The 288,107-nt window shown below is 38.0% G+C and overlaps 1 protein-coding gene across 1 annotated transcript; it reads left to right on the top strand.

The window, feature by feature from the left end:
* The first annotated feature begins 49,394 nt into the window (after positions 1-49,394).
* Positions 49,395-268,654, top strand: LOC128638159 (B-cell receptor CD22). Its single transcript, XM_053690022.1, has 14 exons — positions 49,395-49,478; positions 121,193-121,257; positions 126,468-126,839; positions 180,940-181,245; positions 196,960-197,211; positions 198,452-198,712; positions 206,613-206,876; positions 235,308-235,568; positions 249,042-249,302; positions 250,409-250,502; positions 253,011-253,071; positions 257,304-257,413; positions 259,989-260,058; positions 268,290-268,654. Exons 2-14 carry the CDS (start codon positions 121,197-121,199, stop codon positions 268,443-268,445), a joined length of 2,529 nt encoding a protein of 842 aa, XP_053545997.1. The 5' UTR covers positions 49,395-49,478; positions 121,193-121,196; the 3' UTR covers positions 268,446-268,654.
* The last annotated feature ends 19,453 nt before the right edge of the window (positions 268,655-288,107 follow it).

Here is a 288,107-nt window from a genome sequence, read left to right as displayed (position 1 = left end):
ATTTTGATTAAATGTTTTAATTAATTTTGTACAATACAATGAATACATTGAATACAATGTACTGCACACCCACACATATAATATAGTTATCCAAACAGGCTGTCAAAAAACTTTCTACAGGGACAGAGCCATGGTCATTGAATAAATGGAATAAAATGTACAGCACCCCCACACACATAATGGTGTGATCCAGACAGTCTCTAAAAAAACTCTCTACCGGGGCAAAGCCATGGTATATATTGGGAAACAAGTAAAAGTGGAGGTGTTAGAAAGAGAGACAAAACTATTTATATTCACTTTCAGCAGCACCTGACTGTATGGTAAGCAGCAGAAATGTATGTGTTAATTGTTTGTGATCTGAGGTGAAAATGTGTATCAAACTAAAAACACTGCTGGCTTACTGGCTTCAGGTGTTGGGACTTTATAAATTTAGCATAAAATGCTAAAATGATAGCTGTTATAGTATCAGACAGTGCTGCTTGAGGGGGTAGCAATTATTACTGACTGCTAAACTTGAATTTAATAGAAGACCACAAGAATACAAAAAAACCCACTCTGGGCCATGTTACAAGTGGACATTATTTAATGCTTCTGCTCAAGCGTTAACTGCGCTAGATGTAAGGTTTTTGCGTACGCCAGGTAGTGCTTGTATTACAAAATGAAAGTAAACTGTTTTCACTCACGCTAACCTAATGAGTGTAAAAAGCTGAACTTAGAACATCAAGCAAGATAACTATTTCTCCATTGAAGGCAATTGAGCAAAAAAAGTGGGGGAAAAAACTAACAGCCTACTTGTGCACAAACACAATCGCATATTCTCAAGTGCGCTAACCCGACATGAAAATATGAATATTTCACATTCCAGTATTCTGTTTATTCATAAATACATATTTCTAGATATATCTGATGGTATTTTGGTAAAATATATATCTATACCTATATATATATATATATATATATATATATATATATATATATATATATATATATATATATATATATTCAGATATTAAGCACTCACTGGTCTTCAGCCGTCTGTGTTTAAATATTTATTTGTGTGACGTTTCCGGACAAAAAAAAACCAGTCCCTTCCTCTGACAAACAACTGTGAAAAATGACAAACATTTAAAGGCAAGTGAAAACCTTCCCCTTCATCTCAGCCAATCCTGGCTGTCCGTGTGCAGAGACAGAAAAAACAATGGTTCTGATAGGCTAACAATGTGTTCATGCATCTAAAACAATGATATATAATAGTGTACCTAATTTAAAGGATTAACTAGTGTAAATGTGTATATCAATATCTCTAGGCCTGCAGGGTATCCTAATCTCATAAAACCTAATATAAAAAACACCTTTATTCTTACAAACTAAAATTTTGTGACTAAGGACCAATCACAATTGAGAGGGGTACCAGTATTACACCAGTATTAGCCAATCATCAGAGGTTCATCCTAAGCCTCCACTTCCTGGAAGCCTCCCCCATGTATTATTGGTGGAGCAAGAAGACACCTATATCTAAAGTACTGACAACACTCCCAATCGTTCCGTTGTCATCCAAGCATGTCTATATCTTATGGTCAAGGAATACAAAAATCAAACCTTTATCGCCACAATCTCTTCATATCAGTACCATCTGACTGCAGGGTGTAAAAGTAGATGAATATACGTCCCTATACAGCACAAAATACAAACATGTATCTCCACAAACATCACACCTCATATAACCCATTATTCTACCCTGCCGTTATCATAGAATACCAATAAACTGTCACAAAAAATATTAACCTTTACAACATTATTCGCATTATATATGTTTTGCGATGTGAATCAAAGGAAGCGTCAAAATTCTCCTATGCATCAATCTAAAGTAGGCGTGAAATCCTGCCCAATCGCATTGTTGAGAATATTCAGTAACCCTCCCAAGTGGGCGTAAATTTAGAAATAAAAAAAATCTAAGTAATACAGCGTGCTCATGTATAACAAGACTGTGCTGTTATCCACATATATTGTATAAGTATTCACGTGATGTAAACCAGGCAAACTTCAATATTACCTACCCAAGCCTTTTTACTATCATTATGAAAAAACATCATCACCATAAAGGAAATGTCCAGTTTGTTTAAAAATTAATCATAACATTGATGGGCGCGAATGCAACACAATACCCACCAATCACTGTGTTTATTTCACTAAGCTGTCAACCCAAGTGGGCGTGTCAAATATTATAACAACAATATAGCGTGCTCACATAAATTTAAAATACACAAGGTAACAAAGTGACATACTCACATGCCAACAAGCATTGGAAACGAAATTCAAAGATAGGCCCTTAGAGTTATTCACTTAAGGGTACATAAGCCCATTCACTTTAAATACTTGGAGAGATACATTCTACCATCAAGAACATATTCCTGAATTATATGCTATTCCGGATCAACAAGTGTATCCTATATCAATATCAGTCAAATTTAATGAGAATCGCTGATCCACCGCAGGCCCGCAGGCATCTCCATACAGGCAGCCCCGGATGTAAGGAATTGGAAGGAGGGGCTTTTGACCCAATGGCAGGCCAGAAGCAGGGATAGGTAGTTGTAGTTTGGGGGTGGAGCCTTGGCAGGGTAAGCTTTGTGAGGCAGGAAGTCAGGTTCATCTTACTTCCGGACCTGTTAGGAGCAGGAGCAGCTAGCACGGTACCGGTATGGAGAACCTGACGGAGCTTTTGGCGGCGGCGGCGGCTCTTTCAAAAGAGCGTGGTCCGGGTTGGTTGCTGGACCAACTTAAAGAGGCCGGTGCCCTTCCAAGGCAGAAGGAGAGGCTGGTGAGGAGATCCAAGGCCCCGGTTCGGCTGAGCCCTGAGGTAACAGCTCGGAGGTCACGTGGGGCCCAGGGTGGGGGCCCTCGAAGGGCAGCTGGCCGGCCAAGGAAGGCACTATCAAAGTCGGGTGTGGATCCAGGACGTGTGGTTGGTGGTGAGTTGGTGGAGAAAGTCGGTGCGGCAAGGACAGGACCTGTGACGTCATCGCTTATGGCGGATGGCGGACAGGCGAAAGCTGTGCAGCCAGGAGGGTCTGGCGCTCATACTTTGGCGGCATCGGCCGTTCAGGGTCAGGGTAAGGCTCCTTGTTAGCAGGGATAGTCCTCATGAAGGGTAATTAGTTTGGCCCTGGGACAGGAGTGTGGCGGTAGCCATTTTGTTGAGGGGAGGCCTGTGGCGTTTGCGCGCGCTTTTCTTGAGGTGGGGGGGGTTTAGCTTTTATGTGAGGTTGGATGGGGGTGTATTTTATATGTTTCTTGGTGTATTGGTCTCTTATTTTAAATATGTTTAGTGTATTTTTGGTTTCGTTTTAGGGCTATATTTATTTGTCATGAGCCTTTTCTTTATTTCATTAATCTCTCTCCTTAATGTTCAATTCTTCCTTTGTTCTATTGCCTTTTTCCTGTTTGTGTCGCTTCATTTTATTATTTATTAATAAAAAAAAGAAAGGGTTATGCATTTTATTTTGTTTTGTGTTTGCTGTAATTTTTTTTTTCTTTGTCCAGCAGGTGTCGCTCCTGTATTAGGAATGCTTGTTTTTATTCATTTGTGTAACTTTTCTTTCCTTGTCTTTTTAGGTTGCTGTTTTTTCCCTTGGTTTGTTTTCACTTCTTTTAAAAATTTTATGGGGGTTCTATGGTTTGTCTTTGTTTCATGTTGTTTTATAGGTTTATTTATATTTGCCCTCCCCCCCCTTCTTTCCTCTTTAGGCTCAGTTTTATCTTATATGTCTATTTCATATCATTTAGGTTTCCTTTTCAGACTGTTTGTAGTGTCTTATGTATATTCCCTGACCTTCTCATTTCACTTGACCTAAGTCATTTAAAAAAAATAAAATAAAAATAATCATTTTATTGTGTTTTCTCCCCCCCCTTGCCCCCTTTCTCTCCCCCCCCCCTCTCCTTCTCCCTTTTCTCTCCCCCCCCCCTGTTGTCGTGGGTGGGGGGGGGTTGTTTGTTGTGTTTTTTGTGCTAATAATTTCTTTTCTTAGTAGTGGAGCCTGTGATTGCTAATAGTGGTCCGTTGGTGGCTGAAGATGGGCTGACCCGTCGCGGCAGTGTCAGGGAGCACGACGGCGACTCCATCAACTTGGAGGACGTTTTAAGCGACTTTGAAGAGGAGGATCCGGGTGAGGGCCCATCATCTGGAGTTACGGCAGCTGGCCAGGTAGGAGAGTTGGATACTTTGGCGCAGCTTTTACGTTGTTTATCACCGCATTTGACCAGGCATGGGGGGCAGCTGGGTGTTTCGGCCGCTACTGGCCGGGAGACGCCGGCAGGTGGGCTAGGCTGCATAAGGCAGGTGGTGCTAGCATCTAATCTGTCGTTTCAGGAGGATGGGATCAGCCGGGCAGCGGCTCCATCACGGGATGCTGGTTACAGGCGGGGTAGGTCTCGTTCGCCGCTGCCTAGAAGAAGAAAGGACGCAGAGGCACGTTCATTGCCTACATGGGCTGGCTTGGACAGATCACCTCGAGGCAGGAGCAGAGAACGGAGGCGGCGTGCCGATACCAAGAGGAGGTCGTTTTCAAGAAGGAGGCGTTCGGTTGGCAGAGACGATCGCCGTCGTACGGCCAGGCCTAGGGGGTCGACTCCAATGGTATCTACGGCTGCTGCTTCAGGACCTGTGACAGTGCCTTGCGAAGCAGGTGAGGTGCAGGGTGTGGGGACGCCCATTGGGCCGGGCGGGGGTATGGATAAACAGCAAACTTTATTGCAAGGTTTGAAAGACTTGATTGCGAGTGTGGAGAAGAGTGATTTTCGTTTGGGTGGTCAAGGAGACGGGGGAGCTTGGGCCTCTCCGGCCTTGGGTGAGGTAGAGTCGCAGCAAGAGTTTTGTTGACGGCGGGCTCATCGGGTGGTACTCCTGCCGTTGGGTTGGTTAGTGTAGTGGGTGGACTCAAGGTCTCTGAGGAGGCTTTTCAGCGTCCTTGCCTTTGTTCTATTGGCCCTTTGGGGTTACACTTGCAATCGGAAGTTAAGGAAAAGATCTGGAAACGGGAGTTCTTGGAAATCTTTTCCCTGCTCCCGGTCGATCAGTTTGTAGACTTTAAGGATGACCCAAAAGGGGATTTGGGTAAAAAAGAGGAGGATGAGAGAAAAAAGAGATATCGGAGGTTGCCAAAAACATTGAGTAATTGGTCCAGGTCGTTTTGTATTTTGGCCAGTGTCACTACGGAGAGGTTCCCGGAGCAGGGTTCGGCTCTCTTTTGTTATCACGATGAGATTTCCTCTGCATACCGTATGTATGGCGGGTTAGCATGGTGGCGATATGACGAACAGTTTAGTCAGCGGCTTGCCGTGCGGCCCGCCATGCGTTGGGATGATAGAGATATGGGTATCTGGCTTGAAATCATGACCCCCTTACGGTCGGGGCAGTCCTTTCAAGTTGGTGGGGCCGCCATTGCCGGCGGCGCTGGTGCCAATACCGCTGTCTCCGGTAGGAAGGGATTGTGCTTCCAATACAACGAGAGTCAATGCCGATTTGGTCTCTCATGTAAATACAAACATGAGTGTTCAGGGTGTGGTGGAGTGCACTCCTACACCAAATGTTTTAAGAGAGGGCGGGAGGGCGCACGCCCAGGTGAAATGGCTATACAGAGCCAAGACACCAGTGAACATAGAAAAGATGGTGCCTTGGCTAAGGCAATACGCTAAGGTTCGGGGTAAGGCAGGTGCGGCCGAGCTGTTGCTTACTGGTTTTAGCTCAGGTTTTTGGATACCTTTTTTGCCGGGGGAGGGCCAACGTTTCCTGGGTAACTTGAAATCAGCCAGGGCTCACCCTGAAATTATTCATGATAAATTGGCTAAGGAGGTGGCTTTGGGCCGCATGGCGGGTCCTTTTACTGATTTGCCCATGCCTGATTTGCGGATTTCTCCTTTAGGAGTTGTGCCCAAAAAAGGTCAGGGCCAGTTCCGGATGATTCACCACTTGTCCTACCCGAAGGGATCATCTGTGAATGATGGCATTGGCCCTGAATTGTCGGCAGTCTCCTATGCTTCTTTTGACTCAGCGGTTTGTTTGGTCCGGAATGCCGGCAAGGGGGCGCGTTTAGTAAAGGTGGACGTAGAGTCAGCTTTCCGTTTGTTACCTGTCCACCCTAAGTGTCATCACTTGTTGGGTTGCACCTTTGATGATGCCTTTTTTCTTGACCTTTGCTTACCAATGGGATGCTCTATTTCCTGCTCCTATTTTGAATCCTTTAGTCGCTTTATTGAATGGGTGGTTAAGCGTTTATCAGGCTTAAAATCGATCGTTCATTACTTGGACGATTTTCTATTCGTTGGCCCTCCTCAGTCTGAGATATGCGGTCGGTTGTTGTCAACCTTTATGCATGTTGCGAGGGATTTTGGTATCCCTATAGCTTCCGAGAAGTCAGAAGGCCCGACGTCGGTCCTGTGCTTCTTAGGGATCCAGATTGATTCGGATTCAATGGAGTTTAGCCTACCTAGGGATAAAGTAGTTGATTTAGTCCAAGTCTTACAGATGGCTGTTGGTCGTAATAAACTGACGTTGCGTGAGATGCAGTCCATTGTAGGTAAACTGAATTTTGCGTGCAGAATTATCCCTGTCGGTCGGGTTTTTTGCAGGCGGTTGTCTCTGGCGACTGCTGGGGGGACAGAGCCTTACCATCACATTCGAGTGACCAGTTTGATCAGGGAAGACCTGAAGGTGTGGCTCATTTTTCTGCAGGAGTACAATGGCAAGTCTATCATTCAGAAGGTAGTGTCGGGATCTGAGTTGAACCTTTTCACTGACGCTTCCGGCTCATATGGTTTTGGAGCCTATTTGGGTGGTAGATGGTGTGCTGATGTGTGGCCCGAGGCGTGGATCAAGGCTGGTCTAAATAAAAATTTGGTTTTCTTGGAATTGTTCCCTTTGTTAGTGTCATTAAAATTATGGGCACCAGTGTTGAGAGACAAGAAGGTGATCTTCCATTCGGATAATATGGTGGCAGTTATGTCCGTTAACAATTTGTCAGCCTCCTCCCCTCCTGTGGTTTCTTTATTACGCCTGTTTGTTTTGGAGTGTCTGAGGCTGAACGTGTGTTTTAGGGCTGTACATGTCCCTGGTGCATCTAATGACATTGCTGATGCTCTCTCACGTTTACAGTGGGACCGTTTCCGGGCTCTGGCTCCAGAAGCTGCTGTGGAAGGGGATCGCTGTCCGGCGGGTTTGTGGAAGGCGGTATTCCCAGGCTGATGAGTTTGGTGAGGTCGGCTTTAGCCAAGAGTACTTGGAGGGCATATGGACAGGTATGGGGTGAGTGGCAATTCTTCTTGGAAGCAGGTGGGTATTCCTTTTCGGAAGTTGAGTGGTCCCGGGCCCTGGTTGAGTGGATGGGGGGTTGGAGCGAGTCCCGGTTTTCAAAAGCAGTCGTTCTGAGGCGTTTAGCGGCTTTGGCTTTTCTGTGTCAGTTATTGGGCTTCCAGGATATCACAAAATTGTTTGTGGTTAGGATGGTTGGACGTGGTTTGTGTAGGGGCCCTTCGGTTGTGGACAGTAGGCGACCAGTAATTTTTTCTGTCTTACAAAAGGTAGTAGGGGTTCTACCCTTGGTCTGCGCGGATTCGTTCGAAGTGGCTTTGTTCCGTGCGGCTTTTGTGTTAGCCTTTTTTGCAGCCTTTCGGGTCTCTGAAGTCGTTGCTCCTAATAGATTGGACAGGGGTGGGATCCAAGTGGGTGATGTGGTTACCGACGGCCGGCAAATTGTCATCTGGCTCAGGCGGTCAAAGACAGATCAGATGGGAAGAGGCCGTTTAATATGGCTGCAGTTTATTGGGGGCCTTTGCTGCCCAGTCGGGGCTGTGGGGGAATTTTTGCAGATTAGACCAGCTGGTGATGGTCCGTTATTGATTCATGCTGGGGGTTTGTCATTATCGAAATTCCAGTTTGTGGCGGTGTTCCGAAAGGCTTTGACATTAGTGGGTTTCCCTGCCGGAGAATTTAGTTCCCATTCATTTCGTATTGGTGCTGCTACTGAGGCGAGAATGTTAGGAATGAGTGATGAAAGGATACAAGGAATTGGGAGGTGGTCATCAGGAAGGTTTAAGTCTTATGTGCGCCAGTACTTAGCTCTATAAGTTGTGTTTTGTTTTAGGTCCAGTTGAGTGTTGGTTTATCGGCCACTCTTACATCTACTGGGCACGACGGGCCGCTGCAGCGAAGAACGATGGTTGCCAGCTGGGTTTGCCTGCGGAGGAGGTGGTGTTGAGGTGGTTTGGGGTTAGGGGTTTGAAGTGGGACCAGGTATTGTTGCAAGTAGTCGATTATTCCAGGTTGTTTCATCCTCCAGGTATTCTGGTAATCCATGCTGGAGGTAACGATTTAGGTTACACGGCACAGAGAGACCTGGTGTCAAAGATGAAAAGGGATTTGTTGCGTTTGTGGGAATTATTTCCTCAGATGTTGGTTGTTTGGTCAGAACTGGAGCCTAGGGTGGTGTGGAAGGCAGCTTGGGATAGTAAGCGGTTGGATACATCTAGGAGGAAGATTAACAGGGTGTTGAGTAGTTTTGTTAGGCAAAGGGGGGGAGTGTCTATACGGCACGTCGAGTTCGAGGGTGAAGCGGGTAGATGTTTTTTCTTGGGTGATGGGGTTCACCTTAATGATATAGGTATGCAGCTTTTCAATTTTAATTTGAAAGAAGGGGTTGAAAAGGCCTTGAGTTTTTGGCGGGGCTCGGACAGTGTCCGTGCCAGTGGCGGTGTTTTTTGATGTTTAGAACTTTAAGATTTAATATGGGTACCTCCTGTGGTTTCAGGAGAGGTTAGCAATATGTTGACTTGATAAAGTTTACAAGAGTTATTGAGCCCCTACGGGGCAAGCACTAATGTTTGTTACTTGGTAACCAATACGGTTTCAAGTGTTTAATTGTTATTTATCTATTACATGTTTATAATAAATTGGCTGCGGCCTTTTCAACCCCAAGTGATTGTGTTAGTCTTTTATTTAAAAGGGGGGTTTTTGGTTTAAGGGTTAAGAGTGCCTAATTATGGGGTCAAGGCAGCCCCGGATGTAAGGAATTGGAAGGAGGGGCTTTTGACCCCATGGCAGGCCAGAAGCAGGGATAGGTAGTTGTAGTTTGGGGGTGGAGCCTTGGCATGGTAAGCTTTGTGAGGCAGGAAGTCAGGTTCATCTTACTTCCGGACCTGTTAGGAGCAGGAGCAGCTCCCGCCCTCCCTTCCCTGTTTTGTTTACGGCAGGGGAGTTCTTTTGGCTGTGTTTTTTGATGTTTAGAACTTTAAGATTTAATATGGGTACCTCCTGTGGTTTCAGGAGAGGTTAGCAATATGTTGACTTGATAAAGTTTACAAGAGTTATTGAGCCCCTACGGGGCAAGCACTAATGTTTGTTACTTGGTAACCAATACGGTTTCAAGTGTTTAATTGTTATTTATCTATTACATGTTTATAATAAATTGGCTGCGGCCTTTTCAACCCCAAGTGATTGTGTTAGTCTTTTATTTAACAGGGGGGTTTTTGGTTTAAGGGTTAAGAGTGCCTAATTATGGGGTCATGAGTGTAATGCTGTGTGAATTCAGCCACCCAAAGATTAAAAACATATTAAAAACAATGTACACACAACTCCTGACACAGTCCATAGAGAACCCACATTGACTAGTGGCCCTAAATGTAGTATCAAGGGATTTGAATCAGAGAGCATTATTAGAATATATATAAAAACCATATGTCTGCGTATAAACATGATCATTTCATAACTGTATATATCTGTCAAAATCCTAAACTCTCATTAAATCATAAGAAACCACAGGAGCGTACAGAACAAATGGTCAATATAAATGTGTTTTTTTTAAACTTCCAGTACTGGATAACTGGCATTGGTAAAGAGTATTTTATTTAATTTATAATTAAGTGGTGCAGACCCTATGGGAATTAATATATACACACAAAACTATAAGAAAGAGTTTGGAACATATAAATTAATGTACCATATAATAGATAGGGAATCAAGCACTCTTCTGGTAATAAAACAACATATTAGTTCATAAAAGTGTAGGAAAACAATCTCTGACCCAAATAATCTTTTGAAAAAATCAACAGAATTTATTATACCAAATATGGAAAATCAAAATGTAGATGAATTGACTTATTACCTACAAGTGTATATATTACCACAAACACATGTGATACATAAACATGTGACAATAGATTACCCTAAAGATGTGCACACCTTATACCAATAATAGCATATACATTATTCTATGGTGCCTAACACATGCTACACACAAACTGTTCTCGGTACCCAAATGTATATAAGGGATAATTACCGGACAGTATAGTAACTGGGATCTAAGAATTGAAAGGCACCAAGAATAAGCAGATTCAATTATATGCGCATATCTATAAATTCAAGCAGCCACAGAATACATCATTCAAAAGCCAAAGGAATCATGTTAGTATTCAACAGGAGAGCAGATAACAAAAATGCTAGATATAGTATAGTGCAAACAGAGTAATTCCAGGTTGACCCTCCACATAGAGCGGTATTGCCATAAGTAGCATAAGTGTATGATATGCAGAAGCAAGCAGATGTGATGAATGAGAGCGACAGAGCAAGCAGTTCTCAGAGCAGAAAAGTAAATGGGCAAACAAAGTCAGACCACGCTGACCCTCCACATGATGCGGTATAGCAAAGACAAAAGTTCAGTCACTTTCCAAATGCACTTATCTGAATTAAGAAGTAGCATTCACTGTGATCCTCTAGTATCTGCTGAAAAGGTGCTTGACTGCTCACGTATAAAGAAGCTTTCCATTGGTTCCTTTCTGGAGGTTGCTACACTTGACAACGCTGTACACGCCGAAAAAGCATGGCGTGTATCTGCTGCGTTTTTCTTCCGGGTATGTCACATGCATCAATGATCCAATGCCTACGATATTGATTGTTTCACCCACAATGCCGTGTAATAGACGGGGCTTCCTCAGGGCAGATCATTAAATCATGCTCATAATCGTCAAAAGACCTAATATATTACAGCCTGCAATAATAAATCATAATGGGCTTGTGTCCTCTCATTACGACAGACTTCATAGAGGTGGATGTTTCATTGGAACAAATCTATTTGAACATGACTGAAAAATAATGCCATAATCGAGTTGTGTATCCTATAGACATTTATAGCTATTCAAATCATGTTTAATTATATTAGCCACATTGTACATGATCACATAATAACTTTCACTACTATACAACTTTCACTATTAAAGGTAGCCTTTGCCACCCGATATGAACTCGTGTACTCTCCTTGAAACAGACATCCTAGAAATACATTTCACAGTTGGAGCAGATATGTTTGAGCATGACTGGAGTATAATACCATGATCCAGTGATATATCAAGGATAGCCAATTCTTATCGCTATTCCCATCCTGCTCAAACACATTAGCCACAGTGTGCATGATATCATCTTTTATTCTTTATCAAGGATTATGAACTCTCATAATAATTTTCACTACTAGAGGTAGCATTGCCACCCTGTGTGTACATTCAGTTCCCTTGGATTCAGGGTTCCAAGTTCATAGATCCATCTAGCCTCCTTTTGTAAGAGGATCTTCGCCCTGTTGCCAGCTCTTTTGAGTTTGGGGACATGGTCAATAATCTGAAATCTTAAGTCCTTCACAGCATGTCCTGCCTCCATAAAGTGGTGAGCCACAGGTTGATCAGATTTCCCTTTATTGATGGCTGTCCTGATGCTCGGTCGATGGTTGGCCATCCTGGTTCTCGCGTCATCAACAGTTTTCCCTGTATAATACTTCCCACAGGGACAGTTAAGTAGATAAATAATGTACTGTGTAGTACAAGTTAGGAAGAACTTGATTTCGTACCGCTTTCTTCATTCAGGATGTTGGAAATGTGTACCTGTAATCATACTGTTGCACTTAATGCAACTTATACACCTATAACACAATTTCTTCTTATTTAGCCATGTTTCAGTGGATCAGTGATTCTCATTAAGTTTGACTGATATTGATATAGGATCCACTTGATGATCCTGAATAGCATATGATACAGCAATATTTTCTTGATGGTAGAATGCATCTCTCCAAGTATTTAAAGTGAATGGGTTGATGTACCCTTAGGTGAATAACTCTAAGGACCTATCTTTGAATTTAATTTCCAATGCTTGTTGGCATATCAGTATGTCACATAGTTACCTTGTGTATTTTTAATTTATGTGAGCATGCTAAATTGTTGTTATAATATTTGACACGCCCACTTGGGTTGACAACTTAGTGAAATAATCACAGTGATTGGTGGGTATTGTGTTGCGTTCACGCCCATCGATGCTAGGATTAATTTTTAAACAAACTGGACATTCCCTTTATGGTGAGGACGTTTTTTCATAATGATAGTAAAAAGGCTTGGGTAGGTAATATTGAAGTTTGCCTGGTTTACACCACGTGAATACTTATACAATATATGTGGATAACAGCACAGTCTTGTTATACATGTGCACGCTGTATAACTTTCTAAATTTACGCCCACTTGGGAGAGTTACTGAATATTCTCAACAATGCGATTGGGGAGGATTTCACGCCTACTTTAGATTGATGCATAGGAGAATTTTGACGCTTCCTTTGATTCACATCGCAAAACATATATAATGCGAATAATATTGTAAAGGTTAATATTATTTGTGACAGTTTATTGGTATGCTATGATAACGGTAGGGTAGAATAGTGGGTTATATGAGGTGTGATGTTTGTGGAGATACATGTTTGTATTTTGTGCTGTATAGGGACGTATATTCATCTACTTTTACACCCTGCAGTCAGATGGTACTGATATGAAGAGATCGTGGCAATATAGGTTTAATGTTTGTATTCGTTGACCATAAGATATAGACATGCTTGGATGACAATGGAACGATTGGGAGTGTTGTCAGTACTTCCGATATATGATTGTGATCATGCAGTAAACAATAGGTTTCTTCTTGCTTCACCAATAATACATGGGGGAGGCTTCCAGGAAATGGAGGCTTAGGATAAACCTCTGATGATTGGCTAATATTGGGGGTGTGAGGTCCCCCTCTCGATTGTGATTGGTCCTTAGTCACAATATTGGAGTTTGTAAGAATAAAGGTGTTTGCTATATTTGGTTTTATGAGATTAGGATTCCCTGGAGGCCTAGCGATATTGATATACACATTTACACTAGTTAATCCTTTAAATTGGGTGCACTATTATATATTATTGTTTTAGATTCATGAACACATTGTTAGCCTATCAGAACCATTGTTTTTTCTGTCTCTGCACACGGACAGCCAGGATTGGCTGAGATGAAGGGGAGGGTTTTCACTTGCCTTTAAATGTTTGCCATTTTTCACAATTGTTTGTCAGAGGAAGGGACTGTTTTTTTGTCTCGAAACGTCACACAAATAAATATTTAAACACAGACGGCTTAAGACCAGTGAGTTCTTAATATCTGAATCTATTGAAACTTTCTATAGCACCCTGGCTGCTATTGTGTGATGGTGAGAGTGCATACACCTACCAACTATTATATATATATATATATATATAATATAGAAATGTGTAAGTAGAATGTACCCCCTCAGAGAGTCTGAGTGGAAACAAGCGTTACTCCTAAGGATGCGCCAGTCTAATATATGAGGACAATGTAAGACAGCTATTATGGACAAATATTTAACTATAGACAAAGTCTAAGTTAACTATAAGAGAATATGGTACAGAGGGTTAACAGCGCTTACAATTCCTCTTAGATATATAGATACATATGAGTCTCTGGTGAGAAAAAAGTATATATAGAGTCCTTAATTACAATATGAAGGTGTATATCCAAGTGTAATAGAGGTAAATTAAATACCCTTACCAAAAATTACCCCAATCATATGAGGTAAGTTTGCCGCATTGGAGGGTATATCGGATGATGGGTAGATCCTGGTTGGTGTATTCTTAGTTTTCGTCTGCCTCTTGGAGTAGAAGGAAGTGTAGAACATTCTATGCTGATCTCCTCCAGAAACTTCCTATGTAGATATGCTTGTTGCCTCTTGGAGCTGTTGTCTCGGTATGAACTTCCTTGTCTGTATGTGTACCCAGAAAGACAGAGAAGCAAAGATAGTGTAATACCGTTTTTATTAGAATAAAACTTTAAAATAGATATATATTGCACTCACATTTTCTGACCTCAGATATAATGAGGTATTTTCACAGCACAAAGGGTTAAAGGTGATCTCTTAGTAGATTCACTAGATGTTATGTCCCAGGCCAGTCAGAAATATATAGTGAGTCAATGTCCAGTTAGATTTAGTAGGCCAGCAAGTCAAGCAGTTTAAGCAGTATGGTTAGATATGAGCAAAAAACAGTTTCTCCAGTATGTTATGCTTAAAGCAGTAGGATAGTCCTGACGCGTTTCAAAGGTAACTGTTATCCTTCTGAAGACTATCTGTTATCCTTCAGGACTATCCTACTGCTTTAAGCATAACATACTGGAGAAACATTTTTTTGCTCATATCTAACCATACTGCTTAAACTGCTTGACCAGTCTGGCCTGTGCATTGCACTGGCCTGTGCAATGCTATAACAACATATGTTCACATTTTTAAAGTGAACATTTTATAAGTGAGGCACTAGCAATAGAATTATATAAGAACTGCACTCACTACTCAGCACAGTGCTGCTTATTAAGACAACATGCTGCCTATTGACATCTGCTGAAGAACTGCACACTGCATCAAGCTAACCCTATTCTACCTGAATAGAAACTGAATAGAAACCCTGTCAATCTGCAACTATTCACTGCACTCTGGTGTTTTTTACTCTCCTGTAACTCTCTTCTGGTATGTGAATAGAGACCCTGTCAATCTGCAACTATTCACTGCACTCTGGTGTTTTTTACTCTCCTGAAACTCTCTTCTGGTACGTGAATAGAGACCCTGTCAATCTGCAACTATTCACTGCACTCTGGTGTTTTTTACTCTCCTGTAACTCTCTTCTGGTACATGAATATTTACATAGAGGAAATGATTTTAGTTTGTTAATTTAGTCCTACATCTGTTGTACTGTTATCCAATGTGTTATTTCTAATGTTCATTTAATTGCCATGTGATGTTCAATCCTTATCAATACTTGCTATTATTCTAAAATGTATAGCTGTCTTATTCCATAGTCTTAACCTCCCCCAAATGTTATTGTCTGTTTACTTAACATCTCACCCTGACCAGACCAGAATCTAACTTTCCAATTGGCCTTCCAATTGTCTTTGATTAGCAATCAACTAAATTTAGTGGACTCAGCTGACTGCCCTCCCTGCATATATTTCACACCAGTCTGGCCTGTGCATTGCTATAACAACATTGTTCACATTTTCAAAGTGAACATTTTATAAGTGAGGCACTAGCAATAGAATTATACAAGAATGAAGTGAACATTTTCTAAGTGAGGCACTAGCAGTAGAATTATTCAAGAATGAAGTGAACATTTTATAAGTGAGGCACTAGCAATGGAATTATACAAGAATTGAACAAGGATTGGGCAAGGGGCAAGAAAAAGGCAGGTACTTTTGTAATATTATGTTTGATTTACCTTACTGTTTTCTTATGTAATTGCTACTGTAATACTGTGCCTTATGTGTTTAACTGGTTCCCTCTTTTGTAAAAATGCCTAATATCTTCTTATTCTTTTTTGCTGCCTTCTGTCTCTATAACAAACTACATTATTCAATTACTCCTTCTCCCTCTCCACCTGCACTGTTCATTAGCCCATCTCTCTTAAACTCACCTTACTTTTGTACTCATGAACTTTAACTATTCCTAAACACTCTCTCTCCCCCTGCACCTTGTCTCAAAAGCAGTCTCACTACTGCAAATCTGCATCTCATCTCAAGTCACTCTCCCTCTTGCTTTTACTAACTGCTGGTGACATCTCCCCTAATCCTGGTCCCCAACAACTGCCTACCCGTGCACATCCATGTATTCCGTCCCACAGACTCAAAAAACAAAACTCTGACAACCTTACTCACATTCCTCTTGCATCAAACGCCACTTCCCCTTTCACTTGTGCACTTTGGAACTCTCGCTCTGTTTGCAACAAACTTACTTATATACATGACCTCTTTATCTCCCACTCCCTCAACTTTCTGGCCCTAACAGAAACCTGGCTCTCTCCCCTTGACACAGCATCCACTGCTGCTCTGTCACATGGGGGTCTCCACTTCAGCCACACTCCTAGGTCTGGTAATAGACAAGGAGGTGGTGTAGGTATTTTACTTTCCTCTTGTTGCACCTTTCAACAAATACATCCCATCTCTTCCCTCACATTTTCCTCATTCGAAACCCACATGATTCGCTTATTCTCTCCTCTTTCTATACGTGTTGCAGTCATATACCGTCCTCCTGGCTCCTCAACTTAATTTCTAGATCACTTGGCTGCCTAGCTACCTTATTTCCTTTCCTCAGACACCCCTTTCCTTATTCTTGGTGACTTCAAAATCCCTCTTGACAATCCCACTGCCTCCTCTGCAAAACAACTTCTGCAACTCACTTCCTCTTTCGGTTTGTCACTAGGGACTGATTCTACCACTCACAAAGATGGTCACTCCCTTGACCTGATATTTATCTATCGATGAACCCTCTCAAACTTCACAAACTCCCCCTTTCCTCTTTCTGACCACCATCTCCTTACTTGCAACATATCATCCCTCCCTACAACTCTCCCTCCTTCTGCTGCTCACACCAAACTTCACAGAAGCATTATGTCATTAGATCAACAACAGCTTTCTAATTCCCTCAAACCTCTCCTCTCATCCTTCTCCTCCTTTTCATGCCCTGACCAATCTATCTGCCACTATAATTCCACTCTTACATCTGTCCTTGACAATCTCGCCCCTCTTACCATAGCTCGGAAATCAAACACTCATCCTCAGCCTTGGCATACTCCTCTGACACAATACCTATGCAGATGTTCCCGTACTGCTGAGCGGCACTGGAGAAAATCTAGGAGTTCAGCTGATTTTCAACATTACAAATTTATCTTGAACTCCTACTACTCTGCCCTTAATTTCCACAAGCAACACTATTTCTCTACTCTTATCTCTAATCTTTCTTCAAACCCAAAACGTTTGTTCTCCACTTTCAATACCCTTCTCCGCCCTCCCCCACCTCCTAATACAACTTCTCTGTCAGCTCAAGACTTTGCCAACCACTTCAATAACAAAAACGACTCCATCAGAAGTGAAATCAGCTCTCAACATAATTCCATTCTCTCACCCCCTCAAATGCTCTCAATCAACCACAACCCACATAACCTTAAACTTAGCTCATTCTCCCCTGTTACCGAGGAAGACGTTTTAGCACTTATACTGCGCTCTAACCTCACTACCTGTCCCCTTGACCCTATCCCCTCACAGCTACTCCCCTCCCTTTCTGCCACCCTTACCCCTATACTCACACACACTTTCAACCTCTCCCTCAGCACCGGTATATTTCCCTCATCACTGCACTGGTCACACCTATCCTCAAAAAACCTTCCCTTGATCCTACCTCCTCATCCAACTACCGCCCTATTTCCCTCCTCCCTCTTGCATCAAAGCTTCTCGAAAAACTAGCTTATGCACGCCTATCCCATTTTCTTACAATAAACTCCCTCCTTGACCCATTGCAATTTGGATTTCGTCCCCATCACTCCACAGAGACAGCAATTGTTAAGGTTACCAACGACCTACTTACAGCAAAATCAAAAGGCCACTTCTCTCTTTTTATCCTCCTTGATCTGTCTGCAGCCTTTGACACTGTTGACCACCCTCTCTTGCTCCAAACCCTTCAATCCTTCGGCATATGTGACATAGCCCTCTCGTGGCTCTCTTCCTACCTGTCAAACCGTACCTTTAGTGTAGCCTTCTCTGGGGCCTCCTCTGCCCCATCACCACTTTCTGTTGGAGTACCCGCAAAGCTCTGTCCTTGGTCCCCTTCTCTTCTCAATCTACACGTCATCACTAGGTTCCCTAATAAAGTCCCACGGTTTACAATATTATTTGTATGCCAATGACACCCAAATCTACTTCTCTGCACCAGACCTTTCTCCTTCCTTGCTAACCCGTGTCACTAACTGTCTTTCTCACATCTCCAACTTGATGTCCTCTCACTACCTCAAGCTAAATCTCTCCAAAACTGAGCTCCTTATTTTCCCCCCTTCTACTAAACTCTCCACCCCCAATCTCTCTATAACTGTCGACAACTCCATCATTACCCCTACCCCGCATGCCCGATGTCTTGGGGTCACATTTGACTCAGATCTTTCTTTCACTCCTCACATTCAGCCATTGGCTAAAGCCTGCCACTTCCACATTAAAAACATCTCTAAAATTAGACACTTCCTTACACAAGACACAACTAAGATTTTAATCCACTCTCTCATTCTCACCCGCCTCGATTACTGCAACTCTGTCCTCTCTGGTCTCCCCACCTACCGCCTAGCTCCTTTAAATCCATAATGAATGCCTCTGCCAGACTCATCTTCCTTACACGTCACTCTTCATCTGCTGCACCTCTCTGCCAATCTCTTCACTGGCATCCTGGCATCCTCTTGCCTCTAGGATCAAACACAAAATTCTCATTCTGACATACAAAGCCCTCAACTGCACTGCTCCCCCCTATATCTCAGACCTTGTCTCCAGATACTCTCCCTCCCATCCCCTTCGCTCTGCTCACGACCTCCTACTCTCCTCCTCTTGTCGCCTCATCACACTCCCGTTTACAGGACTTCTCCAGACTGGCTCCCATCTTGTGGAACTCTCTGCCTCGCTCCACAAGACTCTCTTCTAGTTTTAAAAGCTTCAAGTGCTCCCTAAAGACTCTACTGTTCAGAGATGCATACAACCTACGCAAACCTTTCTTTATACAAGTTCCTCTCCTCCATTGCTATCCCCTGAACCCCCTTAGCATATAAGCCTAAGAGTCCAGCTGTTTGTTGATCACCTTCTCAAGAGCTGACTACAACAGTGCAACTCTTGGCAGAGCCCTCTACCCATTTGATCCCTATAATTGTTTTGTTGTACTCCGCCTTTGTTAATAGCGCTGCAGAATCTGTTGGCGCTCTACAAATAACTGATAATAATAATAATAATAATAAAGGCAGACCAATAGTATATAGCCGGTATTGATAATCACCTAGACATCTATCTCAACCACACCTCTCAGAGGCAAAATATTACAATGCTGCCTATAAAAAGGCTTTCCTCTCAATATTTCATTTCATTACATTAATAAATGTTACACTTGTACCTGACCTAGGTCCGTTGCTTTTAACATTTCAAGGTTTTAGGAAAATTGCCTGGTATTTTGAGACTGGTCTGATCTTACTAGGTGGGATCAGACTGATATACTGTCATGGCACGGCTGGACACTTACCCGCTCCTGGCTTCCGGTGGTATCATAGAGGTGGCGCTGTAACGGTCTCTCCATCCCGGGAATCTTATCGCTGACCTGCGACTGTCTTCCCCTCTCCTTCTCGCCGCCAAGTTTTGCAGCAAACATACCGTCACAGTAGAATGACGACCACCACATGGACTCTGCATTTGAGCATAGGAAGGGAGGAGGGGTCTGGGTCTGATGGAGGAGAAAAACCAAGATAATGCTGAGTCCCTGACCTCCTCTTATTGACCCTGATTGCTCAACCTACTGGGGGCAGGTGACCGGTCACATGACTTAGTTTCTCTATATATTCTCAGCACAATCCCCAGTTAGTGCTTGGTTATTTTCCTTGATTCCTGGTTCTGGGGTTCTTACCTTTTATTTTGTCTGTGTTATCTCTGATTCCGTTATACATATTTCCTGGTGCCTGGCTTCAGGTTGTCCTTTTTCTTCGCTTGCCTGCTGCCTGCCCTGACCAGATTGTTTTGACTTTGTCTCTGTCTTTGCCCTTTCATTCAAATTAAAGGCCTCCATGCAACCACTGACCTTTCAGAATCCTTTATCCACTCCCAGGGTTTCCTGAAGCTTGTGATTGTAAGGAGGTGCTGTTCTGCTGCAACTGGGTTCCAATACAACACAAAAATCCTAGGTGGGTTGTTACATATACCTCTGGAAAGCACTATTAGTCTAAAAGAGGCTGTGCCTAGGTGGAAACTCACCATAGAACGAGCTACTGAGCTGTTGTTTGTACCTAGTAGAGTGCTTCTCTTTCTGTACATATTCTGATCGTAGTTGGATTTTTCAGTATACTTGCATAAATTTCATTAATGGATCGATTTGTAACCTATGAATTATATTTATGTCAATGTCAATAATGTTAAATAGTATTCTTTGATTATATTTTAAACAATTTAAATTACAAGTGGCACGCTATTTTTTTTTCATTCAACCTCTAATTGTGCACAAAGTAAAAAAATAGCAAGGCCAGATTAGCGTGTGTATTAAAAGTTGAAAGTTAGCAGAAAGTTAGCAAGCGAGCGAAAAACCCAGACAAGATATTGCAACTGCACTAACTCATTCTACCCTTCTATGGCTCAAACTATAAAAAAAATCTAATAGTGATTAATTGCGTGTTAACCCGACACTGTGTTAGATTAACTGCTCTAAAGGAACAGTTTACATTTCTATGTTCTTCATATAGAGGAAATGTTCTTTTCATTTCCAAACAGATATATATGTATATATATATATATATATATATATATATATATATATACAGTATATATATATATATATATATATATATATATATATATATATATATATATATATATATATACTGTGTGTATATATATATATATATATATATATATTCATATTTCATTTCCAAACAGATATATATATATATATATATATATATATGTATGTATGTATACACAGAAATAATGAGATGTATTAAATATATAGCAATAAATATTTAAATATTTAAATTTAAACAGAAAATTATTTTTCTAAGTGAAGAACATAGGAATTCCAAGTATTTCTATTTAAAACAAATTAAAACATAATAAAATTGAATTGAAAATAATATTGCCTGTTTGATTTTTTTTTATCTTTTTTTAAGCTTATAATAACAAATATTACAAACAAAAATTATCTAAAATTTCTTTTGTTTAAAACACCTTATGTAAAGGAAAATAATGAGGAATTGTGGTCACTCGGATGGAATCCCCTTTCATGTAAAGATAGATCTATCAAATAATCTAATTTTCAAATGATACACTGGGTTTATTGGTGTCTATGGGAATTCTTCTAAGGGAAAAAAAAAATCTCTAACAAGGGGCATTAAAGGGGCATTAAACACTGTGAGATGGTAATATGATAAATTATATATATATATATATATATATATATATATATATATATATATATATATATATATATATATATATATATACATACAGGGAGTGCAGAATTATTAGGCAAATGAGTATTTTGACCACATCATCCTCTTTATGCATTTTGTCTTACTCCAAGCTGTATAGGCTCGAAAGCCTACTACCAATTAAGCATATTAGGTGATGTGCATCTCTGTAATGAGAAGGGGTGTGGTCTAATGACATCAACACCCTATATCAGGTGTGCATAATTATTAGGCAACTTCCTTTCCTTTGGAAAAATGGGTCAAAAGAAGGACTTGACAGGCTCAGAAAAGTAAAAAATAGTGAGATATCTTGCAGAGGGATGGAGCACTTTTAAAATTGCAAAGCTTCTGAAGCGTGATCATCGAACAATCAAGCGTTTCATTCAAAATAGTCAACAGGGTCGCAAGAAGCGTGTGGAAAAACCAAGGCGCAAAATAACTGCCCATGAACTGAGAAAAGTCAAGCGTGCAGCTGCCAAGATGCCACTTGCCACCAGTTAGGCCATATTTCAGAGCTGCAACATCACTGGAGTGCCCAAAAGCACAAGGTGTGCAATACTCAGAGACATGGCCAAGGTAATAAAGGCTGAAAGACGACCACCACTGAACAAGACACACAAGCTGAAACATCAAGACTGGGCCAAGAAATATCTCAAGACTGATTTTTCTAAGGTTTTATGGACTGATGAAATGAGAGTGAGTCTTGATGGGCCAGATGGATGGGCCCGTGGCTGGATTGGTAAAGGGCAGAGAGCTCCAGTCCAACTCAGACGCCAGCAAGGTGGAGGTGGAGTACTGGTTTGGGCTGGTATCATCAAAGATGAGCTTGTGGGGCCTTTTCGGGTTGAGGATGGAGTCAAGCTCAACTCCCAGTCCTACTGCCAGTTTCTGGAAGACACCTTCTTCAAGCAGTGGTACAGGAAGAAGTCTGCATCCTTCAAGAAAAACATGATTTTCATGCAGGACAATGCTCCATCACACGCGTCCAAGTACTCCACAGCGTGGCTGGCAAGAAAGGGTATAAAAGAAGAAAATCTAATGACATGGCCTCCTTGTTCACCTGATCTGAACCCCATTGAGAATCTGTAGTCCATCATCAAATGTGAGATTTACAAGGAGGGAAAACAGTACACCTCTCTGAACAGTGTCTGGGAGGCTGTGGTTGCTGCTGAACGCAATGTTGATGGCGAACAGATCAAAACACTGACAGAATCCATGGATGGCAGGCTTTTGAGTGTCCTTGCAAAGAAAGGTTGTTATAGTGGTCACTGGTTTGTTTTTGTTTTGTTTTTGAATGTCAGAAATGTATATTTGTGAATGTTGAGATGTTATATTGGTTTCACTGGTAAAAAGAAATAATTGAAATGGGTATATATTTGTTTTTGTTAAGTTGCCTAATAATTATGCACAGTAATAGTCACCTGCACACACAGATATCCCCCTAAAATAGCTATAACTAAAAACAAACTAAAAACTACTTCCAAAACTATTCAGCTTTGATATTAATGAGTTTTTTGGGTTCATTGAGAACATGGTTGTTGTTCAATAATAAAATTAATCCTCAAAAATACAACTTGCCTAATAATTCTGCACTCCCTGTATATACAAAAAAGGAGATGTGGTCATCAGCCCTCAATACTTCCAATAATGGGGGTTAGTATCAGTGGTCTGTTATTTAATTACTCACAGACCAATGGTGCAGGAGGAAAATATACTGTTAAAATTTAACTAGAAGAAGAAATACAAGCAGTTCCTGTCCAGCACTATTAACTATTTAAATATACGGAATGATTGCCTAGGTTAAAAATACCTCAACATACCAAAACTTTTAATATGTATCCAATTTTGAAAAGATTACAAATAACTCAGGGGGAGCGTATATGCAGCATTTATTAGGGCTAATACACGGCAAAATAATTTCTAGGATACTGAAATAATACTCATAGTGCACTATGAATGCCCTTAAAGATTACACACTTAAATAAAGAAAGAAAAATGACCAGTCAGCATAAAAATTAAATGCGGGGACGTGCGATCGGCCAAATCGCATGTCCCCGCATTTAATTTTTATGCTGACTGGTATTTTTAAATAGGTAATAGTTAGTGCTGGACAGGAACTGCTTGCATTTCTTCTTCTAGTTAAATATATATATATATATATATATATATATATATATATATATATATATATATATATAAAATCTACAATATCATTTTATTATTTATTTTGTCCCCTTTTCCTACAATTCCATTCTGAAATTGTGATTTTTTTCAGTTCCTGTTAGAAATGGAAGTGCAGAACTATGTGATATTTCACAAAGCCATTGGCAGCACACTATAGTGACATTTTTATAACTGTCCCTAATTGGCCACAGCAGAGAAGGTAACCTAAGTTATCACATGGCATCTCCTGTTATTTTGTTGACACTATAACTTTACACTTATTTTGTAAAAATATAAACAGCTTATGAAACTTTAAAATTAGTATGAGTAAGTTCTTGTTTTTACAACTTAAATCTAATAAAAAACAAAAAACAAACAACAAACAGCAACATAGTTTGGAAATGGCTAGGTGTCAAATTACTCAGCTGGCGCATTTTGGCGGTAGCCATAGTCTTAGCTGTGAGATGTTGGACAGCTGTCGCCCATTTAAATTTAAAACTCTCATCCTATTGGTTAAGAACAAACATTTTCTTATCAGTAATATTTACCCTTATCAATCCAACCTACATAAGGTGGTATGAATACTTTTAAGGTGGCTTAAAGTAATGATATTAGTAAATGTAATCAAATGGTATTATCCTTTTAGATTATATTTCTATACATGTTTTCTTGCTTGCATTTAGTCAATTATTAAATTTAAAGCCATATACTATTGACAATATGAAAAATATAGATTCATATTTCATCATTTCTAATACTTATACCCCAGTATTCATTTAAGCTCTTGACATAATGTTAATGTTCATGGAAACAATAACTTTAAAATAATATCCTTTACAATAATAATATCTTAAGAGGTTTTTAAGCCTAACTACTGTCAGGGGATCACCACTCAGGCTGTACCATAGAGATTGCCAATAAGGTTATCAATATTTCATAGCTATCTATGGTAAAAGGACCATTTCAAGTGACCATATACACTATTGCTAAAAATGTATAACTTCATATTCCAAATTCAAGCCATTGGGTACTCTGGTTTGTAATTAATGTATCCAGAATATCTCCCTTTTGGCAAGTAGAGCATCTCTATTTTCTCCTTTATATCAAGTTTTTTTATAAGTTCTATAATATTCCATCTTAAAGTGTGTGCCTCCTTTTAATGTGTTAATTTAAAGTGTTGGGTCAATGGGGTAGATAGAGTACCATTATTGATGCTACTCAAATGTTCACGTATTGGTGTATGTACTTCCCTCATAGTGAGCCCTACATACTGTACTCCTTGACCACAGAAATGAAGCACCATCACAGTTATGCGGTTTAAAAAAAGCTTGCCTTTATTTCTTGAACAGCAGTTAAGATGTTTACATATTCAGCTTGAGATGGAAAGTATTGGGACATTCCCAGTGACCCACTGACGCGTTTCGGCTCGCTGGCCGCAATCGTAGTGTAGTTTGATAGCCTCTTTCGGCTCTTTTTAAATCTATAGGACCTTGCCTATTGGTTAAAACCAAAAACTGGGAATTAACCCATTGCTTCCCAAAATACTTATGCAGAAATACTATCCTACTCATGTTTTCTATAGACAGATAATTCGTTTATATCTAACAATTATCTCTATAGCATAATTTCCTAATTGAACAAAAATAGTAACAATAAAGGTTACATTATGTGACTTATATAATTTAATATGGATAATTATCAATTCCTTCCTCATCACCTGTATTATTTATATTAGCCTTACCATATGACCTATACATATATATATTCACAGTGACAATGAAAAATGACCCCTTATTCGCTTCCATTATTTATACTTTTCTTCCTCCATCCAATTGTACTAAACTAGCTATTGGAATGTTGCTATAAATCAAAGATCTATATTCATACTAATTGTGTCACAATTTTATTGACATTAGACAATCAATATCATGTTAATTTATTCTTTGATACACAGACTATTGCCAGAAATTTATCAGATCATATTCTGAATTTAATCCTTGTGGCAATCTGGCCCTTAGTCTGTGTATCCAGAATATTTCTCTCTTAGCTAAAATTGACTCCCTATCCCCTCCTCTAGAGCCCATTTGTACATTGTCTTGTTGTGATGGTTATTAAAACGGAGCACCAGTGGTGTAGTTAGTTTACCTAATTTTACGTTAGACAGATGTTCTCTAATCCTGTATCTTACTTCTCTTGTAGTGAGTCCAGTGTATTGTACCTCACATTCTATACAGGTTAAGAGATAAATAGAATATGTATCTCTACAATTAGTACATCCTTTAAATTCAAAGGTCTCTCCTGTTACACAGCTATTGAACTCTTGTCTGGGATCTAATTTCTCACAGGCCTTGCAATGTAAATTGCTACACCTAAATACTCCTCTATGCTCTAACCATGAGCTCCTTCTCGGAGTCTCAGGTTTCAATTGTGTAGGAGCAATCCTGTTTCCAATAGACAATCCCCTTTTAAATGCAAATCTGCACATTCTTGGATTTATTTCTTCTAACCCATCATCAGCTTTCAACATAGATAGATTATTTTTAATAATTTGACAAATTTCCTCATATTGATTACTATACTGGGTGACACAATTAGTATGAATATAGATCTTTGATTTATAGCAACATTCCAATAGCTAGTTTAGTACAATTGGATTGAGGAAGAAAAGTGTAAATAATGGAAGCGAATAAGGGGTCATTTTTCATTGTCACTGTGAATATATATATGTAAAGGTCATATGGTAAGGCTAATATAAATAATACAGGTGATGAGGAAGGAATTGATAATTATCCATATTAAATTATATAAGTCACATAATGTAACCTTTATTGTTACTATTTTTGTTCAATTAGGAAATTATGCTATAGAGATATTTGTTAGATATAAACAAATTATCTGTCTATAGAAAACATGAGTAGGATAGTATTTCTGCATAAGTATTTTGGGAAGCAATGGGTTAATTCCCAGTTTTTGGTTTTAACCAATAGGCAAGGTCCTATAGATTTAAAAAGAGCTGAAAGAGGCTATCAGACCGCACTACGATTACGGCCAGCGAGCCGAAACGCGTCAGTGGGTCACTGGGAATGTCCCAATACTTTTCATCTCAAGCAGAATATGTAAACATCTTAACTGCTGTTTAAGAAATAAAGGCAAGCTTTTTTTAAACCGCATAACTGTGATGGTGCTTCATTTCTGTGGTCAAGGAGTATCTGTGTAATCATTGGTGAGCACACACAGCATAGCGGTTTCCACCACGCCCCACTGCAAATACTGTGACGGAGGAACGCCTGGTACGCCAAAGCGTACACACACGGGAAGGCAATAGAGACGCACAGGACGCTGAGAAAGGAACAGCCGGATTTTCCGCGATAGTGGAGTCTCCAGAACACAGGTGAACACTGCTTTTGTTTGCATTCAGTTTGCTTTTGATTACATGTATATTGGAGATGAATTCCGGCCAATAGGCGAATGTGATTGGTATCTCAACAAGTTTGGCCAGTGTTGTGTGTGTACTGAATAACGGCAAAGGGCATGAATTACGGTGTCAATTAGCAGTGGGGTTTATGAATGGACTTTGACATAAATGGATACGTGACAGGTGCTGAGCAAAGGTGTGAACCCTACATTCTGTACCTCACATTCTATGCAAGTTAATAGGTAAATGGCATAAGTCAACCTGAATTTAACACAGATTGTATGTTTAAACGTTTCACCTGTGACACTGCCTGAAATGTTATCCCCTTTGATCAAATATTCACATGCCTCACAATGAAGGCTGCTACATTTGTAGTTTCCTTTAAACTGCCCCTTTACTTATGTTCTTTTGACAGGCTTGCATTTTAGCCAATCAATGCTGACTCATAAATAACTCCACAGGAGAGAGCACAAAGTTATCTATATGGCACAAATGAACTAGCACTGTCAAGCTGTGAAAAAAATGTCAAAATGCACTTAGATAAGAGGCATCCTTCATGGGCTTTAGATATTAGCATAAACATTACAGGAAAAGTGGACAAAATAAATATAAAAGTTTTATTTTAACTACAGATAATTAAAGGGACAGTCTACTCCAAAAATGTTATTATTTAAAAGATAGATAATCCCTTTATTTCCCATTCCCCAGTTTTTCATAAACAATACGGTTATATTAATATACTTTTTACTTCCGTGATTACCTTGTAACTAGGCCTCTGCAGACTGCCCCTTTAGTTGAGTTCTTTTGACAGACTTGCATTTTAGCCAATCAGTGCTGACTCATATGTAACATCCTCTTGAGGGTACACAATGTTATCTATATGGCACACATGAACTGTGAAAAACTGTCAAAATGCACTGAGGTAAGAGGCAGCCTTCAAGGTCTTAGAAATTAGCATATGAACCTACCTAGGTTTTGCTTTCAACTAAGAATACCAAAAGAACAAAGCAAATGTAATGATAAAAGTAAGTTGGAAAGTTGTTTTAAATTGCATGACCTATCTGAATCGTGAAAGTTTAACTTTGGCTAGACTGTCCCTTTAAACATTTAGTTTTTACTTTCATTCTATGTAATGCATGTTATCTGACATTTACCTGGTTTGTATGTAAAACATGTAGATGACCAGGGCCGGATTGGGCAGCCGGGATATCGGGAAAAATCCCGGTGGGCCACCGGCCAACAGCTCAGCTGGTCTGGCTGCTGCTGTGTATAAATATTTTTGCAATCTAGAGAATGTAGCCCAACACCTGCTTTTGCAAAAATGCTCCAAGTAAAAACACTATGAATAAATATATCTCCACCATAAATAATGAATATATGTAATATACATGAAGTGTAGTGTACATGCCATGCTATATAAAACAGTCTGCCATATTTTCTTTTCTTAATTTGTGTCATAACAGCTTCTCAATAATGTACTCCTCAGACCAGGGGCCTGCATGCTATTATGAAACTGAAGGTTTCTTAGCATAGCTTGCTTGAGACTGGAGCACTGCAGCATTATTTCTGAGTGGCAAGTTTCAGAATTTGTATCTGCTGGTTTGGAGGGGGCGTGGCTGGGTTGGAGGGGGCATGGCTGGGTTGGATGGGGCGTGACTGGGTTGGAGGGGGTGTGGCTGGGCTGGTCTATACAAATTTCCAGGGCCGGTCTGATTTCCCAGTCCGGCCCTGTAGATGACCAGAAAATACTGTGTACATAACTTGGGTGAGTTTTTCCATTTGAATTGGTTGTTATACAGATTAATAGAGTGGTGGGAAAGACGAATCTAAAAATCCTCTGAGTATACATACAACATTTTAATAGTATATGCCTATTGTGATTGAATGGAAATAGGTTTACAATGTTTGTATGTTGAAATGGCAGTTCACAACTATACACTATAATGACATTTTCTAAAAAAAAAAATTGAAGAGAATTATATTAAAGAATGTTATAATCAGAACAGAGATTACAGTTCATTTAACAATGTTGCATTAGGCATAGTTGGGTAATTAATATTAATTGCAACTTTTTTTACTTCCTCTTTAGCAAAATTCTACAAAATAAATGCATTTACCTAATACACAAATGGTATATTCAGCCTGGAGCTTAATGCTATTTCTTCAATTTATGAAAAAAGGATATAGACTTGTTTGTACTGATGAATTTCACTGCCTACAGAAAGCTTATGTTATTGCTGAATTTAATCAATTGACTTTGTTTTTTTTAAATAAATGCTTACATTGTGTTTATAAATACTTCAATTTGAAAGCCACCTCCATTTACTTAAAAAAATGAGGAAACAGAATTTGAGGAAGAATAGTAAATAAGAGAACATTTTTAAACAATATAAAAACTGAGAAATTAAAAGTACTCTGGAAAAGATTAATAAAGCTTAAAATAATTTTTATTTATGTACAAAGAATGACGAGAAGAACACAGCGCATCCGCGAATCACAGCAGCGTTTATTATTCAGATAGGTAACATATAAAAATTGCACACTTACAAGATAACAGAAGTATATGAGCGATTAAGCCCTCTGGCTTGTTAGACTCGGCCTGTAGCAGATCACCTCGGACGCCGACCAGCAGCACCTGGAGACTCACTTCCTATCACGTCAGGCAGTCCTTTTGCTTTTAGGTAGGTACTTGTCACCCTACACGTTTCCTCTGCTCACAGGCAGACTTCTTCAGGGGGTATATTGACGTGATAGGAAGTGAGTCTCCAGGTGCTGCTGGTCGGCGTCCGAGGTGATCTCGCTAAGATCTGCTACAGGCCGAGTCTAACAAGCCAGAGGGCTTAATCGCTCATATACTTCTGTTATCTTGTAAGTGTGCAATTTTTATATGTTACCTATCTGAATAATAAACTCTGCTGTGATTCACAGATGTGCTGTGTTCTTCTCGTCATTCTTTGTACAGCTTACCGCAACGGGATATTCACAGCTGGACTCCCGTATAATCAGCGGCTCCGGAAAGGATCCTTCAGCGTTTGTTTGACCACATCGATCAGACATTGAAGCCGGCATTGGACCCTCCGGGTGTGCATAGCCACTGACAAGACTTTGCCTCCATCTGGTTAAGCGAAGTGCATATAGAATATTGTATTATAAGACTGCTTTCTTATGCACCCTTCCCACAAGTCCGGGACATTTTAAGTCACCTGTTGATGGTGAGAGACTATATATGTATGTGGGTTGGTTTCACTGATCAACGATTTCACATGGTGATATCAATTTTACACATTTTATTTATTGTACTAATATAGTGTTTTTTTTATTGCTGATAATTACATTTCACTAGAAGAATATTCGCTTATATACAGTTATAATATAACTTGTATCACAAGGGGTATTTCAGCGGGTGTCCACTTGACTAAGTGTAGCGCTGTAAATTCTTGTTTCCTATTTTTTATTTATGTCTTAAAATATTTGTAGGTAAAAATTAATACTTTGATAAAAGGAATGTTAGGCGGAAGTAGGTAGCTGACATTTTACTTAAAATACCAGATAGCATTTATAATAAACTAAAATAGAAAAGTTGGATTGCTAAAATATATGCTTATTAATTTTATATCAATGAAAAGCTGCTGATCCAGAATTTGTATTGTTTATGCTTAGACTTTAAAGGAAATTTAGTAGACATGTGCATTTCGTTTTGTTCCGAATCGAAATTTGGCCGCATTCGGCAGAATTCAGAGATTCGGATTGATTCGAATTTCCGAATTACCTTAGCAACAAAACTAAACTAATCCGAATGCATTTGTACCTAATAAATTCAAATTAGTTCGGATTTATTCGTTACATTTGAAATGTAATATTCAAATTTGAATGTCACATTCAAATTTGAAATAGTATTTCTAGTCTACAACTGTGTTTTTATTTCATAGAATACACCATACACTTTTTTCCACTATTTTATCACTCATCAAGTTTACTATACATTGTCATAGATAACAATTAGACAAAACAGTTTAAAGTTATCACTTCTTTCTATCACGGATAGACTACTTCCAATATTTTATCACGGGTTGCATCAGACCACAATATCAAATTAACTTAACGTCCACTTAACATCTATTTACACCTCAGCTTTTGCACATTATATATTTTAACAGTACACTGATTAATCAGACACCAATAAGAATAAGCACCTATTCACCAGTATTAGAGATTTTGTTGTCACAAGCACCTCTATATATATTTATATTTTTTACACAACCTCTTGTCAATAACAAACACCTACCTACCTACAGTAGAGATCTCCCAGTTTATTCACGTTACAAGCACTTATCTCACACACACAAATTCCTTCTTTTCTTTCTTCTATCACAGAAACATACATTATTCACCCTGATACTAGCTTTTTAATATGCAATCTAAAGAAGAAAGGAGCTCCAAACGTTTGGGGTTTAACCTTTCAAAAGACATTTCAGTTGCAGAAGTAATATCCGAAACACATGACATCGAACCCATGAGAGATCTCTTCTACTTGTTAGAAGAAGAGATCAACAAAGAACACAGACATTGGTGGGATTTAACCACTTTAGAAAAATATTTAGAAATCAAATATATACCCAGGGGTCTAAGATTGCTAAAACATTGTTCATTCAAGGATGACCCTGAAATTTTGAAAATATGGTATGAAGCCTTGAATGAATGTTCTACCAATCTTATCAAAATTCTAATAGACCATAGGAGAAAACTATATAGCCAGAGCAGCAATAATATAGAGAAAATCCAAACTGACCTCAAGGTATATCAACAGAATCCAGATTATATCAAAATTAACAAAGACATTAATGAAAGAACAGATAGATATCAAGAGAACATAGTCAATATTAAGAACAAAAAATTACAGAGAGACCCAGTGACGTGCAGTAATAGGAGGCAGGGAAGGCAGAGCCTCCCCTGTCCAATCAGGGAAAAAAATATTTAAATAAAAAAAAAAAGATTTTAAATAAAATGTATTAAAAATAAAAATAAAGTATTTTTTTTTCTTCCTATTTTTTGGGGTTGCGCCCACCTCCGCACCAAGGGTACCACCCATGGCGATTTTTACCCACACATCATTACTTTATTTTACCGCGCTTGCGCAGCAGCCAAATTAATCTTAGCAAGTTACTAGCATCCATGGTTGCGCAATTAGGAGGCAGTGAGCCGGTCCGCTGCCCTCCAATAATTGCGCAACATGGATCTAAAATAACAGAGCTCTCCTTACTTACAGCTGCGCCACCCACTGGTGACTCGCCGGGCCCTCATAGTAGCTCTAATGGAGGCGGTTCTCAAAACCGCCTCCATGATGAGCTACATCACTCAGCCAATCAGCATTCAGCACTGCAGGGAGGCGTGCCTGCTGATTGACAGAGTGACGTCGCGGTCGCGCTGGGCTAGTTGTTCAGGCGGGAAGAGATTGGGAGCTGCGGCTGCAAATGCATGCCACTGCCTGCCCAATTCAAAGTGCTCACTGTGTGCTCAGTGAGTGAGTCAGTAGATGCGGTTGCTTGAGGATGTGGATTGTGGAGGGAGGAGGTCCTGGGCTGGAGGAGGACTGTTTGTGGTGTCTGGCCGCTGGCATGGAGAAGACTCAGGAGGAGCCGAGGAGTGGAGGAGCAGACACGGAGCCACATGGGTAGACCCGGTGATGGAGTGTGACAGAGTCTCTCTATCAGTCTTCGTGACTACCGGTTGTCATTACCTTAGCTCAGGTAAGGAGTCACAAGGACTTGCACCCCACACATGAATACATTTGACAGTAAGTCAGCCTTTATTTTATCTTATCTTCACCTATAGACTAGTCAAACTGAGGCTCAAAAATCAGCAAATTAACTCTTTGTTATGGCTCTGAGCCACTGCCACCACCTCCATAAATGTGATCAGTTACAGTGAGTGATTAGCATGGCTCTCCTCCAGTCCTCAGGGCTCAGACATGACCTCACCTCATGGCCAACTAGTCTGTCATGTTGGAGAGCCTTTGCTAATCATCCTGATCACATCTATGGTGAAGTGGTGGCTGCTGTATGCAATAGGCAAGGAAGGCTTATACCGGATAAGTTATGTTATGGGGACTGTGTCTGGAATCTGGATCATAAATATATAACATCATTCTTTGCTCCCATATGTGCATAGTAATTTCTTTATTAATGGCAAACCAGGCACTGGAAAATTCTTACTTATTCAGAGTTTGTGTTCCCTGTGTCTGTGTGCACTGCAGCACCATTTTCAATTAGGCTGTCTACTTTTATCCACACACAGTGCAAACTTATGTTTCTTCTTGTCATAGTACTTTTGTGTTTTAACAAGTTTATAGCATTTATCTCCTAATTTATTATTATTTTAAACATTGAATATTAACAGCAGATTAGAGTGTGTCAGTCCAAAAAAAGGATAAACTACACTGCTACACTCTATTATTTTGCAGTTGTGTATGCTCTGTGCTAAGAACTGTGGATATGGTTTATACATGTTGGAGTAAGTCAGGTTTGATTATGTGTTTAACTTCTCTGCAGGGTTTAATAGAAAATATTGCCATTTTATGTGATTGTGTTCATGTAGTCAGCCAGCAAGACTGTGAAATGCTTGGTATATTATTATCAAGTATTTCATGGTCTTGCTGGCTGACTACATGAACACAATCACATAAAATAGCAAGATTTTATATTAAACCCTGCAGAGAAGTTAAACACATAATCAAATTGGTATTAAAACTCATTAGGGAATTTGTCATTCTTCCCATTCTTCTTACTGTCCACAAAACAAATAAAATATTTAAAAATATTTGTACCACTACCTCCTCAAGTAAACAACAACATCATCTGCAAATTCTACTTCTAAGTCCAATGCTCACAAAATGGCAGCAAGATAAAAGAAAAAAAAATTGTACACAGGAGTTATATAAAAAATAATAATAATCAGGGTGGGTGACTGTAGTGTCCAATTGTCAGATTCATCCTTCTATTAAACCCTGCAGAGAAGTTAAACACATAATCAAATCTTTACTAAGGCCTGACCAGGGATTGAGGTATTTGTGTCTCATGCTCATCTAGAGTGGTTTAGGAGTACTGGATTGATTATGTGTTTAACCTCTCTGCAGGGTTTAATAGAAAATGTTCTATTAAACCCTGCAGAGAGGTTAAACGCATAATCAAATCTTTACTAAGGACTGGCCAGGGATTGAGGTATTTGTGTTTCATGCTCATCTGGAGTGGTTTAGGAGTACCGTTTTGATTATGTGTTTAACCTCTCTGCCTCACCAGCCTCTGACCTCACTGCACGTCACTGGAGAGACCATGAAGACTATGTAAACAACTGTGTCTATTCGTTCAACCGTCAGAATGATACACTAGCTAACACAAATAACCATAATAACACTCAAGGTGAATGGAAAGTGGTCCAATATGGAAGAAGTAAAAAACAAAAGGTTCCATATAACCTTAGGAACACCAACACTAACAATTACTACACAAATCAAAATAATCTAGATAATAGAAACCAATGGAACAACAATGGAACATCATATAATACCTCCAACAATAGGAACCACTGGACAAACAACAGAGCACCATATAATACCTCAGGCAACTCATATTCACATACACAACATGACCGTCAACATGCCCCCCAATACAATCAATCACGTCCCAATACATATCCCAATAGACAATATCATTCACAAACACGATTCCATCCCTCATATCAATCTTATCAAAAACAACAACATCAACACAACAGACCAGAACCACATCACACACAACCAGCAGGAAGAATATATGCATATTATGGGAATTATCCATCTGAAGCCATAAACAATTCGGCCGATCGTTATCAACAACTAGATCAGAATTCACCTAGTCTCAATTCTTTTAAATCACAACATAAGGGACCAAGAACTAATAGTCCCACTGCCCAACATACTACTACATACCATAAAACCCATCAGGAACACTATGAACATCCAAATAGATTTAATGTTTTATCCCCAGATTTCAGAAGCCCAGTTTCAGACTCAGAACAGCCTAGCACCAGTAGTCATAATCCTTCCCATTTTTTAGGACTGGGTTCTCACATGAGAAACGAGAGCCCATTAATAAGAGCAGGAAAAAGAACCCATACCATAGAAAGTGAGGCTCCAGAGGTAGAGCCCTTGCCGCCAAGGAAAATGAATTATCCAGATTAGATCAAGAAATTTTCAATTTATCAACATATAAACTGTCCATTCCAGAAAAAAGAGTACTGAAACAGGGGTTATCCTATTGTCCAAAGAACACACCGAAAATGTTCGATGTCTTTGTGGACCTCAATAACTTCACACGAAAATTAACGCTACAGAAATATTTTGCTCACAAAAAACTGAAACTGAACAAAATAGATCATTCCCAAACACAATTAATATTAACAGATTCTATGCCAACAAACAAAAATCTAACATGCATATACACAGAAACAGAGGATCTCACTACCCATCTATTTGATGGGTATATTCATACTGATGTAAAAAATAAATCAAATTTCAATCCCACTAATGTGGGAAAGGTATATATTGAATTATATCAAAACATGGTATTAGAAGACTTCGACAAAATTTTACATTCCAAAAAACAAAAGAAAAATTACTCCCTTATCAGTCATCAGAAAGCCATCTCTAGTCTACAAAACAACCCCAATATTATAATCCACGATGCCGATAAAGGCGGCGGAATTATTATTCAAGATTTTGAGGATTATATTAAAGAGGCCAATAGGATCTTAGGGGACAAAAATTATTACCAAATCCTGCGTAGGAATCCAACAGATATCTATTTACGTTTGTACACTGAACTTATAGATAAAGGCTATGCTCTTAAGATTTTGAACAAAAATGAAAAAGAATTTCTTAGAATACAAAATCCAATCGCTTACTACTATCATTTACCTAAAATTCACAAAAATAAAATAAACCCACAAGGACGTCCGATTATTGCTGGAATAGGCAATCTTACATACAATCTTTCATATTATGTAGACCAATTTCTTCACAAATACGTAATTACATTGCCTTCATACATAAAAGATAGTACACATCTGTTACAACTATTGAATAATATCAATATAAAAGAAAAAAATCTTCTTTGGATCACATGTGACGTCAGTTCGCTATATTCCAACATTTCACACAACCTAGGCCTACAAGCTATTTCACATTTTCTCAGGAAAGACATATATCTACCCAATTTACAATGTGATTATATTTTAGAAAGCATCTCCTTTATACTACATCATAACTATTTTTTATATCAAGACAATTTCTATCTACAGATAAAGGGTACGGCCATGGGGACCAGGTTTGCCCCAAGTTTTGCTAACCTATTCATGGGTCGATTTGAAGAAAGATATATCCACTCAGCTGACTTTGGGGCAAGCCTGGTCTTCTATGGCCGTTACATAGATGACCTTATTTTTCTCTGGGATGGTGACAAAACCACGGCAGCCAATTTCATTGACCATTTAAATGACAATGATATGGGTATTGACTTCACAGCCAATATCCAAATGCAGAATATTGAATATTTGGATCTCACATTGAATCTTGATAATAACCAGATCACCTCCAAAATATATTTCAAAGATGTAGACAGTAATAGCTTTCTCAATTATAACAGCAATCATCACAGAAATTGGATACATAATATTCCATACAGCCAATTTCGAAGAATCAGATGCAATTGCACCAATCATAACACCTTTCTAGAACAGAGCAAAATTTTATACGATAGATTCCTGGAAAAAGATTATCCCCTTCACCTTTTGGACAAGTCACTAGAGAGAGCATCCAATTTAAATAGAGATGACATCTTAATTAATAAAAAAGACAACAGTCAACTATGTGATCTGGGGGCCAAGGACACTCTATTCGTAACCCCATATAACTCTGATTTTCATAAAATACAATATATATTATACAAACATTGGCATATAATTCAAAGAGACCCCATTTTAAGACATCTAGTTAAAGACAGACCAAAGATTGTCTATAGGAGAGCTCCGACACTAAGGAGTAAGTTAGCTCCGAGCAAAAAAGTTAAACATGTACAAAGCAAGATATCAAATCAGATACAAACAAGGGACTATTTGGTCTATGTGGGTTATACAAGTGTGGAAAATCAGGGTGTGGAACGTGTAAAATTATTAAATCTGGCACAAAAAAAAATTAAATCTACAGTAACAGGAGAAAATTTCCAGGTTCCTATTTTTTTCAACTGTGAATCCTCATACACAGTTTACCTCATGGAGTGCATATGTAGCCTCCAGTATGTAGGACGCACATCTAGAAAATTGCGGACTAGATGGGGTGAGCACCATCGCAACTGTAAAAATTCCAAAAAAAAAGAATATCAAACATAGTATACCTAACCATTGTTTGACCAAACACAATGGAAACCCGTATATTTTCAAATATATTGCAATTGATTTTGTTCCCAAAAATACTGATTATAACAGGTTAACCAGACTCAGACAACGTGAGACATATTGGATCTATTGGTTGAAGACACTACATCCACTTGGGCTAAATGCCAATTTGGATCTGGCAGCCTTCAACCAATAGATCACAGGTGATTTAAACACAGTATTTTTTTCCATTCTCTTCACTTATTAAACCTCCAATCTCTCTCATTGTCACTACCACATCTATCACATGACCCTCACATGACCCTCTATTGGTGATTATATATTTCTTTTTTAGATTCATATTGTGACAATTTATATTATATATATAGTGTGATTGCACATCATACACACATACACACATATCAACACACCAATTGAGTCATAACATCCAACAACCGACACATTTACATACACATACACATCACCATAGGTGATAATGATCCATCAGAATATAAATAATATAATTCATTTCTATGACTAAGATCCACCAGATACTTTTATCATTTTTAATATAAAAGGAACATTTATTTGGATACATCCAATATAAAACGCATATATATCATTTCTATATATAGTATTATGACTTCCCCCCATTGATATTGATACACTAGGCACATCATTAGGGCCTAAATGGATTTTATCTTCTTAAAAATATATACATCTTATTTGCCAATATTCAAGATACACAGAGAATTATACATCTAAGATTCACAGAAAAATGGTCAATTCACTACATTCAAAAATATGTACATATACTAACATACTAAAATAATACAACATCGCAATAACAAATATAAAAAAAAATCTTAGTACTGTATGTATTAATAATTACTCGATTTCACTAATTACTATTAATAGTTCGAAATGAGCATATACAGGTAGGACACTTCAATCTGTCTAAAAAAGTTTTTTCCTACAAATATATATTCCTTCTGGCCAAAAAATTCATTGAAAACATTGATGTTCCTTCTTATCAGATTCTTTACATATTTTCCTTTATATATATTTTTTCATATATTTTATACATTTTCTTATTTTTACATTCAATTTTATGTATATACATACTATAATTACTCTATAGAATTGGCAAACACAGGTTGACTCCCTCAACAAATGCCATTACATATTATTTTGTACTTCAATTCGGAGCCATAAAATCAGGTCAAAATAGTTTAGACATTATCTATCTTCTTGATATAATATATATAAGTCCAATTGCATTGAAATTTTATAAACTATTGGTTGATCATGTACATTTTTAATGTATGCACTTTCTTTATGTAACAGCGGTGAACCTGGATTAGCTTGCGTGCTGATGTGTACCAATGTATCTATTATGCAGTGTGATTTTTCAGGTTAAACAAATGTTATTTTAATGTGTCTGTTATGAAGTGTGATTTTTTAGTACAAAGATGTTATTTTATTATGTATTATTTGCAATGATTTGAATGGGGTTAAATAGCTCAGATGGTGCCGATTTTTGAGGAGTAATGTGTTAAAGTTGTATTATGTGAACAAGTTGACTGTTTGTGCACAAACTTTCATGTATGCTTTGTAACGGCGGTGAATCTGTGTTGGCTCGCACGCTGATTGATACAGCTGTATATTACGAAACCTGATTTCCTATTATCCTTGGATAACACTGACTAAGATATGTTCTTAATTTGAACAGCTGTGAGTCCATGTCGGCCTCTAAGTTGAATACTGTGATTTGTTTTTATTGGATGAAAACTCTTTGTGACAACTTCCGTTTTTAATTTACAATTGTGTATATATTGTTACCACTTGTAACCTTTTTTATTCGCTTTGATATCTGATGAAACGACCCTTGGAGGTCGAGAAACGCGTCATAATAAAGCCTTCATTCTTTTATCTTGGAAGTTGTCCACTTTCTTTTATCCTGTGTTACCAAACAAGACCTCAAGCTTTCAATTACACCACCTCCCACGGTCAAGCGGAAGGTATTCTTTCGAGCCGACATCCAAGAGGGGAGATACTAGGAGTTACCGTCTGACAGTGTACTAGCCACTGATTAAGTGCTAGCAGGCAAGATTGTACTGGTCATAGAACAGTACCACAGCTTCTGGTAAGCACATTATTCATCCACGCTTGTGCTATTATATCCAAACGTTATCACCCTGTGTTTAATAGATGTAATATTCAAATTTGAATGCTACATTCCAATTTGAATGTAACATTCAAATTTGAAATAGTATTTCTAGTCTACACCTGTGTTTAATAAATGTAATATTTGAATTTGAATGCTACATTCGAATTTGAATGTCACATTTAAATTCAAAATAGTATTTCTAGTCTAATACTGTGTTTTATAAATATAATATTCAAATTCGAATGTGACATTTGAACTTCATTGTGACATTCAAATTTGAAATAGTATTTCTAGTCTAAAACTGTGTTTTCTAAATGTAATATTCGAATGTGACATTCAAATGTGACATACGAATTTGAAATAGTATTTACCTTCCGAATTTACTAATCGAATCCAAAACGAATACATCTGAATAAATCCAAATTGATTAGAATACGAAAGAATATGAAACAAATGCATTCAAATGTATCCGAATTCTAATCGATCCAAATCCGAAAAAATCAGAATCGATCCGAAACGAACCAAAAGGATTTCTTTTGCTGCGCACAAGTCTTAAATTTAGGCAGACTTGTTAGGGCGGTGGTTCTTATCTGCCATCAAAATCTATGTTTATAATACAAATAAATACTTTTTCTAAGCTTATACTGCTGACGCAGAAATATATTTCTTACTTACTGAATATGTATGTTTTTTACATGTTTTAATGTTTTTCACAATTTGTAATGCTTGTCAAAAATAGCAAGAGGAATGATCCGTAAAGGAATGGTGGTAACAAAGGTGGTAAAAAAGTTGAAAGACATAGTTAAAAATCCAATGTCCACACAACGGCCTCTAAAAGAATCCTGAATAAAAAGCCGTTCAGTTGCAATCTCCCTTACGCGTTTCAAAGGTACTGACCCACTGGTCCCTTCTTCATCAGACATTGTTTTTTTTAACTTGGGCTCTGGCATTACCTCATATGTGATTGAGGTTGGTTCTTGTAAGCAATATTTTGTACGAGTGTTTCACTTTTTTACCCAGAGAATAAAGTTACGGTGTTGCACTATGTATCTTTTCTGCTTTTATTTCATGTAATACGAAATACGTGATTTGAAGATTAATCTACCCACTCCAGGAAGTAGAGAAATACAGATTCCAAAGGACCGACGCAGGCTCTCCTCTTGACTGTGCGGCACTTACCTCATAAGATTGGGGTAAAAGATAGTAAGTAGGAACCCTGAGGGGCACTTTCTGATTTTTTTTCACGTATTTAAAGGATATTTTCTAAGGACATTTTTATTTTTATAAGAACTAATGGATCAACACACTGGAATTTTAATATGAACTTTTTTCTTATTCTGTTGGTTTATTTGTCATTAAATCTTCAGGGTGTTTAACTACTGTTGATCAGACATCAGATATAGGGTAATCTGACAACGGTTGTACTTTATTGTATGAATATATGCTACTGTAGTAATATTCTGTTTCCTACAAACTATTTTACTGTGATAATTCCCCATTGCAGAGTTCACCAATATTGACATTCCAAGGGCTCTCCACACTCTTTGTTTCAGTTTTACTTTAGTATCAAGCATATTGTTGAGCGACAATAATCTCCATACTCTTCAGGCAGTGGCTGCTGATGGCAATACTGAGTGAACTTGTTTTTTTTTATTATTCTTGTATTACTGTAATCTTCTCCATCCAGCACTTTTTTCAACTTCTCTCTCTCTCTGTATGTGTGTATATATATATATATATATATATATATATATATATATATATCCAATCTGAAATACAAGCGCACAAAGAAGCTTCTCATAGCATAGTCTGTCTATTAAAACAACATATAAAAAACACTTCCAAAAAAAACCTCCCTGAAGGTGGGTACTCACACAGAAGACCTCAATCAATATGAGGTAAGTGATAAGTGTATCCACCCTATGGGTGTAGTGATCCACAGCAAACAAGGGAGTATTTTGATCAACTGTGTGGTAGCTGGTAGGTATGTATGTTCGTTTGTAACAGTCACTTTCCTCATCAAGTTCACTCTGAAGTCGTCAAGTCACGACAGTGTTGCAAAAGGATAAAAGGTCAGTACATACACCGGATAGTTGAACCTCTACAAACTTGTAACAAAGTAGAGAGTATAACAAACTGCGCTGCACGTGTGTAGCAAACAGCGTCCTGCACTGCGGCGTAAGGTGGGCATGGCCTAACGTGTTTCACAGAATAGTTCTGCTTCATCAGAGGCTTTGTGAATGCCCACCATGCCTGCTGTTCTATTTGAAAGAAAAAAGCAGGGTAAGATCACGCCTCCACCTTCGTCACAGGCTATGAACCCAGCAAGCTGTTTGACAGTTTTTAAAATGCCGATTTAAGAATACTGATTCATTTCATACCAAATTCATGAAGACACTTTCTAAGTTCATAATAATATAAATAAACATAAATATAAACATTTAAAAGCTATTTTAACCTAAATAATAATCATTTGATAACAGTGTATTCACATGTATCTATTACGTAAGTTAAATTCATCCTTGAATTTAATTACAGAACACTTATTAAAATGTCTTATTTAAAGGGATAAAATTCTTATTCTAAAAAATGTGTTTCTTATAAAACAGAAACTATCTTATAATCTCTTTATTGCGCTACATAGATTAGGATTTCTTAAAATAATAATATATGATAACCTCTTCTCAAATTGAATGTTCCTTAATTGATGATAAATATACAGGAGAATATATAATTACTAGGATAAAGAGGTAATATTTAAGACCTAAATTTCAAGGAAAGATATCTAACCCCATTATTTTCTATTAAAACCCATATAAATATTATATGCTCTATAATCAGTATGTTGTCAGATCTATATATTTGTTTGTATAACGTTAAATTTCTAATGTTCTCATTTATATGCATAGACTGGAGAGTTTTCTTGAGATGCTATGGATAGTTACACTATAAAGACCTGGATGTCTACTTCTCTATTCATTCCTAAGGGCTCTAATGTTTGTGGTGTATGTATCCAGTATGTCTAGCGTTGTCTTAATTTAAGCAGTCTGTTTCCTCTTCTTTCATCTAAAAACACCTGCTTTATGCCCTTAAATCTAAGGCATGAAGGATCATTTTTTATGTACTTTTCTGAAATGATCAGTGACTCCATGAGATATATCCCCCTTTTCAATGTTTTTTATCTGTTCCAATATTCTCCTCTTAATGGTTCTTTTTGTTCTCCCTATATATTGCATTTTGCATGAACACTCTAAAAGATAGACAACTTATTTAGATTGGCAATTCATGTGGTTATTAATTGATTTCTTTAAATCATTAATACTAGAGGTGATATTCTTGTTATCCAGATCGTATGATGGCCACTAGAAGCATGTAAATAGTTATTGAAATTGGTATCTTTCCGATATAAGGAAGTCATTATATGCTCATTTTTATGTGATTCTAAAATATCCAAAATTCTATTTCTAACTTGTCTGTTTTTTTAGTAAACTTCAAATTATGATCATTGGTATTCATGTATTTGAAAAACTGTTCTATAGAGCCCTCATTCCCCTTCCAGATAATTATAATGTTGTTTCCATAAGATGACATTATCCTTAAATGGGTTGTTGTTCCAAATATATAGGTCTTCCCATGAACCCATATATAAATTTGCATAGTTAGGGGCAAAGCGTGTGCCCATCGCCGTGCCCCCAACCTGCAAATAATATTCTTTTTGAAATAAGAAATCTTTTTTTTTTTAAGTTGAAGCCTATGTAGTCTAACAAGAATTTCTTGTGTATAAGAGATAAATGATCATGATTCAAAGACATGTTTTACACTCTCTATCCCTTTGTCATGGGGAATACATGTATAAAGAGAGGCCACGTCTAAGGTGATCCATCTATAATCCTCTTTCCATGGAATATTTTCCATAATTGTGAGGATGTGTGGAGTATCTCTAACATAAGATTTTTGAACCAACACTAGCGATTAAGAAATGAGTCTACATATTGGGACAAGTTACAAGTCAGGGAATCAATGCCCGCTATAATTGGGCGACCTGGGGGTCTTTTTTGATCCTTATGGATCTTTGGCAAGTGATAAAATGTTACCACTTTGCACTTATCCAAAAAAAGAAAATCATATTCCTTTTTTAAAAAAATTCCCATACTTAAAGCTTGAGTCAGAAGATCTTTTAACTCTCTTATAAAAATATTTGTAGGGTCATTTTTTAGTTTAATGTATGTATTTGTATCATTTAAGATTGTTCTTGCCTCAAGGGTATAATCTTCCCGGTCTTGCACTATAATCCCTCCACTCTTATCAGCTTCCCTAATGATTATAGTTTGATCACCAATGAGTCTTATAAGAGCTTGTTTTTCAAAGGAATTTAGATTTGACTTTATCCTTTTTTCTTCCTTAAATATTTTACAGATATTGATTAATTCTTTCTCCACCAGTTGATAAAATACTGGTATAATTACCCTGTTATTGCACAGGGTAAAAAATGGACTTAGGTTTAAATCTACTATAGTTAACACCCCTTCTGTTCTCCTCTTCTAAATTTTGGAGAAGGTCAAGCGTGCATTTATCTAGACCATATCTACAAAATTTTTCACCCAAAAATTCAGTTTCAAGAAATATTAAATTATTTAAACTTTCAATATCATTTTCATTGAGATTTGTAGCATTTATTTTCTTATTTTTCCTCAAAGTGTCTAGTTAATGTTAACTTACGGATAAATCTATTAAGATCTATAAAAAGATCAAATTCATTTGGGCCTGTAATAGGGGCAAAGCTCAGTCCTTTTCTTAATAAACTTATTTCTGCTGCTGTTAAGTCCCTTTTTGATAAATTAAATATCTTACGGCTAGATTTAGAGTTCTGCGGCCAAAGGGGTGCGTTAGCTACGCGTGCTTTTTTTCCCTTGCACCTTTTAACTACCACTGGTATTTAGAGTTCACAGAATGACTGCGTTTTCAGTGTGTTAGGCTCCAAAAAGGGAGCGTAGAGCATAATTTAACGCCACTCCAACTCTAAATTCCAGCGGTGCTTATGGACGTGGCCAGCTTCAAAAACGTGCTCGTGCACGATTCCCCCATAGAAAACAATGGGGCCATTTGAACTGAAAAAAAACCTAACACCTGCAAAAAAGCAGCGTTCAGCTCCTAACGCAGCCCCATTGTTTTCTATGGGGAAACACTTCCTACTTCTGTACCTAACACCCTAACATGTACCCGAGTCTAAACACCCCTAACCTTACACTTATTAACCCCTATTCTGTCGCCCCCGCTATCGCTGACACCTGCATATTTTTTTTAACCCCTAATCTGCCGCTCCGTAAACCGCCGCTACCTACATTATCCCTATGTACCCCTAATCTGCTGCCTCTAACACCGCCGACCCCTATATTATATTTATTAACCCCTAATCTGCCCCCCACAACGTCGCCTCCACCTACCTACAATAATTAACTCCTAATTAACCCCTAACACCGCTATTCTAATAAATTTTTTAACCCCTAAAGCTAAGTCTAACCCTAACCCTAACACCCCCCTAAGTTAAATATAATTCAAATCTAACAAAATAAATTAACTATTATTAAATAACTTATTCCTATTTAAAGCTAAATACTTACCTGTAAAATAAACCCTAATATAGCTACAATATAAATTATAATTATATTGTAGCTATTTTAGGATTTATATTTATTTTACAGGCAACTTTGTAATTATATTAACCAGGTACAATAGCTATTAAATAGTTAATAACTATTTAATAGTTACCTAGTTAAAATAATTACAAAATTACCTGTAAAATAAATCCTAGCCTAAGTTACAATTAAACCTAACACTACACTATCAATAAATTAATTAAATAAAATACCTACAATTATCTACAATTAAACCTAACACTACACTATCAATAAATTAATTGAATACAATACCTACAAATAACTACAATTAAATAAACTAACTAAAGTACAAAAATAAAAAAGAAATAAGTTACAAAAAATAAAAAAATATTTACAAACATTAGAAAAATATTACAACAATTTTAAACTAATTACACCTACTCTAAGCCCCCTAATAAAATAACAAAGACCCCCCAAATAAAAAAATGCCCTACCCTATTCTAAATTAAAAAAGTTCAAAGCTCTTTTACCTTACCAGCCCTTAAAAGGACCTTTTGTGGGGCATGCCTCAAATAATTCAGCTCTTTTGCCTGTAAAAAAAAACATACAATACCCTCCCCAACATTACAACCCACCACCCACATACCCCTAATCTAACCCAAACCCCCCTTAAATAAACCTAACACTAAGCCCCTGAAGATCTCCCTACCTTGTCTTCACCTCACCGGGTTCAGCGATCGGTCCAGAAGAGGGTCCGAAGTCCCGCATCTTCAATCTTCTTTCTTCCGGAGCGAAGCCGTCTTCTTCCCAGCCGACGCGGATCCAACCTCTTCAAGCGACGCCTACTCGCCGAATGACGGTTCCTTTAAATGACATCATCCAAGATGGCGTCCCTCGAATTCCGATTGGCTGATAGGATTCTATCAGCCAATCGGAATTAAGGTAGGAATATTCTGATTGGCTGATCCAATCAGCCAATCAGATTGAGCTCGCATTCTATTGGCTGATCGGAACAGCCAATAGAATGCGAGCTCAATCTGATTGGCTGATTGGAATCCTATCACCCAATCGGAATTCGAGGGACGCCATCTTGGATGTCGTCATTTAAAGGAACCGTCATTCAGCGAGTAGGCATCGCTTGAAGAGGTTGGATCCACGTCGGCTGGGAAGAAGATGGCTCCACTCCGGAAGAAAGAAGATTGAAGATGCGGCTTGATAGAAGACTTCATCCCGATGATGGACTTCCGACTTCAGCCTGATGATGGAGTTCTTCAGCCGCCGCTTGGATCAAGACTTCGGACCCTCTTCTGGACCGATCGCTGAACCCGGTGAGGTGAAGACAAGGTAGGGAGATCTTCAGGGGCTTAGTGTTGGGTTTATTTAAGGGGGGTTTGGGTTAGATTAGGGGTATGTGGGTGGTGGGTTGTAATGTTGGGGGGGTATTGTATGTTTTTTTTTTACAGGCAAAAGAGCTGAATTCTTTGGGGCATGGCCCGCAAAGGGCCCTTTTCAGGGCTGGTAAGGTAAAAGAGCTTTGAACTTTTTTAATTTAGAATAGGGTAGGGCATTTTTTTATTTTGGGGGGCTTTGTTATTTTATTAGGGGGCTTAGAGTAGAAATTGTTGTAATATTTTTCTAATGTTTGTAAATATTTTTTTATTTTTTGTAACTTAGTTCTTTTTTATTTTTTGTACTTTAGTTAGTTTATTGAATTGTATTTATTTGTAGGTATTGTATTTAATTAATTTATTGATAGTGTAGTGTTAGGTTTAATTATAGATAATTGTAGGTATTTTATTTAATTAATTTATTGATAGTGTAGTGTTAGGTTTAATTGTAGATAATTGTAGGTAGTTTATTTAATTTATTTATTGATAGTGTAGTGTTAGGTTTAATTGTAACTTAATTTATTTTACAGGTAATTTTGTAATTATTTTAACTAGGTAACTATTAAATAGTTCTTAACTATTTAATAGCTATTGTACCTGGTTAAAATAAGTACAAAGTTGCCTGTAAAATAAATATTAATCCTAAAATAGCTACAATATAATTATAATTTATATTGTAGCTGTATTAGGGTTTATTTTACAGGTAAGTATTTAGTTTTAAATAGGATTAATTTATTTAATAATAGTTAATTTATTTTGTTAGATAAAAATTATATTTAACTTAGGGGGGTGTTAGTGTTAGGGTTAGACTTAGCTTTAGGGGTTAAAAAATATATTAGAATAGCGGTGAGCTCCGGTCGGCAGATTAGGGGTTAATGTTTGAAGTTAGGTGTCGGCGATGTTAGGGAGGGCAGATTAGGGGTTAATACTATTTATTATAGGGTTATTGAGGCGGGAGTGAGGCGGATTAGGGGTTAATACATTTATTATAGTAGCGGTGCGGTTCGCGATTAGGGGTTAATGAGTGTAGGAAGGTAGCGGCAACGTTGGGGGGGGGCAGATTAGGGGTTAATAAATATTATGTAAGTGTCAGCGATGTTAGGGGCAGCAGATTAGGGGTACATAGGGATAATGTAGCTGCCGGCGGTGTACGGAGTGGCAGATTAGGGGTTAAAAAAAATTAATAGAGTGGCGGCGATGTGGGGCGCCTCGGTTTAGGGGTACATAGGTAGTTTATGGGTGTTAGTGTACTTTAGAGCACAGTAGTTAAGAGCTTTATAAACCGGCGTTAGCCCAGAAAGCTCTTAACTACTGACTTTTTTCTGCGGCTGGAGTTTTGTCGTTCGATTTCTAACGCTCACTTCAGCCACGACTCTAAATACCGGCGTTAGAAAGATCCCATTGAAAGATAGGATACGCAACTGACGTAAGAGGATCTGCGGTATGGAAAAGTTGCGGCTGTAAAGTGAGCGTTAGACCCTTTCTTGACTGACTCCAATACCAGAGGGCGGTAAAAACCAGCGTTAGGAGCTGGTTTTGACGGCTACCGCCCAACTCTAAATCTAGCCGTTAGTGTTTTCTTGACTATACTCTATTTTCTTCTTTTGATTTTAAACAATTCTTCTTCCTCGCTGTCCTCTTCCTCTATAGGTCTTTTTTGTCTTCTTGTTTTTGTCATATAGTGTGTTATTGGAGGAGTGTCCCAAGACCCTGCTATTGGTGGTTTGGTTGATCTTTCGGATAAACAAAAATCTGTGTCCAGATCTAAATATATATAGATATTTATTGTACAAAAAAACATAATATTTATATAGAAATATGTATTTATGAATAAATAGAACATATTCTGCTATGTGAAGAACATTGGAATGTGAAATATTCATATTTTCATGTCAGATTAGTGTACATGAGAATATGTGATCAGGTTTGTGCTAGAGTGGGGTTTTTTTACCCTTTTTTCTCTCCATTGACTTCTATGGGTATATATGTGAATGTGCACATGATAGTCTATCTTTGGCTTTTGTGTTTGTCGAGTTACCGCGTGAATGAAAACATTTTACTTTCAAATCATAATATGAGTGCAACCCAACTAGGGCAAAACGCTTACTTCTAGCACAATTAACGCTTCAACTGTAATCTGGCCCTAAGGTTTAGAATCAGTTTTAACAATATTCAATAGATATAAAAATCTTAATTTTCCTTGTTGCATCTTAAAGAGGGTCTTCTTAAACCTACTATATTTCTTAATGCATGTCCCTGTTCTAAAAAATAATGTTTTATTTGTGTGGGATGTGTCACTGTTTATCCACAAAGCTGTGGGGTTGTTCGTAATGAACCAATGAGCTTCCTACCCACTGACATGCACACAGACATTCTGTTTCTAATAGTTAAAAAAACTAATTGCTTTAACATAACCTTTCTAAGCTAAAACATTTTTTTTAAAAAATAAACAAATATTGACAGGCTTCTTTCATATGCATGCGCTGTGAAATGTATATTATATTTCTATAAATTAAAGTACCAAAGTTATACATGGGCTGTTTGTTTGTTTTCTATGATTTACAATACATTTGTCAAATGTTCTCTTCTTTCTCTACCCCAGTTTTATATTTATTAATACTTTATATCAGTGACCATAATACTTGTACAGTGTTATGATTTCCTTTTTTCTCTGTGTGCAATTTTCAGATACTGTTTTTGTTTTAAACACTCAGGAAGTAATAATTTGATGATTGCTGGAAATATTTTTTGTCAGATATCGCAAGTCCCATGAGAACACAAATCAAGAAGTGACTCCCCACATGCAAACCATTCTACGCAAGTGCAGTGTACCATAGATTTATAGTCTCTGGCATTATTTTTAAAACATTTAGCCCAAACAGACTTTAAATTTAGTGCAATGCTGGATTGTTACTGGAACGCAATGGTTTAGTATGTCAACCAACAGTGAAGGACTTTCACAAGTAACACCAGGTAAAATTATAAAACAGAGTACAAGAGTATAGACAGTTTCATGTTTTATAATACTCTTGATTGACTGTAAATGTTTTTTTTTTTCTTTTAGAAATGTGTGTAGAAGACTCAATCCATATTTCCTAAAAAAAAAAATATTTTCTCGATTAATTAACAATTAAAGTTGTTAATATTTCATTGTTATTTAAAATTGAGTGTATGTTGTAATTGTTCTTTAATGGGAAATTACATTTTGAGAGGCATAAAGTCACTTATCAATGAGGGAACTAATCTGTTCACCATACATTCATGTGCATTTACCTAAAGCTTGTACAGTTTAAATCTCTAGAAGCTTTTCTACTCTTTGTTATGGTCATGTTTTGTTGCATATTTTCCTTAAATCTAATCAGAGATTTATTAATCATAACATTATTGAATTATACACATATTTAACTCTTTGCTACAGAAGTTGGTTTGGGGAGAGAGCATATGTTTTTTTTTAGCTATCAAAGCCCTCTTTGGCAAGATAGTTGATTATATAAGAGGCATGGTTTGCATTTGGGTTTTAAAGGGACAGAATTTGAAGACTTTATTACTGCCGATTTAAACTCGAGAAGGAGGCAATGTTATTATACTCACTTGTACCCCAGAGCATGCTCACAGTTTAGTAAACAAATTACTTCAACTTACTACAATAATGATTAAGGATAAGTTAGATTTAGTAGAATCGTCACAATGATATTCATGATTGGGACATAGTCATACCTGATTCATTTTTGTTTAATAAGAATAGTCTAGGAGAGAGATATTCTGATGAGGAAAGAAAGTGACTTCTTTCTAAATGAAAAAGCTAAAATACAGGATATTAGAACAAGAGCTTTCTTCTAGAATCATGGAGGGAAGGAAGGGAAATATTTGCTAACTTGACTTAGATGTAAAAAAAAAAAAACAACTAATATAAGTTGTTAATATAGCAGGATCTAAGTATCATGGCATCCAAGATACAAAAACTGATTATTTCCAACAGGTTTTCTCTACTACCCCAATTGATTTTAAAATTAAGCAATAATTCTGGGACAAGATTAAAATTCCACAAATCTCCTCTGAAAACTTGGATAAAAATAATACACCTATTACAATAAATGAAATTAAAAAAGCTATTATAGGTGCATCAATTAATAAAGCCCTGGATCCTGATCAAATTCCAGTAGAGATGTATGAGGTGTAGGTTGATGATATTAGTCCAAGAACTTTGGAATAAAATTAAGTTTTGGTTCAATAAAGTGAGTAAAATGTCATTTAGGCTCACAGATCATATTTTTCTGCTATTAGATTACTCAAATAAAAAGATTAATAATAATTTTCTAACGGCTAGATTTAGAGTTTTGTCGGTAACGACCCGCGTAGCTAACGCTGTTTTTTTTTTCCCTGCACCTTTTAAATACCGCTGGTATTTAGAGTTCACAGAAGGGCTGCGTTAGGCTCCAAAAAGGGAGCGTATAGCATAATTTACCGCCACTGCAACTCTAAATACCAGCAGTGCTTACGGACGCGGCCAGCTTCAAAATCGTGCTCGTGCACGATTCCCCCATAGGAAACAATGGGGCCGTTTGAGCTGAAAAAAAAACTAACACCTGCAAAAAAACAGCAGCCCCATTGTTTCCTATGTCTGCACCTAACACCCTAACATGTACCCCGAGTCTAAACACCCCTAACCTTACACTTATTAACCCCTAATCTGCCGCCCCCGCTATCGCTGACCCCTGCATATTATTTTTAACCCCTAATCTGCGGCTCCGTACACCGCCGCAACCTACGTTATCCATATGTACCCCTAATCTGCTGCCCCTAACACCGCCGACCCCTATATTATATTTATTAACCCCTAATCTGCCCCCCCAATGTCGCTGCTACCTACCTACACTTATTAAACCCTAATCTGCTGACCGGACCTCACCGCTACTAAAATAAAGTTATCAACCCCTAAAGCTAAGTCTAACCCTAACCCTAACACCCCCCTAAGTTAAATATAATTTTTATCTAACGAAATAAATTATTTCTTATTAAATAAATTATTCCTATTTAAAGCTAAATACTTACCTGTAAAATAAACCCTAATATAGCTACAATATAAATAATAATTATATTGTAGCTATTTTAGGATTAATATTTATTTTACAGGCAACTTTGTATTTATTTTAACCAGGTACAATAGCTATTAAATAGTTAATAACTATTTAATAGCTACCTAGTTAAAATAATTACCAAATTACCTGTAAAATAAATCCTAACCTAAGTTACAATTAAACCTAACACTACACTATCAATAAATTAATTAAATAAATTACCTACAATTATCTACAATTAAACCTAACACTACACTATCATTAAATTAATTAAATAAATTACCTACAAATACCTACAAATAAATACAATTAAATAAACTAACTAAAGTACAAAAAATAAAAAAGCTAAGTTACAAAAAATAAAAAAATAATTTACAAACATAATAAAAATATTACAACAATTTTAAACTAATTACACCTACTCTAAGCCCCCTAATAAAATAACAAAGCCCCCCAAAATAAAAAAATGCCCTACCCTATTCTTAAATTAAAATTGAAAAGCTCTTTTACCTTACCAGCCCTTAAAAGGGCCTTTTGCGGGGCATGCCCCAAAGAAATCAGCTCTTTTGCCTGTAAAAAAAACCACAATACCACCCCCAACATTACAACCCACCATTTTTTGGGGTGGTGGGTTGTAATGTTGGGGGGTGGTATTGTGTTTTTTTTTTACAGGCAAAAGAGCTGATTTCTTTGGGGCATGCCCCGCAAAAGGCCCTTTTAAGGGCTGGTAAGGTAAAAGAGCTTTTCAATTTTAATTTTAGAATAGGGTAGGGTATTTTTTTATTTTGGGGGGCTTTGTTATTTTATTAGGGGGCTTAGAGTAGGTGTAATTAGTTTACAATTGTTGTAATATTTTTATTATGTTTGTAAATTATTTTTTTATTTTTTGTAACTTAGCTTTTTTATTTTTTGTACTTTAGTTAGTTTATTTAATTGTATTTATTTGTAGGTATTTGTAGGTAATTTATTTAATTAATTTAATGATAGTGTAGTGTTAGGTTTAATTGTAACTTAGGTTAGGATTTATTTTACAGGTAATTTGGTAATTATTTTAACTAGGTAGCTATTAAATAGTTATTAACTATTTAATAGCTATTGTACCTGGTTAAAATAAATACAAAGTTGCCTGTAAAATAAATATAAATCCTAAAATAGCTACAATATAATTATAATTTATATTGTAGCTATATTAGGGTTTATTTTACAGGTAAGTATTTAGCTTTAAATAGAATTAATTTATTTAAAAAGATTTATTTTATTTTGTTAGATTAAAATTATATTTAACTTAGGGGGTGTTAGGGTTAGGGTTAGACTTAGCTTTAGGGGTTAATACATTTATTAGAGTAGCGGCGAGGTCCGGTTGGCAGATTAGGGGTTAATACTTGAAGTTAGGTGTCGGTGATGTTAGGGAGGGCAGATTAGGGGTTAATACTATTTATTATAGGGTTATTGAGGCGGGAGTGAGGCGGATTAGGGGTTAATAACTTTATTATAGTAGCGGTGAGGTCCGGTCGGCAGATTAGGGGTTAATAATTTAGGTAGGTGGCGGCGACGTTGGGGGGGGCAGATTAGGGGGTAATAAATATAATATAGGGGTCAGCGGTGTAAGGGGAAGCAGATTAGGGGTACATAGGGATAATGTAGGTTGCGGCGGTGTGTGGTCGGCAGATTAGGGGTTAAAAATTTGTAATAGAGTGGCGGAGATGTGGGGGGCCTCGGTTTAGGGGTACATAGGTAGTTTATGGGTGTTAGTGTACTTTAGAGCACAGTAGTTAAGAGCTTTATGAACTGGCGTTAGCCCAGAAAGCTCTTAACTCCTGGCTTTTTGCTGCGGCTGGAGTCTTGTCGCTAGATTTCTAATGCTCACTTCAGCCAAGACTCTAAATACCAGCGTTAGAAAGATCCCATTGAAAAGATAGGATACGCAAATGGCGTAGGGGGATCTGCGGTATGGAAAAGTCGCGATTGGAAAGTGAGCGTTAGACCCTTTCCTGACTGACTCTAAATACCAGCGGTAGCCCAAAACCAGCGTTAGGAGCCCCTAACGCTGGTTTTGACGGCTAACGCCAAACTTTAAATCTAGCCGTAAATATTGTAATTCTACCAGCAGGAATATGATTTTGAAGTATTGGAAATCTAAGACATTTCTTCAACTTTCTGAATTTAAGCAACTCATATGTAACCAAATGGTAATTGAGCAATATGATACAGCTATTGACTCGGAAAATAAATAAAAAAATCTTATTAAATAGAAACATTTAATTATTTCTCATTCTAAGGATTTTCATGCCCAAATTATGTATCCTTTCAGGGGCTCTGCTTATTTACAGAAGGCCACAGAAAAAGGAGAGTATCCTAGGATACTAGACTAGGATTAGAGATGCCTGGAGAGGGGAGCTGTGTTTTTATTTTTTATTTAACTGTTAAAAAAGGTGTACTCAGGGAACATTTTACTATGTTACTAATATAGTAAAACAGAATTTGAAGATTGTTCCTCTTTGTTATAGGCATCTTTGTAAGTAATCCACGGAATGGGGTCATTCATATGTTATTTAGAATTGTATTAATTTTGTTTCGATTAGAACTTAGATATGTAATATCAGATGGATATATGTTTATGTGGAGACTCTATAATGGAAAGGGATAACTATAGATTCAATAGTATTATGTTTGTTTGTTTTGCAACAACTTTTGTTGCATTTATCGATGCCTATACTGTTATATTTGTTTATTCTAATAAAAAGAAAGAAAAAAAAATAGAGTAGGAAAAAAAAAGGGGGGGGGGGGCTCTGTATGTAAAAGAAAATATTAAGTAACTGCTGAAAATGTAGAAACTAATAATTTTGAAAGTGTTTGGGCAACTGTAAAAACTTAATGGAAACAAGTGTTTAGAAAAGGAATGGTATCTAGGATTATTCACTCATGACATTGTCAAAATTAAAATGAAGGACAAGGATATTGTAGTGTGGGACTATTATATTATATACTATAAACATGTTTGATGATGATGACATTCTATTTATGCAGGAAGGTAGCAAAGAGAACTTAGAAATTTTCCTCAAAAATCTGAACGAGAACAACTTAAATATCAAATTGACCTATTCAATGAGTCAATCGAAAATTAATTTCCTGGATCTGACCATATTTAAAGATCAGAAGGGAAAAATTCAAACAAACCTCTATAGGAAAGAGACAGCTACCAATAGTCTACTACATAAAAACAGTGCACATGCTCCAGGGACCACTAAATCATTACCAGTGGGGGAATTCCTGTGGATAAAGAGAAACTGTAGTGACAATCAGCTATTTAACCAACAAGCCAAAAAACTGGAAAGGAGACTGCAGGACAGAGGTTACAGCAGGAGAAGTATTTTTAAGAAGGCCAAAACAAGAGCAATACATACAGACCGTACAGAGTTACTATGGAAGAAAACCAAGAAAAAGGATTGATTTTAACATACAATCCTCATATTTATGCTGTAAATGAAATCCTGAACAAACACTGGCATATCTTAACATTAGACCATGACCTCAAATTAATCGTAGGAGATGGAGTTCAAATTGGATACAGGAGAACCTTAAATATTAAGACCATGGTCTCCAGTAGTCACTACCAGGTGGTTAAAACAAGAACGGCAGTGGCCCCAGGTTCTTTTCCTTGTGGTACGTGCTCTTCCTGCAAGTATATAAGAAAAACGGATATGATTCAAGACTTGTTTGGATACACACACAAGATAAAGAATTATATCAGCTGTTCAACTGAAAGTGTAATATACGTATTATACTGCAGTTGTTCTAAAATATATGTAGGCATGACCAGTAGAAAACTTTGTACCAGACTGCAAGAACATGTTAGAAACATCAAAAATGCCACCAAAGATCTGGAAGATGGCAAAAAGATGTCCTCAGTAGCAGCGCATTTTCTTTCATATCATCATTCCAATCCAAGAGATCTGAAATGTCAGGGAATTGAAAAAATTTCTCTGGGAATCGGGGGGGGGGCAAATTGGAACAAGCTCTTTTGAGAGTGGAATGTAGATGGATATATCTACTCAATTGTGTTCACCCAAAAGGACTTAACAAACAGAATAACTATTACTGTTTTCTATAAATCATTTTTTCCAAACAAGTTTCTAATACTGCTTTATAATAGGCCAAGGGCTATATGTGCATGTAGACACTCTATAATGGAAAGGGATAACTACAGATTCAATAGTATTATGTTTGTTTGTTTTGCAACAACTTTCATTGCATTTGTCGATGCCTATAATGTGATATTTGTTTATTCTAATAAAAAGAAAGAAAAAAAAATAGAGTAGGAAAAAAGGGGGGAGACTCTGTATATAAAAGAAAATATTAAAGTAACTGAAAATGTAGAAACTAATAATTTTGAAAGTGTTTGGGCAACTGTAAAAACTTAATGGAAACAGGTTTTCAGAAAAGGAATGGTATCTAGGATTATTCACTCATGATATTGTCAAAATTAAAATGAAGGGCGAGGATATTGTAGTGTGGGACTATTATATTATATACTATAAATGTGTTTGTAACACATCCATCGCTGTCGTCAGTTGCGCACACAGTGGGGGCATGACTGGGCAGAAGTAGGCGTGACATGGCGTGGCAGGGCCGTGACGTGGGCATGGTTGGGTGTGATGGGACGTGGCTGGGCTGGAGCACGGGCAGTGTGTGTGCAGCATTGGGGGCTTGACGAGGCCATGGACAGGGGGTGGCCGGGGCGGGAGCTCGGGTAGGACTGCTGCAATAAAGAAAACAGCCCGTGTACACAGGCTTCACCACTAGTATAATATAATTTAATATAACTGTGCAGCCATACTAAAACAGAAGTTTTAGATTTTAGAAAGGCTGATATTTCTTACATTAGGAAATACTAAATGATTCTCTAAAAGAGGCGGCACAAATTACGGGGGTGCAAGAATAGTGAGAATATTTTTAAGAACACTATTTTAGATGTAACTATACAATACAGGGAGTGCAGAATTATTAGGCAAATGAGTATTTTGACCACATCATCCTCTTTATGCATATTGTCTTACTCCAAGCTGTATAGGCTCGAAAGCCTACTACCAATTAAGCATATTAGGTGATGTGCATCTCTGTAATGAGAAGGGGTGTGGTCTAATGACATCAACACCCTATATCAGGTGTGCATAATTATTAGGCAACTTCCTTTCCTTTAGCAAAATGGGTCAAAAGAAGGACTTGACAGGCTCAGAAAAGTCAAAAATAGTGAGATATCTTGCAGAGGGATGCAGCACTCTTAAAATTGCAAAGCTTCTGAAGCGTGATCATCGAACAATCAAGCGTTTCATTCAAAATAGTCAACAGGGTCGCAAGAAGCGTGTAAAAAAACCAAGGCGCAAAATAACTGCCCATGAACTGAGAAAAGTCAAGCGTGCAGCTGCCAAGATGCCACTTGCCACCATTTTTGCCATATTTCAGAGCTGCAACATCACTGGAGTGCCCAAAAGCACAAGGTGTGCAATACTCAGAGACATGGCCAAGGTAAGAAAGGCTGAAAGACAACCACCACTGAACAAGACACACAAGCTGAAACGTCAAGACTGGGCCAAGAAATATCTCAAGACTGATTTTTCTAAGGTTTTATGGACTGATGAAATGAGAGTGAGTCTTGATGGGCCAGATGGATGGGCCCGTGGCTGGATTGGTAAAGGGGAGAGAGCTCCAGTCTGACTCAGACGCCAGCAAGGTGGAGGTGGAGTACTGGTTTGGGCTGGTATCATCAAAGATGAGCTTGTGGGGCCTTTTCGGGTTGAGGATGGATGGAGTCAAGCTCAACTCCCAGTCCTACTGCCAGTTTCTGGAAGACACCTTCTTCAAGCAGTGGTACAGGAAGAAGTCTGCATCCTTCAAGAAAAACATGATTTTCATGCAGGACAATGCTCCATCACACACGTCCAAGTACTCCACAGCGTGGCTGGCAAGAAAGGGTATAAAAGAAGAAAATCTAATGACATGGCCTCCTTGTTCCCCTGATCTGAACCCCATTGAGAACCTGTGGTCCATCATCAAATGTGAGATTTACAAGGAGGGAAAACAGTACACCTCTCTGAACAGTGTCTGTGAGGCTGTGGTTGCTGCTGCACGCAATGTTGATGGTGAACAGATCAAAACACTGACAGAATCCATGGATGGCAGGCTTTTGAGTGTCCTTGCAAAGAAAGGTGGCTATATTGGTCACTGATTTGTTTTTGTTTTGTTTTTGAATGTCAGAAATGTATATTTGTGAATGTTGAGATGTTATATTGGTTTCACTGGTAAAAATAAATAATTGAAATGGGTATATATTTGTTTTTTGTTAAGTTGCCTAATAATTATGCACAGTAATAGTCACCTGCACACACAGATATCCCCCTAAAATAGCTATAACTAAAAACAAACTAAAAACTACTTCCAAAACTATTCAGCTTTGATATTAATGAGTGTTTTGGGTTCATTGAGAACATGGTTGTTGTTCAATAATAAAATTAATCCTCAAAAATACAACTTGCCTAATAATTCTGCACTCCCTGTATATTAGGCTTGTTTGGAAAAGCAGAAAAAAAAGAAAACCAATATGGTTTCAAGAAAAGTAGCACATGCAGTAAAGACAAAAAAAGACAGTTTATACAAAAAAAAAAAAAACATACTGGCTCAGAAGAGGATATGGGAAAATGGAGAACCCCAAAAAATGATAAAGCAGGTAATCAGAAAGGCTAAATCTTGTGCATAAGAAAAATGAGCACAGTCAGTATAAATGATGACAAAACTATCTTTAGATATATCGGTGGAAAGAGAAAAACTAAGGGAGGGATAGTTATTCTGAAAACAATTAGCGAATTACTAGAAGGAGACAAATAGCAAGCTATCTAAATGATTAAATTTTAAAAGTAAAATTTTATCAAGGAATGTTACATTAAATAATAATGGGCCAGATTACAAGTGACCCACTAATTAACGCTCCTGCTTAAGTGTTAATTATGATAGAAATAATTTTTTTGCACTCGTTGGGTGGCGTTAATATTAAAAGTTGCAAATAAACTTTTTTTGCTTGTGCTCTAACCTGATGAGTGCAAAAAGCCTCAGTTAGAATACCGCATACATGTTCACGTATTCCCCCATAGAAGTCAATAGAAGAATATGTTCTATTTAGTCATAAATACACATTTCTAAATATATGTGATGGTATTTTAGTACAATATATATATATATATATATATATATATATATTGTATATGTATATATATATGTATATATATATATATATATATATATATATATATATATATATATATATCCTATAATATAAAAGGCCAAGTGTGTTTGTCCGAAGCTGTCATGTGCAGTAGAGACTGCACGAGGACAAACACATATGGCCTTCAACAAACTGACCTGGGCTGGCTGCTGGCACCTAATCCATGAAGGGGCGGAGCCTACCATCTGTTAAGGGGCAGAGCTTCATCGTGAAGGGGTGGAGTCTAAGTGTGACTGGGGCAGTGCCGGGCAGGAGCTGCTGTGACTGTCTGAGTGTCTGCACAAGAGGGGAGATATATAGCAAAAGAGGGAAAGAGAGAGAGCAAAAGAGAGGGGTGAGAGAGATTAAAAGAGAAGGGTGAGCTAGAGCAAAAGAGAGGGGTGAGAGAGCAAAAGAGAGGGGTGAGAGAGAGCAAAAGAGAGGGGTGAGAGGGAGTAAAAGAGAAGGGTGAGAGAGAGTAAAATACAGGGGAGGGAGAAAGCAAAAGAGAGGGGGAGAGAGCAAGCAAAAGAGGGGGAGAGAGAGTGTAAAAGAGGGGGAAAGAGAGAGCAAAAGAGGGGGAGACAGAGAGAGCAAAAGAGAGGGGGAGACAGAAAGAGAGAGCAAAAGAGAGGGGAGAGAGAGCAAAAGAGAAGGGGTGAGAGATCAAAAGAGGGGAGGAGAGAGATCAAAAGAGGGGGGAGAGAGATCAAAAGAGAGGGGGTAGAGAGAAAGAGCAAAAAAGAGGGGAGAGAGAGAGCAAAAGAGAGAGGGACAGAGCAAAAGATAGGGGGAGAGAGAGCAAAAGAGATGTGGAGAGAGAGCGAAAAAGACAGGGGGAGAGAGAACAAAAGAGGGGAGAGAGTGTAAAAGAGAGGGGGAGAGAAAGAGAGCAAAGAGGGGGGAGAGAGAGAGCAAAAGAGTGGGAGGAAAGAGCAAGCAAAAGGGAGGGTGAGAGAGAGAGCGGGCAAAAGAGAAGGTGAGAGAGAGAGAGTGCAGAGAGGGGGGAGAAAGAGAGAGAGCAAAAGAGAGGAGAGAGAGAGCAAAAGATAGGGGGAGAAATAGCAAAAAGAGAGGGTGGAGAGAGAGCAAAAAGAGAGGGTGGAGAGAGAAAAAAAATGGGGGAGAAAGTGCAAAAGAGAGGGGGGAGAGCGCAAAATAGAAGGGGGAGAGAGAGATAGAGAGAGAGGGAGAGAGAGAGAGAGAGAGAGAGAGAGAGAGAGAGCAAGAGAGGGGGAAAGAGAGAGAGCAAAAGAGAGGGGAAAGAGAGAGCAAAAGAGAGAGGGACAGAGCAAAAGATAGGGGGGAGAGAGAGAGATCAAAAGAGAGGGGGGGAGAGAGAGCAAAAGAGAGGGGGGGAGAGAGAGCAAAAGAGAGGGGGGAGAGAGAGAGAGCAAAAGAGGGGGGAGAGAGCGAGCAAAAGAGAGGGGGGGGAGAGAGTGAGCAAAATATATATATATATATATATATATATATATATATATATGCCTATATATGTGTACATATGTATTTATGTGTTTATATGTGCATATATGTCTGTGAATGCATATAATCATATTTAATCATTCTAGCATAGCTTGCAATTGCGCTCAAGCCATCAAGTTTACGTTCAACTCGTAATACGAGTAATAAGCCTGATGAGCGCAAACACCCATGATAAACCCTTTATTATTCACGCAAAAACATTTGCGTTCCACTCATAATCTGGCCCAATGTGGGTAGTAATTATTTTTTTTACAGAAGACTTTTTAATGACTTGATCAAAAATAAATGTTATCTATGATAGCTAAACCATTAGCCGAGTCACTTTGCTAGTGTAGTCCCTCTTCATAAAAAGGGTAGTAGGGAAGACTCTGGTAACTATGGGCTGGTCAGTTTAACCTCAATGTCAGGGAAATCAATGGAAACTCTCTTCAGATGTGTTTTTTACCTTCAGATAAACAAATTGGTTTTACTGCTGGAAGATCATATCAGTCTAATCTAATTGATTTTTTTGTTTGACCATGTAACTAAATTAATGGGCCAGGAAACAGTCATAGATATAACATATCTATACCTTAGCAAAGCAATTAACATTGTCCCACACAACAAAATATTCACAAAATGTATCGCCTTGAAGTAGATCCTAAGATCATTAAGTGGGTACAATGCTGGCTTAAAGGGGCAGTATACACCAATTTTCAATTAACTGCATGTAATAGACACTACTATAAAGAATAATATGCACAGATACTGATATAAAACCTTTTAAAAACTTACTTAGAAGCTCCCAATCTAACACTGTTAATAAGATAAGATAAGACTGGGACACCCACTGAAAAGGGGCTAATAGCAGAACCTTCCGCCTCCCCTGCATATGAAAAGACCCATTATACAAACAGAAGCAGTCTGAAGTCTGTATACATCAGTATGCATCTAAAACTTTGGGGCTTGTTTAGGAGCCTGAAAATCAGCACCATGTTATTTAAAAATAAGCAAAACTATACATTTTTACAAAAACACACCCAGATGGGCTATATAAATGGATCATCTACAAAACATTTATGCAGATAAACATCTAGTGTATAATGGATTCAGTCCTTGTGTCTGTTTTGTTTGTCAATTATACAAATTTTTTTTAAATAAATGGTAATTATACCACTTTACAGATCATTAGTTAGGCCTCATCTTGAATTTTGTGTACAGCCCTGGAGATGATATCGCTAGAGGAATAAAAAATAACTAGGAACTATTCAAAGGAGGGCTACTAAAATGATACAAGGTCTAAAATATAATAGTACAAAGAAAGACTCTAAGGGGTAGATTTATCAAACCCCGGGTGGACTTGATTCGCTATAGAGACTCTCATGTCTGTCATGCATTGCTAAATGCAGCATACGCTGTCGGCATTTAACATTGCACAAGCATTTAACAAGAAATCGGCCGCTAGCAGAGGGTCTTCATCGGGTCGGATCATGATGATTGCAGTCCACCACCTAAAAGGTGGCAGACAAGTTAAGGCACTGCTTCTTAACTCCTGTTTCCGGCAAATATCCATTTAGGTACATTTTAAATAGCATTCACATAAAGCATTACATAAGTAGTAAAATAATTCTAGGGAGAACAAATGTGTCATAATGGCTCAATTTTAGTGACTGCAAACACTCTGAGGAAACACCTTATTTTCAGTGGATGTGTTAGGATGAAAATGTTTATTGTTTAAAAGATAGATAATCCCTTTATTACCCATTCCCCAGTTCTGCATAACCAACACTGTTATATTATTATACTTTTTACCTCTATGATTACTTTGTATCTAAGCCTCTGCAGACTGCTACTTACTTCAGTACTATTTACAACATTGCATTTTAGCCAATTAGCACTGTCTAGCTGTGAAAAGATACTAAAATGCACTGAGATAAGAGCCGGCCTGCAGAGGCTTAGAAACAGTCAGAAATTTATATGTGTAAAGGTTTGAAAAACACATACATACACATACAATATCTATCTATCTATCTATCTATCTATCTATCTATCCATATATATATATATATATATATATATATATATACTGTATATACAAACACATACATACACAGCCCTTCCCAGTCAAACACCTTGACTTACAACATATCCTTTTTAAACACTTTTTAAACATTTATTTCAATAATAAACATACATTTTACCTAACACTTTACTTTAGTCCTCAAGTCACACTATTTTATATTATATTATATCACTATCAATAGTGCTCCAATTGTAATATGAGCCTATGGGCTGTTTCTGTGTGAGCCTTCAGGATGCCACCTCTGAGGCGGCGGACAGCAATCCGCCCGATCTAATACAATCGGGTAGATTGATACCTCCTGCTAGCCGCTGATTGGCTGTGAATCAGCAGGGGGCAGCATTGCACAAGCATTTCACCAGAACTGCTTGTGCACTGATAAATTGGGTTTTGCCATGTCTCTTGTTCAGAGAGGGATTGCCTGGTATTTCAGGGATGGACTGTACTGTTTAGCAGGATCATACTGATATACTACAGGAAAATTGTTCTCTGTGAAAGGCACATGCTGGACAAAAGAGGCTGCTTCTTGGGATGAAACTAGCCATAGAACAAGTTATTATGCTATTGTGCGTTTGCTATTTATGTGTGTGTTGGAGTAGATTGTTGTAGCCATATTAGTCCAGTAGTTAAATTTAAAATAACAAGAGTAATTCAGAATGCAGTAATACTTTTTTATTGGACTAACATTACATAGTCAAAAACAAGCTTTCAAGAGCATCCTCTCTTCCTTCAGGTCACTTCAGACTTGAGGAAGAGAAGAAGCTTTTGAAAGTTTTTATAGAGAGATAGATAGATAGATTATAGATAGAAAGTTAATGAGAGAAAGAGATAGCAGGGACATAGTACAGGGTATTGGAGGTCTTAATTGAGACTGGGCCCACACATCTAAGGGGCCCATCTGGCCCAATTAGAAAAAATGGTCCTAAAAAAGGCAGATAGTTTTTTTTTTCTCTTCTTTTGGATGACCAGTGTTTTCCCTATCAATGTGCAGCTGTCTATTTTAAAGTGACTGAAGAAACATTAATTTTTAATGTGATATTTGTTCCTTGTGCTTTACGGCATTTTATTTTTGTACCTATCTATTATAGGTTATTTTGTATGTCCATCTGTATCATGTGTGGCAATAAAAGCAATACACCGGCACACAGTTATGCCCGAAAGACCATTAAGAGATGATAGTGCAACAACAACAGCAATGGCACTGATGCAATGAACATTTAATTAAATGTTTGTCAATCTTGTACAAAATGATGCAATAGTCTCTATATGGCTCTAACACACTGCGCTTACCCCAAAGTCTGTGACTCATCCGCTCCTAGGGTGTTGATTCTCCAGTCGCACTTTTTCACACGGCTGCTGCTTAGCGGGCGCTCACCAACTAAAAGTCCTTTTTGCAAACCAGCACCCTTGTCAGATGTCACAGTGTGTGTAGCCTCCTCCTATTCCATTAGTCCAGCGACAGATCTGTGAGGGCGGACTGCAAGGGCTTAGGGAAAAGACAGGGATATAACCAAAACAGCCGTGCTTCACGCCAGGTAGGTCAGTCAAGGCAATGTAACAATAAAGGAGAGTGGAGCACTGGCTTCAATAAAATCTTGAATGCTTTATTCCATCGTAATTAATTAAAAGCATAGAAACACACAGTGGATGAAAAACAAAGGATTCAGCAAACCCAGCTGACGCGTTTTGGCTATACGCCATTGTCAAAAGCTGATAGTGCACAGGAGAATAATCCCACCTTTTAAAAGTAACAAATTGACACCTATTGGTTAATACTAATTAGTTCATTTTAACTCTTTCATTGCTCTTATTGGTATTGAATAACAAGTGAAGACCTTTACAATACAAACTTCTTCACACATATATATATATTAACAGAAATGCTGGTGAGGTAATATAATATAATATCTCATAGGAAGGATTACCAAAAATGCAGATATGCAATAATAAAAACATTGTTACACATGTATTTTGATGTTGATTAAGTGAAACACACTTGATTTACAGATAAAGACCATAAAAGAACATTATTCAAAATTATATATAGATGTATTTTATTCCAATATGAGTAAGTTGCTATTATTAATATTATTAACAGGAATATCTTCCTTATTAGTTACTCATTGCATGAATTCTGTACATGACAAAGAATTGCTAAATCATGGCATACTTTCATAACGCCATATCGTAAGCTGTCAGGCAGGATTCAGAAAAAGGCTATATGAATATATCAGGCACAGATTTTCATGTGTATTACCTCTAGTAGGTATGGAACTGTTCAATGGTATTATAACCTGATATCTAAATCCTCAAAAATGCTAATGGGCAAGTAATATACATGATCATTTTATACTAAATCATGTCATACATTTTTAGCCCCAAATCAAAGGTAATATCATTCAGGTCCCTCAATTCAGAAAAGAAGCTTTTATTTAAGCCTTCAGAAAAAAGAGGGGATATACCAATAACTAATGGGACTCTACTGTTTTTAGTTAAGGTCTCTTGGACTGGGAGACACTACTGCCAAAAGTTAATTAAATCATAATCTGAATTTAACCCTTGTGGGTATCTGGTTTTTAGTGTAAATATCCAGAAGAACTCTTGTTTTGCCAGGAGTCTCTCCCTGTCTCCCCCCTCCTCAGGCAGGGGTCGAACCCCCTCTATGCATTCCCATTTAAAGTTGTCAGCACTTTTGTTGTGTGAATGGACAAAATGCTGTACCAATGGAGTGCTAGCTTGTCCAATCCTAATGCTAGAGAGGTGCTCCCTGATCCTGGGTCTGACCTCACGGTAGTGACTCCATTGTATTGTCTATCACAATCAACGCAAGTGATAAGTGATATGCTTGCTAATTCCCTCAAACGTCTCCTCTCATCCTTCTTCTCCTTTTCCTGCCCTGAACAATCTATCTGCCACTACAATTCCACCCTTATATCAATCCTTGACAATCTCGCCCCTCTTACCATAGCTTGGAAATCACACACTCATCCTCAGCCCTGGCATATTCCTCTGACACGGTAGCTATGCAGATGTTCCCTTACTGCTGAGTGGCACTGGAGAAAATCTCGGAGTTCAGCTGATTTTCTTCATTACAAATTCATATTGAACTCCTACTATTCTGCCCTTAATCTCCATAAGCAACACTACTTCTCTACTCTTATCTCTAATCTTTCTTCAAACCCAAAATGTCTGTTCTCAACTTTCAATACTCTCCTCCGCCTTCCCCCACCTCCTAATACAACTTCTCTGTCAGCTGAAGACTGTGCCAGCCACTTCAATAACAAAATCAACTCCATCAGAAATGAAATCCACTCTCAACTTAATTCCATTCTCTCCCCCCCTCAAATGCTCTCACTCAACCACAACCCACATACCCATAAACTTAGCTCATTGTCCCCTGTTACTGAGGAAGAAGTTTTGGCACTTATATTGCGCTCTCACCTCACTACCTGTCCCCTTGACCCTATCCCCTCACAGCTACTCCCCTCCCTCTCTGCTACCCTTACCTCTATACTAACACACATTTTCAACCTCTCCCTCAGCACCGGTATATTTCCCTCATCGCTGAAACATGCACTGGTCACACCTATCCTCAAAAAACCTTCCCTTGATCCTACCCCCCATCCAACTACCACCCTATTTCCCTCCTCCCTCTTGCCTCAAAGCTTCTCAAAAAACTAGTATATGCACGCCTATCCCATTTCCTTACTTTAAACTCCCATCTTGACCCACTGCAATCTGGATTTTGTCCCCATCACTCCACAGAGACAGCTATTGTTAAGGTTACCAACAACCTACTTACAGCAAAATCAAAAGGCCACTTCTCTCTGTTTATCCTCCTTGTTCTGTCCGCAGCCTTTGACACTGTTGACGACCCTCTTTTTCTCGAAACCCTCCAATCCTTCAGCATCTCTGACAAAGCCCTTTCGTGGCTCTCTTCCTACCTGTCAAACCGTACCTTTAGTGTAGCCTTCTCTGGGGCCTCTTCTGCCCGGTCACCACTTTCTATCAGAGTACCGCAAGACTCTGTCCTTGGTCCCCTTCTCTTCTCAATCTACACATCATCACTAGGTTCCTTAATAAAGTCCCACAGTTTCCAATTTAATTTGTATGCTGACGACACCCAAATCTACTTCTCTGCACCATACCTATCTCCTTCCTTGCTAACCCGTGTCACTAACTGTCTTCCTCACATCTCTTCTTGGATGTCCTCTCACTACCTCAAGCTAAATCTCTCCAAAACTGAGCTCCTCATTTTCCCCCTTCTTCCAAAATCTCCACCCCAATCTCTCTATAACTGTCGACAACTCCATCATTACCCCTACCCTGCATTCCCAATGTCTCGGGGTCACATTTGACTCAGATCTCTCTTTCACTCCTCACATTCAGTCCTTGGCTAAAGCCTGCCGCTTCCACCTTAAAAACATCTCTAAAATTAGACACTTCCTTACACAAGACACAACTAAGATTTCAATCCATTCTCTCATTCTTTACCGCCTCGATTACTGCAACTCTGTCCTCTCTGGTCTCCCCACCTGCCACCTAGCTCCTTTACAATCCATAATGAATGCCTCTGCCAGACTCATCTTCCTTACACGTCACTCTTCATCTGCTGCACCTCTCTGCCAATCCCTTCACTGGCTTCCTCTTGCCTCTAGGATCAAACACAAAATTCTCACTCTGACATACAAAGCCCTCAACTGCACTGCTCTCCACTATATCTCAGACCTTGTCTCCAGATACTCTCCCTCCCATCCCCTTCACTCTGATCATGACCTCCTACTCTCTTCCTCTCTGGTTACCTTATCGTACTCCCGTTTACAGGACTTCTCCAGACTGGCTCCCATCTTATGGAACTCTCTGCCTCACTCCACAAGACTCTCCCCTAGTTTTGTAAGCTTCAAGCACTCCCTAAAGATCCTAATGTTCAGGGATGCATACAACCTATGCTAACCTTACTTTATACCAGTTCCATTCCTCCATTGCTATCCTCTAGCATAACCGATGATAATAATAATAATAATAATAATAATAATAAGATAGATCACGAAGGTCAATCTACAATTAAGACACATATTCCTTTTGTAGGTTTGTCCTGGAACTGTATCACTAAAAGATTCACCTATTTCCACCTTTTCACATGCCACACAATCATTTGGCAGGAGGGTTCTTTTGGTTTGGTAGATGGTAGCCTGGTGGGAGCAATTATGTTCCCCATTTTTCTATTCCATCTATACGCAAATTTGCCAACCCATCTTCTGCCTTAAGTATAGGGAGGTGCTTCCTTACAATGCTATAAATTACTCCGTAATGAAGAGCAAGTTTTCATTTTTGTTATTTTTGTTGGATTAATGATAAGATTGAATCTTAGGACATATTAGGTCCTGACGGTCCATGCCCGCAACTTTCTCTGCAACATTATTTATGGAACTCTTTTTGTACCCTCTGGAAACTAATCTATCAGCCAAATTGCGTTGTTTAATTTCAAATTGGTCATTGTCATAGCAGTTTCTTCTCATGCCCCTAGCCCTGAGAACACACAGAATCAAGCTAATTTTGAGCTTTAAACTAACGTAGGTCTAGAAACACTATATTACCAAGACCTGTGTGGCCTTTCAGTGCTATAATCATTGAACTGTAAGCAGGAGGATAACTCTTTTCTGGGCCCCAACCACACACCTAGGTTGAAGTGTCCATCAAATGTTTATCCCATTCAGGGTAGGGGCCCTATAATTGAGAAATTCCAGAAAAGAATAGAAAACAATTTGACAAAACTATTCTATCAAGAAAAAAAGATCAAGAATAATCTGACCAAAAGGGAAAGGGATGCTTTGAAAGCTTTAAATTTGAATCCCTTCTTGGTGATCTGTGTCGCTGACAAAGGGGGGTCTGTGGTGGTGATCGACAAAAGTAGCTTTGTCAATGAGGCCTTTAGACAGCTCAATAATACTCATGACTACAGAGTATTGTGCTCTGATCCTACAAGAATTTTCAGTAGGAAATTAAAAGATTTAATCGATGATGGTATGGAATAGGGCTACATTGACAAAGAAACAGGTGATTATTTGCTTGTCCCACACCCCATAGTCCCAGTATTCAACCACCTCCCAAAGGTACATAAATCCTTGGATAGTGTGGTGGGGAGGCCTATTGTGAGTGGCATAAGATCACTATTGGAACATGTGTCAGAATGGCTTGACTTGATTCAGTAACCCATGGTAATGGAGCTTTGGAGTTACGTAAGGGATACGACACATATCCTTAATCTAGTGGCGAATATAGAATGGAACCTAGAATACAAATGGTTGATGGTAGACATTAAAGCCCTGTATTCGTCTATTCCCCATGAAAAGGGTCTTTTTGCCCTAGCCTATTCTATAAAATAATACCATGGAAATGACCCAGAGTAATGTAAATTTGTGATCAGGGTGGCAGAATTCTTTCTTAAGCACAACTACTTCGAGTTTTTTTTTTTTTTTTTAAACCTCCAGATCTGTGGGACTGCTATGGGGGCAAAATTTGCCCCCTCCTACGCTAACCTCTTTATGGGGTGTTGGGAGCAGTGCCACATTTTTGGAGGTGAGAACCCCTTCAACTTGGAGATAGTTGTGTACAGGAAGTTCATTGATGATCTGCTGTTCATTTGGAAGGGTGAACAGAAAGATTTATTCTCTTTTGTACAATACCTAAACATCAATGATTTGAGTATTAGTTTTACGTCAGAATGGAGTTCTAACAGTATCAATTACTTGGATGTAACTCTTTCTGGCAGATGTGGTGAAAATAATCTCCACGACTGTGTATAGAAAACCCATCTCTGGGAACACCCTCCTCCATGCATTGAGTTGCCACCCAAGGAGTGTGTTCAAAGGAATAGTCAAGGGGCAGTTTATCCCCTTGAGAAGAAACTGCTCAGACAATGACTAATTTGAAATTGAACAACGCAATTTGGCTAATAAATTAGTATCCAGAGGGTACAAAAAGAGTACCATAAATTATGTTGCAGAGACAGCTGCGGGCATGGACCGCCATGACCTAATGCGTCCTAAGATTTAATCTTATCATTCCTCCAACAAAAATAAAAAAATTAAAACTTGCTCTTCATTACAGAGTACTCAGAGCAATATAACCAAATTTGTAGCATTGTAAGGAAGCACCTCCCTATACTTAAGGCAGATGATGGGTTGGCTGACCTATTAGTAGGGTTGTGCAAATTTGCATATAGATGGAATAGAACCATAGGGAACCTAGTTGCTACCCCCAGGCTACCATCTACAAAACCAAAAGAATCCTCCTGGTTGTCATCCAGAGGTATGTTCAAATGCCATAACAGGGATTGTGTGGCATGTAAAAAGGAAGAAATAGGTGAATCTTTTAGATCTACAGTTACAGGACAAACCTACAAAAAGAATATGTGTCTTAATTGTAGATCGACCTTTGTGATCTATCTTATCAATTGTGTTGATTTTGATAGACAATGCATTGGACTCACTACCCGTGAGGTCAGATCCAGGATCAGGGAACACCTCTCTAGCATTAGGATTGGACAAGCTAACACTCCATTGGTACAGCATTTTGTACATTCACACAACAAAAGTGCTGACACCTTTAAATGGAAAAAGCATAGAGAGGGTTCTACCCATGCCTGGGAGGGGGGGAGAGACAGGGAGAGACTGCTGGCAAAAAAAGAGGTCTACTGGAAATTTAAACTAAAGACCAGATACCCACAAGAGTTAAATTCAGATTACAATTGAATTAACTTTTGGCAGTAGTGTCTCCCAGTACAGCAGACCTTAACTAAAAACAGACAGTAGAGACCCATTAGGTATTTGTATAGCCCCTCTTTTTTCTGAAGCCTTAAATAAAAGCTTCTTTTAATGTGAATTGAGGGACCTGAATGATGTCGCCTTCGATTTGGGGCTAAAAAGGTATGACATGATTTAGTATAATGTATATTAATGTATATTACTCGGCCATTAGCATTTTTGAGGATTTAGATATCAGGTTATAATACCATTGAACAGTTCCCTACCCACTAGAGGTAATACTAGAGGTAATACACATAAAAATATGTGCCTGATATATTAATATATCCTTTTTCTGAATCCTGCCTAACAGCTTACGATATGGCGTTATGAAAGTATGCCATGATTTAGCAATTATTTGTCATGTACAGTATTCCTGTATGAGTAACTAATAAGGAAGATATTCCTGTTTATAATATTAATAATAGCAACTTACTCATATTGGAATAAAATATATCTGTACATAATTTTGAATAATGTTCTTTTATAGTCTTTTTCTGTAAATCAAGAGTGTGTTTCACTTAATTAACATCCAATTACATGTGTAACAATGTTTTTATTATTTGCATATCTGCATTTTGCCTACTCTGGTAATCCTTCTTATGAGATATTATATTATATTACCTCACCAGCATTTCTGTTAATATATATATAGATGTAAAGAAGTTTGTAAAGGTCTTCACTTGAACTAATTAGTATTAACCAATAGGTGTCGATTTGTTATTTTTAAAAGATGGGGTTATTTTCCTGTGTCCTATTAGCTTTTGACAATGGCGTATAGCCGAAACGCGTCAGTTGGGTTTGCTGACTCATTTGTTTTTCATCCACTGTGTTTTTCTATGCTTTTAATTATGATGGAATAAAGCATTTAAGATTTTATTGAAGTCAGTGCTCTGCTCCCCTTTATTGCTACATTCTGTGTGATCCTCCCACCCTGCAAATCATAGCTCAAAGTATTCAGAAAGTGTATGAATTTGCCTTTACAAATATGGTGGCATGGTTTCCAAGATTGCCACCACAATGTTGTACAGAAAAACCTGCAATCATATTTGTATAGGAAGACTGCACAAGTGTATATTCTCTGGTGTGTATAGATAGAAAGACGGGCATATGGATAGATAGATAGATAGATGATAGATAGATAGATAGATAGATAGATAGATAGATAGAAAGATAGATAGACAGGCAGACAGATGTAAAGATGGACAGGCAGATGGATACACAGACAGATAGATGGATAGATAGATTATGGTGTTTTTTCATAATTAATGTACAGGAATCCACAAAAAATCTTAGTTTAGTGAGAAAATGTATCTAAATGACAGCAGCATAATACACTGCAATTTTCATAATCATAAAAAAATAGCTTCAGGATGTGCAACACTATATATTTTTTGGTTTGATATTTAAATACAGAGTTTTAAATGTTAAAATCAACTATGTACAAATAGAAAAAGCAAGTCTATATTGCTACTTACAATGCACATCAATAAATAGGACAACATCCAAGTAGTTTATAGAATGGTAACATATAATTTAATATATAATCTTTTTTCTTTTTTCATTTTGGTACAGAAAAATATTTGTTAGCATTAATGTATATTATTAATGTAAGTTTATTGTATGTTCTACATTTACAGGGTGATGCACTTCAATAACCATACACTGAAGATAAAAATAGCACATGTTTAGTTGTATTAAAATCAATTTTTCAGTTCCTTTTTTAGGTTTTCTTTTGGGAGTTAAAGCATTTTCCATTTACAGTAAATTCTAAATGATGCATCCAATAGTTTAATATATATATTTATAATTATTTAAACATTTTTATTGTTGCTTCTTCTTTATTGAACAAAAACTAAGAATCCAAGATGCTAACCTTGTTTTAGTGCACAAATTTAAAGTTATTTGCAGTTTAAGTTTTTTTGTTTGGATACTGCTCCAAAACAACCATTGTAGTAATAAAAAAGCACTAACCAGTGGGTTATACTTAATAGAAATTATTAATCATTAATCATTAATTACTTAACGTAACAACGACACAAGGGGGCTAGGGTCTCTACAGGAAACTAAAGGCAGAGGCGGCTCTTGAGTTAGTGAGGCCTTAGGCAAGTCCTTAATATAGAAGGCCCTCAATACAAAAAATGTTAAAATTAACCAAATAAATCTGAGTATGAATATCTCTGAATTTTGCTGAAAACTGTCCCTATGCGCATTATAGTTAACCCAAACCCTTCCTATAAGTTTTGCCAAATATCCAAATTAGTACATTAAATTGCACATCTCTTAAACCATAACATTTGGGTGTGCACAATTTGACCAAAAGTCTAAAACGTAGATTTACCAATGTTTGTCCGACCTGGTACACTGTAGCGTATAATGTCCGACAGACATTGCTGAATTCCAAATTAACAAGTGAGATTAAAAATGAAAGCAGTCATTATGTACTTGGATATTGAAGCAAAAGAAAATAGAACTGTAAGGCATGTATGAAGTGGTCACTTGAAATCCTTTAAACAATATGTACCGCATGGTCAATTTCTCAGAGAATGAAAATGTTGCTCTGAAGGGGAAGACTTATTATGTTGAGAAATTATGAATGCAAGTTTGTTTGTTTTTTTTTAAATCAGAGCTCACATCAGAATGGCCCATGACACAGAAGCTGCTCTTTAAGTACTATGCCTAAATAAAATCTAACCCCTGACCCTAAAAATCCAGGTCAGCAACATACCCAAAATAGATCTCAGATGGAACCCTGAACCTCCAAACTTATTGTCTGCCCAGTACCCACATCAAACCTGGGATCACACACCTTGTCCTGCACCCACCCAGTCAGCTCCATGCCCAAATCAACCTTCACATCCACCCCTTCAGAGAGTAGGGGAGAGTTAAGAGAAAATGGAGACAGAGGGGCCAATCTATCAAGCGCCAAATGGAGCTTTAAGGGCCATGTTTCTGGTGAGTCTGTAGACTTGCCAGAAACACAAGTTATGGAGCAGTGGTCTAAAGACCACTGCTCAATAACCCTGTCCACCTGCTCTTATGTGGCGGACAGGAATTGCCACAATACAACCCGATCGAGTACGATCGGGTTGATTGACACCACCCTGCTGGCGGCCCATTGGCTGCAAGTCTGCAGGGGGTGGCGTTGCACCAGCAGCTCTTGTGAGCTGCTGGTGCAATGTTGAATACGGAGAGCATATTGCTCTCCACATTCAGCGATGTCTGTTGGCCCTGATCCGCACTGTCGGATCAGGTCCGACAGACATATGATAATTCGGCCTCATTGAGTAAAGAGAATGAGACAATAGTGAGAGTAAAGACAAGGAAGGAGAAAGGATACAGAAGATATATATATACTGTCCTAAACTAGTCCTAAAGTCCGGGCCATTTTTTGCAGTACAGCAGTCCCATCCCTTGCTCTCTCTCCCTCCCCCTCTCTTTTGCTCTGTCTCTCCCCCTCTCTTTTGCACTCTCTCCCCCTCTCTTTTCTGCTCTCTCCCCCTCTCTTTTGCGCTCTCTCATCCCTCTCTTTTGTGCTCTCTCCCCCTCTCTTTTGAGCTCTCTCTCGCTCCACCTCTCTTTTGCTCTCTTTCCCCCCTCTCTTTTGCTCTCTCTCTCCCCCCTCTCTTTTGCTCTCTACCCTTTCTTTTGCTCTTTCACCTCTCTTTTGCTCCCTCTCTCCACCCTCTCTTTTTCTTTCTCTCTCCCCTCTCTTTTGCTTTCTCTCCCCCCTCTCTTTTGCTCTCTCTCCCCCTCTCTTTTGTGCTCTATCTCTCACCCCTCTCATTTGTGCTCTCTCCCTCCTCTCTTTTGCACTCTCTCTCTCCCCCTCTCTTTTGCGCTCTCTCTCCCCCCTCTCTTTTGCGCTCTCTCTCTCCCCTCTCTTTTGTGCTCTCTCTATCCCCCTTCTCTTTTGTGCGCTCTCTCCCCCCTCTCTTTTGTGCTCTCTCTCCCCCCTCTCTTTCCCCTCTCTTTTTCTCTCTCTCTCCATCCCTCTCTTTTGCTCTTTCTCTCCCCCTCTCTTTTGCTCTCTCTCTCTCCCCTCTCTTTTGCTCTCTCTCCATCCCTCTACTTTGCTCTCTCTCTCCATCCCTCTCTTTTGCTCTCCCCCCCTCTCTTTTGCTCTCTCTCCTCCCTCTCTTTTTCTCTCTCTCCCCTCTATATTGCTCTCTCCCCCCTCTCTTTTGCTCTCTCTCCCCCTCTCTCTCTCCCCCCTCTCTCTCTCCCCATATCCTTCCTCTCTCCCCCTCTCTTCTTTTGCTATCTCTCTCTCTCCCCCTCTCTTTTGCTCTCTCTCTTCCTCTCTCTTTTGCTCTCTCTCTTTCCCCCTCTTATTTTCTCTATCCCCCTCTCTTTTTTTCTCTTTTCTCTCTATTTTGCTCTTTCCCCTCTCTTTTTTGCTCTTTCCTCTCTACTTTGCTCTCTCTCCCTCCTCTCTTTTCTCTTTCCCCCCTCTTTAGCACTTTCACATCTATTTTTGTCTCTCCCCCTCTGTTCCAATCTTTCTCCCCTCTCTCTCTCACGCTGACCGCGCACGGCCCCGCACTCCACGCCTTCCCCTGCCCCCACCATGCCCGGCCACTTCCATGTATGGCCACGCCCACTTTCTCTGCATCATGCCGCAAATAGCAGATCAGGTAAGGCAGGTGTGTTTGTCCTGTGCTGTCTCTACTGCGCATGACAGCTTAGGACAAACACACTTGGCCTTTTATATTATAGGATATACAGTATATATACAGTAAGTCCCCTACTTATGAACTTTCAAGTTCCGAACTTTCAAAAATACGAATGTGCATTCGCATGTTAATGGAAGTTAGTTCCGTGTCTGCCAGATGCGGTTGTGCTGCGGTGCACTTTAGAGTACAATACAAGTCCAGGATCTCTGAAAACAAGTGTAAAAGCAGTGGTGTTGCAGTGGCGACTGCTAAGAAGCACCAAGCCATAATGATGGAAACAAAAGTTAAAATAATTGAGAGATTGGACCAAGGTGAAAAAATGATAGACGTTGCTCATTCTTATTACATGAATTGTTCAACCATTGGCACGATTCTAAAGAATAAGGACAAGATCATGGAACATGTGAAGTCTGCTGTGCACATGATGTCAACAATAATATCCAAAAAGCGTGGAAAAGTGATAGAGGAGATGGAGAAACTTCTCAGTGTGTGGATGCAGGATCAGCATCGAGTCCCACTTAGCATAATCCTGATCCAAGAAAAAGCTAAAAGCAAGTATGAAGACTTGAAGAAGAAACGCAGAGAATCCAAAGGGGCATCTGAAGAATTAGAGGGTGCAACGTTTAATGCCAGTCATGGATGGTTTCATAGGTTCAAGGCTAGAGCCAACTTTCACAATGTAAAAGTAAGTGGCAAGTGCAGATACCGTAGCTGCCTAGGAATTTCCTGTAACGCTTCGAGAAATGATTGATGAAGGCGCTTATTTACCTGATCAGGTTTTTAATGTAGATGAGACAGGCCTGTACTGGAAGACGACGCCAGACTGAAGTTACATCAGTAAGGAGGAAAATGTGATGCCAGGCTATAAAGCAGCAAAGGACAGGCTAACTCTGCTGTTTGGTGGCAATGCTTCTGGCAATATGAAACCTCTCTTAGTTTATAATGCAGAGAACCCACGAGCCCTTATAATCTTTGCCAAGGGCTCTCTTCCTGTTGTAAGGAAGAGTAAATACAAAACCTGGGTTACACATGCCATTTTCCAGGACTGTTTTTTCCACCACTTTTTCCCAGAGATAGATACATTTTGCATGGAGAAAAAAGGTCCCATTTAGCATTCTTTTGCTGCTCGACAATGCTCTGTGCCACCCCTCATTCATGGATGACCTTCATCCCAACGTCAAAGTAGTGCATCTGCCACCGAATACTATGACGCTCATCCAACCTATGGACCAGGGAGTTATTGTGACTTTCAAGAAATATTATTTACGTCACACTTTTTATCAAGCAGTAAAGGTGAATCAGCAATAACTTTGCGACAATCTTGGAAGGATATAACATCTACAAGGCCATAAAAAACCATTGACTTTGCTTGGCGTGAGGTTACAGCTGCCACTATGAATGGGGTTTGGAAGAACTTTTGCCTGCAGTTTGTTTATGATTCTCGTGGATTCGAGAAAGAGGTGAGGAGTCCAAAAAGGTCCTCGGCAACTTAGTGACCGCAGCGAGAAGCTGGAGCTAGATCTGGAAGAAGATTACTTCATTGAACTCCTTGATGTACAACATAAGGAGCTTACTAATGAAGACCTGATAGAATTGGAGGCCCAGCAAAAGGAAAAAGAAAGCCAAGAGGGAGAAGTAGTAACTGAAGAACCACAAAGATTCACAACACATGAAATGGCAAGGGGGTTTTCTTTATTTGAGTAGTCAATTTTACTTTTTGAGGCACAGGACCCAAATGTAGAATGAACAGTACACAAAGGTTGCAGCAGCCTTCATAATGCCATCCAGTGTTACCGTGTCATCTATGACTAGAAAAAAAAGCTAATACCCAGAAATCACTGGATCATTTTTTTTCAAGTGGATAGATAGAATTTAATCCAGCAAGGAACCAGAACTTGTGCCATCAACATCAGGTGTGAGTGAAATTGCAGCTCTCACTCCATCTCCTATTGCTGACGATCCTTTAGCTCCACCATCTCCCACCTCTCCCTCCTCCAGTCAGTAACTTGCCTGTTCATTCCATGCCAGCCCCTGTATGCCAGCTATGGTACTTTACAGGTTACAAGGCAAGATTAAAATTGTTTTATTTATAGTATTGTTTGTTTTTCATGTACAGTACTACTGTACATTACATTAAAAATGTTTTTCTATACAGTACAGGTACAGTGCAGGTGTTGTTTGTTTATTATGTACTACTGTGCATTAAAATGTTTTGTTTACAGTGCAGTACAGGTATTGTGTGTTTATTACAGTATGTACAGGTACTACTGTACATTAAAACGGTTTTCTTTACAGTACAGTATTATTTGTTTTTTATGTACAGGCACCGGGATCCAGGCGCCTGTACATAATAATAATCCAATTTTCTATTGGATTATTAGAATTTAAAATACAATACTTTCTTGCTATTGGCTGATTTTAATCAGCCAATAAGGATTGGCTGATTAAAAAATAGCCAATAGGGATGAAGCAGTACCCCTATAAAAAGGAGTTCTGTGCATGAAGAGTAGGGCTCTAGGAAGAGAGCTGAAGAATGAAAGAAAGAAGATGAGGAACGGAGGCATCAGAAGATGCCACTTAAGTCTGCCTCTGTGAAGATGGGCCCCTGTCATCTTGGATCCTGGATAAATAGGGCCCCAGCATTAAGAAGATTGTGGAGCGGAGGTAGTGGAAGAGGCTGCCGAATTCCGCCTCTGTTGCTGCCAAGATGGTCCCCCAATGCTGGACCCTGGAGAGGGCCTGGCACAGATGAAGAGGTGCTGGATTTTTGCATGGTAAGTAAAAACTTTGAGTTTAGTTTTTTGGGGTGTTTTTTATTTTTTATTGTAATTTTTAGGATAGGATTTTTAGTAAGACTTTATTATTTTGGGGGTGGGGGATACTTTATTGTAAATGGGGGTTGTAGTTTTTTTTATTTGTAAAAAAGCTGTATTTACTTTAAGACAATGCCCTACAAAAGGCCTATTTTATTTATTTATTATTAGTGTTAGGGTTTAGTTTTTTTTGTTTTGGTTGGGTTTTTATGTGGAATGTAGATTAGTGCTATGTATAATGGTGGGTTTTTATTATTTTTTGTAACATATATTTTTTTATTTTATTGCATGTAACTCAGGGGATTTAGTTTATGGGTTTAGTTGTTAGGTAGTGTAGTTATAGTTTGCTTTGGGATGTGGGGGTTTAGGGCATAATCACTTAACCACCCCCATACCTTTATGTGGCCTGATAAGGTGATTATTGATGCTTAGCATTTAGTAAGACTTAATCACCTATCCACCCCCATACCTATTTGGAGGTTGATCAGGTCATTAGGTTTAAATAGTGTATTTTAGCATTTATCAACAATGTTTAAAATAGTATGCATTCTCATGTATGATGCATATTTTTTTAAGTATTGTATATACATTAATATATAATTATTTGAACGTAGACTCCGCAATCTCTTGCCGGCATCTGGCAATGGATAATTTCCAACAGACACGCCACTGTTACTATCAGACAGGGCGGGTCAGGATGTCCTGGAACAGCAGAAATTGCACAACTCTAATTAAAAGTTGCCGGTTACTTGAGCGCCAGAAACGACATGTTTCACCCCTCTGTTTAACTGGACTGAATTTCCAGTTTTGATGTTTTGAACATCAGGGCCATATAGATAAAAAAAAGGGAGGGAGAAAATGTAAAAGAGAAAGTAAAGAGAGCAAATGTTCATAGAAGTTAAAGAGAAATAAGGACTGAGAGAAAGAAGAGGGAGTAAAAAGAAAGAGAGAGAAATGAAATAGGAAAGTGTGAATAAGAGAGTGAAGAGGGAAAGAGAGAAAATGAGATGAAGAGAGTTGAGACAGAGAAAAGAGGAGATAATGGAAACCTAATGTATATGGATAGAAATAGGAGTGAAGAGTGGAGACACAGAGAGAGAACAAAGAGAAAGAAGAGAGAAGAAGAGACTGGGGAAGGATGAAGAAAAAAATTATAAAGGGAGAATAATAAATAGAGAGAAGGAGAGAGAGAAAAAATGCAGAGAAAGAAGGAAGAGAGAAGGGAGAGAGAGGGAAAAGAGATGACAGAGCGAGAGAAGGGAGATTGAAGAGATGGATAAGGGAGAGCATGAAAAGAGATTGAAGAAAAGGAAGGAGGGAGAGTAGAAAGAGAGTAGAGAGAGACAGAAAGATAGTGAATAGAAAGAAGGAGAAAGGAGGGGGGAAGAGAAAAAAAAATAATATGGGCAGAAAAAGAGAGAGCGAGAAGAGATATAGCGAGGAGAGAAAAGAGAGAGAGGAGTGCAGAAAAATAATGTAGCTATTAAAGGAAGGGAAAATTTTGTTTTTAAATCAGTATCAGTATTATAGACAGGATTATCCACTGGAGTTCCCTCAACAGGCTATTTCAAGCTCACTGGTTCTCTTTAAGAAGTGTGTGACTAGTTCTCACATCCTCTGGTTCTTCAATTGATCAGGCTAATCTATACTCTCCTCTTTTCAATCACATCTGCATATGTCTTACTTGCTGTGGGCGGTTAACAGAGTGCACCATAACTGCCCCACATGTTACTCATGTTTTGAGACACTTAGGAGACAATAGGGGTGGCATTTAGACATGCAGGTTAACAGGGTGCGAAATATAACTCATCAGCCACACATTTTCTCTTGCAGCACTGCATTTTTAAACATGTATTCCCTGGGTAAACAGAAGTAGCATGAAGAATGCAGGAATAGAACTCCCAGGCACCTCCTATGTTTCTATGTTAACTAGCCAACAGTGTTTTTTTAAATCGTCCACATGCCTTGCACATGCTGCACATAAAAAAATCCCCTTATGAAGACAGAGACACACTGTGAGGCCCCTGTTTTAGCGAGGCCTAAGGTGAAGGCCCATTTGGCCTAATAGTAGCACTGCCTATGGCCAAAGGACTAGCTTTTCAATTGATGTGATTGCTAGGAGACACTTGCTCTAGCTGTAGTCAGTTTATTGTCCATGCTCAGTAGATGACATTTTTTTGCAAAAATCCCAAAAGGGGTATGAAACTCAAGTTTTTTCTTGCATGTTTCAGATATAGCATACCATTTCAAACAATTTACTTCTATTATCAATTTTGCTTTTTTCTCTTGGTATCCTTTATTGAAGGAGTAGCAATGCACTACTGGGAGCTAGCCGACCACATTGGTCAGCCAATTATAAGAGGTATATATGTGCAGCCTGTACTGGAAGACGATGCCAGACTGAAGTTACATCAGTAAGGAGGAAAAAGTGATGCCAGGCTATAAAGCAGCAAAGGACAGGCTAACTCTGCTGTTTGGTGGCAATGCTTTTGGCAATATGAAACCTCTCTTAGTTTATAATGCAGAGAACCCAAGAGCCCTTATAATCTTTGCCAAGGGCTCTCTTCCTGTTGTATGGAAGAGTAAATACAAAACCTGGGTTACACATGCCATTTTCAAGGACTGGTTTTTCCACCACTTTTTCCCAGAGATAGATACATTTTGCATGGAGAAAAAAGGTCCCATTTAGCATTCTTTTGCTGTTCGACAATGCTCCGTGCCACCCCTCATTCATGGATGACCTTCATCCCAACGTCAAAGTAGTGCATCTGTCACCGAATACTATGACGCTCATCCAACCTATGGACCAGGGAGTTATTGCGACTTTCAAGAAATATTATTTACGTCACACTTTTTGTCAAGCAGTAAAGGTGAATCAGCAATAACCTTGCGACAATTTTGGAAGGATATAACATCTACAAGGCCATAAAAAAACATTGACTTTGCTTGGCGTGAGGTTACAGCTGCCACTATGAATGGGGTTTGGAAGAACTTTTGCCTGCAGTTTGTTTATGATTCTCGTGGATTCGAGAAAGAGGTGAGGAGTCCAAAAAGGTCCTCTGCAACTTAGTGACCGCAGCGAGAAGCTGGAGCTAGATCTGGAAGAGGATGACTTCATTGAACTCCTTGATGTACAACATGAGGAGCTTACTAATGAAGACCTGATAGAATTGGAGGCCCAGCAAAAGGAAAAAGAAAGCCAAGAGGGAGAAGTAGTAACTGAAGAACCACAAAGATTCACAACACAGGAAATGGCAAGGGGGTTTTCTTTATTTGAGGAGTCAATTTTACTTTTTGAGGCACAGGACCCAAATGTAGAATGAACGGTACACAAAGGTTGCAGCAGCCTTCATAATGCCATCCAGTGTTACCGTGTCATCTATGACTATAAAAAAAAGCTACTACCCAGACATCACTGTATCATTTTTTTTCAAGTGGATAGATAGAATTTAACCCAGCAAGGAACCAGAACTTGTGCCATCAACATCCATCAGGTGTGAGTGAAATTGCAGCTCTCCCTCCATCTCCTATTGCTGACGATCCTTTAGCTCCACCATTCCCACCTCTCCCTCCTACAGTCAGTAACTTGCCTGTTCACTCCATGCCAGCCCCTGTATGCCAGCTATGGTACTTTACAGGTTACAAGGCAAGATTAAAAATGTTTTATTTATAGTATTGTTTGTTTTTCATGTACAGTACTACTGTACATTACATTAAAAATGTTTTTCTATACAGTACAGGTACAGTACAGGTATTGTTTGTTTATTATGTACTACTGTGCATTAAAATGTTTTGTTTACAGTGCAGTACAGGTATTGTGTGTTTATTACAGTATGTACAGGTACTACTGTACATTAAAAAGGTTTTCTTTACAGTACAGTATTATTTGTTTTTTATGTACAGGCACCGGGGTCCAGGCGCCTGTACATAATAATAATCCAATTTTCTATTGGATTATTAGAATTTAAAATACAATACTTTCTTGCTATTGGCTGATTTAAAAAAATAGCCAATAGGGATGAAGCAGTACTCCTATAAAAAGGGGTTCTGTGCATGAAGAGTAGGGCTCTAGGAAGAGAGCTGAAGAATGAAAGAAAGAAGATGAGGAACGGAGGCATCAGAAGATGCCACTTAAGTCCGCCTCTATGAAGATGGGCCCCTGGCATCTAGGATCCTGGATAAATAGGGCCCCAGCATTGAAGAAGATTGTGGAGCGGAGGCAGTGGAAGAGGCTGCCGAATTCCGCCTCTGTTGCTGCCAAGATGGTCCCCCAATGCTGGACCCTGGAGAGGGCCTGGCACAGATGAAGAGATGCTGGATTTTCGATGGTGAGTAAAAACTTTGAGTTTAGTTTTTTGGGGTGTTTTTTATTTTAATTTTTAGGATAGGGTTTTTAGTAAGACTTTATTATTTTGGGGGTGGGGGATACTTTATTGTAAATGGGGGTTGTAATTTTTTTTTATTTGTAAAAAAGCTGTATTTACTTTAAGACAATGCCCTACAAAAGGCCTATTTTATTTATTTATTATTAGTGTTAGGGTTTAGTTTTTTTTGTTTTGGTTGGGTTTTTATGTGGAATGTAGATTAGTGCAAGGTATAATGGTGGGTTTTTATTATTTTTTGTATCATATTTTTTTTTTATTTTATTGCATGTAACTCAGGGGGTTTAGTTTATCGGTATAGTTGTTAGGTAGTGTAGTTATAGTTTGCTTTGGGATGTGGGGGTTTAGGGCATAATCACTTAACCACCCCCATACCTTTATGTGGCCTGATAAGGTGATTATTGATGCTTAGCATTTAGTAAGACTTAATCACCTAACCACCCCCATACCTATTTGGAGGTTGATCAGGTCATTAGGTTTAAATAGTGTATTTTAGCATTTATCAACAATGTTTAAAATAGTATGCATTCTCATGTATGATGCATATTTTTTAAAGTATTGTATATACATTAATATATAATTATTTGAACGTAGACTCCGCAATCTCTTGCCGGCATCTGGCAATGGATAATTTCCAACAGACACGCCACTGTTACTATCAGACAGGGCGGGTCAGGATGTCCTGGAACAGCAGAAATTGCACAACTCTAATTAGAAGTTGCCGGTTACTTGAGCGCCAGGAACGACACGTTTCACCCCTCTGTTTAACTGGACTGAATTTCCAGTTTTGATGTTTTGAACATCAGGGCCATATAGATAAAAAAGGGAGGGAGAAAATGTAAAAGAGAAAGTAAAGAGAGCAAATGTTCATAGAAGTTAAAGAGAAATAAGGACTGAGAGAAAGAAGAGGGAGTAAAAAGAAAGAGAGAGAAATTAAATAGGAAAGTGTGAATAAGAGAGTGAAGAGGGAAAGAGAGAAAATGAGATGAAGAGAGTTGAGACAGAGAAAAGAGGAGATAATGGAAACCTAATGTATATGGATAGAAATAGGAGTGAAGAATGGAGACACAGAGAGAGAACAGAGAGAAAGAAGAGAGAAAAAGAGACTGGGGAAGGATGAAGAAAAAAATTATAAAGGGAGAATAATAAATAGAGAGAAGGAGAGAGAGAAAAAATGCAGAGAAAGAAGGAAGAGAGAGGGGAGAGTGAGGGAAAAGAGATGACAGAGCGAGAGAAGGGAGATTGAAGAGATGGATAAGGGAGAGCATGTAAAGAGATTGAAGAAAAGGAAGGAGGGAGAGTAGAAAGAGAGTAAAGAGAGAGACAGAAAGATAGTGAATAGAAAGAAGGAGAAAGGAGGGGGGAAGAGAAAAAAAATTAATATGGGCAGAAAAAGAGAGAGCGAGAAGAGATATAGCGAGGAGAGAAAATAGAGAGAGGAGTGCAGAAAAATAATGTAGCTATTAAAGGAAGGGAAAATTTTGTTTTTAAATCAGTATCAGTATTATAGACAGGATTATCCACTGGAGTTCCCTCAACAGGCTATTTCAAGCTCACTGGTTCTCTTTAAGAAGTGTGTGACTAGTTCTCACATCCTCTGGTTCTTCAATTGATCAGGCTAATCTATACTCTCCTCACACTGTGAGGCCCCTGTTTTAGCGAGGCCTAAGGTGAAGGCCCATTTGGCCTAATAGTAGCACTGCCTATGGCCAAAGGACTAGCTTTTCAATTGATGTGATTGCTAGGAGACACCTGCTCTAGCTGTAGTCAGTTTATTGTCCATGCTCAGTAGATGACATTTTTTTGCAAAAATCCCAAAAGGGGTATGAAACTCAAGTTTTTTCTTGCATGTTTCAGATATAGCATACCATTTCAAACAATTTACTTCTATTATCAATTTTGCTTTATTCTCTTGGTATCCTTTATTGAAGGAGTAGCAATGCACTACTGGGAGCTAGCCGACCACATTGGTCAGCCAATGATAAGAGGTATATATGTGCAGCCAGCAATCAGCAGCTAGCTCCCAGCTCCTGAGCCTACGTAGGTATGCTTTTCAACAAAGTATACCAAGAGATCAAAGCAAACTAGATAATAGAAGTAAAGTGGAAAGTTGTTTAAAATGTTATACTTTATTTGACTCATGAAAGTATATGTTTGAGTTTCATGTCCCTTTAACCAATCGTTGCTCTTCTATCTAGCTGCAGGCAGTGGCTACAGTGAGGATTTCTAAGTTCTCATTTAGCAATAAACAATAAGTGGTTTGCTGTTTTCTAACACTTAGAGGTCTACTTATCAACCCGTTAACTTACTTGCATTTGACGGCACCAATAGGCTCGTCTGACATTGCCTAACATTGTGGCCACAGACCTGAATACGCACTCCATATTTATATAAAAGCTGTCAAAAAGTCATGCACCAAGTACGGGGCGATGAGCAGCGGACTGTTGTTAACTAACATTGATCTCGCTGCTATTCGGCTTTTTCACAGATTTATTTGTATACTGTCATAAGCACCGCCAATAGGATTAAGCGCTCATCCTATTGGCTGATCCAATCAGCCAATAGGATTGAGCTTGCATTCTATTGGCTGATTGGAATAGCCAATAGAATTGAAGCTCAATCCTATTGGCTGATTGCAACAGCCAATAGGATTTTTTCAACCTTAATTCTGATTGGCTGATAGAATTCTATCAGCCAATTGGAATCTAAAGCACACCATTTTGGATGACGTCATTTAAAGGAACATTCATTCCGAAGAAGACGTCAAAAGAAGAGGATGCTCAACGTCGCATGTCTTGAAGATGGAGCTGCTCCACGCAGGATGGATGAAGATAGAAGATGCCGTCTGGTGAAGACTTCTGCTGGCTTGGATGAAGACTTCGGCCGCTTGGATGACGACTTCTGCCGGCTTCGTTGAGGATGGATGTCAGAACTTAAAAACTGTAAGTGGATCTTCGGGGGTTAGTGTTAGGTTTTTTTAAGGGTTTATAGGGTGGGTTTTAGTTTTAGGTTAGGGCTTTGGGCTGCAAAGAGCTAAATGCCATTTTAAGGGCAATGCCTATCCAAATGCCCTTTTCAGGGCAATGGGGAGCTTAGGTTTTTTTTAGTTAGGTTTTTATTTGGGGGGGTTGGTTGTGTGGGTGGTGTGTTTTACTGTTTGGGTGGTGTTTGTATTTTTTTTTACAGGTAAAAGAGCTGATTTCTTTGGGGCAATGCCCCGCAAAAGGTCCTTTTAAGGGCTATTTGTAGTCTATTGTAGGTTAGGGTTTTTTTATTTTGGGGGGGCTTTTTTCATAGGGCTCTTAGATTAGTTGTAATTAGTTTAAATCTTTGATAATTTATTTTTTATTTTGTGTAATTTAGTGTTTATTTTTTTTGTAAATTAATGTTTTTTATTTTTTGTAACTTAGTTGATAGTTATTTGTAACTTTGTAATTTTTTTATTGTAGATTTAAATTATTTGAGTAGGGTTAGGTGTTTAAATATATAATATAGTTTATTTAATTTGTAGTTTAATGTAATTTTAGTATAATAGTTAGGATAGATTAATTAATAGTTTAATATAGTTTAATGTAATTTTAGTATAATAGTTAGGGTAGATTAATTAATAGTTTAATATAGTTTAATTTAAATCTAAAAGTAAGTTTAAATTTATTATAAGATAGGGATGAATTAATATTTAATATAAAGATAGCGGGTTGTTAGGTTTAGGGCTTAATAGGTTAATTTAGTTTATAGTGATTTGGGGGGCTGGCGGTTTAGGGGTTAATAGGTTTAGAAAGTGCTAGTGATGTGGGAGGCCAGGGGTTTAGGGGTTAATATATTTATTTAGTTGCGGTGGGCTCCAGGAGCGGCGGGATAGGGGTTAATAACTTTATGTAGGTTGCGGCGGTGTCGGGACGGCAGATTAGGGGTTAATAAGTATAATGTAGGTGGCGACGGTGTAGGGAGCGGCAGATTAGAGGTGTTAGGTTGTTACATGTTAGGGGTACATGTTAGGGTGTTAGGTTTAAACATAACTTTTATTCCCCCATAGGAATCAATGGGATATCGGGCAGCAGCGAACATGAGCTTTCGCTGATTTCAGACTCCCATTGATTCCTATGGCATCCGCCGCCTCCAGATTGAAAAGCAGGTACGCTGGGCCGGAAGAGTGGCGAGCTTACCTGGTAGAAAGTTGATAACTAGCAAAAGTAGTCAGATAGTGCCGAATTTGCATTCGGAACATCTGTATTGACATAAGCATCGATCTGTGTCGGACTGAGACCGGCGGATCGTATGTTACATCACAGATTTCTACTTTTGTTGGTCTGTAGGCTTTGATAACTAAGGGGAATCAGGCTCTCCACAATCACGCTGCGGAATTCCAGCATATTTGCGGTTGACGCTTGATAAGTAGGCCTCCATATGGTTTTTTTATGTTTACTGTGATTTAAAGGGACACTGAACCCAAATATTTTCTTCCGTGATTCAGATAGAGCATGCAATTTTAAGCAACTTTCTAATTTACTCCTATTATCAAATGTTCTTCATTCTCTTGGTATCTTTATTTGAAAAGCAAGAATGTAAGTTTAGATGCCGTCCCATTTTTGGTGAACAACCTAGGTTGTTCTTGCTTACTGGTGGATTAATTTAACCGACCAATAAACAAGTGCTGTGTAGAGTCCTGAACCAAAAAATAGCTTAGATGCCTTCTTTTTCAAATAAAGTTAGCAAGAGAACGAAGAAAAATTGATAATAGGAGTAAATAAGAAAGTTGCTTAAAATTGCATGCTCTATCTGAATCACAAAAGAAAAAATTTGGGTTCAGTTTCACTAACATATATACACACACACATATATATATATATATATATATATATATATATAATAAAAGACCAGGTATGTTTGTCACATGCAGTCATGCGCAGTAGAGACTGTGCGAGGAACTGACAGTAGAGCAAAGAGGGCATGCGGAAGCGGCTGTTGTTTGGGGGCATGACCGGGGTCGTGGTCGGATGGAGTTGCCGTGATGAGGGGGCGTGGTCGGCGGGAGTGAAGTGATAGGGTGTGGCTGGGTGGGAACGGGACGAGTGAGTGTGGTTGGCGGAGTGGGTGTGGCCTGAGAGAGCGCAAAAGAGGGGGGAGAGAGAGCAAAAGAGAGTGGAGAGAGAGCAAAAGAGAGGGGTGGAAGAACAAAAGAGAGGGGGGAGAGAGAGCAAAATAAAAGGTGAGAGAGAACAAAAAAGAGAGGGGGAGAGAGAGAGAGAGCAAAAAAGAGAGGGGGAGAGAGAGAGAGAGCAAAAGAGAGAGGGGAGAGAGAGAGCAAAAGAGAGAGGGGAGAGAGAGAGCAAAAGAGAGGGGAGAAAGAGAGAAAAAAGAGAGGGGATAGAGCAAAAGCGAGGGAGAGAGAGCAAAAGAGGGGGAAGAGAGAAAAAGAGAGGGGGGAGAGAGAGCAAAAGTGAGGTGGGAGAGAGAGAGCAAAAGAAAGGGAAGAGAGTAAAAGAAAGGAGAGAGCAAAATAGAGGGGGTAGAGCAAAAGAGAGGGGAGAGAGAGCAAAAGAGGGGGAGAGAGAGCAAAAGAGAGGGGGCAAAAGAGAGAGAGAGAGAGCAAAACAGAGGGGGGAGAGAGGGCAAAAGAGAGGGGAGATAGAGCAAAAGAGAGGGGGAGAGAGAAAAAGAGAGGGGGAGAGAGAAAAAGAGAAGGGGGAGAGAGCAAAAGAGAGGGGAGATAGAGCAAAAGAGAGGGGAGAGAGAGCAAAAGAGGGGGAGAGAGATCAGAGAGAGAGAGAGAGAGAGAGCAAAACAGAGGGGTTATAGATGGCAAAACAGAGAGGAGATATAGCAAAAGAGAGGGGAGAGAGAAAAAGAGAGGGGGAGAGAGAAAAAGAGAGGGGGAGAGAGCAAAAGAGAGGGGAGATAGAGTAAAAGAGAAGGGAGAGAGAGCAAAAGAGAGGGGAGAGAGAGCCAAAAAGAGGGAAGAGAGCGCAAAGAGAGGGGGAGAGAGCAAAAGTGAGGGGAGGGAGAGAGCAAAAGAGAGGGGAAGAGAGAGAGAGAGCAAAAGAGAGGGGGGAGTGAGAGCAAAAGAGATTGGGGAGAGAGAGAGCAAAAGAGAGGGAGAGAGAGAGACTAAAAGAGAGGGGGGAGAGAGAGAGAGGAAAAGTGAGGGGGGAGAGAGATAGCAAAAGAGAGGGGGAGAGAGAGAGCAAAAGAGAGGTGGGAGAGAGAGCAAAATAGAGGGAAGCTAGAGCAAAAGAAAGGGGAGATAGAGCAAAAGAGAGGGGAGAGAGAGCAAAAGAGAGGGGAGAGAGAGCAAAAGAGAGGGGAGAGAAATCAAAAGAAAGGAGAGAGAGAGCAAAAGAGGGGGTAGAGCAAAAGAGAGGGGAGAGAGAGAGCAAAAGAGAGAGATAGAGAGAGCAAAAAAGAGGGGGAGAGAGAGAAAGAGCAAAAGAGAGGGGGAAGAGAGCAAAAGTGAGGACGGAGGGGAGAGAGCAAAAGAGAGGGGGAGAGAGAGAGAGCAAAAGCGAGGGGAAGAGAGAGAGGGGGAGAGAGTGAGAGCAAAAGAGAGGGGGGAGAGGGAGAGAAAGAGAGCAAAATAGAGGGGGGAGTGAGAGAGCAAACGAAAGGGGGAGAGAGAGCAAAAGAGAGAGGGGAGAGAGAGATCAGAAGAGAGGGGGAGAGATAAAGTAAAAGAGAGGGGGAGATAGAGAGAGCAAAAGAGAGGTGGGATAGAGAGAGAGCAAAATAGAGAAGGAGAGAGAGAGCAAAAGAGAGGGAGAGAGAGCAAAAGAGAGGCGGAGAGAGAGAGAGCAAAAGAGATGGGGAGAGAGAGAGCAAAAGAGAGGGGGAGAAAGAGAGAGCAAAAAGAGAGGGGGAGAGAGAGAGCAAAAGATAGGGGGAGAGAGAGCTAAAGAGAGGGAGAGAGAGAGAGAGAGAGAGAGAGAGCAAAAGAGAGGGGGAGAGAGAGCAAAAGAGAGGGGGAGAGAGAGCAAAAGAGAGGTGGAGAGAGAGCAAAAGAGAGGGGGAGAGAGAGAGCAAAAGAGAGGGGAAGAGAGAGCAAAAGAGAAGGGGAGAGAGATAGCAAAAGAGAGGGGGGAAAGAGAGAGCAAAGAGAGGGGGAGAGAGAGAGAGAGAGAGAGAGAGCAAAAAAGAGAGGGGGAGAGAGAGAGAGAGCAAAAGAGAGAGGGGAGAGAGAGAGCAAAAGAGAGGTGGAGAGAGAGCAAAAGAGAGGGGGAGAGAGAGAGCAAAAGAGAGGGGAAGAGAGAGCAAAAGAGAAGGGGAGAGAGATAGCAAAAGAGAAGGGGGAAAGAGAGAGCAAAGAGAGGGGTTAGAGGGGAGAGGGAGAGAGGAGGGGAGAGAAAGAGAGCAAAATAGAGGGGGGAGAGAGAGAGCAAAAGAAAGGGGGGAGAGAGAGCTAAAGAGAGGGGAGTGAGAGATCAAAAGAGAGGGGGAGACAAAAAAAGAGCAAACGAGAGGGGGAGAGAGAGAGAGCAAAAGAGAGGGGGAGAGAGAGCAAAAGAGAGGGGGAGAGAGAGCGCAAAATAGAGGGGTAGAGAGAGCAAAAGAGAAGTTGAGAGAGATAACAAAAGAGGGGGGAAGAGAGAGCAAAAGAGAGGGGTTAGAGGGGAGAGGGAGAGAGGAGGGGAGAGAAAGAGAGCAAAATAGAGGGGGGAGAGAGAGAGCAAAAGAAAGGGGGGAGAGAGAGCTAAAGAGAGGGGAGTGAGAGAGCAAAAGAGAGGGGGAGAGAGAGCAAAAGAGAGGGGGAGACAGAGCAAAAGAGAGGGGGAGAGATAGCAAAAGAGAGGGGGAGAGAGAGAGTGAGTGAAAGAGAAGGGGGAAAGAGAGATCAAAAGAGAAGGGGGAGAGAAAGAGAGATTAAAAGAAAGGGGGAAGAGAGAGAGAGAGAGCACGAGAGGGGGAGAGAGAGAGTAAAAGCGAGCTGGGAGATAGCGCAAGAGAGGGGGAGAGAAAGAAAGCAAAAGAGAGGGGGAGAGAGAGAGCAAAAGAGAGGGGGGAGAGAGAGCAAAAGAGAGGGGCAGAGAGAGAGAAAGCAAAAGAGAGGGGCAGAGAGAGAGAAAGCAAAAGAGAGGGGGAGAGAGCAAAATAGAGGGGGAGAGAGCAAAAGAGAGGGGGAGAGAAAGAGCACAAATGATAGGCGGAGAGAGAACGCAAACGAGAGGTGGGAAGAGATCGCATAAGAGAGAGGTGGAGAGAGCGCATAAGAGAGGGGGGAGAGAGAGAGAGACAGCAAAAGAGAGGGAGAGAGAGAGAGAGAGCAAGGGGTAGGAACGCTGTACTACAAAAAATGGCCTGTGTACACGGCCTTTAGGACTAGCATATATATTTATATATATATATATATATATATATATATATATACAGAGGTGAGTAGAATGTACCCATTCAGTGTGTCTGAGTGGAGACAAGCGTTGCTCCTAAGGATGTGCTAGTCGGATATATGAAGACAATTTAAGACAGCTATTAGGGACAAATATTTAACTATAGACTAAGTCCAAGTTAAATATAAGAAAATATGGTACAGAGGGTTAACAGCGCTTACAAATCTCCCTAAATATATAGATAAATGAGTCTCTGGTGAGAAAAACAGTTTTATATATAAATTCCTTAATTTTAATGTAGAGATGTGTATCCAAGTGTAGTGGAGATAAATTAGATACCCTTACCAAAAATTACCCCAATCATATGAGGTAAGTTTGCCGCATTGGAGGGTGTATCAGGTGATGGGTAGATCCTGGTTGGTGTATTCTTTGTTTTCGTCTGCCTCTTGGAGTAGAAGGAAGTGTAGATCCTTCTGTACTGGTCTCCCCCGAAAACTTCCTATGTAGATATGCTTGTTGCCTCTTGGAGCTGTACTCTGTTGTCTTAGTATGAACTTTCTTGTCCGTATGTGTACCCAGAAAGACAAAGAAGCATAGATAGTGTAATACCGTTTTTATTAAATTAAAACTTTAAAATAGACATATATCACACTCACATTTTCTGACCTCAGTTATTATGAGGTATGTTTACAGCACAAAGGGTTAAAGGTGATCTCTTGTCAGATTCACTAGATGTTATGTCCCAGGCCAGTCAGAAATATATAGTGAGTAAAAATCCAGTATATTCGATTTATCAAGCCAGCAAGTAAAGTAGTTTAGACAGTATGATTAGATATAAACCAAAAAAACGTTTCTCAAGTATGTTATGCTTGTCCAGCTAGTAAGTTAAGCAGTAGGATAGTCTGTTAAGGTGCAGATAGATCCAGTATATTAAGCTTGTCAAGCCAGCCGGTAAAGCAGTTAGGATAGTTTGTATAAATGATACAATGTTGGGTTATCCAACATTGTATCATTTATACAAACTACAGTCCAATCTACAGAATTACCCTCCAGAAGGTCGTCTGCCTGGGTGCATAAATGTAATCAATAATCCTCCAAGCGAATGCACTTACAGGTCTTTTTAAGTGAACAAAATAACAATTTTATTGTAATGTTTTCGAGGAAAAACTCCCCTTCATCAGCATCGTTGATGAAGGGGAGTTTTTCCTAGAAAACGTTACAATAAAATTGTTATTTTGTTCACTTAAAGAATTACTTTCTGTTATAATTTTTAAGCTAAACAACTAACATATTAAAGCTAATAAACATTAATTAAAACCTACTGACCTATATTTTCTCCAAAACGAAGTTTCATAACGTTCTAAAAGTTATATCTTTTATTCGCCGATGATGTCACGTTATCCTGCCCACTATTTTCAGCACTGTGTGTTCAAAATACTTAAACCAATAACTTTGTGTTTAAAGCGCCATTTTGAAACCTAGGTATTTTATCGGATTGGTACAGAGCAAAGGGATACCCACGGAGTGGGTTTGGAAAACAATTAAATTTGCAGACAAGATTTCTGATATACGGTAGAGATATGTTAATGAAATGCTATTGATAAAAAGTGTATTTGGGGTAGTTAGTAACAGGCATAGAAAATATTTACTTACAGTGGCCCTTTGAAAAGACCTGTGAGTGCATTCGCTTGGAGGATTATATATATATAAAAGTAAATTTATTCAAGATTTATTGTTTGTACTTGTGGTTGAAATAGCTATTTCAAGCACACATCTAGTTAATCATCTAAGGGCTAGATTATGGGACCAATTTATGAAGCTCCATATGGAGCTTGATGCCCCTGTTTCCACGTGAGTCTTCAGGCTCACCGAAAACAGAAGTTAAGAAGCAGCGGTCTAAAGAGTGGAGCGGGGATTGGCGGTTTAGGGGTTAATAGCTTTATTTAGTGGTGTCGATGTCGGGGAGTGGCGTTTAGGGGTTAATAACTTTATTATAGTGTCAGCGATATCGGGGGCAATGTATTAGGGGTGTTTAGACTAGGGGGCCGATTTATCAAGCTCCGTATCAATGCCCCTTGTTTCTAAAGACCACTGCTCCATAACTTGTCTGCCTGCTCTGAGGCAGCGGAACAAAAATCAACCTGATCGAATGCGATCGGGTTGATTGACACCCCCTGCTAGCGGCCGATTGGCCACGAATCTGCAGGGGTGGCATTGCACCAGCAGTTCACAAGAACTGCTGGTGCAATGATAAATGCTGACAGCGTATGCTATCAGCATTTAGCGATGTGCAGCGGACATGATACGCTACATCGTATCATGTCCGCTTTCACTATGATAATTCTACCCCTGTATGTGGAGCGCAATATTGGGCTTACACAAGCACAATATTTGCACTCCACTCAGTAATAACAGCGCATGTAAATGTGCACTGGTATTACAAGTGAGGCACAATGCGAATGTGAGGTCATATTCACATGGCCCGTAAGCCATAGGCTTCAATGGGAACCTTGTTCTAATTCCAATAGAGACCGCAAACCACCTAGCTCAGCGTAGGGGGAAATTTGCAGCAATAAATAAATATATGTGTATATGAATATATACATAAATCCGACAGGTATCTGCACTCTCACTGCCAGGTAGTCAATGACCAGGGTGCTTAGACAGGATTAAAGTTCAATAGTAAAACATATACAGGCCCATTTATCAAGCTCCATATGGAGTTTGAAGGGCCGTGTTTCTGGCAAGTCTTCAGTCTCGCCAGAAACACAACTTATGAAGCAGTGGGCTAAAGACCACTGCTCCATAACCCTGTCCGTCTGTTCTGAGCAGGCGGACAGGAATCGCCGGAAATCAACCCGATCGGGTTGATTGACACCTCCCTGCTGGCGGCCGATTGGCCGCGAGTAAGCAGGGGGCGGCGTTGCACCAGCAGCTCTTGTGAGCTGCTGGTGCAATATTAAATGCGGAGAGCGTATTGCTCTCCGCATTTAGCGAGGTCTTGCGGACCTGATCCGCAGTGTCGGATCAGGTCCGCAAGACCTTTGATAAATTGGGGCCATAGACTGCACTCACTGGATTTGTGGAAAAAAAAAATATTTTGTTATATCATAGTGACGTTTCGGGTTCCACAGATCCCTTCCTCAGGTCAGTTTGATATAACAAAATAAATCTATTTTTTTTTCACAAATCCAGTGAGTGCAATCTATGGGGTTGAATTATCAAGGGCCGAATGGCCCTTGATCCCCATGTGATTTGAACAGCCATTAGGTTTTCAGTATCTCTCTTCCTATTGGCTGATAGATGTTTTAAATTTTTCATAGGATTAGTTGTTTTTTTATTTGTAATTTAGGATTTTTAGTTTGTATTTTTATTTTATTTTATTAGAAAAGTAAGGTTACGTTAATTTATAGTTTAATGTTAGGTTTAATTTTATTTAACAGGTAAGTTTTTGTTTATTTAAATATATTTATATTGTAATTTTAATTTAAAGTTAGGGGGGTGTTAGGTTTAGGGGTTAATAGTTTATTTTAGTGTTTTGCGATGTGGGGGAAGGCAGTTTAGGGGTTAATAGGTTTATTTAGTGGTGGCGATGTGGGAGGCCGGAGGTTTAGGGGTTAATAAGTTTATTTAGTGGCGGTGATGACGGGGGAATGGTGGTTTTAGGGGTTAATCATTTTATTTTGTGGTGGTGATGTCGGGGAGTGGCGGTTTAGGGGTTAATAGCTTTATTTAGTGGCGGTGATGTCAGAGAGCAGCGGTTTAGGGGTTAATAACTTTATTATAGTGTCAGCGATGTCGGGGAGCGGATTGGGGTGTTTAGATTAGGGGGCTGATTTTTTTTTCCGTATGGAGCTTGATGCTCCTTGAAGGCTCGCCGGAAACAGAAGTTATGAAGCAGCGGTCTAAAAAACACTGCTCTATAACTTGTCCACCTGCTCTGAGGCCGCAAACAGAAATCAACCCGATTGAATATGATCGGGTTGATTTACACCCCTGCTAGGGGCCGATTGGCCGTGAATCTGCAGGGATAAATGGTGTCAGCTGTCGGCATTTATTGATGTGCGGCGGACATAATACGCTACATTGTATCATGTCTGCTCGCACTATGTTAAATATACCCCTAGGGGTTTATGTTAGGGTGTTAGGTTTAAATGTAACTTTCTTTTCCCCATAGACATCAATGGGGTTGCGTTATAGCGATCGCAATTCCGCACTTCAGGTGTTTTTCTAACACTTTCTCTCCATTGATGTCTATGGGGAAAGCGTGCACGAGCACATCAAATCAGCCCTCGGCTTTTGTGCGGTATGGAGCTCAATGCACCATAACGCACAGCAGAAGGAGGCTCTTCAGTAACTCGTAATGGCAGCGTTATGGAGAGTGCAATAAAGCAATTTTTTGGCGTTATTTTCGCACCCTGTTTAGCACAAAACTTCTCATCTAGGTGAATGTAAAAACTTTTTTTAGATTAGGGTTTTTTATTTTATTTGGCCAGCAAAAGAGCTGAAGTGAATGCCCTATTAAGGGCAATGCCCATCCAAATGCCCTTTTCAGGGCAATGGGTAGTTTAGGATTTTTTTAGGAAGGTTTATTTTATTTTGGGGGTGAGGGGTTGTAATGTTAGGGGGTTATTGTTTTTTTTCACCAAAAAATCTGTTCGTTTTAGGGCAATGGCTTACAAAATGCCCTTTTAAAGGGACATGGCACCAAATTTCTTTCTTTCATGATTCATACAGAACATGTGATTTTAAACAACTTTCCAATTTGCTTCTATTATCTAAATTGCTTCATTCTCTTGGTATCCTTAGTTAAAAATCATATCTAGGTAGGCTCAGGAGCAGCAATGCATTACTGGGAGCTAGCTACTGATTGGTGGCTAAACAAAAATGCCTTTTTTTCATTAGTTCACCAGATGTCTTCAGATAGCTCACAGTAGTACATAGCTGCTCCTTCAAAAAAGAATACCAAGAAAATGAAGCAAATTGAATAAAAGAAGAAAATTGAAATGATGTTTAAAATCACATGCTCTATTTGAAAAATGAAAAATAAGAAAGAGAAAAATGTTGGTTTTCATGTCCCTTTAAGGCAGTTTTTTAGTTTATTTTTTTTATTTTGGGGTGGATTTTTTTTAGAGGTATTAGAATAGGATTTTTTTTATTTTATTTTTTGGTAATTTCATTTGTTAATTTTTGTAAAGATATAATTTTTTTATTTTTTGTAATGGTTGGGTAATTTATTTTTTGTATTGGTAGTTTTTTAATTTAAGGTAAGTTTAGGTTTGAATTAAATTTTACTGGTGTTTTTTTAAGGTAGTTAGGTTTTTTTAAAGTTAATTTATGGGTATTTTAATTTGGATTAAGTTAGGGGGTGTTAGGTTAGGGGCTTTAGATGTTAGTTTATTACTTTGCGTTGTGGCGTGGATGGCGGTTAAGGGGTTAAAGGGACATTAAACACTAATAAATGCTATATAGAATGATGCATTCAAAGAAAAGATTAGTGTGAGAATAACATGTAGATGTATTTTTTAACGTTTCATTAGATTAAATATTGACAAAATAAGTGTAAAGTTTTAGTGTCTATAAAACAATGGGAGCTGCCATATTGTAACTTAGGTTACCTTCTCTGCTGTGGCCAATTAGGGACAGTTGTAAATAGGTCACTAGAGTGTGCAGCCAATGGCTGGGTGGAATATAACAGTGTTCTGCAGTTCCATTTCTAAAAGGAACTGAAAATCTCTCAATTTCAGAATGGAATTGCAGGAAAAGGTGACAAAATAAATAAAGTATTTTGCAAACCTCTTTTTATATATGCAATTTATCATTTTATATTACCATCTAAAATTATTTAATGTCCCTTTAATAGTGAAATTTATTGTTTGCAATGTGGGGGGGGTTAAAGGTTAATAGTGTACTTTAGTGTTTGCGATATGGGGAGATGGCAGTTTAGGGGTTAATAGTGTATTTTATGTGTGAGTGTACTTTGTAATGTATTTTTGTTGTGTTTTGTGCAACTTTTTAGTTTCGTAAAATAGCTTACCAGAGCTCTTAGATCATGGGAAGGATTGAAGCAGCAAAGGCTATTGCGCTAGTTAGTGCAATCACAATTTTTTTCCTGACTTGCAATATCAGCAGGAGAAAAATTGATTGTGAAATTGTGATTGCTTTAGCGCAAAATCCTTTGCACCTCACTTGAAGGAAAAAAAGTTACAGTTAAACGTTCAGCGGGCCAAAAAAACGGTATTCCCAACCATGATAGTATAAAGCTATAGAACAAGAGTTAGTCACACTAGAGAAAAAGAGTCTTATAAACAAAAAAGGGTTTATTGGATAAGTCCAAGCCAGGTAGGGCTACAGGTCACTGTCAGTGTATGTCTGACGCGTTTCGCACATGTGCTTCATCGGAGCCTTTGCCTTCCCACAGGAGGCACATAATCTCATGGCGTTCTATATTATCGGTCCCGTGATAATGATATTGCTACCGTGATAATGATATCTCTACAGCTGTAATAACTCATCAACCCTGGCTTTCCTCTCAATCAGGCTCGGGGGTGGTTAAGTTACCAATGCTTGGGAATAGGGCCCTTAGCTCAGTTCAGCATAACAAATAAAAGAAACGTTTTTGCCTTGTCATGCCAGAGCAAGGGTATATATGTTTTAATCTACTAGGTGTAAGGTACCATCTACTCAAGAACTTAAAAAAATGTTTTTTAATTTTGCAGAGACAGAAACCTTTTTTGCTAATTCAAACATTTGTACCCAATCTTTATATTCCACTGGGTTCCCTAAGCCTTTTGTTCCAATTATGCACATAAGATGAAAGAGTTTTGTCATTTGGAATCAGGATCATTTTATATTTCACCAAATCATATGTTTTGGTGGCTGTTAAAAAGTGTACTGTTTCTTGACTGATGTGAGAGCTCTTGTATTTGTAAGAGGAAAAGTAGTGGGACAGCTGTGCATACTGAAACCAAGAAGAAAAAAGTATTTTGTTTGATTTGCTTAGTTCTGGTTGAGATTTCAGTTTTCCTTGGGACAGATCACTACTAATAACATTATGGAATATGAAGCTTTAGGGTTCCCCTGATGGAAGTGGGCATCTATTTCAGTGTGTTCTCTAATGAGTGTTAGGGAAGAGTGAGGTGTGAAAACTGCTTGTGTGGGTTAGTTTGTCCCATTTGCAAAGTATTTTTGCAACAACAGAATGGTCCGTTATTGGACAGAGATGAAAAAGCAACCAAGCAAGATAGCCAACATTCCCCCTCTGAAAAATGTCATTATCTATTTGAACCCAAGCTTTGTGACAATTCAACTAGTCATTGTAGAAATATAGCTTGTCTATAGAGGGAAAGGTTTGGAACTCCCAGCACCCCCACCAATCCACTGATAGATACAGAGTTTGTTTTCTAATTCTGTGCTTCATGCCTGCCAAATATAGTCTTTGATAATGGTTGAAACCTGTGTGATGTATTAGGATGAGAAATGCATAGGTATGTTTGGAGAATCTATAGAAAGAATATTCCTTTTTAAAACCCCTATGCATCCAAGCCATGAGATGGAATTATTGTATACTGGATTGTGCTATTTTAAGGGAAAAAGACTGTGAATGCTAGCAATGTTAGATTGGGATTCTGAGACTTTGAGGATTTCTTGTTTAGTTAGATTAAGGTGAAAGTTTGATACTTTTCCGTATCCCTCAAATGTGTGTATTACAACAGGTAGTGATGTTTTAATGTTTGTGATAGTAAGATATTGTCTGCATACATTTTAAGTTTGGGTTTCCTCTTTCCTATCTTGATGTCTTCAACCCCCAGACTCGAGTGGACCCTGCAGGCTAGAACTTATATATATAGACAGTCATGGTCAAAAATATTGGCACCCCTGCATTTCTGTCAGATAATGCACCACTTCGCCCAGAAAATGGCTGCAATTACAAATGTTTAGGCATTCTCGTGTTTATTTATTTTGTTTGTGTTGGTATGACACAAAAAAGTGGAAACAATAAGGCAAATCTGACACATTCCACACAAAACTTCAAAAAAGGACTGGACAAAATTATTGGCACCCTGAATTTAATAGTTGGTAGAACACTCCTTGGAAAAAAATAAATGAAAACAATCGCTTCCTGTAACCATCAATAAGTTTCTTACACCTCTCTACTGGAATTTTGGACCACTCTTCTTTCACCAACTGCTCCAGGTCTCTCTGATTGGAAGGGTTCCTTTTCCTAACTGATGTTTTGAGATCTCTCCACAGGTGATCTATGCGATTGAGATCTGGACTCATGGCTGGCCAGTTCAGTACTCTCCAGTGCTTTGTCTTAAACCATTTCTGGGTGCTTTTTGACTTGTGCTTTTTGTCATTGTCCTTCTATAAGACCCATGACCTCTGACGGAGACCCAACTTTCTGACACTAGGCCCTACATTGCACCATATAATTCTTTGGTAGTCTCCAGATTTCATAATGCCATGCACACAGTCAAGACATGCAGTGCCTCAAGCAGCAAAGCATCCCCAAAACATCAGTGAACCTCCACCATGTTTGACTGTATGGAATGTATTTGTTTCTTTAATAGCCTTGTTTCTTTTTCTGAAAACAGTAGAATAATGGGCTTTACCAAAAAGCTGTAATTTTGTTTCATATGTCCACAGCACATTCTCCCAAAAGGATTTTGGCTTCCTCAGATAATTTTTGGCAAACTCCAATCTGTTTTTTTTTATGTTTCTGTGTCAGCAGTAGGGTCCTCCTGGGTCTCCTACCATAGCGTCCCTTTTCATTCAGATGGCAACGTATAGTGCAAGCTGACACATTTGGACCCTGTGCTTGAAGGTCAGCTTGAATTTGTCTGGAAGTTGTTTGAGGTTCTTTATCCACCATTCAAACAACCCTTCTTTGCAATGTTTTATCTATTTTTCTCTTACGTCCAGGGAGATATGCTAAAGTACCATGGGCTGTAAACTTCTTGACAATGTTGCGTACAGTGGACACAGGAACATTAAGATCTCTGGAGATGGACTTGTAACCTTGAGATTGTCCATGCTTTTCCACAATTTGTGTTCTCAAATCCGCAGACAATTCTTTGCTGCTCTTTTCTTCTCCATGCTCAGTGTAGCACACAGAGACACACAACAGAAAGGTTGAGTACATTTTTCACGATTTTATCTGGTTGCCGGTATGATTTCTATATTGTCAGCACCTGTTAATTGATACAGGTGAGTTTAATTACAAATCTCAGTAGCATCACAAACTTGGAATGCAGCCTTGAGTGACCTTATACCATATGGCGCCCCGGGAGTTAACTCGCCTAAAGAGGCAGAACGGCAAACCAGACAGAGAAAACTCTTAATGAAGCAGTCGCAAGATGTGGCATTATTTGTGAAGAGCCCACTTAGAAGGGTTTGTAAACTTGTGGTTTATTACTGTTGCCCCCTTAGCTAACATCACACCTTAAAATATCACTTACATTATCTGCTATATGGCATCCAGACAAACAAAAGGATACAATTTGTAATATAAGAGTTTTGTGTACACTTCTATATAAAAGCCTTAACTTTTAAACAACCATTGTCACTATACATTATATCTCTTCATACAGCTACAGTACATCGATAGAAGGGACTTTCTTTATACAAGAAGTTAAAACTTAACAGTTGAAAGCAATATTTGTCTCATATATACATCTCTGATAAGACGAATTTTTGAAAAGAAAACCCATGCTGATTAACTCCTTCCTATAGCAAAGAGTGGAGAAAGATATAAGAAGAAAGTATAGGAGGAGAAGGAGTTTTAAAAGAAGAGAAAGGAGACCAAGAAAAGAAAGAAAAGAAAGAAGAAGGGAAAGGGAGAAGAGACTAAATAAAATAGTGAAGGAAAAATGAAAAGATAAAGAAAGAAGGGAAAAAGAAAAGTTTGAAAAATCAACTTGCTAAAGTTCCAAAAAATCTACTATCCGAAATTTGGGAAATCTCATGTTGGGAAATCTGCAGAATTTATATACATAAACATTTTGTATAACATTTTCATGTAAACTCTCCACTCTGGTAACTGAAATGCTAGTGAAAAACACCCTCCCTCAGGGTTGTTGACTAAAAACATCAATTATGCTGAATTAGTGAAATAAAAAAATGATAACACAGGGTAAAGTATTCTAACTAAAATGTGATAATCTTAAATCTCTGGTTCTGCCTAATGAGGGACAACCCACTCCGTTAGTATAAAACTTTAAGGAAAATCCATAAAGTAATTAAATATAGCACATGCTTACTATTCTGTTTATTAAGTACACGTATATATAAAAAATAGAAATCTAATTAGCAAACAAATACTAAAGAGTGGTATATATAAACTCAACAATTAGTTGCATGGATATTATCTTTGCTCAAAAAGTCTGATTCACTAGGATCTGTTAATATTTATTTCTCACATTATTTGTTTTTCACGTTGATTGAAGATACACAGAATAGGTACCTTGAGAGACCAACCAAACAACAAAAGAAGTACACCGGTAATTTCCAGGATAAGGTTAAATTTATGAATCTTGCTAGACAAAGGAGAAACTTAGAGATAGAAGGGAGAAAAATCCTGACGTTTAGTGATTATTCCCTTGAAACTTTTAACAAGAGAAGGAAAATTACACCTTTATGTTCAAAATTAATAGAAGCAGGACAAAAAGCGGTAGTAATCTATACAGCTAACTTAAAAATAATTGATTCAGAGGGTACAAAAATCTTTAACAATCCAGAAGAAGTTAAAAGATATTTTAAAATGTCAGACCTTTAATTAGGATAATGTATACTGGTATGATATGGTTTTAAATTATTCTGACGGACCTAATAGATTTGATGTTGGATTCTGGGAAGATTTACAGAATAAATTAATAGATTATACTATATTAATCATAGACAAGGATTTTAATATGTCCACTAAAATGCCCATAGATAGATCTAAAATAGGTGGTAAAAAACAATATTATGGACACTCTAAAACGGAAACTAAGCTGCTGAATAGCATATACTCTAAGTTAGGGGTTTGAGATATATGGAGATATAAAAATCCCAATACCATAAATTTTACCTGTATATCCAAGGTTTATAAATCCCATTTGAGAATAGATTTGTTTCTCACATCAGAAAAAATTACCACACATATCACAAAAACAGATATACATCCAATAATAATATCTGATCATGCTCCTATCTGTATAGAATACCGAAAAAGATTTAAAAAAAGTAACCTGTTTCACTTCCCAAGATATCTAACATCAAATAACGACTTTAACAATTTTTTTAAAAATAAATGGAGGGAATTTGAAAGTTTAAATAATTAATATAATAAAAAAAAACTTTAATATATTGGGAATCTGCAAAAGCAACCTTAAAGTCAGAAATAAAATCTTTTGTAGCAAAAAGACAAAAATAATTGAAGCACATGAATTACAGTTGTCCAATGCATTAAATAATATATATAATAAATATCTATGTAACCCTACTATAGCTAATTGGAATAAACATATTTCAATTAAAGATCAAAGGAATACATTTTTGTTACAAAAGACTACGCCAGAAGATATAAGAACTAAAAGTAAATTTTTAAGATACGGGAATAAGGCAGGTAAATACCTGGCTAGATTCAATAAAATATTTAAGAATAAAACCATAATTGGTAATATAAAAGTGGGTAATACAAATATAACCTCTAAAGAAGAAATGTCTAAAAACTTTATAGAATTTTATACAAAACTATATAAAACTCGGACAAATGATCAGACCAATAAAGAGAATTTTTGGAAAAATCTTAAAGTCTCACAAATAGAACCTGAAAAATTAGAAGCGTTAAATAACCCAATACAAAAAGAGTAAATAGAGGAAGCAATTAAAAAGCTAGCCCTTAATAAAGCAGTAGGTACAGATAATTTGCCAAATGAATTCTATAAATTAATGTGTTCAGAAATAACTCTAATACTGAATAAGGTATTTAATTATTATTTTCAGGTTATACTAAACAACATCCAAATAGATTTTCAGATTCAGTAATTACTTTAATTTTAAAACCAGGGAAAGATGAACATGATCTAACTTCATATAGACCTATTTCACTGCTAAATACAGATTTTAAAATACTAACGGGTATTATAGCAAATAGTTTACAAAAAGTTATCCCTCTACTTATACAGAATTCATTAATGGTAGGTCGGCATTCTACAATATACGCAGGGTGATCAATGTAATTTCATATGTCTGGGCTAATAAATAACTTTTAATCAAGACAAATGTAGATATATTGCTTTTGTCCCTAGATGCTGAAAAAGCATTTGACTCAGTTGAATGGGACCATCTATTTACATCACTAAATAAATTTGGGTTTTCAGGTAGTGTAGTTGAATGCATTAAAGCATTATACTCTTCCCCCAAAGCAGAACTTCTCATAAATAATCAACAATCTGAATATATTTCATTACAAAGAGGGGCGCGTCAAAGTTGTCCACTCTCACCTATCCTTTTCAACCTAGCCCTAGAACCATTAATGATAAAAATTTGTGAAAACATAAGTGGAATACAAATTAGTGATACTGAATCAAAGGTCGCAGCATACGCAGATGACATGTTATTATTTATTAAAGATTCTCCTTCTCTAATACCTAAAATAATAGGAATTTTAGATCAATTTTGGAGCTTTTTCAGGATACATAATTAACAAAGGAAAATCAGAAATTATGTGGCTAATTAAACAAAAATATTCTTTGAATACCCATATTTTTAAAACCACAAATAATTCTATAAAAATACCTCGGAATTGAGCTCTCCCACTCACCAGGAGAATGGTATAAACTAAACTATGACCCGTTATTTTTGAAGATTCTTAAGGAGATTAAAAGATAGACACACTTGTCAATTTCCATTTCAGGAAAATAAATTTGTCAAAAATAATAACTATCCCCAAAATATTATATTTAATTCAAAATGTACCCCTAATTATTAACAGCAAATACATTAGTAGGTTCAAAAAGTATTACTTTTCCTATTCCGGAAAGGTAAGAAAATAAAAATAGCTTATGCAAAATTAGGTATTTCGAACAAATGGGGAGGGTTTGGATTACCAGATAAAGAAATATACAACTGGACAATTTTAGCAAAAATGATTCTTGCCTAACAGAAAATAAAAATTGTATTAATTTAGATTTAGAGAAAAATATGGTTAAACCTTATGAATTAAATACATTAATACATGTAGAATATAAAAAACTTCCTAGTAAAAATTAAAAAAATTATAAAATATTAAGAATTTGATTATCATATGGTAAAAAATGTATAGAACACTGGAAATAGATTATCACCTTTCAAAATATTTACCTATTAAGGGCAAGCCAGAAGTACTGATTAATCGTAACACATGTGATCAATGGCAAACAAAGGAATTAACCCACCTACATCAACTAATAGACGTAGAAAGAAATATTATACAGGATTTTAATTATCTGAAAAATAAGTATGACTGTTCAAATAAACAATTCTACTTATATCTTCAGCTTAGACACTTTTGTAACAACTTAGGAAACTCCATATATGAAATTAATACATGGGATATTATAAAACCTAGCATTATTTTCTTTTCTTTTGGGATTACTTTGGGCTCAATCTTATACAAAATAGTTGATGACCATAAAAGAACACATTTTATATATGAATCCATAAATAAATGGTTAAAATTGCTACCCGATAGTATTACCACAAAAGAATCCTTTTGATCTAGTATGAAAAGAACTAGAAAAGCAACCTTAATGTCAAGCTGGAGAGAATCTCAAACAAAAATATTATATCACACATACCTAACACCATATGTAATGTCTAAATGGAAAAACTCCAATGATAATTTCTGTAAAAAATGTAGATTCAGTTGTGCAGATTTAGTACATTGTGTTTTCACTTGCCCTAAAGTTAATAGCTATTGGTTAAAAATCACATATGTACAATAAAAATAACCTTCTCAGCTTCTGACATTCTATTTCTTCTAAAAGGGGAAATCTTGGGCAATTCAACACAGTTCTTTAATACCATTATCTTGATAGGAACAAATTTAATTTTCAAAGAGTGGATATCAAAGAAGACCTCAAGTTTTTGAGTATTTTTAAGAAGATTACACCAACAAATGATCTTAGAACAACATGATGTAAATGTACACTCAGAAAAACACGTCATAAGATTCTTTGGGACATGGGAAATATACATAAAGTCCCTAAATCAATTAGTACAACAAATGATAGTTAGAACTTTTGATAATACATAGTTTATTCAGGAATAACAGCTAAGAGGGAATTGGTTATTTGAACAAGTGGGCTGATATTTTGGGGAGGGGAGAGAGGGAAATGAGGTTTTACTTTTACCCCAGTGTTGTGCTTTTATTTTTGCCCTCTCAATCCTACCAAAAGATGATGGTGGGATGGGGAAGGAAATGTTTGGTGGAGGAAAATGATACAATTTGTTAATTTTTGTTGTATATGGTCAAAATAGGAAAATAATTAAAATGTAAAAGGTGTTAGAATTCTATCTATCTATCGATCTATCTATCTATCCATTGTATAGAAAGGAAAAATATATTGTTTTATGTAAAGATCTGAAAAAGCCAAAATCACACAATGTTTTTCAGGGCATATCAGTATTATAAAGGATCATATATTACATGTTATTTTGCTATATAAATGTATAATGCTGTATAATATCCTTTGATGGATACATGTTTTCATTATGTAGTAACATTAAACTTAAGCACCTTAAAGGATTACTTTCTGTTATAATTTTTGAGCTAAACAACTAACATATTAAAGTTAATAAAAATTAATTAAAACCTACTGACCTATATTTTCTCCAAAACGAAGTTTCATAACGTTCTAAAAGTTATATCTTTTATTCGCCGATGATGTCACGTTATCCTGCCCACTATTTTCATCACTGCGTGTTCAAAATACTTAAACCAATAACTTTGTGTTTAAAGCGCCATTTTGAAACCTAGGTATTGTAAACAGATTGGTACAGAGCAAAGGTTACCCACGGAGTGGGTTTGGAAAACAATTAAATTTGCAGACAAGATTTCTGATATACGGTAGAGATATGTTAAAGAAATGCTATTGATAAAAAGCGTATTTGGGGTAGTTAGTAACAGGCATAGAAAATATTTACTTACAGTGGCCCTTTAATAAAAGGAAAAAAATAAATAAAAAAATATAATATAATATAATATATATATATATATATACAGTGGGGCAAAAAAGTATTTAGTCAGCCACCAATTGTGCAAGTTCTCCCACTTAAGAAGATGAGAGAGGCCTGTAATTTTAATCATAGGTATACCTCAACTATGAGAGTCAAAATGTGGAAACAAATCCAGACAATCACATTGTCTGATATGGAAAGAATTTATTTGCAAATTATGGTGGAAAATAAGTATTTGGTCACCTACAAACAAGCAAGATTGCTGGCTCTCACAGACTTGTATCTTCTTCTTTAAGAGGCTCCTCTGTCCTCCCCTCATTACCTGTATTAATGGCACCTGTTTGAACTTGTTATCAGTATAAAAGACACCTGTCCACAACCTCAAACAGTCACACTCCAAACTCCACTATGGTGAAGACCAAAGAGCTGTCAAAGGACACCAGAAACAAAATTGTAGACCTGCACCAGGCTGGGAAGACTGAATCTGCAATAGGCAAGCAGCTTGGTGTGAAGAAATCAACTGTGGGAGCAATAATTAGAAAATGGAAGACATACAAGACCACTGATAATCTCCCTCGATCTGGGGCTCCACGCAAGATCTCACCCCGTGGGGTCAAAATGATCACAAGAACGGTGAGCAAACATACCAGAACCACACAGGGGGACCTAGTGAATGACCTGCAGAGAGCTGGGACCAACGTAACAAAGGCTACCATCAGTAACACACTATGCCGCCAGAGACTCAGATCCTGCAGTGCCAGATGTGTCCTCCTGCTTAAGCCAGTACATGTCCGGGCCCATCTGAAGTATGCTAGAGAGCATTAGGATGATCCAGAAGCGGATTTTGAGAATGTCATATGGTCAGATGAAACCAAAGTAGAACTGTTTGGTAGAAACACAACTTGTCGTGTTTGGAGGAGAGAGAACACCATACCTACTGTGCAGCATGGGGGTGGCAACATCATGCTTTGGGGCTATTTCTCTGCAAAGGGAACAGGACGACTGATCTGTGTACATGAAAGAATGAATGGGGCCATGTATCGTGAGATTTTGAGTGCAAACCTGCTTCCATCAGCAAGGGCATTGAGGATGAAATGTGGCTGGGTCTTTCAGCATGACAATGGCCCCAAACACACCGCCCGGGCAATGGAGTGGCTTTGTAAGAAGCATTTCAAGGTCCTGGAGTGGCCTAGCCAGTCTTCAGATCTCAACCCCATAGAAAACTTTTGGAGGGAGTTGAAAGTCCGTGTTGCCCAGCGACAGCCCCAAAACATCACTACTCTAGAGGAGATATGCATGCAGGAATGGGCCAACATACCAGCAACAGTGTGTGACAACCTTTTGAAGACTTACAGAAAATGTTTGACCTCTGTCATTGCCAACAAAGGATATATAACAAAGTATTGAGATGAACTTTTGATATTGCCCAAATACTTATTTTCCACCATAATTTGCAAATAAATTCTTTCCAAATCAGACAATGTGATTGTCTGGATTTGTTTCCACATTTTGTCTCTCATAGTTGAGGTATACCTATGATGAAAATTACAGGCCTCTCTCATCTTCATAAGTGGAAGAACTTGCACAATTGGTGGCTGACTAAATACTTTTTTCCCCCACTGTATATATATATATATATATATATATATATATATAATACAATAAGAAAAGTAGACCACTATTATCCAGCACAGGACTATAACTCTATCATAAAACATCCCACATATAAACAGAAACGCAGGAGAGAGAGATATAAACCCTCAGCCAATGTATAAAGAAAATTTATTATAACAATAGACAACATATGTGAATCTACTTCCAGTTTGCAACATGAACATATAATAATAATAATAATAATAATAATAACTAGTATTTATATAGTGCCTTTCTCCCAGTGGGACTCAAAGCGCTTTTTCAGCGCTCGCTCTCGGAATTCACCATATCGGCAGCTGAATAGTAATAGTTGTTATTATTGAACATATCAGTAAATGACATATACGTAATCATATGATTGATGCATCGTTTATATTGTTCCAAAAGAAATAGATTAATATTGGGCAATATTGTTCTTGGTACATTCAATATCAAAATCAAACGTTCAGATGTCAATATATCCAACCAAGAAACAATTTAGAGTTCACAACCCACCATTCTTGTTAGACATATTAGACCACAACAAAAAAGCTGTATTTGTAATCCAAAGACAAACGTTAGCGGTATTGTCCCAACCATGTATTCTCCACTATTTAAAAGCAGATCCTCATATCTACCAATATTGGAAAAGATCAAACAAAACTTTAATCCTTCAACAAAGGATATGTAACATGATAAGTAACATACATCGCGATGCCAGTATCGCTGTAGCTTTTAAATCAATGCTATTTTGCCTGTCTTCTTAAGGCATATTGCAATTTACTTGAATTTATCGCTGTGTTACCTTTATTCATGTGTGCTTAGTTCCATTATTCCAAGGTATGGTTACCTTTTGAGATTTACCGCAAAGGTTGAAGTTCTTTCAAAACCAAGGTGGTTGCGAATATCCAGAGTGCATATCCACTTGAGTGCATAAGCATGCCTCACGTGTGGCCCAAAATGACCTGCAAACTGGCTGTAGACATCAGCGGTATCGCAGCTGACAAACACCGCTGTGTAGCTATGCGCGTTTCACCCGTCTAGCATACGGGCTTCTTCCGGCATTGTTCTGATTGGAGGGTCCCCTCCTTTCTTTTAAACAATATTTGTTTTAAATGTCATTGCCCGGTGAAATGATACATAGTTAATTATCTTGTTGACAATTGCTACAAAGTATAAAAATATTTAATACAGATGATGGTATATACAGCATTACAATCATTTTAGGACAAAATAGCCGCCTATGCTCAACAAACTGAAAAAAGGAGCTGTATTCTTGAACTTCTTAAAATCATTTATATATTAGATATCTCTGATAGATGAAAATCAATTGCAAAATAGTATAGAATGTTCCTTGCTATTTAATCAGCAACCTTCTCCGTTTATATGTATTCTCTTAGAGGTCTCTAATAAAGATCATTCTTTATAAAAATGAACCAAAATGTATTTCTTCATTCATACCATGAGGTTTTAAACTTTTAATGTTAAAGATCCATTTGCTTTCTTTGCACAATAGGATTTGATCCAGATTACCCCCTTTACTCCTAATGTCAACTAGCTCTAGGCCCCTAAATCGCAAAATATTCTTATTACTGTTATGGAACTCCATGAAGTGTCTAGCTACACTACTGTTCTTTATGCAGTTGTTTTTTATATCACACTTATGTTCTTTGATCCTTTCTTTCAGTTCTCTATATGTTTTACCAATATAGAACATTGGACAATTACATAGTACCATATAGATAACACATTTACTTTTACAAGTAATGTGTCCCTTTACCCTATGTTGAAAACCTGAATTGTCATAGAACTTATCACCTATTAGCATATTTGTGCAAACAGAGCAGTGTGTGCATTTAAAGTTCCCATCTTTATGTCTCTGTGCTGTGAGCCAATTTGCATTATTGGATCTACAATAACTGTGAACCAACATGTCCTTTAAATTTGGGGCTCTCCTTGGGGTCATTAGTTGTGTGCTACCTACAAATTTTGCAATTGTTGGGTCAACCAATAATATATGCCAATGTTTTTGCAGTATTGAGTGAATATCATGCCATCTGTCATTATATGTGCTAATGAATCTTGTACAAGAATTGTTTATTATTTTATCTTCGCTGCCATATAACAAGGTTTTTCTTTTTTTTTATTCGATTTATCAAAAGCATTTTGTACCCCCTCTCTTTAAATCTTTGTTTTAATTGTTTTGTCTCAGATTTAAATTGATCAAAATCTGTACAGTTGCGTCTGTGCCTTAAATATTGACCATACGGGATATTTCAATTAATTTTTTGGGGTGATGGCTCTCAAACAAAAGGAGAACATTGCCTGCAGTATCCTTTCTATGTGTAGCAGTTTTCAATTCATTGTTGGAATTTATAATACTTAAGTCCAAGAAAGTTATTTCTTTGGTACTATATGTGTATGTAAATCTTAAATTTAGAACATTATGATTTAATTTGTCCATAAATTCAATAAGGTCCATCTCAGTGCCCTCCCATAGGAGGAACACATCATTGATGAATCTAGTCCATAGTGTAATTGATGAGTTATACTTTTCATCACAATTTAGAATAAAATCATGTTCCCACTTGCCCAAGTATAGACACGCAAAAGTGGGGGCACAGCATGTCCCCATTGCTGTCCCCAACACCTGTTTATAGCATTTGTCCCTGAACACAAAATAGTTGTGGTCAAGGACAAACACTAATAATTCAAGAACAAAGTTAGTATGTTCACGATATTCACTGCCTCTCTGGTCCAAAAAAAACATACATGATTCAATGCCTTTCTCATGTGGTATACTAGAGAATAGCGACTCCACATCAATGGCTACTAAAATACTATCTGAATTAGTTGATATGCCATTGAGTTTTCTCAACACATCAAGTGTGTCCTTTACATATGATGGGAGGCTCAAAAGGCTTGGTCTTAAACAAAAATCTACATACTGAGAGAAATGTTCTGTCAGTGATCCCATCCCAGACACTATGGGACGCCCGGTAAGTGGATATTTCTTTTAATGCAGTTTTGGTAAACTATAAAATGTAGGTGTAATGGGATATTTAACAAATAGGAACGCTAGTTCTTTTTGAGTTATTAGTCCCTCATCTTTTGCTCTATTTAATATTACCAAAAGTTTTTCACCATATATCTCTAATGGATTAAAACATAGTATTTTATATTGTTTGGGGTCTTTTAGTAGACGTAAACATTCAAAAACATAATCATTTGAATCTAAAATTACTACATTTCCGACCTTGTCAGACGGTTTTATGGTTATTTCTGTATCTCTTTTTAATTCATTTAAAGCTTTCCTTTGTTCTATATTTAGATTATCTATGATTTGAGTATTTGGATTTAGCAGGTCAATGTCTCTTTCAACTAATTTCACAAAGTTGTGTATCAGTGGAGTACTGGATAAGGCTGGCATATATTTTGATTTATTATTTAAGTTGCTAAAACCTATATTTTCAGGTTTCTCTATAGGATTTATATCTTGTTCACAGTTTTCACCAGCTAATTCTTCTAAAACTTTTAGACTTTGTTTTTCATGTATATTCAAAGTAATTATCTATGGTTTATTCTCAAAAACCTTTTTTAAAACTATTTTCCTTGCAAAAAGGTTTAAGTCTTTCACTACTTCAAATTCATTAATCTTATTTACCGGGGAGAAAGTTAATCCTTTCCTTAGAACTTCTACTTATGAGATAGTTTGTTCTTTTTTTGAAAGGTTCACTATAGTTGTATCTAATTGTTGTTTTGTCTCCTTTGTCTCAATGGATATCTCCGTCTGCCTCTTGTTGTATCTGTGTTTCCTGTCCCCTCTCCTATATTTGTGGGTCTGTGTCCTAAAAAAATATTTTTTTGTTCTCTATATGACTTATTTGTTTGTTTATCTTCCCCACTTGACCCTTCTGTTTCTGATCCACTAGATGCACTATATGCATAGTCATATATTTTGTTTTCCTTATAATCTAACCAGTCTCTCTGATATTTTTTATTTTTTATAAATTTTATCGAATCTTTTATTTTCCTTAACTCAATTTTCGTTAATCCCATCAACCTTTCATATTCATCTTTACCCTTCTAGACTTCAACTTCAGTTTTTGCTGTTGAATGATCTTTTTGTATTTTAACTAGTCTCAATTTATTTTCTTCTATCATCAAATTCATCCAGTGTGTGGAACACTGAGAGGCAAATTCGTCCCATTTCACTTGAAAGTTTTCTGTTAGGGGATTATCTAAATTTGCCCCTGGTCTTTTCTTTACCCTCAGACCTCTTGGGATCATTTTTGCCTCTACATATTTCTCCAAACTGGATATTTCCCACTTTAATTTCTGTTCATTAAATAATTTATTTTTATAATCTTTGAATGATTTATAAATGTTGGGATTTTCAGGGTTTATATTACTTGTACTTCCCTGTTCTGAAGGTGCAGAGAAAGTATCCTCCACATCATATTGCCATTCCCCCTCATTAAGTTCAGCCATTTTCAATTTGTTTATTAACACAGGCGGCTAATTTCATTGCTGAGAGTTTCAAAACCACTCCCTTCCCCTACAGCTCCCTGTATAATGTGAGTTATAAAACTCAGTGTGCTCGATTTATAGGAAAAATCACTACACGTGATCAGAAATGTTGATCTATTTCTTTTGGAACAATATAAATGATGCATCAAACATATGATTACATATATGTCATTTACTGATATGTTCATGTTGCAAACTGGAAGTAGATTCACATATGTTGTCTATTGTTATAATGTTCTTTATACATTGGCTGAGGGTTTATATCTCTCTCTCCTGCGTTTCTGTTTATATGTGGGATGTTTTATAATAGAGTTATAGTCCTGCGCTGGATAATAGTGATCTACTTTTCTTATTGTATTATTTTCTACTACTACCACTACCGTGCACTTTTTGTAAATGTATCTCTAGTTTAGGGAACATTACATTTTGTGGCTACTCTCATATATATTATACCAGTGGTGCTGATTTACATATGTTTATTATATATATATATATATATATATATATATATATATATATATATATATATATATATATAAGTGAAATCAGTAAATACATTTAGTCACTGCCCAAAAGGGGACAGTGTTAAACAAAATTCTACACCTCCCCTAGTGCACTGAGAGCAAAAAGAAAACTATAACATAAAAACAAGAAGAAATGTTACTATTATGAAACAATAGAAAAAAGTCAGTAAGATAATTAGATCCTTGACTCAGCATTATAAAATACATAATAGTGGGGAGGAACTTCTGGGCAGTGGCCATGATAGGTGGCATGTCTGCTTGCTGCTCCAGATCTTAGATCTAATCCTTTCAAAACTGGGCTTTCACTGCTTGATCAAGGGCTGGAAAGCACCATATACTATATAGGGGAGTATACTGTCCAGATCAAAACTATTCTCTCTCAAATTTGAGCTATACGGAACCCATTGGAGGTTGTGGCCTACTATCCGACCCCCGGCAGAGCACTCTCGCATCTCTTTCCTTACTAGCAATGTTATCTTGCTAATCATTGCCTATGTTCTTACTCTTTATTTAATGTGACCACTTAAGGATTTGCACAGAGAGTCAATGTGCAATATGGTGAGAGCCATTACCATTTTGGAAGAACTGTGTCAATTACTCGTTGATCATCAGGCTGTTTTTGAATAAACTCTACACCTGGCGTTTAAACCTGAAGTGAAGAATCCTATGCATCCCAGCAACTTTCAGATCTATTCGAAATGTATATACTCATAAGTGTCATTTCTAAGCCAGATGCATCCCTATCAATGCTTTTGCACTGTTAACTAGTTAGAGTGTCCTGTTATTTACTTATGTTATAATTTACTAATCCTGCTATAATCCTTAAAATAAATTACACAATTCCATTGGAATTCCTCCTTTGAGTTATTTCTCTTCATGTGCGTCCATGAGTAGCCCGTCAAAGTTTGGAGGAACATATACATTATTTAAAATGAGGTTCCATTTTCTAGTGTTCAGTACTATTGTTAATGATAAAGTCTCTTGTTCTCTAGATAATACATAGACTGACATATAGTAATCTTTTATTTTGTACTGTGATTTAACAGCATAACAATTGTGAATGTACACATTTTTGTTTCTATTGAACACCTGCCTTATATTGTGCCAGCTAACAACCTCAAAAAAAAGAAATGTAATAGTGTGCCAAGTTCAAAATCTAAAAAATGGCAACATAAATATTAATATTCTGGGCCAAGAAAGTAAGTCCATATGTAATTGATCCATACGTAGAAAGTCCCCCTTATATGAGCCCAGCAGTTAGTTTAGGCTTGAAATAGGCTCTTAATAATTGAATAGAAAGTTAGTTTGAACACTTTATCAAGCAGTGTCCCTTGAACAGGTAGGATAATAAACAGGATACAAAGCTTAATGACTTCTTGTGTATTGAATGTAATCACCCCTATTAGATTGGGGTTAAGCCATTCAGGTGCACAACCTTTAAGCACGAGATACTGCTGTTAAGTTTATTTAATGATTCACCCTTTCAAACCTGCTGTACGTGACTCACAACTGGTAGCATCTAACAGCATCTGTGTGGTAGGGTAGAGATAAAAAAATGTGGATCTTTAAACTACCATGGAGCTCATCAAGATGTCTTCTTTATCTTTGAAATTTAGTAATTTTATTATCACATCTCTGGTTGGGGCTTTATTGGGAGGCTTGGGACACAATGCCCTAAGAGTGTGTTCAATAATGACATCTGGAGCAAAAGGAGAGCCTTTAATGATGCAGAAGAGTTCTTGTAAATAGCCATGGAGGACTTGGGAATCTGCTGACTTTGGGACTTTTATACAAAGATTGTTTCTCCTGCTTTTGTTGTCTTCCAGCATCTGCAATGTATCTTCTTGTGCCTGTAGATAGCAGGTATTTTGTTGTATATCGGTCTGTAGGAAGTCCTTTTTCTATTAATGTAACTCTTTGGTCAACTGCAATAATGTCTTTGTGGAGTTCCTGCATGACCTCTTAGATGTTGCCCATAGATGACAGATGTTTAAGGTTGTCCTTTGTGATTGAAGGGTGAAGCAGTGCTTTAGTGTCGTGAATCTGTGCAGAGATAGTATGGTACTGCCCCTACTGTTGATCTTTAATATTCTTGTGCAAAGGCTGCTTTTTTTTTATATATATTTGTGTTGATTTTTTCAAACTAAAAAAATAAAATACAATGCAAACATTTACCATATTCTCCAAGTAAAGTCCAAGAGAACATAGATAAAAAAATGGGGAATTATCATTTAATTGTAGCTTGTAACTGCTTATAGGGAGATGAAACCCAATATTTTTCTTTCATGATTCTAAATTGTATGCTCTATCTGAACCACAAAAGAAACATTTTGTGTTTAAAATCCCTTTAAACAGTAGTGCAGGTGCTGACAACCGAGAGGGCCCCCATTAAAAAAAAAAGTTAATGGCCCTCTTGACTCCTGTCCCTATCTTCCTGACAGACTAGGGTCTATCTCTCTATACAGGCAGAAGGCAGTGGCATTGTAGAGTGACACATATGAGACACATATGAGATACATATGAGACCTCAGACCACTCAGATCTAGTCAAATGATCGGTTTAGACTGATTCTAAGCCCAGTGAGTGTGGAGCTTGCTCAATCATTCCTCCTGAATTTAATTTTTTAAACAAGTAGAGCTGCACAGTGCTGATTGAAGGGGATATTGCAGCCGGTGTTTAGTAAGCATGCAAGAAAAAAGTGCTAAATTATTTCTGGCTTGCAACATTTATGGGCGTTGGGCAATTTATCTAAAATAATACAGTAGCACTGATTGAAGAGGTCAGATAAACCTCCCCAAACTATGGGCTTTCGGTCTGTTAACTATCACCCAATGGGTCAGTCTACCTGTAAAGAAATAAGTTCCTGAGTGTTCTGGATCACAACTGCAGAACAAAATTAGAAATGTCCCTTTAAATTTATTTTGTATCACTTAAAGGGCCATAATACCCAGATGTTTAAACACTTGAAAGTGATGCAGTATAGCTGTTAAAAGCTGACTAGAAAATATCACCTGAACAAAAAAGAAAAGAAATATATTTTACCTCAAGAGTTTCTCAGTAGCCACATCCCATTGTAAAGGACTTCTAAGCAAAAAATCAGTATGTCTGTCCTGGGACAGCGGAAGGAGCGGGCTTAGGTCCACACTCATCTTATCTATTCAGTGTAAGGAAATTTACAATGAAATCTCATGATAGTTAAAGGGCCATAATACCCAAATGTTTAAACACTTGAAAGTGATGCAGCATAGCTGTAAAAAGCTGACTAGAAAATATCTCCTGAACATCTTGTAAAGGATTTCTAAGCAGCATTTTAGTGTGTATGTCCTGGGACAGCTGAAAGGATGAGCCTCGTGAACTCTTATATTATTTCACCAATCAGGTAAAGGAAGCTTACTATGAAATCTCATGAGAGTTAAGTCAAATCTCATGAGATCACAGTAAGAGTTCATGACCTCAGCACCGCTGATGCTGATTGGCTGCTGTTCATTTCTTCATTTGTTTTTTATTTTTACCTGCAGCTGGGAGCAGGTGAAGTATAACTTTTTACACAGAACTTACTCTGCTGAGCTGAGGAGATTGTGAGGTAAAATATCTTCCTTTTTTACATAGAGATGCTCAGGTGATATTTTCCTGTCAGCTTTTTACAGTTATACTGCATCAGTTTCAAGTGATTAAGCACATGAGTATTATGTCCCTTTAAGCAAAAGAGAAACTACTATAAATTAAATAGTTCTTCCCAGGCTTTACTGAGGTTAATCCGATTTGCAGGTAAAAAGAAAATACTTTGTGAAGACAAATAATATCTTTGTACAAAGCTAACTAGCCCAATGTAAATTATATATTCTGCTGCAAAAATAGCAATGCTTCTGACTGAGAGGAAGCAGCTGTAACTACTCTGTATCTTATCTTAAATAGTTACACACAGAATGTTGCAGGCCTGCACTGAGATGACAGAAGCAGCAAGGGGGATGAGCAAAAGTCCGTAACTGGAAGAAGCTGCAGTAAATTACATGAAACAGAAACAAATTACTGAGGGTTTGGGAGGTCAAACAGTGATTGTTACCATCTTGTTAGATTCAGTTACTTACGGCTAGATTTAGAGTTTGGCGGCCAAAGGGGTGCGTTAGCTACGCGTGCTTTTTTTCTCCCGCACCTTTTAAATACCGCTGGTATTTAGAGTTCACAGAAGGGCTGGGTTTTCAGTGCGTTAGGCTCCAAAAAGGGAGCGTAGAGCATAATTTAACGCCACTGCAACTCTAGATACCAGCGGTGCTTACGGACGCGGCCAGCTTCAAAAACGTGCTCATGCACGATATCCCCATAGAAAACAATGGGGCAGTTTGAGCTTAAAAAAAACCTAACACCTGCAAAAAAGCAGCGTTCAGCTCTTAACGCAGCCCCATTGTTTTCTATGGGGAAACACTTCCTACGTCTGCACCTAACACTCTAACATGTACCCCGAGTCTAAACACCCCTAGCCTTACACTAATTAACCCCTAATCTGCCGCCCCCGCTATCGCTGACACCTGCATATTTTTTTTAACCCCTAATCTGCCGCTCCGTATACCGCCGCTACCTACATTATACCTATGTACCCCTAATCTGCTGCCCCTAACACCGCCGACCCCTATATTATATTTATTAACCCCTAATCTGCCCCCCACAACGTCGCCGCCAGCTACCTACAATAATTAACCCCTAATCTGCCGATCGGAGCTCACCGCTACTATAATAAATGTATTAACCCCTAAAGCTAAGTCTAACCCTAACACTAACACCCCCCTAAGTTAAATATAATTTAAATCTAACGAAATAAATTAACTCTTATTAAATAAATTATTCCTATTTAAATCTAAATACTTACCTGTAAAATAAACCCTAATATAGCTACAATATAAATTATAATTATATTGTAGCTATTTTAGGATTAATATTTATTTTACAGGTAACTTTGTATTTATTTTAACCAGGTACAATAGCTATTAAATAGTTAAGAACTGTTTCATAGCTACCTAGTTAAAATAATTACAAAATTACCTGTAAGATAAATCCTAACCTAAGTTACAATTAAACCTAACACTACACTATCAATAAATAAATTAAATAAAATTCCTACAAATAAATACAATTAAATAAACTAACTAAAGTACAAAAAATAAAAAAGAACTAAGTTACAAAAAATAAAAAAATATTTACAAACATAAGAAAAATATTACAACAATTTTAAACTAATTACACCTACTCTAAGCCCCCTAATAAAATAACAAAGACCCCCAAAATAAAAAAATGCCCTACCCTATTCTAAATTACAAAATGTCAAAGCTCTTTTACCTTACCAGCCCTTAAAAGGGCCCTTTGTGGGGCATGCCCCAAAGAATTCAGCTCTTTTGCCTGTAAAAAAAAACATACAATACCCCCCCAACATTACAACCCACCACCCACATACCCCTAATCTAACCCAAACCCCCCTTAAAGTAACCTTACACTAAGCCCCTGAAGATCTTCCTACCTTGTCTTCACCATGCCAGGTATCACCGATCGTTCCAGGCTCCAAAATCTTCATCCAAGCCCAAGCGGGGGCTGGCAATCCATAATCGAATGCGAGCTCAATCTGATTGGCTGATCGGATCAGCCAATCGGATTGAACTTGATTCTGATTGGCTGATTCCATCAGCCAATCAAAATTTTCCTACCTTAATTCTGATTGGCTGATAGAATCCTATCAGCCAATCGGAATTCGAGGGACGCCATCTTGGATGACGTCCCTTAAAGGAAGCGTCATTCATCGGGAAGTCGTCGGAAGAAGAAGATGGGTCCGCGGTGGAGGTCTTCAAGATGGAGCCGGTCGTCATCGGTTGAAGATAGAAGATGCCGCTTGGATCAAGATGGTTGCCGGTCCGGATCGCCTCTTCTTCCCGGATAGGATGAAGACTTCGGAGCCTCTTCTGGACCTCTTCAGCCGCCGGATTATGGATCGCCAGCCCCCGCTTGGGCTTGGATGAAGATTTTGGAGCCTGGAACGATCGGTGATACCTGGCATGGTGAAGACAAGGTAGGAAGATCTTCAGGGGCTTAGTGTTAGGTTTATTTAAGGGGGGTTTGGGTTAGATTAGGGGTATGTGGGTGGTGGGTTGTAATGTTGGGGGGGTATTGTATGTGTTTTTTTACAGGCAAAAGAGCTGAATTCTTTGGGGAATGCCCCGCAAAGGGCCCTTTTAAGGGCTGGTAAGGTAAAAGAGCTTTGAACTTTTGTAATTTAGAATAGGGTAGGGCATTTTTTTATTTTGGGGGTCTTTGTTATTTTATTAGGGGGCTTAGAGTAGGTGTAATTAGTTTAAAATTGTTGTAATTTTTTTCTAATGTTTGTAAATATTTTTTTATTTTTTGTAACTTAGTTCTTTTTTATTTTTTGTACTTTAGTTAGTTTATTTAATTGTATTTATTTGTAGGAATTTTATTTAATTTATTTATTGATAGTGTAGTGTTAGGTTTAATTGTAGATAATTGTAGGTATTTTATTTAATTAATTTATTGATAGTGTAGTGTTAGGTTTAATTGTAACTTAGGTTAGGATTTATTTTACTGGTAATTTTGTAATTATTTTAACTAGGTAGCTATTAAATAGTTAAGAACTATTTAATAGCTATTGTACCTGGTTAAAATAAATACAAAGTTACCTGTAAAATAAATATAAATCCTAAAATAGCTATAATATAATTATAATTTATATTGTAGCTATATTAGGATTTATTTTACAGGTAAGTATTTAGCTTTAAATAGGAATAATTTATTTAATAAGAGTTAATTTATTTCGTTAGATTTAAATTATATTTAATTTAGGGGGGTGTTAGTGTTAGGGTTAGACTTAGCTTTAGGGGTTAATCCATTTATTACAGTAGCAGCGAGATTCGGTCGGCAGATTATGGGTTAATAATTGAAGTTAGGTGTCGGCGATGTTAGGGAGGGCAGATTAGGGGTTAATACTATTTATTATAGGGTTATTGAGGCGGGAGTGAGGTGGATTAGGGGTTAATAACTTTATTATAGTAGCGGTGCGGTCCGCTTGGCAGATTAGGGGTTAATAAGTGTAGGCAGGTGGAGGCGACGTTGAGGGGGCAGATTAGGGGTTAATAAATATAATATAGGGGTCGGCGGTGTTAGGCGCAGCAGATTAGGGGTACATAGCTATTATGTAGGTGGCAGCGGTGTACAGAACGGCAGATTAGGGGTTAATAATAATATGCAGGGGTCAGTGATAGCGGGGGCGGCAGATTAGGGGTTAATAAATATAATATAGTGGTCGGCGGTGTTAGGGGCAGCAGATTAGGGGTTCATAGGGATAATGTAGGTGGCAGCGGTGTGCGGTCGGCAGATTAGGGGTTAAAAAATTTTAATAGAGTGGCGGCGATGTGGGGGGACCTCAGTTTAGGGGTACATAGGTAGTTTATGGGTGTTAGTGTACTTTAGAGCACAGTAGTTAAGAGCTTTATGAACCGGCGTTAGCCCAGAAAGCTCTTAACTACTGACTTTTTTCTGCGGCTGGAGTTTTGTCGTTAGATTTCTAACGCTCACTTCAGCCAAGACTCTAAATACCGGCGTTAGAAAGATCCCATTGAAAAGATAGGATACGCAATTGACGTAAGGGGATCTGCGGTATGGAAAAGTCGCGGCTGGAAAGTGAGCGTTAGACCCTTTAATGACTGGCTCCAAATACCAGAGGGCGGTAAAAACCAGCGTTAGGAGCCTCTAACGCTGGTTTTGACGGCTACCGCCCAACTCTAAATCTAGGCCTTAGTTAGTTAGTTAGTTGTTGGATACAAAGTGAAGGATTTATGTTCTCAGTGAGAAGGGAGAGAGGAAACTGACAGCTCAGTGAAAACTGTGTCCGGAAATGCTGTAACTCAGATTCTGAAGCACAGAATCCATGCAGCAGGGAAACGGCTGACTGATGAAAGGTAATTAGATGAATAAGTAACTGACAAGTTCAAGTCCACAGTAGCAAGAGGAATCCGCATAACAGCACTGGTTATCTGCTTGTTAGAAGTAGAATTACATCCATGTAGAAATACCAGACATCCCAACTCTCCCTGAAGTTCAGGGAGTCTCCCTCCTTGCAATAGCGGCTCACTGATGCCCGCAAATGGAATGCAATCTCCCTGAAACTACAAGTAAAATGATCCAACGTGGCCCAAATCCGGAGACAGTGTTTCTTTAAGCAATGCCTTTAGTTGCTGGGATGCTATGGAACCCTCAAAGCTTGCATCAGTAACCAAAAAGCCCCCACTGATTTTAATAAAATAAAACACAAATACTACCTTATTTACTGCACATAATTAAACTTCGTATTCTAAAATATTTGAGCATTCAACAAGCATACGATCACTGGAAAATAGGTTTGTTATAGGTGGTTGTGCAATAAAGCTACTTTTTTAATGTGAGTTTAGTGGGAAGCTACTTTAATGATAAGTCTCTATCTTATTTAGGGTTTCCAGGTGTCCAGTATATAACGGGGGGGGGGGGGGAGTGCATTAGCCGGTGAAGCCACCTCCCTGAAATTAGATTTTGCATGTTGGGATGCCTGAAATACAGACAGGTAACGATATTCCACTATCAGGCTCAGGTAGGTTGTTCCTAAGAGGGAGACAAAACAATTCTTAGCACCTGAGAGTGGGTGTGTGAATTTTTTAAAGAGGAAGTGGGATGTGCTATGCGAGTGAAGAGAGGATCCGGACACTACCCTTGGCAATAGATAATAAAAGATAAAAAGGTTACAGCTATATTATCTGTCAATTGCTATAATCTGTTATACTTTTATAGTTGGTAGAAATATATTATACCCTTTTAAAGGAATTGTGTAGAACTCTCTTTTGATATTTATTTTGCTAGCCAGTAATAACTTGTCAAACTTTTTTTTCTTCTTTTATAGGATCATGGCTCACTTTCCTCATCAGGCTTTGCTGGTGTGTGGACTCATTTTCTGTTTACCTTCAGGTAGGCACCAGTATGTTGAATAAAGTGCAGCAAAAAAAAATGTAATTGTAACATCCAATCTAGTGTAATAACCACATAATTACATATACAATATATACATAGAAAGTCTGCCACTCTCTTGCAAGCACAAAGCTAGATTAAAAGAAAAACAGAAGATTTAGTTACAGCATTTAGCCAAATGGTGATAAGCCCAGGATCCCAGCAAGCTCTCTTCCACCCTGGGTCCCTAACCCAACACAATGCATGCCTTCAGCCAAACACACTGAGTTACAAACAAGGGTGACCCAGGCCATTTGTAATTACTTTAGACAAATACAAAAAATGGAAAAGGATTGTACTCTCAATCTACAAATATATACATACATATACCGTAAATATATATATTTTTATTTATATTTACAAGGAATAATATCACTAAAGAATACGAGTCAATCTAGAGAGTTACTAGCCCACATGGTAAAAAAAGAGCTACTACTGTGTTCAGTGTTAAAGATAGGAGCCACATCTGTTACTCATCCAGTGCAGTTTTATTTATAAACCATACAGCCTGGCAAAGGGATCTAAGTCTCCGGAAGACTTGCAATTGTATTTCTAATCAGGTATCAACCTTTTTTAGCAAAAAGATTTACAACCTCAATTCCAAAAAAGTTGGGACAGTAAGGAGAATGCAAAAACAAACACAAATTCACCTTGTACTATATTGAAAACACATTATTACCATGTTATTTGATGTTTTATTTGTGAATTTAATAAATGTTGGGACAGTTGACTGTTCACCACTGTGTAACATCACCTTTTCTTTTAATAACACTTATTAAGCATTTGGGCACTAAAGAAACCAGTTGGTTAAGTTTTTCAAGCGGAATGTTCCCCCATTCATCCCTTATGCATGTCTTCAGCTGAGCAGCTATACGGGGACTTCGTTGCCTTATTTTGCGCTTCATAATGCACCACAAATTCTCAATCAAAGACAAGTCAGGACTGCATGCAGGCCATGCTAGCACCTGCACTCTCTGCTTGTATCTTCACCATGCGCTTGTAATCTGGGTAGAATGTGGTTTGTCCTGCTGGAAAATGCAGGGATGTCCCTGGAAAAAAACAACGTCTGGATGACAGCATATGTTGCTCCAAAATGTATACATATCTTTCTGCATTAATGGTGCCCTCACAGATGTGCAAGATACCTATGCCATGGGCACTGACACACCTTCATACCATGACAGACTCTGACTTTTGGACCTGACGCTGATAACAGCTTGGATGGTCCTTTTTCTCTTTGGCCCGGAGAATAAGAAAGCTGTTTTCTCCAAACACTATTTGAAATGTTGACTCGGATCACAAAACATGATTACACTGTGCTACTATCCATCTCAGATGAGACTGAGCCCAGAGAAGTCATTAGAGCTTCTGGAAAGTGTTGATGTATGGCTTCTGCTTTGCATAATAAAGCCTTAACTTGTATCAGTGGATACAACAGCGAATGGTGTTGACTGAGAAAGGTTTACCAAAGTATTCCCTAGTCCATGTCAGGATATCCATTACAGACTCATGACGGTTTTTGAGACAGTGACGTCTGAGAGATCAGAGATCATGCGCATTCAGAAGTGGTTTTTGGCCTTGCCCTTTAACCATCGAGATTTGACCGGATTCCTTGAAACTTTTAACTATATTGTGCACTGTAGAAGGGGAAATGCCCAAAATCCTACCAATTTGTTTTTTGGGAATGTTGTTCTTAAAGTGTTGGATTATTCTCTGACGCTTCTGTTGGAAGATTGGCGAACCTCAACCCATCCCTGCACTTAAAGGACTAGGCCTTTTTTGGAGGTTCCTTATATACTATAATTACATGATTGCCTCACCTTTTTCACATCACTTTTTTATTTCAACTTGTCCCATCGCTATTAGTCCTAAATTGTCCCTGTCCCAACTTTTTTGGAATGTGTTGCAGTCATCAGATTTTAAATGAGAGTATATTTTCAAAAATACAGTAAATTCAGTAAAGCATCAAATAATGTGTTAATAATGTATTTTCAATATAGTACAGGGTGAATTGAATTTTCAAATGACTATTTTTGTTTGTTTCTTTTGCATTATCCATACTGTCCCAACTTTTTCAGAATTGGGTTTGTATGATTTCAATGTGCTTGACCTCTGTCAAGAGGGCGCAATCAATATCACTTTAATGTTTGCGTTCATATTACAGTTTGAAAGTAATATTTTAGTGGTCAGTGAATATCTAGAGCACACTAACACATGCATGTCATATAGCACAGGTGTGCTATATTTCTAACATAATATACTTCTAAAGGGACATGATGAAAAACTCATAACTGCTATACCTGAGTGCTAAGCCAAAGGTGCACTAAATCTCAGCTAAGGTAGTGGAGTTCTTTATACACTTTAAAACTTTGGTTTTCTATTTAAATCTAAGTTATAAACACTGCGCACATAATTACATACATACATACATACGTATATACACATACTGTACACATATATACATACTGTATGCACATGCATATATACCTACAAATACACACACATACATATACATCGTTGAGCCTTTCCCAGTACAGAACGTGTCATATACCATATCCCTTTCAATCACTTTTACAAGATTTATTTAAGTTAACATGTTTAAACATAAGTGAACTATTTTATTTTAATATATTTTGTGTGTTTTGTATTTTCAAGCATTAACTCCTTACTTCAGGTATCCTAAAGTGCTAAATTTTCCTATGCTATTTTATGCTGCTCTTGAGTGCACCAATTGCAATATGAGCACTTTTAGCACCCCCTGTACTATCCATGAAAAGTAAACTTGTAATATCAAACTGTACACTATTCTTAATGCAAAGGATAATGCACCTTGCACTTGATTGCCTTACGCTTATAATCTAGGCCTATATGGGGTTTCCATTTTGCCCTTCTCATCCTTTCCCTTTAAATGTATAATGTTGGTAACATTTTGTTTGCCTTGATGAAGGCAGGACTTAAATGTGACCCTAACTTTATTTCTTAACCTCTTTTTTCTTGACTTTTATTATAATCTCTTTCCTACTGGAATAAGGATAGTGTCACTCTCAGATTATGCTTTCATCAAGGCAAAAAAAGTAAATCCTAAAAGTAAAAAAGATCCTAAGTGATACAAGGTGAATATGTTATAAATCTTACACCAGATCCATGCTGCTAAATCCAGAAGTAGCGTCAGCTTGTGGGGTCATGTGTTAACCAAAGAGACCAAAAAAAACAAATTCTATAACCAATGTTTTCTTCAAAATGCTTCAGACCAATTGCTGGTTTAGACCATTTCCATTTCTTTAAAGGGCCATAATACCCAAATGTTTAAACACTTGAAAGTGATGCAGCATAGCTGTAAAAAGCTGACTAGAAAATATCACCTGAACATCTCTATGTAAAAAAGAAAGATATTTTACCTCAAAAGTTCCTCAGTAGCCACCTCCCATTGTAAAGGATTTCTAAGCAGCATTTTAGTGTGTCTGTCCTGGGACAGCTGAAAGGATGAGCCTCGTGAACTCTCATATTATTTCACCAATCAGGTAAAGGACGCTTACTATGAAATCTCATGAGAGTTAAGTCAAATCTCATAAGATCACAGTAAGAGTTCATGACCTCAGCACTGCTGATGCTGATTGGCTGCAGTTCATTTCTTCATTTTTTTTTTTTTTTTTTACCTGCAGCTGGGATCAGCTGAGTATAACTTTTTACACAGAACTTACTCTGCTGAGCTGAGGAGATTGTGAGGTAAAATATCTTCCTTTTTTACATAGAGATGCTCAGGTGATATTTTCCTGTCAGCTTTTTGCAGTTATACTGCATCAGTTTCAAGTGATTTAGCATATGAGTATTATGTCCCTTTAAAGTAAAACTGTGTTACTGAATTTATTTTTGACCTATCTAGGGGGAGTAGCAATCAGGAAATGTCCTTGTCAGTTGATTGCCTCCTTTGTCAGCCAATAACAATGTAAGCTTTACTTTTGTTCTTCGCCAAACCTGACCCCTGTTCGAATTTTTTTTTTTTTTTTAAATTATACAAAATACAGACATTTTATTTTAATTTTATTAACATACATATTCTAAAAGATTCACTGAAAAACACAAAGAATAATAAAGGGTTTACCAAAAAGAGAGAAAAAAGGTTATGAATGTGAATAATTAATCAATCAAAAGTGATATGGATAAATAATGCACAAGACCAACAATTTTTATAACTATTGTTTCTCCTCATACCAAGGTGTTCCTTGAATAGGGTCTCAGTAACCTTGATGGCAAAGAAATCTAAAATACAAAGGAAACAAGGGCACCAAATTGGCCTAGCACAGTCTCTGTCAAAGCGGTATGATATAGTGTACAGAATACTCACAAAAAGAGAGCACCTCCAGGTGCTCTAATAGCAAGCTAGAACTTCCCAGTCATCCAGCTGATTACAGGTAGCAGGATACACAGGTACTCCAATATTCATTCATCAGATGTCAATGATGAGAAACGTGTCTCCTTTTAAGTTTTTCAGAAAGATTTTATTCAATTACAACTAACTTGCAACAAATATCCTTATTATTGTTGACATCTAATGAATGAATATTGGAGTATCTGTATATCTTGCTATCTGTGACCAGTCAGCTGGATGGCTGGGAAGTTCCAGCTTGCTATTAGAGCACCTGGAGGTGCACTCTTTAATGAGTATTCTGTACACTATCTCATACCTCTTTAGCACAAACTGTGCTAGTTTCCTTTATGTTTACCATTCTAAAAGACTCTACAAATGAATATTAGCCAAAATATTTTTTTTTCATGATGAACAATTTGTCTGAAACATTTTTTTTCTGTGTGTATGTAAATTATTTGTACTCAAACAGAAGCTTATTTAATTTGTCATTGTTATGAATTCTAATATTTATTGTTAAATGTACTTCAAGCTGTCACATAGGTTTTAGACAATTATTGTAACATTGTATTTACTTTTAGAAACAGTATAGTAAACCAATATATGTACTCTATAGCAGTAAAAGTTCAGTTCTGCAATACTAAATATGAAGTAGAGTCATGTGACATAATGATTTGCAGTTCAGATGCAATATGAGTAACTTTAAAGAATTGTGTTTTTGTGAAGTGAAATTGTTTACTAGGAGTTTACTATTGTTAAACTGTTTAATACATGAATATTAATATAATTGTTTTCTGTTTTTCAGGATTTCCACAAACGTTCACTGTAAACCACCCAGCTAATATTGTAGCCTGGAATGGTTCGTGTGCTTTAATACCGTGCAAATGTTCTCACCCGTCTTACGAAATCACTACATTTAAATGGATTCACTCTCCATATTTTAATGATAGTACTAAGGAGTATGAAGGCAATATTGTTTATAGCAGTATTAATCATAATGAAGTGAGTTCATCCTTTAAGGACAGAGTCCCTTCCAGGGAAAAGCAGGAAAAAGATTGCACAATCGTAATAACAAATCTTCAAGAAAATGACTCTGGAAGTTATGGTTTTAGAATATGGACAAATGTTGAGATACAGAAGTGGATACAAGAACCATACTTACATCTGAATGTCTCAGGTACGGTATCTGTCATAGAAACTTGCTTTACTATTCGCTTAAAACCTAATTGTTTTAAGAGATAATTCCTTTTTTTACAGTTTATAATATTTGCAAATATCTGCTTTCTATGGTAAGTGTAATGAAAAAAAAAGTGATAAGAATCTAAACATACATTGTTTTTTGACAAATTAAAAAAATTATTAATTATTTCATATTCTGAAATGATAAACAAATTGCCCCTTTAATGAAAAAAAATAAGAAAAGTATGCAACAAAAATAAAAAAAATGTAGTTAATTTGTTTGTGCAGTTAGAACCATCACTTTAAAAGGCTTTCCTGCAAGTGGGAAAGGTTTTAAAAAATGTTTATACTGATATTACAAGTGTAGCGAAATCGTGATTGCAGTAGCGCAATTGTCCTTTACGCTTTAATCCTTTCTGCGATCTCAAAGCTGTGGTTAACTGCTGTGGTTAACAAAACCCTTCAAAAATACATCACAAAGTACAGTTATACTCATAATAACACTGTCTGATAACAATTATTTTAAAAATATTGCACCAAAAAGTTATAATGGGCTCAAAGATATGAGGTCTCAGGTGTTAGAACAAAAGGGCAGGCAAATGGCTTTAACATTGAGACACATACATATGCATTGCTAAATATGTATTTGTATGTGTATATATGTATTTACAGTCTAATATACACATATAAAAACATTAAATGAACAGTATACTATAAAATTGTTTTTCCCTTAAAGGGACAGTCAAGTCCAAAAAACACTTTCATGATTCGAATAGGGCATGCAATTTAAAACATCTATCCAATTTACTTTTATCTTCAATTTTGCTTTTTTCTCTTGGGGGTCTATTTATGAAGCAGCGGATGCTGCCTCTGACCCACTCCGCTTCAGTTCCAGCTGAAGCGGAAGTTAAGAAGCACCGGTTCTAAGACTGCTGCTCCTTAACTCATCCGCCACCTCTAAGGTGACGGACAGCAATCTGCCCGATCGAATACGATCGGGCTGATTGACACCCCCTGCTAACGGCCGATTGGCCACAAATCTGCAGGGGGTTTAATTGCACCAGCAGTTCCCAAGAACTGCTGGTGCAATGATAAATGCAGACAGCGAATGCTGTCGGCATTTATCGATGTGTGGCGGACATGATCCGCTATATCGGATCATGTGCGTCCGCACATTAATAAATGGACCCCTTGGTATTTATAGTTGAAAGCTACACCTAGGCAGTTCATATGCTAATTTCTTAGACCTTGAAGGCCGCCTCTAATCTGAAGGCATTTTGACAGTTTTTCACCACTAGAGGGCATTAGTTCATTTGTTTCATATAGATAACATTGAGCTCACACACGTGAAGTTACCTAGGAGTGAGCACTGATTGGCTAAAATGCAAGTCTGTTAAAGGAACTGAAATAAGGGGGCAGTTTGCAGAGGCTTAGATACAAGGTAATCACAGAGGTAAAATGTGTATTATTATAACTTTGTTGGTTATGCAAAACTGGGGAATGGGTAATAAAGGGATAATCTATCTTTTTAAAGAACTAAAATTCTGGTGTTGACTGTTCCTTTAATGTGTTTACAATTATTTTTTTTACCAATTGCAAAGTATAAAATGTATGAGAATTTGCTTTTTAAGGTTTATTTGTGTATATTAAATAGCTGATTTTGTGTTTTGAAGCCACAACCTAATAACATTTGTTAAGCTTGTAGGTACAGTATACACCAATTTTCATTTAACTGCATGTAATAGACAATACTATAAAGAATAATATACACAGATACTGATATAAAAATCCAGTATAAAACTGCTTTAAAACTTACTTAAAAGCTCCCAGTTTAGCTCTGTTGGAAAGGTTAGCTGGAGCGCCCACTGAAAGTGGTTCTATACCAAAAATTGCAGACACTTCCCCTTCCTCTGGATATGAAAAGACTATTTACACAAACAGGAGCAAGCTGGAGTAGGTATATATCAGTATTCTCCTAAAACTTTGGGGCTTGGTTAGGAGTCTGAAAATCAGTGCAATGTTATTTAAAAATAAGCAAAACTATACTTTTAAAAAAAACAAAAAACTGTCAAGGCTATATAAATGGATCATCTACAAAACATTTATGCAAAGAAAAATCTAGTGTATAATGTTCCTTTAATCACATTATGTACATGTACATGTTTCTTTATCTTATATCTGTCTGTAAACCAAAGACCAATACTTGGAGAGAACAATGGAAAATTAACATTGTATTGCCGTATCTCTTCTATACCCCTCTGGGCGTGTAATTTCTTCTGCTGGCTATGTTTACACAGCTTATCTATAGCTTGGACCTAAGGCCAAATACTTTCAGATTAGGTGGGGATACCACGGCTAAACTATTTCAAATGCAAAAATAAGGGTAAAGGAAATACTTGTAAACAATGTAATACAATCCAGCTAGTAAAGTGGATCATTGGGAACAAGTTAAAGGGGAGAAAGTTTTTGAGTAAACTGTCCCTTTAATATATATGTACACATATTTAAATATATATATATAAGTGCATTATATCCCTTTGCCATTAAGCAGATAAAAACATAATAAAACATATTTATGCAATATTCATATTTAATAAAGATTTTAACTATGTATTTACTGTAAATATTTCACATTTACTAATGTGAATATGCTATGTTGTATGAGCGAAGGGTGTTTGTTTTTTCAACAATTTGTTTATTCCCATTGACTTCTATGGAGAACGGGAAAAGGCGATGTAGTTTGCATGATGCGGGGTGTTACTTTTTTTTCTCCATTGATCTCTATAGGGGAATACATGGACGCACACGTGAAAACTTGTTTGCTTTTTCCCCCTATTCAGGTTAACCCTAGTGCAAAATAAAAAAAAATTGGAACTTGTAATATGAACGTTACCCTTCAAGCGCAAAAATGAGAATCCAAACGGAGGTTTTGCCTACACAAAAAAATAATAATTCAGCGCCACTTGTAATCTAGCCCAATGAGTTTTCAACAGTGCTAAGCTGTACCAAGCAAGGTATAGAGAGTTTTTTCTTGACCTGAATGCTTTAAATAAAAGTTTGAAAAATTACCTATGAAAGGGTTGACAAATGATTTGGAATGAGTTTTAATTTGTAAAAACTATAAAAATGCTGAGATGCGCTTTGTGAGCCTTATGAGTTTAATGTTAAATACATATGTAAAGCAATGCAGGAGCAGCAAATGCGCAGAGCCAACAATCACTATCCTGCTTAGGACTGGCTTGATAGCACTTCTGTGGGTTCTTTATCATAGACTATTCTACGTATTACAAGTTCCCTGGTGATGTGTATTGCATAGGTTTTTTGGGGGGGTTAGATTTCAAACCCAATTGAAACATCTGTCAACTCTACAATAAGTAATTTATCTAAACTTTAGCAAATGCATTTGGGGCGAGATTACATATGCGGCGTCCCCACAAAAGCCAGCGACGCCTGCTTTTAGTCCGGTATTGCTAACACATATAAGGTGCCGCATATAAATGCAGCACATATATTTCACCCGTCGCCCGCTAATTTTACTCCCATAAACTAACATAGAACCGTGTCGCAAGTCGTTATCACATATTCAGTGCAAGGACTCAAGCAGCGAAAATGGCAAAATTTTACTCCATTTTCACCTCACCATCCATAAGCAGGCGCAGCAAGCCTTGCGCTGAATATGAAACTACCATAACTGCCTAGAAGTATTAACAAACACCTAATGCATGTGCAATATCTACCTGTCAACCGCCACCTCCCCCACCGCAATAACTATTAAAATATATAAACCCCTAATCCGCCAAAACCCACATTGCAAAGTATCTAATTAACCCCTAAACCGCCAACCCCCCACAACGCAATATAACTAATACATTGATTAACCTTTAATCCGCCATCCCCCACAACGCAATCTACCTAATAAATGTATTAACCCCTAATCCACAATCCCCCACTTCGCAAACTATCTAATAAAGTGATTAACCCCTAAACCTCCATCCCCCCACAATTCAAATTACCTAATTAAGCTATTAACCCCTAAACTGCCACCCCCCATATAGCAAAAAACATAATTAATCTATTAACCCCTAAACTGCCAACCTCCTCACATAACAATAAACCTGATTAGCCTATTAACTTCTAAACCGCCCAGTGGAGGCTCCTCTATAGGAGCACTTGAGCACGTGAACCCCCTGGCCCCTGATGCCCCTGATGAACACCCTGACCACTGATGAAAAAAAGGGAAAAAAAAGAGTGAGAAATAAAAAGAAAAATTAAACTTTTTTGCTGATTTAAATAAAAAAATTCATCCAGGCTCCACTGCAGTTTTAACTAAAAACATTTAAAATGGTCATTTTTAATTATTTAGGCTGAAAGTGGAATGGTCTTTTGCCTAATACTTCTATCTATCGCACATGCTGTGCAGTGCGATAGTTAGAAGTATAGGCAAAAGCCCTTTCCACTTTAAAACTGCATTGACTGCAGTGCCACCTACAGGCCAGCCTATAGCTCTCCTTACCGCACAGCTCTTAGTGTGAGAGAGCCAGCTGTCATGTGACACTCGCACACTAAGAGCTGTGTGTGTGGGAGCACTGGGAGGTGGAGCATCGTGGGCTGACATCGGGCGTCATGATCTCATCGGCTGGTGGCGGGAACTACAGTACTGAAGAGGAGGGAGCTGCAGCAAAAGTGCCTGTCTGCCTGCTGAGTGAGTACTGTTTTTTATTTTTAATTGTTGCAGTCATTGGGGCAAGAAGATCGCTAACTGATGCCATCAGTCTGATGGAAGCCTAAGGAGCACTTTAAAGCCTAAGGAGCACCCTACTGCTAACTCAATTAGAGCAGGCAGTTAGCGCAGGATGAAATTTTGAATTTTGCTTCTCCCGGCGCCCTGCTATTCTTCACAGTCTGTCTGTGAGTAGCTGCAGAGGCAGTTAGCGCGGGAGCAGGGAGAAAGTTTTTAGAACGCAGAGTCTTTGAGTTGCAAACAGTATTTGAAGGCAGCTCCTCCTCTACACTTCTTTGAGAGACTGAGGCTATTAAACAGGCGTCGGGCATACCGGGCAAAAGCCGGTAGGCCACATGGTATTGAAGCCCCGCCCACCGCAACTGCATTACTTTTATTATTTGTTCAATTTTTTTTTATGCAACATACTTGAAAAACATTATTATTATGGAGGGGTTATGGCCCATATAATACCAGCCGGCGGCAGTGGCCACACACTGAATACAGCGACTGACAGTGAGCTCAGCTCTCACTCTGATAGGATGGGGTTATGGCCCATATAATACCAGCCGGCGGCCGTGGCCACACAGTGCACACTGAATACCGTAACTGACAGTGAGCTCAGCTCTCACTCTGATTAGTGATTGGAGGATGGCCCATATAATACAGTAGTGTGGCTGGCTAGCCGCCAGAGCCATTTTTAGGTTTGCATGGGGCAGTTGTGTAGGACTGAGCATGCCGTGTTGTCACTAATCAGAGTGAGAGCTGAGCTCACTGTCAGTCATGGTATTCAGTGTGGCTGTGGCGCCGGCCAATATTATATGGGCCATAACTTAACCCCTCCAATTACTAATCAGACTCAGAGTGAGAGCTGAGCTCACTGTCAGTCGCGGTATTCAGTTGTGTAGGACTGAGAATGTATGCTCCTCCTATCCTCTTGTCACAGTCTGCCGGACCAGTGCAGTAGAATCAAAGCAAGAAATTGAAGAAAAATAGTTTGTTACGGTCAGATGTTGCTATGAGGCATGGGATGGGACCCAGGTGATATCACAACCGGGAGGGGCAAAAGCTGACTTGAATGGTGTAGTGACAGAGACACTAAAGGAAGGCGCAAGTAAGTTGAAAGAGACATCATAACACTCCTTGCATGTTTTGATGAATAAATAATATTGCCCACCTATCACATGCACACACTGACTGCAATGACCATTTAATTATTACTACTACCGGTCTTTTCCCCAAAGTTTACTGCACTGTTTTCACTGTTATTTTGACCAGGCCAGCCCTACATATCTCTCTGTGCTATCGGTGACTGCCTCCAGGACCCCCATCCTCTGTTCTTACCTGGCGCAGGACTGGAGCAGTGACCCATATATCAGCTAGTTGTTACTAGCAATACCTGCCATGGTGAGCACTGAATTGCAGAATTGTTATTGGGAATAGGAATACGGTACCTATTATATTTTTATAATAATATATTAATAATATATAATAATATATTATTATCACATATTATTTAGGTATATTTTGAGGTTCATGGTCTATTTGAGCTGGCATGAATTATCCCTCTATGCAGCCATGCTATTTACCAATCTCCCTCACATAACAGTAGTCATCCCTCTGCCAAAAAAGGAGCAGAATAGCCCTGCCTTCCCATTAGCCTAGGGTTGCTTTGTGCTTGGTTGTTTATATATGGAATTTTATTTTTCTTTCTGGATTTAATTGTGTGTGTGTAACTATGAATGTATACACACACACACACACAGACACACACTATATATATATATATATACACAGATAATACAATATAAATTGACTGAAGGACATTTCGATCTTTAAATATTTTCATCAATTAAACAAGTACATTTTACTTAACTGCCTGTTTGGGAGTCATTTAAAGTTCGATTTCTGCATCAATAGAAATTTGTATGCAGTTATGTAATATTTTGAATGGTCTAATGTGGGGTTAGCAGTTGCACAAGGTTGCCTTGCCTGGAGAATAAGTATAAGTTCCTTCAAAGCTGTTTGATGGTTATAAGGTTGAATCTTTTTATATCATAATACTGAAGTTAGCAGCTCAAGTGCTATATGATTGTGGCCCTGCAAAACTTCACTGCTATCTTCATTCTCTTATATTAAGCTTAGCTCACACTTGCAAACTCTTTTGAATGGGTTCAATATGTAAAAATACAGTGTGGGTTTTTAAGGATTCAGGGCATCATGAGCAACTTTTAAAGTGGTACCAGCTGTTCATCACTGCCCATAAAGGAACAGTTTACCGCTGTGTGTGTATGTATATGTATATATATATATATATATATATATATATATATATATATATGTATGTGTATATATATATATATAGTGAACCCCCATTTGAATAACCCACGAGCCGCCACTGAAACCGCCAACCCCCCACAACGCAAATAACTAATTTAATTACTAAGCCCCCTTACCTAACACCCCCTAAATTAACCCCATTACATAAAATAAAAAAATACTAAGTTACAATTAATATAAAAAACTAACATTACTTTAAAAAAAAAAAAAACTAAGATTAAAGGGACACTGTACCCAAAAATTTTCTTTTGGGATTCAGATTGAGCATGAAATTTTAATCAACTTTCTAATTTACTCCTATTATCAAATTGTCTTAATTCTCTTGGTATCTTTATTTGAAATGCAAGAATTTAAGTTTAAATGCCGGCCCATTTTTGGTGAACAACCTGGGTTGTCTTTGCTGATTGGTGGATAAATTCATCCACCAATAAAAAAGTGCTGTCCAGAGTACTGAAACAAAAAAAGCTTAGATGCCTTCTTTTTCAAATAATGATAGCAAGAGAACGAAGAAAAATTGATAATAGGAGTAAATTAGAAAGTTGCTTAAAATTTCATGCTCAATCTGAATCACGAAAGAAATATTTTGGGTTCAGTGTCCCTTAAAAAAATAAACCAAATTATGAAAAATAAAAAATGGAACCTAATCTAATACCCCTATGAAAATAAAAAAGCCCCCCAAAATAAAAACACCTCCTAATCTAAACTAAACTACCAATAGCCCTTACAAGGGCCTTTTGTAGGGCATTGCCCAAAGTTAAACAGCTCTTTTACATAAAAAGAATACTAAGTCTCACCTAACAGTAAAACCCTCCACCCACCAAACCCCCCCCAAATAAAAAAAACTAACACTAAAAAACCTAAGCTACCCATTGCCCCTACCTAAAAGGGCATTTGTATGGGCATTGAGCTTAAAAGGGCAATTAGGTATTTTGCAGCCCATTAAAATCTCTAATCTAAAAAAAAAGCCACCCCAAAAAATAAGAATAATCCTAAATCTAACCCCCAAATAGGTACTCACCGTTCCTGAAGTCCGGCGGAGAAGGTCTTCTTCCAGGAGGTGATGATCTTCTTCCAGGTAACGACATCTTTTTAGACATGTGCGTTTCATTTTGGGCGAATTTCGTTTTTGGACAAAATTTGTATGATTTGGAGATTCGAATGCATCCGAATTTCCGAATCTGCACCATAACTAAAATCCAGAAAAATTCTGAGAATGAATAAATCAGTTTCCCAATTTTCGGATCCATTCTTTATTCATATTCAGAATTTTTCATTGTTCTAATCTAAACCTCAGTTCCCCGACATCGCCGACACTAACTAAACCTATTTACCCCTAAACCGCCGTTCCCAAACATTGCCAAAACTAACCAAACCTATTAACCCCTAAACCGCAGTTCCTTGACATTGCCGACACAAACTAAACCTATTAACCCCTAAATCGCAGTTCCCAAACATCGCCGACACAAACTAAACCTATTAACCCCTAAACCACAGTTCCCAAACATCGCCAACACTAACTAAACCTATTAACCCCTAAACCACAGTTCCCCAACATCGCCGACACTAACTAAACCTATTAACCCCAACCGCAGTTCCCAAACATCGCTGACACTAACTAAAACTATTAATCCCTAAACCACTGTACACCCATTTAGCCAACACTAACTAAACCTATTAACTCCTAAACCTCCGGCCCCTACATCGCAACAACCTAAATTAAACTATATTAACCACTAAACCTAACACACCCTAACTTTAACATAATTAAATTAGACCTAAATTAAAGTTACAATTATTAACTAACTGAGACCTAGATTTGGAGTTTGGCGGTAGCCGTGAAAACCAGCGTTAGAGGCTCCTAACGCTGGTTTTAGGCTACCGCCGGTATTTAGAGTCACTCAAAATAGGGTCTAACGCTCACTTTTCAGCCGCGACTTTTCCATACCGCAGATCCCCTTACGTCAATTGCGTATCCTATCTTTTCAATGGGATCTTCCTAACTCCGGTATTTAGAGTCGTTTCTGAAGTGAGCGTTAGACATCTAACGACAAAACTCCAGCCGCAGGAAAAAAGTCAGTAGTTAAGAGCTTTCTGGGCTAACGCCGGTTCATAAAGCTCTTAACTACTGTACTCTAAAGTACACTAACACCCATAAACTACCTATGTACCCCTAAACCGAGGTCCCCCCACATCGCCGCCACTCGATTAAATTTTTTTAACCCCTAATCTGCCGACCGCCACCTACGTTATCCTTATGTACCCCTAATCTGCTGCCCCTAACACCGCCGACCCCTGTATTATATTTATTAACCCCTAATCTGCCCCCCACAACGTCGCCGCCAGCTACCTACACTTATTAACCCCTAATCTGCCGTCCGCACGCCGCCGCCAGCTACATTATCCCTATGTACCCCTAATCTGCTGCCCCTAACACCGCCGACCCCTATATTATATTTATTAACCCCTAATCTGCCCCCCACAACGTCGCCTCCACCTGCCTACACTTATTAACCCCTAATCTGCCGAGCGGACCTGAGCGCTACTATAATAAAGTTATTAACCCCTAATCCGCCTCACTAACCCTATAATAAATAGTATTAACCCCTAATCTGCCCTCCCTAACATCGCCGACACCTAACTTCAATTATTAACCCCTAATCTGCCGACCGGAGCTCACCGCTATTCTAATAAATGTATTAACCCCTAAAGCTAAGTCTAACCCTAACACTAACACCCCCCTAACTTAAATATAATTTAAATCTAACAAAATTAATTAACTCTTATTAAATAAATTATTCCTATTTAAAGCTAAATACTTACCTGTAAAATAAATCCTAATATAGCTACAATATAAATTATATTTATATTATAGCTATTTTAGGATTTATATTTATTTTACAGGTAACTTTGTATTTATTTTAACCAGGTACAATAGCTATTAAATAGTTAAGAACTATTTAATAGCTAAAATAGTTAAAATAATTACAAATTTACCTGTAAAAGAAATCCTAAACTAAGTTACAATTAAAACTAACACTATACTATCAATAAATTAATTAAATAAACTACCTACAATTACCTACAATTAACCTAACACTACACTATCAATAAATTAATTAAATACAATTCCTACAAATAAATACAATTAAATAAACTTGCTAAAGTACAAAAAATAAAAAAGAACTAAGTTACAAAAAATAAAAAAATATCTACAAACATAAGAAAAATATTACAACAATTTTAAACTAATTACACCTACTCTAAGCCCCCTAATAAAACAACAAAGCCCCCCAAAATAAAAAATGCCCTACCCTATTCTAAATTACTAAAGTTAAAAGCTCTTTTACCTTACCAGTCCTGAACAGGGCCCTTTGCGGGGCATGCCCCAAGAAGTTCAGCTCTTTTGCCTGTAAAAAAAAAAACATACAATACCCCCCCCCCAACATTACAACCCACCACCAACATACCCCTAATCTAACCCAAACCCCCCTTAAATAAACCTAACACTAAGCCCCTGAAGATCATCCTACCTTGTCTTCACCTCACCAGGTATCACCGATCCGTCCTGGCTCCAAAATCTTCATCCAACCCAAGCGGGGGTTGGCGATCCATCATCCGGTGCCTGAAGAGGTCCAGAAGAGGCTCCAAAGTCTTCATCCTATCCGGGAAGAAGAGGCGATCCGGACCGGCAACCATCTTGATCCAAGCGGCATCTTCTATCTTCATCCGATGACGACCGGCTCCATCCTGAAGACCTCCACCGCGGACCCATGTTCTTCCGGCGACGTCCAACTGCAGAATGACGGTTCCTTTAAGGGACGTCATCCAAGATGGCGTCCCTCGAATTCCGATTGGCTGATAGGATTCTATCAGCCAATCGGAATTAAGGTAGGAATATTCTGATTGGCTGATGGAATCAGCCAATCAGAATCAAGTTCAATCCGATTGGCTGATCCAATCAGCCAATCAGATTGAGCTCGCATTCTATTGGCTGATCGGAACAGCCAATAGAATGCAAGCTCAATCTGATTGGCTGATTGGATCAGCCAATCGGATTGAACTTGATTCTGATTGGCTGATTCCATCAGCCAATCAGAATATTCCTACCTTAATTCCGATTGGCTGATAGAATCCTATCAGCCAATCGGAATTCGAGGGACGCCATCTTGGATGACGTCATTTAAAGGAACCGTCATTCGTCGTTCAGTCGTTGGCCAGGATGGATGTTCCGCAGTGGAGGTCTTCAGGATGCTGCCGCTTCGCTCCGGATGGATGCCGCTTGGATGAAGACTTCAATCGGATGGAAGAACTCTTCTGCCCCGCTTGGATGAAGACTTCAGCCGGATCATGGACCTCTTCAGCCCCCCGCTTGGGCTTGGATCAGGACATCGGAGGAGCTCTTCTGGACCGATCGGTGAACCTGGTATGGTGAAGACAAGGTAGGATGATCTTCAGGGGCTTAGTGTTAGGTTTATTTAAGGGGGGTTTGGGTTAGATTAGGGGTATGTGGGTGGTGGGTTGTAATGTTGGGGGGCTTGGGTATTGTATGTTTTTTTTTACAGGCAAAAGAGCTGAACTTCTTGGGGCATGCCCCGCAAAGGGCCCTGTTCAGGGCTGGTAAGGTAAAAGAGCTTTGAACTGTAGTAATTTAGAATAGGGTAGGGCATTTTTTTATTTTGGGGGGCTTTGTTATTTTATTAGGGGGCTTAGAGTAGGTGTAATTAGTTTAAAATTGTTGTAATATTTTTCTTATGTTTGTAAATATTTTTTTATTTTTTGTAACTTAGTTCTTTTTTATTTTTTGTACTTTAGCTAGTTTATTTAATTGTATTTATTTGTAGCAATTGTATTTAATTAATTTATTGATAGTGTAGTGTTAGGTTAATTGTAGGTAATTGTAGGTAGTTTATTTAATTAATTTATTGATAGTCTAGTGTTAGGTTTATTTGTAGCTTAGGTTAGGATTTCTTTTACAGGTAAATTTGTAATTATTTTAACTATTTTAGCTATTAAATAGTTCTTAACTATTTAATAGCTATTGTACCTGGTTAAAATAAATACAAAGTTACCTGTAAAATAAATATAAATCCTAAAATAGCTATAATATAATTATAATTTATATTGTAGCTATATTAGGATTTATTTTACAGGTAAGTATTTAGCTTTAAATAGGAATAATTTATTTAATAAGAGTTAATTTATTTAGTTAGATTTCAATTATATTTAACTTAGGGGGGTGTTAGTATTAGGGTTAGACTTAGCTTTAGGGGTTAATACATTTATTAGAATAGCGGCGAGATTCGGTCGGTAGATTAGGGGTTAATGTTTGAAGTTAGGTGTCGGCGATGTTAGGGAGGGCAGATTAGGGGTTAATACTATTTATGATAGGGTTAGTGAGGCGGATTAGGGGTTAATAACTTTATTATAATAGCGGTGCGGTCCGCTCGGCAGATTAGGGGTTAATAAGTGTAGGCAGGTGGAGGCGACGTTGTGGGGGGCAGATTAGGGGTTAATAAATATAATATAGGGGTCGGCGGTGTTAGGGGCAGCAGATTAGGGGTACATAAGGATAATGTAAGTAGCGGCGGTTTACGGAGCGGCAGATTAGGGGTTAAAAATAATATGCAGGGGTCAGCGATAGCGGGGGCGGCAGATTAGGGGTTAATAAGTGTAAGGTTAGGGGTGTTTAGACTCGGGGTACATGTTAGAGTGTTAAGTGCAGACGTCGGAAGGGTTACCGCATAGCAAACAATGGGGCTGCGTTAGGAGCTGAACGCAGCTTTTTTGCAGGTGTTAGTTTTTTTTTCAGCTCAAACAGACCCATTGTTTCCTATGGGAGAATCGTGCACGAGCACGTTTTTGAGGCTGGCCGCGTCTGTAAGCAACTCTGGTATCGAGAGTTGAAGCTGCGTTAAAAATGCTATACGCTCCTTTTTTGGAGCCTAACGCAGCCTTTATGTGGACTCTCGATACCAGAGTTATTTTTATGGTTCGGCTAGTAAAACGCGGGCGTTAGTTTTTCGGGTCGTTACCGACAAAACTCCAAATCTAGCCGTGCGTATTTAAAAATAAATACAAACTTACCTGTGAAATAAAAATAAAACCTAAGCTAGCTACAATATAACTATTTACTAACTACCTACTTAAAATAAATACAAACTTACCTGTGAAATAAAAATAAAACCTAAGCTTACACTAAAACCTAATATTACAAAAAAAAAATAAAACTACAATTACAAAAAATAATAAACACTACAATTACAAAAAATAAAAAAACTGTCATTGCAAAAAATAACAAACGAACTGCTAGATTACGAGTCTTGCGTTAGCCTTAAAAAGCAGCGTTGAGAGGTCCCAACGCTGCTTTTTAACGCCCGCTGGTATTACGAGCCTTGCAGGTACAGGTGTACCGCTCACTTTTTTTCCACGACTCGACCATACCGCAAATCCACTTACGTAAATTGCGTATCCTATCTTTTCAATGGTACTTGCATAACGCCGGTATTACGAGTCTTGGAAAAAGTGAGCGGAACACCCTCTCCTGTCAAGACTCCTACCGCATTTAAAAGTCAGTAGTTAGGAGTTTTATGGGCTAACGCTGTAACATAAAACTCTTAACTAAAGTGCTAAAAAGTACACTAACACCCATAAACTACCTATTAACCCCTAAACCGAGCCCCCCCCCCCACATCGCAAACACTTAAATACATTTTTTAACCCCTAATCTGCCGACCGGACATCGCCGCCACTTCAATAAATATATTAACCCCTAAACCGCCGCACTCCCGCCTCGCAAACATTCGTTAAATTTTATTAACCCCTAAACTATATTAAATGTATTAACCCCTAAACCTAAGTCTAACCCTAACCCTAACACCCCTAAACTTAAATATAATTTAAATAAATCTAAAGAAAATTACTAATATTCACTAAATTATTCCTATTTAAAACTAAATACTTACCTATAAAATAAACCCTAAGCTAGCTACAATATAACTAATAGTTACATTGTCGCTATCTTAGGGTTTATTTTTATTTTACAGGCAACTTTGTATTTATTTTAACTAGGTACAATAGTTATTAAATAGTTAATAACTATTTAATAGCTACCTAGTTAAAATAAATTCAAATTTACCTGTAAAATAAATCCTAACCTAAGTAACAATTACACCTAACACTACACTATAATTAAATTAATTACCTAAACTAACTACAATTAAATACAATGTAAAAAAAAAATATCTAAACTACTAAATTACAAATAGCCCTTAAAAGGGCCTTTTGCGGTGCATTGTCCCAAAGTAATCAGCTCTATTACCTGTAAAAAAAAATACAATACCCCCCCAACATTAAAACCCACCACTCACACACCCAACCCTACTCTAAAACCTACCCAATCCCCCCTTAATAAAACCTAACACTAACCCCTTGAAGATCACCCTACTTTGAGAAGTCTTCACCCAGCCGGGCCGAAGTCCTCAACGAAACCGGGCGAAGTGGTCCTCCAGAGGGGCAGAAGTCTTCCTCGAAGCCGACCAGAAGAAGTCCTCAAGACGGGCAGAAGTCTTCATCCAGACAGCATCTTCTATCTTCATCCATCCGGCGCGGAGCGGGTCCATCTTCATGACATCTGACGTGGAGCATCCTCTTCAAACGAAGTCCAACTGAAGAATGAAGGTTCCTTTAAATGACGTCATCCAAGATGGCGTCCCTTGAATTCCGATTGGCTGATAGAATTCTATCAGCCAATCGGAATTAAGGTTGGAAAAATCCTAGCAGCCAATAGGATTGAACTTCAATCCTATTAGCTGATCCAATCAGCCAATAGGATTTTTCCTACCTTAATTCCGATTGGCTGATAGAATTCAGCCAATTTAAAAAAAAAAAAGACTGCAAAATAAAAAAAACCTAATCTATAATAAACTACCAAGGGCCCTTAAAATGGCCTTTTGTAGGGCATTGCCCTAAAGTTAACAGCTCTTTTGCAAACAAATAAAAACAAACCCCCCTAACATTACACACCCCCACCCCCCAAACCCACAAAATAAAAAAAAATTAAATAAAAATAAACTAATCTACCCATTGCCCTGAAAAGAGCATTTATATGGGCATTAAGCTCTTTTTCGGCCCATTAAAAGCCCTAATCTAAAAAAAAAAAAAACACCCCCCCAAAAAAACCTAACACTAACCCCATAATCGGTACTCACAGTTGCTGAAGTCCAGCAAAAGATCTTCATCCCAACGGGGAAGCATCTTCATCCAGGCGGATCCATCTTCATCCATCGCTGGACCGTCATCTTCTTCATCCCTGCAGAGGCGGAGCAGTCGATGCACGGAGGTGGAGGTCCATCGGTCCAATGTGGAGGTCCTCTTTATGAGATTGTCCATTGCACAATGAGCATTGAATGCAAGGTACCCCTTTAATAGTGGGGTACCGTTGCATTCCTATTGGCTGAAAAATTAAAATCAGCCAATAGGAATTAGAGCTGCTTAAATCCTATTGGTTGATTTGAACAGCCAATAGGATTTAAGCAGCTCTTATTCCTATTGGCTGATTCAAACCTTTCATTGAATCCTCATTGTACGGCGGATGATCGCATGAAGAGGACCTCCACGTCAGACCGATGGACCTCCGCCTCTACCTCTGCCTCCGCGCATTGACCGCTCCGCCTCCTCAGGGATGAAGAAGATGCCGGTCCCGCGATGGATGAAGATGGAGTTGCCTGGATGAAGATGCCTCGCCGCTGGGATGAAGATCTTTCGCCGGAATTCAGCAACTGTTAGTACCGATTTTGAGGTTAGTGTTAGGTTGTTTTTTTGGGGGGGGGGTATTTTTTAAATTAGGGCTTTTAATAGGCCGAAAAAGAGCTAAATGCCCTTTTAATTGCAGTAAAAGAGCTGAATGCCCTTTTAAGGGCAATGCCCATACAAATGCCCTTTTCAGGGCAATGGGTAGATTAGGTTTTTTTAGTTAGGTTTTTTTTTTATTTTGTGGATTGGGGGGGTGGGGTTTGTAATATTAGGGGGTGTTAGTTTTATTTTTTTAGCAAAAGAGCTGCTTGACTTTTGTGCAATGCCCTACAAAAGGCCCTTTTAAGGGCTATTGGTAGTCTATTATAGATTAGAGTTTTTTTTATTTTGGGGTGGATTTGTTTTTAAAACGGTATTAGAATAGGAATAATTTTTATTATTTTGGATAATTTAGTTTATTATTATTTGTAATGGGATTTTTTTTTTTTTTTTAGATTAGGCATTTTTTTTTTTTAATGGGCGGAAAAAAAGCTGAATGTTCTTTTAAGGGCAATGCCCATACAAATGCCCTTTTTGGGGCAATAGGTAGATTAGGTTTATTTTTATTTTGTGGGTTTGGGGGGTGAGGGTTTGTAATGTTAGTGGGTGTTTGTTTTTATTTGATTGCAAAAGAGCTGTTAACTTTAGGGCAATGCCCTAAAAAAGGCCCTTTTAAGGGCCCTTGATAGTTTATTATTAATTAGTTTTTTTTTTTATTTTGGGGTGTTTTTTTTTTTAAAGGGGTATTAAAATAGGAATAATTTTAATTGTTTTGGATCATTTCCTTTGTTATTTTTAGTAATGGTAGTTTTTAAAAAAAAAAAATATTTTTAGTGGTTTTTATTTTTGTAATTGTAGTTTTCATTTTTTTTTGTAATGTTATTTTTTTAATTTTTTTTAATGTTAGGTTTAATTAGTGTAAGCTTAGGTTTTATTTTTATTTCACAGTTAAGTTTGTATTTATTTTTAAATAGGTAGTTAGTTAATAATTGTAACTTTAATTTAGGTCTATTTTAATTATGTTAAAGTTAGGGGGTGTTGGGTTTAGGGGTTTAAATATTTTTTATTAAGTTGTTGCTATGTGGGGACAGCTGTTTATGGGTTAATGTGTTTAGTTAGTGTCAGCTATGTCAGGGAACTGAGGTTTAGGGGTTAATAGGTTTAGTTAGTGTTGGCGATATTTGGGAATGGCGGTTTAGGAGTTAATAGGTTTAGTTAGTGTCGGCGATGTTTGGGAACTGCGGTTTAGAGGTTAATAAGTTTAGTTAGTGTGAGCAATGTTTGGGAACGGCGGTTTAGGGGTTAATAGGTTTATTTAGTTTTGACGATGTTGAGAACTGCGGTTTAGGGGTTACTAGGTTTATTTAGTGTTTAGTTAGTGTCGGTGATGTCAGGGGACTGGGGTTTAGGGGTTAATAGTTTTAGTAAGTGTTGGCATTGTTTGGGATCGGTGGTTTAGGGGTTAATAGGTGTATTTAGTGTTTAGTTACTGTCGGCGATGTCGGGGAACTGCAGTTTAGGGGTTAATAGGTTAAGTTAGTGTTGGCGATGTTTGGGAACTGCGGTTTAGGGGTTAATAGGTTTAGTTAGTGTTGGCGATATTTGGAAACGGCGTTTAGGGGTTAATAGGTTTAGTTAGTGTCGGCGATGTTTGGGAACTGCAGTTTAGAGGTTAATACGTTTAGTTAGTGTGAGCGATGTTTGGGAATGGCGGTTTAGGGGTTAATACGTTTATTAGGTTTATTTGCGTTGTGGGGGTATGGTGGTTTAGGGGTTAATCACTTTATTAGGTAGTTGGTGATGTGGGGGTATGGCGGATTATGGGTTAATACATTTATTAGGTGATTGTAATGTGGGGGGATCGCGGATTAGGGGTTAATAGTTTATTAAGGGATATTGCGTTTTGGGGGGTGGCGGTTTAGAGGTTAATACATGTATTAGTTTTTGTGATGTGGCGTGATGGCGGGTATAGGGTTTTTTGTGTATATTTTTGGGAGGCTTTTACGGGCAATGTACGATTTTTTTTGTTTTTCTTATGCTCCGGCAGTTTCTAAACTGCTGTAAGTCACTGGCGACTCCAGCAATGCGTATTAACTCACATTTCTGGATATTGCCAGTTTATCCAAATTACAGCAGTATATGAACTGCCGGCACAGTTTATGTGATTCCCCGATGTGCAAGGTGAAATTACAGGCGACGCGGGTTTCAGCAGTTGCGCTGAAGCCTGCGCAGCATATGTAATCTCACCCTTTGACTGCAAAAACACCTCATATTCTATTCAATTACTAAACATACATTTAGCTATTTCTCTGACTTTTTTTTCTTTTTTACTTTTTTAAATTCTAATCGTGAAGCTGTTGAAACACAATCTGACCATTTTTTTTTAAAAAAAATAATGTTTTATTAAGCTTTTATAAAACAAAGAACATATGGGGAATAGCAGAAGCATTGACACATATGAGTAATAAGTATCCACACTATACTCAACTATCTGAAAAGTGCTATATAGAATTAGATAAATACAATCTGGTTACTCCACAGAAGTCTATAATAGTCCAGACAAGGAAGGTCTTCCCAAGCTGTTATTGTGACTGCAACAAATACTGCTGTACATAGAATTAGATAAATGCAAGATGGTTATTCACCATCGTCAATAGTCCAGAAAAGGAAGAACTTCACAAACAGTACCAATGGCTTATATGATAAACAAGGATTGTACACAGTATATAGTCAGAAAAACCAAGTCTTATTTTTTCGGTGTCATAGAATTCAAAAAGGAAAAAGGAGAGGGAAAAAATGAAGAGAGGCATAGCAGCCCACTTTCTTGCAGCCAACATTCTTTCACTCCCCTTTTCTCCTTCCTCCTCCTCTCTTTCCCTTCTTCCTTAATCAACTTGAAGCTGTTATGGTTGGAACACCAATAACTCCCAAATCTCAGAGTACAGGTTCATTCTATTATTGGTAAAGGGCACATATTCCTCCATGACTCTGATATACTAAACAATCCAGAGGACCTGAGTCCAAGTTGGGGCGGAGTGAACATTCTAATCTTAGGAGATGGCTGATTTCATTGGAAGGAATAAGTATATACAACAATATCTGGTGGATAGCAGTATGTTAATTTACCTCTGCTGAAAAAGGCCAGTGGTGGGGGTGTTCTCCATCTCCAGCTTCAGAACAAACAGCTGACACAAGGCAAACAATTTGATTCAAAGAGAAATGATTTACAGCTACACCCACCAAAAATGCGCCGCTAAGTCATTCTGGTGACACTAACTCTAGCAGTAATACTCAGTCAAGTTTCATTTGGACCCTGTGCTAGGGATATTTTATTTTAAGATTTAATTTCATCAATGTCATATAATAGATCACAATGCTTTAGAAAAGTTTATCAATTTATCATAGTTCTAAGACAATTCTTGAGCACATGAATTTGTACTAAAGGTACATCCTTAAAAGTTAAAAAATAACATATAAAACACTCAGAGATTCACCCTTGTTTTTTTTTACATAATTTTAACATTTTCAGATAAGTCACTTTTGAGCTTTCCATATGATTAGATTGTGTTTTTGCACATGCTTTCTACATTTAGAACTCTATAAAGATCAATAATGACATGGCTAAATCAGTCAATTCAAGACTGGAAGCAAGGGCAGGTGGGACTGCAGCACTGCAGAAAATGGCCCATGTACATCCGTCTTTAGGACTAGTTCTAAATAAAGTATTACACACATTTATACCTATAATAAATATAAAATATGTTTTGTTTGTTTTTTTTGTTTTTTTTTAATAGATAGATAGATAATAGATAGATAGATAGATAGATAGATAGATAGATGATAGATAGATACATAGATAGACAGATAGATAGATAGATAGATAGATAGATAGATAAACAGATAGATAGATATACAGACATACATAAATTTATAGAGATTTGTTTTATTTTAAAAGAAAAAAAATATTTTCTTCTTTCGCTCACTTGCTTTCATTTGACTTAACTTGTAATACGAGTGCAAAATAGGAACTCTATTAATGTAACTTTAGTGCAGTTGCTCTCAATAGCGCAAAAATCTTTGCATTCCAGAAAGTGCAAATTACTTGACTGAAACAACTGACAACTACATTGCTGTATTCATACTGAATAGTGTAAATGTGAAGCCTTTCCTTCCTGCAGAAAAGTCTTTCTCACAGCTGGAGAACCAACATATTTCTTGTAAATGCAAAATATAGCAAAAATATGTTTATATAAATTTATATTGTCAAATATAATTCTAATTTACTTTATTTCATCCTGATCATGCACTCAATACTGTAGAAAACAGTTCTACTTTAAAAGTTAATTTACTAATGATAATTATTTTTATTAAATAATCTTTTATTGAGGTTTTGGGCAAGAAAAATATAATTTTTTATTTTTATTTTTTATTATTATTATGGACTTTGCTGAAGAACATAGGTATAATGATATATGAGTTCATTTGCAACAAAAACTGGGTTATTGTCAGTACAGTTGGTTACAATTGCTAAGAGAGCAAAGTCTTCTTTTCAGTCCTGATTCTTTGATGCAGGCTTTCAGAAGTGCAACTAAACAGGGTATGTGTTAAGTCAAACAATAAGCTTTCACAAAAATGCTATCAATAAGTAAATAAACCTCGCAAGGTATTCTCACATTCATACATATGTCCTTTAAGGTTGAATCTCGCTAACCAAGGGTGATAACCGGGGATGTTAGCAGTGACTCTGATGCACTCGATCTACCTGACCATGGAGTTTCGTCTATGTAGGTATGTTATCTAGTCCGTATGTCAGTGGAGATGGTGCCTATAGGCCAACATTATTCGCATTTTGGGTTTGGGGAGTATGCAGGATGCGCGGAATGGGTGGAATGGCAGGTCACAGGAGTGACTCTTCCCATATGAACCTTGCGCTTAGGAAGGCTTCTAATTTATTACGACGATGGTAGCCATACTTTTCCAGAGAGAATTGTTCATCTACTTCGTCTATCCACATATTTTTAGTGGGTATTATAGGTTTTTTCCAGTGACATACTATCAGTATCCTCGCACTATTGAGGACTATTTGTAGGGTTAGTAATATTAGGCTAGAGGTCAATTTAGGCAAGTCATTTAATAAGGCGGTGTTTGGGGTTAATGCGAAATCGGCTGATATAGTCTGTTTAAAATGCAGCTCAATGGCCAACCACAGGGGGCTTACTCTATCACAGTGCCACCACATGTGTATTAAGCTACTACACTCTCTGCACCCTCGCCAACACACACGGGACGTGTTTGGATATATATTGTTTAGTCTCAATGGGGTCAAATACCACCGGAGAAGGATTTTATAATTTAATTCTAATATCTTTGGGGATGACGAAGACTTTTTAACTGATCTAAAGATCTTGTCCCAAGTGCTTTGTTCTATTTGTTCTGCTAAGTCTAAGCTCCATTTTGTGGTGTATGATGGGAGGATGTTGTGAAGGTTGTTTATAAGGAGTTTACGAGATATGGACAGCGTTCCTTTTAACGTTTCTCTATTATGGCACAGTTGTTCGAAGGGGGTGAGTTGTCTTAGGAGGTCTATTTTGAATGGAGATGTGTGAATGTAGTGGTGCAATTGGGCATATTTCAGCCAATTAGTGAATCTGCCGTCAGCTACGTTTTTTAATTTATCTCTTTCCAAGAGCTTTCCTGCTTCTGTGAAGTTAAACAGTGGAATTGTGTAGTCCCATTCAGTAAGCCTCTTGAATCCTTTGTCTAGTCTGCCCACCATTTCTACGTTTAGTGTGATTAGGAATAGAGGGGATCTACTAGTAGAGATATGTGGCCTAGTAGCGATTATGTGATCACAGTTTTTGAAAAGCTGTTTATGTATATCGAGGTGTTGACATTGAGGTGGCCTAAGGTCGTTTGGTACCCAACATAGAGCATGGACTAGGGGTGTTTTAAGTAAGTGTGAATCTAATGTTACCCATGCCTTAAGTTCTCTTTTCCTGTGCCAATCTAACACTCTCTGTAATGTCACCGCTTGGTAATAATCCTCAATCTTGGGTAGCCCTAGTCCTCCATATAAGATTGGTCTATACATTGTATCTCTATTGATTCTGGGTCTACACTTCCCCCAGACAAATGTGTTAAGGCTGTTTTGTAGTCGAGTCATGTACCATCTGGTGATATGGAGTGGCAGGGCTTTCAAGATGTATAAAATTCTAGGCAGAGTGGTCATCTTTATGGCCTGTATTCGTCCCCACCAAGATAAAGGTTTGTTCACCCAGGTTTTGAGGTCCCATTGTGTATTGAGGAGTAATGTGTTGTAGTTTTTTTCGAAGAGTGTCAGCTGACTGGGGGAGATATGAATCCCTAGATATTTGATTGTGTCCAATTTCAATCGGATCGGACTTATCATAGAAAGGGTTTTGAATTTGGGAGTTAAGTAGTGAGATGTTTAAGATTTCGGATTTTTGTTTGTTGACAAGAAAATTAGAAAACCATCTGAAGTTGTCTAGTTCAGTGAGTATCTCTGGGATAGTTGTAAAAGGGGAGGACACTGAGAAAAGAATATCGTCCGCATACATAGCTATTTTATAGTCATGGTGGCCAAATGGGATTCCTTTAATATTTTGGTTCCTGCATACATGGGACGCTAGGACTTCCATCGTCAGTATGAATAGAATTAGAGACAAGGGGCATCCTTGTCGTGTGCCGTTTTGAATTGGGAGCGGGGCTGATAATATTCCGCTGGCCTTTACTTTTGCGCTCAGTTGAGTATATAAGCTAAAAATTCTATTTATTGTTTTGGGGCCAAATCCTATGTTTTTTTATTGTTAATGTTAAGAACTGCCAATTAGTCCGGTCAAATGCTTTTTCAGCATCTATGGCCATTAGCACTGACTCAATATTATGGAATTTAGCATATTCAGCGAGGGTCAGAGCTCCGAGGGTGTTGCCTCTGGCCTCCCGGTTAGGGACAAATCCCACCTGGTCGGTATGTATATAATGTCATTGAGGACTAAATTCATGCGATTTGCCAGAATTTTTCCTAGGATCTTTATGTCTGTATTGAGAAGCAAAATAGGGTGGTAACTAGCTCGGTCATCTTGTGGCTTGTCAGGTTTCAGAATTACTGATATGTGTGCAGCCAGGGAGTCGTGGGGTAGTTTGGTGTCATCATCTAGAGAGTGGAAGAGTTTTAATAGGTGAGGGGCTAGTATTGTTCTAAAAGTTTTGTAGTGTAGGTTAGTGTAACCATCAGGTCCTGGACTCTTACCCACCGGGAGGCCAGATATGGCTTTCAGGATTTCTGTCAGAGTTATAGGTTTCTCCTAATCTGCTATTTGCTTCTGTGACAATTTATTTAAGTTAGATAATTCTATGTATGTTGTCATGTTTTGCATATGATCTGGAGAGGTGTTCATGTGCAGATTGTATAGTACGTGGTAAAAGTCCCGAAAGTGGTTGGCAATAGTTTGCTGTCATGGATATAGTCTCCCTGTTGATTTTTTAATCTATGGATGTGGGTGAGTGTAGTTCTGTCTTTAAGAGTGTTTGCTAGGACTGTTACTGAATGGTTACCTTCATAGAAGTATTTTTTCCGTAGTTGTAAGGCTTTCCTTTGGGCTTCCGAGTAGAGTAGGGTTTTGAGTTAATTTCTTGTGTTTGTCAATGCGGTAAAAGTGGGGCGATTAGTTGGGGAGCACTTGTGTTGCAATTCTAGTGCGTGTAGTTTAGCAGTTAAGGAGCATAATGCAGAATCATACGATTTTTTGAGGAGTGCCTTGTGCTTAATGCATTCTCTGTGGATCACCACCTTGTGAGCTTCCCAGACGGAGAGGGGGTGAGTGTCTGGTATCGCATTATGTTGGAAATATTCTTGCAATGTGGATGTTAGGGTTTGTACCGTTGGGGGATGGTGTAGAAGGTAGGTATCTAGTCTCCAGATAAATGGGTGTAATGGGGAGTCTGGCCAGTCCAGTTTCAGGGATATCATGGAGTGGTCTGACCATACTGTTGGGATTATGTCTGTATCTATCAGTAAAGAAAAACTGGACTGGTCAAGGTATAGTTGATCTATCCTGGAGTACATGGAGCAAGGGTAGGAAAAAAAGGTGTAGTTACATTGTGTGGGATGTTGTGCCCTCATGTATCTATTAGCCTTGAGTGCTTAATGCAGTTGTATACTGAGTTTGGGGGGCATGGGGTTGTTTTTGTGTTGGAAGATGCAGTGTCTAGGGTGGGGTCTATTATGGCATTTAGGTCTCCTCCCATAACAACTGTGCCCTTATGTGTTCCTTGGATCATTGATTTAAGTTTGTTAAAGAATCGGTTCCTGTTTGAATTAGGGGCGTAAACATTAATTAATGTGATTGGTCTATTGTATATGAGGCCCACTATTATTAGGATTCTTCCTTCGTTGTCTGATCTGGTGTGAAGTAGTTTGAAAGGTGGAGTATGATTGAGGAGTATTCCTACTCCATTTTTTTTCTTCTCAAGGGAATTGAAAAATCCTAATGGGAAGTCCCTACTGGAAAATTTGGGTTCGTTTGCTCTGGGGAAGTGTGTTTCCTGGACAAATATAACTGAGCTTTTCTGCCTTGCGAACCAATGTAAGGCTACAAATCTCTTAGTGGGTGAATTTAAACCCTTGGCATTTTGTGAAGTTATCAATATTGGTCTTGATTCCATGTTATTACAATAGTTGTGTGTGCTATGGGTGAGGTAGTCGTATGTATCTTACCAAAAAGTGATGTTATGTTCTGTTGCTGAGACCTACCAGTTCCGTCTATCGTGGAAGGCAACTGAGAGTAAAGTTGTGTGCCATTGTCACTGACTATGGGGTGAGTCAACCAGTAGTTTGAGCCATACCTTGTGAGGACGCTGCAAAAAAACAATAAACATACATATAAACAATAGAATAAACAACAAACAAAATTAAACCAATAACGGCAGTTTTCTAACATAAGGGAATTGAATATTTAACTATGCCCAGGAGTGGGGGTATCAAACAGTCTCCTAATGTGTCGAGGGGGGGAGTAGCAGCGACTAAATGCTGCTGTGATTTCCCTAAGAAAGTCTTGGGTGTAGTCCTTGTTAAAGGAACCTTTAATATAGATGAGAATTAGGAAGAAACTAAAGGTAAAGGGACTGGGGCATAAGTTTCACTCTTTGTTACTGGAAGAGAAGGGCATATTGCAACTAGATATCAAAAGTTTGATATATGTCTCAGTAGAGGGTAGGAAGTTATTCTTTTAAACAATGGTCTCGAGCAGACATTCTTGATTCCTATAAGGTTGAACAAATTCTCATGGTGGGTCAGTGGTGGCTATGTGTGGTTGTCTGGTCTCAGCTGTGGCATTTTTGCATTTCCTTGTTACTGTAAACCCCTTCTGTTGTTGGGGTTTTGAGAAGAGATGATCCGTCGTCTGCTTATCTCTCATTTGCTCTGTGGTCTGAGGGATTTTTTTGCATATGGATGCGTAGTTTTGAGCATAAGTGATCAATGTCCTCTAGATCCTTATAGGTGGTTTCTTTATTGTCTTTTACAACTTTGACTGCGAAGGGGAACCCCCAACGGTAGGGAATGCCAAGCTCCTGTAGATGCAAAGTGATGAACTTGATTTCCCTCCTTCTGGAAAGAGTCAATGGGCTGAGATCCGCAAAAAATTGTATTGTGTCGCCATCTTTTTTAATGGGTGCTTTCTTTCTGGCTGCGGCTAGTAATTTTTCTTTGTCTTTAAAGTTATGACAGCGGAGTATGATGTCTCTCGTGGGTGCCGTGGCTAAAGGTTTAGGTTTTAACGCTCTATGCATTCTATCTAAGGCTATATTGGTGTCTTCTTTCATGTCTAGGAGGAAGCAAAAAAGATCCTGTAGGTATTGTGGTAGCGTGGCAGCCAGTATATTTTCAGAGACTCCTCTGATCCTTAAATTTTGGTGTCTGCCGCGGTTATCAAGATCTTCTATGTGCATTTGCATCTGCATTTTTTCATTGGTCTTATGCTGGATTTGCATACTATATAGGTTAATAGGTTCCGAGATCTCCTCCGCATACTCTTCTAGGTAGAGAACTCTATTTCCCAAATCTGTAATGTCCCTTTTAACCTCTGCTAGGCCCTCTTTTATAAGTTGGCTAACCTGGTTCATAAAAGAAACAAAATTCTCTTTTGTTGGCAGAAATCTCAGGTCTGCTCTTGTTAAGGGGAGGTCGGATTCAGCTTGTGCGAATTCAATGTCCTCATCATGCATACTACTGCTTGAGTGTGGTGATCTGGGTGAAACAGAGGTGCTTGCCTCTAATGTTTTGAAGTAAGAATTTAATTTAGTGGTAGTTATTGTAGCCGTTTTTTTTGGCTTTTTCCCCTTTTGGGAGACGTTTAGAAGCCATTTGTGCACCCTTTCAGTAAGTTGGCGAAGGAGAGAGGGGCTAGTGTCTGCTGCACACCGCCCCCCGTTATCTATTCAGGTAGCTTAGGCCTGGTAGAAGCCTGTGTGTGAGAGCTGAGGGAAGTTCTATTGTAGGATGTAGCCGTTTGTTTGAATGAGGATCGAGCGATATGGGGAGCTCAGGGTGATATCTTGTAAGTCCCATCAGAGGCTGACTATTCCAGGTACAAGCCCTTATGTTATTCCCACCCTTTATTTGAGCTGGTATCTGTCAGATCCACTGTGGGTAATGGTGCTGTATTATTTGTCAGGCTGGCTGGTATGTAGGGTTTGGGCTTGCGGTCGCGGGAGCCACCACTCCATTAGAGAAGTGTTTGAAGAGGCAGAGGGCTCTGCGGTACTTACAGTTTGCTGTTTTGCGTAGTATCAGTCAGTAAAACCCCTAACGGTTCACGTTTTTGTCAATTGTGGTATTGCTGGCTGCTTGTGTGTGTTCTTGTTCCAGTTTCATTCATGTCCCTCTCTCATATAGCTCATATAGCTCAGCGCGCATTATGCAAGCATAGAGTAAAGCTGGTGCTTCATTGTTCTGCGTTGTAAGGCCAGGGAGGTGATGCAGCGATGTTCTACATTCAATCCTTGTAGATTAGTGATCTCTGGTCATTCATTATCTCACAGATAAATTACAGATGAGATATGTGTCTCATCGGTCCTAAATTTTGCTTTCAAAGGGAAAGTCTCACGGAGCTTCACACTAGTGCGACCATTCTGGTTCCTGATTGGCTCGGCCCCCCCATAAAACATATTTTAATGATGTATACTGTGGTATTCTGAGCTTCGTATTTAAGTAAACAAGTATTTGCACATTGGTTATAAAGGTTAGCTCTAAAATTAGAGCTTGTTGCTCTTTTTTGTAGTAATCAGAAAACAACTTCTATGTAGCCTGATTAAACAATATGAGACATTTAATATATGATGAATTTGTATATTAACTACTGACTTAAGTGTTAATAAATATAAGGAATATTTAATATAATATATATCTTATGTTCAAGATATATATATATAACCGGAGGCCACAGATGAAAAAGAAATACTGACAAGCTCAGAATCTGAATTGGTAGAAACAAATGATTCTTCTTACTTCACGCAATCACACACAGCCTAAAATATTTACAAGTTCAGACATTCCACAGACATACAATGTTTGTTCATATTGGATGTTGCAGGTAATAGGATATGCCCAATAATTCAGTATGGTAACAAAAACAAGCAGATGAGAAGTTTAAAGGCTTTAGCATTGTTCGTATACGTTACCACCTTGAGGACCGTGATATTTCTGTTACCGCATTGGAAGATCCGTGTTTGGAGAGGCAGCGTGTGTGAATGCGGCTTACTTCCGGGTAGCGGTGAAAAAGTAGATCCGGCCGTTGAATGATCCAAAGTCGGTAATGACAAAGTAACGATTTGAGCATAAGAGATTCAAGACGCAGCTAGAGTAAACAAAGTAAACCACCTTGCACAGGATACAAGCAATAGGAGACCTGAGATAAGGAAAGCTACACCAGAGTAGCTAAGACTTCAATAATCAGGCAGTAAATGAGTGTTACAGGTAGTCCTTATATAGGGTGGAGACCAAATAGGAGGGGTTATAGTTAAAGGTATACCACATCTCCCCCCCTTCAAGGAAGCACCCCAGGGGTTTCCAAACTAGGTTTCTCAGGATAGCGGCGATGAAAATTTCGTAGAAGACGGGGAGTGCGAAGATCAGAATGAAGCTGCCAAGAGTTATCCTCCGAACCATAACCTTTCCATTTCACAAGATACTCTAACCTCTTCCTATGGATCCTAGAATCCAATACAGCTTCAACTTCATACTCCTCTCGATCATCAACGAGTATTGGAGGTGGTCGAGACAAGGAGAGAGACTGAGGTGAAGGAAGATATGGCTTTAACAGAGAGACATGAAAAGAGGGGTGAATCTTAAAATCCTGGGGAAGCTCTAATCTCACAGCATTGAGGTTGATTATTTTAGAAATCTTAAAAGGACCCAAATATTGGTTTGCTAACTTTTTGCTAGGAACTGACAGTTTGAGATTCTTTGTCGAGAGTAGTACCAAATCTCCAATCTGATAAGCCGGGCTAGCAGTGTGATGGGTATCATATAACCTTTTTTGATAATCTTTAGCTTCCGAAAGATGTTTTTTCAGGATGTTAAGTCTTTCTTGTAGGGTAGTTGCGAAATCCAATGCTGAGGGAGAGTTCACATGTTGAGAGGACAATGAAATAGTAGTAGGATGATATCCATAAGTAACGAAGAATGGGGATAGTTTAGTAGATGTAGAAGTAGTATTGTTATAACAGAATTCAGCCAAAGGTAAATAGGATGACCAGTCATCTTGCAGATGAGATATATAACAACGAAGATATTGCTCAAGGGTTTGGTTGAGTCGTTCTGTAAGGCCATTTGTCTGAGGGTGAAAAGCAGTCGAGTATCTAGAATCAATTTTGATTAACTTACATAGGGATCTCCAAAAATTAGAGGTAAACTGTGTACCACGATCAGTTATTATAACTTTGGGCAGTCCATGTAAGCGAACTATGTTGTCTAGGAAAACGTGAGCTGTAGTGAAAGCTGTAGGGAGACCTTTTAGGGGAATGTAATGAGCCAGTCTTGTTAAATGATCAATGACAACTAAAATAGTATTGTAATGGTGGGATTCAGGTAACTCGACAATAAAGTCCATTGATATGGTACTCCAGGGTTTGTCAGGAATAGGCAGAGGAGATAAAAGACCTGATGGTCTTTTGTGTGTTAACTTGTTTCTGGCACAGGTATCACAATGTTTTACATAGTTTGTAATATAGGTATCCATGAGTGGCCACCAATAATTTCTCCTGGTTAGGTCTATAGTTTTAGAAATACCTGGATGGCCTGCTAGTGTCCCGTCATGGGTTTGTTTAAGAATAGAAGATCTAATTTGTTTGGGGATATATAGTTTAGAATTATGATAGAAAAGACCAGTCTTGGAATCTTTTTGACAGTCTATTCCATGTGGTGGTTCATGTTTTAATTCTTTTAAGATCTCCTCTTCTAAAGGTGTTAATAAACCTATAATTTTTTCTTTTGGAATGATTTGGTAAATTTGATTATGAGTGTCTTGTTCATGTAATCTAGAGAGGGCATCGGCTTTGGTATTTAAATGTCCTGGTCTGTAGGTTAAGAGAAAATCGAAACGATCAAAAAATATAGACCATCTTGCTTGTCTTGCAGACAAGGTCTTACTTGTTTTTAGAAATTCAAGATTTTTATGGTCAGTATAAATCTTAAAAGGTAGCTTAGAACCTTCTAATAAATGTCTCCAATGATCTAGAGCACGTTTTATAGCTAGAAGTTCTTTATCTCCTATGCTATAGTTTTTCTCAGCACTAGTTAACATTTTTGAATAGAAAGCAATAGGATGAATCTCAGTCTTGTTCTTATCTTGTTGTGATAAAACTGCACCGATACCTGAGTCGGATGCATCTACTTCAAGGATAAATTCTGAATCAAAATCTGGCATAACTAGAATGGGAGCTGTAGTAAAATTTTCTTTCAATTTATTAAAGGCAAGACTAGCGGATTCGGTCCACTTAAATCTTTGTTTTTCACTAGTGAGTGTTGTTAATGGTTTAACGATTGAAGAGAAATTTTTTATAAACTTCCTATAAAAATTCGCAAAACCAATGAATCATTGTACAGATTTTGTGGAAGTAGGAGTAGGCCAATTTAGAATTGCTGATACCTTCTCCGGATCCATTTGAATTTTGTTGGGACTGATGATGTAACCCAAGAATTTTATTTCTGTGACATGAAAGGAACATTTTTCCAGTTTAGCATATAGTTTGTGTTCTTTTAAACAAGTTAATACCCAGCGTACATGTTTTTCATGCTCTTGAGGTGTTCTAGAATAAATTAATATGTCGTCAAGGTATATTATGACACAAACGTCTATCAGGTCACGAAAGATCTCATTTATAAAAAACTGAAAAGTTGCCGGAGCATTACTCAGACCAAAAGGCATTACATTATATTGGAAAAGGCCATATCTGGTCCTGAATGCCGTTTTCCATTCGTGACCTTCTTTAATTCTAATCAAATTATAAGCTCCCTTTAAATCTAATTTGGTGTAAATAGTTGCACCAGTTAGACGTTCCAAAAGTTCAGGTATTAAAGGTAACGGGTATCTGTTTTTTATTGTGATGTTATTTAATGCTCTATAATCAATAATAGGTCTTATGGTACCATCCTTGTTTCTTACTAGAAACATACCTGCAGCTGCAGGGGATGTGGAGTGTGAAATAAATCCCTTACGTAAATTTTCGTCTAAGTAGTTTCTTATATACTGGAGTTCCTCTTGAGAGAGGGGATAGATCTTACCATGAGGGATTTTGGAACCAGGTATTATATCGATAGGACAGTCAAACTCCCTATGAGGTGGAAGGTTTTCTGCCTCTTTTAAATTAAATACATCTGCCAAATCCTGATAACACGAGGGTAAACCAATATCAAGTGACGCTATGGTTTGATGTGGATAACAAGTTTGGGAACAAAAAGCAGAATCTAATGTTACCTTATTTGAAACCCAATTTATGTGAGGGTTGTGTTTCTTCAACCAAGGATAGCCTAGGATGAGAGTATGCTGATGTATGGTTATGAGATCAAAAGATAAATATTCAGTGTGTCCCTGCAATGATGTTACAAGCAGGGGAATAGTATGATGTGTAATAGGTCCTTGTTCTATTAATGAACCATCTATCAGCTTAATAGATACAGGATTTTGTTTACAAATAGTAGGTATTCGATTTTTATTTACATAAGTGGAATCAATGTAATTTCCGGATGCTCCTGAATCAATTAATGCCTTGGTTTGGATATTTTTCTGGTCCCACTGTAAAGAAATAGACAAAGTCATGTGTGTATCATTAGCTATGCTGTAAATAAAGTCACTGGTTTTTTTCTTACCATTCTTTTGTTTTTTCAACAAAGGACAAGTAGATACTACATGTTCTTTTTGAGCACAATATAAACAGAGATTTTCCAACCTCCTTCTAATTTTTTCCTCTGGTGGCAGAGGTCCTCTAAGTACACCAATCTCCATAGGGGTAGCACTGTCATGAGCTTTGTCATGACTTGTTGTGACTTGGTAAGGTCTTCTATATGAGGTATCATTAGAGGCCTTTTCTGCCCTCCTTTCTCTCAAACGACGATCTAAAGATGTACTTAATTTAATAAGACCATCAAGGGTATCTGGGATCTCAAGACGTGAAAGTTCATCTTTGAGTGTTTCAGATAAACCTAAACGATATTGATTTTTCAAACTGATTTCATTCCACTGAGAGTCCTCTGCCCACATCTGAAACTCAGTGGTATAATCCTCCACATTTCTCTTACCTTGTTTTAAAGACCTCAATCTCATTTCAGCATTTATTTGAGAATTTGAGTCTTGATATAGACTAGTTAAAGCAGAAAAAAAATCTTGTAATGAATCCAGGATATTGTTATTGTTTTCAAAAAACCTATTAGCCCAAGTCCTGGGTTCACCTTGTAGGAAAGATATTGTGGTACAAACTTGAATCCGCTCAGTATGATAAGTCTTAGGTCTAAGAGAAAATAATAAATTACAGGCATTCTTAAATTCCCTGAACTCAGAACGTTTCCCTGAAAAAGGTTGTGGATAATTAATATGAGGTTCAGGTGGGTCATGAGGCTTTTGTGTAACAAAATCTTTAACTATAGTTTTCAGTGCAGCATTTTCAGTCTGCACTTCAGTCACAGCTCTTGCTAAATAATCAAGTTTAAGGTAAACATTATTAAACTCCTTTTTTATTTCATTAGGATCCATAATGTTTAATTAATTCAAAATTCGGTTTTTTGGGCCTGATTATTATGTGGTATTCTGAGCTTCGTATTTAAGTAAACAAGTATTTGCACATTGGTTATAAAGGTTAGCTCTAAAATTAGAGCTTGTTGCTCTTTTTTGTAGTAATCAGAAAACAACTTCTATGTAGCCTGATTAAACAATATGAGACATTTAATATATGATGAATTTGTATATTAACTACTGACTTAAGTGTTAATAAATATAAGGAATATTTAATATAATATATATCTTATGTTCAAGATATATATATATAACCGGAGGCCACAGATGAAAAAGAAATACTGACAAGCTCAGAATCTGAATTGGTAGAAACAAATGATTCTTCTTACTTCACGCAATCACACACAGCCTAAAATATTTACAAGTTCAGACATTCCACAGACATACAATGTTTGTTCATATTGGATGTTGCAGGTAATAGGATATGCCCAATAATTCAGTATGGTAACAAAAACAAGCAGAAAAGAAGTTTAAAGGCTTTAGCATTGTTCGTATACGTTACCACCTTGAGGACCGTGATATTTCTGTTACCGCATTGGAAGATCCGTGTTTGGAGAGGCAGCGTGTGTGAATGCGGCTTACTTCCGGGTAGCGGTGAAAAAGTAGATCCGGCCGTTGAATGATCCAAAGTCGGTAATGACAAAGTAACGATTTGAGCATAAGAGATTCAAGACGCAGCTAGAGTAAACAAAGTAAACCACCTTGCACAGGATACAAGCAATAGGAGACCTGAGATAAGGAAAGCTACACCAGAGTAGCTAAGACTTCAATAATCAGGCAGTAAATGAGTGTTACAGGTAGTCCTTATATAGGGTGGAGACCAAATAGGAGGGGTTATAGTTAAAGGTATACCACATATACAGAAGAAAAAATGAATGCCAAAATATAAACATCTGAAACCTCAATTTTGAAGTTATGTCTGTGTTTATGAGTGACTAATGAGCTGGCCACTTATGGACCCTTTGATATTGGTAACACTGGTTAGACGTGTTAGTCAAATTGAAGACCCTATTGGGTCTAATGACACATAGTAGAAATATAAGTATGGATATTATCAGCGGGTAGGCACTGCTTGAGATTAAGGGGGGGGGGGGCAAATTTATGATGAACAAGTACTAAGTGAGTTAAGAGAATAATAGATAAAATAATACACTGGAATAGTGCCACAATAAACGTTGTGTTATTATTATTTTGCAAGCTTAGTTAGATGCGCTCAATTAGCATGTAGGGGAGAGGCATATGTTCAAACTGGTTTATAGTGAACCTATCTCGTTGTCAATTAAACTGCAGGCGCTGCTATTTACGTAGTAGTTCTTAAAATGATCCGCTTGGTAACAAGGACATAGTTCTCTTAATCTAAAAAAGAAAAATTAGTCATATAGAACAGTGACCAAAACTATACTGCATTATATCTACTGGCCATAGAACCTCTGTCAACATGTATTACTCCAACATTATGTTGGTATGAGAGATTTGAAAGAGTGAATGAATTGGGCTTAGAAAGATATGGTATGTGAATATTACACATTATAAAGACAAGCTGACCTTTTGTAGTTTTTCACTTCAGTTTATTAGTGTGCCATTTGTCGAATAAAATAGAGGGTAGGGCTCATATCCTGATGAGTTGTATAAAACTGTCTTAGCGACACTCCAAACCTAAGTACATGTAATATTAAATAATATTATCATTTTAACTGAATCAATGCATAGCATAAGGTGTACTTAAAGAACAAACACTCACTTTAAACATTGCTTAGAGAAACAATTTCTCTGACTTATTTTCCCCCTGAATAAATATATAAAGACTTTAGGAAACATTCAGAATAAATGAAAAGAGAACATAATAACTGAAGTGGCTAATAAAAGAGCAAGCCACAAATTAAAAGCTTTAAACAAGTATTCATCTTTTATAAGCCCTTTACTATACCTACTTAGTCCACAGGAGAAGTGGTAGCTAAAAAACATAATGTAGTTGGTATAGGACTATGAAACATATCATGCTCACATGGGCTATATGGATTAAAAGTTTTTACCTTTCTAAATTGATCATCTAAGCTATATGTTGAAGCTATATGGGAAACAATCAGCTTGGTTTTAGGCTCAGTAATGGAGTCCCAGCCTCACAGCGCACCACAAGGTGAAGGGCAGTCAAGGAAAATTAAGTAAATGCAGTGTAGTAATAAAACCTTTTATATTCATTAGACCACTTAATGTCCCTTTACGGCTTAAAAGGAGCTAATGAAGTAGTATAAGAGAGTCAGTTCTGATGTCTGAAATTACAGTAGAACAATGTCTCTCAGATTACATAAGACTCTGGATGGTTCGTGTGAGAAAATGAGTAACACTAAACCGTTCTACCAGAGTAAAGTTCAGCAGTTCTAATTTATCCCACACCACACTTAATGGTGTTGCACTGGTGCCTTAGAACCCCCCTTGTGCTAGTTATGTGCAGCAGTATCGGTGCATGGGATAAGAAATTTTCCCTCATGAATCGGCCTTCAGCCCGACTCACCAAGCCTCGGATGAGGGCATCTTCAGTCTCCCGAGCAACTCTCTTTTCCACAGTGGATCGAATTGACCTCCAGCTCCATCGGGCCGGCCGCATTCTTCGGGACGGAAGTCCGCTATAAGTGCAAGGGTTCTTCAGGGTCTCGCTGGTGTGGGAGATTGGTGGTGGAAAAGCATGCATTGTGCAGAGAGAAGTCCTGCCTCTGCTCAGTGGACATATCTTCTTGTGTAGCGGGCACACCAGGGGGATCATCGTCTTCCGCGGCTGTATCTTTAATGTAGGCTGAGAGCTGGATGAATCTGGCAGTCATCTGCTTCTCAAACTCGTCCAAGAGGCCCTTCATTGTAGCGAGGTCTTCCTTCATGACCTCAAGTTATCACTCCCCTAGGCCCAAGTATGTATGGCTAATAGTAGGTAGGCAGTTGACTCCCCCTCCTGTGAGTATACAATGTTGTATATTCAGACGGAAACTTTCTCTCTGTTTCACCCGGGAAGCCGGGAGGGGGAGGATGCATGAAAACTTGAGCCAGGCCACCACTCAGGATCTAACGGCCTAGATCAGTCTATGTAAGTTAGAGTACGGCAAGAAATATATGCCCTGGTAGAGAGTGGTTTCAGGAATTTGACTATATCCTTGCATCAAATGAGTTATAAAGGATTAAAGCAAAAAAACAGATATCTGGTCACTTGAGGGGGTAAATAAAAAGTATATAATCTTTATTAGAAAAAAGTTAAAAATGCATGGATATGCAATAATACAAGGAAGACTGTCCTGGCGCATTTTGCGCCCCCTAGTGGCACTTAGTCATAGGATACATGCTCCAAAGGTGCCAGCTCATACTGAAGGGACGCCTAACCAATTAGTGGCCTGATTCAGACCACACATGGGAATGCCTCCTTCAAGCCTAAGGTGGCATCTACAAAAACATAAAATAACAGTATATAATAAAACAACAATACAAAGTCCTTGTGAGTCTGCTGACGGGTGCTTGTGTGTATACATAAAGGCATGCACATAAAGGTGAATTTAAAGTACAAATCCATAGTTTATTTGGCAACAAAATCTACCTAGGATGTATATGTCTCTAATTCACTGGGTTTATGGCTGATAATGGTAGCAAAATGTTAGTATAGTTTACATAATGATCTGGAATGGTTTAGTATAATATTTAACCATTTTAGTACATTCTTTAGTACACAAGAAGGGCTCAATATTGGTAATGGAAAATAAGCTATAATATATTGGTGATACTTCAATCTATAAAGTAAGAGACATTCCATTCTATATTAATACCATTTGGGTGTCTCGTGTCTAATTTCAAAATCCAAAAGCGTTCCCTTTTAGTAAGAGATTTATGTATATCACCCCCTAGGGCTCCTGTGAACAATTTCAATTATCTGCGCTCCAAGACTGGGAACACCTGTTAGATGCAGACCACTGAAATGTTTGGCTATGGTTGAGTCTTTATTAAAATTCTCTACGTCCCTGAGGTGCTCTCTGATTCTATCACAAAATTTGTGAGAGGTCTGGTCATTATATTGTTGTTAGCAATGTTTGCAGATGATGAGGTATACTACCCATTTGGTTCTACAAGTGGCATATAGGTTAATTTCAATTGTCCTTTGTGTGACAGTAGAATAAGACTGTTGTCCTAGTGTCAATGTTTTACATGCTTTACAATTAAATTTGTTGCATTTGAAATTGCCCTTACAATAAAGCCATGTTGTACTATTGTGTTTGTTGGTTTGAACCATACTTGGGGCAAGTTTTGAGCCCAAGGTCTCGGATTTTCTAGATACAAATCTACAATTTTCTGGTAAGGTTGACAATAAATGATCATTTTTTAATAATGAAATATATTTTTTTCAAAATGTTAACAATTTCATTGAACTGGGCAGAATAGGGAGTACTGAAAATGACTGATCCTTCCGTAAATTTGTTTCTGGATTTCTTAGTTTTAAATTTGTCACCATCCCTAGCATCTTCTTGTGCTAAACTTAAAAGATTAGGGTTATAGCCCTTATTAAGAAGTCTATCCTTTAGGTCTTTTGCTTGTGTATCATACGCTAAGTCACAGTTGGTGTTCCTTCTTAATGTTAGAAATTGGCTTTTAGGAATGGACTTTAGGAGATGTGGTGGGTGCGCAGATTTAGCATGAAGAATGGTGTTACCCGCAGTGGGTTTTCTGTAGGTGCTAGATATAATGATTCAACCAACAGAGAGGAAGAGACCCCTCTAAAAGACTGCACATATAGCACTCTGTGCCTGGACTTATGATTGAGAAATTGGGAATTTTAAAATGTAACTTTTATTGAATTTTATTAAAATACAACACTCAATTAAAAACAACCTAATAGTGGTAAGCCACTTCCTTAATCCTCTGTAAGCCTTTGATGTGTAAAGGGTGCTTAGAAGGAAGTTGTTTAGGTGGGAAGTTATAAATGAGACCTCTTAATTAAGTAATATTCCTGATAACCAAAAGTGAATCTTTCTGTATCAAATACACATAAGTTTGGCTATTACAATAAATTGTTGGTTTCTACTTGTTGAATTGAGGTAACTGTAAATGATATTAAAAGACCTCAGATATATATCTACAAAGTGTAGTTGTAAAATACCATCTGAATAGTAAGTATCACTTCTATTCAATTGTATTATAGGGTATAATTGATGTAGATATTCAGAATAGATGTAGTTTCTTAAAGCAGAGTATTGATCTATATTGTTCTAGATATATCTTAAAGTATACAAAATGCTAATATGCAACTACTCAGATTGCCTTAATTCCCCAGTTTTGTGGGTATATTATCACCATAAGTTGTTATAGGTTCTCTGAGGGTTTATATGCAGAGTAAGTAAAGCCGTATACTTTAGATTTGTTTATACTAGCTAGTCATATATCTATTATTCATTGCTAGACTAGTGTAATTGTTGAGATACTGACTGGAAGGTATTTTTTAAATAATGTGTACTTCTGAGTAGCTTAGTACATTTCTTACATCATATGTCTTAGCCAGTATACAATGTGCTGAATATTTATAGCGTTTTAATTAATGAACTACATCATCTGTTACAATTGGCCATTTGTTTTACAGGGATAGAGGGACAAACTTATATTGTCAATATGTGGCTGCAGAATAATGCCACTATTAGCGATATTATCTTATGTTTGCCCTTCTTACTGCAATATTTATTGTGTGTTGTCTTACTCATACAATAATTTGATCTTTTCGTATGATCCAGTGTCAAAATAGAAATGTAGTATTGTGCTTTGTGTACATCATTTTTAGCACCGGATACTTATTTTCTTCATTTAATATTAACCAAAAGTGTACTGATTTTGGCAGATTAGGTAAATATACTCCTTAAGCTAGACTATTGTAACTATGGTGCTGTTAAGGTACAGACTGAAAGGTCTTCGGTGTAGTGGCAAACGTTCGGTAATAAACCAGTACACTATAGTTATCTGGCTCTGTGTATAACTACGTTCCCCCACTACAATATTATCCTTTGAAGGCAGCTAGCTGAATATTTAGATTGCGAGTAACGTTCGGTAATAAACCAGTACACTATAGTTATCTGGCTCTATGTATAACTACGTTCCCCCACTGTAATATTGTCTTTGGAAACAGTTAGCTGAATATTTGGATTACGAGTAACCTTCTATTGATTCCAAGTAGTTTTTAGGTCTAAAGTTATCACTAGAGTAAACAGTCCTGATAGTGACTGTCATATATTTAGGCTGTAAGCGTAATAACTATTATTTCCCCGCCTAAACAGGCTAACCACTATAGGTATAGTTTTTTAAAAAATGAATAGAGCTCCCATTAGCTCTATAACCCCCTGACCGGTTTCGCCCGTATCGGGCTTTTTCTTTTTAATGATGCCTTTATTCGGTACACTTTCCAAAGTAAGATCCAGAAAGTTCACTCTTGAATTATTTGACTCACCAGTCAACCATAGTTTATTCTCATTTGTATTGTGCTAGTTATGTGCAGCATTATCGGTGCATTGGATAAGAAATTTTCCCTCACGGAGCGGTCTTCAGCCCGACTCACCAAGGCTCGGATGAGGGTATTTTCAGTTTACTCCGTTATGGTGGGCTGAGCCACTTGCGCTGCAGAAGATCATTGTCTCTCATGTACCCTAAGACCTGTAGGCACGAGAGAGACTCCTGAGCGACTCTCTTTTCCATAGTGGATCGAATTGACCTGCAGCTCCATCAGGCCGGCCGCATCCTTCGGGGCGGAGGTCAGCTGTAAGTGCGAGGGTTCTTCAGGGTCTTGCTGGTGTGGGAGATTGGTGGTGGAAAAGCATGCATCATGCAGGGAGAAGTCCTGCCTCTGCTCAGTGGACGTATCTTCTTGTGTAGCAGGCACACCAGGGTGACCATAGTCTTCCACGGCTGTATATTTAATGTGGGCTGAGAGCTGGGTGAATCTGGCAGTTATCTGCTTCTCAAAATCGTCCTATTGCTTCCCTAGGGCCCAAGTATGTATGGCTAATAGTAGGTAGGCAGTTGACTCCCCCTCCTGTGAGTATATAATGTTGTATATTCGGATGGAAACTTTCCCTCTGTTTCACCCGGAAAGCCAGGAGGGGGAGGATGCTGGAAACCGTGAGCCAGGCCGCCAATCAGGAGTTGGAGTACGACAAGAAATATATGCCCTGGTAGAGAGTGGTTTCAGGAATGTGGTAATATCCTTCTATCAGATGAGTTATAGAGGATTCCCTTGATAATTGGCGTTTTCTCTTGGAGATTCTCGGAGATTCATTTTTTTGAGTCTTACATGGCTGCCGTCCAGACTCGCCCCCTACTAATGATAATTATAACAACAATAAAAGTAATTTGATATTGTATTATTTTGTAGACATTATCATTTTAAATTAATTTACTTCTAGAATCTAATTTGCATAGTTATATTGGTATAATTTGTTGAAAAGCATACACAGGTAGGCTCACATGCTCGGAGCTAGCTGCTGATTGATGGCTACAAAAATATGCATCTTGTCATTAGCTTACCAATCTGTTCAGCTTATTCCCAGTAGTGCACTGCTCCTCCTTCAACATAGAATGCCAAGAGAATGAAGCAAGATTCATAATAGAAGTAAATTGGAAAGTTGATTGTGTGCTTTATCTGAATAATGAAATAAAAAATTGGCTTTTATGTCCCTTTAATGTACACAATACAGAGCCAGAGTTGTACATTTTTGTAATGCTGTATTTCTCTATATCATTTATATTCATTATTTTTATTTATTTTGCAACTTTTAAACTTTTAAAAAAAAGCAAATGTAACTCTCCATCTTTCTATTGTGAATGCTAATCCAAAGTGCAAATTACAGCTGTCAAAAAGCTCCAGTGTCACTGACCTGTGACATTGTCTGTCACAAGATGCAACAAGATGGTGTACCCAGTATATAGATGCAGAGGTTTAACACATGGCTTCTGCAATGGATTCAAGTGAGAGAATGGCTTTAAATAGAGCTGCAGGTACAGGATAAAATGCAATAGCATGTTCAGTAGTAACCATGCTATAACAGTTTAAAGGGACACTGAACCCAATTTTTTTTCTTTTGTGATTCAGATAGAGCAGGCAATTTTAAGCAACTTTCTTTTTTTTTTTTTTTTATTTTGTAGCTGTTGTCTCTCTCCCAAATACTATATAATTTTTATAGCCAAACATAAAAAAATAAAAAAGGGCTAGTATTGGGATTGAGATTGCAGCGCTTTACCTTATTAAATTTATTAATATTTAAAAAAAAGAAAAAAGAAAGAGAAAAGAAAAGAGAGAAATAGAAAAAAAGAAAAAGAAGAAAAAAAAATTAAAAGAAAAAGGGATAATTCTCTCCTCTCCTCTTCTCCTCCCCCATTAGTGCTCATTCATATTCTTTAAGCCCTATCTTTATTCAGGAATTCCTCCCAGTGGAAGCGTATCATCAGGAAGAAATCTTCCCTTTTAGACTTTAAGTATGAAAACTCTTCTAGTTCCAGTAGCTCATTTACCCTGGGTATTAACATATTCTCATTTAATGCACCCTTCTTTTTCCAGTTCCGTGCTATAATGGATTTAGTACCATTTAATATATATATTATAAGTTTCGTTTTAATTTTGCAAATGCCTTTAATAGGTTTATTCATAAGGGCGCTATATATATCTAATTGCAAGGATTTATTTAGAATAAACTGGATGCATAGTAAAGTGCCTGACCATAGTCCTTGGATCAATGGGCAGTCCCACCATATATGCTTCATTGTCCCAACCATGCCGCATTTCCTCCAGCAGTTTTTGGAAGCATTTGGGTAAATACTATGCAGTCTAACTGGTGTAAGGTACCATCTGGTTAGTACTTTATAGTTAAGTTCTTGGATATTTGAAGATGCTGAAGTCTCAGCTGATTTTAGAAAGATTTGGTTCCATTCTGCATTTTCAAGATGGTTACCAATCTCTTTTTCCCATTTATGTATATATACATGGTTTTTAGGTTTATCCGTATCTGTTAAAAATTTATAACTACGAGAGATTATTCCCTTTAGTGGTGTTCCTTTATGGCATATTTTTTCAAAAGTAGTTAACTCTCTTACTAAATCGCTTCTTGACGGATGTTTAGCTATAAAAAAATTTAATTGAAGATATTTTAGCCATTTTGAGTATGACCCTCCTGCTATGTTTACAAGATTTTCCTTTGGTCTTACATTACCTTGTTCAAGGAAATTTACTAGAGGTGACATTACTTGTATCTGTTTTGAGTTATAGAGTCTAGGGACTATACCTCCTTGAAATTCCGCATTAATATTTATTGGTAGTAATGGTGATGGAAAAGTTGATATATTGGGGCAAGTGGTCACTATCTTATCCCACTGAGTCACTATATGCTGGATCAGAGGGAAGTTCTCTGTGCCTGGGGGTCTGCTGTCTGCCGTTACCCAACATAAATTACTAATTGGTTGGTGTGCTATTAGATCTGTTTCTAGTGTTACCCATATTTTATTCTCTTTGTTTGTATGCCAGTCTATTACTCTCTGTAATACTATTGCTTTATAATAATTTTTAATATTGGGTACCCCCAACCCTCCTTTTTTTTTTGGTGTATATAACGTGGAGATGTTAATTCTAGGTTTTTTCCCATTCCAAATAAAAGCATTGATCATCTTCTGGAGGTCAATGCAGTAATTTTTAGGTAAAGCAATAGGAACTGTCTGGAGAATATATAGAATACGAGGGAGAATATTCATTTTTATTGTATGTATACGACCAAACCAAGAAAGTGTTTTTTTTTTCCATTGAGTAAGGTCTTGCTGAATATTTTCTGCTAATTTCACATAGTTTTCTGTATAAAGGCCTGCAGTGTCTGACGTTAAGTGAACACCTAAATATTTAAGCGAAGATTCTTTCCAGGAAAATGGGTTTTGTTGTTTACATACCTGAATGGTCGATACAGGTGTTGAGGTAAATAGTGCCTCTGATTTATTTTTATTTATTAAAAAATGTGAGTATTTTCCAAACTCCTGGAAAGTCTCTTCTAAGGCACTGATTGAATCTACTGGGTTAGTCAAGGTTAATAGAACATCGTCAGCGTAGAGTGATATCTTGTATTCCTTATTCCCTATATTCAGCCCTCTGATTTTGTTGTTGGAGCGTATTCTAGCGGCTAAAATTTCCATGGATATTACAAAGAGTATGGGCGATAGGGGGCAACCCTGTCTTGTACCATTGGTTATATTAAATGGGTCTGAGATCATGCCATTCGCCCTCACCCTTGCCGTAGGACAGGTATATAAGTGGAATATTTGCTGAATATTTTTTTCTCCGAATCCAAACCTCTTGAGCGCTTGCTGGAGAAATGACCAGTCCAGCCGGTCAAACGTTTTTTCAGCGTCCATTGAGATTGTTACTAAAGGGATCTTTTTTAATTTGGCATATTTGATTAAATGTAGTGTTCTAATAGTGTTGTCCCGTGCTTCTCTACAGGGACGAATCCCACCTGATCTGTATTTATGATATGAGGGAGAAACTTATTTATTCTATTTGAAATAATTTTGGAGAAAATTTTTATATCATTATTAAGTAACGAAATTGGTCTAAAATGTTTTGTACTATTGGGTTCTTTCCCTGGTTTAGGAAGCACTACTATTCTAGCTTCTAACATTTCTTTTAAGAAAGATGAATTTTTATTGAGTGAATTGAATAATCTAAGTAACTTAGGTGCGAGAGACTCTATATAAGTTTTATAGTATGTTGTATTAAAGCCAACGGGGCCCGGGCTCTTACCAGATGGTAGATCCTTAATAGTCTGAATGACCTCCTGTAATGTGAATGGCTCATCTAATGACGATCTTTGTGCGTCAGTAAGGGTGGGTACTTCTGTTTCTTTTATGTATGTCAGTTTATCAGATTCAGCATTTTGAGAGAAGGGGTTAGGGTCTAAATTATATAATTTCTGGTAATAATTTTTAAATTCTCTGACTATATCCTGACTCCCCCCAATGTGATTCCCTTGTGCATCCTGTAATTTTGGGATATGCGATTGCAATCTTTTTTTTTTTAAAGCTCTTGCCAGCAGTTTTCCAGCCTTGTTGCCTCCATTGAAAAAGATTTTTTTTTGTGCTAGTGCCCTTCGTTGGGCCCCTTTATTCAAGAAGGCTCTAAGGTTGGTGTGGGCCTCTTTAAGCTGGGTAGATACAGTCACATTGTAAGGGTCTTTTTTATGTGTTTGTTCAATCTTTTGCAGTGTGCTGATAAGTGAGAGGTATGTTCTATTGAATTTTTTATTTAATCTGGCCTTATATTTGATAAATTCCCCCCGTATCACCTGCTTGTGTGCTTCCCACCAAATAGCGGGTGAGGTGTCCCCCCATTGGTTATAACAGAAATACATATCTATTGTTTCTTGGATAGCGGTCTTAATTTGTAGATCATTCAGTAGATGATCTTCTAATCTCCATTGGTATGGAGTTATTGGCGTCTCTGGCCATTTAATACTTACTGAGATAAGTGAGTGATCTGACCATGCTATATTATGTATTTTTGTTTCCTGAGTTAAAGAGTAACTATTTTGATCAATAAAAAAATAATCAATGCGTGAGTATGATTGTTGAGGGGCTGAATAATACGTATAATCCTTTGTTGTGGGGTGTTGTGTTCTCCAACTGTCTATAAGTGATAAAGAAAGCAAATTTGTTTTAACAGATCTAATTACATGTTTAGATATGTTACTCTTTTGTTTTGAGCAGTCCAACATCGGTTCGAATGTGAGATTAAAGTCTCCACCCAGTATTAATGTGCCTTTCATATTTTCTAATATAAGGTTGGTAATTCGTTTAAAAAATGCTTTTTGTCCTGTATTAGGTGCATATAGATAGACTATTGTAACGGGTCTATTGTATAATAGGCCCACCAGACACAGGAATCTACCCTCTAGGTCTTTTTCCAAATGCAAAAGTTGAAAGGGGGTATCTTTCTGAATTATTATACATACTCCATTACTTTTCCGAGTATTCGAACTATGGTAAATAGTAGGATAAAATCTATTGGTGAATTTAGGTTCGTTGTTATGTATGAAATGGGATTCCTGGATAAAGACGATGTCTCTCTTTTCTTTATGAAAACTGTGTAGTGCTATTTGCCTTTTATGGGGTGCATTGAGGCCCTTCGCATTTTGAGATAAAAATTTTATTTGTTTAGTATCCATTATATTATACTTGAAAAAAGCCGGCCTATGAATGAGTCATCCACCATTTGGGATAGGCACATTTCCACGAGAGGGAGGAAAACTCCCAGAAAACAGGGGATAAAGGAGAGAGGGAGAGGAGAAGATAGGAAGAAGGGAAGGGGAAGAGAGAAAAAAAAAAAAAAAAAAAAAAAAAAGGAAAATTGTCGTACACAGACCAAAGTAGAGCATCCATGTACCTCCTAAGCAGCTCTACAACAAGAGTAGATAGGATAAAAATTATTCTGTTACCCTTCTCCTCCGCGAGAGAGGGGTGAGGGGAGAGAGAGGAAGAGAACGAGGGGAGAGGAAAAAAAAAAAAAAAAAATTCCATCCCGAGGGACTTCCACCTCTATTGTATACCTTCAGTAAAAACTTTAATCAAAGAGGGGAAGAAAGAGAAAAAAAAAACAAAACAAAAAAACACATACTTTTATATCTCTACATTAAGTGTATGGTACAAGCATTTTATGCAAAAGTGATTAATAACCCTTCTATATATTTTCTTAATTATTTACTATTATTAAAAATAAATATTAATATTTTGTGCTGTATTGTGTGCCTTTAGTGCATTTATTATTCCAACTTTATGTAGAAATGGGGTGAAGGTGAGGATTTAGTATGGCCATGTATAAATTGCCTAACTGTGTGTTTTCCAACTTGTAATATAACCAATAATTCTTCTATTTGTGTTTAAATTGTAGCCATGTGCTTCTCAAACTATACTATAACTAATAATCCTTTTATTTGTGATTGTGTTAAAAAAAAAAAAATTAAAGTTGTGACCTTATACAAACAATCTTAACCATTTATTTTACATATTGTGCTATCGTCAATAATCTTACTATTTATAATTGTGATAAAAATCCTTTCTATATTATTCTCCCTTTTTATTTCCTCTATCTTTCCTCTCAGTTCCTTACTCCTTCCACCATTCCCCTCACTCGTTTCTTTCTCTTCACTATCTTCCTTTTCTCCCCTCCTTTTTCTATCTATTTATGTGTCACTTTGGCCCATTGTGAGCTTTGCAGTTGTAAGGGGGCTTTTGATTGTTTTGATTGCTGGGCTGAGTTAGATTTAGGGCTTTCTTGATTTTCTGCCTGGGTAGGGTGGGGTGGAGGGTTTATCCCTAGCGTGGTGCAAAATGTGTTTATATCATCCATTGTTCTGAGGATCGCTGTTTTCCCGTTTATTGTTGCTCTTAAGTCAAATGGGAATCCCCATCTGTAAACAATATTCAGTTGCCGAAGATGTGTAGTCAGGTGTCTCAGTTCTCTTCTCTTCTGCAATGTTCTTGGGCTTAAGTCTGTAAAGATCTGTATATTCTGTCCATCGTATATTATGTTTTGTTGTCTTCTTGCCCTTTGCAATATAAGGTCTTTATCCTTGAAGTGTGCAAACTTAATAATTATGTCCCTCGGTGGTTCCCCCGCTCTGGGTTTAGGTCTAAGGGCCCTGTGGCTTCTTTCGAGGGTCCCAGTGGCATAATTATTAGTATCTGTGAAATGGTTAAAGAATTGGAGGAGATATTCTTCCAGGTCTTCATTTGTTACATTCTCTGTGATCCCTCTTATTCGCAAATTGAGCCTTCTATGTCTATTTTCCATGTCTTCTATTTGGTTCTGCTGTATTATAAGTGCTTCCCCTTGTTGATGTATTTGGATCGTTAGGGTGTCAATAGTATTAGTGTATAGTGTATTATCTTCTTCCAATTGTGCCACCCTATATCCAATCTCAGAAACATCTTTTTTAACAGCTAAAAGCTCCGTTTTAATACATTGTTTAATCTGGGCAATTTCATCCAGAAGAGTCTGGATGTCTTTTTTGCTCGGTAGATTCTGTAAATCTGCCTTTGTTACAGGAGACATGTTTGTTTCTATTAGGCACTGTGTAATTTTAGAGGGAGATTGATCTTCTGAGTTACTTATGAGAGATGTGTCTGTTGCTTTGAAATATTTATCCACTTTTGATGCTTGTGGTGTAGTGGTTTTATTTATTTTCTCTTGCTTGTTTCCTTTTCTGGAAGCCATGTTGGTGGGTCTCTTTTTTTCTTTTCTTTTTTTCCTCCTCCTCCTCCCTCCTTCCCACATTCTCTCTCCTCTTCTCCTTTTCCTCCTTCTCTCACACCTCCCTCTCTCCTTCCTCTCTTCTCCCCTTTCTGGGCAGGGATTGGTTAAATCTTATCCCTTTTAATTTAGCATTCACTTTATGGTTTTATACTCTTTGACCATATATTCTTCTATATCATATAAATGTAAAGGGTTACCATCTTTATTGCTTGTTTACCTTTATATATTTATAGCTGTAGATCTTGTTTTTTTTATTGTGCTACCCCAAACCTGCCCAAGTTATGTGGGTTTGATTATATATTTAGGGGAGAGCAGTGGGGGGTTTTGCCTTGTAGTTTAAATTATTATTTCTCTATTATGTAATGTGTATCCGGGGGTGCATGTGTATTTTCTTTGCACAGGTAACCCCTTTTATTTTTCCCTTTTGTTCCTCCTTCTTCCCCTTTTCCACTTACTCTTCCCTTTTATTTTCCTCCATTGCTTTATTTTTCTGCTGGATTTCAGACCCCTCTCCACCACCACCCTTATCCCGTGCTTCTCACCTCTGTACTGCTGTTTTATAATATGCCAGTTCTTACTCCGACTGTCTGTGCTGTTATATGAGGACCGTTTAGACGTTGGCGTTCCTTTCCACTACAGGGTCCTTCTCCCCTCTCTTATTGCTCTGCCCTCTCACGCTCCACCAGCAGCTATCGTTAACCCCCTCCTCTGTGCCGAGATATTCTGTTCTGTGTGGGACCGGAGCCACTATACTTCACCGGGTGATATACCCGTTTACAGCTGATCCGCGCCTGTTTCTCCCAGCTACTCGCGCTCTCAGGAACAGTCACTCTCTATCCTCTATTGGACTGTGTGCTCCGGTTCTGGTCAGCTGTTGTTACCCAATGCTCTCTCTGTGTTTAAGGCGCGCCGCGTCACAGCGTGCCGTAGCTCCTCCAGCCCTTTGACCTATGCACCTGTCTTCAGCTGTATCTCGGCCTGCTTCTTAATTCGGTTTATGGAAGAGGGGGATTGCGGACCAAGGTGAGTGAGTTCAGCTCATTCTATTTTCCTCCCCTCCTCTCTCGCTCGGGGCCTGGGTAGTTATTTTAGCTGCTCCTAGGGGGTATTCTTAGCTGGAGCTCCTAGCACTTGCGGCCATGTTCGCTCTCGGCCGGCTCCGCCGCCCTCTCTCTTAAGCAACTTTCTAATTTATTCCTATTATCATTTTTTCTTCGTTCTCTTGCTATCTTTCTTTGAGAAAAAAACATCAGCTTTTTTCTTGGTTTAGAACTCTGGACAGCACTTTTTTATTGGTGGATGAATGTATCCACCAATCAGCAAGGACAACCCAGTATGTTCACCAAAAATGGTCCGGCATCTAAACTTACATTCTTGCATTTCAAATAAAGATACCAAGAGAATAAAGAAAATTTGATAATGTAGGGTTACTTCTTTTGTTCTTTAGCTCTGCTCTGGCTGATAAGGTTGCGGCACACGTTTTCTTCAGGGCCCTGGGGTGACCACTGAAATCACACACACATGCAACTGAGTGTTTTCACAAGAGTCCCCTTTATTGAAGAACATACAAAGAATTTATAGTGATGTATACGTCATACATGAGGTCACAGGAAATATATAAAAAACGTAGTTAACTTCACATCTGCATAAGGGGCCCACAGGAAATAAGAATGTTGTTATAGCACATAACAGAATATGCCCATATAACCATTTGAAGAGAGGATGTTATATTAGAACCATATGTTACAACTTATACAAAGAAACTTGTGGAATGCTGCATTATAAACATTTGATACTAGATTTAAGGCTACCCTCAATATGCTTAATATGTGAGATTCAAATTACCCATATAACATAATATATATAATATATATATACACATATATATATATATATATATATATATATATATATATATATATATATATATATATATATATATATATACATATATATATACACACACATATACATACACACATATATACCCATCATTCCCCTCTTTGATCACATCGTGATCACATAACCTGTAATGTTCCTACAATATAAACTATCTGGGTCTACCTCTAATTAAATTTTGCAGTTGAACTTTTTCTGCATCTTGTATCATACCTGATATTTTCTTTCGTAAAGTACAAGACATGTAACAGTTAAACAATGTTAATAATAGTAAACAAAATAGGTGTAAAGTGTCCAGCATCTTCAGGTGAGTAATAACATGCCGTTATTAATACTATTGGGATATACACAAAGATCAATATCCCCATTAGGAAAAGGAAGATCTTGCAGAAATGTCTTGGATCCATGATTGAGATCATCATCCTGGTCTTTGTGAGGAGTGATCGATACCTTATCACCCACTTCTCCTTTGTGAGGGGTGACCGATAGCTTGTCACCCGCTTCTCCTCTCTTTGGACAGAGTTTCACTCGTGAAGCGTGTATCTAGATGTCCTTGTCGTCAGTCAGTACGGCAGTCCTGGTTACAGCGATCACAGTGACTGGCTTGCTGAATGGGAAACCTCCTTTATTTGCTTTATTCAGCTGGCGAATGCAGACCAGATCTCCAGGCTTGAAAGGATGGGTTGGTTCCTGTGAGGGAATAGATAAACGGGAAGACACATCACCATAGATGCCATTCAATTTATCAATCAATTGTTTTACATATTGTTCCTTAATACAATCTAAATCACCATTTTTAATGATAAGTGGGCCTTTTACCCATGGAGTCGGGAATGGTCTACCCATTAGGACCTCAAATGGAGACAACCTGGTTGTCCTATTTGGGGTCATTCTGATTTCTGCTAAAATCGCAGGTAAATAGTTTTGCCATTTAACCCATGTACCTGCTGTTGCCTTTAAAAGTTTTTCCTTGATATTGCGATTCATTCTTTCTACAATCCCTGAGCTTTGAGGATGGTAGGGAATGTGAAAGTTCCAATTAATCTGTAACCATTCTACTAACTCATGTGTGATTTTACTAATGAACGCTGGACCGTTATCAGAATTAATCTGAAGCGGACAACCAAATCTGGGGATTATTTCAGTGGCTAAAATTTTAGCGACTGTTTTTGCATCTTCCCTCTGGGTAACAAAAGCTTCTGGCCACTTAGAAAATTGGTCAACTATTACAAGCAGATATAATTGTTTAGTGCCAGTTTTTGGAATATGTGTAAAATCAATTTGTAGATGTGTGAATGGGGCTGTAGGTGGGGGTAAGTGGTCATGCTGGGCTTTATTGGGAATGGTTGCATTGGTCTGTAAGCAATATACACATCTATTAATATATGCCTTGCAATGATCACCTATACCTCTAATGTAGAAAGATTGCTTCAACAAGTTAGTTGTTGGTTTTATACCTAGGTGTCCAACACCTTGGGCTTGTGCTATAAAGAGTGGTGCACTGCTTTCCGGTATGCCCACCTTCCCCTCTTTAGAAAACAAACCATTCTCATCTAAAGTTAACCCATTAGTAGTCCAGAAAGATATGTCACTAGGAGTGGCATGTCCCTGGAGTTCAAGAAGCATATGGTCTGTAGGACATGAAGGTGGGGCTAAAACAGCATACATACGGATGGTGGATCCGGGTGTATGAGAAACATAAGCAGCCTCTTTAGCAATTTTATCTGCAAGCGCATTACCCAAGGAAATAGGGTCAGACTTGTATGTATGTGCACGGCAATGTATGATCGCTATGTCCTTTGGGAGTTGTATGGCCTCTAAAAGGTCATTAATCAGGTCTGTATGAGAAATGGTCTTGCCATCTGCTGAAACAAAACCACGTTGTTTCCATATCATACCAAAATCGTGCACAACCCCAAAAGCATAGCGAGAGTCAGTGTAAATGTTAACAGATTTATTTTCAAACAATTTACATGCTTTTGTGAGTGCTATTAATTCTGCAGCTTGTGCAGAAGGATAAGGAATGGGGCCTGCATCTAGAACAATGTCTGGTAGTTGCACAACGGCATAGCCTGTCTTATAAATACCGTCACTAGGTTGGGAACAAGAACCATCAACAAACACATTATCAGCATGGTCAAAAGGTTTATCCATCAAGTCCGGTCTTGGTGTGGTAATGTGGTGTATTACCTCTATACAATCATGGTCTGTTGGAAAGTCTGGTGATCCTGTAAGTAAGGTACTAAGTATTTGAGTTGGCCCTGAGGATACACTAATATATTTAATAGTCAGATTTGTATTATTCAGTAATATACATTCATAACCAGAAAGTCTTTGAGAAGTCATGTGTTGGGTAGTGACATTTTTTACAAGATGTAAAACTTGGTGACTAGTGTGTAGTACTATTGGATGGCCTAATGTGATTGTTTCAACCATCTCTACAGCCATGGCGCAAGCCGCCAATGCTCGGAGACATGCCGGCATCCCTTGTACCGGTATTGGAACTACTTTGGAAAAGAAAGCTACGGGACGCATATTGCCTCCACCATGCTCTTGGGCACAGACAGCAGCCATGGTTTTACAATTGTCCCTCGCATACAAGTGAAATGGTTTACAATAATCAGGTAGTCCTAAAGCAGGGGCACTAATCAATGGGTTCTGTTTGAAGTATAATTCCCTTTAGCTCTTCCTCTAGCTTTCCCTCTACCTCTCACATACATTCTATTACTCCCTGTATTATTCCTTTCCCTGGCCTGCAATGGATCACAATGTTGTAAACTCTGCTTTTGATAAAAAGCAGCGTTTTTTCCTTCTAATTTCCTGATGTCAAAACAACTTGATCCTTCTTTTTCATGAATTCTTTTCAAGAATTCTGCTGGAGTCAACTCTGGCCAATCAGAGACAAGTTGTTTCACCAACAAAGAAAGCTGAGGTTGCATATTACTAATGCAAGTCTGGACCTTCAGAGAGCCCATTGCATCTCCTGATTCCATTCCAGCCTCTTCCTTCCAGCATTTATAAAAACGCTTAACAAATTCTACTACTGTTTCCTTTGTATTCTGTTTGCACGCTAGTGCAATTGACATACTTTGTTTATCCTTCCATATTCTATGCATTTCTATACTTAATTCTGTCCACATTTCATCAAGTCCTTCACGTGTGTTTAGGGCATAGTTAATTGTTGGATCTCGACTCAATTTACTAATACTCTTTACATTACCCCACTCCCAACCTGATTCAGGGTCATAGTCTAGAAGTGCATCAATGATAATTCTTATATCTGTCTGTGTCATGTTTTGTCCTTGTAACATTCTTTTTAAATACATAATACAAGCTGATGGATGTTGACGGGGGTTTGGGGCTCCCTTGGTAATTTCCCTTAATTCACCCGGGGACAAAGGTTTAATAATTAATTGGTCTCCCACAGTAAGAAATGGCATACTAGCTTCTGGTACAGCTGCCTCTTCCTCCTCTACTTCTTCATTCCCTCTTTTATATTGTGGGGTTATTGTAGGGGGGTAGGAAGGTGTTACTGGTTCAACCTTAATCAGGGGTTTGGTGACCTGGTATCGGGGAGTTACAGAAGGTCCTGGCAAGGTCCATTCCTGGGGTACCTGAGCAGAGGCAATAGCAATAGTCTCTAGATCTATGTAACTAGGGGATGGGAGGCTAGGATATAGTCTGTTATATGATGGCAAAGGTAGGTGAGGGGCATTATATGGGGCAGGGGGGGGTGAATATGCTTTCTGTCTTTGCTTCTCACTTTTACCCTTTTTTTTATTCCCATCTATATCAATATATTGCCAGTATGGAGCAACAGTCAGCCAATTTTCCCCACCCTTTTTCATATAATCAATATTCCACCCTGGATCACCTTTATACCATGGAAATGCCTCTTCATCACCTAGACACAACCCTTTTACCATATTCATATGAAATTTATCATTATCCCCCTCTCTGGGGAATGGATCAGAGCTTCTCATAGCTTCTGTCCAATCTGCCATATTCTGAACCCAAGGAATAATATACATAAACCCATCGGGCGACACCCTTCCCACATAATCTTTACATTTTTCTCCTGGTCTAGGTGTTGGAAATTGTTTAGACTGGGATTTGCCCATTCTCAACTCCTAACTTATCATTTAAAACTTTTACAACAAAATATAATACAATACAAAAAAAAAAAAAAAAATAATAATAAAAAAATAATAACAATAAAAAAATACAATACCTTTACCTTTAAGAGCAATTAATTATTGAATCTTTTTGCAAAAACCACATTAACTAGAATGGTTGTACTCCGTTACCAGTTATTGTGCTTAATGCTTAAGTTTACAACAAGAGAGAGAGAAAAAAATATCACTATGCTGATCCTTTCAGTAGTTTCTGGCATTAATTATCTCTAGGTCAAAGGTCACCCTTCACCAGAAAAAATGTAGCGTTTTATCTAAAATTCAGAAACAGCAATACATATAAGCAACAGTTTACATTCTATTTAACCTGATTTCTACCAAAGAAATCTACTATTGCTCTTTTAGAATCTACCAAAGATTCACATATATATTCCCCAACTATTCCTATGTAAAATGAAACTTAATGGGTCTCGTGGTAAGAGAAAAAAGGTCAGAATAAAAAAGACTCTTTGTTCAGCTCACCTTCCGAGAGTTCCCTGTTTCATCCCACTTCTGACACCAGTTTTGTAGGGTTACTTCTTTTGTTCTTTAGCTCTGCTCTGGCTGATAAGGGTGCAGCACACGTTTTCTTCAGGGCCCTGGGGTGACCACTGAAATCACACACACATGCAACTGAGTGTTTTCACAAGAGTCCCCTTTATTGAAGAACACACAAAGAATTTATAGTGATGTATACGTCATACATGAGGTCACAGGAAATATATAAAAAACGTAGTTAACTTCACATCTGCATAAGGGGCCCACAGGAAATAAAAAAGTTGTTATAGCACATAACAGAATATGCCCATATAACCATTTGAAGAGAGGATGTTATATTAGAACCATATGTTACAACTTATACAAAGAAACTTATGGAATGCTGCATTATAAACATTTGATACTAGATTTAAGGCTACCCTCAATATGCTTAATATGTGAGATTCAAATTACCCATATAACATAATATATATAATATATATATATATACACACACACATATATATATATATATATATATATATATATATATATATATATATATATATATATATACATATATATATACACACACATATACATACACACATATATACCCATCAGATAATAGGAGTAAACTAGAAAGTTGCTTAAAATGTCATGCTCTATCTGAATCACGGAAGAAAAAATTTGGGTTCAGTGTCCCTTTAATGCCTCTTTAATCTAAAACTGTGTATTGTTGTCAAAGGTGAATACATCATTAAAATTAATTGTGTTACTAACATATATATATATATATATATATATATATATATATATATATATATATATATATATATAAATATACACATATACATGCTGTTCATACCGTTGTAATATTTGAAAAAGGTGTCAAAGGGCAGCAGAATATTATGTGAATCTTAATGTAAGCAATAAAAGCTGCATTTTATTTTTAATATTTTACTAAAAGGTCCGGTGAGTGCCTTTTCTGGTAACTATATCATGATATGCAATTGAGCACCCAGGTGGATGCAAAGCAGAAGTGAGTGTATCTAGATGGATTTGGTATATATATAATATATTTATTTTTTTCTTTGTTCTAGATCAAGCACCAGATTTTAAAATTGAGGATATACGCATGGAAATGAAAGAGTCAGAAGAAGCAAAGGTGACTTGCTCTGTAAATTACTATTGCCCTGAGTACCAAGTGAATCTTGCATGGATTGCAGATTTGAATGTCTCAAGCACCACAAAACCACCAAGAAAGCAAAACAATGATTTAAGCACAAAGAGCATTCTGACTTTCCTTCCATCATGGAGAGACCACAATAAAACCATAGAATGTGTTCTAACAAGAGGAAATACGTATGTAATAACCGAAAGACGTCAGCTACTACTCAACGTGCAATGTAAGTTTATTTTGCTATGATATCACTCCGTATCTGGTATTTCTGTTTAATAGTTAGGGAACATGGCTTCATGTTCAGGGCTGTTTAGGGGCAGAGTCTGGACAGTCAGTTTCTCAAAGCCAATGGGAGTTAAGATGATTCGAGTGGGACAAAAATATGAGGTCTCAGGTGTTTGAAAAAAGGCAGACAAAAAGCTTTAACATAGAGATACATACATATAGATGTCTAAAAATGTATGTATATATATATATATATATATATATATATTGTGTGTGTACATATGTATTTATGTATTGATATGTGCATATTTGTCTTTACAGACATTAACACATAGACACATATGTACACATATTTAGACACACACATATATATATATATATATATATATATATATATATATATATATATATATATATATGTGTGTGTGTGTGTATTGGATGAAAACATGGATAAAACATATTTATGCAATATTCATTTCTAATACATGTTTTAACAATGTATTTACTGTAAATATTTCACATTCCACTGTTCTTCACATAACAGAGTATGTTCTAAGTATTTATAAATAGATATTCCTATATGTATCTGTGTATATATATACCTATATATAATCATCCATATATGTTGGTATAAATATATATTGTACTAAAATACATCAGATATATGTAGAAATATGTATTTATTAATAAACAGATCATATTCTGCTATGTGAAGAACATTGGAATGTGAGATATTTATATTTTCATGTCTGGTTAGCGCATGTTAGAATATGCAATCGGGTTTGTGCAAGAGTATAGTGATAAGGGGACATTGTAAACAGTTTCTTACCTTAAATATGTTCCCAAATGGTCCATTTTACCTGCTGGAGTGCATTTTTTTATTTTTATTTATTTATTTATTTATTTTATTTATTGCAAAAAGTTGTTTTACCTTTATTTGTTATTTGAAATATCTACTCTTGTCTGTTGTATACCCACCTACACAGACCATATGAGTAACAAACATTTTATCTGCAGAAAAAATATGTAAAAAGGAGACAAACTGATTAATCTCCAAATATTTGGTATGAGGAAGAGAGAGAAGTGCATATGAAATAGCTGTGTTTATTTAACCCTCCCTAAACATAAATAACATTAGTAGTTCTGCTTAACTTTAGGGTTTAGCCCATTATTATTGACATGTTCTAGGTGATGGGTTTAAAGGGAAAAAAACTGCTATTTCAAATACATAAATAAATCAAAAGGAACAATTTCCCTATATATTTAATGTTCTGCAGTACGTATAACAAGGCATTTGGAACACAATAAGTGGAAACAAATTTTGTAGCATGGTGTCCCTTTAAAAAAAGATGTAAGAGTGCTTTAAGTCCAATAGGAGAAACGCATCATATAGGTTGTTATTATAATTATTATTAATGATGAACAACATTAGCAATAAGATAGTATGAGCCAGATTACAAGTGTCATGCTATTCAGAGCTTTCGCTTGTGTGCGATCACTATTGAAATTAACCCGGGTGGTTTAGCGTGCGTATTACACGTTAAAAGTAAAATATTTACATGCGAGCAAAACGCAATGCGTGCCATAGACTTTAATGGTGACTTCCTGTTGAAAATCCTTAGATAAACTTTTCGATAGGATTGTGATTGACTCCATAATAAGGCAGAGCTAAAAAAGGGGTTGTTCACAATCTTATAGAATTTTTTTTTTATGGATTTTCAACGGAAAATCACCATTAAAGTCAATGGGGAGTTTTGTAAATAAATCATTTGATATATTTTTTAAAGGATTGTTTTTGATCCCAGTGATTGGACAAGTGTAATCCAATGTTAAAAATCAATATATACCTACACCCTATTCTAGGGTTTTCCATTAGTCAGTTATACACTATCTTCTGATCTCTAGGAATTAATGCAAAGATGATAAGAGGTAAAGAAAAGTCACAAGGGAAGAAAAGGAAGAGGGGAGAAAGAGCTTAAATTAAGGAAAAAACTTTTTTGAATAAACATTGGGAGAGAAAGAGAAATCTGTCCGCCAAGCTCACGTGAACAAATACTAGTCCCCTGCTTACATACAACTGATTGCCTGAGCACAGGGGTTATCAATCTCCCCAGGAAGTATGTCTTACATCTTACAACTGCTGCTTCTTAACTTGAGCTAGCATGCACCACAAAGCCTAGTGCACGAGCAAAAAGTGTTAGGCTTTTTTATTTATTTACGCCTACTGTTGAAGTCTATGGGGAAAAGAAGTTAGCCCAGTTGCGATATCTGAAGTCCTAAACATAGCACGTGTCGGTTTTCGATTGTATGCAAACATTTTACTTCAACTGCACTACTTGTAATCTTGCCCAATATTTTGAGTGTTATACAACAATATTCACAAAATAGAATATTGACGCACATCCACTTCTATATTTTCAAAACAATTTAAATATTGCAAAAATCACCTATACTCATACACTTACCGGCCACTTTATTAGGTACACCCCCTCCTTTTGCCTTTAGAACTGCCTTAATTATTCGTGGCATAGATTCAACAAGGTGTTGGAAACATTGCTCAGACATTTTGGTCCATATTGACATGAAAGCAGCAGTTGCTGCAGATTTGTCGGCTGCGCATCCATGATGCGAATCTCCTGTTCCACCACATCCCAGTGGTGAACTCATTGTCATGTTCAAGAAACCAGTTTGAGATGATTTGAGCTTTCTGACATGGTGCATTATTCTGCTGGAAGTAGCCATCATAAGATTGGTACACTGTAGTCATAAAGGGATGGACATGGTCAGCAATAATACTCAGGTAGGCCATAGCATTTAAACGATGCTCAATTTGTACTAAGGGGCACAAAGTGTGCCAAGAAAATATCCCCCACACCATTACATCACCACCACCAGCCTTAACTATTGATACAAGGCAAGATGGATCCATGTTTTCATGTTGTTTTTGCCAAATTCTGACCCTACCATCTGTCGCAGCTGAAATCGAGACTCATCAGACCAGGCCACATTTTTCCAATCTTCTATTGTCCAATTTTGGTGAGCCTGTGTGAATTGTAACCTCAGTTTCCTGTTCTTAGCTGACAGGAGTGGCACCCGCTGTGGTCTTCTGCTGCTTTAGCTCATCTGCTTCAAGGTTCGAAGTGTTGTGCATTCAGAGATGGTATTCTGCATACCTTGGTTGCAACGAGTGGTTATTTGAGTTACTGTTGCCTTTACATCATCTCAAACCAGTTTGCCCATTCTCCTCTGACCTCTGACATCAACAAGGCATTTTCGTCCACACAACTGCCGCTCACTGGATATTTTCTCTTTTTCAAACCATTTTCTGTAAACCCTAGAGATGGTTGTGCGTGAAAATCCCAGTAGATCAGCAGTTTTTTAAAATACTTTGACCAGCCCGTCTGGCACCAACAACCATGCCACATTCAATGTCACTTAAATCCCCTTTATTCCGGATTCTGATGCTCAGTTGGAACTTCAGCAAGTTGTCTTTACCACATCTAGATGACTAAATACATTGAGTTGCTGCCATATGATTGGCTGATTAGCAAATGATGTTACTAAGCATTCGAACAGGTGTACCTAATAAAATTGCCATTGAGTGTATATTTGAATCGAGATCTGAGTTACACAATATGGCCATATTTTGCTTAAGAGATTTACCAGCTTACAAGGTGTAAGATACAAAGGGAGACAGCGCAATCCTCGACTCAAGGTAGTATTTAATAAGGTGCACAATACGCTAGTAGTAATATACTATATATGTATGTTTATATGATTGTGTTCTTGGATCAAACATTCTGGAATATTTTATTACACATATTTATCAATGTTGTTATTGGAGTGTACAACAATAATAATATTATCTTGTCTTTATTCTCCTGTGTATAATTTTATAAAGGCAAAGTGGACTCCAGCTGTCTTACTACATATACGGGACTTTGCTGCCATTGATACATATATCTTTGATTGGTGCAGCTCTTTGTTTAATATATCCTTGAACTCCCTTTTTTCTATTTGACTCCTACCTTGAAATTTGGATATATATCAAAGAACTTCCTAAGGACACTGAAAGAACTGCATGCTTATATATATTTCTATTTTGGACTGTTTTTGTCCACATATTTATTCGTTTACTATAATTGATTACATTTGTATTTCATCCACAATTTTATTGATATGGAATTAACACATCATACCACACAATTGTATTCATTACAACATTTAAATGATCAAGATTTGGAAGGGTTAGAATTAGAAGAATTCTTCTCTACTGTGTCTAAAGATGTGAAATTAGGTGATTTATTCCATAACCTTGAGATCTTGGGACTTAAAGAAGTACGTCTCAAATTAGATTCATGGATCCTAAATAAATATTTATTGTTACAGATGATCCCAAGAGGTTTAAGGGTTAAAAAATTCCCAAACTTTGATGTCAGGGACACAGAATTTATTAGAGAATGGAAGAGCATACTGTCTGAATGTTCTTTACGCCTGATGACCATGCTAGTTAAATACAAGACTGAACAACTAATCAGCATTAGAAATAACATTGCAAAATTACAGTCTGACTTAAATTATTATAGAGACAGTGAGAATTATGAAAGATTTGACACTATGCTAAGAGAGGTAGTGGAAACATCCAGGACAGATTTAATCCATACTAAACATCCAAATTTTTACGTGACCAAAAAGACTATAGTGATGGACAGGTGTTTTTATGGCAGAAACAGAGGAGGTTTAGAAACAATTTCCAGAGAAAACTGGGTTTTAACGAGAATAAAAATAACAAAAATAGAACTAATGACACTAATGCCAATATTGAACAGCTAGCTATTACTTCAGGAGAGGAATCTGATTCTGTACTACCTAAGAAAAAGAAAAATAAGTCTAAGAATCACAAGAAAAAGGTGACTTTTTCAGATCCTGAGACGACTGATGATGATCAATCATCACAGGTGGCATCTACATCATGTGATGAGTGCTCAGCTGTTGATTCTGAATTTGAATCATTTACTGACATTGATGATATTGAGCCCCCATCATTGGATGTACACCCCAGTGGTGTTAATCAATCAAATTTGTGAGCCATACAAAAGAACTCTATGACTCATCCCTCAGTATTAAAACAAGGCCATAGCTCACATTATAGTCATAATACAAAAGAGAGAAACCTTTTGAGCAGTAATGAAAATATGAACAAAGTGACAACACCTCAGGTTTTTCACGTGGCTCAGAAACACACAGGAGGAGGGGGGGGAAGCAGAAATACAAACAAAAACAACAACAACTACCCCCAAAACAACCACCTGCACAACTACATCGTTACACACTGAGGGACCAAAAAACAAGCATACATTGAAAAACAGCAATGTAATTAATGTGTCCACATATAATCTGAATAAGACAGAAATACAAGTACTTGAATATGGTTTGGGTTTTTGTCCAGATAGAAGATTTGACATCTTTCAAACTATCATTGATGTCAACCGGTTTGTCAGGAAATTAACTCTCAAAAAACATTTTAACTCCAATAAAGTTCCAGAACAATCCACAAGGGCTATACATCATTCAGGCATTGGACATACAAATTTGGGGTTTGATGAAGCTTGTAGTGTAGTAACCTTGGAAAACTTACAAGCTGAATCTGATACTCATTCAGAACACCAGCCAACTACCCAAGTTAAAGCCCAGTAGTGATTTTTATCCAATACACAATAGGGAAAAGCCCTAGAGACATTTCATAAAAGAGTTGTTGAAGATCTACACTTATTAAATCAACAAAATACAAAACCACCACACAACCTTTCTAAGAGAGAGAATGAAGCAATTGCCTCACTAAAAAATAATGAATCCATTGTGATTCGTCAATCAGATAAGGGCGGTAGTGTGGTGGTTATGGATCGTACACATTACGTCAATGAAGCTCTTCGTCAATTAAGTGACACCAATGTTTATTCTATCTTAAAACGAAATCCAGTAGTCGAGTTTCAACATGAACTTAGGCAGGTTTTGTATGACGGAATATTTTTAGGTATTCTGGATCAGCAGACAGCAGATACTTTATATGTCAGACATCCCTTAACACCCGTCTTCCATCACCTGCCCAAAGTCCATAAAAGTCTGAGCGATATCAAGGGCCGACCCATTGTATCCGGTATTGGGTCTTTATTGGAACCCCTATGCGATTGGTTGGATAAAATCCTTCAACCTTTTGTATTAGCTTTACCCAGCCATATCAGGGACACTACACATATTTTGAAACTTCTTGATGATATTGAGTGGAAACAGGAGTACAGCTGGCTCACCATTGACGTGGTATTGCTGTACTCCAGTATCCCTCATGACATGGGCTTAGAAGCCATAAAATTCTTTCTCCTAAAAGATCAAGGTATGTCTGATACAACTATTGAGTATTTACTGAGAGTCACTCGTTTTCTTTTGAAGCACAACTATTTCCTCTTTGAGGGGGTGTTTTATTTACAAAAACAAGGTACAGCAATGGGGGCGAAATTTGCCCCCTCTTTTGCAAATTTATTTATGGGCTGGCTTGAACGAACATTCCTATACAATGAGGGAAACCCCTTCAGAGAGGAAATAGTTGTTTTCAAACGGTTTATAGATGACCTTATTTTCATTTGGGCATCTACGGAAACCAGAGCTTCTGGATTTGTCAGATACCTAAACAGTAGTGACAATGGCCTCAATTTCACCTTTGAATGGCACAAAACACAAGTGAATTTTCTGGATGTCACTCTAAGTGGAAATTGTACAGATAATAAAAGCCATTCTACTCTTTATAGAAAGCCGATCTCTGCTAAAACTATCCTACACAAAAAAAGTGCCCATCCTTCACACGTGTTCAAAGGAATTGCTAAAAGTCAATTCCTCAGGGCGCGTAGGATATGTAGTAGAGACCAGGATTTCCAGATTGAAAGCACAAACATAAAGGATAGACTCAAATCCCGTGGGTATCCACTTAGAATGCTCAACCATCTGGCCAAAAAAACTTGGGAAGATGGTAGACCTTCTTTACACAACCAAGCATGTAAGAATAGTGAAGATAGAGATCTATCCTTTATCACTAAATACTCCACTGATTATTCATCAGTGTGTGATATTGTGAAAAAATATTTCCCCATTCTATTGGGGGACAACAGTCTAAAATAAACAGTTGAGAAAGGATTCAAGTGTGTATATTCACGCAATCTTACTCTGGGTAACATTCTTTCCCCCAGCCAATTACCTAACACAAAGAAAAATGCTGGCTCATGGCTTCTTGTCAATGGCACATACAAATGTGGTAATCGTAGATGCAAAGCCTGCGATTATGTGATTGAGGGCAGAGAATTTTACTCTTGTCAATCCAGTGAATCCTTTCTCACAAAAGGATGTGTAAAATGTTCTACTAGTTATGTAATATACCTCATTGAGTGTACGGATCACTCGAAACAGTATGTTGGCATGACCAGTCGGGATGTTAGAACCCGCATACGTAAGCATTTAGGTTACATAAAATATGAAAAACCTTGTTCAGCTCTATCGAGACACTTCTGAATTTATTTTAGTTTAATATAATTTAATTTAATTTAATTTGAATCCTTTAATGGATTGAGTAGGTTTTTCTCTTTCTTTTTCTTTTTCTATTTCTAATTTAGAGCTACATTCAAGTAACTAAGATTCTCATTCTTTGTTATCATCATTACCATTATTTCCAGAAAATTAAATAATATATTGTTTCTTATAAAAAAATCTTTTCCAGATGTATACAGTGAGGATGCCCTTCATATGTGCTGTTTTTTTTAATTAAATTACTATTTTCTAACTATAGAAATTGATTATCTATGCATCATCTATTCATATATTAGAACCATTCTTGCACATCTGAGAATTGTCCTCACTCTCTACTGGGTCTGTTTAAGATAACACCCTTTTTGATTGAATAGTCATATATCTGGACAGGGTCTTGAATGGTTTGTGATATAATATAATATGATACAACATAGCATAGTATGATATTGTTAAACACTATGTGTGTTTTTTCTGCATGTTTTTGTATTCAATATCACTGTTGTATCAATATTCTTTGATTTTCCTTGGGAAGTGTTTTTTATGGTATATGATTGTAGTTTGTTATTTATTGTTACTAAATCCTACTAACAAGTACATATTTATAATTTATATATATATATATATATATATATATATATATATATATATATATATATATATATATATATATATATATATATATATATATATACTTTTTTGTATATATGTATGTTTATATGATTGTGTTCTTGGATCAAACATTCTGGAATATTTTATTACACATATTTAATCAATGTTGTTATTGGAGTGTACAACAATAATAATATTATCTTGTCCTTATTCTCCTCTAAACTGCATATTCTAATTCAACACATTGTATTACAGTCTCTAATGCCTTATCACAAAATGACAGTTCTGTTCTTGAATAATTTTTATGTATATATGTAATTAAAATATTGGTGTGGTATGAGTTAACATTTTTGGTAGGTGTGTCTACACCAGCCAATTATCTCTTAGAGCACGCTTTTTAAACTTTGTCAGCTAGTGCACTCACGGGTTTATGAATACGGCTCCCAGCCGAAACGCGTAAAACCTGTTAGTCCTATTCTAACATGTGTTTTTATTTGGATGTCTAATCAATAAAGCTTCTTTTACCTACCACGGATTTGAACTTTTTCTTCTATATTAGTAATATACTCACTAGACTTTAAAAATCAAAGAGCCCCAAAAAACACACAAATCCAGAGAGGACTCAACGTAACACTGTTCTCAGTGTCTTTGCCAGAAAGCAACTAGATGGTTCAGTTTAAAGGTGTCCCAACATTGACTGGTTGTAACACTGCAATGTGCAGCCTGTCTGGGCTGAAATATTCCTGCTTTAACTATGATTTTAAGAACAAGCCTCTCTGGCTTTATACACACTTCCAATGTACTATAATGAGAGCACCTGAGTAACTGGGTGGGGTTCTATAAACCAAGAAGATGGTTCGTCTTCCTTTAAATACAAATCCACACCTTGCAAAATTATTTGTATTTATATTTTTATTGTATTACTTCTTAGGGGTGCCACCAACAAAACCAAATAATTACACAAAATAGAATATTGCCTAAACTCATATTAAAATTGGGATCAATATTCAGTAATAATGTAAATGCAGCTATATTTTATCTTGCACAGGAAAGCATCGTCTAGATTACAAGTTTTGCGCTATAGAGGGTGCGAAACGAACGCAACTAAAGTTGCGTTATTTCACCCTCCACAGCGCTGCCATTACAAGTTTCAAAACAGCCACCTTGTGGGCGCGATATGGTTGCGTTTAGCTCCATACCGCACAAAATTCAAGCGCTGCTTTGACGTGCTCATGCACGCTTTCCCCATAGACATCAATGGGGAGAGAGCGTTAGAAAAAAAACTAACACCTGAAGTACGGAATGGCAATCGCCATTGATGTCTATGGGGAAAATAAAGTTACGTTTAAACACCCTAACATAAACCCTGAGTCTAAACACCCCTAATCTGCCGCCCCCGACATCGCCGACACCTACATAAAATCATTAACATCATTAACCCCTATTCCCCCGCTCCCCCACATTGCTGCCACTATAATAAAGTTATTAACCCCTAAACCTCTGGCCTCCCACATCACCGCCACTAAATAAAGCTATTAACCCCTATTATTAACCCCTATTCCGCCAGCCCCCCACATCGCAAATAAACTAAATTAAACTATTAACCCCTAAACCTAATAACCCCCTAACTTTAAATTAAAATTACAATATCCCTACCTTAAAATAAATAAAAACTTGCCTGTGAAATTAAAATAAACTATAAATGAACCTAACATAACTATTATACTAAAATTAAAATAACTACCAATTAAATAAACTAAATTACACATTAAAAAAAAACACTGCTAAAAAAATCTCTTTTAAGAAAGCCCAAAGCCTAATCTAAAAAAAAAACACCAAAAAAAAAACAAAAACAAAAAAAATAACACTAACTCCCGATGGTCCACTTACAGTTTCTGAAGTCCGGACATCCAGCTGGTGAGAAGACTTCATCCAGGTGGCAAAGTCTTCATCCATCAAGGCGGCGTCTTCTAACTTCATCCAGGCGGCATTTTCTATCTTCATCCTGGCTGCATGTAGTGGGTCCATCCTTGAAGACATCCGGCGTGGAGCGTCCTCTTCATACGGTCACCGACGTACACTGGATCTTCAATGCAAGGGAGCCTTTTCAAAATGGTGTCCCTTGCATTCCTATTGGCTGATTTGATTTTTGAAATTCAAATCAGCCAATAGGATGAGAGCTACTGAAATCCTATTGGCTGTTCAAATCAGTTAATAGAATGAGAGCTACTGAAATTCTATTGACTGATTTGAATAGCCAGTAGAATTTCAGTAGCTCTTATCCTATTGGCTGATTTGAATTTCAAAAATGCAAGGGACGCCATTTTGAAACGACTCCTTTGCATTGAAGATCCAGTGTATGTCAGTGACCGTATGAAGAGGACTCTCCGCGCCAGATGTCTTCAAGGATGGAACCGCTCCGTGCTGCCGGGATGAAGATAGAAGACTCCGCCAGGATGAAGATAGAAGATGCCGCCTAGATGAAGATAGAAGACGCCGTCTTGATGGATGAAGACCTCGCTGCCTGGATGAAGACTTCTCACTGCCTTGATGTCCGGACTTTAGAAACTGTAAGTGGATCGTCGGGGGTTAGTGTTAAGTTTTTTTTAACTTTTTTTGGGTGGGGTTTTTTTTTAGATTAGGGTTTGGGCTTTCTTAAAAGAGCTAAATGCCCTTTTAAGGGTAATGCAAAAAAGCTAAATGACCTTTTAAGGGCAATGCCCATACAAATGCCCTTTTCAGGGCAATGGGTAGCTTAGCTTTTTGTTAGAGTTAGCCTTTTTATTTTAGGGGGTTGGTTGGGTGTTGGGTTTTACTGTTGGGGGGTCTTTGTATTTTTTTTACAGGTAAAAGAGCTGTTAAACTTAGGGCAATGCCCTCAAAGGCCCTTTTAAGGGCTATTGGTAGTTTATTGTAAGATAGGTTTTTTTTTTATTTTTTTATTTTTCATAATTTGTTTTTTGTTATCTTTTGTAATTTAGTATTTTTTATCTTTTTTAATTTTAGAATTAATTTTTTTTAGTAGTGTTAGATTTTTTTAATGTGTAATTTAGATTATTTAACTGGTAGTTATTTTAATTTTAGTATAATAGTTATGTTTGGTTAATTTATAGTTTAAACTTAGTTTTTTTTAATTTCACAGGTAAGTTTTTATTTATTTTAAGATATGGATATTATAATTTTAATTTAAAGTTAGGGGGTTGTTAGGTTTAGGGGTTAAAAGTTTAATTTAGTTTTTTGCAATGTGGGGGGCTTGTGGTTTATGGGTTAATAGGTTTATTTAGTGGCGGTGATGTGGGAGGCCGGAGGTTTAGGGGTTAATAACTTTATATAGTGGTGGCGGTGTCGGGGAGCGGCGGGATAGGGGTTAATAACTTTATTATAGTGGCGGCGATGTTGGGGTGCGGCGGAATAGGGGTTAATAATTTTTATTAGTGGCGGCGATGTTGTGCGCGGGAGATTAGGGGTCAATACGTTTTAAATAGTGTTTGTGATGCGGGAGGGTGGCGGTTTAGTGGATAATAGGTAGTTTATGGGTGTTAGTGTACTTGTAACACTTTATTTATGAGTTTTGTGTAACAGTTTTGTGGCGCAAAACTCATAACTTCTAGTCTCAGATAGTGGAACGGATTGTGTCGGTATCGGCTATAACGCAAGCATTTAGCCTCACCACACAACATGAAAAACCGGCGCTATGGAAATCCCACACAAAAACGTCATTTTTTTGAGTGCGGGATTGACGTTGCGCTTCAGGCTAAAATGCTTGCGGTACAGCTATTCCAACAAGATTTGTAATGGCTGCATTACGGTTTTTACGCTGAAATGGCCATTTTTTTTGCGTTAAAACCGTAACTCAAAACTTGTAATCTAGGTGCATGTTTTTGCCATAGAAGAATAATTTATTAAAATAATTTATTTGGCTTCTGATATTTTTATGTGTCGATCAGCCAATTGATTTTTTCAAATAAAGCATATACATTTACTTTATGATCATGATTTTAAATATACAGATTTCCAGGGAATATCATTTGTATACGGAGATTATTTGTAAATCCATTTCACCTAAATTGTAGATAAAAGTGCATAGAAATCTAAAGAACTTGTGTTCTGTAACACATATAGAGCTTAACTCGTGTTTGCCGTGTTCTGGGTTATTGATATTGTCATTGTCATTTATTTTTTATCTGTTTTATTAATAATCTTAAACATGTACAGGTAAGTCAGTGAACAGATAGCTGACTTGCAATTCCATGGTTCTCATTTCAGTCCTCATACCCAACTTTTGCTTCTTTTTACCACAATTCTATGTTTCTATAATTCAAGAACAAGGGGTCATGAGCTCAAGCTAAAGGGTAGTAGATTCAGGAGTAATTTGAGGAAGCACTTCTTTACAGAAAGAGTGATTGATTTATGGAATAAACTTCCTCAAGAGGTAGTAGCAACAAACACTGTGGGGGACTTTAAAAATGCATGGGACAAGCATAGGGCTATCCTACGAACTAGATAAGTTTATACTGTTAGGTAAGGTCGGGCAGACTTGCTGGGCCTATGGCTCTTATCTGCCGTCAATATCTATGTTTCTATGTTTCTATGTTTCTATATACTATAAATCGTTTTTTTGGGTGAACTCTGGGTATAAATATCTAAATTCTTACTTAAACTTACAAAAAAGACAGGATATAGCATTTATTTAAAGGTTGGCGCTGAACAGAGACTTTGTTTTAAATGTAAGCTACATCTGTATTTCTCATTATCTGTAGTTAAGCAAGAACTTTAACATTGCTTTAAAGGGACATGAAACCCGAACATTTTCTTTCACAATTCAAATAGAGAATACAATTTTAAACAGCATTCCAATTTACTTCATTCTTTAGATTTACTTTGTTGAATAAATAGAAATACATATGGGTGAGGCAATCAAACAAACCACCTATGTGCAGCCACCAATCAGCAGCTACTGAGCCTATTCAGAAATGCTTTTCAACAAATTATTTTAAGAGAATGGAGCAAATTAGAATTAAAATGGAAAGCTGGATAAAATTGCATGTTCTTACTAAATCTTAAAAGAAAAAAAAATTGGGTTTCATGTTCCTTGAAATATAAAATTCTTTGAGCACAAATAGTTTTTAAGAACGTATTTGAGAAACTAAAGTTGTCTGTGCTCTAAATAAATACCTTCTTAACAAAGCTAGAGTATTTTCATCCAAGCATTTAAAAGATTTCATATCTGTGTAAAGTCATATAAAATACCATTTTCTTATTAAACACTTTTCTCTATTGTATTAACATTACTATAGCCTTTTTATATTAGAGACAAGAGTACATCAAATAATTACTTATTACTCTGGATGTCTCATTAATATATATTATCCTACCATATACTAAAACATCATCTGAAGACATAATGCCTGTAGAGTGCTTAAAGGGACATGAAACCCAATTTTTCTCTTTTGTGATTTAGAAAGAGCATGTCATTTTAAACAACTTTCTAATTTACTTCTATTATCTAATTTGCTTCATTCTCTTGATATCACTTGCTGAAAAGCATATCTAGATATGCTCAGTAGCTGCTGATTGGTTGATGCACATAAAGGCCTTGTGTGATTGGCTCACACATGTGCATTGCTATGTCTTCAACAAAGGATATCTAAAGAATTGAGCAAATTAGATAATAGAAGTAAATTGGAAAGTTGTTTAAAATTGCATGCCCTATCTGAATCATGAAAGTTTAATTTTGACTAGACTATTCCTTTAATTATTATAATAACATAAGTGATTTTAGAGCATAGGGACAGGATCCACTCAAATGTTCTGCTTGGGAGTGGGACCAAGAATGATATGATGCTCCCCAGATCTCCCTAGCTACTATAATTTACACCTCACCATTTAGCAGTCTCAAATATTAAAGTTCCGAAGATGGAAATTTAATGTGAGAGCATGCTGATACCCAGCTAATGTCAATAAATTGATCGCAAAAATATCAATATGAGAATATTTTTTTTATATTAAAAAAAACACTAATAGCTGGAATATTCTCTTCCAATGTGACTTCCCGGACATATTCCACCTAGTGTGTGTTGTTTCACCTGGTCTAATTATAGAGATGGCTCTGCATAGTGCTGCAATACATTTCCAACATAAGTTAATTTATTCACTGTATACTACTATTTTATATATTAACAATTCTTCATAATGTTAGACCAAACTGTCATTGTTTTTGGGGACAGGCTGCTAAGTCCTCCAGTCTGACAAATCTTGTGCTCTGTATATAAATTAATAAATAATAATAAATTTAAAAAATGCCAACGTAAAAAATGGAAGTGGATTTCAGTCGTTGATTGCAATGCAATGATGGAAATCTCTTCACATCAAAAGAGTTTTGTATGGTAATACCAAACTTCATCATCCATATGAAATAGCAGCATATAAACATGTTAATCTTTTCTTCCATTAAAACAGTAAAGTAATTTTATTTGTATTTATTTAAATTGAAATGAATATAGCAGTGTTAAATGTATACTTCTCACTAATTATCTTTGGCTTATAGACACTTCCTATTGGTGTTTATTGGCTGAATTAAGCTTTTTGAATTGAAGACATTTTACCTCAAAATTTCCTAAGTACGCACACCCTACTTTAAAGAAACTTTAAGCAGCCAATCAGGATTCTTGTCCCATGACTTGTGTGCATTGGTGTGTACAGGCACAGTCACGTTATTTTTCTATTCAGTTTAAAGTGAAGGTAAACTTTGATGAATGAAAGTCTGTTTTTTTTTTTAAATACTATTAAAAACAGGGGAACTTTCATTCGTCAAAGTTTAGAAAGCAGACGTTTTGTTTAAAAACGTACCATTCTTCTGTTCACAGCCGGATCAGCTTCCCCCGCCTGGAGATCCTCTCTTCACACGTTAGCAATGACTAATCCGGCTTCCTCCAATCATGGCTTTCCCCCCAGGGGAATCATTGCCTGAGGCCATGCCATGATTGGAGGAAGCTGGATTAGTCATTACTGACGTGTGAAGAGAGGATCTCCGTGCGGGGAAGCTGCTCTGGCTGTGAAAAGAAGAAAGGTACATTTTCAAACATAACAGCTGCTTTTTAAACTTTGATGAATGAAAGTGCCCCTGTTTTTAATAGTATTTTTAAAAACCGGGCTTTCATTCATCAAAGTTTACCTTCACTTTAAGAAAGTTTACTATGAAATTTCCAGAGATTTCAGTGAAATCTCATGAGATCAAAGCAATGCAATGCATGACCGCAGCTATTGTTTTTTTTTTTGTTTTTTTTTTTTTTAACTTGCAGCTGAACAGAAGCTGAAGGATAACTGTTCACAGAGCACTTACTTTGGTGAGCTGAAGAAATGTTGAGATAAAATATCTTCTTTATTTACATAGAGTTGCTCAGGTGATATTTTAACGTCAGCTTTTTACAATTATGCTTTATCACTTTTAAGTGATTTAGCATATGAGTATTATGTCCCTTTAAGTCAATAAAAAAACAAGGTAAGAAAATAACTTTAACATTTCATTTTCTAGATGCACCCAAAGATGTTAAAATATTGAATGAAAACCATACTCTGGAAATTATAGAAGGAGAGCAAATACACCTGAGATGCACTGCACATAGCAGCAATCCACCAGTGAACAGATATACTTGGTACAATACCAAGAAATCCGACATTGGAAAACAGGAAAAACTTGTAGTTAAAGAATCTGAGACTTACTATTGTGAAGCAGGAAATAACATGGGATCTGCTCAATCAACCAGTGTGACAATAAATGTTTTATGTAAGTAATAATATATAGCAGTGCATAGTTTTACTGTAATACAGAGGTCCTGCACAGCTGTCATTTTTATTTCTTTTACACAGTTTAATATTATATTTTCTCTTGAAAAACCCACACTATATAATACATTTGACAAAGTGAAAAGGGAAAAAAAAGGAATTTGTCTAAATAAAAATATACTGTTTCAATTCGTTTTTTAATTAAATATAGTTTTCATTTAAGTTATATGAACGAATTAAAGGGACAGTAAATTCAAAATTAAAGTTTGATGGTTTAGAGAGAGCAGGCACTTTAAAAAAAAGTTACAATATTCTTCTATTATCAAATGTGCTTAATGTTCTTGGTATCCTATTAAAAGCTCAGGAACGTGCACAGTGTCTTTAGCATTCTACGGTAGCAGTATTTGTAACTATGGGGTCAATCACAATCAATTAGAAAAAATGAATAATCAGCAAAAATCCCAATAACTGTAGTGTTTTCCTTTTCTTAAATTATTGTTTGTGATCAACCTCTAAGTTTATACATTGCTACAAATACAGCCGCCATAGAGACATGTGCCCACTATTGAGCTCCTATGAGCCTACCTAGGCTTACTCTTCAACAAAGGATAACAAGAGAATGAAGCAAATTTGAAAATAGATGTAAATTGGAATTATTATTTTTTTTTGGTGGGGGGTAGTTCCATGCTCTTTCTAAATCATGACAATTTAATTTGACTTTCCTGTCTATTTAATGCTTATTAGTTTAATGCTTATTGGATTAAAAAAAAAAATAGTATAATGACCCTACTTACTAGAAGTTTTAAATGAAATTTAGTGTATTAAAGCATGACATTTTTTATTACTTACCCTCAGTAACAATGTGTATAACCCCTGCAAATGGATTAAACACATGCGTAAAGTCTGCTCCGAAGCTTTAAGGCTTCTGATTGGCTCACTAGCTGTGTTCTGCTGAGGTGCTCCAAAGCTTGCAGCTCCTGAACTGGGCTTTTACTATGTGTTTAAACACATTTATCTAGGTTGACTAAAGCAAAAATGACATGCTCTAACGAATTAGAGCTTGCCATTTTGTATTTGAATGTTTCTTTAATAACTCCTTTAACCCTGATAATACGTTTCATGATTTTTTTCTTTAGTATAGATCAATTTATAGCCATAAGTGAACATAACAATAATGGCTAAAACTAACATACAAGGGGGAAAATACTTTAATATATATATATATTTTTATAATCTTGCAGATGCTCCAAAAAATGTAAGAATTGTGAAAAATAATGAAAGGATAAAAGAAACGGACCATGTTACGCTAAACTGTTACGCATCTGCAAACCCTTCAGTTGTCTATTATACATGGTACAAAGATAAAAAAATATATGTGAATCAAACAGTAAGTAAGATTACATTCCCCAGTATCAAGGAGTCAGATTCAGGATCATATGAATGTGAAGCTAACAATAAACTGGGATCAAAAATGTCACTACCCGTAAAAGTGGATGTCATGTGTAAGTATTGCGCTAATTTGTATACAAAGGCATTCGTGCATTCTGTGAACTTTCTTTAATTAGCAAATGGTGCAAAAACAGCACAGCTGCCAACCTTACCTTTAAGTTTGTACTTTTTATTTAAACTTCTGTTTTCAAAGGCTTTTAACCCTTTAAGGACACAGCTTTCAGTTTGCTCAATTGTTTTATGACGGAAAAATTCCGTCATATGTCCTTAAGAGGTTAATTTTTGAATGGCTTAAACTTGTCTAGATTTTCCTTGGACTGAAATGAGACTTGGACTTGCAGTCACTACAAACTTAGAACATTTAAAATTAAATTGGTTTGTTAAAAGATGGGGAAAAAAAGTGTGCGCATTTTATTAGGGCCCTATGAAGATTTTTAGAAAAGTTACAGTACAATCTGTGCCAGTCTTTATAAAATGAGGCACAGCAATACATCTCATAGGATAGATTTAACTTAGCTTTTTTTTTTATTAATTAGTAGGTCCATACCAGGCTGACAGATTTTTTAATTCAATTTCAAGCATTGTGTTGATTTTTGTTTTTTTATATAAGAAGTTTATATTAGTTTATCTTATACACTGGCATTCAAAAGTCTGGGTCATTTTCTTATTTTCCATGAAACCATACGTGAAATGAGTTTGAATAGGAAATATAGTCATTGACAAGGTTGGAAATAATGAATTTTAAGTGAAATAATATGCTGCATTTTGGAAATTATTGTCATACGAGGAGTGAATAAATCACTGTGTTTTATGGCTTTGCTGACAAGAAATTGTTTGATAAGCTATATTTAATGCTTTCCTGTCAAGAGCATGGTTAATAATATGTTTCATATTAGTTGTTTATTAACAGCTGTAGTCAGAAAATACACATTTCTCCTGTTAAGTGTGGTCAGTCCACGGGTCATCATTACTTCTGGGATATTATCTCCTCCCCTACAGGAAGTGCAAGAGGATTCACCCAGCAGAGCTGCTATATAGCTCCTCCCCTCTACGTCACCTCCAGTCATTCTCTTGCACCCAACAAATAGATAGGATGTGTGAGAGGACTGTGGTGATTTTAATTAGTTTATTACCTTCAATCAAAAGTTTGTTATTTTATAATAGCACCGGAGTGTGTTATTCATTCTCTGGTAGAATTTGAAGAAGAATCTACCTGAGTTTTTTCTATGATTTTAGCCGGAGTAGTTAAGATCATATTGCTGTTTCTCGGCCATCTGAGGAGAGGAAAACTTCAGATCAGGGGACAGCGGGCAGATTAATCTGCAAAGAGGTATGTAGCAGTTTATTATTTTCTGACATGGAATTGATGAGAAAATCCTGCCATACCGTTATAATGTAAACTCAGCCTTAAATGCAGTAGATGTAGCTGGTATCAGGCTGTCATGTATGTATATTTTACACTTCAGTATTCTGGGGAATGGTACTTCACTGGATTTATACTGTATGCATAGACTTAACCTATTTTGCAGGGACTTGCAATAGGTTTTAAATAACAATTAATTTATTGAGGTTAAACGTTTTTTTGCTGGCATGTAAAATCGTTTATTTCTCTGAGGTACTGGGTGAAAAAATGTTTTGGGCACTATTTTTTCCACTTGGCAATAGTTTTGTTTAAATTAAAGCAGTTTACTGATCTCTCTCACTGTTATGTGTGAGGGGGAGGGGCCATTTTTGGCGCTTTTACTATGCATCAAAAAACTCAGTCAGAAGTTCATTTTTCTTCCTGCATGATCCGGTTCATCTCTACAGAACTCAGGGATCTCCAAAGCTTGTTTTGAGGGAGGTAATCATTCACAGCAGAGCTGTGAAGATTGTAGTTGACTGTGATAAAAAACGTTTATTTGTGTATTTTTTTCTGCTGTCAGGGTTAGTTATCCTTTGCTAATGGGAACAATCCTTTGCTAAAATTGTATATTTCTTACAAAGATTTGATGCTATAACTTATTTATTTTCAACTGTCATAATTTTTTCTGTGCTTCTTATAGGCACAGTTCGTTTTCATATTATTGTAAATTACTTGAAAAGCATTTCCAAGTTGCTAGTTTATTGCTAGTGTGTTAAACATGTCTGATTCAGAGGAAGATACATGTGCTATATGTGCTAATGCCAAAGTGGAGCCCAATAGAAATTTATGTACTAATTGTATTGATGTTACTTTAAATAAAAATCAATCTGTACAAACTGAACATATTTCACCTAACAACGAGGGGAGAGTTATGCCGACTAACTCACCTCACGTGTCAGTACCTGCATCTCCCGCTCGGGAGGTGCGTGATATTGTAGCGCCGAGTACATCTGGGCGGCCATTTCAAATCACATTACAGGATATGGCTACTGTTATGACTGAAGTTTTGGCTAAATTACCAGAACTTAGAGGCAAGCGTGATCACTCTGGGGTGAGAACAGAGTGCGCTGATAATATTAGGGCCATGTCAGACACTGCGTCACAGGTGGCAGAACATGAGGACGGAGAACTTCATTCTGTGGGTGACGGTTCGGATCCAAACAGACTGGATTCAGATATTTCAAATTTTAAATTTAAGCTGGAAAACCTCCGTGTATTACTAGGGGAGGTGTTAACGGCTCTGAATGATTGTAACACAGTTGCAATACCAGAGAAAATGTGTAGGTTGGATAAATATTTTGCGGTACCGGCGAGTGCTGATGTTTTTCCTATACCTAAGAGACTTACTGAAATTGTTACTAAGGAGTGGGATAGGCCCGGTGTGCCGTTCTCACCTCCTCCGATATTTAGAAAAATGTTTCCAATAGACGCCACCACACGGGACTTATGGCAAAAGGTGGAGGGAGCAGTTTCTACTTTAGCTAAGCGTACCACTATCCCGGTGGAGGATAGCTGTGCTTTTTCAGATCCAATGGATAAGAAATTAGAGGGTTATCTTAAGAAAATGTTTGTTCAACAAGGTTTTATATTGCAACCTCTTGCATGTATTGCGCCTGTCACGGCTGCAGCAGCATTTTGGTTTGAGTCTCTGGAAGAGACACTTCAATCATCTACACTAGATGAGATTACACACAAACTTAAAGCCCTTAAGTTAGCTAACTCATTTATTTCAGATGCCGTAGTACATTTAACTAAACTTACGGCTAAGAATTCCGGATTTGCCATTCAGGCACGCAGAGCACTGTGGCTAAAATCCTGGTCAGCTGATGTTACTTCTAAATCTAAATTGCTTAATATACCTTTCAAAGGGCAGACCTTATTCGGGCCCGGGTTGAAAGAGATTATCGCTGACATTACAGGAGGTAAAGGCCATGCCCTGCCTCAGGACAAAGCCAAACCTAGGGCTAGACAGTCTAATTTTCGTTCCTTTCGTAATTTCAAAGCAGGAACAGCATCAACTTCCTCTGCACCAAAACAGGAAGGAGCTGTTGCTCGCTACAGACAAGGCTGGAAACCTAACCAGTCCTGGAACAAGGGCAAGCAGGCCAGGAAACCTGCTGCTGCCCCTAAGACAGCATGAATCGAGGGCCCCCGATCCGGGACCGGATCTAGTAGGGGGCAGACTTTCTCTCTTCGCCCAAGCTTGGGCAAGAGATGTTCAGGATCCCTTGGCGTTAGAGATCATATCTCAGGGATACCTTCTGGACTTCAAATCCTCTCCCCCAAGAGGGAGATTTCATCTGTCAAGGTTGTCAACAAACCAAATAAAGAAAGAAGCGTTCCTACACTGCGTACAAGATCTTTTATTAATGGGAGTGATCCATCCAGTTCCGCGGTCGGAACAAGGACAAGGGTTTTACTCAAATCTGTTTGTAGTTCCCAAAAAAGAGGGAACTTTCAGGCCAATCTTGGATTTAAAGATCCTAAACAAATTCCTAAGAGTTCCATCGTTCAAGATGGAAACTATTCGTACAATTTTGCCCATGATCCAAGAGGGTCAGTACATGACCACAGTGGATTTAAAGGATGCTTACCTTCACATACCGATTCACAGAAGTCATTACCGGTATCTAAGGTTTGCCTTTCTAGACAGGCATTACCAGTTTGTAGCTCTTCCATTCGGATTGGCTACGGCTCCAAGAATTTTCACAAAGGTTCTGGGTACTCTTCTGGCGGTACTAAGACCGCGAGGAATTTCGGTAGCTCCGTACCTAGACGACATTCTGATACAAGCTTCAAGCTTTCAAACTGCCAAGTCTCATACAGAGTTAGTACTGGCATTTCTAAGGTCGCATGGATGGAAGGTGAACGAAAAGAAGAGTTCTCTCTTTCCACTCACAAGAGTTCCCTTCTTAGGGACTCTGATAGATTCTGTAGAAATGAAGATTTACCTGACAGAAGACAGGTTAACAAAGCTTCAAAATGCATGCCGTGTCCTTCATTCCATTCAACACCCGTCAGTAGCTCAATGCATGGAGGTGATCGGCTTAATGGTAGCAGCAATGGACATAGTACCTTTTGCACGCCTACATCTCAGACCACTGCAATTGTGCATGCTAAGTCAGTGGAATGGGGATTACTCAGATTTATCCCCCACTCTGAATCTGAATCAAGAGACCAGAAATTCTCTTCTATGGTGGCTTTATCGGCCACACCTGTCCAGGGGGATGCCATTCAGCAGGCCAGACTGGACAATTGTAACAACAGACGCCAGCCTACTAGGTTGGGGCGCTGTCTGGAATTCTCTGAAGGCTCAGGGACTATGGAATCAGGAGGAGAGTCTCCTTCCAATAAACATTCTGGAATTGAGAGCAGTTCTCAATGCCCTTCTGGCTTGGCCCCAGTTAACAACTCGGGGGTTCATCAGGTTTCAGTCGGACAACATCACGACTGTAGCTTACATCAACCATCAGGGAGGGACAAGAAGCTCCCTAGCAATGATGGAAGTATCAAAGATAATTCGCTGGGCAGAGTCTCACTCTTGCCACCTGTCTGCAATCCACATCCCGGGAGTGGAGAACTGGGAGGCGGATTTCTTAAGTCGTCAGACTTTTCATCCGGGGGAGTGGGAACTTCATCCGGAGGTCTTTGCCCAGATACTTCGACGTTGGGGCAAACCAGAGATAGATCTCATGGCGTCTCGTCAGAACGCCAAGCTTCCTCGCTACGGGTCCAGATCCAGGGATCCGGGAGCGGTTCTGATAGATGCTTTGACAGCACCTTGGACCTTCGGGATGGCTTATGCGTTTCCACCCTTCCCGATGCTTCCTCGATTGATTGCCAGAATCAAACAGGAGAGAGCATCAGTGATTCTAATAGCACCTGCATGGCCACGCAGGACTTGGTATGCAGATCTAGTGGACATGTCATCCTGTCCGCCTTGGTCTCTACCTCTGAAACAGGACCTTCTGATCCAGGGTCCATTCAAACATCAAAATCTAACTTCTCTGAAGCTGACTGCTTGGAAATTGAACGCTTGATTTTATCAAAACGTGGTTTTTCTGAGCCAGTTATTGATACCTTAATACAGGCTAGGAAGCCTGTTACCAGAAGGATTTACCATAAAATATGGCGTAAATACTTATATTGGTGCGAATCCAAGAGTTACTCATGGAGTAAGGTTAGGATTCCAAGGATATTGTCTTTTCTACAAGAGGGTTTAGAAAAGGGGTTATCCGCTAGTTCTTTAAAGGGACAGATTTCAGCTCTGTCCATTCTTTTACACAAACGTCTGTCAGAAGTTCCGGACGTTCAAGCTTTTTGTCAGGCTTTAGCTAGGATCAAGCCTGTGTTTAAAACTGTTGCTCCGCCATGGAGTTTGAACTTAGTTCTTAATGTTTTACAGGGTGTTCCGTTTGAACCCCTTCATTCCATTGATATCAAATTGTTATCTTGGAAAGTTCTGTTTTTAATGGCTATTTCCTCGGCTCGAAGAGTTTCTGAGTTATCTGCCTTACATTGTGATTCTCCTTATCTGATTTTTCATTCAGACAAGGTAGTTCTGCGTACTAAACCTGGGTTCCTACCTAAGGTGGTCACTAACAGGAATATCAATCAAGAGATTGTTGTTCCATCTTTGTGTCCTAATCCTTCCTCGAAGAAGGAACGTCTGCTACACAATCTAGATGTAGTCCGTGCCCTGAAATTTTATCTACAGGCAACTAAGGATTTTCGTCAAACGTCTTCCCTGTTTGTCGTTTATTCTGGTCAGAGGAGAGGTCAAAAAGCTTCGGCTACCTCTCTCTCTTTTTGGCTTCGTAGCATAATACGATTAGCCTATGAGACTGCTGGACAGCAGCCTCCTGAAAGAATTACAGCTCATTCTACTAGAGCTGTGGCTTCCACTTGGGCCATTAAGAATGAGGCTTCTGTTGAACAGATTTGCAAGGCTGCAACTTGGTCTTCTCTTCATACTTTTTCCAAATTTTACAAATTTGACACTTTTGCTTCTTCGGAGGCTGTTTTTGGGAGAAAGGTTCTTCAGGCAGTGGTTCCCTCCGTATAAAGAGCCTGCCTGTCCCTCCCGTCATCCGTGTACTTTTGCTTTGGTATTGGTATCCCAGAAGTAATGATGACCCGTGGACTGACCACACTTAACAGGAGAAAACAAAATTTATGCTTACCTGATAAATTCATTTCTCCTGTAGTGTGGTCAGTCCACGGCCCGCCCTGTTTTTTATGGCAGGCTAAAAAAAATTTTGGATTATACTCCAGTCACCACTACACCCTTGGGCTTCTCCTTTCTCGTTGGTCCTTTGGTCGAATGACTGGAGGTGACGTAGAGGGGAGGAGCTATATAGCAGCTCTGCTGGGTGAATCCTCTTGCACTTCCTGTAGGGGAGGAGATAATATCCCAGAAGTAATGATGACCCGTCGACTGACCACACTACAGGAGAAATGAATTTATCAGGTAAGCATAAATTTTGTTTTTTCCTTTCCTCCCAAGTACCCATAAGTGATTATTAAGTCTTAAAGGGACACTGAACACTTAATAAATGCTACATAAAATGATGTATTCAAAGCAAATATTAGTATCAGAAGAATATGGAGAAACAGTTTTAAAGTTATATTATTAGTATAAATATGGAAAAAATAAAAGCAAAGTTTTAGTGTCCACCATGTTGTAATTTCCTTCTCTTCTAAGGCCAATCAGGGACAACTATAAATGTGTCAGTAGAGAGTGCAGTGAATGACTATGTGTAATAAAGCAGTGCTAAGTCTGGAGTATGCACCTCTTCTTTTAACAGTAATGGAATGCCTACAATATTCAGAATTTTTTTACAGGAAAAGAGGACTAAAAGTAAGAGAAGAGAAAATTATCCTAAAGTATGAATTGACCGCTACATTAAAACAGCAGGCGCTATATCAAGAAAGCCTAAAACCACAATACCAATTAAAGAATCTCACGCATTTCATTCCACACAAAGATTTAAAAGGATTATACAGTGGTTGTGTTTTTAATTCAGTGATCACGTTCATGTTACACTGATCTTGTACTTGAGAATATTTTTTTCTTCTTTTACCTACTTGAATTATTTTTTACATTTACATTAAAACTATTCAGCAGTGTCAGTTGTGTAATTCCTACTGCTGCTCATTGGCTAAAAGGTACAACTCCCAATTGATAGAATGTGACATGTCTTCTGCAAACCAAATAGAAAAATGCTGGTTTTATTAAGACAGGAAGAGGTATTTAAGAAATAAATACATCAATTAAAGCTTTATTTTTATGAATGGCTTCTTTTATATGAAATAAACTAAAAAGGTTTAATTAATACTGTAGATACATAGCAGATGCATAGGTTGTGCACATACAGCAATGATTTCCCTGCATGGATCACTCAAGTGCATTCACATTTGTGTAACTCAAGCTATCATATATTTACCAAATAATTGTGAAAGGTGAAGTTTAGATATGATGAGTAATTATTAAAATAAATAAAGCTAGAACTAATTATATATTTTTTTCTTATGATGCTTCTTTCCAGATTCTCCCAGGCTACCAGAAGTTATAATAAAACCTAAAGGCCATATATTTATAGAAGGAACTGATGTGAAATTAACATGTTATATTAACAGCAGCAACCCAGAAATAACCAAAATTGTATGGTACAAGATGGAGAATTACATAAAGGGTGCAAAAGAGATTCAATTTCAAACAATAAAGGCAAAGGATTCTGGCAGATATGTGTGTGAAGCCTGTAATATAATAGGTTGTACCAAATCCGAAAGTGTAGACATAAATGTCCATTGTAAGTATAAAAATGATCACCCCAGTAACTGTTGTTCTTCCATTCTGAAAACAAAGGGACAGATTATGAGTGGAGCACAAAATTGTGCTTTTGCAAGCACGATATTTGGTCTCCACACAAAATACGAGCACACAAAATTGTGCACTGATATTTTGAGTGCCCGCAATGTGAATGCTAGAAAGCTATGCGCTCAATTGAACAAGCTTCCATAGGCTTCATGGGATCCTCATTCTAGTGCTACAAAGGGGGTAAGATGTGCAGTGATGGCAGATAATGTAAATATATATGTATATGACTATGTACATATATATTTATGTGTTAATAATATGTATATACAGTATATACATAATTATATATATGCAAATACATATATATTTACTGGGAACACACAGTTCCCATAGACAGCAATGTAAAGGCATTTTTCAGTGCCGTTTTTTTTTTTCTAACGCCCCACAGCTGCCACATTTCACTCCATAAAACGGCTCCATGCAGTTTTAAAAAACAAATAAAGATGCTATTTTTATTTTTTATTAAAAAAAACTCACACTAAACTTTGGGGGCAATTGGTGCACTTTTTTTATAATTAGGCAGAGGTCTGACCTCTGGAATGGCTGGTTATTTATCGCACACCTGCAAACAGGGGAATTTTAGTGCTCCACTTGTAATTTAGCCAAAAATGTATTATATTTTGGTTATGTAAAATAACAATGCAAAATTCATCTTTGTGTAAATATATGAAAATATATAGTGTTCGGTTTAGGCTGCTTTAAATTTTTAAAGTTTGTTCTTAATGGGACAGTTTACCCTACATTTTCCTCCCCTTTAATTTGTTCCCAATTATCCATTTTATCTGCCGGAGTGTATTACATATTTTTTACAAATATCTCCTTTGACTTTATATCAGCATTTAAAATATCTGATTTTTGTCAGTGGTATTCCTACCTATACTGAAAGTTTCTGTTCTTAAAGGGACATTAAACCCACACTTTTTATTTCATGATTTAGAAATAACATTCCATTTTAAACAACTTTCTAATTTTCTTCTATTATCTAATTTGCTTCATTATCTTGATATCCTTTGTTTAAAGGCATATCTACATAGGCTTATTAGCTGCTGATTGGTGGCTGCACATAGATGCCTTGTGTGATTGTCTCACCCATGTGCATTGCTAGTTCTTCAACAAAGAATATCTAAAGAATGAAGCAAATTAGGTATTAGAAGTAAATTGGAATGTTGTTTAAAACTGTATTCTCGGCCAGCTATCATGCAGAGAGGATGTGTTTGAACATGGCTCCTGCAATAAATAATAAAAAATGTATAAAATTTAGCTAATTCGCACAGCACAAGAGATGTACTCATTCTAAAGGAGCCCTGCAATAGCTGAGGACCTCGCTGGCGATTTATAAGAAGGTTTTGGGCGCCAGAGAGGAGCGACAGATTGAGGCCTTGCCGAGCTCGGGGTCTCCCTGAGAGAACTGTATACCACGTACCTCGCAGCAAGATAATAGTAAGAGGGCCCGAGCTGGCTTTTTGGAGCGGTGCCTGCTGGAGTGTGAGGACTCTGAGACCATGGAGGGGCTATTAGCGGCATTGCACAACTGGCAGGAGGACTTTGAGTGCAAGATGGGCCGCAGATTTGACCGCCTCCTAACCATCATGGCGGATACCCATGCAGAAATTGCTACTGAAGTCTCGGATGTGGCACCCCATGCAGCTTTGAACACACAGCGCAGTGATTCTCAGGAGGATATTGATCAACCCCCGGATAACTCACCGCTCACCGCAGAATCAGAGGCCTGTGGATTACCAGCGACCCGGTACAGGTCAGATCTCTTAATCCAGATACCCAGGGGGGACTGTGGGAGCTCCTACCATTGCGCTGCTACACTTCAGGAGGGTGCGCGCAGAAGACAATTCTACTCCAACATGACCCACAGCCTGAGGCTACATCGGATGGACATATCATGCTGGGAAACTCTGGATTTACCTGGCATCTTGGTGAGACAACTGTTTGTAAAGACCGGTGTGGGCTGAGCATTCCTACTGTGGCTGTCATTTATGCAGCTACCGCCATGTTCAGCAGGGTGCCTCTGTTCTAACATTGCAATCCCATATGACGACCGTTAGGTCTGAACTCACAGACTCAATTTTGTGAACATTTTATCTTATGGCCCCAGCAATATTCATATTTGTCAGCTTACTGGAGATATGAGAACCTATATCCTCTCTGATTATTTGGCTAACTGTGGATCTAAATATGCAACTGATATGTCCCTTGTACTTGTAAATTACCACTGTCTGCCCTTTGCTCTTTCCTAATCTAATCTCTATCCATATATAGTGAACAGTTTATCCCTCTCATACCATTGCAGCCTCCTCCTGATGATATGTTTTATTGGGAAAGAGAATGCTAGTTTTCAGATATTACTTGGGTAGCGGGTTTTTTTCAAGGAATGGGACCACAATACTTGTCTTAGATCCGCCTCTCTTCCCCCCCCCCTCCCCCCTCTTTCCTCCCTCCTTCCCCCCCTCTCCCCCCCCCCTTTTTCCCCCCTCTCCCCCCCCTCCCCCTCTCCCCCCCTTCCCCCCCCTCCCCCCCCCCTTCCCCCCCCTCTCCCCCCCCTTTTCCCCTCATCTCCCCCCCCTTTTTCCCCTCATCTCCCCCCCTTTTTCCCCCATCTCCCCCCCTTTCCCTCCTCCCTTCTCCCCTCTCCTACTCCCCTCCAACCTTCTTCTCCTCCCTTCCTCCTCCTCTCCTTCCCTCCTTTCCCCCCTCCCTTTCCCCTCCCTTTTCCCTTTCCCCCTTCCTCCCCCTCCCCCCTATTCCTCCCTCCCCCTTTTCCCTCACTCCCCCCCTCTCCATCCTTTCCCCTTCCTCTCCCCCTTCCTCCTCCCCTCCCTCCTTTCCTCCCCTTTTTCTTCTCCCCCCTCCTTTTCCATTCCCTCCTTTTCTCCTTCCCCTCTTTCCTCCATCCTTCCTGCTTCCCCCCCCCCTCTCTCAATTGTGTAGTAAAGGGATAAATAATTTATCCTCTATGCTCCTATCTGGCAGAGTTATGAAGTCTCTGCCCTGTTCGTAGGGCCTCGGTTAGAGAATATACCCATATGAGTGTAAAAATGGCTCTTCGAATGTCACTAATGTAACAATATATTATGAATGTCATGCATTGTTTATTATCTACAAGCTGCGTCTCACTATTGGCTTTCTGTATTTGCAACCTCACTTATATATCTAATGCTTTTTCTAGAATTATTACTATGCTGCCTAAGGCTCAGAGATTCTAGGACGTCCAATGCTTATGTTTTCTTTCATATGCTACCCACCGTGGTGGTATAAGCACTCACTAACCTTCGGGTGATTGATAATTCCTTTTGAGCCTGCAATTTTTGGTCTGTTAGTTTTCTAGCCTCAATGCTCTTCCCATATTTGTATCTTGGTGAACAACTACATCCCTTTATTTATCAGTATGTGAGCTTTTATCAGACGCAGTTTCTACAGTTTGTTTCTCTGACATAATATAAGATATTGAAATATTTAATGTTGTAATATCTGGTTATATCATCTCCTTCTATATTATTCTGAGCTTCTCGGACCTCACCAGGGTCCTATCTGCCATAGGGAGGAGCTATTCAGCGTAGGCCTTGATTGGGTCTGTGCTGCCTAAAAGCCCTCTGAATAGTACCCTTAATTCATAGAAGTCCAAAAGTGGCTTCAGTCATCTTTGAGGGAAAAGAGGGCGATTTTGAGTTTGCTCTCCAACTTCTATTCACTTGATGTATACTTTAACCTGAGAACATTTTGTGAATTTGACAGGAGATTTATCTCTATATCTGTTCTTCTACGTTTATAATTGTCCACAATACTTGTTTTACTATATGCTTTATACTATGTCCATGTTGGGGCAAACTGTTCTCGTGTATTTGTAAGTGCAATTCCCTCAATAAAAACATATTTAAAAAAAAAAAAAAAAAAAAAAAAACTGTATTCTCTAGCTGAAGAAAAATTTTGGTTTTCATGTCTCTATTGACAAGGTGTTTAAACAGAGCCAGCAGAAGAAATTACACTCACAGTGGGGAATATGAGTGATAAGGTTCTAAAATGTTTTTCAATTGCTCTTTCTAAGTATTGTATAGAGACAGAGATAAGAAATTGAAGCATTTGAGTGCTTAGATAAGGATGTCTGATCTTTCTGCAAGCCTAGCCTATTTTGATGGGCTGTGGTTTTCAAAGAGCAAATCCAGCTATTTAATTTACACAAAGAAACATAAAGGGGCAGTTTCTCATACATTTTATACTCTGCAGCCAGTATAACAAGTCATTTGAAACTCATTAAGGGAAAAACAATTGCATGGTACTCTTTCCCTTTAAGGTTTTTCTGAGTATTTGTTGTGGGTAAGTTTTTGATTCTCATGTTAGCCAACAAATTTACTTATAGTGATGTTATTGATAGAGTCAAATATCAATATGTTCCAGCACTCTAGAATTCAAATATATACCATATGCAGGTCACCCCTGGGTCACTGTCCAAGACCCAAAGTCACAAAGTTCAACAAACGCAATTGAGGTTACAGCAATTCAATATTTATTATTCAAAGGAGAATCAGCACAGTGACGTTTTGGGATCCTATCCCTTATTCATGCTATAACTTGCAAACACTGATTATGGCCTTATATACCCTCATACCACTAGGTGGCGCTAAACAACATTCTAAACCATTTTAACCCCTAAAGTGCAAGAAACTTCTATATCAAATCTAAAACCATTATATTATTACAATTTTAGCTAGAAAATTATTCTTACTTAACAGTAGATCATGTTCAAATAAACACTTTCAAAAAAAGTTTCACAAAAAATATTCCTATATACAGATGCAACATTTTTAGCAACATTATATTTATAGCAGCAATGTATATTCAATTTTTCACAGAAAAACAGTAAGGTCCCATTCTCTATTTAGACCTTTAGGGTACATAGTATTTACTTCAAAAATCCAGTAAGACTCTCGTTGCTTTAAAAGCAACTCTCTATCCCCCCTCTACGTGGTAATATAACATGATCAATTATCTGACATTTTAATTGACTAATGGAATGACCATGATTTAAGAAGTGGCTAGATAGGGGTGCTTTGAGGTTACCTGTCCTTATGTTACTCTTGTGTTCTATAATGCGATCTTTGGCACTACGGGTAGACTCTCCAATATAAACGCCACCACATGGGCATTTAACCATATAAATAATGTATGTAGTAAGGCAAGTATAATAGCCTTTAATCATATATTTCTTGCCTGTATGTGGGTGCGAGAAAGTGGAGCCTTTTACTAAATTAGAGCAACAAGAACAGCCTAGGCAGGGGTAACAACCCAGGTTTTTTAACCCTATGTAACTTTCTTTCTTTTTAGAGACAGATCCAATATCCGCTTTTATCAGTTTTGCTTGTATGTTAGGGCTTCTTTTATAAGCTGGCATAGGGAATTTTTTAAAAACGTTTGGATTACATTCCGCTAGAAGACCCCAATGCTTCCTAATAATTCGCTGAATATCTTCACTTTGCGAATTATACTCAGTGATAAACATTAGCCTATCTTTTCTTTTATCAGGTGTCTGATCACTATATTTTAAGATGTTATCCCTGGGGATAGATTTAACCTTTTGAATTTTCTCTTTTATCAACCTGTCAGGATAACCCCTTACTTTAAACCTATCCCCCATGTCTTTTAACCTTAAGTCCAGTAAATTTTCTTCAGAAACAATTTTCTTTACACGTAGTAACTGACTTTAGGGGAGACTATTTAAAAGTGAGGGGGGATGGGCACTTTCATAACGCAACAGACTATTGCGGTCTGTTTCTTTTTTAAATAAGTCAGTTGCGAGAGAGTTGCCCTTTTTAATTATTCTAACGTCCAGAAAGTCAATGAATTCTTCACTCCAAGACAGCTTAAATGTAATATTCCTTGTTACTCCATTAAGCTCATTAACACATTTTTCAAGGGTTCCAACGTCGCCCCACCACACTCCAAAAATATCATTGATATAGCGCCACCATGTGGCGCCATATCGAATAAACAAATGATTGGAATACACGTACTTTTCCTCATATAAATTCATAAAGATGCTAGCGTAGTTGGGGGCGACGTTGGAACCCATGGCTGTGCCTTGGAGTTGAAGGAAGAACTCATCTTGGAAGAGAAAATAGTTGTCATATAGGATTATAGAGAGTAATTGTAAAAAAAATTCTACTTGTGCCAAATTAAATTTATTGCTGGACTCCAAAGTAATCTTAACTGAATCTAATCCACTTGAGTGTGTAATGTTTGTATACAAACTTTCTACATCTAAAGTATACAAAATACATTTCTCAGAGATCAATTCAAGTGATTTAAGTTTCAACAAAAAATCTCCTGTGTCTTTAATGAAAGAATTTGTAATTTCTACAAATGGACGTAGTATTCTATCAAGGAAAATAGATATATTTGTAAATACAGAATTTGTGCTGGCCACTATGGGGCGACCTGGGGGGTTACTTAGCTGCTTATGAATTTTGGGCAGTGTATACATCACAGGGGTTAAGGGATGTTTAACTTTCAAAAATGTTGCCACATCTTTACCTATGATGTTATTTTTTATAGCATTAGATATAGCATTATCAATTTCTTTCTGAATCGGAAATATAGGGGGTTTATACACATCTTTACCTCCCAACTGCCTTTTTATTTCTTGTATATATTTTATAGTATCTTGTATAACAACCGCCCCTCCTTTATCAGCCCTCTTTAAAGTTATATCCTTATTCTTCTGTAATTTTTGTAGAGCTAAATATTGTTGTTCAGAAAAATTCTTTTTACCATTTACAGGGACAAATTTATTTGGTTTAAAACTTAGTTTTTTTCTGCTTTTGTTGAAGCTTATTCACATCCGCCTGGACTAAAGAAATAAATGTTTCAATGCTGTGATTATTAGAATTAGGAATAAAGGTACTTTTTTTCTTAAGCCCTAATTGATTTAAATGGATAACTGGACTCTCATTTACTAACGGTTTTTCATTCCAATTAACAACTTGTAACTTGATATTTCTGAAAAACCTAAACAAGTCCTTTTGTAATTCAAAGTGGTCACAGTCTTTCCTTGGGCAAAAAGACAGCCCTTTATTCAGTAAGTCTAATTCCTCATCCATGAGTGAGTGTTCCGATATATTAAATACAATGTCATTGCTTACTGGTTTACCGGCTTCACCACCATCTCTTACTTCTTCCGGTTGGTGCGGAGTTGCCTGCTGACATTTTTCTTTGCACTTGGGCTTGTGCTTGTGACCACCTCTCCTCTTTCTCCTTCTGATTTCCCCGGCGACGTGTCTGAAGAGTCGGTGCTACTTTCTCCTTGCCTCTGACCCCGGTTCTGACGTCTGTGGCTCTGCGACTGGAACTTACGTTGGGCGCCTTCTGGGTCATAGCGCCACCTGTATATACGACCGGAGGAATAATCCTGCTCATCTCTGAGAAATTTTGTTCTCTTGCGGTCTTCAATGACTGCTTTTAGCTCTGCAATTTTGGTGTTTGTTTCTTGCTGGATTTTCTCAAAGGATTCCGCAGGTAGGCTACTCTTCAATTCTCTCTCCATATCTGCCAGTTTAGCCTTTTGTTCTTCGATCTCTCTATTTAAACACTCCACTGTAAGGACCATCAGGTCCATAGAACACTTGTTGAGGATATGTTCAAAACGGTTGCAGTAATCCACATTGTCTTTCATTAGAGTAGGTCTTGCACTCATTCGCAATCCCCTAGGGATTCTCTTAACACAGTGATATTCAGCTAGTGTGGTGGCGTGCAAATCATACGCTAACTGCTTTTTTGAAAGACTTTTTTTAAAGACTTTTTGATAAAGTCACCAGCTCACTTGTAATCATCTTTTCACAACCAAAAAGCTTTCTGAGTTAAAGTGACATGAGACCTAAAATGTTTATTTCATTACTCAGATAGAGCAAAGGTTTTTCTTTTTTTTTTTAAAGTTAAGAATTTACTATTGTTTACAGAATTACTTTGTTATCGTGATATCTTTTGTTAAAGGGTACAAATAGTGCACACATTTATTCACATCTTAACACTAGATGGCAGCAGTGATTACACATTGTATAAATAAAACATTAATTTTGTTACAAGCACGTAGATTCATATTTTACTTCATTATGCAATTTACTACTTTGATAGCTATTCAAAGAAACAAGAATAATATTTACAGAGTAAAATAAACAATGCAGAGTACAACAAGAAAAAGGAGAACCAATGAAAATGCAGAATTCAAATGAGCTTTACACATAGTGCCCATAAACATTCCAAAGTGTTTCTATTCCCCCTCTTTCTTTTTGCTGTTTTGATAAAGATACGTAGAAAAACATTTGTTTTGTTATATTACAATTTATTATCTCTCTAGTGTTTTTCTTTCTTTTTTTCTCCTTTCTAGTCAACACTTTGTGGCCAATTTATCAAGGGCATGATGCCCCTTTTTCCTCGCGAGCCTTCTGAGGCTGTGGACATCAATCTGCCCAAACTCATACGATCGGGTTGATTGACACCCCCTGCTAGCGTTGGCCACAAATCTGCAGGGGCGGCAGATTGCTTGTGCAATGTTAAATGCAGAAAGCCTATACTGTCGGCATTTAGTGATGTCTGTCGGACATGATCCGCTGAGCGGATCATGTATGACAGACATTTGATAAATCTGCCCCTATATATTCTTTTATTCTTATATATATAAAACTCGCATCTCTCATTTTTATTTTGGCAGTTTTAAGGCTGAGATGATGGCTTAGATTAAGGTATGAGCATTTTTTTTTTCTTAGTGCTATTGCACATTGGGAAACAAATAAATTAGTTTGACTCACTTTATTGCTTTATTTGCTTTATCACAGTGGTCTGGAACTGAAACCTGTAATCTAACATAGTAGATGAGGTTGAAAAAAAGCCCGAAGTCCATCGAGTTCAACCTATACAAATCTAATATACTTACAAAAACATGCCCCAGTTGAGCTTAAATTAATCCCATTAAAAGGTGACCCATTTAACACAAGCAGTCATATCCCGGAATTTTGTTTCTATCCAAAAATGTATCCACATCATTTTTAAATGTATCTAAGTTATTAGCATTAACTACCTCCTTTGGTAATGAGTTCCACAATTTTATTGCTTTTACAGTGAAAAAGATGTTTCCGTTGCAGGAGATTAAATCTCCTTTCTTCCAGCCTTTTCTTTGAATAAACAGAGCTTCTGCTATCTCTGAATATGGACCTTGAATATATTTACAGTATATAAAGTAATCATGTCACCTTTCAAGTGCTTTTTTTTCTAGAGAAAACAGACCCAGTTTGGCTAACCTCTCCTTATAGCTTAAATTCTCCATTTCCCTTATTAGCTTTGTGGCTCTTCTCTGAACTTTTTCTAGGATTGCAAAGTCTTTTTTTGAGATCGGTCCCCAGAACTGCACTCCATACTCAAGGTGAGGTCTTACCAGGGATTTATATAGTGACATAATTATGCTTTCCTCCCTTGAATCAATACCTCTTTTAAAATATGCTAATATCTTATTAGCCTTAATAGCCGCTGCCCTGCATTGTGCACCTATCTTTAGCTTGTTAGCTATTACTACACCCAAATACCTTTCCTCCTCTGTTTGGCTTAGTCTAGTCCCATTTAAATAATACATTGCCTGCTTATTTTTACTTCAAAAATGTAGAATCTTACATTTTCCAACATTAAATCTAATTTTTCCATTTACTTGCCCATACTTTTCTTTCATGTAATTGTCAAGAGTCCATGAGCTAGTGACGTATGGGATATACATTCCTACCAGGAGGGGCAAAGTTTCCCAAACCTCAAAATGCCTATAAATACACCCCTCACCACACCCACAATTCAGTTTTACAAACTTTGCCTCCCATGGAGGTGGTGAAGTAAGTTTGTGCTAGATTTCTACGTTGATATGCGCTTCGCAGCAGGCTGAAGCCCGGTTTTCCTCTCAGAGTGCAGTGAATGTCAGAGGGATGTGAAGAGAGTATTGCCTATTTGAATTCAATGGTCTCCTTCTACGGGATCTATTTCATAGGTTCTCTGTTATCGGTCGTAGAGATTTCTTCCTTTTCAGATCGACGATATACTCTTATATACCATTACCTCTACTGATTCTCGTTTCAGTACTGGTTTGGCTATCTACTATATGTAGATGAGTGTCTTAGGGTAAGTAAGTCTTATTTCTATTCATGACACTCTAAGCTATGGTTGGGCACTTTATATGTAAAGTTCTAAATATATGTGTTAAACTTATATTTGCCATGATTCAGGATAATCAGTATTCCTTCTTTCAGACTGTCAGTTTCATTTTTTTGGGAAAATGCATATGAATTATATATTTTTTTTCTTACCTTAAAATTTTCAATTTTCAATTGACTTTTTTTCTAAATTGCGGGCTGTTAGGCTCGCGGGTGCAGAAAATGCTTTTTTGGCGCAAAAATGTCGTCATTTCCAGCGTCATAGTTGACGCCGGAAGTTTTCACGTGATTGCGTCATTTTTTACGTATGTGTGTTACGGACGTTTTTGGCGCCAAAAAATATGGGCGTCATTCTTGGCACCAAAAAATGTGGGCGTTATGCTTGGCGCCAAAAATATGGGCGTCATTCTTGGCGCGAAAAATATGGGCGTCATTCTTGGCGCCAGTTTTTTTCACATTATTTCAGTCTCACTTTTTAGTTACTTCTGGTTTCTAGAGGCTTGTTTTGTTTTGCATTCTTTCCCATTCCTGAAACTGCCATTTAAGGAATTTGATAATTTGACCCTGGATCAGAATCTACTTCTGGAAAGACGCTGCCTGATGTCGGTTCTACCAAAGCTAAGTGCATTTGTTGTAAACTTTTGGTAACTGTTCCTCCGGCTGTAGTTTGTGTTAGTTGTCATGATAAACTATCAAACGCTGATAATATTTCCATTAGTAATAATCCATTACCTGTTGTTGTTCCTTCAACATCTAATGTTCAGGATGTTCCTGTTAATGTAAAAGAATGTGTTTCTAATTCTATTCGGAAGGCTCTGTCTGTTATTCCTCCTTCTAGTAAACGTAAGAGGTCTTTTAAATCTTCTCATATTTCAGATGAATTTTTAAATGACCGCCATCATTCTGACTTATCTATTTCTGATGAGGATCTATCTGGTTCAGAAGATTCTGCCTCAGATATTGACACTGATAAATCTTCATATTTGTTTAAGATGGAGTTTATTCGTTCATTACTTAAAGAAGTGTTGATTGCATTAGATATGGAGGAGTCTAGTCCTCTTGATATTAAATCTAATAAGCGTTTAAATTCAGTTTTTAAACCTCATGTAGTTATTACAGAAGTTTTTCCAGTTCCTGATGCTATTTCGGAAGTAATTTCTAGGGAATGGAATAGTCTGGGTACTTCATTTACTCCTTCTCCAAGGTTTAAGAAATTGTACCCTTTGCCATCTGATAGATTAGAGTTTTGGGAAAAAATCCCCAAAGTTGATGGGGCTATCTCTACTCTTGCTAAACGTACTACTATTCCTACGGCAGATAGTACTTCTTTTAAGGATCCTTTAGATAGGAAGCTTGAATCCTTTCTAAGGAAGGCTTATTTATGTTCAGGTAATCTTCTTAGAACTGCTATTTCTTTGGCTGATGTTGCTGCAGCTTCCACCTTCTGGTTGGAGGCTTTAGCGCAACAAGTGTCAGACCATAATGCTTATAGCATTGTTAAACTTCTTGAACATGCTAATAACTTTGTTTGTGATGCCATTTTCGATATCATTAGAATTGATGTCAGGTATATGTCTTTAGCTATTTTAGCTAGAAGAGCTTTATAGCTTAAGTCTTGGAATGCAGATATGACTTCTAAGTCAACGTTGCTTTCTCTTTCTTTCCAAGGTAATAAATTATTTGGTTCTCAGTTAGATTCAATAATTTCAACTGTTACTGGGGGGAAGGGAGCCTTTTTGCCTCAGGACAAAAAATCTAAAGGTAAATATAGGGCTGCTAATCGTTTTCATTCCTTTCGTCAGAATAAGGAACAAAAGCCTGACCCTTCCCCTAAAGGAACAGTTTCCGTTTGGAAACCTTCTCCAGTCTGGAATAAATCCAAGCCTTTTAGAAAGTCAAAACCAGCTCCAAAATCCGCATGAAGGTGCGGCCCTCATTCCAGCTCAGCTGGTAGGGGGCAGGTTACGATTTTTCAAAGATGTTTGGATCAATTCGATTCAAAGTCTTTGGATTCAGAACATTTTTTCACAAGGGTACAGAATAGGTTTCAAGGTAAGACCGCCTGTGAGAAGATTTTTTCTCTCACGCATTCCAGTAAAAGCTCAGGCGTTTCTGAAATGTGTTTCAGACCTAGAGTTGGCTAGGGTAATTGTGCCAGTTCCAGTTCTGGAACGGGGTCTGGGGTTTTACTCAAATCTGTTCATTGTACCAAAGAAGGAGAATTCCTTCAGACCAGTTCTGGATCTAAAAATATTGAATCGTTATGTAAGGATACCAACATTCAAAATGGTGACTATAAGGACTATTCTGCCTTTTGTTCAGCAAGGGCATTATATGTCTACAATAGACTTACAGGATGCATATCTTCATATTCCTATCCATCCAGATCACTATCAGTTTCTGAGATTCTCTTTTCTAGACAAGCATTACCAGTTTGTTGCTCTTCCGTTTGGCCTAGCAACAGCTCCAAGGATCTTTTCAAAGGTTCTCGGTGCCCTTCTCTCTGTAATCAGAGAACAGGGTATTGCGGTATTTCCTTATTTGGATGATATCTTGGTACTTGCTCAGTCTTTACATTCTGCAGAATTTCATATGAATCAACTTGTGTTGTTTCTTCAAAGACATGGTTGGAGGATCAATTTACCAAAGAGTTCCTTGATTCCTCAGACAAGGGTAACTTTTTGGGTTTCCAAATAGATTCAGTATCCATGACTTTGTCTCTAACAGAAAAGAGACGTCTGAAATTAGTTTCAGCTTGTCGAAACCTTCAGTCTCAATCATTCCCTTCGGTAGCTTTGTGCATGGAAATTCTAGGTCTCATGACTGCTGCATCGGACGCAATCCCTTTTGCTCGTTTTCACATGAGACCTCTCCAGCTTTGTATGCTGAACCAATGGTGCAGGGATTATACAAAGATATCACAATTAATATCCTTAAATCCCAATGTTCGATCTTCTCTGACTTGGTGGTTGAATCACCATCGTTTAATTCAAGGGGCCTCTTTTGTTCGTCCAACCTGGACTGTGATCTCAACAGATGTGAGTCTTTCAGTTTGGGGAGCTGTATGGGGATCTCTGACAGCGCAGGGGGTTTGGGAATCTCAGGAGGCGAGATTACCAATCAACATTTTGGAACTCTGTGTGATTTTCAGAGCTCTTCAGTTCTGGCCTCTTCTGAAGAGAGAATCATTTATTTGTTTTCAGACAGACAATGTCACAACCGTGGCATATGTCAATCATCAAGGGGGGACTCGCAGTCCTCAGGCTACGAAAGAAGTATCTCGGATACATCCGGACGAATGGTCTCTTCACCCAGAGGTATTTCTTCAGATTGTTCAAATCTGGGGACTTCCAGAAATAGATCTGATGGCCTCTCATCTAAACAAGAAACTTCCCAGGTATCTGTCCAGATCCAGGTATCCTCAGGCGGAAGCGGTGGACGCGTTATCACTTCCTTGGAATTATCAACCTGCTTATATCTTTCCGCCTCTAGTTCTTCTTCCAAAAGTGATTTCCAAAATCCTAATGGAGCGTTCGTTTGTACTGCTGGTGGCTCCAGCATGGCCACACAGGTTTTGGTATGCGGATTTCGTTTGGATGGCCAGTTGCCAACCTTGGACACTTCCGTTAAGGCCAGACTTTCTAGCTCAAGGCCCATTTTTCCATCAGGATCTCAAATCATTAAATTTGAAGGTATGGAGATTGAACGCTTAATTCTTAGTCATAGAGGTTTCTCTGACTCAGTGATTAATACTATGTTACAGGCTCGTAAATCTGTGCCTAGAAAGATCTATTACTGAGTTTGAAAGACTTACATTTCTTGGTGTTCTTCAAATAAATTCTCTTGGCATTCTTTTAGAATTCCTAGAATTTTACAGTTTCTTCAGGATGGTTTGGAAAAAGGTTTGTCTGCAAGTTCCTTGAAAGGACAAATCTCTGCTCTTTCTGTACTTTTTTACAGAAAGATTGCTAATCATCCTGATATTCATTGTTTTGTACAGGCTTTGGTTCGTATTAAGCCTGTCATTAAGTCAATTTCTCCTCCTTGGAGTCTTAATTTGGTTCTGAGGGCTTTACAGGTTCCTATGCATTTTCTGGATATTAAATTACTTTCTTGGAAAGTTTTATTCCTTTTGGCCATCTCTTCTGCTAGAAGAGTTTCTGAGTTATCTGCTCTTTCTTGTGAATCTCCTTTTCTGATTTTTTATCAGGATAAGGCGGTGTTGCGGACTTCATTTAATTTTTTACCTAAAGTTGTGAATTCTAACAACATTAGTAGAGAAATTGTTGTCCCTTCTTTGTGGCCTAATCCTAAGAATTCTCTAGAGAGATCTTTACATTCTTTGGATGTAGTTAGAGCTTTGAAATATTATGTTGAAGCTACTAAAGATTTCAGGAAGACTTCTAGTCTATTTGTTGTCTTTTCTGGTTCTAGGAAAGGTCAGAAGGCTTCTGCCATTTCTTTGGCATCTTGGTTAAAGTCTTTGATTCATCATGCTTATGTGGAGTCGGGTAAATCCCTGCCTCATAGGATTACGGCTCATTCTACTAGGTCAGCTTCTACTTCCTGGGCTTTTAAGAATGAAGCTTCTGTTGATCAGATTTGCAAAGCAGCAACTTGGTCTTCTTTGCATACTTTTACTAAATTCTACCATTTTGATGTTTTTTCTTCTTCTGAAGCAGTTTTTGGTAGAAAAGTACTTCAGGCAGCTGTTTCAGTTTTATTCTTCTGCTTATAATTTCAGTTTTTTTCATTTTAAGATTAAAACTTTTTGATTTGGGTTATGGATTATTTTTTCAGCGGAATTGGCTGTCTTTATTTAATCCCTCCCTCTCTAGTGACTCTTGCGTTAAAGTTCCACATCTTGGGTATCTGCTATCCCATACGTCACTAGCTCATGGACTCTTGCCAATTACATGAAAGAAAACATAATTTATGTAAGAACTTACCTGATAAATCCATTTCTTTCATATTGGCAAGAGTCCATGAGGCCCACCCTTTTTGTGGTGTTTATGATTTTTTTGTATAAAGCACAATTATTCCAATTCCTTGTTTGATGCTTTCGCTCCTTTCATATCACCCCCCTTCTTGGCTATTCGTTAAACTGAATTGTGGGTGTGGTGAGGGGTGTATTTATAGGAATTTCGAGGTTTGGGAAACTTTGCCCCTCCTGGTAGGAATGTATATCCCATACATCACTAGCTCATGGACTCTTGCCAATATGAAAGAAATGAATTTATCAGGTAAGTTCTTACTTAAATTATGTTTTTGCAGATCCCCTTGTAACTCAAGTTCATCCTGCTCTGACCTAATGACCTTACACAACTTTGTATCATCTGAAAAAATAGAGATTGTCACAGACACCAGACAGCTAAGGCTAACCCCCACTCCCCTACTACATGGCTCACTCCCTGTTACATTAGATTTGGCCATTTCATGGCTTACGGGATCTCCCAGATGCATGCTATGTGTTGTGTTGCTGTGTACACTTGGTCATGGAAGAGCTGATCTATGACCAGGAAAAACCCTCCTAGGCTGACCGGGCTCCTGGAACTCCCGGTCGGCCGACTCACAACAGACACCCGCCTAATCCCTCTCAGGCTGGCCGGGCTCCTGGAAATCCCAGAGGGCCACTGAACAGCAGGACACCTGCTAACTTTACCCATGGTCTCTCCAGTGGCCCTTTTCCCCAGAGCTCCTCTCTTTTGGGGCAAGAGGTGGGGGAAATACCAGAGGGTAACTCCTTTGGGAACCGGGGGTTTTAGACACCACTACCCCCATAACTTCAATGGACTGTTTTTCCGGTCCCCAGTAACAAATCATGCTGCTTTTTGGACTGTGGCATCTGGGGAGCTTTCAAATGACACTCTGGAGGTGCTGCCGCTCCCCCAGGATCACCCTGAAACCGCCACCCCTGGGTCCTGGGATTCTGTGGGACTATGGCTGCTATGGAGGCTTCGGTCTGTCTGGAGGGGCGGAAAAGGCAGGAAAATTGTGGGATTGTCCAGTGTCTTATCAAGATTAGCTGTGTGTATAAAAGGAGTGTGTGTTTTCCAATAAAATCAGTTCCTGTTTCACCTGAATGCTAGTATGTCTAGTTATTTGGATGGGCTCCTACTAAAATCACTTTCCTGGGCTACATAGCAGCCTGTTCCAGGCAGAGGAAGGACCCTCTGGCAGAGCTACCTAGTCTTGGTAGCTGGAGTCTGCCACAAAGTGGAGCTACCCATTTGGGATATTTGGGGTATCAGTCACAGAGATGTTGCTATTTAATCCTTGCTCCAAGTTATTAATAAAAATATTAAAAAGAACAGGGCCCAGTACTGATCCCTGGGGGACTCCATTTATTACCTTTGTCCAATCTGAGTATCTGAGTTGCTCCCTGTTTTTATACAGTTATTTATCCATGAGCTTACATTTTCAGATATTCCCAATCCCTTAATTTTGTAATTAATCTCTCATGTGGCACTGTATCAACCGCCTTTGCAAAACCTAAGTATTAAACACAGACCCTGTGTATACTTAGCAATGCAGTCCTAAAAAGAGTATAATCCCCCAAAAAAACTTTAAATGATAATCTAAAATCAGAGTATTAGGCACGCTAAAACAAGCTGCTAAGAGGAGGTATTATTAAAGAATTCAAATGCACATATAAAATATATAGGAATATACGTGAAGGATCTAGGAGTCACTAGGAAGTGGAGAAACCTACAGAAAAGGATTTTGCATTCCAGGTGAGTGTTTTAAATTTGATGAGCCTTTGGAAAAGTTTTACATAGACGCATTTTCCACCGAAATCCACTTTTTTCTCCCTCACACCCTCTTACAATGTCTATATCATCCGATTGGTCAGTGGACTTATCAGCTCTTCCGAACCTTTACAACCTTATACATCCATTGTTTGAAGATCTGAGCATAATAGGTTTTATACTGTCTACTATGAACCCATGGCCATTTAGGATTATATGTTAGTTACCACCGGTGGTATTTCATTTTATTTTAAGCATTGTTATTTCAATAAGTTCATATATATTTTATATATGTGCATTTGAATCCTTTAATAATACCTCCTCTTAGCAGCTTGTTTTAGTGCCTTATACTCTGTTTTTGCAAAATCTAAGTATATCACATCAACTGATTCCCCTTTATCTATAGTTTTACTTACTTCCTCTTAGAATCTAATTAGATTAGTTTTACATGATCTATTTCTCATAAAACCATGCTGATTTGAACTCATAATCTTGTTTACATGCATATACTCATCAATATAACCCCTTATAATCACTTCAAGTATATTCCCCACTATTGATGTCAGACTAACTGGTCTACAGCTTCCTGGATGATCCTGCTTCCCTTTCTGAAGAGTGGCACCACATCAGCTTTACGCCAGTCCAAGATATGCCTGTATACTTTTATATATTGTCCACCATGTCTCAGACACTGAAATTAACCCTGAGGTATCCATGCAAAATATGATGTCCTCATTACAAAATTTTATGTCAAAAATAGATGACAGAATAAATAATTTTATTTTTTCTTTTGAGAAACCTCAAGCCCCTAAAAAATGCTAGACAAAACCTAAACATTTAGATTCTCCCAAAATTGATAACCCTAAAGAGGTATCTAGTTTGCACTTTGCTGGCAACCCTTTTATCTACTCCCATCGGAGTATCCCTACTGCTAGCCGACAGTACTCGAGCACCCCTACATCTGACTGTGCTGAAAGTGATGGTGCAGGATGTCATGTGTCAGACTCAGATCTGGTGAGATCCTGTCTTAAAAGATCTTTTTCTGTCACTTCCAATACTCTCCCTTGTGAACCCAACCAACTTTCCTTAGAAGAGGAGTTGAGTACAGATGGTTTTAAATAACTCTTGAATCATTACAAGGATTTTTCTGATGATTCAGACTACAAGTATTTCAAATTCAATGTAGAAAATCTGCCAAATCTTCTTAAAATATTTTTCTGAATGTTTCTTTTAACCCTGTGTTTAAACCAGAAGATATCAGACATCCTATACGTTCTGAATGGTTCCCTTTCGTCCGTGGTTGTGGAAAACATTGATTTTTATATTAGACAACCCTTTTCTAATCATACTAGAAGATAGCTTAGGGCTGATTGTTCTCATCCTTACCACCCCAATGATTTGGCTATCACACCAGGGATTGATCCCCAAATATTTTTAAAAATTAGGTTCCCCTGGCTCTCGTCTTAAAAGAGGTTCTGACAGACTCCTCAAAGATTGGCCCCATGACTAAGATTTTTCAAATGGCAGAAGAGGCATCAACCTCTAATTCTACACTAGACCCTACCATTGTACTTCAATGGATCCAGGGAGCCTTTGTTTTGCTCTGAAACACTAATACAGCCTTGACATGTGAGCGCAGGCACTCTATTTTATGCAGGCTTGATCCAAACCTTTCCGATATTGCCTCTACCGAAAACCTCCACTGACCCTAACGGACTCTTCTTTGTCTGATTAGACAAAATAATTATACCAAAACTTTCCAAACTCTTTCTAAAACCAAACAAACAATTAAAAAGACTCTGTACAATCAGAACAACATTTTTGACAGGGATGGGAAAAGAAGGGGTAATTTTACTGGCTGCCAAGCGTTTAATAACAGGCCTCAAAACCAAAACCAATACCAACTCTAACACCAGCAGTCCACCTCCTTCTTCCCTTCTAGATCCCAATCTTGGACAAGAGGCTCTAGATCCAGATGTCACTCCAGGTCTTCCCAAGGAAATTTGACTCTCCACTTTTCTCCACAACTGGACTCTCATTACTTCAGATCCATGGGTTTTACAAGCTATCTCAGGAACATGTATAGATTTCACATCTCTACCAGCACAAAATATCAGACCCTGTCCCATACAGTTTACAGAGTCAAACATCCGCTCCATAAATGCAAAGATTGCTTACCAAGCCTCAAAACTAGCAATAGAGCTCATCCTTGCAGACTCCAACAGCTTCATAAGAAACTTTTTTCAAGTGAAAAAGAAAAATAGAAAATGTTGCTTGTAATAAATCTAAGAACCTTAAATTATTACGTTTCTTATCATATTTTTAAATTAAGGGGCATCCACCTCAGAGATTGTATCCTAGACAATTAAAGGTTAGTCAGTCTGGATTTAAAGGATGCTTATTTCACAATCCCCATTTATCAACCTCACAGAAAATACCTGCATTTCTTTTGGAATTACACTCTCTGGCAGTTCACTTGCCTGCCATTCAGTCTTTCATCGCCCCCTTGTAATTTTACAAAAATCCTAAAGCTTGTGACCACCTAGTTACCTTTGTTCTCATCTACAAGTAACTATCTCTCATATAGAAATTTTGGGTTTCGTGGAAAACAATTAAAAATTGATTCTTTTCCAAACTCAGACTCTCATTTTTCTAGTTTTTTTATAAATATTGTGGACTCCATTTTGAATCTCCCTCTAAAGAAAATAAAAAAATATAAAAATGATTACCTTCTTCTTGAATTTTTTGTATTTTCCCTAAGATCTCTAGCTTAATTTATAGGCCTCCTCTCCTCCTCGATTCAAGCTATCTTTGATACTCCCCTCCATTACAGGGCCCTTCAAATGTTAAAAATAATTCATCTTCAACAGGGCCTTTCTTACTTGGCTCCCATTTCCCTTTCTTTAGAAGCCAGAATGGAACTGATTTTGTGGATTCAAAATCTGGAGGGCAAAATGACAGAGCCATTTTCGGCAAAGCCCCAGATATCATCATAGGAGCAGATGCCAGCAACTTAGGCTGGGGTGCTCACTGTGCTCCGACTATTACCAGTGGGAAATGGACCTCTCAGGAAACTCTTCTTGATATCAGCTGCAAGGATTTACTAGCAGGATATTTTGCAAGATTTCTGAATCTCTTCATCCCCTCGTCAGGCCTTCTTCAGATGAACAATATCTCAGCAGTCTGCTACCTAAATTGCCTCAGTGGAACAAAATCATAAATGCTCTCAGATTTTACCAAAGATTTTGTCCACTTTTACTAGCACAATAATATTTTGATCAAAGCAGAATAACTCCCTGGTTTGTCTCGGACTGGGTTTCTCGTTATCTTAAGGACTCCAGCAACTAGAGACTTCACAGGGACATTTTCTCCTAGATCTATTATCTGAGAGGTCCTTTCTCTCTAGATCGCATTGCTTCCCATTCCAATCATCAGTTGGTGGTCATACCCAAAAGCAGATAATCTTGATGCGCTCAAAAAGCCGAAGTTACAATATCACAACCGTGTTAACGTATTCTCTCATAGACTTCAATGGAGCATGAAAAGTGAAAAAAAAAAACTAACCAACCTTAATCACACGCGAAACCAGATTACAATAAGCCCCTTACTCTAATAACCCCTAAACTGCCACATAGCCTGCAAAATACCCCACTACACTCTTAACCCCTAAACCACCATACCCATACATCACAAGCTGTCCCGCTACACTATTAACCGCTAAACTGCCACACCCCCATATAACTATTCCTCTATACTATTAACCTCTAAACCAGTGGTTCTCGAAGTGACCTCAAGGCCCGGTTAATTTGAGTGGACATGTCCAGGGCCCGGTAGTTTATATTTATATATATATATATATATATATATATATATATATATATATATAGTGAGCAGCAGAAGCGGGCTGATCAGTCAGGCAAATAGGACCTGGGCCGAGGGACCAGCATGTAGGGGCCCCTCAAATGGCATCTCCACGGATCCTGGTGCGTTCCTTAAAGGGATACAGAACCCAATTTGTTTGTGATTCAGATAGAACATGCAATTTTAAGCAACTTTCTAATTTACTCCTATTATCAATTTTTCTTTGTTCTCTCGCTATCTTTATTTGAAAAAGAAGGCATCTAAGCTATTTTTTGGTTTAGGACCCTTGACAGCACTTTATTGGTGGCTGAATTTATCCACCAATCAGCAAGAACAACCCAGGTTGTTCACCAAAAATGGGCCGGAATTTAAACTTACATTCTTGATTTTTAAATAAAGATACCAAGAGAATGAAGAACATTTGATAATAGGAGTAAAAAAGAAAGTTGCTTAAAATTTCATGCTCTATGTGAATCACAAAAGAAAAAAATTTGGGTTCAGTGTCCCTTTAAGCTGGAGCTTTCAGTTGCCCTATCAGTAACTAAGCAGTTAAGTGTGGGTTTAGTAGGGGCCCTGGAGTGTGGGGGTTCCTGCCGGGGGTCTGTTGCTGTGAGGGCCATGGAGTGTGGGGTCTGGCCCTGAAGGTTGGAGGCCCTTTCACTGGCCCTTAATGTTGGGAGTCCTGGCACTGGAGGTTGAGTGGCATGTTGGGGGCAGGGCAGGGAGGCTACCATGTTAATTTGCATAGCATTGAATACATTTGGGTCAGTGTGAGACAGTTTTCTTGGGGCCTTGATTGGTCTCAGTCTGCCCCTGGTGTGCAGTGGGGGCATGACAGGTTAGGGCCCACCAGCAGGGCTATCACGGCCCGGTACTGGGCCATGGCCCGGCTGTTGAGAAACCAGGCTCTAAACAACCAACCCCCACAAAACAAACTGCCACGCTACACTATTAACCCATAAACCACCACACCCCCACATAAAAAACTGCCCACTACACTATTAACCTCTAAACCACCACACACCCATATCACAAACTATTCCTCTATACTATTAACCTTTAAACAGCCACCCCAACATCACAAACTGCCCTAATATACTATCAACCCCTAAACTGCCACCCCCCCATCGCAAACTACTCTACTAAACTATTAACTCCTATACCGCCATACCCCACATTGTATACTACTCCACTACACAATTAACCCCTAAACCACAAACCTCCCACATTACAAACTACCCCTAACTTCCTAACAGCTATCCCCCAACACCCCTAACCTAACATCCCCTAAGTTACAAAAAAAACTACTACTAGATTTAAAAAAATACATAAAAATAACACCTACCATTACCAAAATTAAAAAAAACTAACATTACAGAAAATAAAAAGAAATACCAAAAATTAATAACACACCGTTATTCTTATTCTTAAACTAAAGTGCCCCCCCCCAAAAAAAAATAACAATAACCCTTAGAAGGCTATTGCCCTAAAGTGATTTAGCTCTACAACCACATTCTACAATAAACATAATGCCCCAAACCCTGCCAAAAAAGCCAAATCTAAGAAAGCCTATTCTCAAATTTACCCTGATAAGGGAATTTGGTAGGGCATTGCCCTAAAGTGATTAATGCTATTTTTGCAAAAAGCTAAATTATTCTACAAAAAAAAAACCCACCCAATAAAATCCTACCACTAAACCTCAAAGATTGTACTCAGCCAACTTGAGTCCGGCTCTTTTTATTGGGTAGCAAAATATTGTAACCACTTTAGGGCACTGCCCTAACAAATGCTTTTCTAAGGACAACGTTCAAACAAATGCCCTTTTCAGGGCAATCTTTTATTTAGAATAGTTATTTTTTTTTTTAGAATAGGGTTGTTGTTTTTTATATTAAGCAGCAAAATAGATTAATCACTTTAGGGCACTGCCCTTCTAAATGCCCTTCTAAGGGCAATGCCAAGTAAAATGCCCTTTTAATAGGATAGAGTTATTTTTTAGGTTAGGTTTTTTTTTTAGATTCGTTTTTTTTAAATAGCAAAAGAGCTTTATTTGCTTTAGAGCGATGCCTTACAAAATTACCTTATCAGGGCAATTTGCAGAGTAGTTTTTTTTAAGAAAGACTTTTTTAATAGGGGGTTGGGGTTACTTTTATTGTAGAATGGGGTTGTATTTTTGTTTTAGAAAAAGAGCTAAATCGCTTTAGAGCAATGCTTTTAGTGTTCGTATAGGGTTTTTTATTTTGGGGTGTTTTTTTTTAAGGGAGGCTTTAACTGTGCTTTTTTTATTTTATTTCTTATTTTCTGTAATGTTAGCTTTTTATTTCGGTAATGGTATTTTTTTTTCAGTAATGGTAGTTTTTATGTAAGTTTAGTTTTTTTTATTGTAATTGTAGTTTTTTTTAATAATTTAGGGGTGTTAGGTTAGGGGTGTTGGGGGTGGAGCTCTTAGGAATAGAGGGGGTAGTTTTCCATGTGGGGGTGTGGCTTTTAGGGGTAAATATCTTAGTGGGGCAGTTTGTGATGTGGGGGTCTGGTGGTTTAGGGGTTAATAGTGTAGCGGAGTATTTGTGATGTGGGGGTGTGGTGGTTAAGGGGATAGTAGTGTAGCAGGCAGTTTGTGATGTGGGGGTGTGGTTGTTTAGGGGTTAATAGTGTAGCAGGGCAGTTTGCTATGTGGGGGTGCGGCAGTTTAGAGGTTAATAGTGTAGTGTAGTAGATTACAGTGTGGTGGTTTAGGTATTAATAGTATAGTTTAGTGCAACTTTTTTCTCCAGCCAAACTCTTTATGCAAACTTTCAAGTCGCGTAGAAAGCTTGAGTGTAAAATGCAATTGCGTTTGAGCAATCGCATTTACTTTCAAATTGTAATACAAGCACACATTGCCACTCAACGAAAATATGGGGAGCATAAATTAAAGTAATTCCTCGCAAACAAATTTGCGGTCATTTAAACACCACACCACTTGTAATATGGATTTTAGTGCAAAAAATACAGGGGGTCTTGCAATCGCTTTTGCACTCCTTGTGCTAACAAATGCGCGCCACTTGTAATCTAGTGCTAAATTGACTACTCATCTCTGTCCCCTATCTTTTCGCAGAGTGTTATATGTGAGAGCAATTGAATACAATGCCAGAATATTTTCTTCCTGAGTTGTTACTTTCCTTTCTCATATAACTAAATCCTCAACCTCAATTCTGTGTTGTTGAATGTTTAAAAATTTATGAATTCAGAACTTCATCTTTTTGCTCTCAACCTTCTTCATTACCTTTTATTTTATGTATTTCCTTCACAAACCTGTCTCTTATAAGTCTATAGTCAGGTGGATAAAATGGATGGAAGAATGGAAGAATGGAGGAATCTTTTTCCACTCACTCTGTTAGAGACGCCTCAGCTTCTAAAGCCTTTATAAACTCATCTTCCCTTCAGGACATTTTGAATGCAGCTGATTGGTCATCTGACTCCACCTTTAAACATTTTCATTTTAAACCCATCAGCAAAGCTGATCTTTCAATTATTAAACAATCCATTTTGCTTTAAACTAACAAAGAATGAGTCTCAGTGCGTGTAATAAAATTCCAATTATCGTAGCTTTTTGCAGTGATAATTTAGATTTTATTAAAGACACATAGAGAAATATTTTCCCACTCAGGTTTCTTTCCTGTTCCCTCCCTACATTGTTTGTCTCTATTTACCAATTCATTTTTTATTTTAAATTTTTACCCCACACTCAATAATTCCTGTAAGGTCTTTGTTTCCAGCTTCTCAACACTTCCTAAGCTTTGTCACTGGATTCAACCTCCCCAGTCCCTCTTTACCATCTCAAGATTATCCCCTCTTCGACTTTTAAACTAATTTTGTTAGCTTTTGTTAAATTCTGTATTTTCTGTTATTGGATTGTATTTTTTCAACTGTTTTTAGATTTCAGTACACACCATGCATACATAAATAAATACATACAGATACATACATAATTACACATAAATACAAACAATACATACATAAATACACAGAAATTCATACATAAATACACACCATACTAACATAAATACACACCACACATAAATAAATACACACAAATACATACATAAATACATACCATGCATACATTAATACATGCAAATACATACAAAATACACACCATACATACATAAGTACACACCATTCATACATATTTAGACACAAATACCTACATAAATAGGTACAAACATAAATACACACAAATACAGACATAAATACAAACCAGAAATACATAAATTACATAAATACACACCATACATACATAAATAAACTACATAAATACACACAAATACATACATAAATACACACAAATACACATATAAATACACACCATACATATATTAATACACACAAATACATATAAAATACACACCATACATACATAAGAAAACACCATTCATACATATTTACACACAAATACAAACCATACATACAAAAATACACACAAATTCATACGTAAATGCATACCGTACATACATAAATGCACACGAATACATATATAAATACACACCATGCATACATTAATACACACAAATACATACATAAATACACACAAATACACAGATAAATACACAACATACATATATTAATACACACAAATACATACAAAAATACACACCATACATACATAAGTACACACCATTCATACATATGTACACATAAATACAAATCATACATGCATAAATACACATCAAGCATACATTAATACACACAAATACATACATAAATACACACCATTCATACATATTTATGCATAAATACAAACCATACATAAATACACACCATACATACATACATAAATACACACCACACTTAAATAACTACACACCATACATAAGTACACACCATTCATACATATTTAGAAACAAATACATAAATACATACAAACATAAATGCACACCATACATACATAAGTACACACCATTCATACATGTTTATACATAAATACAAACCATACATACATAAATACACACAAATGCATACATAAATACACACTGTACATACATAAATACACACCAAACTTACATAAATATACACAAATACCTACATTAATAAATACACACCATACGTACATAAGTACACACCATTCAAACATATTTAGACACAAATACTTACATAAATACATACAAACATAAATATACACAAATACATACATAAAAACACACCACAAATACATAAATAAACACCATACATACATAAATACACACAAATACATACATCAATACAAATACACAGATAAATACACACCATACATACATACATGAATACACACAAATACATACATTAATACACACCATACATACATAAGTACACACCATTCATACATATTTAGACACAAATACTTACATAAATACATACAAACATAAATACATACAAATGCATACATAAAAACAGACCACAAATACATGAATACACTCCATACATACATAAATACACACAAATACAAACAAATACACAAGTAAACACCATACATACATAAATACATACAAACATAAACACAGACAAATACATAAATACACACCATACATACATAAGTACACACCTTTCATACATATTTACACATAAATACAAACCATGCATACATAAATACATACAAAAATACACACCATACATACATAAGTACACATCATTCATACATATTTACACATAAATATAAACCATACATATATAAATACACAGAAATTCATAAATAAATATACAACCCACATAAATACACACAAATTCATACATAAATACACACCACACTTACATAAATACACACAAATACCTACATTAATAAATACACACCATACATACATAAGTACACACCATTCATACATATTTGGACACAAATACTTACATAAATACATACAAACATAAATACATACAAATACATACATAAAAACAGACCACAAATACATAAATACACACAAATACACAGATAAATACACACCATACATACATACATTAATACACAGAAATACATACAAAAATACATACCATACATACATAAGTAAACACCATTCATACATATTTACACATAAGTACACACTATACATACATACATACATACATAAATACACATCATACTTACATAAATACACACACTTACATTAATAAATACACACACTTACATTAATAAATACACACACCATACATACGTAAGTACACACCATTCATACATATTTAGACACAAATACATAAATACATACAAACATAAATACACACAAATACATACATAAAAACACACCACAAATACATAAATACATACATACATACATAAACACCATACATATTTAACCTTTTAATGCCGTTGTATTCCGTCACAACGGCACTGGGCTTTAAAGCCATTATGACGGAATACAACATCATTGCAAACGGCTGTCCTGAAGCCTACTAGGCTTGCAGGATTTGATCGCAGTCTGGAGGGCATTCCTAGCGTCTTAGGGACACCCCCAGACCAGATCCCATAATTGAAATCTTGCGATCTTTTGCACGATCGCGTGATTTCAATTTGTCTACGTCGGAACGACGTTCCGATGTAGACTTTTTAACCCAGTCATGAAATAATTAAATACACACAAATACATACATAAATACAAACAAATACACAGATAAATACACACCATGCATACATTAATACACACAAATACATACAAAAATACACACCATACATACATAAGTACACACCATTCATACAATTACACATAAATACAAACCATACATGCATAAATGCATACATGAATACACACAAATACATACATAAATACACACAATACATACATAAGTACACACCATTCATACATATTTAGACACAAATACTTACATAAATACATACAAACATAAATACAGAAAAATACATACATAAATATACACCACAAATACATAAATACACACCATACATACATAAGTACACACCTTTCATACATATTTACACATAAATACAAACCATGCATACATAAATACACACAAATACATACAAAAGTACACACCATTCATACATATTTACACTTAAATACAAACCATACATACATAAATACACAGAAATTCATAAATAAATACACACCATATATATATAAATACACAACACACATAAATACACACAAATACCTACATAAATACACACCGTACATACGTAAATAGACACAAATACATACAATGCATACATTAATACACAAAAATACATACAAAATACACACCATATATAAGTACACACCATTCATACATATTTAGACACAAATACTTACATAATTACATACATACATAAATACACACAAATACATACATAAATACACACCATACATACATTAATACACACCAATACATACATAAATACTGACAAATACATACATACATAAATGCACACCATTCATACATAAATACTCACGTACACATCATATATAGATAGAGGCACATCTTACATACTTAAATGCGCATCATACATACAAAAACATGCATAAACACAAACACATGCATAGATATTTGGATTTTGACTGTTTGGATTTAATTACAAGTTTCAAATAATCACAGAACTGGTGTGATACTAACTTTCCATTTTACTTTTATTAGATCCCCCCAAAGGGACACATGTTAAAATAAAAAATTTAACATTCCAAGAAGGAGAACCAGCATTGTTGACATGTTACACAAATCAAAGTGAGCCTAAAATCTCTGGTTACCAATGGTTCAAAGACAAACGCCCATACCAAAACCAGAGGGAGCGACTAACGTTTGATAGCATACAATGGACAGATTCTGGTGCATATGCATGTGAAGCCAGGAATACAATTGGCTCTGGCATGTCAGAGCCTGTTGAAATTTCAATCCTCTGTAAGTAATAACATCTTTACAGTTTATCCATAACGTTGTACTGTATTTGCAACTCAAAATATATAAACAATATTACATACAATTTATCTCATGTTTTGTCTCTTCCTTAATATGCAAATAATGCACTTTAATAAATGATAGCCTAATTTATACATCATGTTAGTTTACTACTGCTAGTAGTCAGAGGTGTAGAGACATCTCTGCTGTTTCTAGCAATGTGTTTAATGGTTTTAACAAGACTGTTGGGAGTAAACCGAAGATCATGAGTAAATGGCAGAAGAAACTCTAGACGGGTAAGATTCCCCTTTACCCATATTCTTCTATGAGGTGTGCTACAAAATCCTGTTCTGGCTTTAGCTGAGTGCTAACCTGGAAGGTGAACAAAGCGAAGTGTGCTAAAGACAAAAGACAAAGGTGCTTTAAGAAAAAAAGTTGAAATAGCATTGTTCTTTGCTCTCAAAATAATGTTATTTTTATTATATATATATATATATATATATATATATATACACCTTGTCATATACCGTATACCTCTAAATGTTTATTAAACAAAAACATAAATTATGCTTACCTGACAATTTAATTTTCTTCTGAAGGGAAGAGTCCACAGCTGCATTCATTACTTTTGGGAATTCAGAACCTGGCCACCAGGAAAAGGAAAAGACAACCCAGCCAAAGGCTTGAATACCTCCCCCACTTCCCTCATCCCCCAGTCATTCTGCCAAGGGAACAAGGAACAGTAGGAGAAATATCAGGGTGAAAAAAGGTGGCAGAAGAACAAAAAAATTACAGCCGCCTCACAGAGATAAAAACACGGGCGGGATCTGTGGAGTCTTCCATTCAGAAGAAAATGAAATTATCAGGTAAGCATCATTTATGTTTTTCTTCTTAAAAGGGAAGAGTCCACAGGAAGAGTACTTTGGGAAAACAATACTCAAGCTAGAGGACACTGAATGCAAATAATGGGTGGGAACAAAAGGCGGCCCCTTCTAAAGGCACCACAGCCTGAATTACTCAACACCCAAAATATTGAAATACAACGACACAGGAGAAAAACCCATGCCCAGGTAACTGCACATCAGTAACACCACCAGCAAAGCTGAAATAGTGGCCACTCAGACCTAGAGTCTGTCAGCCCCAAACAACCTCTGATGTGTCAAAGATAAAGACCACATCTGCCCCTCAAAAGGGAACCAGAGATCAGAAAAAAACAAAGGAACTTTTCCCACTCAACGTCTAGAGAACAAACCATGGTTGTCTTACAAAGGCAACACCCTGGGAAACAAACTCTCTAGAACACCAAAGGACCAAAAAAGAAGGATCCATACACAGGGAACATGTCCCAAAAGGACTCAAGGAACCCCTCACATCCTGAATCCCATACCATACCCTAAGGTACTCCAGGAAATTCATGAGTCCCCTGATGCCCCAAAACATATCTAGATCTAGAGGCTAGATAGGCGGAAGCAGAAGAAACAGGATAAATATCCTGGCAGCTAGAACAGAGCTCTGCAAGAGAAACTCAAACCGTCTTAACAGGAACTCTCAAAGACCAGCCTCCAAAGGAAGGCTGACCCTATTGCTAACTCAAACCTCCTAAAGGTGCTTCAAAGCTTGATAGCATCCAGACATAAACAATTAGTTGTAACTGGATACACCAACACAGAGCAAATCACTATAGATGATTCCAACAGAACCCCTCCAAGGGCGTACAACCTACCGAATAATGACTTCAAAGAGCGCCCCCTCCCAGCTTCAGACACCAGTAACAAGGAGGAGGACATTCAAAGTCCTCCCTCAAAGGAGAGGACCAACAGCAGAAAACGGTCAACACTGAATAGAGTAACCAATCCCCAACCTTCCCCTCCAGAAAAACGGTCCCAGCCCAAGGGTTGGACAAAAGGCCGAAGACAATAGTCCCAGACTACAGGAAGGAAAGAAAGGATCAATGAGGAACAAAGTCCCCTGTTAGACCGCTGCTACAAATGGCATGCTACCGTGAGTCAGGATAAACATTGTGCTTGGGCACGAAACCCCCTACACGCTGTCGTGGGCAAAAAAAGGGCACACTTCCCAAGGGAAGAAACCCCCCCCTTCAGCATCCATATATCAGATACACGTTCTAAAAGCCCCCATGGGAGCAAACCCTCAGTCTCCTGCTGCAGGAATGGAGGCCAGACACTACATCACAGCTCCCCTTCCAGGAAACTGAAATGCAGGAAGGGTAGAAAACCCATGTCAGGCAGGTCCAAGGACCCCCAGGACTCCACAAATACTAAGGTAACTCCGAACCCAGAGAACCCAAATCCTACTCTGGAACAGAAGGGAATGAAAACAACAGAAAAAAACCCTACCATAGGGGTACTACAGGAACATTGTAAATGCACCAGAAGACCAGTAGGGCCCTTTTTTTTAAGAAAGACCTAGAGCCTAAGCCACAGATAGATAGGCGTCTCTCACAGAGCCCCAGCCCCTAAAAAAGGAGCCCGCTGGACCACAAACATTAAGTGCGAACCAACCATCCACACCTATTCATGGTAGAGACATGGACCAAGGCTAGGTTCCTCAACAATTGTCGATCAAAAGATCCAAATTCTGAGAAACCCTAAACTGCCTCCTCCAAGGAGGAGCACACCTCCAAAGTCCTAAACTTGGTGATCAAGAAATAGCTTCAAACCCAAGAGTCACAAAGGGCTTCTGAACAGTCTGAGAATCAGCACCCAGTGCAAATTGATCACAAGAAATCTTGTGGGCAAGTGGCAACACGTAATACACACAAGGGCAGGGTAACATCAATACCCAAAGGCAAATGATAACCCAGGGCCCTGCTCGCCACCTCAGAGAAATAATGTAAAGCACTGCCCACAAAACCCCAAACGGAGTATCGAGGAAAAATGGACAACTGCCTGACCATCGAAGGGCGGCCGTCCATACCCAACCCCGACATCTCTACTGACAAGCCCCCAGGCTAGCATAATATCGAGGACGCAATACACTCGAATGTCGAAGACCATAGCCCAACCAAGGGTATCAGAATGGGATAGGTAACAGTCAGAGAGCTTGAAGGAGCTCTTATTCAAGGAAAACTACCTTGAGTAGGCAAATTCCAGAACCGTAGCTCCCACAGAAGGCAGGGAACCCCTGCGCACCACCTCTCAGAGTAATAAAACTCGGAACAGAGGAAGGCAACATGCACCCGACAAGATGATCCCCTCCAAAAGAGGGGAAGAAAGATACTCCGCCACTGAAAGAAGAGTGCAATAGGCTAAAGAGTCAGCGTCCGGAAGAACCTCAAGTGAAAACCCAAACATTAATCATGCGGTACACCAGACCAAACAGGTCACACACATCTCCCAACTTCCAAAGAATGGAAATAATGGTTCTGAATCCCCGGCCCCTGAAGAACCTTGAAGTCATCTGCAAGAATCAGATATATAGCCCAGGCGAATAGCCCGAACCGACCAACACTAGATTGGCACGCCCAACCCTCCGTCCGGAGGAGTTGCATATAAACCACAGGCATCATACTTCAGTAGGATCCGAGCCCGGAGTCCATAGAAAAGGCCAAGAGGCATTCTCAGCACCACAAAGGTGACATGAACCCTGGAACAGCTAAAAAAGTGCCTGTCCAGTACCAGCCTGGTATAAGGACACCCTGGAATTGTTCAAGGTCCAAGAAAATTTCATCCCGAAGGATCAATAAATGAACTAAAAAACAAAATTCTAATATTCAACAAGTGCACAACTCCCGTGGGAGTGCCCACGCGGCCCTTAGTCGCAAGTATCGGTTCCAGAGAAGAACATTCATAAAAACGAAAATCTAACAGACCTGAGCTTTAGGAAAAAAATGAATTAAACACATCCATCCGGATCACAAATAAAATAAAGGCAGCACCCATCGGGTGAATGCCCAAGTTGAATGAGAACAACCATAGGACCAGCTGATTAGAGGCCCCATTCACCCAAGCTCAGAAATGGAACCGAAAAATTTAAATGAACATAAAAAGAAGATGATAAGGAAGCGAGCCAGCCTATAACGAAAAGCAAAATCATCCCTCGCCGGATCTACTGGAGACCTTGGCTCCGAGATTGGGGCCCGTGAAGCCTCAGGGGCCAACGTTTCCCCAGAAGGCCAAACTGAATCAGGCGATCCCACGCTCGATGGGCCTAGGTTAATGGAGCACGGACAATATAGAAGAAAAACTTCACTTGGGAGATATAAATGAGACAGCGCCATAGAAGTGGCCATGCGGAACAGTGCCATAACCTCCGGTGGAAATAAGCCACTCTCTGGAGAAGGAGTGAAGGCCATAGGGACACCTGCATGTGTATCAGGGAAAGGGTCTTGGGCACGCACCTCATGCGTCATGGAAACCTCGGAGGCGGATGGCTCAATGCATTCTAAGCTCCCTGATTCCGGAGAAGAGAGTACTCTAGAACGGCACCCGGAACAGAACTGATGGGCATTGATTACCCGGGCTATTTCATATTCATCACAAGACACATCCTCCGTATCGGATGCATCCGTGTCGCATATATCAGAATTCTCCATAATCTTGGGATTACAAGAATAGAAAACTAACTGGCACACTTTGACACCCCCAATGGCTGGGGCACTCACTACATATACATCCTGTGAACCAGACAACCCACGAGCTAGACTCGGTCACACACAGTCAGCATATGGAAGTGAAAAACCAACGTAACTGCACCCGTCACAAGGTGCACCGTGCCAGTCACAAAAAGGGCGCGCAATCTTGAGAGATTACGTCATTAAAAGAAGGCCGTTAAGTTCCGTAAAAGGCAGTGAGCCTAAGTATAGCTACACATTGCAGATAGAATCACATAACAAACATGATTAAAGCCCCCCCTGTTCATTAACCCCCCTCAAGAGATATTAACCCATGATTCCTCATTTAAGATAAAAGGAGTCCCACTGGGACCCTACCTTGTTTCTTTAACAATACATCTCATATTGAAATAAAATGAAACCATCTTACCAGAATCAATGCCATGAAACAGGAACGCGGCCCTTCAAGTGTGACAGATAGTAGCCTCGCTTCTGACATGGACTTGAGTGGAGAAAGGTAGGCAGCAAAACTTGTCAACGCTGATTACCAAGGAGCTGTTAATATGAGTCGGGATGGGTTCGCAGGAAGACACTCCCTGCATCTCCAGACTCTAACTTTCATCCATGCTCACACTGAGAGGCTGACAGGACTACTTAAAAACTCCAGTCCAATTGCAAAGAGTACTACCCTCCATAAGAGACTATCACGAACTTCAGACACTTCTCTGCCATCCTCCTGTGACAAAAGGCAAAGAATGACTGGGGGATGAGGGAAGTGGGGGGGGGGGGGATATTTAAGCCTTTGTCTGGGGTGTCTTTGCCTCCTCCTGGTGGCCAGGTTCTGAATTCCCAAAAGTAATGAATGCAGCTGTGGACTCTTCCCTTTTAAGAAGAAAATTGTAATATTTATATAAATAATTTTTATTAAATAGTGTATATATGAGTGTAACTCTATTTTTTTATGTATTTATGTTGTGTTTGGTACACATTTTTTTAAACCTCTTACAATTTTTTACGCAAGGTCTTCACTTGAGCTAACCCAACAAGCACAAATTTAGTTTTGTTCTTGAGCAGTTACATTTACTTTACACTTGTACTACTGTGTTAAACTTAGCGTGGTCATGATATTGTTATTGCAACTCACACTACGGTTAACGCGCCACTTGTAATCTAGTCAACAGTATGGATAATTATTTTGAGATATCTCAACACCCTGTTTACTAACATCTAAAGTATAAACACAATCTGCACTTTTTAAAGAATTTTTTTTAAAAATTTACATTCCTAAATCAGCACAACGTTAGTAGCACATAAATAAGACCTTAACCCCTTAACAATCTTGTTTGATGCCAGCATAGTGTCATTTTAATCTAAAACCATAGCTAGAAGTATTCATACACACACCACACATATACACACAAACCACACATACACATACACCACACATATACACACAACACACATATAGACACAACACACATATAGACACAACACACATATACACACAGCACACATATACACACACACCACACATATACACACACCACACACATACACATACACACACACACCCCACATATACAGACACATATACACACACCACACATATACACACACCCACATATACACACACACATATAGACACACACATTTAAACGTGCCCCACATATAAAAACACAACACATACACACACACTCCACACAACCACACACAATTCACACACTTTAACATACCCAGAACTCCCTCCTGACATGCTGCCTGAGATTTCAGCAGCTTGTTTCCATGGCTGGGAAGTACAGCTCCTTACCTTGCCTTGTAAGAATGCCTACACACAGCTTGCCAGTCAAATATTTGAACATATAGAGTATACAAGATCCACTAACAAGAATACACTAGTAGCACTCTTGAGTCTGTTACTAAGTGCATAACAATATTATTCTCTCATCAGGGGGATATGTATACATTGGGGTTTATACAGGATAATATTCACAATGACACTGTATGATAAGTGTTAGTTCTTTATTTCTATTACTTCCATGCAAGTTTTCTTAGTGTGGACTACTACCCATAATTAATTAACCCCTATGTCACAATGTATATCAGAACCCGGTCAGCAGGTTTTCCATGCCCCTCATTTATATACATTGAAACACTCACAACACAATTAATAAACTATCGTGGTTACCTCCTTGGATACAGTTTTATTACTTGACACTACTGCTCCTGATTATAACTAGTCTCCCTGATATTCTAGTTCCTCCTGGTTGTGGTTTTAATCTATTTACCTGATTTAATGTTTTGTGATCCTAATAAAAGTTAAGTTTTAATTTATGAGACATATTCCCCTGATGAGAGAATAATATTGTTACAAACTTTACAATCTAATCACACTTAGTAACAGACTCGAGAGTGCTACTAGTGTATTCTTGTTAGTGAATCCTATAGCCACAATATGATCAAATTGCAAAGCCAATACACAGCACCTACTCCTAATAGTATCATTCAAAATATTTAAAGATATTAAAAGGATAAGAGTTTATAATATACAATAAGTAATGTCATTGGTCACTGTACATAAAATGAGTGCCAGTCAAATAGTTTAAAAAAATATTTTAAATAAATTTTAAAATTATATACAGATTGCACAGAAAAAAAGTATTTCCTGTGGCAAAGTAACCCAGACTAACTTTATAGTCAGAAATGTCCAGAAACTTGCACAACGGAGTGCTCACTGCAGTCCCGTCTGATTGCTTGCACAACGGCGCAAAGGAGAGTGGGTGGGATCTACGTCCCTATGATCGCTGGGCAGTGGCAGCTAATCCAAGCGTGTCTGTTAACACGCCAAACGTAGTAGAAAGTATCCAAAAGAAAAGCGCTCGGTGCCCATTAAGATAAAATCAAACGTATTTGATCCATTAAAAACAGAAAACGGTCAGTACAAAATAGTTACAAATTCCCATCCAGGTTGATGAACAGGTGCATAGGGCAGACCCGTTTCATGCACATGTACACTTGGTCACTGTTTTATAGTCATCCTGAACCACTTGACGATTGTTTTTTTCAGCAGTATATATATATATATTGCGTTTAAAGTCAGATATCTAGGATTACTCAGGTAAAACTGACATCGCCCCAATGGCTGTGGGTAAAGCCGAATGTAAGGCTTCTGGCTGAAGCTAATCAAAGCACTATTTTTGTCCTTTTGAAGGCAATAGTTCTTGCAAATCACTGCATCAAAAAAAAAAAAAAAAAAAAAAAATATATATATATATATATATAATGCTCTGTAATTCCCCACATTCACTATCTTTTTTGCCTCTGGCTGGGGAGTCAAGAGGGGTGAATCGTTCACTTGAGTGGATGGCAGAGGATCGGCGGGGCGCCCCCCTTCAACCCCCCAGGTAAATGCAAAATAAATAGTGCAGATGGGATTTTTCCAGAAGCGTTTGAGTAATTCTAGGATTACCAAGGTAAAGTTTTATGTATGATCTTACATCAGGCTTATCCCTATAAAAATAAAAAAGCCCCCCAAAATATAAATACCCCCTAATCTAAGAATAAACTGCCAGTAGCCCTTAAAATGGCTTTTTGCAGGGCATTGCCCCAAGATAAACAGCTCTTTTGCAGAAGAAAAAAGTCTAAGTCCCCCCTAACAGTAAACACCCCCACCAACCAAACACCCCCAAAATAAAAGAACCTAACACTAAAAAAACTAAACTACGCATTGCCCTGAAAAGGGCATTTGTTTGGGCATTGTCCTTAGAAGGGCATTTAGCTCTTTTAGGAATTGCCCACCCTAAATTAAAAAAAAAAAAAAAAAATGAGAGCTACTGAAATCCTATTGGCTGTTCAAATCAGCCAATAGGATTTCAGTAGCTCTCATCCTATTGGCTGATTTGAACAGCCAATAGAATTTCAGTAGCTCTCATCCTATTGGCAGATTTGAACAGCCAATAGGATTTGAGTAGCTATCATCCTATTGGCTGATATGAATTTGAAAAATCAAATCAGCCACTAGGAATTCAAGGGAACCCATCTTTAATTGCGTACCTTGAATTCACTATTCAGTGTACGACGGCAATCATATGAAGATGATCCTCTACGTCCATGGCTCTGCGGTCACCGATCTTCAGTTCCAGGTTCGTCAGTCTTCAGCTCTGCGGTCATCGGTCTTCAGCTCCGCCCTCTTTTTAGTTAGATAAGGGTGGGCAATTCCTAAAAGAGCTAAATGCTCTTTTAAGGGCAATGCCCAAACAAATTCCCTTTTTAGGGCAATGGGTAGTTTAGGTTTTTTGGAGGGTTTGGTGGGTGGGGAGGTTTACTGTTAGGGGGGACTTAGACTTTTTTCTTCTGCAAAAGAGCTGTTTGGGGGCAATGTCCTGCAAAAAGCCCTTTTAAGGGATACTTGCAGTTTATTCTTAGATTATGGGGTTTTCTCTCTTTATCACAATCTATGGATATCTCAGTGGAAGGCACAGTATGGCACACCACTATCTGGTAGTACATTGATCAATTGCTAAATGCAAATCTGAGGTTAGAACTGGATGACCACTGCTTCTTACATTGCAGAATAAGCAGACTCATCCTCAATGGCTCAAAAGGTGCATTTGCTACTTAATACATTGAGCCCTTTGTGTTTTTCCAGCCTTTTTTCCCTTGGCAATATGGTGGACAAATAATGTCACTCATCACTGTGAGGCTTGAAACTGACAGGCTGCTACAACTATCAATCAAATACCTGCACTTTCTGGTGTCCTTTCATTGTTTAAAGGGATATGAAACCCAAATTTATTCTTTGATGATTCAGATAGAGCATGCAATTTTAAGCAATTTTCTAATTTACTCATATTAGCAAAAAAAAATGTTCTCTTGGTATCTTTATTTAAAAAAGCAGAAATGTAAGCTTAAGAGCCTGTCCATTTTTGTTTCAGCTCCCTGGGTTTCACTTGCTGTTTGGTAGCTACATTTAGCCACCAATTATCAAGCGCTACCAAGGTGCTGAACTAAAAATGGGCCTGGCTCCTTAGATTATAAAATAAAGATACCAAAAGAACAAAGAAAAAATGTATAATATGAATAAAATAGAATGTTGCTTAAAATTGCCTGCTCTATCTGAATTATGAAATTATAAATTTGAGTTTCACTGAAGGAATTCTGAACCAATTTAATGTATGCATAAATTGGTTAATTAATTAAATTGGATACAGGATAAATGCACATTTTTAATAAAATGCTACATTGTGCTGCTTTGATTCACTTTTTTTTACTGATTTCTACAAAATAGAATGTGTGTGTTTATGATTAACTGAACATGTTTTGATGCCGAGTGTATATATCATAAAAAAGGTGTTAACTCAAGAATGACAAATGGTTTGGCAGGGAAAGGGTTAACATTATTCCAAAATAACAGAACTCTTTAATACCTATTACATTTAAAAAAAAAATAACGGTAAGATTATGAGTTTTGCGTTAGAGGCTATGCGGTGCTAACAAGCGGTTTTCTCTCACCGCTATTACGAGTTTTCAGAAACCCGTCGTTAAAAGACAAAAAGTGATCGTTGAGCAAAATGTTGCTCCAAATCTCACTTCAATACCAGCCCTGCTCGTGCACTATCTCCCCATATGAATCAACGGGGAGAGCCGGCTGAAAAAAAGCAGCGTATAACTCAGTAAAGCAGCCCCATTGATTCCTATGGGGAAAAAAAATTATGTTTACACCTAACACCCTAACATGAACCCCGAGACTAAACACCCCTAATCTTACACTTATTAACCCCTAATCTGCCTCCCCCGACATCGCTGACACCTACATTATATTTATTAACCCCTAAACTGCCTTCCCCAATGTCGCAACAACCTACCTACACTTTTTAACCCCTAATCTGCTGCCCCCAACATCGCCGCCACTATATTAAAGTTATTAACCACTAAACCTAAGTCTAACCCTAAACCTAACACCTACTAACTTAAATATAATTTAAATAAATCTAAATAAAATACCTATCATTAACTAAATAATTCATATTTAAAACTAAATACTTACCTATAAAATAAACCCTAAGCTAGCTACAATATAACTAAGAGTTACATTGTATCTAGCTTAGGGTTTATTTTTATTTTACAGGCAAGTTTGTATTTATTTTAACTAGGTAGACTAGTTATTAAATAGTTATTAACTATTTAATAACTACCTAGCTAAAATAAATACAAATCTACCTGTAAAATAAAACCTAACCTAAGTTACACTAACACCTAACACTACACTAAATTAAATACAATTACCTAAATTAAATTAGCTAAAGTAAAAAAAAAAAACACTAAATTACAGAAAATAATAAATAAAATACAGATATTTAAACTAATTACACCTAATTTAATAGCCCTATCAAAATAATAAAAAGCCCCCCAAAATAAAAAAAAAAACCCTAGCCTAAACTAAACTACCAATTGCCCTTAAAAGGGCCTTTTGCGGGGCATTGCCCCAAAGAAATCAGCTCTTTTACCTGTAAAAAAAAAAACAACAACCCCCTCAACAGTAAAACCCACCACCCAAACAACCAACCCCCCAAATAAAATACTAACTAAAAAAACCTAAGCTCCCCATTGCCCTGAAAAGGGCATTTGGATGGGCATTGCCCTTAAAAGGGCAGTTAGCTCTTTTGCAGCCCAAACCCTAACCTAAAAATAAAACCCACCCAATACACCCTTAAAAAAACCTAAGACTAACCCCCTGAAGATCAACTTACCGGGAGACATCTTCATCCAAGCCAAGCAGAAGTGGTCCTCCAGACGGGCAGAAGTCTTCATCCAGAGGGCATCTTCTATCTTCATCCATCCGGCGCGGAGTGGGTCCATCTTCAAGACATCCGACGCAGAGCATCCTCTTCTGGTGACGACTAAAGCTGAATGAAGGTACCTTTAAGTGACGTCATCCAAGATGGCGTCCCTTAGATTCCGATTGGCTGATAGAATTTTATCAGCCAATCGGAATTAAGGTAGAAAAAATCAGCCAATAGGATTGAGCTTGCATTCTATTGGATAATTGGAACAGCCAATAGAATGCAAGCTCAATCCTATTGGCTGATTGGATCTTGGCTGATTGCTTCAGCCAATAGGATTTTTTCAACCTTAATTCCAATTGGCTGATAGAATTCTATCAGCCAATCGGAATCTAAGGGACACCATCTTGGATGACGTCACTTAAAGGTACCTTCATTCAGCTTTAGTCGTCGCCAGAAGAGGATGCTCCGCATCGGATGTCTTGAAGATGGACCCGCTCCGCGCCGGATGGATGAAGATAGAAGATGCATCTGAATGAAGACTTCTGCCCATCTGGAGGACCACTTCTGCCCGGCTTGGATAAAGAGTTCTGCCCATCTAGAGGACCACTTTTGCCCGGCTTGGATGAAGACTTCTGCCCATCTGGAGGACCACTTTGCCCGGCTTGGATGAAGACGTCTCCCGGTAAGTTGATCTTCAGGGGGTTAGTGTTAGATTTTTTTCAGGGTGTATTGAGTGGGTTTTATTTTTAGGTTAGGGTTTGGGCTGCAAAAGAGCTAACTGCCCTTTTAAGGGCAGTGCCCATCCAAATGCCCTTTTCAAGGCAATGGGGAGCTTAGGTTTTATAAGTTAGTATTTCATTTGGGGGGTTGGTTGGTTGTAATTAGTTTAAATATCTGTAATTTGTTTATTATTTTCTGTAATTTAGTGTTTGTTTGTTTTTTACTTAATTTAATTTAGGTAATTATATTTAATTTAGTTAATTTATTTAATTATAGTGTAGTGTTAGTGTAACTTAGGTTAGGTTTTATTTTACAGGTAAATTTGTATTTATTTTAGCTAGGTAGTTGTTAAATAGTTAATAACTATTTAATAACTATTCTACCTAGTTAAAATAAATACAAACTTGCCTGTAAAATAAAAATAAACCCTAAGCTAGATACAATGTAACTATTAGTTATATTGTAGCTAGCTTAGGGTTTATTTTATAGGTAAGTATTTAGTTTTAAATAGGAATAATTTAGTTAATGATAGTAATATTTATTTAGATTTATTTAAATTATATTTAAGTTAGTGGGTGTGAGGTTTAGGGTTAGACTTAGGTTTAGGGGTTAATAACTTTAATATAGTGGCGGCAACGTTGGGGGCGGCAGATTAGGGGTTAAAAAGTGTAGGTAGGTTGCGGCGACATTGGGGGCAGCAGATTAGGGGTTAATAAATATAATGTAGGTGTCGCCGATGTTGGGGGCAGCAGATTAGGGGTTCATAAATATAATGTAGGTGGCGGCGGTGTCCGGAGCAGCAGATTAGGGGTTCAAATTTTTATTATAGTGTTTGCGATGCGGGAGGGCCTCGGTTTAGGGGTTAATAGGTAGTTTATGGGTGTTAGTGTACTTTTTAGCACTTTAGTTATGAGTTTTATGTTACGGCGTTGTACCATAAAACTATTAACTACTGACTTTTAAATGCGGTAGAACTCTTGACAGGAGAGGGTGTACCGCTCATTTTTTGGCCTCCCAGGACAGATTTGTAATACCGGTGCTATGGAAGTCCCATAGAAAAAAGACTTTACGAAGTTTACGTAAGTCGTTTTGCGGTAAGGCCAATAAAGTGTGCGGTGACCCTAAACCTGCAAGACTCGTAATACCAGCGGGAGTGAAAAAGCAGCGTTAGGTCCTGTTATCACTGCTTTTTCAGCCTAACGCAAAACTCGTAATCTAACCGTAAATTTTTTAAAATGTTACATGCTACAGGTTGATTCAGGGAAAGCAGCATATGCCATTAAGACTTTTTGCACAATTTAATCAAACGGATTAAATGTTTGAATCAGTGTTTTACATGAGAAAGAGTAATACAAACATTGAAATAATTTATTTATAATATTGTGTCTTATACATTTTCAGATGGACCTAAAAATCTAAATATTTCTGTCAACCCTTCAAAATCAGTGACGGAATACATGGATATTTCCTTGATATGCTCAGCAAAAGCCAATCCTCCAGAGCTTAAATATTTTTGGTACCGAGATAATATTTATTTGAAACGAGAAAAAAGTCAATTATTTCTCAGAAACATACAAAGAAGTGACAGTGGTGCATATTATTGCAAAGCAAGTAATGATATTGGAACTGTGGAATCCCAACATCTTGAACTTCATGTTTCATGTAAGTTAAGTTTCTACTTGGTTGTGTTAAAAATGATAGAATGTGTGCCACAATTATTGTTAAGATATTATCCAATTAGAGTTCTGAAGAAAGGGTTTTAGAAATGGGCTCTCCCACTCAGTTTAACCAATCAGAAGAATGTGAGGGTTCATATCTGTTAGAGCCCTCCTACAAAAATTGCTTTAAGAATATGAGTAGGAGGGAATACTGGACTAGGATCAAACCATTAGAGAGGAAAGTGCTAGAGACTTCATTGCTGTGGTTGAAAGAAGCTAAAGATGAACCGCGTTGAATAAGCATAATGGTAAGAAATAATGCCAATTTGTATGTTTTGTTGATGTGAATTGTGTTAGGAATGTCCCGTTGCTGTTTAGGAGTTGAATTTTTGGTTCTATGTAGAGGTTGTCCTTAGAGGGGTTAGCAGTGGATGTCATCTAGAAGAATCAGGATTGATATGTCAGGCAGGTATGGTAGCTGTTCTAAATTAAGCTAGTGAGAGAGTTTTGGGTTGGAACACCAGGGCTGGTGCGGTTCAAGTTTATTGTGGAAAAAGCACTCTATTTTAACCTTTAGAGTAAAAATGTTTGCGGTCGTACAGTTTAAGTTGTCTGGCGTTAAGGGGTAACAATATTTTATTGAGTTTCTTGCTTTTACAAAATTTTAGTTGAATAATTAATGGAGGAAAAGTGGGGGAAATGCATACCACATAGAAGAAGCCAGCCTCAACATGCAACATCAGGAAATGATAGCTAGTCACACACTGTAAATGATAAAATCACAATTTTACAAAATTGTTTCTCAACCACGGTCTTCAAGTACCCCCAACAGGCCAGGTTTTCATTATAGCTAAACCCGTGTACAGGTGAAATAATCAGCTGATCAGTAACCATGGTTACTAACCTGCTCTCACCCATCAACTGATTATTTCACCTGTGCACTAGTTCAGCTATAATGAAAACCTGGCCTGTTGGGGGTACTTGACGACTGTGGTTGAGAAACACTGCTTTACACCATTGAAAAATTACATTAGAATCTTTAAAATTTTTGAAAAAAACTGTTAAAGTATGTATATTGATTTCAACAAAATCAGAATTATTTTTTTTCAGATAGCTCAACTACCATCATCAAGTATGTTGCAGCAGGAAGTGGCATTTTAATTCTACTTATTGTTACCTTTTTGGCATTGCGATTCAAAGTTTGGTAAGTTCATTTATCATAAAATTGCAAACCAACCAGGATTTGGGCAGACAAATTAGAGTATACATGTGCATGGCGAAAAAATTCGGTTTGGTTCGGATCGATTCGGAATTTTTCGAAGTTCGGTTCGGATCGATTCAAATTTGGAAAATTCTGAATCGATTTGTTTCAGATTCGTTTCGGATTCATTCGGATTCAAAGAAATTTGGCTGGATTCGGTTCTATTCTGTTTGATTTGGTTTGATTCGGTTCGGAAATTCTGCATTTCGGTAAGTGTTAGGTGGGATTAGACTAGTATTATACTGTATATTAGGTGTTAACCTAACATACTGTACAATACTAGTGTAATCCAATGGCCATCCGAATTTACGAATCGATTCGAGCTAATTTGGTTCGATTCGGAAAATTCGGCAGAATTTTAATTAGTAAATTCGGTTCGATCTGAATCACCGAATTTTCCGAATTTTCCGAATTTCGGAATCGAACCGAATCGCACATATCTAAATTAGAGTTAAGATTTAAAAATTGATATATACCCATACATAAAAGTAATACCAACTAGAGGGCGCTCACCAACAACATAAGAAAAGAAAAATATAATAGTCTCAAAACGAGATAAATATATACGTATCAAATGTCTAATAATATATAATCATGCAAAAGCCCCCTTGTAATGATACATTACACACCAACTACCATATATCCAAAACATAGATATACAGGCACGCTGGAGTCCAATCCTCAGCAAATAACTTCCTGGGCTTCAACTCTTAAAGAGCAGGTGAGTCGCATCCAAGTCTGAGAAAACAACAAAACATAGGAGGTGCCTCATAGTGTAGCATATTTAAAAAACAGGTTTTTTTAAAAAAAAAAACAGGAATAAAAAAGGCTCACTCACATGTGTAGGATGCACTAAATATAAGTGCAGTGCAGGTGTTTTGGATCCTCAGAGCTGTCCGGTAAGCTCCCGTCAGGCTACAGGAATCTCTCCTCGCTATGGCTTCCAGTTCCAGATAGGGCATATAACAGCATCTATAAGGTGCTAAAACAATGTCTAGTAACACATCAGTATATAGCACCAGAGTGTGAATAAAAAAAAGTATTTTATTAAAAGAGCTATGCGTTCTCAGCTTGTACATAGCTGTTTCATCAGGCATAAGCTCTGAGGACCCAAAACACCTGCATTGCACGTATATTTAGTGCATCCTACACATGTGAGTGAGCCTTTTTTATTTCTATTTTTCTTTATCTATTTAAATATACTGCACCATGAGGCAACCCCTATGTTTTCACACGTAACCATACATATACACATAAGGCTCCCTATACAAAGCAACAATTGATGCTACAAAGCCTTTGCAGGACAAGATTGCTCATGTACCCTACCCTCCTCCTCTGAGTTGACGGGGATAAATCTACATGAATATAATACCACATAGGGAAGCGAATGTACAATATCCGCTGCCCATTCACCATTAATACATGGGTCCCATAGTTTATGATTTCACTGAAACACATGTGGGGAACCACATAGCTCTGTCTGATTAAATTCCCACATGGACCTAGAACAAATTCTAGTCACATCATTTATAACACAAAACAAGTTGTGTCTATACGCAGACTGAGGCTTACGAGTTCCTCAGCTAACTCACTTCCCACAATCTGAAGCTTCTTGCACAGATTTAAAAGTTTGCTTCATAATAAACATTTAATTAAATGTAATAAAAGCAATATACAAACATGTGTTTTCAGTTCTGCAATATCTTTCATCAGGCTTATAAATGCTAGAGCAAAAAAAAACAACTCTTAAATAATTGAATGTTACTCCTTCCTAAAAATTCAAATATAACGTTTTAATGTCCCATTATTATTAAATCAGTCACCATTTTACATTTCTAATATATATCTAGCTTCTACGTAGGTCTTTGGAGGAGCCACTCTAACTGAACATGAACTTTTTGCATTACAAACTTAAAGGGACATGAAACCCATTTTGTTTATTTCATGATTCAGGAACAGCAAGCAATTTTAATCAACTTTCCAATTTACTTCTGTTATCTAATTTGTTTCATTCTCCTGATATCATTTGTGGAAAAGCATATATCACTAAGCTCAGGAGCTGCTGATTGGTGGTTGCACATAGATGCCTTGTGTTATTGGTTTACCCATGTGCATTGCTGTTTCTTCAACAAAGGATACCTAAAGAATGAAGCAAATTCGATAATATAAGTACATTTGAATGCTGTTTAAAAGTGCATTTTCTATCTGAATCATGAAAGAAAAATGTTGGGGTTCATATCCGTTTAAATGGGTTTGAATTTGGACCTAATATTTAACTGCTAGAAATATCTAACTGCCTGCTGCACCTAGTCTTTATTGTATATTATAAAAATTGACAATAATTAGATAGTAGTTGAATTTATTTTGACGCCTGAGAAATACATTACTGAAAGTTACTAGATGTGTGAATTTTTTGTAAGAAATATGATTTTCAGATTTATGATTTCACAGGAAGAAGATTTATCATAGTGAAGGGGATAAAAGCGAATCATCTTTTTTTGTGTTAAAAAAGGTAAAGGGAAATAAAATTTAAGAAAATATTGGATTATGTGCTGTAATGGAAACTTATTAACTCACCAAGTAAAATAATATGTTCATATGATTGGTGTATTCAGTTTTTGCACTGCCCTAGGAACTGTGACATCTACTGGCCCAAAATATCCCATTTCCAACAATTTCAGATCATATTTGGCGCTAATAGTTCTCACAACTATAGTTAAGTAACACATGGAGGAGTCATGCATCCCCACACTAGACAAATAAAGATAACTGATTTGTTAGAAATTTAATATAAGAGTTAGAAGGCATCATACTTTTAAAGGGACATCACACTGCTTGGACCAACTACTCTAGAATGGTAACTATTAACTAACAACAAAATTAAAAGTTATATGCTAAACCTGGTGCGTAAATAACGCAAAAAATAGTGGTATCGCACTCTCCATAGTGCTGACATTACAAGTTAAAAAAAAACTTCTTTTGTTGTGCGATATGGTGCTATAAGTTCCATAAAAGGTCTGATTTGACATGCTCGTACACGTTTTCCTCAAAATAGACATCAATGGAGAGAAAGTGTTAGAAAAAAACTAACCCCTGTGATCGCGGAATGACGATCGCTATAATGCAACCCCATTGATGTCTATGGGGAAAAGAAAGTTAAATAAAAACCTAACACCCTATCATAAACCCCTAGTTTAAATACCCCTAAACCACCACCCCTGACATCGCCTACACTAAATAAAACTATACCGCTGCTCCCGCATCGCTAACACCTAAAAAAACTAATTAACCCCTAAACTGCCGGAGCTCCACATCGCTAGTACTATAATAAACCTATTAACACCTAAACCGTCGCCCCCCCCACATCGCTACTACTATAATAAACCTACAATTACAAAAAATAATAAACAAAATTATCCAAAATAATAAAAATTTAACCTAATCTAATACCTCTAAAAAAACAAAAAGCCCCCCAAAAGGGCCTTTCATAGGGGATTGTCCTGAAGCAATCAGCTCTTTCTCCTAAAAAAATTACCAAGCCCCCCCTAACAGTAACCCCCCCACCCAACCAACCCCCCAAAATAAAAAAAACCTAAGTCTAAAAAAAATAAAATAAGCTACCCATTGCCCCTAAAGGGGCATTTGTATTGCCATTGCCCTTAAAAGGGCAATCAGCTCTTTTGTGCCCCCCCAAAAAAAAACATAATCTAAAAAAAAGAAAAACAAAAAAAACAACAAAAAAACCTAACACTAACCCTGGAAAGTGTACTCACCGTTCCTGAAGTTTAGAAGTCCAGGAGGAGCAAAGTCTTCATGCAGGCGGCTAAGATCTTCTTCAAGGGCGGCATCATCTTATATCTTCCCGGAGGTGCGGAGCGGTCTTCGGTGATGTGCGGATCCGTAGCGCTGGTCCTCATATGGAGCGCTGGTCCTCTTCAGTGGCGGCGATCTTCAGCTGCGTGGATCCTCCTCTTCATGTGATCGTCTTCCGCACACCCAAGCTTGAATGCAAGGTACCCCTTTTATATTGGTTGCATTCCTATTGGCTGTTCAAATCAAATCCGTGGAACAGGACCGGTGACCGGGGAGCCATCAAGTTTAATAAAGTATTTGCGATGTGGGGAGGTGGCAGTTTAGGGGTTAATAGGTAGTTTATACAGTGGGGCAAAAAAGTATTTAATCAGCCACCAATTGTGCAAGTTCTCCCACTTAAGAAGATTAGAGAGGCCTGTTATTTTCATCATAGGTATACCTCAACTATGAGAGACAAAATGTGGAAGCAAATCCAGACAATCACATTGTCTGATTTGGAAAGAATTTATTTGCAAATTATGGTGGAAAATAAGTATTTGGTCAATATCAAAAGTTCATCTCAATACTTTGCTATATATCCTTTGTTGTCAATGACAGAGGTCAAACGTTTTCTGTAAGTCTTCACAAGGTTGTCACACACTGTTGCTGGTATGTTGGCCCATTCCTGCATGCAGATCTCCTCTAGAACAGTGATGTTTTGGGGCTGTCGCTGGGCAACACAGACTTTCAACTCGCTCCAAAGGTTTTCTATGGGGTTGAGATCTGGAGACTGGCTAGGCCACTCCAGGACCATGAAATGCTTCTTACGAAGCCACTCCTTCGTTGCCCGGGCGGTGTGTTTGGGATCATTATCATGCTGAAAGACCCAACCATGTTTCATCTTCAATGCCCTTGCTGATGGAAGGAGGTTTGCACTCAAAATCTCACAATACATGGCCCCATTCATTCTTTCATGTACACGGATCAGTCGTCCTGTTCCCTTTGCAGAGAAACAGCACCAAAGCATGATGTTGCCACCCCCATGCTTCACAGTAGGTATGGTGTTCTTTGGTTGCAACTCAGCATTCTCTCTCCTCCAAACACGACGAGTTGTGTTTCTACCAAACAGTTCTACTTTGGTTTCATCTGACCATATGACATTCTCCCAATCTGCTTCTGGATGATCCAAATGCTCTCTAGCATACTTCAGACGGGCTCGGACATGTACTGGCTTAAGCAGGGGGACACGTCTGGCACTGCAGGATCTGAGTCCCTGGCGGCATAGTGTATTACTGAAGGTAGCCTTTGTTACGTTGGTCCCAGCTCTCTGCAGGCCATTCACTAGGTCCCCCCGTGTGGCTCTGGGATGTTTGCTCACCGTTCTTGTGATCATTTTGACCCCACGGGGTGAGATCTTGCGTGGAGCCCCAGATCGAGGGAGATTATCTGTGGTCTTGTATGTCTTCCATTTTCTAATTATTGCTCCGACAGTTGATTTCTTCACACCAAGCGGCTTGCCTATTGCAGATTCAGTCTTCCCAGCCTGGTGCAGGTCTACAATTTTGTTTCTGGTGTCCTTCGACAGCTCTATGGTCTTCACCATAGTGGAGTTTGGAGTTTGACTGTTTGAGGTTGTGGACATGTGTCTTTTATACTGATAACAAGTTCAAACAGGTGCCATTAATACAGGTAATGAGTGGAGGACAGAGGAGCCTCTTAAAGAAGAAGATACAGGTATGTGAGAGCCAGAAATCTTGCTTGTGTGTAGGTGACCAAATACTTATTTTCCACCATAATATGCAAATAAATTCTTTCCAAATCAGACAATGTGATTGTCTGGATTTGTTTCCACATTTTGTCTCTCATAGTTGAGGTATACATATGATGAAAATTACAGGCCTCTCTCATCTTCTTAAGTGGGAGAACTTGCACAATTGGTGGCTGACTAAATACTTTTTTGCCCCACTGTAGGTGTTAGTGTACTTTGTAACATTTTAGTTATGAGTTTTGTGAAACATTTTTGTTTTGTAAAATCCATAACTACTGGTCTCAGATCGCAGAATGGATCAGGGCGGTATAAGCTATACCACTAGCATTTTAGCCGGACCGCACAACCTGTAATACAGGGGTATGAAAATCCCACACTCAAAAGCCATTTTTTGAGTGCGGAATGGAGTGTTGCGTTAGGGCTAAAATGCTAGCGGTATAGCCATATTGCTGCGACTTGTAATATGAGAGACCTGTCCATTCAGCACGCAATGACCAATTTTTAAGTGGTATAGTCGTACCCCACCATACCGCACAACTTGTAATTTTGCTGAATGCTAATAGTGGCACCTATTATTTTGTATTCATTACTTCATTTAAAATAAATGGTTTAAAATGCTACAGCCAAAAAAAATGAATCCTTTGGTTTTGAGCATGTTGCGTGTAGTCCCTTTTTCCCCCTCAGATCTGGTCACTCTCTGATATGCTCTAAACTGACTGTCAATCAAGCTAATGCATGAGAATATACACACCAATTATAAAAATACAGTTGACAACCACTGTACTAAATAAAAGTCTAAAGTAGCCTTTCTGACAAACTTTTTACCTGTCTTTACAATATAATGCGGGAGGTGTATATCCCAAGCATGCATTTGATATATATGTTTATTTAAGCTAGTAGTCAGGTATAGGCAGGCTGATAAGTTAGTAATCAATAAAGAATTAGGCTGCCTTAGAGTAATAATTTGGCTTTTCCTTTTTGGCATTTCAACAAAACACTTGCCCTCCTGAGGAGAAAATAAATACATTCTGGAAACAAATTATGTGCATTAGCATTAGCTATTAAATCTCTGCCTTTCTAGGATTACATTTTTTTCAATACTGTCCCTGTTTATGCAAAACAAAAAATAATGCAATGCTATGTTTAATTAAGTGTCTAACAACATCCTTATTTTTTCTTCACAGTCTGAAAATAATATAAGACAAAACCCATCAGCGAACAGTTCCACAGAAGAATTGAATTACTCTGTAGTTCATGCTGTCCCTTCATTTCAGAAAAGGACTAGGCCACAAAGGTCTGAAATGTGCTATGTGCAACCTAATTTTAAAGTTTCATTTCCACCTAGTCTTCCTAATAAAATGTTGTACAATACTTACAGATCCTGAAAATAAACTATAGTGTTAATAAACAAGAAGTAAATCAACAATATATATATCAATGATGTTTACAATTTTACTATTTTTAAAAAGGAATACCTAGATTTTATTTTTCTGTGCATATAGCCAGTGACCAAGCCTTTTATAATGAAATATATATTTTTATGTTAAAACAATACTTCAGATAAGCAACTCTGTCATTAGCAACAACCAGGTGGACATATGCATATATAAGCTGATTAATTTATGGTTTTCTCTTATTGCTGTATGTTGCCAAAATATTCAACAATTTGCAAACTTTATAAAAAGAGTTCTGGCAATAGAAACATACATTATGGTGACAACAGAGACACGCACGTAAGAACCCAAAGGTCCATGGAGTCTGCCCTTTAATAATCTTGTCAGATAGGAAGATGTAGGAGCGTGCACGTGACTGGAGCAATATATGGCAGCAGTTCTATAACGATATATTTGCAAGAACAGGAGGTGGCAGCAGTGTTTCCTGTTATATATAGCTCGCCAAATTTTTAAGCTGCCTATCTAGATATCTTTTAAACAAAAAATACCATGAAACAAGTTAAATTTGGTAATAGAGGCACATTTAAAATTATTTTTAAATTATATTCTCTAAATCACGAAATAAACATTTTGGGGTTCATTTCCCTTTAAAGGGACAGTGTATTCTACAATTTTCTCCACTTTAATACATTACCAATCATCTATTTTACCTACTGGACTGTATTAAACTGTTTGCAAGTTGCTCCTTCACCTTTTTTTCTTGTTTGGAATAGCTGATTTTGCTGACTGTGTCCCCACCTATACTGAATTTTAAATGATATTCTCTGAATCACGAAATAAACATTTTGGGGTTCATGTCCCTTTAAAGGGACAGTGTATTCTACAATTTTCCCCTTTAATGTGTTACCAATCATCAATTTTACCTACTGGACTGTATTAAATTGTTTGCAAGTTGCTCCTTCACCTTTTTTTTTTCTTGTTTATAATAGCTGATTTTACCGACTGTGTCCCCACCTACACTAAATTTTAAATGATATTCTCTGAATCACAAAATAAACATTTTAGGGTTCATGTCCCTTTAAAGGGACAATGTATTCTACAATTTTCTCCACTTTAATGTGTTACCAATCATCAATTTTACCTACTAGACTGTATTAAATTGTTTGCAAGTTGATCCTTCACCTTTTTTTTCTTGCTTGAAGTAGCTGATGTTGCCAACTGTATCCCCACCTACATTGAATTTAAGTTTTGGCTACAAAAAAAAACCCAAACATGTAAATATGAACATTTAGATAAAATTATGGTCCTAGAGGCTGTGAAAAGGAGATATTAAAATGAACATTTTTCATTAGCCTTTGGGTAAAAACTAATAAATAAAATAAGGAGGACTTTTGTTTTTAATAATTAGACAGATAAGATAAAGAAGCATTCTCTCCTTACAAGATTAGCCCATTGTGGGCCAGATTACTAGTGTCGGTCTAACAGTTATGAGCAAGCAATAAGGGTTTTTTTTGCGGCTGTTTGCACATTTCGGGTTATCGATCGTATTACAAGTTGAAAGTAAATGTGATCACTTGAGCGCAATTGAAGTTAGCGGGGGTCAGGATAGAGTGTCATATGTGCAAAATACTGCTCCACTTGTAATCTGGCCCTGTATTGGGTTATGTTTTCAGTTAGCAGAACCAGATATTTGATATACAAAAATATACAAAAAGAACAATTTCCCATATGTGTTATAAACTGTTCAGCTGGTGTAACAAGTAATTGCAAGTTAATTAAGTAGAAACCAATTATATAGTACATTGTCCATTTATGGTTCATTATAGGGAAGTATCTAAATACAAAACACAATAGAATTGCATTCTTGTCACCATCTCTATTTAGATATTGTCTAATAGTGGTGATGTTTAATACACTTTCTGTGACACCCACACACTGGACAAGAAATTTAAGAGATGGTTATGCTTTCACTTTGAAAGGTGGAGTCTTGCTTGAAGCTACTAGTATTGGAGCACAGCCCAACATATGTGACTCCGGGTCATATATTTTCTCAAAACTGTTAACGTTAATGTGAACGTTTTTAGTTATTGCTAACTCTGACAATTATCACTGTTGAGTAGATATGGGCAGTCGGCAGCTTTGTTAGCTGGCAAATGTGGAAGTATTTGGCCCGCATTGACTGCGCAAATTCAGATCTTAGTGTGGTGACTTTTCACAAGCATAAATCCGGCACTAAAAAGAGCTGTAGTCAATGAGGGGCCACTTACTTCCACATTTGGCAACCAACAAATCTGCCGACTGCCCATGTCTACTTTTTAACTTGTTATTATAATATCACCAGATCCAGTTCTACATTTGTGATTATTCCATGCAGTACAGTACATGCTATACCATTTTTCTTATGCACCTGTTACCATACAACCAAGATCATCATTTAAATAATATAAATCTCTCTTTCTGGTAATTTCTCCTTAGGACCGATGTAAGGCCTGATGATCCAGCAGTGATTTATAGCGTTGTGATGCAATCTTGCAGTGGTTCCCAGGTAATTTGATAATGCCAATGTGACAATCCTACTGTAATAAAATGGATTAGATAATACTAAATAGGGTGTGAACTGAATTAATAATATCTTTTTAATATGTGTTGGTGTTGAAGAAGTGTCTTAGCTTAACATGGTTACTAATTTTGTTTATTACACATACTAGATTACAAGTGGTGTGCTAATGATAGCATGGGACGCTGTAAGCTATATCACTGTACCGCACTAATATTAGCACGCAACTTGATATTACAAATCTAGGGTAAATCTGATTTACCAGAGAAAGTTTAGCCCTGCTGGAATCACTCTAGGACAACCATTACATTCATTGGAAATACCCATTATTTTCAAAAGACCTGAAGTGTAAGGGTTTAAAGAGTTTTTCACAAAACACATCTAAAGCATATTAAAATAAAGTACTACACTCTTATATATACATTTTAAAATAAAACATATCAATTTAACCCTTTGAGTGCTAATGATGGCTCTGAGCCGTCACAGAGTTTCTCACTCTGGTGCTAATGACGGCTCAGAGCCGTCATGAGCACTCCCCACCTTGAGGGACATCTGGGGGCTCCTTGCTGCTCCTACCCCGGCGATCATGCCTGTAGAGTGACAGGCATCGCCGGGGCTTTACGTGATGCGTGGTGACGTCACGCGCAATTACGTGATGACGTCACCACGCAACTTTATATATACTTAACAATGTTAAGTATAGGAGGAGGGGGCATGCTGCTTAGAAGACTGTATCTCAGGCATCTAAGAAGCTACAGGCCCCCAAGACCCATTGTTGGAAAGGTAATCGCCTATCCTTTCCAACAGTGTAAGTATTGGGGGTCTGTAAAAAAAAATAAAAAAGTTAAAAAAAAAGTTTTCAAAAATTGCAAAAATAATAATAATAAAAAAAAAATATTAGCGCCCAGGTGGGAAATGGCTTAGCAGCCAAAGGGTTAATATTGATAAAAAGTTTTTAACAGGGCTATGGTATATAGCAAGGTGCTTGACTGGTTTGGACTCCAAAGTATTTTTTTTTTTAATTATTATTATTTATATATATATATATATATAGTAAAGCAGTTATGGATCCCACGGACGGACTCCGTGTTGCAGCAAGGACCCAAATGAAGCAGGCACACAGGTTTTTTCAAAAACACTCCGGTTTATTGGCAAAGTTGATTACCAAACGTTTCGGCTCACACACGAGCCTTTGTCAATGGTGTACAAAACCAAATGTGAAAAACTAGAACACAAACTAACCTTAAATACCCACCCAGCCCAAGTGATAGACCAATCAGAGAGAGTAACCGCGGCACACCCACTCACAGAGACCTAAACAGCTTATTGCCGGGCTCAATGTGGTCGTCACGTGACGTCATCACGTGACCGCCGTTCAGTGTGTAACCACGGAAACATGCGTAACCATGGAGACAAAGCATACACAAATGTAATGTGCGGGTGCGCTGGCGGGTAAGCCTCTGATGGGAAACAGATCAGTTAATCAAACAGTGATCTAAATACCCCTATATACAAATACAATAAAGGAATAGGTATCTATCTATATGCAACATTGAGACAAACCTAATATGTAGCTTATAAAGTAAATAGCGCTACCGAAACCCAAAGTATCAAAAACTAATAACACAGCCCTCTATACTCATGGTATCAAGGCATGTGGGGAGGTAGCAGGTGAGGGCATGAAAAACAATCTCAAGCCCCCTGGATATTTAAGCAGGTATACATTGCATCATGCCAAAGGAGTAGGTAGAAATTAAGTCCTGGATGACTCCCAATCCTTCACATCTCATCTGTGTTTATACCAACAGCCAAAGTCTATGTTGACATTCAGGCCTCGAGGGGCAACTGTGTCCAGTGTGAAGATCCAACGGGATTCCATTCTTAATAGTGCCAGTCCTCTGTCACCACCACGTCTGTTGTGGGGCACATGGTCAATCAGCATTACTCGCAAAGAGGAAACAGAGTGTCCTGCAGTTGCAAAATGTCGCGCAACCGGTTGTTCTGATCGACCTTTTTCTATTGCTTGACGAATTGCTGTTTTATGGTTAGCCAAACGTTCTTTGAACGCTGTCACTGTTTTGCCTATGTAGAATTTGGAACATGGACAAATAATGGCATACACCACATATTCCGATGTGCAGGATAATCGATGTCTTATTTTGTATCTTTTGTTGTTATGGGGATGTTGAAATGATGTCCCAGCAATGAGATTGTTGCAAGTGACACAATTGCCACATTTGTAGCATCCTGGTTTCCCTCTTGTGAGCCATGTCTGTTTTTCATAGCAGAAGGTGAAACTCAGAACACTACTAACAGCACTGCAAGTGGGGTACTCACAAGATCTGCACAGAAACCCCCTTTAGCCGTAGGCCCCGAGGCGGCAGCATCAGGAGGGGGCGGGGCAAAACGAAAAAACCAGCCACGACAGAAAAAGACACAATAATTTATAATTTAAGTAAACGACCTCTTACAGGTGACGAATTAAGAATCCTTAATAGAGGATTGTCCTTTGTACCCACCCCCCACTGTGACCTTTTTGATTTGATGGTAGACATGGGTAGATTCCAACCGCAGTTGAAGCTTAAAGACTTCTTTAAAGATAAGGAGAATCAGACCCCTAAACAATTTAAAGCAAGCAGCACCTTTGAACCGACTAACACACATTCGTCAATAAAAACATTCCACCATATCTGTACAACCACCCTTACTGAACTACACAAAGATATGCCTCTGCCAAGAGACAATATTACAAGTGCTGAAAGACGGGCTATTAAGTCTCTGTCCACTGACAAAGACATAGTCATAAGGCCAGCGGATAAGGGTGGGGCCACAGTGATACTTGACTATGTACAGTATAGAGGTGAGGCTTTTAAACAACTACGTGACCATAATACCTACCGCAAACTACAATCTAATCCTACCAAAACTTTTAAAAGAGAAATTGATGAATTCTTGGGCTTGGCACATCAAGCTGGGGTAATTGATGATGATGTGTTGGGCTTTCTTTCAGTTGATCATCCAATCTGCCCAATACTATATTTACTGCCCAAAATCCATAAGTCCCTCGTAGATCCCCCCGGCAGACCTATTGTGTCTGCCAGGGGATCATTGATGCACCCCTTAGCAGAATTCATTGATTTCTACCTACAACCAGTGGTTCAAAACACTCAGTCCCATCTCAGAGATTCCTCTGAACTCATTAAACTACTGAAAGACTTTGATAATCTGGCCCCTACTGACACTCTAGTTACTATGGACGTAGTAAGTTTATACACGGTGATACCCCATGGGCATGGTATCAACATGGTACGACAAATCCTGATTGACAACCCACTATATACTGGTCCACCTGTGGAATTTCTGCTACATCTGATGGAGTTCTGCTTGGAGAAAAACTATTTTCGATTTGAAAACGAGTACTTCTTACAAGATATGGGCACTGCGATGGGGTCAAATATGGCCCCATCGTATGCTAACATTTATATGGCGATGTATGAAAAATACAATATATTCTCCAGGCAGAACCCCATCAAAATGTATCGCAGATACATAGACGATGTCTTCTTGATTTGGGGTGATACCCCTGAAAAACTTATTGAGTGGGTTGAAGGATTAAACACCCTTAACTCCACGATTAAATTTAAAATGGAACATAATAACAATCAGATTCATTTTCTTGACCTGGAAATTTTCAGAGTAATAGCACCTAATGGTGATAAATTGCACACCACCTTGTTCAATAAACCCACTGATAAGAACTCTATACTCCACTACCAGAGTTTCCACCCTAGATTCCAGAGAGATGGTGTTAGCTCCTCACAACTCCTGCGGGTCGTCCGGAACAACACGGATGACTCCCGAAAAGAGAGACAGCTTGAAGAAATGTCACAAAAATTTCTGAGCAGAGGATATCCACCTAAGCTAATAGATCAACAAAAGAGTGAAGCAATACAGCTCACCCAGAATGACACTATCCCGAAACGGGCAGTAACGGAACAACCTAAACGGATGAATTTTGTAACTACTTACACTCCGGGATCAGGGATGCTTCAGAATGTGATAAGGAAGAATTGGATGATGCTCTCCAAGGACACTAGTCTACCTTTTGTGGATGCTCCGGTACCCCGGGTGGTATACAAGCGAGCAAGTAACCTCAGGGATCTACTAGTACTCAGTGATCCCACACACTGCTATGAAAAACAGACATGGCTCACAAGAGGGAAACCAGGATGCTACAAATGTGGCAATTGTGTCACTTGCAACAATCTCATTGCTGGGACATCATTTCAACATCCCCATAACAACAAAAGATACAAAATAAGACATCGATTATCCTGCACATCGGAATATGTGGTGTATGCCATTATTTGTCCATGTTCCAAATTCTACATAGGCAAAACAGTGACAGCGTTCAAAGAACGTTTGGCTAACCATAAAACAGCAATTCGTCAAGCAATAGAAAAAGGTCGATCAGAACAACCGGTTGCGCAACATTTTGCAACTGCAGGACACTCTGTTTCCTCTTTGCGAGTAATGCTGATTGACCATGTGCCCCACAACAGACGTGGTGGTGACAGAGGACTGGCACTATTAAGAATGGAATCCCGTTGGATCTTCACACTGGACACAGTTGCCCCTCGAGGCCTGAATGTCAACATAGACTTTGGCTGTTGGTATAAACACAGATGAGATGTGAAGGATTGGGAGTCATCCAGGACTTAATTTCTACCTACTCCTTTGGCATGATGCAATGTATACCTGCTTAAATATCCAGGGGGCTTGAGATTGTTTTTCATGCCCTCACCTGCTACCTCCCCACATGCCTTGATACCATGAGTATAGAGGGCTGTGTTATTAGTTTTTGATACTTTGGGTTTCGGTAGCGCTATTTACTTTATAAGCTACATATTAGGTTTGTCTCAATGTTGCATATAGATAGATACCTATTCCTTTATTGTATTTGTATATAGGGGTATTTAGATCACTGTTTGATTAACTGATCTGTTTCCCATCAGAGGCTTACCCGCCAGCGCACCCGCACATTACATTTGTGTATGCTTTGTCTCCATGGTTACGCATGTTTCCGTGGTTACACACTGAACGGCGGTCACGTGATGACGTCACGTGACGACCACATTGAGCCCGGCAATAAGCTGTTTAGGTCTCTGTGAGTGGGTGTGCCGCGGTTACTCTCTCTGATTGGTCTATCACTTGGGCTGGGTGGGTATTTAAGGTTAGTTTGTGTTCTAGTTTTTCACATTTGGTTTTGTACACCATTGACAAAGGCTCGTGTGTGAGCCGAAACGTTTGGTAATCAACTTTGCCAATAAACCGGAGTGTTTTTGAAAAAACCTGTATGCCTGCTTCATTTGGGTCCTTGCTGCAACACGGAGTCCGTCCGTGGGATCCATAACTGCTTTACTGTTTGTCTCTCCCTAGTGTGAGCACCAGGTAGCTGACATACTCGTGAGTGCCGTTCACCTCTGCAATTTTATATATATATATATATATATATATATATATATGTTGACAGATAGATAGATAGATATAGATATAGATAAATATATCCCTTTTAAAATCTTTTTAGCAATATTAAACTGATATTTTTAATGTGCGTGTGCGTATAAATGTAAACTACTAATATCCAGCAGCATTTTAATAAGAGCTGCCTGCATAGCACTGATTGATAGCAGGTTTTAGTTCTGCTCACCATGAGTGCTGCACTATTGATTCTTCTTCTTTGTCACTCTGGCTGGGGCTGAAGTTGAGGTGTGTGCTAAATTTCAGTCCTCCTGACTTTTTAAATAAGAAATACAGGAGGTGAGGAGGAGACCAGCCAGCAGCATTAGTAGTGCTGAACAGCACTAATTAAAGTCGGGTTAGTGCTGCTTCTCCAAACAAGGAGCACTTATGAATATACTTCCTTTGGCCTCACCTGCATTGTAAGGGATCAGATGAGCTGTGGGGGGCCCCTACAGACTGTGGGCTCTTGGATGGTGACCAATTGTCCGATGGGTCTGTCTGCCCCTGGTTCTTCTTACACTTTGTGTTGATTTTTAAAAGGGGTGGAGAATTTGCAAGGCATTGGTTGTCCATTTGGTTTGGTTTACAGTTATGGGTGGATGTACTCTCCCATGCAATTTATCTCTGGTATGATTACTGGCCATGTAATCTACAACCAAAAAATCAGAGATTGCAATCCTTTGTTTGCTCCCCACTCCTAATCCGATTTGTCATTTATTTTTATAATGTGTCATAAAAGGCAGACCCCTAGATTACAAGTTTTGTGTTACGGTTTTAACGCAGAAAAAATGGCAATTTCCGCATAAAAACTGTAACCTAGCCATTACGAGTCATGTCGGTATAGCGGTTTAGCCTGTAACGCAACGTCAATCCCGCACTCAAAAAAGTTTTTGTGTCGGATTTCCATAGCACCGGTATTACAGGTTGTGTGGTGAGGCTAAAAAGCTTGCGTTACAGCCTATACCGACACGATCCATACCACCATCTGAGAGCAGTAGTTATGGATTTTGTGTAACAAAAATGTTTCACCACCTGGATGAAGACTTCTCGACGCCTGAATGAAGACTTCTCGCTGTCTGGATGAGGATGGATGTCCGGACTTCAGAAACTGTGTGGATCTTCGGGGGTTAGTGTTAGGTTTTTTTTAAAAAATTTGTGTTTTTTTTTTTTATTAGAGCTTTTGGGCTTTAGATAAAAGAGCTGAATGCCCTTTTAAGGACAATGCCCATACCAATGTCCTTTTCAGGGCAATGGGTAGCTTAGGTTTTTGTTAGAGTTAGGTTTTTTTATTTTGGGGGTTGGTTGGGTGGTGGGTTTTACTGTTGGGCGGTCTTTGTATTTTTCCCAGGTAAAAGAGCTGATTTCTTAAGGGCAATGCCCTACAAAAGGCCCTTTTAAGGGCTATTGGTAGTTTATTGTAGACTAGGTTTTTTTTTTATTATTTAGGGGGGCTTTTTTATTTTTATAGGGCTATTAGATTAGGTGTAATTGTTTTTATTTTTGATAATTTCAATTGTTATTTTTCGTAATTTAGTATTTGTTATTTTTCGTAATTTAGTATTTGTTATTTTTTGTAATTTTAGACTTACATTTTTTTAGTAGTGTTAGTTTTTTTAATTTGAAGTTTAGTTTTTTTAATTGCTAGTTATTTTAATTTTAATATAATAGTATAATAGTTATGTTAGGTTAATTTATAGTTTAAACTTAGGTTTTTTTAATTTCACAGGTAAGTTTTTATTTATTTTAAGATAGGGATATTGTAATTTTTTTATATAAAGTTAGGGGTTGTTAGGTTTAGGGGTTTAATAGTTTAATTTAGTTTTTTGCAATGTGGTGAGCTGGTGGTTTAGGGGTTAATAGGCATTGCTGGGGAGCGGCGGAATAGGGGCTAATAACTTTTATTAGTGGCAGCAATTTCTGGGAGCAGTGGAATAGGGGTTAATAACTTTTACTAGTGTCAGTGATGTCAGGGGCAGCAGAATAGGGGTGTTTAGCCTTGGGATTTATGTTAGGGTGTTAGTTTTAAAAGTAACTTTTTTCCCCATAGACATAAATGGGGTTGCATTACAGAGCTTTTCATTCCGCACTTCAGGTGTTAGGATTTTTTCTAACACTCTCTCCCCATTGATGTCTTTGGGGAAAGCGTGCATGAGCACTTCAAAGCAGCCCTTTTTTGTGCGGTATGGAGCTTATCGCCACCATATCGCACGCACAAGGAGGCTTTTCAGAAAGTCGTAAAGGCAGCATTATGGAGAGTGAAATAACGCAACTTTTGTTGCATTCGTTTCTCACCATTAATAGCGCAAAACTCGTAATCTAGGCGAGAGTTAGGCATGGAGTTGAGTGGGAGAGAATTGCACTGGGTTAGAGAGTCATAAAATACAATATTCAGTTTTGGGGCACTTACTGTGCTAGTGTGGTACTTTTTCATGTGGATTTTTGTGGCGCTGAAATGTGTACTGACTAGGGAAAAACCACAGACTTGTTAAATGCAACTATTCATTTAATATTAACAGGAAAAGTAATATTGTGATTGATTTGTTTTTATACTGCAACATAAAGTTAACACCATGTTCTTATTTGTACCACAGTCCTCAAAATCCTCTTTATTATAGATTCTAAATAGTAAAGATCTAATAACTAATGGAATATTTTTGCTAAACTAATTGTTTTCATACTTTTACCCACATGTACAGGTGAATGAATATGAAAATGTAGAACCATCAGACATCCCTAAAGCACAAAATGGAAATCAAGATGATATTCACTATTCTACTATTGCCCATCTGCCTAAAATGGAGACTGCCCTTCATCGTGACAATGAAATTGAATATGCAATGCTCAGGCACTGAAGATAACAACTTTGCTTTCATTAAATGATCTACAATACAGAAAGTTCCATAGTTAATAACAAATATATCTGCACTAATGCTAAACGATTATCCTTTTTAGTGTGAAGCTAAATAATTCTTTAGAAAAATATACTAAGTAAGCTATGCCTATGGAAACTGTGTAGTTCCATGATCTAATCTACTATATATATGGGGGGTTTTCAGATCAATGTATTAAAGGGACAAAAAAAGTAAAAAAAGAAAAATTGTGTCAAAGCTTTTTTTATTGCACCATTAACTACAAATAACTATGGGGTAAATCACAATCCTTTAGAAAAGCGTATCAATTGATTTATTGACAAAAATCTCCACAGACTTTAATGGTGAATTTTGTAGATAAATGATTAGAAAATATGTTCTAAATAATTGTGATCAACCCCTATATGTAAAACCCATGTTAAACATACAGTTAAAGTTTAGTCTTCTAGGACCTAGCTGAACAGAACACATCTGGTGTGCTAAAGACAAGAGGCATTTGTGTGTACCCTACCCACCACATAGTCCTAAAATTGCATTGCGTAGCCTACCTTAGAATACATTTAAATAAAGAATAGCTGGTCAACAAGGTTATAAAGCAAACATAATTGTGCCAAAAGTCTGCGTTAACTTCCAAAATGTTTCTAGTATTAAGAAGAAATAAATTAAATACACAATTCACAAAAAAAAGCTCAAATAGAGACAGGACTGTTCCTAACCAAACCAGTTTATGTACAACTAAATCAGTTATATAATGTTTATAAAAATGGTCTGCTTGTTAAAATTAAAACAAGGATAACTTTAATCTTAAAATGCTGCTTAACAATGTTTTTTTTTTGCACAACATGGGCATTTTATCAAGTCAAGTTGCTGTACTCATAATACATTGGTGTGAGCATTAATTGTTTCCATATTATTTTAATGATATAAAAAAAAGCTCATTTAGAAAAAAAAAAAATGTATGTTAAATCAAAGTAAAACTAGCAAAGAACTTACTTTTTGTCTTGCAAAATGAGCACTTCTCAGTGTAGTCTCTGTCTACAGCTAAATAAGGGAGCAGACATTCTGCCTCTTGTGAGCATGGGTGGAAGTTGACTTCTTGTCTCTTTAGCTTTCACTGAATAGTAAACTAGCTCATGTTACTCTAGAAGATTTATGACATCAAAGTAGATATGCCTTCCTGTAGAGACCCAACGCCCCTTGTAGGGCTGTGATGGGAAGTAATGGACACTGCACAAATAAAGTTAAAAGACGAAAGATAAAATCCTTTTGAAATGGTAAATAATACATATAGCAATGATTTCTATTAAGTATAAGAAGTTAGTGATTTTATATTACAACAATGAAACAGACTGTTTATAAGGGATGGGTGAATGTTTCGCAACATTCGAAAAATGAAACTAATTTTAAGACATTTATTCATTTTTATTTTCGAATGTTTGTACAACATTCTAACATTCTTTTCAAGTATTCAAATTGATATATTTGTAATAGTATTTTGAAAGCTTTATTTAAATGTACTATTCGAATTATGCAATATTCAAATTCAAAAATTTAGATTTTATCTATATGTAATAGTATTTCTAATGCTTTCTTTAAATGTAATATTCGAATTATGCAATATTTGAAATAGAAACATTCAAATTGATATATTTCTATCTATTATGTATCAATTTACTAAATGTTCTACCACATGAACTATTGAACTTCTGAATAGTATTTGTTAAATAGAATGGTACATTCAAAATTTCGAATGTGGACATTCGATCTAATTATGAACATTCTAATGTGACATTTAAAAACTGTAAATAGCATTCGATTATAGAATTTTTGAGAATATTCTTTCTTATCAACATTTGATTATGTAAATCGAATTTGTACAATAACATACGTTCTAACATTTGAATTTGAATATAAACACCTTCGCCCATCCCTACTGTTTATGTCCCATTATGTAGCAGTAAAGGTGCAACCTTTAATGTTGCAATTGTTGTAATATTTATTTTGTGTTTGAGGAGATCAAAGTAAATTTGATAAAAAAGTAAGCGCCATGCAGTCTCTAAATTTAATGTTATCTGAACCATGAAAGTTACATTTATAACACATGCAAATTAAGATGCAAATTAATTGGAAGTGCATGGGTATATTTTTGCAAAATAGACTAACACATAGAATTTGAATGATGATTACTTTGCACACGTGGTTGTTTTTCTATATAAACTGATATTTTTTTATTCCATTTATATTTTTTATTTTGCTTTATTTGGTTATTTGTGTCTATAATGTAACTTTATAGAGTGGTGGGGAGGAATAGTGTACTGCATTTACTGAATTACTGATTTCAATGTGTGATTATGTTCTAAAAATATATTAAGAATTTATTAAGAAAAAAAACAAAGTCCTTGTTTTTTTATTATCTTTAAGGTGTTTGTGTAAGTTTTTGTGTTATACTTAGAACTAACCCCTGTTTTTACCTTATATTATATATGACTTTATTATACTATGTGACTAGTCTTCTGCTCCTGCCCTTTTCTGGTACTGGTAGTCTGGTGCTATATCTATTGTCTGTTATCACAATTTTACATTCCATTCTGTGTCTGCATCTCTTCAGTAGTTGCTCTCCTGGTTCTACCTCGAATTACAGATCTACTGTTTTTGTGTTTATCATATATTATCTGTCCTCACAACTCCTGTGCTTCTTCATACTGAATAATTATACTGGACTTCAGTCACATTTTCTGCTTTCTCATATAACCCTTACATAATGCCAAAGTAACTGAAAGCAGGTGAAATCCAGCTATTTATAGTCTGCCAATTAACATTTAACAAGTGTGCAGATAAAATCCAGCAAAACACAGGAACAGCACATCAACAGAATGTCAGGAGGGTAAGAGTCCACTAGTGAGCCAAAGAGTCAAGCCAGGAAACCCAGGTTCAATCCTCAGCATCACCCATAATGTCTGTGGCAGGCTAAGTATCTCCCTTTGTCAAATACACTGGTGCAGTTTCTGACACCACTAAAGCTGTGCTTTTATAATAGTTCATGGTTTACTGGCTAGTATCAGATCTTGTTCTCAGTCCAAATACTTTTTCACATCAAGAATATGGGCTGACATTTTAACCAGGCACTGAATGGATTCTAGATGTACACAATTGATGGTAATGTCATAAATTAAACATTTGCATCACAAAGAAAAGCAAACACATACAAATATTGCATGTATGTATTGTATCGGGTACTTGTAAAGCGCGGCTAATCACCCGTAAGGGTCTCAAGGCGCTGCTCATTTTATCGACCTCGGAAGGATGAAAGGCTGAGTGAACATCGCCGGGGATCAAACCTGCAACCCTTGGGTTACTACAGAGCTCAGCCACAGTGCATTAGCATGCTGAGCTATCTGTCCGTAAGAGTTGTAGAAATAGTGGTTAATGCTAATAATGATTCATAATTGATGGGCAGGTTCAATAGCAAAATTGAACTCGCTGACTCTTCTGATTGGTTAATGATTAGTAGCTCCAGAAATATTTTGATTAAGATATGGTTTTTATTTTTTTATAATGTTAATATTTGGGGAGGAATGTCAAAACCTGCCCAATCTGATTTGAATAATCAAATTAACCAATCAGACAATTTTTTGTCATCCAAGATGGCATTCCTTGAATTCCGAATGCTAGAATTCTATCAGCCAATCAGAATTAAAGATGAAAAAATCCTATTGGTTGATGCAATCAGCCAATAGGATTGAGCTTGCATTCTATTGGCTGATTGGAACAGCCAATAGAATGTGAGCTCAATCCTATTGGCTGATTGGATCAGCCAATAGGCTTGTCGGGTCTTCAAAACTGTAAGTGGATCTTCAGGGGTTAGTGTTAGGCTTTTTTAAGGGTTTATTGGGTGGGTTATATTTTTAGGTTAGGGGTTTGGGCAATTGAAAAAGAGCCAAATGCCCTTTTAAGGGCAATTCCCATCCAAATTCCCTTTTCAGGGCAATGGGGAGCTTAGGTTTTTTTTAGATTAGGTTTTTATTTGAGGAGTTTGTTGTGTGGGTGGTGGGTTTTACTGTTGGGGGGTGTTTGTATTTTTTTTTTACAGGTAAAAGAGCTGATTTCTCTTGATTAGCAATGCCCCGCAAAAGGCCCTTTAAAGGGCTATTGAAAATTTAGTTTAGGCTACGTTTTTTTTTTATATATTGATAGGGCTATTAGATTAGGCGTAATTATTTTAAATATCTGATAATGTCTTTTTTTATTTTGTGTAATTTAGTGTTTGTTTTTTTATAATTTAGGTAATTGTATTTAATTTAGGTAATTTATTTAATTGTAGTGTAAGGTTAGGTTTTATTGTAAGGCAGGTAATGTTTTATTTTACAGGTAAATTTGTATTTATTTTAGCTAGGTAGTTAGTAAATAGTTAATAACTATTTAGTAACTATTCTACCTAGTTAAAATAAATACTAACTTGCCTGTGAAATAAAAATAAAACCTAAGCTAGCTACAATGTAACTATTAGTTATATTGTAGCTAGCTTAGGGTTTATTTTACTGGTATTTAGTTTTATATAGGAATTATTTAGTTATTAATAGTAGGTTTTATTTAGATTTATTTTAATTATATTTAAGTTAGGGGGTGTTAGGGTTACGGTTAGACTTAGGTTTAGGGGTTAATAAATTTAGTATAGTGGCGGCGACGTTGGGGGCGGCATATTAGGGGTTAATAAATGTAGGTAGGTGGTGGCGATGTGTACCTATGTATAAATAATGTGGAATATACAATGTAATTGACTAAATGAAAGTACAGTACAAAAATGTTTGATAATGTGTTAAGAATCCAGAGTCCACATTAAGTCCAGACTCCAGAATTAAACAAGTTGAAGTGCATTATCATCTTCATTTCAAAGGTTTTTCTTTCCATGGTGTTTTTGAAGTTGCCTCTGAGATTTTTATTTAATATTTTTTTTTTTCCAAAATATTTTTATTGAACAAGAAATTTCTGTTTTCCAAAAGTGAACAGATGATCAACATATACATAATGCACGAACAATCAATTAACAGAAAGATAATTTTCTAGTATATTAGAATATAAAATATAGCATTCGGGTATAGTATCTTAGAAATTTTGATGTATACAAACATTTAGCAAACACCAATGGTATTATAGTAAAAACAAAAAGAGGTGGTAGCACTTTTATACAAAATACTTCAATTGTAATTCTCACTTGTATTTACCGTAACGACCTCTCAGAACTTACCAAGTAACCAGCAGTTAATCAATACGGAATCTGTGACTGAACCATAGGGGTAGGGTCATGTGAAAGTGATTAGAAAAGCGGGTAGGGAGAGAGTAGAAAAAGAGTAGAGGGGTATATAAAGAAAACAAAACAAAACCGAATTAAAAAAGTGTCTCTCCATGTTAGCCATGTAGTCTATTACTGCTTAAATCTCTGAGAGATGCAGAGGTTCAAGAGTTCTCCAGGCTCGGGCAATGCACAACTTTGTTGCAGTGAAAATGTAGACCAGTAGTCTCCTCGACATCTGTGGTATATCAGTTGCAATAATATGTAGCAATGCATTGGCAGGTGATATATCAGTAATAAGTTTCAATGAGTTACACATACTACCTACTTCTTCCCATAATGTGTTCATCTTTGGGCATTCCCACCAAATATGGAAGTCTGAGCCAGTTCCACCACAACCTCGCCAGCATAAGGGCGAGATCTCCGGATACATTTTGGAGAGCCTTATCGGGGTTCTGTGCCATTTCAGGAGTACTTTTATATATACTTCCAGCATGCTAACACAGTGTATGGTCTTTTTAGTGAGCGTGATCGCGCTTTCCCATTTGTTATCTGATATATTAATATCTAACTCCCTAGTCCATGCTTTAAATTGCCATGGTATCCCAAGAGTGATGTCCAATAGGAGTAATTGTAATGGATCGTGAGGGGTTTGGGAAACTTAATCCCACTTTTCCATCTGGTTTCCCATGGAGTAGATCTCCAAATGGGATTTTTGAGGAAACCCCAGGATTTCAAAAAGCTTTGGACTCAAAGGGATTCAAATGGCAGCCAAGCAGGGCAAGGCTGAAATTTACTAGTTATTAGAGACAAGTACGGGGTTTGAGTTTGATAAAAAAAATCTTCAACAATTAAGAACCCCTTCTGTTTGCATGCATTGAAATGAGTATTTGTAAGATCCCAAAATAAACTTGCCATGTGATAAACTGGCGATGGATGGGGTGCAATTAACGATCTACTTCACAGAGATTCCCATATTAATAGATTATGGCGAACCACAACATTAGAGATATGTGGGATGAGTTTCCTGACATTGGGGACCCAAATTAAATCAGAAAGCTCTAAATCGTCTGGCACCCCAGAGGCCTCAAGGGGATACCAGCCTGGCCTATCTTCTCTAATGCCCCATATCGTAATATGTGGTAGTCTTGCTGCTTCATAATAAGTACAAATATTAGGAGCCCCTATCCCTCCGCGTGAGTGTGGTCTCTGTAACGTGTGATAGGCAATCCTTTGTTCTTTATTTTGCCATATATAATGAGAAAATAATTTATGGATTTGAAATAAGATAAGTGTGGAATATTGAGTGGAATACAACAGAACAAATACAATGCTTTCGGGAGTAAGGACATTTTCACTGAGGCGACTCTAACCAGGATAGCTTCTTAAAGTCCCATTTCTCTAGTAGTGTTTTGAAATTATGAATTAATAGGTCAAAATTATCATGGATCAAACATTATCATGGCACTTAAGAGTATCCCCAAGTCTTTAATACTTTGGGTTGACCAGGAAAAGGGTAAAGAGTTTGGAGTCGTAGCAAAGTGGGTTGATCCATCTCTACGGAGTAGCCCTCTGTCTTTTTATAGTTAATTTTATAATAGCTCATTTTGCCAAAAAGATTAATCACATTAAAGACCACTGGCATGGAAGAAAGTGGCTTCGTCAGGAGTAGGGTCACATCATCTGCAAAAAGAACTATTTTCTCTGGGGGGAGAAGGAGAGGAATCCCAGTAATAGATTCAGATTGTTTAATCTTTTGGGCAAAAGGTTCCATCACCAATGCAAAAATAAGCGGTGAAAGTGGGCAGCCTTGTCTGGTCCCATTGGAGATCGGGAACTCTGGGGAACAGAATCCCATTCCTTTTACTTGAGCATATGGACCAGAGTACAGGGTCTTAATTGCCATGATAAAGGGTTCAGGGAACCTAAAAGCCTCGCGAACCGCCCAAATATAATCCCACCTGACCCTGTCGAAGGCTTTCTCAGCGTCCAACGACAGGGCCACTATGGGGATGTTTAGTCTTTGAGCTTCCGTGAAGACTGAGATTAGTCTTCTGATGTTATCAGGCCCCTGTCTACCTAACGTAAAACCCACTTGGTCATGGTGTATAATCGTTGGCAGGAGATGGACAAGCCTATTTGCTATAAGCTTCGAGTATAGTTTTGTATCTAGATTAATAAGCTATATGGGGTGATAGTTACTACATTCAGTCTGATCTTTCCCCAGCTTTGGGATGGGATAATAGTAGCCTCCAAATATTATCTTCGAAATTGGCCTGTTTCCCTAATCTCATTAAAAAGATTCTTCAATATCAGGGCTATTTGTGGTTTGAGTTTCTTATAAAAAGTCCCAGTGAAACTGTCTGGTCCAGGGGCTTTGTTATTTTGAATCTGTTTGAGGACACCCTCTACTTCTCTTAATGAGAACGGTTGTGTTAATTTCTCTCTGTCTTCGTCCTTGAGCTGTGGTAGATGTGAAAATGCCAAGAAATGTGAGATATCTTGGGGAGGTGCCAATAGATGGGACTCATGTTTATTGATATTATACAAGCTCGAATAATATTCCGCAAATATCTCCCCAATATCTGCAGGGGTGTACGCCCTGTGACCATCATGCGATATATAGGGAATTCTCACCGCAGCTGCTCTTTGTCTAAGCTTCTTTGCTAAAAGTGAATCCGCCTTGTTACTTTTGGAGTACATGACCTGTCTAAATCCCGTTGCAGCCTCTTGAATTTTTTCAGTTTTTCTGTCTTTGATGTTGGCTTTGAGCCGGAAGATCTCGTCTGAGAGAACTGCGGTAGGGTTTAGTTTGTTTAAGCTATCTGCTTGTCTAAGGTCACACATCAGCTTTCCTAATGGAGCCCCCCTATCTTTTTTAGACTTGGCCAGCTTACTGATGCAGAAGCCTCAAATATATGCCTTAAAAGCGCTCCACCTAGTTTGTTGGGAAGTTTCCTCTTCTCCGTTATTCCGGAAAAAGTCTGAGGTTGTTTCTTGCAGCAACCCTAGAAATAAAGGGTCCGCCCATAGAAATTGAGGAAATTTCCAACTTGGTCTGGAAGTAAGTGCCGTATTTCCAGGTAGAGTGATGGATACTGCATCATGATCTGACCACGAACAAGAAGAAATTTTGACATGTAGAATGCGATTTAAGGTCTAAGAATCGTTACAAAAATAGTCTATTCGGGAATATGATTTATGTGTTGGGGATAGATATGAATAATCTCTGTTTGTTGGGTGTAGAGACCTCCAGATGTCGAAGAGCTGATACTGGTACACTAGGTCTCGGAACTTAGGAGCAGATGAATTAATGAATGCATCACTCGAGTCCGGATTGGAAAATCTCTTATCCAACTCCAGATCCCATATTAAATTGAAGTCTCCTCCTATAAGTAAAGTCCCTTGTTTAATTTTATTCATCAGATAGAATGTCTTCCTTAGGAATTTTAATTGACCTTGATTGGGAGCATATAGATTAACTAGCGTGAACGTGCAGTTATTTAGTTTACATACCAGCATTACATATCTCCCTTCCTCGTCTCGCTCTACATGCAAACACTGGAAAGACAAATTTTGGCTGATCAAAATAGCAACACCTCTACTTTTTCCTATATAGGAAGCCGAATATACATAGGGAAATAATTGAGTTTTAAGTCTCTTATCATCTCCATCCACCAAGTGTGTTTCTTGGAGAAATCCCAGATCTGTTTTTAGTAATGTCAGGTATTTTACAAGTAGACTTCTCTTTGTTGGAGAGTTCAATCCCATGGTAATCAACGTAGTAAACGTAAGAGGGGGGGGGGGAGTATGCCATAGTGAATGAGAGAAGAGAGCCAAAAAAAGTGGGGGGTGGGGGGGAAAGAGATTCAAGGAAGAGGGTCTGAGAAACGAAAGGAAGAGGAAAGAGATTAGGCTATAGGAGATGGTATGAGTAGTGAGCGGTTAAAGATAGAGCTAAGGATTAGGGGGCAGACGGTTCAGGGATAGTAAAGGTTCAGAAATATCAGGTGCGTTTGAATTACTTAAGAAACTAGCTGGACTGACAAAGCTCGTCTCGGCAAACCAAATATACTAACAATATCCTGTACCAACAGTAAGATATAAATCATATGGACATATATGAAAGATCTAGGTGGGTTTCTACAGGATATATTTTCCTTTGCTTATGGAGTAAGCTCAGGGGTGTAAGGATTGGGGTAAGGAGCTTGGATGTCCAGCTCACAGGAATACAGAATTGGGGAAAGGAACTTCTAGAAATACCTGCAGCCTTTTTGTAAAGGGGGAATCAAGGAAGGAAAGGGGGTGGGGGGGGACCAGGCCTACTAGTCTTTGGGAATTCCGATTCTATCTAGATTTAAATTTAAAGAAGCGTGGAATCGTATCTCAAAAGGATATAATGAAATGGTGGTATTGTAAAATATGATAAAATATAAAGATAGAGACACATATAATAAGAGTGAAAATAATAATAAAACTAATATGGGGGCCTGTCACCCGAGGGGCCAATGTTTAAAATGAAATTGGGGAAAGTACATTATGTCTCATGGGAACACAAAGATGATTAAGGGTCATGTTTTGACTATTAAAGGGAAGGATTGAGGACACTTCCTATGATACTAATCTCAGAACATACCCCTGGAATACCAAAACCAATAAAGAGTGCATAAATAACCTTTTACAACCATACATCGAGAACAATGGAATACTTAATTACAAATAAACAGGCAGACCTAAAGAAAAACCTGGCCTTATGAAACAACCCAGAGCAGTACAATTTCTAGGAACCCTACTGTGTCCCCATAATGTATCAGAGCTAGTTACCAATTATCAAGGAGGTCCTGTAGTAGCCACTGCACTTGTCCTAACCGGAAAATCTTGGGGAGAATTATTTTCTCGTTAAGAGTAAGTGCGCTGTCAGAAATCTAATTTAGTCTAGGGTTATGCATCTTACTTAAAGGGTTCTTCACTGGGGCCATGTGTAGTTCGTGTAGTTGGGTTTCTCCCTGGGCTACCCTAGGTGTGGGTTGTCTGAAATCTCAGGTGAGGGATCATAATGTCCCTTAATCTAGGCTTCCGTAGTTGATGGCATCTAAGCCTGCTTGATACTAATGTTGAGGGTGACTGGTGACTGTATTTTATTTAAGCCCTGGTTTAAACTCAGAGGTCAAGTGTGGTGTACCCTAAAATGTTGGGACTTAAGAGCATGGCATCAGGATTCCTCCTACAACAACTGTCAATAGCATAAAAAAGATATCACCAAAATTGAAAAACAATTTACATTACTATTTGGCTATATAAACAAAAAACATATAAAGAGAACAAGTAAAACATTTTACAATCATATACCAAGTGCAGTAGAATAATTAGTTGTAAATAAGCAGATATGCCTGAGGCATGACCTTGGTGAATAGCGTGGAGTAGTAAAGCTTTTATGAACCTCATGAGGTCACTATAGTCCCCAGAGGGGTCACATGATTAGGCTATAAGTGGCTTATGTGAAAGAATAGTCCCCTAGGCTGTCCCAGTAGTGGGTTGTGCAATTTAATTGACTATAGTGTGCCTCAAAGAATACGTCACTAGGGGGTGGCAGTATGGGTAAACATGAACTAATTAAATGTATAGCCAATGAGTGGGTGATATGTAAACTTCGGCTTTTTAGCTTTAAGGTATAGAGTAGTGTATCTTAGGGACTTAGCATTTAATTGAGTGGTGGTAGGGCCTATCTTTACACAGCTTCTAATATATTAATCTACATAACAGCAAAATTAAGCAAACATTAGAATTAAAATAAAAATATACATTACTATTTGGTCCTCTCAGGTCTTTGGCAATGATATCTATGAGTCCCAATAGATAAAGTCCAGGTCTCAATGTCTCAGTTCAGAGTGGGAACCAAGTCCTGGTTTTGGCGTTTGGCACTCGGGCTTGCGATCTCTGTGGAAGAGGATCCCATTCCCTAGCCGTGGGGCTAAGTCTCTCAGATCTGTGATGGTCTAGGGTGCGAAGATCTTGATGTCTAGTGGGTCCGGCTGGTTGTGTGTCCGAGGGTCCTGAAGAATCCTGGAACCATCTTTCCAAAAGATCTCTACCTTGGGAAGGGTCATCTAGAGCAGCGGTCGCCTACCAGTGGTCCGTGGACCACTGGTGGTCCACGAGAAGATGTTGATGGTCCTTGACACCATCAAGCAGGAATTAGTCTCCTCTGATGGTGTCACCCCTGTCATGCCGCAACTCCCTACAGTGCCTGGCTGGACATCAGTGAAAACCGATGGAGGGGGAGATAAATTACAATCTCCCTACACACAATGCATAGTACTGCGCAACTTGCGTAGCTAGATTGTATTTTTAAATCCTCCCGCCCGGCGCACTGCTCAGAGGAAGATGCTTTCATTCTAAAGCCAGCAGAGTTTTGACTATTTTGACTTGAAATAGTGGAATTAAAGTATATAAAAAAAGAAAATCTTAAAAAAAAAGTTCTCTCATATTTAATTTATTTTCTTCCCTTTACCTGTCTCTTTGTAGTAGTTTTCCTAATTCCTTCAGATGGACTTACATCACTGTTTGTCTTCCTCCCCTCCAACTTCTTTTCTTTTTATTAAATATTAATTATTTTTCATTCTAATAATTTTCCCGCACACAAAGCCATTCCACCTGAATTCCAGTAATTGCCATCCATCAGATCAGCCATATCCCACCAGTATTATATTAATTCCCAGTAACATCAGTCATGGTTAGCTCTCATTCATATTGAGAGCTTTCTGATATAAACTTAATTTATGACTCCAATGTCTGTCTATGATCATAAGTAGTTTTAAATAATTCCTAACTGGGGAGGTAACTTGGAAGTCTTGTGGTCCTTTAAAACATAATTATTTTATCCTCACTTTCTGCCTCTCTCTTTCCAGCTCAAAAGTTGGCACTTACCCTTCATCTGTTATTTGGAAGTATTCTCTCAGTTCTGTCATTCAGTTAGTTAATTACAAAAAATAGCTATGGTTATACTAGTTATGTACAGTATGTATATATATATATATATATATATATATATATATATATATATGCACACACATTATAGAAGTTTGTACCTTTTTTAAAAAAAATAATGTTAGTGGTCCACGGTATTCACAATTGTGAATTTAGTGGTCCCTGAGGCCCGAAAGGTTGGCGACCCCTGATCTAGAGTGATCAGCTATCCATCTTTGTGTATTAGTATCTTTGTTGGGTATCCCCAGCAGTATTTAATCCCTCTTTTTCTAAGTATGAGAGTGATTTCCCAGAAAGAAGCTCTTTTTTCATTGTGTATTGGGAAAGATCTGGGAAGACCTGTATGTGTCTGACCCCTTCGGGTAAAGAGGAGGTGTTGAAAGCTGCTTTGAGAATTTGCTCTTTATATGTGAAGTAATGAAACCTCACAATTGTGTCCCGCGGCTTGTCGGCTGGAACATTCCTTCCCCTTGGGAGTCTATGCGCTCTGTCAATGAGTGATTCAGATTGATTTGTAGATGGTTTGAGGTGTTTACAGTATTCCAAGATGAAATCTCCAAGCTCACTGGGCAACACATCTTCCGATATTCCCCGAAACCTTAGATTGTTCCGTCTCGAACGATCTTCAAGATCTGCCACTTTCGCTTAAATAATGTCCACATGGTCAACTATATGCTGCGAGTGAGTGAGAAAGTTTGCCTGTTCTATTGCAAGGTCTTCTTGCTTTCGTTCTAGAGTTTCAGTACGTTCACTAATAGCTCCAATGTCTCTGCACAGTTCAGCCACTGAGCCTCGAATAGTTTTAGTGAGAGTCTCTTCAAGATTCTTCATTCTCTCGGTTAAAATGTCAACTATATCTGACGCGGTTGTTCCATCTATAGTTGTCATAGGAGCTATCACCTGAGGTGGGTTAAGAATCAGGGTCTCAGGTTGGGGGTTCCCCCCTGAACTGTAAGAATTATTATTGGTGAGAATAGCAGCCTTGAAGTGATCTGCAAGAGATTTCTTTGGAAGTGCAGCCGACTGTTTCTTTCTATTGCCTTGTGGCATGGTAGTATTAGCTAGACCCGTTTGAGATTGCATTAAGTTCCGAGACTTACAGGTGGCCCATCGGGTAGACTTGGCATGTGGGGTTTAGGCCATATAAGCACTCATGGAATACCAATACATAAAAAGGTGAGACTGGTTTTAGGGCAGAGGGTGTGAACCGACTCCTTATCTCGTTTCAGAGTATAGTGTGTCTCTCCCCAGGGAATATGTCACCACTGGATGCTGTCGGCAAAAGGAAAGGGGATATGACCCGCTCTGGATCTAAGAGCGGGAAAGGGTGAGGAGAGACACAACTATATATCCTTAAGGGTACTCTTTTTTTTGTTTTTTATTTTTCCCCCTTTGTTTTTTCATTTGAGGGGATTTGGAAAACTGGAAGCCAGATGGTGAAGATAGGACTAGAACCTATGTATTAGATAGGTGGCATGACAGATCACATCACGTGATTGGAGTTGTAGGTCTACAAACAGTCTCTTCTGAGTCCTCTCAAAATTTGAAAAGTAGTTAGAGACCTATTGATCACTGCTCTTGTTATTTACATGTAGGGTTGGTTGTCCCAGGTTACTGTGCTGTACTCTATGGGTGTTGTGGTAAGTGGCGAGTGGTATAGAGTCCGTATTGTGATTGGGTATGTGGTATATCTCCAAAGCTTTCTCAAATTGCCACTATGATATTTAGAGTACAGATTCCACAATATAGATATCTTAAAGATGAGACCTGCCTTATATCACTATAGTATTCCCAATGTTCACACCTTAGTGATACAGTGTATGCACTGCGAGGCCCAGAGTAATAAGGTTCACTAGTGGTTCCAAGCTTACAGGTCTATAGTGACTGTATAGTCACATCTGCTGTACAATGTCTGTCTGAGGTGCAAGAAATTGTAGTGATGTACACCTGCCAGGCTGTAAATGAAAGCCTCCTTTAATAATAAATAGACCTCTGGGTGGTTTGTTTAAAAGTATTGTGCAGTACAGTGTAAAATCCCCACTATTGAATTCCACCAGAAGCAGAGACATATGCGGCTGTTATAACAGAGTGCAGCTGTAAGCGTGTGTTTAAGAGCTGCAAAGGATTTTAATATGCTGCGCACTAGATAGGTAATATGGAGGCTCCTCCTCAAGGAAGACTGTGTAACTGTTGCGTGAGTGCTTTTTTTATTAATTTTGTAGCTCAGAAAGCGATCTACCTTTATCTATAGCATTTACAGACGCGGCCGTCTGTGTCACCAGTTGCGCATGAATCCTCAAAGGAATGTTGACCGTGTGCAGCCAAAAGAAATCACCTGGATGCAGCAAAGCTGCATCCAGGTGGATTCCGAAAATGGCAGGGTGGTTAAAGAATCCCCCACAGGTGGATTCTTTCACCACCCTGCCATTTTCAGAATCCACCGGGATGCAGCGAAGGCAAACAGAGCATTATCAAAAAAAAACAACAACAAAAAAACACCCACAATAAGTATTAAAACAAAAACCTAACCGCACGCAAAAAGTATAAAAAAAAATAACCGCCTGTACTAAGTATTAAGAAAAAATAAATTAACCGCCTGCACAAAGTATTAAGAAAAAAATAAACCAACAGCCCACATGAAGTATTCAGAAAAAAACCCAACTATCTAATAAAATGATTAACCCACTAAATCCGCAAACCCAAATATCGCAAACTACATAATACATCTATTAACCCCTAATCCGCCAACACCCCACAACGCATTAAACCTAATTTACCTATTAACTCCTACACCGCCAACCCCCACAATGCAAAAAACTAATTTAATGACTAAGCCCCCTAACCTAACACCCCCTTAATTAACCGCTTAATTAAAATAAAAAAAATGACTACATTGCAATAGAAAATAAAAAAAGCAAAAACAGTAACATTGCAAAAAATAATAAACACTATCCAAAATAAAAAAATTAAACCTAATTCCTTTAAAAATAAATAAGCCCCCCAAAATAAAAAAAAACGTAAAAAATGCTAAACTACCAATAGCCTTTAAAGGGCTTTTTGTAGGGCATTGCCCTAAAGAAATTAGCTCTGTTTCATTACAAATAAACCAAGTCCCCCCTAACAGTAAAATCCCCCACTCACCAAACCCCCCAAAATAAAAACCTAACACTAATAAACTTAAACTACCCATTGCTCATAAAGGGCCATTTGTATTGACATTGACCTAAAAAGGGCATTCAGCTCTTCTTTCACTGCCCTTAAAAGGGCATTCAGCTCTTTTGCAATTTGCCCCAAAAAAACCTTATCTAAAAAAACAAAACCCCCCAAAAAAATAAAAAAAGTAGCCTGGCAGAGAAGGTCTTCTTCCAGGCGGGTCCATCATCTTCATCCACAGCGAAGGTGGCACAGAGCGGAGGTCTGGAGTGATCTTCTATGAAGTGGCGATCCTCAGCTGCAGTCATCAGCGGCGGTGGAGCTCCTTGGCGAAGGTGTAGAGGTTCTTCTTCATGCGATCGTCCATCGCACACTGAAGATTGAATTCAAGGTACCCCATATTAGGATTATTATATTATTATTATTATTATATAGGATTTTAGTATCTCTTATCCTATTGGTTGATTTGAAAAATTCTGCCAATAGGAATGCAAGGTACCCCAAATGGATTGCGGTACCTTCCATTCAATATTTAGTATACCACGGACATTGGATGAAGAGGAGCCTCCATGCTGCTGAGGACCACCGCCGCCACTGAGGACTGCCACACACGAGGACAGCCGACGCCACCACAGATGATCACCGCCGAAGAGCGCCACATCTGGGAAGACTGCTCCGAACCTCCGCTCTGCACCGCCTTCGCTGTGGATGAAGATGATAGACCCGCCTGAAAGAAGTCCTTCTCCGCTGGACTTCTGAAACCATGAGTACCTAATTGGGGCTTTAGTGTTAGGTTTTTTGTTTTTTTTGGGGAGGTTTGTTTTTTTAGATTAGGGTTTTTTGGGGCACATTGCAAAAGAGCGGAATACCCTTTTAAGGGTAACGAAAAAGAGCTGAATGACCTTTTATGGGCAATGCCCATACAAAGGCCCCTTTAGGGGCAATGGGTAGTTTAGGTTTATTAGTGTTAGGTTTTTTTATTTTGAGGGGTTTGGTGGGTGGGTTTTACTGTTAGGGAGGACTTTGTTTATTTTTAATGTAAAAGAGCTGATTTCTTTAGGGCAATGCCCCACAAAAAGCTCTTTTAAGGGCTATCGGTAGTTTAGTATTAGATTAGGAGGTGCTTTTATTTTGGTGGCAATTTTTTTATAGGGGTATTAGTTTAGGTGTAATTTTATTATTTTGGAAAGCTTTGTTTATTTTTTTCTGTATTTTTACTTTTTAATTTTTTTGTAGCTTGGGGGTTTAATTTTAACACACAGACTGCCTTCTGGGCAGACTTATTAACTAATATACATATATATATATATATATATATATATATATATGACAGACCCTTTGGTCAGGACTGAAAGTGTTAACTTTATTTTCTAAACACAAGTGGCTGGCTCCAGCTATAATCTAATTAATGCTAAGCATTCTATTGTTTGATCACCTCCAGAGAGAAAACGCCTAAGTGATAAGAAGAGCCAAGAGTGTCTTGTGGTTGAAGTGTTTAAGTAATATAATTCTATTGTATCATGTCAAGGGCGCTTCTCCCTTTTATCTAATGTACAACATTCTTTCAACCCCATTTGGGGGGGTCAAAACCTGTATAAATACTAGGCATCTAGCCTTTAATAAATCTCATTCTGCTTTAAACCTGAAATGTGGAGCTTGGTCTCATGTTTGAGGGGAAATTGATCGGGGTTGTGAATTGCTGATTGTCTATGCAGGACGTTGTCATCTGGTATTAACCCTTGGTACACTGTTGGTACCCTAACATTGGTGGCAAGCGACGGGAGAATCCTTATCGCCCAAAGGAGCAACTACGGACCCAGACCGAATGGGAACACCGTATGAAAGGCTAAAAAGAGCTACCCTTAAAGACCTGCTAGAGCAACGGGGCCAACAAACCAGTAACCTCAGGAAGAGGGAGATTATTGCAAGACTGACCGAGATGGACGGAGTATCAGGGCACGAAGGAACCAATGAGCCCAGCATGTCAGACAGAACCCCCAAAGAAGCAAGCTTTGACCGGGCGGTCAAAATAAGACTGGCACACTATGGCCCCAACCCATCTGCGGAAATTATCGACCGGGTCATAGCAGCTGTGGAGGCCAACCTACTTCGCCAAAGCGGCGCTGCAGCAGTCCAAGTCACTGCAACCCCAGTGGAAAAGAGAAAAGTGCATTTTACCGCTTTTAAAAACTTCCTGGAAACAGAAGGAGAGATTGATGGGTACCTTGCGGATTTTGAGAGACAATGTGCACTACACCAGGTACCCGCCGAGGACTGGGTCACGATATTGTCCGGAAAATTATCCGGCCGGGCCAGTGAGGCTTTTCGGGCCATTCCAGATGAGGAAGTTGGGGATTATAATACTGTGAAAGAGGCTCTGCTCTCCAGGTATGCGGTTACACCGGAGGCATACCGGAGACGGTTCAGAGACACTGTTAAATTGGCTGGCGATTCCTACGTTGAGTGGGCATGTAAGGTGCACCGCACAGCATCGCACTGGATGGCGAGGTGCCAAGCCGTGTCTGGGGAAGAGGTGCTGCAGCTATTCCTGTTGGAACATTGCTTTGACAAGTTATCAGCAGGAGTTAGAGAGTGGGTTCGGGACCGTAAACCCTCACCCTGCATGAAGCTGCTCGCTTGGCAGATGAGTATACGGATGCCCGCAAACTGGACACTGCTACCACTAAGCCCCCTGCTAAAGTGGAGTACAGACCCCCGGCCACCACAGCAGCTGCCAGTTACCAACCCCCGGCGCACCGCTATGCCACACAGCCTCCGGTCACGAACTACCCTCAGACAGCCCGGTTCACCTCACGGGATTACTCCCAGCCTATCCGGTGCTTTGGATGTAAGCAAATCGGACACAAAAGGTCGGAGTGTCCCCTCAACACGGCCAGCCAAGCACAGTCCTGGAGGAGACCCGCCGGCGGAATCCCACGTAACCCTCAGCCTGCTGCCCACTGCGTAGAGGAACAAGAATGCTGGGGCATCCTACATGAAGCAGACCCCGTGCAAGCTGTCCACCGGGATAACCGGCAACAGCACCGGTAACTGGTTAAAGTGAATGGGAAGGAGGTCAGTGGTCTACGGGATACTGGTGCTACTATGACCTTGCTTCAAAAGAACCTGGTGTCTGAGAAACAGCACACTGGAGACACTGTGGCTGTGAGAGTGGCAGGGGGCACTGTGTTCCGCCTACCTGTTGCCCGGGTACATTTGGATTGGGGAGTGGGCGCTAGACATGTGAATGTGGGGGTCATGAAGGATTTACCAGCTGATGTTCTCCTTGGAAATGACTTGGCCCCCCTTGTTTCGGCCTACGCTCCCATGGGTCCCGTTGATGTTAACCCAGTGACTACCCGTGCCCAGGCCCGTGTCACCGAGACCGACCCACCTGCTGCTGAGACCCAGGTAAGACTGTCTTCCCCGACTTATACCCTAGACCAGACCCCCTTGAGTTGGGATACCCCAGAGACGTACGGGAGGGAAACCCGGGAGGATCCGACCCTTCAGAAGTACAGGGCTAGGGCAGACACTGGAGAAGAGGGAGTAGATGGGGAACGTTATAAGTGGGTGGGGGATAGGCTATATAGAATCCCCAAACCTGCCCAGAAAAGTACTGCCCTTCCACAAAATCGGCAGCTGGTAGTGCCTGCGAAATACCGGCAAGAGATTCTGCGGATTGGGCACGATGTACCGTTAGCTGGACATCTAGGGTCCTGCCGCACCGCTCATAGGATCACCCAGAATTTCTTCTGGCCCAATTTTAACCGAGATGTGCGGGTATATTGTAGTACTTGTGACACCTGTCAACGGGTGGGTAAGTGGGGGGACCACCCCAAAGCTAGGCTCATGTCTATGCCTGTCATTGGGGAACCCTTTTCCCGCATAGCCGTTGACATTGTGGGTCCACTTGCCAGGGCTAGTCCATCAGGTAAGAAGTATATTCTCACTGTGGTGGACTATGCCACTCGTTACCCAGAGGCAGTAGCACTGTCGAATATAGAGGCAGAGACAGTCGCTGATGCCCTAGTTAAGATTTTTACTAGGGTCGGGTTCCCTAAGGAGATTCTCTCTGATCAGGGAACCCAGTTTACCGCTGTGCTCACCCAGCAGCTGTGGAAGGTGTGCGGCATTAAACCGTTGCTCAGTTCGCCTTATCACCCCCAGACTAACGGTCTCTGCGAGCACTTTAATGGCACCCTCAAGCAGAT

This window comes from Bombina bombina, chromosome 8 (genome assembly GCF_027579735.1).
Source record: "Bombina bombina isolate aBomBom1 chromosome 8, aBomBom1.pri, whole genome shotgun sequence".
Classification (NCBI taxonomy): Eukaryota; Metazoa; Chordata; class Amphibia; order Anura; family Bombinatoridae; genus Bombina; species Bombina bombina.
The sequence above is the reverse complement of the archived record's forward strand: the minus strand, read 5'-3'. Positions and strand labels throughout refer to the sequence as shown.

Coding starts and splice junctions, on each gene's coding strand:
- LOC128638159 (XM_053690022.1), top strand. CDS start 121,197: ATGGCTCACTTTCCTCATCAGGCTTTGCTGGTGTGTGGACTCATTTTC. Junction 197,212..198,451: donor TGTGACAATAAATGTTTTAT/GTAAGTAATAAT, acceptor ATAATCTTGCAG/ATGCTCCAAAAAATGTAAGA. Junction 250,503..253,010: donor GCATTGCGATTCAAAGTTTG/GTAAGTTCATTT, acceptor ATGATTTCACAG/GAAGAAGATTTATCATAGTG.